Source organism: Harpegnathos saltator, unplaced genomic scaffold, assembly GCF_003227715.2.
Source record: "Harpegnathos saltator strain DR-91 unplaced genomic scaffold, Hsal_v8.6 scaffold691, whole genome shotgun sequence".
Taxonomy (NCBI): domain Eukaryota; kingdom Metazoa; phylum Arthropoda; class Insecta; order Hymenoptera; family Formicidae; genus Harpegnathos; species Harpegnathos saltator.
In genome coordinates, this window is record NW_020230528.1 from 113,528 (window position 1) to 401,885 (window position 288,358).

Sequence of the window (288,358 nt, forward strand, 5' to 3'; positions counted from 1 at the left end):
CAAGATCACATTTGAGGTCACAAAAAACAGAACTTCATGAACCCTAAAACTTTTGTTCGAGTCATTTCCCCCATAATGCATAGATTCTGAGATAGGAGGGGGGAGGGTCCGTTACTTTGGGAAAACTTGGTATATATATATATATATGCAATGTTGCAACGTTACAGCAATGTTGCTACAATTGCCTGTGTTCTATAGGCATGCACTGCAAATCCGAGTGTGTTATTTTGACATGCATAAGCGTTTGATTGTCTAAAGCTTTTTCACACGTTTCTTATCGTGTCTTAAATCTTTCCATTTAATACGTATAACGTGTTAAATGACATCTAAACGTAATTAAATGACGTGATTTAAGACGACAAAACAGTGTGAAGCCAATTACACACGTTTGTACGTATTAAAATAACATATATTCGGATTTGCATTATAAAAGAAGGAAAAGAAAGAAAAGAATCAAATGAAGGAAATCATCGGCGAAACCTGTGGACGTCTCTTTGCGAAACCAAAATACTACAAGTCATCCGGTCAGCCTAGCGTAACAAAATGACGCAAAATACGAAACTTTCTCATCAGGAAGAGGACAAGAAGGAGCGGCAGGAAGAACCCAGGTAGAATATAGAAATCATAATGATATCATGATGATGTCAATATGACTTTATTTATCACTTAAACGTTACTGACAATAAATGACACAAAAATGATATAAAAATGGCAAAAGTATATACAGTCTGTAAAGTAAGAGCGTGTACGGCATAAATGGCAGTTGGTTTCAAATATCGTCCTAGTTTTTCTGTGAGCCGATAGATGAAATCTTTGTCGTGAATGCTTTGTCACAAAAGATTCAGTTGGCGTCGAACTCTAACCTGAGAAACACGTTAACCGCCATGAGTGCCGCATACGCATCGCGCTACGAGGCTGTGTTCCTTTTTTGGTCCTTTGTTCCCACCCCAAAGGACCAAAAATGTCATATGCAGTGGCTGCTAAATACATGGGAAAGTCAAAATCGTTCGTCGCTAAGTAGGTTCAGCAATATAAGAAGATCAAAAATGTCGATGACTTACCAGAACGTGGCTCGATAGGCAAAGTGACGCCGAATATGGAAAAAAAATTGTGAATTTGTTTAAGCGGAACCCGATCTTAATGCTTAAAATTTATGAGAAGTGTTTGTTGCTGACTGCTGAACAATGCTTCATAAAAAAAAACGAGGACTGGATCTTATAGAAAGACAACGACCCAAAACACCGGAGCAAGCTTTGCACCGAGTGGAAAGAGCAGTCTGGCATCGTCACACTTGATTGGCCATCGCAATCGCCAGATGCAAATCCCATTGAAAATGTGTGGGCATATCTCAAGCACAAGCTTCGAGGAAAAAGAATGTGCACTTTAAAGCAGCTGACACGACAAATTCGTCTCATTTGGAGGTCTTTACCGAACGAATACGCAGTCAACTTAGTGGAAAGTATGCCTCGGAGATGCCAGGCAATTATCAATGCCGGTGGTGATTAGACTCATTATTAATGGTATAGCATTTTTTTCTCATGGAGTACAACAATCCATGTACTTAAAAATCATTAAAAATAAATTTTTCTACACATTAACCCGTACACGCTCTTACTTTACAGACTGTACCTCGTATATCATCTTTTTCTACCAACTAATTTGAACAACTTTTGTCTGAAATATTTCTTTATTTGCTTAATATTTTTTGAGGTATTTAAGGAAAACTTAGTAACTTTTTTAACATTTAACTTACGATATCTCGCTAATGATTCGTCGAAAGAAAAAATAGTATTATTCAAAATTACTAAATTAACAAAAGTTAGGGTATTATTATAGTAATATGTTCTTGATATTAAATAAAGTAAAAAAGTCTAATACTATTTTTTCTTTCGACGAATCATTAGCGAGATATCGTAAGTTAAATGTTAAAAAAGTTACTAAGTTTTCCTTAAATACCTCAAAAAATATTAAGCAAATAAAGAAATATTTCAGACAAAAGTTGTTCAAATTAGTTGGTAGAAAAAGATGATATAATAAAAGATTGGGATTTCTATTTAAAAAAAATTGATGATCAGTGAATATCTCGAAAGTGGCGCCGTATATAAACAAAATGCTATTGCTGTCTTATGTTCCCCTTCAAGCCAAACAATTTTTGTCTAAAACATTTTTCGATTTAACAATATTTTTGAGATATTTGAGTGGGCCCTTTAAAATGGGACACCTTGTATAGATGCCGTTTTGCGAGGAATGTTGACCTCTCACATAACCTTACTTAACCTATCCATGACAGTGAAAGAATATCGAATATTCAATAGTTATTATACCTATGCGAACGCACGTCCTCTATCGATTAGCTTTGCAAGTTCAATAGTTCAAGGATTCCAACACAATTTTATATCGCAGAAAATGACAAAGTCATGTTACTTTGATGAAGTTCTTTTAAATCAAACAGAGAAAAGAAAGAAGAGGAAAAGGCAATCGCTTTAATTAAGAAACAAACTACATTCTGCACAATTGTCAAGATAATATATTCTACATTTAGTGAGTTTCCATATGTATATTTCTAAATGTACAGTGTAACACAGTGGCTGCGTTCAGCAGAACAAAGTGATCAGTGAGCGCTTAGTGATTCTCACTCCTGATTGGTAAATACTTCTGGGTCTATGAAGAATCTAAAAGAATGCTCCAATCACAGACAATAATCACTAAGCGCTCACTGATCATTTTGCTCTACTGAACGCAGCATGTCAGGATTGGGAAAGTTATTTCGTAAAAGTAACTAATTACAGTTACAGTTACAGTTTTTTCATTTAAAAAGTAACTAGTTACAGTTACAAATTACTGACTTTCAAAAGTAACATATTACAGTTACAGTTACTTAAAAAGTAACGAGTCGTTACTTTTCAGTTACTTTTCTATAGTAAATGTGCTATTATTTTAAATTTCGTAATTGTGTAAATTTCAAATTAATTTAAATTATACCTTAGTTAATTATGCTTTATTATGAATATAAAATGTTATACATTACAACGTTACTTTATTATAAATATAATGAATAATATATAATACTTCGAATACTTCCTCATATGCCGGCCATAGCATTTTAAAATCTTTTTCTAATAATTGCGATATCTTACCCATTGCTTCAATTTTTAAGTAACTGGAACCCGCAAGCATATTATCTTGACAATTGTGCAGAATGTAGTTTGTTTCTTAATTAAAGCGATTGCCTTTTCCTCTTCTTTCTTTTCTCTGTTTGATTTAAAAGAACTTCATCAAAGTAACATGACTTTGTCATTTTCTGCGATATAAAATTGTGTTGGAATCCTTGAACTATTGAACTTGCAAAGCTAATCGATAGAGGACGTGCGTTCGCATAGGTATAATAACTATTGAATATTCGATATTCTTTCACTGTCATGGATAGGTTAAGTAAGGTTATGTGAGAGGTCAACATTCCTCGCAAAACGGCATCTATACAAGGTGTCCCATTTTAAAGGGCCCACTCAAATATCTCAAAAACATTGTTAAATCGAAAAATGTTTTAGACAAAAATTGTTTGGCTTGAAGGGGAACATAAGACAGCAATAGCATTTTGTTTATATACGGCGCCACTTTCGAGATATTCACTGATCATCAATTTTTTTTAAATAGAAATCCCAATCTTTTATTATATCATCTTTTTCTACCAACTAATTTGAACAACTTTTGTCTGAAATATTTCTTTATTTGCTTAATATTTTTTGAGGTATTTAAGGAAAACTTAGTAACTTTTTTAACATTTACACCCAGTGTACTTCACGCTGAACGCAGGTTATGTTAACGACTAAAGACTGGCAACGTGCGACGGAAATGTCCAATAGGAATAATTTTTTGAAAAGTATACAGATTGCGTTCAACAAGAAGACTATCAGCGCTATTGCGTCATATTACCCTTGTTTTACATCTAATGAATGATAAAGATGGCGCAATAGCACACTTTCCGAAAAATAACTAATGCTTATTGGATATTGAGCATCGCACGTAGCTTTATCATGCTACCCATAGATGTCTATACTATAATCTGTGGTACTACCAGAAACTTAAGTTTGAAATATATAAAGTAACTATTAAATTAGTTACTAGTTACCAAATAAATATAACTAAGTTAAGTTACAGATACCGTACAGTTACAAATGGAAGAATGGAACGAAGTTAAGTTATAGTTATTAAAAAAAAGTAACTGTAACTGTAACTTCGTTACAAGTAGCGAGTTACTTCCCAACCCTGCACAATGTGCATCTCAAGAATATATTATTACGATAGCGGCCTAACTTTTGTTAATTTGATAATTTTGAAATTTCCAAAAGTCACTAAGTTAACAAAAGTTAGGGCGCTATTATAACAATACATTCTTGAGATTAAATAGAGCAGAAAAGTCTAGTACCACTTTTTCTTCCGACAAATAGTTAACGAGATATTGTGAGTTAAATATTGAAAAAATTATCAAGTTTTCCTTAAACATCTCAAAAAATATCAAGCAAATAAAAAAATATTTCAGATAAAAGTTGTTTAAATTAATTGGTAGAAAAAGTTGGTGTAATAAAAAGTTGGGATTTCCGTTTAAGAAAAGTAATGATCAGTGAATATCTCGAAAGTGGTGCCATTTGTAAACAAAATAGTATAATTGTTTTATGTTCCCCTTGCAATCATATAACTTTTGTCCGAAACATTTTTGCTGAAAATGCTTCGTTGAAGAATTATCGTGGTGCGTTTTTTAAAATGGGACACTCTGTATAGCTAATAAATACAAAATGAAAATTGACTAATTACTCCGGCATAATAAATTGCAACATTACCGGCAAACATATATGACACGTGCATTAAAGAGGTGAAAAGCAAGGAACAAAGGAAAAAGAACAATGCTTTAATAAAGAAGCACACATTCTATATAGCAGCTAATGCAATAAATATTTTCCATATTTCGTGATTTTCTATATGTACATAAGTCATTTGTTAAGTTTCGATCCTGAACATGAAAATGACGTTACTGGGTGGAAACTGTTGTAAGATGTGAGAGCTACGCCTTTTCAATAACTACTCCGAAATATTCAGCCGTATGTTTAGTTGTGGTTTGGCAGTCAGTACACGTGTTAGCATATTTGTTTAACGGTGGAAAAAAATCAAATATCGTACTATAATTAAACGCTTGAATCTAAAAGGAAAAACTACAAGAGAAATAAAAATGAAGTTAGATTCTATTTATGGTGACTCTATATTCCTTTGCTTTCAATGGTGAGAATTTGAATTGCTGAATCTAAGTGGCTATACAAATGTATTTGATGATGAGCACCCAAATCGGCCAAAAATTACAACTGAGGAAATAATGGACAAAGTGCATCAAATCGTACTGAATGTCGCAGACTGAAGGTCAGATAGATGGTAAATGCCGCAGGCATCTTCTGAATATAATCAATTCAATATGATATATAATATATTCAAAATATTGCATGAGAATTTGAATATGAGAAATCTGACTGCGCAATGGTTGACGCGTTATTGGACCAGAAACGCATTCAACAAACATTTCAAAAGAATGCTTGCACCAATTGCATAATAGTACAGAGAAGTCTTTGAGTCAGTTCGTTCAACTATTAACAAAACATGGATTCATTACTACATATCTGCAAGCAAGGAGCAATTAAAACAATGGCTTATATCAGACGCACTTGCTGCGAAGAAGGCGAAGATGTTTTATTCGGCCAGGAACATAATAGGGACCGTTTTTTGAGATGGCCATGACGTATGTCTCATCGATTATCTTCGGAAAGGAAATCAATATGCATATTATATGCACCAATGATAATATTTCCTTATTCATTATTAGGACATTAGAGAAACAAATCGCAGAAAACGATTGCATTTGAAAAAGAAAAAGGTGCTTTTTCATCAGAACAACATACTAATCCACACATATACACAATCGTCATGACCAAACTGCTTTATTATTTAAAAATTTGCTTTAAATGAATTACTTGTCCTATGACTTGTCTTCCCTTCGTTATTCATCTGATCTAGCCCATGCGGCTCTTTTATTCCAGAACACAAAAAAATAACTGGGAGGGAAAAATTTCGTAATCAAGAGGGAAGCAATTGCAACCGTAAACGAGTATTTTGCAGGGTTTGACTTAATCTATTTCGCTGACGGAATGAGAGGACTGGAAAAGAGATCAACAAAATGTATCAGAAAATGAAAGGAGAACAATGAAAAATAAAGCTCATTTTGCCCAAAAATATATGTCCTTCGTGTTTAAGCTTGGGATTTATGAAACAACAGGCGTACATTATTTATTATAACGGAAACTGTCGTGAAATGCGATAACTTCGTTGCGAGTTTACAAGTAATAAAGAACTAAGTTCGACTTTTTGATACCGATACATTAATAGTAGAAAAATAATAGCAGTGACAATTTTTGCGGACAGTACGCCACGCGAACTTATCGCTCTTTCAATTTGGCATGCGAGATTTCCGTGGGGACGCTGTCCGTCTCCGTTTTCATGGTGGCTGTTGCACTCACCGACTTCTTCTTAATGTACGCGTTGTAATAAAATTCCACAAATATCAGGTGTAGTAAAAAGAAATCCATTATTTTTGCATGAAGTTGAAGGCTTTAATTACCATAGTTAGAATGATCCGATTTAGGTCAAATATGCGCCGTTTTGTTCGATAACTTGTTGCCATTTTGAAGGTAATTTCATTATGCCTCTCTCATAGAAGCCCTCGTCCCTATTGGCAAAAAATTGAGACAGTCGATTTTCACAAGCCTCTCTTGAAGCGAATTTTTCACCAGCAAAATTGTTCGCCATGGACAGGAACAGATGGTAATCACTTGGTGCCAGGTCCGGACTATAAGGTGGATGCATAAGAACCTCCCAACCAAGCTCCCGGAGCTTCTGGCGAGTCACTATCGATGTGTGTGGCCTGACGTTGTCCTGATGGAACACAATTCCTCTCCTATTGGCCAAAGCTGGCCGCTTCTGAGCGATTGCTTCCTTCAAATGGTCCAATTGTTGACAGAACTGTTCCGAGTTAAAAGTTTTGCCGTAGGGGAGCAGCTCATAGTAGATAATTCCCTGCCAATCCCACCAAACACACAGCAAAACCTTCCTGGCCGTCAACCCTGGCTTGGCCACCGTTTCCGCCGGCTCACCGCGATTCGACCACGACCGTTTTCGCTTGACGTTGTCGTAAGTGATCCACTTTTCATCACCAGTGACCAACCGCTTCAGAAATGGGTCGATTTTGTTGCGATTCAGCAGCGATTCGCAGATGGAAATTCGGTCCATGAGGTTTTTTTTCGTTAACTCGTGTGGCACCCATACATCGAGCTTCTTTTTGTATCCAGCCTTATTCAAATAGTTCTAAACGGTTTTTTGTACAATCTTTAGTTCTTGAGCAATCGAAACAGTGCTTACATGACGGTCGGACTCGACAATGTCCATGATTTTATCGATATTTTCGACAATTGGCCTTCCAGTGCGTGGTGCATCTTTGACATCGAAATTACCGGAACGGAGTCGACGAAACCAAAATTGCGCGTGATTGGCTGTTACAGTATCAGGACCATAAACACTATTCACATTTCCAGCCGCCTGGCTTGCGTTTTTGCCTTTATCGAAGAAAAACTGTAAAATATAGCGTATTTTCTCTTTGCTAGTGTCCATCTTTGACACGCGCTCAAAACTGAGTCAACTAATCACAAAACTGTCACAAAAGTTTTTTTAGTACGAAATCTCATCTTTCTAACGCCATCTAGTGGAACCCGATCGGACTTATACAACGCGAGATACAGATAACTAGAGCCATCTATTGGAAAAATAATGGATTTCTTTTTACTACACCTGATAATACGAGCATGAAAATATATTGCAGCAGCAACACCAGCGCTGGCCATCGCGGGAAACCGCAATCCGTTCACAGTAATTGGAAGATAGGATACGCCAATATAAAGAATTGCAGCATTTGTAGCTGTGTGATGTGCTTCTTTCACAATTTCGTAACTGCTTTTATGGATGACAGCAGATAGTGTGTGTACATTATCGAATGAACGAATATGTTGAATACTCCTGAAACAAAATATTAGCAATCGAGCGATAAACAAACAGATAGTGCGTATACATAATCGAGTGAACGAGTGTGTTGATTATTCCTGAAAGAAAATATTACCGCTCAATCAAGAAACGCGATAAGATGCAAATTCGCACGGTGCATGTTATATAATCGTTGTTAATAACGATGATAAAATACGAGGATGTTGGATTAGTATAGCCGTGAAATACTTCATATACAAGTAAATTTATAGAAGAAGAAGGGGATTTGCTAAAAACATTTGTTTCTCCGGCATATTAATAAAGATCTTAATATTCCGCGAGCACATTTATCATTGCAATTATACATACCTATAAATGTACTGTGACCACCGGGATATTTAACGGCAATCCAAAGTATTATTACCATGCCACAGTGGTGATATACGTGAAGGAAGTTGACTTGACTTTATTTCTTTCTAAGTACAAAGAAGAACGTGTCCAGAAGATCTACGACCTTCAACATGAAGTAATACTACACCAACCTGGTGATCTAGTAAGTGGATAAAATGTGTATTGTTTTGTCATTCAGTAACCTTTCCTCCCTTTTTATATTGAAACGAAGCGCAAAAAAGTGAAAGTGTCTCATAGCTATGACATAACTTTATAATATACTAAATATCGTCTTATTTACAAAACATAAGTACAAATTTCGCAGAATTAACATCGGTGAAAGAAGAGCAGAAGAGAAAGAGAAAAAGGCAAAGTGTGAGAGACGGGATGTAACACATTCTGCTAATTTCTGTATATGTGTAATTAATTAATTTCTTACAATTACTTGTATTGCATTTGGTGTGTACAAGAAATCGACAGGTTCGCAATTAAAATTGTATCTCCTTAACCAAGCCGTATTTAATAGCTGTGTAAATATAACATATATAAAATAATGTAACATAATATAAGACAATATAATATAATGTATATTATAACTGAGAAACCTAACATATATATATGATTATTGTATACTTAGTACATAACATAAGTGCTTACAAATAAAATTTATATAAAACTTACCTTTTTAAACAAAAAGGTAAAAAAAGGCGCCAAGTACAAGCGCAACACGTATTGTATAATTTTAAACACAAATTATTTTTTTAAGGCATATATGTGTACATAACATAAGTTTTTACAAGTAAAACTTATAACTACAATAAAATTCTACAACACTATTCTACTGTACAAAAAGAAGTGATATATTAGAGCAGTAGCGCCAACTGAGAAATTTAACATATATATATGATTATTGTATACTTAATATTTTTAGAAATTTCAAATTCAAATTATTTCCTTTTTTAAGATATATATTATGTACATAACATAAGTTTTTATAAATAAAACTTATCAAATTATTTTTCTTTTAAGATATATATGTACAATACATAAGCTTTTAAAAGTAAAAGTTATATCGTATTATAAAAATTTAATATGTTTTTAATAGTGTCCAATATTGAAAAAAAATATCTTTTTAAAGGTCATTGTTATTCAAGAAAAATCTAGCTACAAGAAATGTCAATGGCATAAATTTTTACAAGTAAAATTTATCATTCTTTATTAGAACACTGAGTTACTTATTTATTTTACTTGTTATTATAACAAATTAATTATTATAACTATGCAATAAAAAATATTTAATACAAAAAATCTTGGCGCGGCTGCACCAAAAACTATATCGAAGATGTATGTACATAAAAGTCAAATTAGATATCATTGACATTTCATCAATTATAATAAGAATAACATCTTTGAATAAAAAAATATCAAAATATGTAGAATATATACACATTCGATATGTATACTCTATAGTGAAGGTTTATAATTTATTATAATACTATAGAAACTTAAATAAAACATTACACCGTATATGTATAGAGAGAATTTACAAGTACATTTTATTTTAATAAAAATGCTGTCATGTATGTATTAAACAAGTTTTAGTTCGATATAGTTTTTGGTGCAGCCGCGCCAAGATTTTTTATATTAAATACTTTTTATTGCATTGTTATAATAATTAATTTGTTATAATAACAAGTAAAATAAACATGTAACTCAGTGTTCTAATAAAGAATGATAAATTTTACTTGTAAAAATTTATGCCATGGACATTTTTTGTAGTTAGGTTTTTCTTGAATAACAATGACCTTTAAAAAGAAATTTTTTTTAAATATTGGACACTATTAAAAACGTGTTAAATTTTTTTAATACGATATAATCTTTACTTTTAAAAGCTTATGTACATATATATCTTAAAAGAAAAATAATTTGATAAGTTTTATTTGTAAAAACTTATGTTATGTACATAATATATATCTTAAAAAAGGAAATAATTTGAATTTGAGATTTCTATTATAAAAATATGAAGTATACAATAATCATATTAGGTGCGCAACTAAGTTCTCGCTGTTTTTTTGATGAAAATGCAACTTTATTGTGAAAAAATGGTTACAAATGAATCATTCAAAATATTGCCCATCGCTAGCGACAACTTTTTCCCATCTTTCTGGCAGAGCTCGAATACCGTCACGGTAGAAGTGTTCGTCTTTTGAGGCTATCCACGAATCAAGCCATTTTGAGATGTCTTCATATGAGCGGAACTGCTGATTAGCCAGATCATGTGCCATCGAACGGAACAAGTAATAATCGGACGGCGCAATATCTGGGGAATATGGCGGGTGGGGTAGGACTTCCCATTTGAGCGTTTCTAAGTAGGTTTTAGCGGGTTTGGCAACGTGAGGCCGAGCGTTGTCATGCTGTAGAATCACTTTTTCGTGCCTCTGCTCGTATTGTGGCCGCTTTTCGCGCAGTGCTCGGCTCAATCGCATCAATTGAGTTCGATATCGTTCCCCAGTGATGGTTTCGTTCGGTTTCAACAGCTCATAATAAATAACACCGCCCTGGTCCCACTAAGTACACAGCAAAACCTTCACATGAATATTCGGCCGAGCCGACGACGTAGAAGCATGACCGGGCAGTCCCCATGATTTTGTTCTCTTTGGGTTGCTGTAATGAATCCATTTTTCATCACCCGTAACGATGCGATGAAGAAAACCCTTCCTTTTTTGCCGCTGGAGCAGTTGTTCACAGGCGAAAAAACGACGCTCAACGTCTCTTGGCTTCAAATCATAAGGAACCCAAGTTCCTTGTTTTTGAATCATTCCCAACGCATGCAATCGCTTGGAAATGGCTTGGCGGGTAATTCCTAATGCTGAAGCAAGCTCTTTTTGCGTTTGGCACGGATCCTCATCGAGCAATGCCTCCAATTCAGCGTCTTCGAAGGTTTTTGGCCTTCCTTCACGCGAACGGTCGTCAACATCGAAATCACCATCTTTGAAGCGACGGAACCAATCACGGCACGTTGTTTCACTTAGAGCAGCATCTCCGTAAACTTTTTGGAGTTCTCGATGCGCTTCAGCCGCCGTTTTCTTCGAATGAAAGAAGAAAAGCAACACTTCCCACAAATGACGATTATTTGACACAAAATAAGACATTTTCGCACAACCAAAAGTATATGACGCAAAAACAAAATCACTAATGTGTCAAAACGGTTTGTTTACCATATGTCTAAGCTTGGTTTATGACGTTTTGGTTATGTCACAATCGACCAGTACTTACTACTGGAGCCATCTCTTGAAAAACAGCGGGAACTTAGTTGCGCACCTAATATATACAGGGTATCATTTAATCTGACAAATCGTAATATCTGGAAAACTACATGTCGGATCAAAAAAAGTGGGTAATGAAATTTGTTCGTCTCGAAGGGGGACATCCAATGATATCAAACTCGACCTCCCACCCCACTCCCGGGGGGTGGGGGTGGGGGCAACTTTGAAATCTTAAATGGAAACCCTCATTTTTTATTGCAGATTCGGGTTCTACGCCACAAAAAACGTAAATTTCGTCCGAAACTTTTTTTTGGTTCGTGATAGATGGCGCTGTAATCGCAAAAAATTAGATTTTCTGCAATTCTCCAGAAATTATCGTTGGATTGAAAAATAAAAAAATACCTGTTCAATATTTTTTAAAATATTTTTAAAATACGTAATAACAGTTATTCCCCCCCATTCCCTCGGGGTAGGGTAGGTGGTAACGTTCAAATCTCAAATGAGAACCCACATTTTTCATTGCAGAATTAGATTTTACGTGAAGTTTTTATGGAAACAATTTTTTTCATTCGTGATAGATAGCGTTGAATTTTTCCGAGAAACTACTTTTAGCGTTGCCCAGGAACAACGACGAGGACGTAGTAGCTTTCTGTTCCCTTCGGGGTGCTTGTTTTAAGTGAGTCCCCTCGCCTCTTACTATCGGGGTGCTTGTTTTAGGTGAGTCCCCTCGCCTCTCACCATCGAGGTGCATGTTTTAGGTGAGTCCCCTCGCCTCTCACCATCGGGGTGTTTGTTTTAGGTGAGTCCCCTCGCCTCTCACCATCGGGGTGCTTGTTTTAGGTTCGGTTACGAAGGGAATAGAAAGCTACTACGTCCTCGTCGTTGTTCCTGGGTAACGCTAAAAGTAGTTTCTCGGAAAAATTCAACGTTATCTATCACGAATGAAAAAAATTGTTTCCATAAAAACTTCATGTAAAATCTAATTCTGCAATGAAAAATGTGGGTTCTCATTTGAGATTTGAAAGTTACCACTCACCCTACTCCGAGGGAATGGGGGGAATAACTGTTATTATGTTTTTTAAAAATATTTTTAAAAATATTGAACAAGTATTTTTTTATTTTTCAATCCAATGATCATTTCTGGAGAATTACAGAAAATATAATTTTTTGCGATTACAGCGCCATCTATCACGAATATGTACGCATATATAACTTAAAAAAAATAATTTTAGTTTGATATTTCTAAAAATAACACAATACATGTTGGGCTTGTACTTGGCGCCTTTTTTTACCTTTTTGTTTAAAAAGGTAAGCTTGATATAAATTTTACTTGTAAAAACTTATGTTATGTATTAAGTATACAATAATCATATATATATGTTATGTTTCTCAGTTATAATATACATTATATTATATTGTCTTATATTATGTTACATTATTTTATGTATACGTCACGTACATACACCATTAATATATAAATGTCATTAATTTATACTTACTTGTTAAATATCTTCACCTAATTCGCGTATTACCTGCACCACTTGCGTTATAAATTATATCAAGCGGTCCTTATAATTGAAGGGCGATCACCCTGGACGATATGTTATTCCGCCGAAGCGTAAACAACATATTTTTTCATAGCATTAAACATGTCGAATTTCGTAAAATATAGTAAAAAATAATGAAAATAATTTTATCAATAAATTACGATTATGGACAATATCACATAACATTTCATATTCAGCTTTACGAGATTTGCTACAATTATTAAAATCAGAAGCTAATATTTGTGTGCCTCAGGATCCCAGAACTTTGCTCAATTTTGGATGTTATACACCGAAAAAACACTCAAATTGGGTGTGATTTCGGATCGTCAATTGAAGTTTACACCCAAATGGGTTAACGCTCAACGAAAACTCTCCAAAAAACACCCAAGAAAACTCTCAAAATAACACCAAATATTCACATTCACATTTTTTACCCTATATTTCTTATCCATACATACACAAATATATGTATAAATGCATACACAAATACATATACATGTCCAAAAAACATTTTAGAAATATGATATCTCTAAAATGTTTTTCGGACATTGTATATGTATGGGTATAAGTTATATTATCATTTAAATAAAAAATCACAATGACTTCAAAATAAGTAACAAGAGACTATAAAAACTCACCGTAACTCATCGTAAAAACTCATCGTAATCATGATTAGATCATTTTCTTATAATTTTGACGTCACTTTGATGTTGTTGTGACTTTCTATTTTAATATACAGTTTTAAAAGTCACCATAACATCATTTCAATATAAAAAAAACATCACCAAAACATCACGAAAACTGTATCAAATCAGGATAATGTCATTCGATTATATATAATATAATTATGATATCAAATAATTATATTATTATGATTCTTTGTTTTACCTGGGAAGAGAAGATCGTATGGTGCAGAATCGATGCGAGAAGGATCTCGCGGACCGCCGAAGTACCGGCGGTTGTTGGCTCGGTTTACTCGAAGTAAACAGCACGTGTCCGACGTAGCAGAGAGAACGTGCGTATACACATCTTGCGTGCAAATAGTGTGCCTAAGCTCGCACCCGTCATCCTCGCACTGTGCGAATTTTAATTCTGTGAGTGATAATCACTCGCCGTATGGCAATTATCGTATCGCGGGAATGGCACGGCCAAGGTCACCGGCCGGCAGCCACCAATATAAAATCTTTTTCATGAGCTTGTGACCTTTGTTCCTTTGTTTTGCAGTCGCCAAAACGCGTGTGCATATAGACATAAGCACTGCTCGTCATTATACAAACGTTACGTAGACGTCGCTTCCTTATCCGTTCGACACGCGACTCGTTAAATCCGTACGATGAGTGTTTCGTTAATTCCACACGTCGCGAACCGTATTTTTGTTGTCGATTCGTACGAAGCCGTGCGGCCCGAGACGAAGATATTGAAATGAGATGGGAAAAAGAGAACAAGAGAGAGGGGGGGAAATGTGACTAACGACAATACAGATCGACCTAATTGCCACAACAAGTAAAATCAAATAATCGAAGAACGGAATATAAATTTCAAAATTATGGAAAGTTATAAAATATGGCATTGTGTTAAGGCTGTTTATACAAGGTGTCTTAAACATACCGGAACCCCCGGATAACTTTGCAGGATCAAGTTTTCATGAAAAACTTTAAATATAAAAGTTGGAGAAAATCGAGTAACGGATTTGATGGTGACCTTGAATTTAACCTTGGCCATGTCCTTCAAGGTCATTTGAAGGTCAACTTGCGTTTTTTAAATGGGAACTTATTTTTTATTACACTGTTGTTTTCTACTAGTTAATTTGAACAACTTTTCTCTAAAACATTTTTTTAATTGTCTAATATTTTTTGAGATATTTGAGGAAAACTTGATAACTTTTTCAATATTTAACTTACGATATCTCGCTAATTTGTCGGAAGAAAAAATGGCACTAGACTTTCTTGTTTTATTTAGTCTCAAGAATATATTGTTACAATAGTGCTCTGATTTTTGTTAATTTGATGATTTTGAAATTTCCAAAAGTCAGTAAGTTTTAAGCCACAACAAGTAAATTCTGGTGGCTGTTTTAAAGTTTTTCATGAAAACTTGATCCTGCAAGGTTATCCGGGAGTTCCGGTATTTTTAAGACACCCTGTATATTAATTTTATCTGTTAATTTTAGATGTCATGGTTGTTACGTAGATTTGTACAGTAGAAATGTGCGAACTATTCGAATTCGAATCGAAACGAATCGAATTTAATGTAATTCGATTCGAATCTAATGTAATTCGATTCGATTCGAATCCGAATCCCTATGATTCGAATCCACATAATACGAATAGGAATCAAATACATTATCGTTTACGCGCATCAGCTATAAAATGGGCCATCTGGGCCTATATGTTTGAACCCTTAACTTGTAATTAACTTAACTTATAATTAATAACTTAATTATAAATTACTTTAAATATTTAAATATATATTTTACTTTAAGATGATATTACAATATCAATATTCCCTTTCATATTAAAATCTTCCATTATTATTTGCATGTTTAATAGTCATGTTAAATTTTTTAATGATTCGATTCGATTTCATTCGATTCGAATTCGAGTGAAATTTCATAGATTCGATTCGATTCGAATTCGAATTTAAAAAATGAGATTCAATTCGACATAAAAATTCTTGATTCGCACATTTCTACTGTACAGTCAGTCCCATGGATACTTTGTCATCCTGTTCACTGAATCTTCGGTCAATTGCTGGATCATTTTCTGTTACGTGTCATGACCATCGACCAATCTAGAAAGAGTAGTGGAAATTGTTTTCGATTATTTGATTAAGCAAAAAACGCGCATCGAATTTCTAATAACACTCGATCTATCTAATGAAGACAAGCGAGACGTTCGCGTCGGCGAGTTCCGCGAATTCTCCGAAGCTGGAAAATACCGACTGGAATCCACCAACTAGGTTTCGCGAGTGCCGCAACGAGGAAATCGGATGATTATCGTGGAAAATTGCATGAGGACGTTTTATTTCTAAGTGTCATTATCGAACGAAGTGCGAGAACTTGCACGAAAAATGCGTCTAAGTCGCTTGAGAAATTTGACTTGCGTCGTGCGCATACACACACTCACACACACACACACATACACACAAGTCTGCATGGAGATGTTGAAATCCTTATGAGGTCCTTTTGCATTTAATGACCTTCAATTACGTCGGTTACGAATGTCAACAAAAGTTGTGATAAATATGCTGTTTGGGGGGGGGGGGTGCGGATTACGTTAAGTTAGATTAAGTTAGATTTTTTCCGAAGAGGGGCTCCGCTCTTCTCCCGTTCATACGTATAATGTACACTGTGTGGGAAAAATAGGATCTATTTATGAAATTTCTTTTGTTAATAACTTTTTAATAAACAATGAGCAACGGCTGAAGCCTCTTGAATGTTACTCAGAAGGATGAGTTTTACAATATATGTCAACATATCAAGACGATTGGAGGCGAGCAATCTCCAAGCGGCATATTTGCCAAAGTAATTTTACAGGAGAGAGTAATCGTTTCTTTATTTTACGATTTTAACGCTTCTTAATCTCGCATAAATGATTTACGAGCATACATTAAGTGTGATGAATGCTCGCACATTATCAGGTTTATTTCGCTATTTATAAATCGTGAATGTTTATATCGAAGTAACGAAAGCAGAACATGAACAAGACGAAAGTCCATTAACCCTTCTAAAAAAGCTACCATCAAATATCATCCCAAGCTAACTTCCCTTCTTATTGTTTATTGTTTAACAAAGTATATGCGAAAATTGATCTATTTTATCATAATGTTATTAAATATCTACAAAATTAGTATCGTCAGTGTGGTTACACGTTTTTTAAGATCAAAAATTCGCACAGGGTACGAATCTCAGCCGTGCCGATAGCTTTTGAGGGTTAACGAACGAAAATATTATTATTCGTACAGACAGGACGCCGCGTGTTAATATCGTTTATCTAGCAAATTGACGGCAATTGCATCATTATAAGCGATTCAAATTGTCATTCAGAGCAGAAAACAAAACAATTCGCCCGAGGAACTTCGATGCGACTCGAACGAGGAAGATCCTTCGTTGCGAGTTCGCAGTGTCCAATTTTCCAGTTCGCCAAATTTATCGCACGATCTGTGATATCATTCCCCCACGTCGTACGTCGTCCTGTTATTCTCACCGTTGCAGACGGAGCAACGCCACCTCGTATACGATCTTACGCCATTCTTGAATTTCCGCCAAGCACGATTTGAATACTCAACAGGACTCGCAGAGCGCGCTAAACGCCGCGCTCATTTGTATTTCATGACACGCATATCGTAGGTTTGCACGCCTTCCTACAAATAAGGACCACCCAGTGCCAAAGTTCGTTGTGCGCATCGCGAATCATAGTAAATTATATAAATAGATAATGGGCGACGGGGGAGGGGGGGACGCTTGTGTCTCGCTTGTGTCTCAATTTTGCGAACGCGGGTGGCTGGCACGCATCTTGAATGCCGATTCCTCGTCGACGTCGTATACGGGCGCTTACGATCGTTACGCGTCGCGAGCACGTGCACGCGGCAACGCCACTCCAGTCAGTATGAAAAAACACGACCTTTGGTCCACAGGTGCGACCAAGGATCTGAAGACCGCGACGGTACTTTCTCAATCTTCCTACACGCAATTCCCTACGGATCTTCGATTGACCGCGCCATTATCCGACGCGTGCGTCACCGCGGTTGCTCTCTTAGTAATCATTATTTTTTTTTGAGTCTCTCGGGCGATCTGTGACGACGACGACGATCAAATTCGTTCTGAATTATAGGCGAGCGAGGAAAAAGCGTATAGGCCGAAAAAGGAAAAGAACGGAAACGTGAAGCATTTGCTGCTTTGTGTCGCATTCTCGGAGCGTCTCGATTACTACGTCGAATGAGGTACCTGCGATCATCGGACTCGGGCAGAGCGAAATGCTCGGGATAAGCGAAGAGCGATTAAACAATGTCAAGGTGGGGAACAAAGGAACACGTGCGCGTGCGCGCGCGGCACCGATAAATTAGTATTCGGTAAATTCAAATTTAGAAGCTTTTTAAACAACGACCAAAGGGTGGTATGCTAAGTGCAGGTCAGAAGATTAATGGCTCCATTGAAAATCAAGAGTACGGCATTATTAAAGGAATTTAACAAATAACTCTGGTCCCTTTTTTATTTAATTAACAAGCGAGGCACGACGCGAGAAATAAACGCCGTTGCATTAGAGAATGGCGGCGTCGCGCGCGTTGTCTCATATTTTACATAACAATAAAATGCAGCGCAGTGCACCTTGATAACTTACACCCGTATTTATAGTCAGGCCTTATATTTAAGACTTCCTTAAGTTTTTCTTTAGATGTCATTCAGATGTCATCAGTCTGTAGACAATAAAATAATCCGTGTAACATCTAAAAATGGATATAAGGAAGCCTCAAATATAAGGCCTGACTATGAATTATTAGCGGGTATTACGATTAAGGAGGAAAATATCGTGTTACACTCATTAGCATTTCGTGTTATGTAATATTAAAATTTTGTACTGAAAGGAAATGACAGGCAAGTTGGAAGCCGTATTGTTAAGCAGCAGTCTATATGGTTTTATAATCGATGTATCGATTAAACGCTACAACACTTGTTGAATGCGTTGTTTCTGATAAAGCATAAATTTTGCGATAAACAAATAGTTGCAGATGTGGACATTAACCACCCGCAACTATCGCGATGGGTGAAAAACGAAAAGATTTATTTACCATTGTCGTTAAAATTTAAAATCTAACATGTTAACTATTTAATTATGAGTTGCAGAAATTGATATGGCATAAATAATTCTGATTTCCATTCAGCAAAATCATCTTTATTAAGAATGCAACTTATGTATTATTCAGAAGAATATTCAATTATGCTTATCGGCTTGAATAACAAAGAGCGTGCTGGACGATCGCAAAAAATGAAATTCGGCAAAATTCACTTAGCAACATTATTGTGAGAAGATTCGACTCGATCGAGTATGGAACTTACGGAAAGGTCACATGTTAATCAGAGCACTGTAATTCGACGCTCGCATGAGATGGGAAAAATTCTGAGGGAAGGTAAATGGGTCCGCCCCATGAATTATTCGAGAACGCTATTGCCAATCGAGTCGCCATTTGCCTTTCGCTGCTCAATAGACACAGACACAAGTCTTTGTGTGTCGAATTGTGAGCGGAGACGAGAAATGGATTTATATCATGACGATCCCAATCAAAGCAAAAGATCGTGAGCAAATCCTGAAAATCTTCTAAAGTCGCAGTCAAAACGAAATATCCATGGTTATAAGATCCTCTTGTGTATCCGGCGAAGACATGCAAGAAATGCTATTACATATGAGCTGCAAAAACCATCTCAGACTATCACTGCGGAATTATACAGTCGACCATTGAAACAGTTGAATGAGTAATTAATCGAGGAGCGGTCATATATTGCGACGAAGCAAAACAAAGCGATTCTTCTGCACGACAACGCCATGCCCCATGTTGTATCGAACCGGGAAACTTTAATGGAACTGCAATGTAAAGTCCCACCACACCCGACATATTCTTCAGATATTGCCCCATCGGATTTTCACTTATTTCGTTCTATGTAGCACAGTCTTCCTGGTACACAATTTCGCAATGTTGAGAAAGTGCAACAATTTATCGATAATTTCATTCATTCTAAGGGCAAAGATTTCTTTTCTTTTATCGTGGTATCCATCTCTTGCTTGAAAGATGACGAAAAGTAGTAGACAATGCCGGAAAATATTTTGATTAAAGATACTGTGTCGTTTATAATAATATTCATAAAAAACACGGGAAACTTTTACATATCCTTAATATTTTAAAGTAATGATTTAAAACATTTCATATTCATGTGTTATATCAATCAGATAGCAATAATCCGTTTCGCATTGTTGTTGTTATCGCAACACCGGCGAGTTCCGAAATCGAGAAATATGCACAGAGAGAACGATTTAGTTGAATCTAACAAATGCTTATTTGGAATAGTCGAAATAAATTTTTTGATTGATCGAACAAAATTTTGTTTGACGCAACAAAAACATTTCGTTGGAACTAAGCTGCAACAAAATATTTTTGTTGCGTCAAACAAAACTTCGTTCGATCAATCAAAAAATTTATTTGGACTATTCCAAATAAGCATTTGTTAAATTCAACTAAATCGTTCTCTCTGTGTGCAGCCCTTAAAAAAGAAACGTCTTAAATTACGACAACTGATTACCCGGCTGGTAACATTCGACGGAACCAACGAAAGGTAGTTGCAAAATGGAAGGCAAGAAGCGTTTTTCCCTTTCATCTATCTCCGAAAATAATCAATGGTGCCCGGGAATAATGCTTACGATTACAGCACGCGCGAACGAACATATAAATATCCTCGATCTCGCTCATAACATATCTCGATCGGAATTTTCGCAACAAACCGGGAAAGGCTGTTATCGAGGATCTAAGTAATCACAAAGCGATATAGATATCAGAATTTACGTTCAAATCGTCGCCCCATATATTTTCCTTGTTTATAGTACGTGAAAATATAAACCACATTCGTACACATTTTTCTGTCTGTTGTTAAAACACCTCTCTCAACTTAAGCCGCGAACAACGCGGAGGCGTATGTGTGTGTGTGCGCGCGCGTGCGTTTCGCATACACACACACACACACACACACAAATAATAACGCGGAAAAGTAAACGCCCGTTAGCGCATTCTCAATCGTCGCGCGATTAACGCGCATTCTTCGTCTAAAAGTTACGGCCGGCAGCAGGCCGCTCGCCAACGCGTGCTCTCCTTTTCTTTTCTCTCCTCGGTCGAATTTGCACGGAAAATTCGCTCGCCGCCGCGCCGCGCCGGTCGCGAGCTGCGCGACTGTAAATTTCGACGATCTCAGAAGCGAAGGCGAGACTCGCGCAAGACTCTCGCCTTCGCGGCCATCCAGATCTCGTCCTCGAGACTTTTAGAACTTTTTAACTTTCATAACGTCCTCAGACTCTTTTCGCCGAGGACAACTGAAGAATTTTGCGCGCATCAAGGCGCCGAGACACCAAGATCCGAGGTGCTCGAAAGTCGTTGTTAATTCGAACTAAAAGCCGAATCTCGAGCGGAGAGCATACGAATGACCGAAGGACGCGGGTGTCGCAACGTACATCGCACAGACGCTAGAATCAGCCGAGACCGCAGGTATCCGAGCAGCCAAGAATAAAGAAATCGTTTGCAGTCTGACAGAGCCCGCTGGACCGATCCGCGGGAAAGTGTAGTTCCCTAAAAGAAAAAAAAAAAAAGAAAGAAAGAAAGGGAAAGAAAAGAAGACAGAAAGAGAGAGGTACCTTCTCGAGGGCAGTCCACACGTCCAGCAGCGTCATCTCGGCTGAATATTCAGACGAGCAACGGGTTGCAGGGAGGCCCGAGGAGCGGTGATTTGTTTGGTCATGCTGGCGCGCGCGAACGAGGCGTCCGCAAGCCGCCACGAGGGTGACAACGAGCAGCGCGGGTCCGTGCAGGGGCAGGTGTGTAACCTACGACACGCTCGCGGGGTACCACGGACCGGAGGTGTCGCGGAAGGTGCCCAAGACGATATAAGGCACCGTGTTTACCGCGGCGGCTTCAGTTTGCCAACGGTGTCTCGCAGTGGAGGTCCTCCCCGCCGCCGTCCTCCTCGCGTGCCTTGGTCTTTATTTATTATCGGTGATACTCGTTCGCGCGCGCGTGGATCGCTCCGCTAATATCCAGCGATACTTCCCGTGTCTCGCAGTGCGTGAGAGCTCTCTCTGCCGTGCGCCGTTTGCACCCTCATTGTCTCGCCACCGCCACATCGAACACACGATCGTTTTCGTTTTCGCACTCGGTCGTAACGACGAAGAGACTCGCACCGAGAGGAAAAGAGACAGAGAAAGAGAGAGACAGAGAAAGAGAGAGAAAGAGAGTGAGTGATACAAAGTGAGTAGCAGGGATAACGAGAACGAGGACGCAATTATTTATTATTGTCGCGATAATGTACTCTCTGGTTTATTTGCGAATGCTTATAATGCGAATGGAGCGTGAATGGAAATAGCAGGAATATATTCTCGGTCGTTCGATGATCGCCGACCGCGTACCGGAGATAATTGCCCCGGGATATTAACACGTTCGCGACAATCAATTAATCCATTGGTTCACTCTAAAGGACGCACAATTTATTTTTTAATACATTGCTTCTTTGCATTTGTTTTATAACAAAAGGTTTTGCTTTCACCTTATTCAATGAATTTTTCATGAAAGAGATGCACTGAGTGTTATAGAAGAATTCAGAGAGAAAGAGGTAGCAAAGAAGCCAAGGCATCAAAAGTTGTTACATTTTGTGAAGACTGTGAAGGGGAGCCTACAATGTGCATTGCTTGTTTTAAAAAATTTCATGAATAGTTCTGCTATGTTTGGTTACAAAATTTTGTATTAATCTTTTATTTTGATAATTTGTATCATTTGTACTCTTTTATATATATATCTTTGTTTGAACAAGTTTACAGTGTTCGTGTTCAGCTTTCCTTGAATAAACATGTTATTTTGCTATAATTGTAAATCTGATCGACAAACCATGTTGCTAGTACATAGATACATTTCTCATGTAGCCGTAGTTATGATATATAGAGCCCTTGATACACACACAGAGACTTTCAGAAGCAGTGCAATGCTTCGTAGTGTGTGACCCACCAGTGGATCACGATGTCGCGAACGTGTTAAGAAGTGCATCGCGGCGGTAGAAAAAATACCGAGGAATGCGACGAGCGTGAGATTCTTGTGTATCGGCAATAAGTAAATAAGTTATTTCTATTTTTTTTTATACCGGATTAATTTTTTATTATTAACAGCAAAGAGTCATTAACTTTACACGTGTACGCTTGTCTCTGATAACCAGTTTAATAGCGCCAGTTTAATAGATTGTTAGCAGCCCGCGAAAACGTCATTATCGTCATTACAAAATATTTGCTGCAAATATCATCGTTATCGCATCTAATGATAGCTATTAGTTTAGAATAATAGAAGGAAAAAGAAGAGGAACATGTTCGCGCGCACACACCCAACAGGCAGATACTTCCTTCAGTAGGAGTTATTTATCTCGAACGCTGCAAGCTTGACGCTGCGGTTGACAACGAGCAAGATTGATAAGAAATAATAGCTCCGACTTGTATAATCGTCCGTTTTGTATCATCCGTTTTGTATAATCGATAAACAGAGATCGGCGCAGAATAGTTTTGACACGCCGAGTTACACAGTTCTGGAATTTCTGACAAGTTGTCCGATCTAGAGTGATATTACGCATTACTTCATGTGCTAGAGATGTGCGAATCAAGAATTTTTATGTCGAATCGAATCTCATCTTTTAAATTCGAATTCGAATCGAATCGAATGAAATCGAATGAAATTTCACTCGAATTCGAATCGAATCATTAAAAAATTCCACATGACTATTAAACATGCAACAATAATGGTGGAGGATTTTAATATGAAAGAGAATATTGATATTGTAATATCATCTTAAAGTAAAATATATATTTAAATATCTAAAGTAGTTTATAACTAAGTTATAAAAATAATAATAACTAAGTTATAAACTAAGTAAAAAAAAGGCGCCAAGTACAAGCGCAACACGTATTGTGTTATTTTTAGAAGTATCAAACTCAAATTATTTTTTTACTGTACCAGGTGTGTCGGTAATTCCTTTCCGGTTTTTTCGCTAAAGAAAACACGTTATTTACAATGGATAGTTAAAATTTATTTATTCAAAGTATTGGCCATTTGATTCTATACATTTTGCCCATCTCTCAGGCAATTTATGGATGCCATTCCAAAAGAACTGTTTCTCCTTTGAGCTAAACCATTCATCGAGCCATTTTTTAACTTCTTCGAAATCGGCGAAGTACTGCTCTGCAAGCGCGTGCCCCATCGATGCGAAAAGGTGGTAGTCGGATGGAGCCAGGTCTGGAGAGTACGGCGGGTACGATAAAACTTCCCATCCAAGTGATTTCAACACTTCTTTGACTGGTTTTTGGAGGTATGAGACGGCGCGTTGTCATGCTGCAAAATCACCTTATCATGTCTTTGAGCGTATTGTGGACGTTTTTCGATCAATACACAGTTCAAATTGATCATTTGTTGTTGGTAGCGATCAGTATTAACTGTTTCTCCAGGTTTCAACAGTTCATAATGTACGATACCAACCTGGTCCCACCAGACACAGAGCATGGTCTTGCGACCAAAGCGATTTGGCCTTGCAGTCGATGGGCCGCCTTCGCCAGGTGATAACCATGATTCTTTTCGCTTGGGATTTTCGAAATAAATCCTTTTTTCATCACCCGTTACTATTCGATGCATAAATGACTTCCTTTCATACCTTTGAAGCAGCATTTCACTGACGATTTTTCGATTTTCCAATTGCCTGTCATTCAATTCATGTGGCACCCATCTTCCCATCTTTTGGATCTTTCCCATCGCTTGTAATTGTTCACAAATTGCTATTCGGCTCACATTCAACTTTTCTGCCAATTGTTTTTGAGTTTGTGTTGGGTCTTTATCCAATAACTCCTGCAATTCCGCATCTTCAAACGTTTTCGGCCTACCAGGACGTTTTTTGTCTTGAACGTTGAAATCACCACATTTGAATTATCGAAACCACGTTTCACATGTTCTTATGGTTGGAGCATGCTCACCGTAAGTCTCTACCAGCAAACGATGACTTTCAGCGGCTTTTTTCTTTTGATTAAACAAGAAAAGTAATGCTTGCCGCAAATGCACGTTTTCAGGCACAAAACTCGACATTTTCAAAAAATTATTAATCTGTAACGCTGTTATTTTGGCGGAACGTAACTTGTATAGTTTTGAGGTTAATGTAGAATAAAATGACATATGTATCAAATCATAACATTGCATACTTATGGCTAGTGACATCTGTTACAAAAACTGGAAAGTAATTACCGACATACCTGGTATATACCATATGTGTACATAAGTTTTTACAAGTAAAACTTATAACTATAATAAAACTCTGCAACACTTTTAGAAAAGAAGTGATATATTAGAACAGTAGCGCCAACTGAGAAACCTAACATATATATATATAGTATTATTGTATACTTAATATTTTTAGAAATCTCAAATTCAAATTACTTTCTTTTTTAAGATATATATTATGTACATAACATAAGTTTTTATAATATATGTACACAAACTTTTAAAAGTAAAAATGATATCGTGTTATAAAAATTTAACACGTTTGTTAATAGTATTCAATATTAAAAAAAAATATCTTTTTAAAGGTTATGTTATTCAAAATATTCAAGAAAACCTAGCTACAAAAAATGTCCATAACATAAATTTTTCAAGTAAAATTTATCATTCTTTATTAGTTAAGGGTTCAAACATACAGGCCCAAATGGCCCGTTTTATAGCTGATACACGCAAATGATAATGTATTTGATTCCTATTCATATTATTCGGATTCGAATCATAGGGATTCAGACTCGAATCGAATCGAATTACATTAGATTCGATTCGAATTCGAATAGTTCGCACATCTCTATTATATGCTAAAGATATTACGCCAATTTGTTTATTCATGATGTAATTATTAGAACTTATCTGTCTGCCGATTTAATTGACCCGAATGAGCGCCATCGGCGCTGGTATAGACATATCTCTGATATATCGAAACCGTGTATTCGTTGCTCAAATACCGCAATTAGAGAGCAGCGTTTATTCGCAAAAAGGAGAGAATGATAAGAATCGGGTTGAAGCTTTGAAATATTACTCTGAAATATCCCGATATCAGTCTTTAGTGCGACCGTGTGTAAACGGTGAGTTGAAGATTGGCGCCGCGGCGATGAAAGAGTTCTACGCCGTCACGCCGTCGCAAAAAGTGAATCGGACTAAATTGCGTATCGGAGTCACTCAGATGTATGTAATTACGTACCGACATGACTATCAGCCATTGAGTAAGTTAACCTCGACAGTGGTAGCAAGTATTGGAAAAAATGGAAAAAAAGTTATCAATCACCTTTTTCCGGAACATTAGACATTCGCCTTTCTTTCTACGCGCGAAGCGTTATTAACGGCGGCCATTTTTATTATAAAAATGCTTGAGCAATAAGTAGTAACAAATGCCCATTGCGTATCCGAGTTCATCGAATGTTTTGAATACCTGCCCTCAAACTTCGGGTTCCAGTCGCAATTAATTGACTGCGACACCAAGAGGCACACCGTGCTTATTATACGCGAAACTGCGAGTTGAAACGAGGTGAGATATTCATATCTCAGCAATGGCTGAACCGATCGACGTTTTTTTTAATCCCAATCGATTCAGCCTTAAAAAATAGGAAGAAAAGTGTCCTGGTGTTTTTTGTGTACGTTGTCTCCAAGTATATATATTTTAAGACAAAGTCCAAATTACGGAAAATTACGATTCAGTAAGAAAGTAAGAAAGAAACGCTAGACCGCCGAGGAGAGGGGATTTGTGCATCTCGTTTTTCCGACACCGACAGAGGCGTTACGAGCGCGCTGAAAAAGCAAAGAGCAGCGAGTGCGAGTGAGCAAGCGATAGAGAGTAAGAGAGAAGAATATTGCTAGAATACAGGAGGTGAAAATGTGTGACAGAGAGAAAGAGAGCGAGAGCGAGAGAGAGAGAGAGAGAGAGAGAGAGAGAGAGAGAGAGAGAGAGAGAGAGAGAGAGAGCGAGAGAGAGAGAGAACGGGAGAGAGAACGTGAGAGAGAATGGGAGAGAGAATGGGAGAGAGAACGGGAGAGAGAATGGGAGAGAAAACGGGAGAGAGAACGGGAGAGAGAACGGGAGAGAGAACGGGAGAGAGAACGGGAGAGAGAACGGGAGCGAGAGCGAGAGCGAGAGTAAGAGCGAGAGCGACAGCGAGAGCGAAAGCGAGAGCGAGAGAGAGAGAGAGAGAGAGAGAGAGAGAGAGAGAGAGAGAGAGAGAGAGGGAGGGTGGGAACGGGCGAGAAAGAGAACGGGCGAGAAAGAGAACAGGCGAGAGGGGTGAAAGAGAGAGGCATAAAAAGGTGAGAATGTTGGTATGCGTTGGTATGTTATGACGCACGTCATTTGATTGCCGATCAGCTGATGCTGAGCAGACGATGTGATGAGATATGCCATCGAAAAATCAGTACCGGTGTTTATTGACTCGTCGTCCAGGGTGATCGCCCTTCAATTATAAGGACCGCTTCATACAATTTATAAGTGGTGCAGGTATTACGCGATTTAGCTGGATAATTAACAAGTAAGTATAAATTAATAACATTTATATATTAATGATGTATATACGTGACGTATATATAAAATTACAAGTAAAACTTATACAAGCGCAACATGTATTGTGTTATTTTTAGAAATTTCAAATTTAAATTTTTTTTTAAAGGTATATATGTACATATATATGTACATAACAAGTTTTTACAAGTAAAACTTAAAGATAATACATAAAATTTTATAAGTAAAACTTACATAAAACTTACCTTTTTAAACAAAAAGGTAAAAAAAAGGCGCCAAATACAAGCGGAACACGTATTGTGTTATTTTTAGAAGTATCAAACTCAAATTATTTTTTTTACTGTATATATCATATGTGTACATAAGTTTTTACAAGTAAAACTTATAACTATAATAAAACTCTGCAACACTTTTCTACTGTAGAAAAGAAGTGATATATTAGAACAGTGGCGCCAACTGAGAAACCTAACATATATATATGATTATTGTATACCTAACTTAATATTTTTAGAAATCTCAAATTCAAATTATTTTCTTTTTTAAGATATATATTATGTACATAATATAAGTTTTTATAATATATGTACATAAACTTTTAAAAGTAAAAATTATATCGTGTTATAAAAATTTAACACGTTTGTTAATAGTGTCCAATATTTAAAAAAAATCTTTTTAAATATTATGTACATAACATAAGTTTTTATAAGTAAAACTTATCAAATTATATTTTTTGTAAGATATATATGTATATAAACTTTTAAAAGTAAAAATTATATCGTGTTATAAAAATTTAAAACGTTTGTTAATAGTATTCAATATTAAAAAAAATATCTTCTTAAAGGTTATGTTATTCAAAATATTCAAGAAAACCTGGCTACAAAAAATGTTCATAACATAACTTTTTACAAGTAAAATTTATCATTCTTTATTAGAACATTGAGTTATATGGTTATTTTACTTGTTATTGTAACAAATTAATTATTATAACAATACAATAAAAAATATTTAATACAAAAAATCTTGGCGCGGCTGCACCAAAAACTATATCGAACTAAAACTTGTTTAATACATATAAGACAGCATTTTTATTATAATACATTCTATAATGAAAGTTTATAATTTATTTATTATAATACTATATAAACTTAAATAAAACATTATACCGTATATGTATAAAGAGAATTTACAAGAACATTTTATTATAATAAAAATTCTGTCATGTATATATTAATCAAGTTTTAGTTCGATATAGTTTTTTAAAGTCAAATTAGATATCATTGGCATTTCGTCAATTATAATAAGAATAACATCTTTGAATAAAAAATATCAAAATATGTAGAATATATACACATTCGATATGTATATTCTATAGTGAAGGTTTATAATTTATTATAATACTATATAAACTTAAATAAAACATTACACTGTATATGTATAGAGAGAATTTACAAGTACATTTTATTATAATAAAAATGCTGTCATATATGTATTAAACAAGTTTTAGTTCGATGTAGTTTTTGGTGCAGCCGCGCCAAGATTTTTTGTATTAAATATTTTTTATTGCATTGTTATAATAATTAATATGTTACAATAACAAGTAAAATAACCATATAACTCAGTGTTCTAATAAAGAATGATAAATTTTACTTGAGAAATTTATGTTATGGACATTTTTTGTAGCTAGGTTTTCTTGAATATTTTGAATAACATAACCTTTAAAAAGATATTTTTCTTTAATATTGAACACTATTAACAAACGTGTTAAATTTTTATAATACGATATAATTTTTACTTTTAAAAGTTTATGTACATATATTATAAAAACTTATGTTATGTACATAATATATATCTTAAAAAAGAAAGTAATTTGAATTTGAGATTTCTAAAAATATTAAGTTAAGTATACAATAATCATATATATATGTTAGGTTTCTCAGTTGGCGCCACTGTTCTAATATATCACTTCTTTTCTACAGTAGAAAAGTGTTGCAGAGTTTTATTATAGTTATAAGTTTTACTTGTAAAAACTTATGTACACATATGATATATACAGTAAAAAAAATAATTTGAGTTTGATACTTCTAAAAATAACACAATACGTGTTCCGCTTGTATTTGGCGCCTTTTTTTTACCTTTTTGTTTAAAAAGGTAAGTTTTATGTAAGTTTTACTTGTAAAATCTTATGTATTATCTTTAAGTTTTACTTGTAAAAACTTGTTATGTACATATATATGTACATATATACCTTTAAAAAAAAATTTAAATTTGAAATTTCTAAAAATAACACAATACATGTTGCGCTTGTATAAGTTTTACTTGTAATTTTATATATACGTCACGTATATACATCATTAATATATAAATGTTATTAATTTATACTTACTTGTTAATTATCCAGCTAAATCGCGTAATACCTGCACCACTTATAAATTGTATGAAGCGGTCCTTATAATTGAAGGGCGATCACCCTGGACGACGAGTCAATAATATAGAAACACGGCGGAAACCTCAAACGGCGACGGAACTCGCTCGTTGGCCGCAGATTTGTTTTTCTTTTCCGACAGTTCCCTTCCAACGAGCGTTCCAGAGCGCGAGAAAAGATCTCTTTTCATTCGTCGAAGTTGAGCGAGTTCCTCCGGCCGGGCACAAAAAAATGTCGCGTAAATGAAGATAAGGAGGTTACGAGAGAAGTGTACCAACACGCACGCACGCACGCATGCACGCATGCAATCGCGGCATTATCGGGGGCACATACCTTAACGACAAACCCGTCGCAGTTTACTTTCGTTATAAGTTAAATGCGGGAGGATGCACCTGACTCGCCAAGCAAATGGCACTTAAGAGAGAAGACGGCCGAGTCGGCGTCTCGTATCGAGAGAGTGCAGCGGTTTGAATTGCATCACGATCGCGACGTACGAGTGACGAGCGCGTACATGAGTCTCGCTTTTTACATTACGAATCCTATGATTATATGTTATCAAAATGCAAATAATGTTATTGATGTCGTTATCGTTCGGAGGAAAAAAGTTCTACCGAGGAGCAATTTGGATATTGTACAAAAAAATATATCCGAGTTATTTGCCTACGCACGCGCGGGCTCCTCGCTCCATAAATGAGGAAAGAAACATTGTTGTTTATATGTAATATAAAAATACACACGGTTGCATAACGATATTGCGGAAATTACACGTGACGGCTGATCGTTTTTTACCTTTGCCACATAATTTACGATAATTCTGCGAAACGTACTTGCGGATTCTACTGCGCCTCCGTCGGCCAGCAACGAGACAGAAATTATATTCCGTCGGACAAACGGTGCTGAATAATCGCCCGGGGAATTAGCTGAAAACCCGGTGGAGCGTCGATCTCGGAAAAGCATTTCGACACGTTTTGCGAATCAAAACGTTTACGAGCGAACGGGCGAGCGAGCGAGCGAGCTAACGGTAGCAACGGTACCATTTCTTGCACATCGAGCGATGCACTTATACAACGTAAGTGCAACCTGTAATCAAGAAAATTTGTTGGTATTATACTTGCCGACAAGGAAAGTTGGTCGTAAGAATGTCACTCCGCGTCGTATGATTAGCTCGGCTTTAATAATATATGACCGCTCCGGAACACTATTGTGATTTACATATTGCTTCGATAATATTATTCTAAGCGTAATAGAAGCAAGCGGCGATAAGGATCATCTGCATCTACGCGATCGATCCAAATAATCGTCGCGTGCATACTTCGTGTGTTGCGTAGAACACACACGTGTGTGTGTGTGTGTGTACACCATAGAATTCTATATACAGGGTCTCCCATTTTAAATCCCCCAGGCAAATATCTCGAAAAATATGGAAGATACGGAAAAATGTTTCAGACAAAAGTTGTATGGTTACAAGGGGGACATAAAACAAAACTATATAAATTTATTTACAGATGGTGCCATTTCCGAGATATTCACTGTATTCACTATTCATATTCACTATTCATTATTTTTCTTAAATAGAAACCCCAATTTCTTATTACACCATCTTTTTCCACCAATTAATTTGAATAACTTTTATCTGAAACATTTTTCACTTTTTTTCATTTGCCTAATATTTTTTTGAGATATTTAAAGAAATTTTTTTCAATATTTAACTTATGATATCTCGATGACTATTTGTCGGAGGAAAAAATAGTACAAGACTTTTTTACTCTATTTGATCTCAAGACAATAGTGCTACAATAATGCTCTAATAGTGTTACAATAGTGCCCTAATTTGTAACTTATCGACTTTTGGAAATTTCAAGATCATCAAATTAAGAAAAATCAGGATGCTATTGTAACGATATATTCTTGAGACTAAATAGAGTAAAATAGTCTAGTACCATTTTCTCTTTCAACAATAAGTTAGCGAGATATCGTAAGTTAAATATTAAAAAAGTCATCAAGTTTTCCTTAAATATCTCAAGAAATATTAAGCAAATAAAACAATGTTTCAGACAAAAGTTGTTCAAATTAATTGATAGAAAAATATGATATAATAAAAAATTGGGATTTCCATTTAAGAAAAGTAATGATCAGTGAATATCTCGAAAGTGGCGTTATCTGTAAACAAACTGATATTTTGTTGTTTTATGTTGCCCTTTAAAACTATACAACTTTTCTTTTGTCTGAAATACCTTTCCGTATCTTTCATATTTTTCGAGATATTTGCTTGGGGGATTTAAAATGGGACACCATGTATAAGCTAGATTGAGAACTTCCATTGGTTTTCATGTATAAAAACGTTCCTAATAAAAACATAGTAAAACATAGAATCGCGCGCGCATGAGCTTTGCAAGGTCCCGAGAGGAATGCAACTGTACCATACAGGCACTTTTATTGCAGAAAATGTTAACATTTATTCAATATTTAATATTTATGTGAACATTAAGTGTGTCATTGAATGTGACATTGCGAGAGGAAATATTAAATATTAATATTTTCTGGAGAAAAGTGCCTGTAGAGTGCAGTACGGTGTAGTTACGTCCCTTTCGGGACCTTACAATGCGCATCCGAGTGAAATTTTAATACTGTAGATATTTTTAGGGGACGTGTTAAAGAGACGAGTTATCGGTCTAGTGTATAATATAGAAGCCTATAGGAAGGCATACGGATATAGAAATACACGCGAGTATATAAACAAGACTCTCGTTTTCATGTGGAACGACGAAGGATATCGGGCCAAAGCCCAATGCACGAATAAAGATAACTTTCTCGGCCGTGACACCGATTGAATATCGACACCTACGGATGTTGCGCATCCGCGAGAAAGAGAACAGAGAGGAGGGAAACATGTTCGCTGCGTTAATCGCAGCGCTCGCGGACAACCCGCCGCCGTGTCGACCCCAAGATGACACGACAGGACTGTTAGCGTCCGCAGGTGTGACACGGGGCGGAGGAGCGGAGGAGCGGAGGCGGCGGGAGGATTGCAAGAGAATATCGTGTGACTATACGATCGGCCGATGGAAACCGCATTTTTCCGCGGCGAGAACGAGTTCTTAGCCGCTCGCAGTCTTTGGTGAGGCCACTTTTCCTTTCCGCTGCGAGCAGAGAGCATTGTGAAATCCACGGACTGGATGGGGACGGAGCGACCGCGCGTTTTTCGTTCGACGACGCTGGTTTTCGCGGTAGCCATCTCGTTGAGATTGCCGTCGAGTGGCGGGGCCACGAAGCCCATAAAGCCCATTCTACATTAGGGTCGCAAATTGCGAAGCAAAAATCAACCAATCACACTCGATCATTCTGCGGCCGCGAGGAGAACAATCGACCGTGATTGGTCAATTTGTTTGCGACTTTGCCACTTGCGGCTAATGCGGAGTGGAAACTTTATGAGCGTCGCTCCGATTCCGTCCGGTGGACTTTTTGCGAGAATCGCGGTTTCCGGGGACGCTGGAAATGTCACCGAATTGCCAGCGCGACGAGACAGTACGGTACCTAACTGTCGGCTCACGACGGTTTCCTAAGACCTAAAGGCGGCGAGCCGAAACGCTCGGCGGAACTAGAATGACCGGTTCCGAAATGACTGCACTCGCGAATGCCTCGAATGCGAGGAGCCGAATCGTTAGTCGCAGAAAGGTCATCGCTTCCTCGATATGGATGTCCGCTCTCGTTGCGTTTCGACGAAATTTCAAGACGATCTCTCGTTGGCAAGAACATTCAAGTAGGTCGTCGCATTAAGCGCCAATCAGCGCGATTTGCGGTGCGAGGCTAAAACATTAAAATTAAGTAAAAAACGCAATTTCGCAACACTCGCTGTCCTTCGAAGCATAATTTGTTGTCGACGAGCTTCAATTAATTATGCTAAAAAGTGCCGATATCGGTGTCTCAACATTTCTGCTAAGAAAAATATATTATCTTAAGCATACGCGCAGGAATCAACGGTTAAGGACGTTTTTAAAACGTCGTACGAGGGCTAATTACATCGAGCGTATACTTGCATATGCAAGTAGCAATATGTGCATTCAGTCGATACTTATCCCAACGACTATGAATACTTATTGCAATATCGCATATCACTTCACGAACTTCCGTATTTACCAAACTAAATGGCAGAGTGACGAGACTTTAACTGTCGACGTATTCGTACGTATCGAAGACGACGGGATTTTCATAAAATACCGTGCGATGCTGATGAAGCGCAGCCATTTCCGAGCTAACCAATTATTCCAAAGTACTGTTGTAAGCTGGACGATGAAGCGAGCGAACGGAAAAAGAGGTGAATACCGCGCGCACTCGTCGATAACCTTCGATGACTGTCGCGAAATCCGCGGGGACTTTCCTCCGTCCTTCTTTGCGAAGAAAAGAAAAGAAACTTGCGCACTTGAACGTAACGTTGGCTGTTTTAAAATTCATGCGTATCACGAGGGCCGCCTGGTCACAGGCGAGGAAACAGGACGAGATCGCGTGTACTACAATCACGTACCTCCAGCAGTCCGTCTTCGCGTCCATCTGCCGTACTCGCGATGAATTACAAAAGTTTGCAAAATGTAATTTCATCTGCCGCGTTATCATGTTATTCACGTGTTTGGACACGTACGGCCTTGGAGCCGCAGAAGCGAACGATTCTCGCCACTGGCGGTGCGTGCGCAGCGACCCGCACGGATGGAGATTGAGTGATGGATTGAACTGCGGTAGCGACGCAGTTGAGACGCGCGTTGTGAGAGGCGCCGCGCCGGTGGAAAAGCGGCTGACTCGTCGTCGCGGCTCCTTCGGTCGGTGAAAGGACAGGCGGCCTAACCTTTCGCCGGCGGGGAGAGTCACGGTGATCCATAGATCTTGGAGCGGCCGCGCCGACAGATCGAAATTGAGATCGAGGTGGAGTCGCGTGCCTCGCGATCGACGGTCGAGGGCTCGCCGAGGTGGCGATTGCTCCTTTCGCACTGCCACGTGCCGGACTATCCCGAGATGGAGAAGCTCTCCATCCAGCGCCTAAGAGGAAGGGCCGCGCCGACCGGGTAACGTGCGCGATAACCAATGCCGGGGGATTAACGGCAGAGCCATCCGCGCGACGACATCGCGACAGAAAAGGCGAAGAGGAGAATCGGTCTCGGCTGATCGGCTGGCTGACCGCTGCCGATTGGCATTCCGTCTGCGACGTAATCTCGCGACATAATAGGCATCCTACCCGCCGATAAGACCCTCTTCGCCGCCGAAGGCGGTCGCCGACGACGACGATGTGTTATATTGTAACGGATTATCACAACGTCGACCTAGTTCCTAGTCTTGCAACAGCCGTTAGGCGTGTTCCTCTTATACACTTCAACCGTATTACTCAAGCAATGAACATAGTTATTTGCTTGATCTCGAGCGATATCTATAATAATCGGCCGTAGAGTCTTACGTAATAATATGAATATGAGCATCGAGCTATAACGACAATTTTCTCTTTCCATTCACGAGCCCTGGATATCCGTTATGAGTAGACAGGTGTAACCATCACGTATCAGATAGAATTGTATATCGGATCGGGTTACTTTCTGCTGAAGGAATTGAGAGAGGGTAATAAACGATAAGGAGACAAAAACGCTACTTTGTTCTCAGATGGCGTTATTACTGGGATCGATCTACGACGGTTACCGGGACCTGATGGACAACAAAAGCGACCCAAGAGTTAACGACTGGATTCTGATGAGCAGCCCGTTCCCCACGTTAGCGATCTGCCTGTTCTACGCGTATTTCGTTAAGGTCCTGGGACCGAAGCTGATGGAGAATCGGAAGCCCTTCGACCTCAGAAAAGTGATGATATGGTATAATTTGTTTCAAGTGGTTTTCTCTACGTGGTTGTTCCGTGAGGTAAGTCACCTCTTCTCGGATGCAAAGAGAACCCGCTACCTGATTTCGAAAGAGACTCATCTTCTTTTTTATTACTTATCGTCTTTTTTGCCTTGGTAGAGTTTGCTTGCCGGCTGGGGAGGACATTACTCCTTCAAGTGCGAACCGGTCGATTATTCAGATAACCCACTCGCGTTGCGCATGACGCACGGTTGTTGGTGGTATTACTTCTCCAAATTCCTCGAGTTTACGGACACAATTTTCTTCGTGTTGAGGAAGAAGAACAATCAGATTTCCACTCTCCACGTAATCCATCACGGGATTATGCCGATGTCTGTCTGGTTCGGAGTCAAATTTACACCCGGTGAGTATTCCAATGCCTCTCATAAAGTTTGCACAGAGCACCGTTGATCGACATTGTTAGTTGTTGCAACTCGTGCTATATATGTTTAGTCTAACGCGGAGAATGCGTAATCTCAAATTCTCCCTGAGAATCAAATCTCCCAATCCACTCTGGGGAATATTATTAATGAGCTATAGGTACAATTCAATGATCTCACACGATCTTTCATAAGATCCTGATTATTTCTGCTCGCAGGCGGCCACAGCACCTTCTTCGGTTTCCTGAACACCTTTGTACATATCGTAATGTATTCGTACTATCTACTAGCGGCGCTGGGACCACAAATACAACCGTTCCTCTGGTGGAAAAAATACCTGACGACCTTGCAGATGATTCAGTTCGTTTTAGTGATGATTCACGCATTCCAGTTACTGTTTATCGACTGCAATTATCCGAAGGCCTTTGTCTGGTTTATCGGCATGCACGCCATAATGTTCTACTTCCTGTTTCGCAACTTCTACATAGAATCGTACAAAAAGAAGAAATCCACTAGCGCCTTGAAGAAGCAAACACTGAAGAATACTGAGGATAATAAGCAGCATCAGCAGCAGCAGCAGCAGCAGCAGCAACAGCAACAACAAGCGCAAGGCGTACGGGACGACTCTCAAGAGAGCACCGAGGCCAGCGAGAACAACATTATTTATGCGAATCAGTACAAAATGGCCACCGGCTACATCTCGGATAGCGGCCTGCGAAACCGCGTGTTTATCGATAACCGAGGCTTCGACGAATGACGAGCCGGCGTTCAAAGGGCCTTCATTCGTGTCATTCATCGATCATCCATTCGGTAGAGGATTATCGTTTTGTTACGTTGTAGCGTTCAGAACACGATTGAGCGAGAATGCGAAATCAAGCGGTAAGCATATCCGGAAGATATCCAAAGAAACGCGGGAGAAAGGAGGAGGGGGGACGCATTAGAGCCATTCTCCGTGCGGAATTTTGAAAAGTCTGAGTCACACGCACACGCATGGTGTCGGTGTTGCGACATGGTATCTCTCGCGGAGAATTCTGTCGCGCTTCCCGCGAGCAAGTTTGCCAAACTGGAGCGCTGCGTGTGCACATATGCGCGTCTCAGCTTATCTGAGGATGGAAACCGAACGGATAGACAAGTGTCAACGGCTCGATCAAAATCGTCGTAACAAGGTTGCCGAAGTGACGAGAGGTTATGTTCTTCTCTCTCCGTTAGGACGCAGGATCGAGAAGCAGGATATCGCTGTCTTATCTTCTTTCTCGCAAAGAACGTTCGAAATTTGATCGCCGGTTTAGCACGACCGAGCTTAACACTCGCTCGTTCCGTTTCGTATCCGTTGATACTCGTACTGTACGTCGAGTAAATTTCCAGTGCATGCAATCAATATCTGTGATAGCTACTTCTGACCGCGACTTAACAAAGGAAGATGGAGATAATAATTAACAAAGTGTCTTCTGATTAAAAGCTTCGGTAAATCATGTTATTGTCCATTTCATCTTTGAATAACAAAAAACAATGTGAATGCTGTCTTTCCCTTTCGGCATTCTTGACAATCAATCGCGATTTATACTGTATGCTTCCCGAAATATTAACTACACCATGTGTACATATGCATCTGTGTTTGTGTTTGGGTACAAATATTGGGTAAGATTAACGTCTCAGAGCACATACGTCACACGATTTCTCAAATTGTCATGAAAATATTCGAGTGACCTTTTTGAAACTTTATATCGTGAGACATATTGTGATTAAAATCGTTGGTATAGTACTTCGACATGCCTTCTGAAATAATACAATGTTTCAAAAACTTGCCCCACGTTTGAAGAGACAATCGAATAAACTTATTTATCGAGTAAATATTTACATTAATTGACCCATCTCCTGACTTTCATTTTGAATATATGTTGTCATATCGCTGAGCGATATGTAAAAAGTTTCAGCCGTCGCTCATTAAAAGACTGTCAACAAAGAAAATTTCGCAAATAAAACATAAAATTTTTATATCATATAGATTCCTCGAGTCTACGAACACTATATATATATATATATATATATATATATGTATAATATGTATACATATGTGCAAGTGAGGAGCGGGAGGAACTAACCTATATCGCAACAGTTTTTAGTAATTTGTCAGTACTGAAGGATACGATTTGTTGTGCATGCAAAAAGGATGTATACATGTATGTAAAAATAATGTTCGAATGTATTTTCAAGAAATGTGGATATATTAGGTCAATCGGAAAGTTCCGTCCGTCTTTTTGCAAAACGTATGGCTTTATTTAAGAAACAAAGTGAAAAAGTACATCAATCAAAGTATTGTCCATCGTTAGCGATGACTTTTTTCCATCTTTCGGTCAGCAAGCGAATTCCGCGGCGAAAGAATGACTCATCTTTGGAGGTTATCCGGTCAGAGATCCATTTTTCGACGTCTTCATAAGAATTGAAGCATTCGTCAGCAAGTGCGTGTGCCATCGACCGAAACAAGTGGTAGTCGGAAGGGGCACAGTCTGGTGAATAAGCCGCATGGGGTAATATTTCCCAGCGAAGTGCTTCTAACGTTTCTTTGACAGATTTTGTGATGTGAGGCCGAGTATTGTCATGAAACAAAATCACTTTATGCTGTCTCGTTTCATATTCTAGTCGTTTTTCGTGCAATGCTCGGCTCAAACGGATCATTTGTTCTCTGTAGAGATCCCCTGTTTGACCACTTTTCAACGGCTCATGGTACAGCACATCCTTCTGATCCCACCAAATACAGAGCATTGCCTTCTTTCCGTGGATATTCTGCTTTGGCGTCGATGTTAAAGGTTGACCGGAATCGCAAATAGTTTTTCGACGTTTAGGGTTGTCAAAATAAATCTATTTTTCATCCCCAGTGATAATACGATGTAAAAGCCCCTTTCTTTGTTGCCTAGCAAGCAAAATTTCGCAGGTGGTTTTTCTCTTTTCAATATTTCTTAGCTTCAGTTCATATGGGACCTATTTTCTTTCCTTGTAAACTTTTCCTAAGGCTTTCAAACGATCGGAAATGGCAGATTAAGCACAATTTAATGTTTCTGCAAGTTGCTTTTACGTTTGACATGAGTCCGCCATGTCCACCAATAGTCTATTTTCGTCCACACTCATCGCCCACCAATGGCTGCAATTCTTCGTCTTCGAATACTCTTGGTCCTCCAGAACGCTCTTTGTTCTTTACATCAAAATCGTCACTTTTAAAGCGTCGAAACCATTCTCTGCATGTTTTATCGGAAAGAACATTATCACCATAAACTTCTACAAGCATTCGATGAACTTCAGCTGTAGTTTTCTTCCAATTGAAGCAAAAGATTCACTTGGACACTTCGCGTAAATGACGCTTATTTGGTTCAAATTTCGACATTTTCGATGCAATAAAAAACAATGTTATTGATGCAAACGTATACCTTTATGTATTGAATGTTATTGACAGATGTCAAAACAAATCATTAAACTTCGTTTAGACATTAGAGGTTAACGACAGTTCTAGCTATAGCTACTTGCCGCTAGATGGACGGAACTTTCCGATTTATCTAATAGATTAAATCGAATTAGGGTTAGGCTTTTTGTGAAGAAGAATGCAAAGGGTGCGGCAAAGTTTATATTAATTAATTCTATAGATTATTAGTGGATATAATTTCGACATAATTATGTTCGAAAATTACATACAAAATTACATTAAATTTAAGTTCTTTTGCTAATAATTTGTTAATAAACTATGAGCGACAAAACTGAGACTTTTTGTGTGACATTCAAAGCCATGATCTTGGCAACATATGTCGAGGTGAAAGTTATTGGAAATTAATCGATTAATCTAAATATTTGTCGTATCGGCAATAATGTTAAGGTAAAATAAGGTTAAGGTAAAAAGACAATATTTATTCTCTATATAGAATTTACTGTAATTGCCGTTCTCTTTAGGGTAAAGGATTTTTAAAGCCTTTGCGATGATATCTTGCTGTCAACTATTTAAATCCTAATATTTAATTAATTTCGATTTATAAGATAAAAAAAGTTTTGTAAAAATAAAAATTTTTACTTATGTACAACATAATTAAATGTATTTATCATTTTACGAAAATTAAGTTGTACGGCTTATTCCATTTGAACAGTTACAGTACAGCTACTATAGAAACAGTTTCGTTATTTACAACTACAGCCTTATCCGTAACACGTTCATTGCCGTTTACGCGATATCGCGTGTTGCGGCCCCTCACCAAACGACCGTTCACGCGATTGTTTTTTATTATGAGTGACAAACCAGGACCCTCGAAAAGACTCAGTTCAATGCCAGTTCAATCGTGCAAAAAAGTGACTAAAAATAAATAAAAGAAAAAATGACTTTGGCCACCACACGAAATTCAAATTTCAGTTTGGCAATGAACGTGTTAAAGGAAATATATTTCTATTTTGTAAATAGCTTCTCATTTACGTTAGGATTATTTTCGTTGTAGATGATTAAACTATTTCTACTACAATTGCAGACGAAAAATTATGCAGATTAATCAGATTAAATTGAAAAGAAAAGTCAAGTATTATCTTGCAGAAATCGCAATAGTTATCAAGTTATTAATGATTGAAAATTATCACATTTTTTAATTGATGACTTGAAAATGTGCGTACTTATTTGCAAAATGGTAAAGGCTTTCTGTTCAGAATGACCTAATCTACCATTATATGACAGTAATTATATCTAGCAACAAGTTCAAGATTTAGAATTTAAAGTTCAAGATTTAGAGTTTAAAGTTCAATATATTCATATCTTATTAGCTTCATATATTGCTAGACACAGTGCTGGGTGATCCAAAGAATTTCCCACGCTACAACGCATGCCTGAAGTGACGTAGAGCTACATATATGTCAAAAACCACTGACGGTTTAAAACGCATGACAGAGGATCCATGGAGGGGCCCGCGCAAAATATCTGTGTCTTCCGTAGTTGTTTTCCCGCGAGTTTCTTCCGCGAGTGCGTAGTTTAGGGTTAAGTTACCCAGTAAACATTAAATATGTTATATTTATATTATGTCACATCAACATTATAATTTATTAATATCATTAATTAATGTAATGTAAGTGTTACTTAGTGTTTATATGTAGTGTGTAAGAATAGTGATAGTGCAATCAGTGATATCATAATGCAATCATAGTGTTCATTTTTTGTTAAATAAAATATTAAGTGCTGTGAAAATGGATGACCAACCTTCAACCAATGGCATCGAGAAGAGGAAAGTTGGAGCACAAAAATTTAGAACAGCATAGTTAGGTATGAACATTTTTAAAGATTGGTCGACATGGCAACAGGTGCGTTCAATAACAGTGAAAGTGTGTGATATTGTTAATTTGATTTTTGTTAATTCGATGATTTTGAAATTTCCAAAAATCAGTAAGTTAACAAAAGTCAAGACGCTATTGTAACAATATATTCTTGAGACTAAATAAAGCAAGAAAGTCTAGTACCAGTTTTTCTTCCGACAAATAGTTAGCAAAATATCGTAAATTAAATATTGAAAAAGTTATCAAGTTTTCCTCAAATATCTCAAAAAATATTAGACAATTAAAAAAATGTTTTAGAGAAAAGTTGTTCAAATTAACTAGTAGAAAACAACAGTGTAATAAAAAATAAGTTCCCATTTAAAAAACGCAAGTTGACCTTCAAATGACCTTGAAAATAGAGGTCAAGGTCAAAGCCAAGGTCATCATAAGGTAGCTCATTTAAATCCCTACAACTTTTATTCAGATTATTTTCCTTGAAACTTCAATATCGAAGAGTTATTCGGGGTAGGACATTAAAATGGGACACGTTGTATACTTATTTGATGTCCTTAAAACTATACAACTTTTGTCTGAAACATTTTTTTCTAAAATGCTTAGTTCTCGAGATATTTCGCCATTCCGATACTTTTTATGCATTTTCAGTATAACACCAAACATGTGGAGCATAAGAGCTGCTCAGCAGGTATTTTACCTGAGATTCGAAGATTAATTTTTTATATTCGTTTGAAATTTCGTTTTTGACCGTCTGTAGATCAAGTTGATGCTATCGATATTGTAGACCTCTTAAAAACTTGAAAGAGGTAACACGTAGTAGACAATAGGTTATCTACAAAGGTCGGTAACAGGTTACCGACAAACTAAAATATCAAGTGTCGGGATGGTAGAAACGACGTTGATGATAGAAAATATCTTGGATCATATCTTGGAAATTAATTTATGCAATATTATTGTAAAATTACGAATTATGAAAAACACACATTAGTATTTTATAAGTCAAAATTGACACAAGTCTTAAATTCTATTTTATGTCTTTGAGAGTATAATAAATTATACACTTGATACATTATGCTAATTTCATTTAAAAAATATAGAAAATTAGGAAACTTTCGAATAGAGAGGTATACTAAATATCTAAATATAACTATCTGTTTGACAGTTTCTTTAAAGTTGGTCTCAGAGAGAGAGGGGTTAACACGAAAAAGAGACGTGCGGGGAGAATGCCAATCGACGAAAAAGGAAGAAGATAGGCGAGAGTCTTTGGATTCTGGAAACTCATTCAGATAAGTTCAGTAGCTCGTTATAATTTGCTGGCGCGTAATCCGCGAACAACGGTAATGAAAACGGCGGCGGAGCGGCAGATCTGCTGCAGGAGCAATACAGCCCAATTGTGCGTCCGGTCTGAGAACAAGTGAAACAGAGGCAATGGTAATATTCTCAATAGTGAAAGTACATGAGAGCGGTGAAAGTCTCTTGAGCCGCGCTGTGCAACATAAAGGAGCCACCGCTGAGTGCCGAGTGCGTGCGTGTGCAATCGGTTGCAATGCATGTGAAAATAACCAAAACACGTATGTAACGTGCACCACCTTCTTCTTGGATCAAGTTCTTACACTTGGCTATATATTTTGTTATAACGCTGATAAAATAAGTAAATTATATTCAGTCGAACAAGAGCGAGAGAGAGAGAGAGAGAGAGAGAGAGAGGCTAAGAGAAAACGCGCGATCTCACAACACAATTATCGACTAGAAGTTGCAACGTATCCCACATTCTTTGTTTTAAGAATCTGAATCTCTGTTTATCACGAGAAATCGAGAATAAAAATAGACGGCATCTTATATCACAATTTTCTGCACGTTTGAAGCGGATGATTCTCCATAAACGCGCTAGCAGAATAAAAGAGCGCTTTAAGTAAGAATATCATCGTAAAAAGCAACAAGTCAGCTAAGGCATTGCAAATTGTATAACGATAACCTCGCCAGTACAGCAACACTGAAAAATTACACAAGGACTCACGTATTCGATTTCGAGCCTGGTGTATGCAAGGCTGTACATATCCTCTCATATTCCCTCCGGGAAAATGTTTCCTTCTTATATGTCTAAGATAAATAATGAAATAATTTTTTCTTAACGCCATTTGTAATTCGTTTTTAACTAGATAATATTACATTTTGTACACGTACGCTTTCAGATCTTTGTATCGAAAAGGTAAAGGAAAAGACGCGGGATTTGAAGTGCCAAAAAGTTTTAAAAACAAATATTAATTGCAAACCTCACAAGAAAGATAATAAATGCGAAAAATATTTATCACACAGGTTTGAGAGAATAACGTACATAAATTCGCTGTAGAAGAAACACAGTCATTTATCTTTACCTTGATTTTAATCATCGTCTTTGTTTTATACTCAATGCATGCAAGCCTGCGAATAAATATTCAAAAGAGAGAGAGAGGGAGATTTAAAAATATTCTTCTTCTTAGAATCACGCGTGCGCATATTTTTTCAGAGATTTGTTCAGCCAACATTGAGAAAAGGTGTAAATGCTATTATAAAATATGTGTAGTGTTTTAAATAAAAGAAATATTCTGCATCGCGATTGTACTTGACAGAATCTGCGTCTGGCGAGTTTAAATTGCATGATTATTCGTTATCGTACGTGAAAAAGGAAACGTAATTATCTTTAAACTACCAATGAAAAACGCTATTTCTTGCCTGATAGATATATAATAAAATGATTACACTCGTTTCCGCAAAATAAAACAAAATGTCTTCAATTGCCTGGATAATTGGCTCGGAGATCACCAATCGTAATGAAAAGCCACTTGACTTTCCAAGTACGAGATCGCAATTTTAATAAACGGCTATCATATGGGACAGGAAGCTGTTGGAAAAAAGTAGAAAGAATTATGTCATTACACCAAGAGTTAACGCAAATCGCAATTAAGGAACAATGTGCAATGTCATGTCACCGAGAGGCAAAAAGTGAATGTATGAACGCGCAACCGTTGACACAATTGCAGTTTCAGCAATTCCTGCAGTCGCGGTTGGAGTCTGAACCACTCCACGGCGAGTACTCGAAAGAACGCGGGAGATAATGAATGCACCGCGTATCGTCTTTGCGCAAATATCATTAGCACGATTTCAAAGAACACGACCGAACAAACACCGTATTTTTGGCCGTACGAGAAAGAGCACTGAGCACCTAGAAAAAGTTTACCCGGCTTGTTATTATTGTTATTATCATTTCCCGTGGCGTTCAAAAAGCTCATACACCGCAGCCCAAAGGGCTTATTGTGCCCCTGATGATTTACAGACGCCTTGTAAAGCTCCTCAAAAAAGCTAATGAGCTTTTGCCAGGTTATCTCGTGTGCATCACCGAGAGGAATCCGCTTCTTCAGCTTCCGCTTGAGATTCTTTGAGTCACATGTATATCTCACAGTAACAAAGTAGATGCAACAGTGTTTCTTCGTCTTCCGTATACACTTCATTTTCCTCCGCACATGCTCATGTCCTGTAACCCAATCGTGGGAAGTGTTTATTCAGAGCACGATGCTCTCTGTAACTAATCCTGTCAGTAGACTGCCTTCCACTGGATGAGATCAATCCTTCCGCCTCTTTCCCAATTAATGATGAGTAGGAACTTTCTTCAGCAGGCCATGCCACCCGCCTCCTCAAACGCTAGTTTGATTAATTTTAGACATGTCGATGTTTTATGTGCGTGTATTATCGGAAATTATAAGTGTCCCATAAATCAAAGAGACCTTCGAAAGCTCGTCATCGATGCTTTCGCGATATTTCTCGAAGAACTTTGTGTAATATAGAACGAACTCTTCCCTTGTGGAAAAAAATCGGCACCGTAGGAAGCACCATGTAGCTGCATCGTTTTGCACTGTGTCGTTTCCCAGAACTGTTAAGAATTTTATTATTCATGACGCCATAAAAACATATTCACGATACCGAGTGTTTATGTATATTATGTATATTTGCATCACGGTGCCGTCATCTTTTGACTCATGGTCTACCTTCGACAAAGAACAACATCTACGTCGTTCGTGTTAATTTTTCATCATGTCAGTAAAGATTGAAGTGTCTATATTTAATAGGAATTATCTGCATGTCAGATAGAACAGATGCAAAGCGAACACGAATCTTTAACTTATCCGCTTTAAATTACATGTATGTGTATGTATATATGCGGATTTATATATAAATATATATAAATTTCCGATAAAAATTGTTGATGACGTGTTTTAGACGCATGTTGAATACTTCATACACTGAGAAAAAATTGTAATAAAATTAAACAAATCTTAATTCGTTCGAATACGACTGTGAATAAATTTATTCAAATTAAGCGACTAATTTCTAAAATAAAATACAGAGAGATAAAATACAGAGAGTTCTGAATATAAACTTTTTCTTGAATTTTAGAAGAAAATAATTGCTTAATTTAAATAAATATATTAATAAATTTAAATAAATTTAAATAAATTTAAATATATATATATATATATATATTCACAGTCGTATTCGAACGAAGATTTATTTAATTTTAATACAATTTTTTCTCAGTGTAGCCACACTACCTTTAAGTTAAAAAAAAATTTTTTTAATCGTTTTTTAATCGTTTTTTAATCGTTTATCATAATGTTAGCGCCTATTATACAATTTTGTATTTAACATTTTAAAAATATTTCTTGAGGTTTCAGAGATTAGCAAAGATATGACATGTTGAGTACTTCATAGTCACATTACTTTTAAATTAAAAAAACTTTCTTAATTGTTTTTTAATCGTTTATCATAATGTTAGAGGCTACTATACATTATACAATTTTGTATTTAACATTTTTTAAATATTTCTTGTAGTTTCAGAGATATTAGCAAAAATATAGAAAAAAGAAAACGGGTTTTCTTTGAAGAGTTTTCCCTAGAAACTCGCTTTTGAGCCAAAATAAAAATTCAGGATCGTACATACTTTATTCCTGTAAAATCTCTAATTATTTGGAATTTTTGGTTTCTCAAATCTCCCTTGTTAGCACAGCTAGAATATTGGTTACGTTCAGAAAAGTAGAAAAAGTTGCTTTGCAACTGCTGCAAAATTTGTAAATCTAATTGGCGTGTGCTCTTAAATTTGACTGAATCCAAAAGTATGCACCAATCAGAACTCACGAATTTTACAGTAGTTACAAAGCAGCTTTCTCCGCTGAACGTAGCCACTGTAGCTCTACGTTTGAATTTTTCAAGCATTTGATTCGCACCTGTTTCAAGGACGTTGCTGCGTGTGATGTGACGTTCGCGTGTTCATATAGCAAAAAATTAGAGCTGAAATAATCTTGTTTACATTTCGAATCTTACGATCGCCTGCGTGTCGCGCATTCCCAACCTCCCATGTCTTCCGACATTCCATTAAGTAATGCGCAATCAGCATTATTTAGTAAAGAGGGAGACCGGTCAAAGAGATCGCTTTCGCTGAACACTGCCGAACGTATAACATCGATAAACACAGAGTTGGCATACATCGTAGTTATATAATCTTAGGAAGACAATTGCGCAACTCCATTCTTTTTTGAGACAGCCGGGATCGTATATTTCGTTAAATTCCAAGTCCGATCTCGATTTGGTCAATCAGTCAGTTTTCAACTAAAACAACTTGTCATTTCAGCCAACACGTGTTTTCAAAACGACAAACATAGTGTCGATCTAACGCGACTTGCCGCGATTGACTATGGTAATCTCAGCAGCGAGAAGTATCGGCTTCTTTTCACTTATTTACGCAAAAGTACTAAAATCTTTACATCTCTGCAACTTCTGCAAGGATCTCCAGAAATTTTCCAGAGATTCCACGACGGTCTCTGATGCGATTTATACTTTCTGCGTTGAAAATAATGAATAATGATTGAAATGATTTTGATGAAAATAGTTCACGAGGCGAACTACCCGGCGACAAAGTTAATTTCAAAACGATGTCAGAACAACATCGTTTCGACATCGATCGGCGAGTCATTTTTCGCTGGGTGTAACTAAAGAGGGGACATCTTTTTTCTTTCTCTTTCTCCCCCTTTCTCTCTCTTTCTCTGTGCATATGTATTACATCTATAGCAAGGCCAATCTCCGGATGGATCATTTATATATCCCTACCATTTAGATGAGAAAGGAGGAATTACATAATTAAAGGAGGAATTACATGCGAAGTAGGCCGTACTCCAAGACTATTTTTACGAATTTTTTTAATAGAAACGGTAGAATTAATGGACTTGAAATTTTCACAGTGTGTATTCATTAATGTTGGAAATATAAAATAAATTTGTTACTATCTATATGGAAAGTATACATAGAACTTTAAACGAGTTTATCTGGAAACATCATTTTCTTAAACTATCGACACGATTACGCAAAAACTACCGAATTGAATAACTTGAAATTTTTACACAATATACAGTAGACATGTAGTTTTCGCCTCGAATACAGTTATATTTTATTTTATTCATTTTTTTAAACATGATTACAAGCTGAAAAAAAGTTTCATTTTCCATACTTTTTTTCGATACTTTTGTACAGTCATTATTTTCCCAAACTTAACTTCACTGTCTTCATTTTAGTACGAGCTATAATGACAACTGTATTTTAAAAATCTTTCTCATTTTTTAGTTTCAAAGTAATGAGAGGCCCGGAATTATGTCGACAGCAAACATAGAGTTCGCAAACGGATGGCTGCATTTTTATCTATAATTACAAATTGGATCAGTTCTTGTGATTCAATAAAGTTTATTTTATACTTTGAACATTAATGAATGCATTGTGAAAATTTCAAGTCATTGATTTTACCATTTCTGTTAAAAAAAATTCGTAAAAACAGTCTTGAAAGCGGTATTCCGCATGTAACTTCCCCTTTAAAATGTCAACAGCTGTTTTTTAGCTGTTTTGGATTCACAATAGATAAATTACATATATTAACATTTAACATTTCAACGTTCAACATTCTCGGCAAATGACATTGACATGGCAAATCATAAAAAATCGACACGAAAAAGCAGTCCATCTTTATGCGAAATTTTAGTAATATTTTAGGTTGCGACCTTCGAACAGCAGGGGGGAGACAGAGGGGAGACAAAAGGAATAGCTCTTTTAGTTCATGATCAAATCGAGATATATCGTGTGCGTATATCTGTCCCTTTCTTATGTTATTGGATGTTATTTTTGTTATTTTCATGCTATTTATGTTTTTCATGTTGTGTTATGTTTTTTATGTTGTTTTTATTTTTTTATGTCTTTATTTTTTTTTATTTTTCTATGTTTTTATTTTTTTTATTATTCGAGATGAGATATTAAAATGCGCGAGAAATACCTGAGACTTCCGGATGCCCAAGATCCGTCGAGAATGTCGCGGCTGAATGAAGAATTGGGTTGGAATCCAATCAATTCGCCAGCTCTCCCGACATCCCGCTTGTGCTCGATTGTCCAACATTATTCTGTCAATCTTGCATCTTTCCGAGTCGCGCCGAGGAAAGTCCGAGGCAGATCTAAAGCGTTTACTTAGCGTTTACGAAATATTTCAAAGTCACACTCTCCGTGTCGCCGCCCTGCTCGAAATACAAACACGCCTCTGAAGATTGCAGTCAGCGCCGTGGGATGGCGCCTGCTCCGCGAAGCGCCTCACGACGCGGCTCCTTCTTGTCGACACCGCCGCGCCCTTTTCATCGGTGGTGGTCGTCGCCGCGGTCTCCTCGGCTCTCATCGTTTCGTCATCGCCATTCGTCGACACCAGCTCCGTCGCGCGAGCTTCGAGTATCACCGCTCAAACAAGAGAGCGTCGGCACCGTTTCGATTCGTTGCGTGCCGCCGAGGAAGCGCGGCGGCGCGCTGTGTCGATCACACGGAGACCGGAGAGAGAGAGAGAGAGAGAGAGAGAGAGAGAGAGAGAGAGAGAGAGAGAGAGAGAGAGAGAGAAAAGAAAGAAAAGGCGAAAACGACCCGCCCGTCCGTATCCCGCCCATAATCGCGCGCAGGAACGAGCCGACGCGGAAGCGCTCGCGGGGTTACACGGGGTAGCGAACGTAGAGGATGTAAATGAGCGGACGGGAGCGCGCTGGGTTCCGGAAGGGGCGAAAGACAGAGACGTAGGAAAGCAACCGCCGGCGCGGTGACGGCAACGGCGGCGGCGGCGGCGGTGGCGGCGGTAGTAGGACGCGGGCTCGGACGCGGTCGGGGTGGGCTCGGGGACGTTCGACTGTTAGACAAGTACGGGCGAACGAGAAACTTGGTCGGCGGCAGTGGACGGGCGGCAGCGGACGGCAGCGTCGGTGATAAGAGGCGGGGACCACCGCTCGAGCGTGACCGCGTGTGTGAGCTTAGCGCCAGTCTACCTCTCTCCCGTCCTTCTCCTCCATCTCCGTCCCTCTTCTTCCGCTTCGCCTCCCCCTTTAACCCGTGTCCGCTCCGGAGCGACGGGGAGGAGGAAGACGACGCGTGGCCGACGCGAAGAAAACTTGCGACCGACGACGAGTGGTCGTTATTCGAGTTTATCGTATCGTGTCGGACGGTGACAGAAGAAGAAGCGACGAGCGCGCGCTCGTCGGTTTCGATAATAACCCATTCGCAGATTGACTTGCGGCGTACTTCATCTCGCTTCACCGCGACAACGGACCGTTGCTGTTGCCGTTGCCGTTGCCGTCGTCGTCGCCGCCGCCGCCGCCACCGCCGCCGCCGTCGTCGTCGTCGTCGTCATCGTCGCTGCTGCTGCTGCTGCTGAAGGGAAGTAACCGACAATCACGGAAGAAGAGGCGCCGCCGCCACCGCCAGGGCTGTCATCGCGCTTGGTCGTTCTTACGCGGACGGTGCGTGCCCGCGCGTTTATATACCACAGCAGGTGACACCGAAGGCGAGAGAGAGAGAGAGAGAGCGCGCGCAGAGAGCGACACGACGGTCCGACCGGCGAGAGAGCTGCTGCGAGATTGACAGACTCGCCGGACTATACCGGAAGAGGAAGCGTGTGCCGCTCGCGGAAGGAGGCTCTTCGTCGAAGACGGCGGGCGGAATCGTACGCGGACGAGCGAGGAAGCCGGAGTGCCGCGTCGCGACGGGCAGAAGAGAAACGTGGAGGAGCAGGTGGGTGTAACCGTTGCTTCATGAGATCGCGTGATCGAGAAACGTGCACGCGGTGTACCGGCGCGTACGCGTGTACTTTGAGGTTAAGCGACGCGCCTACGATCGATTGAGAGAAAGAGAGAGAGAGAGAGAAAGAGAAAGAAAGAGAGAGAGAGAGAGAAAGAGAGAGAGCGAGCGAGCGAGCGAATGAGCGAGCGAGCGAGTGAGTGAATGGAAGAGAGAGAGAGAGAGAGGGAGAGAGAAGCGGCCCGAAATACGAGGTACGTTTGACCGAGAGAACTCGTTTTTCCGACGGCGTTTGCCGCCTATCGATTCGTCGGCCAGTGATTCGCCTCCGTTCTCACAGACGCTCTTCAGATATCCAGTGATAAGCAATGTTTTCCTTCGCCTTGTCACTCTTTCCCATGTTCTTACCCTCTTTGTGTCTCTACCCTTCCTGCCTCTCCTCGCTCATTCTCTGACACACATCTCTCGTTTCCTCCTCCTAATTGACATGTGTTTCCCCCGAAATTTCGAAAGCCCCGAACTAATTTGGTCCTCCGTGTTATCCGTAAACTCCTAGGCTAGGCTAGGCTAGGATTGAGATCACGTTTCACTCGAGCGGAGGTGGATTTTTCAATCGTTTCGTCACGCTTCGTCAATGAGACCGACGACTTATCTCGAGTAACGAGTGTCAACGATGTCTCGATTCACATTTGCGAGATTCGTCCCATTGTTCCCGAGAGGAGCCAATTCCTGCGCATGAGAGAAATATTAATAAAACTCGACATTTTTCGCGACAATTTACATATATGTTAATGCTGGGTTAACTTTTTAAGTTACGGAACACCACAGAACTAAAACAGGTTTCTCGAGACCGAGTACTTCAGGCTGATGCGAGCCAACCGTTGAGAGAAAGAACTTTCGCAGAAATTAGCAATGGGCCCGTAATAAATGAAATCTCATTTGTTATCACCGCTGAAACGGCCAAAAAGATACCTAACCGATCGCGCAGCAGTTTTTCGTATCGTATCGAGGATATAATTTGATGAAGAAGAAATTCACCTGTAATATTATATACATACATACATATACATACATATTTATTCATAGATCATTGTGCATAACGACATGTACGTCATATTGGCCTGCGCATGTATGCATCCATAATTTATACAGCGGAGACCTTAATTTATTTTACGCAAACAGAACATCTATTGTGTTGAGGGCTTTAATAATGTAAATGAAATTTAAATCTACGTTGTAATATTCAATATTTTTCGAATGACAATGACTCGAAAAATTCCAGAGAATTAATATTCCCAAGGACCATTTGTGCGCAGAGGAAATGGAAAAGCGAAGAAAGCGCGTCGTTACGCGCGACGCACGGCACGTGGCGATTCTCTCCTTCGCGCGTTTCGCGCTTTATCAGCGTTCGCGGCGTTGCGCCGGAGAGACCGACGGAGAGGAGAGAACCGTCCGTAGGAGATAATTTATTGACCGGGATAAATCGCGAGATCGTCCAATTGCGCGACCGTTCCTATCTATCTCTCTCTCTCTCTCTCTCTCTCTCTCTCTCGCGCGCGCGCGCGCGTGCATTTTGCAACCGTCCGCGCGCTCGACTCGACGACTCAATTCGCCGTGCGCCGATAATGGACGCGCCGCGGCGCGCAGCCTTTGCGCTTTGGACAAAATTTACTTTCGTTATAACGACCGAGTCTCGTTACTGAGACCCGCCGCCGCCGCGAATGTTCACGGCGCTTTCTCTCTTACGTTGAGCGGCGATTCGCCGCCGTCGTTAACCGCGCGCCGAGGAGCGCGCGAGATCGAGCGGTAACGCGCCGCCGCGCTGTTGCCGCAACAGTTGCACTAACTATCGGACCAGAGGCCCGGGGTTGTCTTCGGGAAGAAAAAGGGGAAAAAATGAGGAAAAAAGAAGGGGACGGAGGAGTAGTCGGCTGCGACTGTTCGTATAACGGGCATGCGTCAGGCCTGCTTCGAACGATCCGCAAATCGTGGCAGAGAAACTGGAGGTGGAATTTTATCCGCGATATAATCTCACGTCCTTCAAATCGAGTTACGCGAGACTTGTCTCGTGAAAAAACGCGGGCTAAAAAAGTTGAAGTTATTGCTCAGCAACGGGCGTCTTTCCCGCGTCCGCTGATCGCTCGGCAACGGTCATGCTCAGATATGTTCGACGAGATGTGATACCCATTGAAAAGTTCTCCGTGCCAAGCTGTGATGATTTTCAAACGAACATAACGCTCGAAGCGCTGTTCGATTTACGGACACGAAGCTGGGGAAGAACCTATCTTCTCCGCTGGCGACAACTGCGTGTCCATTTTGGCGCGTTCAGTTTGTTTGTGATATTAGCGTGACTTGCCCGATCGAGAAAATCACGAACGTACACGTTCGTGATTCACGTTCGTTGCGAGCTGTTATCGGCGATCAGATAATATCGTGTGCACGTACTCGCGTACGCGTCTTCCGCGCGATCGCATTATTGAAAACGCGACTGGCGCTCGCGGTTCTGGCAAGAGCCGGATTCCGTCCCTCCTCTTTTCCTCCCTATCGGTCCTCAGTTCATGCGTTATTCCGCGTTTATGTGAGTTCAAGTGAAATTCGAGTTTTGTGTAACGCTGTAACGTCGTTACTGAACCGCGCCCGGTTCGTTCGCGAGAGATTAATCGAAACCGCCGACTGTGCTGCGAGAACGCGGCCCGGAAAAACGCAAAGCGCCGTATGAATATGAAATGTACGTGCCATAATCGTGCATGCGGTTGCGTGCTAATGTAATGATTAACGAAAGAAGAGAAGAGACTGGTTCCTCAACGGCGGATCGTTGCGTAAAGTATGAAAATCGTAAATTTAACTTTTTAATGACAACTTTTTAACTCCGCGGTCAACGATGTTATTATTCAAATGTCAACAGCCGTGACATCAAAAGACATTTCCTTACATGTCGCGCAGTCAGCGTCGAATGCGCGAATTTGTATTGTATGTCTTTCTGTCTCTCCCTTTTTTCTAAACTTCGTAGAATACAGAGCAATACTCACGGCGAAAGTAATGTTTAAGGGGGGAATTACATGCGGAACTCTAAAACAGAGTCTGTTTTCAAGGCTATTTTTAGGAATTTTTTTTAATAGAAACGGTAGGATCAATGAAATTTCCATGAAAGAGTGTATTCATTAATGTTCAAGATACAAAATAAATTTGCCATTATCTATATGAAAAGTACATATTTTAAACGCGCAGATTGGCTTCACTGTCTTCATCTTAGTGCGGGCTATGGCAACCGTATATTTTAAAAGTCTTTCTTAGTTTTTGATTTCAGAGTAGTGAAAGAGAGAGAGAGAGAGAGAGAGAGACCCGGAATTATGTCGACAGCGAACATAGAGCTCGCAAACGGATGACCGCATTTTTATCTATAATTACAAATTGGATTGGTTCTTGTGACTGAATAAAATTTATTTTATACTTTAAATATTAATGAATGCAATGTGAAAATTTCAAGTCCATTGATCTTACCGTTTCTGTTAAAAGAATTCGTAAAAATGGTCTTGAAAACGGCCTTCCGCATGTAATTCTCCCCTTAACATCTATCACTACGACATATATTTGCAATAAGTAAATTTCATGCGAAATCGTTGCGGAGCTGCTTCTTAATGACACGCGTTTCCGGCTGCATCTGCATACGAAACGACAACGATCGAACGTGAGTTTATACCAGTTGCCTGACATGCGCGATAATGTAATCCAATCGCGATTACTTCAAAGCGAGCGTGAAACTCGCGGTAATTATTGTGACCGACGCTCGCATCCATTATGTTGAAACGTTATTTATTGTCGCGCGAAAAGTGCAGCGTTTTTGCGCTCAATACGAACGTAGTAGAGCGGTAATATTGCCGATCAGCCTTCGCCGATATTGCTTAATCTTTATTACGTGTCGTTTGTACGTATCAACTTTGCAAGAAACTACAAAGGCGCGTACGCAACTTTCTGTTCTCAATCGCAAATCGATCCGTTAATGATGCGAGATTACGGCTCGCTTAAAGCGAACGCTCGTATCCTCTCGTCTCGATTTGCTCGACAATTTTCCGAGATGTCTTCGTTTCTTCTCCGTTGTTCTAATTTCATTGTTTGCTAAACGACGCGGTTAGAGTTCACTGAACATAGTCTGCGAGAAGTCTTTTGTATGCAAGACCTCAAGATTTTGCCGTCTGCAATTATCTTCGCTGTTCTCCATCACTCGTTACGCTTTGATGATTAAATCTTGATGATCGAGTACGATATTTCGCAGTCTAGTAGTAAGTAATCTTCGCAATAAATTCTATGATACTCGAGTGAGACATGAAGCCATACACGCATGCCGAGCTCACTTAAATATTAAACACCGTAGCATTTAACCATTGTAAATATTGCATGTTTATTTTTGTTTATTTATTTATTTATTTTTTATTTATTTAATTTTGCTACTAGAATTACAAAGTTTAAGATCACGAGAGCACCGTAAATTAGACATTTAAAAATTCACAAAGATTTTCAATATCGTTGTTCGACAATACAAGACAACAAAGTTGCGTCGCGTTTGGAGAAAATAAAAGCCGATATAATATTACTACATGATACGCGCGATACACTATTGTGATTCATGGATGACGTTGGATGATAAACTCGATAATCTAATTGTCGATAACATGCCGCGCCGTAGATTCATGAAAAATTTTATCGTAATCTCACGATTCGTTATATTGTACTAATTAAGTTTGTCAGGAAACACTCAAGATTGATCGTCTTAAAATTCTCGATATATCTCATTGCAATGAAAGATAAACATATATTTTGTGTACAAATTAGCGACTCATCAGAACGTCAAATAACTTGTATTTGACCGATAATAGACCATCAATTCTCGTTAATCGCCAAACACGCACATACGAGGGTAGTCCCAGAAGTACCTGACCTGATGTATAGATAGCGGTTGTTGTTTGAAAAGAATGACTATGGTAGAAAGTACCAACCTTATAAAGCTTAAGTTTGAAGTTTGACGACGCTACGTTGTTTAGTATTTGTTTGGCAGCCATCAATAGTGAACTCTCTCAGTGAATTTGTAAATATGGAAAAAATTGGTCATCGTTATGTGATGCAATACTTTCATTTGAAAGACTTCACAGTCCAACCAATATCAAAGCGGAGCTAGATTCTACTCTGGATAAGTCTGCTCCTTCGTTTACAACAGTAAAATATTGGATGGTAGAGTTTAAACAAGGTCGTACGAGTTGCCAAGACGAACATCGCAGTGGTCGACCAAATGAGGTGACCACGCCAGAAATGGTGAAGAAAATCGACAAAATGGTATTGGATGACCGTCGACTGAAAGTGCGCGAGTTAGCAGACATGGTAGGCATTTCAAAAAGTGCTGTACATCGCATATTGACTGAAAATTTGGACATGAAAAAGCTGTGCGCAAGATGGGTGCCGCGATTGGAACAAAAACAGCGTCGTGAGGATGTTTCAATCGAGTGTTTGGTGAAGTTTCGCAGCAATAAAGCCGAGTTTTTGCGTCGATTCATAACCATGAATGAAACATGGGTCCATCACTTTACACCTGAGACGAAGAAACAGTCAAAACAATGGACCAAGGTGGCTTGATGGCTATTTTGAGGAGCTCGACGATTCCCACTATAAACAGGGTATCGAAGCTATTGAACACCGCTGGGAAAATTGTATTGAGCTAAAGGGAGACTATGTAGAGAAATAAAGATATTTTTTTCCAAATTTTTTGTGTTTTCTTTGTGTTTTTCTTTGTCAGGTCAGGTACTTCTAGGACTACCCTCGTACATATATAGATGTATTATAGATCCAGATATTATATTATGGTAGTATACATAAAAAATATAATATAAAAAATCAATGAAATATGTATAAGGATCGATTTCCTCTTTTTTTTTCTTTTTTTATACCCAAGTGGCATATTTCACGATATTCAACATCGAACAACTCATTATTAAGTTTTGCATTAATATTTTATTAAATCATACATTATTTGAAACCAAACGAAAATGACTGTTTCTCTCCTTTCTCAGCTTCTTAAAACTTGATCGTTGAAAAAATAATTTTTATTTATATTTATTTATTATATATAGATATATTTACTTATTTATAATCGTAGTAAACGTGACACGTTTAAATGCGTGTTCAAATATTTATTATGGACATGGTTAATTAGTAACTGCATAAAGAGAGGTCACAAATTCGCGTACATAAGTGTCGAAGGTTCGTTTTGGATTTCTAAGTGACATTTCGTCATCGAGATAAACCACGAACCAAAAATTTTCATAATCCCGGTAATACGTCAGAACGTGAGTGGGATACGATCTCCGATATGATTACGCAGCAATATATTATTAACTATGATAAAGGTAGCTTTTAAGACACTTTCACGGTACATCCACGGTAGATAGACTCGAGTGTCTTTTTGTTTTCCCCCTTTTCTGCCACCTTTGAACTTAAATCACTTTATATAAGCTAAAATTGTGTGAACTAAAATTTATATTTTTTCATATTTGCATTTTGTATGTTAATAATTTGCTTGTCGCATGTTTTGTGCACTGCATGCATAAATTAGGGCGCGATTACGAGGAACTTTAACGGGACGCGACGGGACGTGAAGTGACGTGACGTGAATTTGACGTTTGAGATTATATTTGATATTACGATCACCGTAACGTGCCTAAATAATGAATTCTGCTGTGAGGCATTATCAATTTGTAAATTTAATTTTGGCCGGGTATTTGTATCTTCAACTGTGGAAGAGGAAACGAATACGAACCATTGGTGTGAGAGATATTTTTCGAAGAAGAATTCAGTTTGGTGACGGGCATAACCTAGCAACGTTGATTGGCTGAAAGTGTCACGTGAACAGTCCGACTTGACAGAACGCAACATCTAAACTTGACATTGGCAAGCTTCACGTCGCGTTAAGTTCCGATATTTCACGTCATGTTACGTAAAGTCGATTGTAACTAGCCGCATATACTAGGTGCGCAACTAAGTTTCCGGGTTTTTTTATCAATGAAAAGTGGAAAATTTCAAGAGAAATACAAAAAATGGTTTATTCAAAATATCGTCCCTCGCTCTAGCTACACATTTTTGCCATCTCTCTGGCAATACATGAATACCGCAACGATAAAACGACGCGTCTTTGGACCGAAACCATTCATCCAACTAATTTTGCACTTCTTCGAAATTGGCCAAGTGTTGCCCAGCCAAGCCATGCGCCATCGACCGGAACAAGTGATAATCGGAAGGGGCCAGGTCTGGCGAATACGGCGGGTGCGGTAGCAGATCCCATTTCAGCGTTTTGATGCAAGGCCGTTTTTCGAGCAATGCATGGTTCAAATTGATCAGTTGTTGTCGGTAGTGATGTCCATTGACAGTTTCGCCCGGCTTCTTTTCAACAGCAGCATAGTACACGATTCCTTTCTGGTCCCACCAAACGCAGAGCATTGTCTTCTTTCCGAAGTTATTTGGCCGTGCCGTCGATGTTGATGCTTCGCCAGGTGAAAGCCACGATTTTTTGCGTTTGGGATTCTCGAAATATATCTACTTCTCACCGCCGGTAACAATTCGATGCAGGAAACTCTTTCATGCCGCAAAAACAAAATTTCGGAAGTGGATCTTCGATTTTCCATCTGTTTCTCAGTCAACTCATGCGGCACTCATTTTCCTTCCTTTTGAATTTTTCCCATGGCAAATGGTAAACGTTTGGAAATACCTTGGCGAGTCATGTTTAATGCCTCCGCAAGTTGACCTTGTGTTTGCATATCATTTTCATCCAATAACGCTTACAGATCGGCGTCCTCCGGCTTGTTTTTGGTCTTCCGGAGCGCTCCTTGTCCTCAGTGTCGAAATCGCTACTTCTGAAGCGTTTAAACCAATCTTCACAGGTAGTTTTCGATGGTGCATGTTCGCCGTAGGCCTCCTCAAGCAAACGACGTGCTTCAGCTGCACTTTTTTTCAAGTTAAAGCAGAAAAGCAAAGCTTCCCGCAAATGCTGTTTATTTGGCACAAAAATCGACATCTTCGTTGTTAGAAAAAATATTTTTGTGTTGCGATATGTGTTGGTATTACGAATATTTATTGTTAACAGATGTCCAAGCTATAAAAATAACACTTCAGACATGTATGTCGACTACATGTGTCGTTAGCGTCATCCATGTGTGAAACCCGGAAACTTAGTTGCGCACCTAGTAAAACAATGTGTTTTAGGTTTTGTGTCACTTCACGTCCCGTTGCGTCTCGTTACGTTAAGTTCATCGTAATCCCGGCCTTAGTCGAGTCTTATGATCGAGTCAAACGATTAAAGATTGCAACATTTTTATCGATGAATCTTTCATCGGATCTCGTGTCCAATAAGGGGGTCTGATTTTTAATCATTCTCGAGAGAAACATCATACGGGATGTATATAAGCTGTTTTCTCTCGTATGATGTAATCAACCTAAATTCGAAGGCTTCATAGTCGAAAAAACACCTATGTGAAGCTGGCTCCTCATTATTAAAATTTGAAAAAAATTATGAGAGTTCCAGTTGCCCCCCGAAGAGTTCTAGAGTTCTCAATCGGTTTTAGAAATAGTTCTGGCGTTTTAAGCAGTCAAAAAGGCAATTGAAGAAAGGGGGGGCCAACTTCACAAAACCGTCCACTTTAGCGAGGTAGAACTCTTTCATTTCCGCTCGAATCGATTCAAGTCATAAGGAAAATTGATAGAACTCTTCGGGGGGCCACCAGAACTCTAAAGAAACTGACCGATTTTCAAAAAAAAATTTTCTCTTAATTGGACTTAGAAAATACGACATTGACGATACTTTGATGAGCTAGAACTCTTTCATTTCTGCTCGAATCGGTTCAAGTCATAAGAAAAATCGATAGAACTCTTCGAGGGGCGACCAGAAGGGTCTCTAAAGGAATTGATCGAAAGAAAATTTTCTCTTAATTGGACTTAGAAAATACGATATTGACGATACTTTGATGAGCTAGAACTCTTTCATTTCTGCTCAAATCGGTTCAAGTCATAAGGAAAATCGATAGAACTCTTCGAGGGGCCACCAGAAGGGTCTCTAAAGGAATTGATCGATTTTCGAAAGAAAATTTTCTCCTAATTGGACTTAGAAAATTCGACATCGACGATACTTTGATGAGCTAGAACTCTTTCATTTTTGCTCGAATCGGTTCAAGTCATAAGGAAAATCGATAGAACTCTTCGGGAAGCCGCCAGAACTCTAAAGAAACTGACCCATTTTCGAAAAAAAATTTTTTCTTAATTGGACTTAGAAAATTCGACATCGGCGATACTTTGATGAGCTAGAATTCTTTCATTTCCGCTCGAATCGATTCAAATACTCTCTAAAGAACTCTAAAGAAACTGACCGATTTTCGAAAAAAAAAATTTTTTCCTAAAGAAAATATACTCGCAATACAAGTAACTTGTGATTAGCGCGATTATTTTACTGATTTCGCCTACTCATTTCGCATATCACCGGAATAATTTTCACTTTTGTCTTACATATATTTAGATAAGTCTACGTATTGATACTCTAACCCTATCTACCTGCATGAAATTGAAGGACATGCTATTTTAAAGACTATTTTAATATAGAAAATTGCGAAGTTGCTCGAATTTTGCGTTCATTCGTATCACTTCTACAAACAAGCGCCCTTGAAAAAGTTTATTAAATCACCTTTTTTTCGTTTCTTCGTACAATACGCATCATCATCAGATGTCGCTTATCGCTTTCTCGTGAATGTCATCGCTCGTGATTGTTATCTCTATACAGAGCAGCTTCTATAATCTATACAGTGATTTTAAGACTGCTGGTCCTTCGCCACGGAACTCTTGGTTGATGGCGTCAAAAATGAGAAAGTCCACACTGAAAACTCGTACGGATCGAAGTAAAAAGACACATCTATAAAAAGACACTTGCAATCGATCGAATATATTTTTTAAATTCTCCGAAAACTTTTTTCTCGCCCAAACAATCAATAAATAACCGTTAAATTAACACGATATGCGTAAAAAAATTTTTTTTTCCGTTTCTCATAATTTTCTCATAATTTTGTCACATTGACTTTTCGTCTATTTATACGTTATTTATTTCGATAAGAACAAAGTTTCCGAAACAATTTAGAATGCTCAACTGGTTGCAAATACTACTTTATGAATATATATTCCTATTTATTTAATCAGTGGGGATTTTTAGCAGAGATTCTCTGCTTCTGGCATCATTATACAAAACTGCAAAGAATAGGAATCTTGATGCCGCACATTTTTTGTTTGATCACTGATATAACAATCGTGATGCATTTAAAATGACTTATATTTTAATTGACTTATAATAATTTTTTAACTGACCTATATTAGCAGTAAATGCTATTAGATCTATTTTAACATATCGCACGTATCACATAATATGTGGAAAACTATTCAGTTGATACAACTAAATTCCAATTAAGACAACCGAAACTTTCGGCTCCTCAGAAGTCAACCGAAAATTCAGTTGTAACAGCAGAAAAATTCCGTTGGAAGGTTTCTGTTGTCTTAACAATGTATTCTGTCACTTTAGCCGAACATTAAATTGTCAAGGATACAAGTTTCATTCATCGCAACCTATAGTTCATATTATCGACTGTCTTTATATGGATAAAACAAAGTGTTCCCGTGTACTTAAATGGAGGAAACAAACGCACAAACGGGTTCAAGATTATGGCAGCGTTATTTAATTTTTTTAAACAAATCTTTTCAGTCGCAGTAACAGAGATTTCGTTTCTCTTTGCACATACGATATAGTTCCCTGCCTTCTGTAAGAGTAGCCGAGTACTCTGCTGTGGTCACTATATTTTCGCGACCGAAAATTTCTGTTCCTTCAATCGAAAGCAATTGTTGGCGTGTGAATAGTTCTTCAGTTGGCGAAATAGAATTTTCTGCTACCGCAACTGAACCTCACAGAACAGAAAATGTCTAATTGTCGCAATAGAATATTTTTCTCTGCGTGTAATTAGTCTACCTTAGATATTATACGCAGAAAAATATTTTACTGCGACAAAATATCTTTCTGCATGTAATATCTAAGATGGACTAATTACATTCTAACGCGTAAAATAGCTTTACATAAATGTTAAATTTTATTGTATAATCTTTTTTTTTTTTTTTTTTTTTTTTTTTTTTTTTTTTTTTAGGTATGTATATTATTTATGGACGATCATTAAAGAGACCGTTGTGGATGATTACTAAAGAATACCATAAAAACATATGAGTTCTAGTTAATAAAATTATAATGTGGCAGCATTGTTGCATTATCTTTTTTTCCTCTTTCTGCTTGTCTGACGATTACGTTATCTAGCTCTGGTGCAATTGATTCTGACGTCGTCGTAATCGTGTGTTTTGTGACTTTCTCGCGACCGACTTTTGCTTCAACACGCTGAAGGTGGCAGTCCCTCGTACTGTGGTCTCTCGTGTTGCTTCTTTTTCCTTTCTTCCTTCTTAGTTCGAAGTGCCGTCGCCGACACTTATACGTATTTACGTAATAATATGCGTAATCGGCTGAGGAAGCTATCCATATCGAGAGAACGAGAGAGTAACTTACGTAGGAAGTTGCAACTGGATTCCGACATTGCATGGACGTGTGCCGGTCTTACACGACTGGTATTATTTTTTCTCAATTTTTCAACGGCCATGTATTGAATATATCCTGAAAAGAAAGCTCAGAAGAGGGCTCAGAAATTTGGAAAAAGGAATTTTTTAATATATATATAGAGAGGGAGAGAGAGAGAGAGAGAGAGAGAGAGAGAGAGAGAGAGAGAGAGAGAGAGAGAGAGAGAGAGAGGAAAAGTCCGCAAAGGTTCGGAATAATAAACGCGCCCTTTCTAAATAAATTGAATGAAACGATAGAGAGTAATATTAATTACTCCGTCCGTTAAAGCGGCCAAGTTCTCAAAGTCAAGTAAAGAATAAAACCTTATTTGTCTCTCTGTGTAAGTCAATTCCCATTTAAAAGCTATTCATCAATCAGTCCCCTGTAATTTAGAAACTTCAGTCACCTAGCGCTCCCTTTTTGCGAAAGAAAATGTCGGAGCATGCGAAATTTTCATCAGAGTAGCGCTCGTTGATTACAGACGGCGTGGGACTCCGATTAGAGATTACGCGAGCGATCCATCCAACGTCCGTTAGATACGCGAAAATCTGTCGACGACGACGACGACGACGACGTCACGTGCAGACGAACAATTCTCATTCGACGACGCTCCACGCGGGAAATAAGGCTTTTCTCGTTGCGGTCTTTACACCACTTAAACGAGTACCGTATGTCGCCCGATTCGCTATGCACGCCCTAAGTACACTTATCAAATATGAATTAACCACGAGTACGACCGTACGTACGTCCGTGCTCACTTTAACGCAATCGAGCGCGTAAATACACCCACGTAAGGTCGGCTATGCTCTCCACGGCCGCCTTTACACCGATTGTAAGATTAGAGTCCAGTGTGTCAATGGCAGTGTCGTCGTTGTCGTCGACGGCGGCATCGTCGTCGTCGTCATCGTCGTCGTCGTCGTCGTCGTCGTCGTCGTCGTCGTCCGTCGTCGTCGTCGTCGTCGTCGTCGTCGTCGTCGTCGTCGTCGGTCGTCGTCGTCGGTCGTCGTCGTCGTCGTCGTCGTCGTCCGTCGTCGTCGTCGTCGTCGTCGTCGTCGTCGTCGTCGTCGTCGTCGTCGTCGTCGTCGTCGTCCGTCGTCGTCGTCGTCGTCGTCGTCGTCGTCGTCGTCGTCGTCGTCGTCGTCGTCGTCGTCGTCGTCGTCGTTAAAGACCCGAAATGTGAACCTCGGACACATTCTGCGAGTTACCGTTATTTCGACCTAGTAACGAGTAGCACATTCCGCAACACTCGACGCGCACAATTAGGACGAGGCGCGAACGAAGCCCGCGTGAGATGAACTCCGTCGAAATGTAGCCAATCTCGTTAAAACACCTTATTATTCGCACTTGCGCCCTTGTGCCGCCGCGATACATTGTGCTCCAGATTAAAAGTCGGATAATCGCATTCTATTTATAGACGGGCATACACACACACACACACACACACACACGTGGCTTTCGCCGGACATTGCGTTCTCGGCGGGAAAAGTTCTAGCGGGACGGTCGCCTTCTCGCTCGTATTCGACGCGCAATGCGCAGCGTGAAGGTATTTTGCGACAATTCGCCAAATTCGTGCTTCCTCCTCGCGCGCTGCAAAATCGGCTCACACCTGTCCAGCTCAGCTCGGCGCGTCCGTACGGTGTTTAACGAAACGGGAACAAATGATTCCGGCAAACATCGCGGAAATGTCATTTCTCGCCGCGGTGTGAACGTTGACACACGTTTCACTACACACAGCCGTGAAGGTATCATTAAAATTTGCAGTCTCACGGCTCGGGCCTATTTTCTTCCGCGTATTTGGAGATTTCGCAACAAGGAGGGCTCTCGTGTGCGCGCGATAGAAGGAAAGCCGGTTTCCCGCACAAACGCACAAATTCGCGCGCGTCGCGATCCGGCTATCATCTGACATTTATTACACTGTTAATGCGTCGCATTCCGTTATATAGTAACGAGCGGATCTTCTCTCCTGCGTTTTTCCAGGCGACCGAACAGGAAGTGATTCTTGCTCTCTTCTGCTTTCAGGAGTCTTATCCAAGATGACGAGCGTAGTGACGAACCTGATGCATAGTTACAGGGACCTTATGGACAATCAGTCCGGTAAGTCTGATTTATATTTTGCGGTGTGTTACGCATAGCTGTGCGGCATACTTCCCCCTCCCCCCTGCGTTCTCCCTCGTCTTCCTTGAAGCATCGCCGATCTCTAGCAGCTGGAAAATTTTATCCCCCGTTAGTTCGTAAAAGTTAACGGATTGACGGTATGAGAATAATATGAAAAGACTCGAGCTTGCTCGCGACAAAAATGTCGCTGCTAACGTGCGTGCGTTGCCGTGTTCTCACAATTCGTTTTATTTACTGCGCGTTTATTCAACATTCCATTGGTCCAATTGGTCATCTCCGGGGAAAAAGTGCCGGTCACGATCGCGCGTCACAACCGCTTGACGTAGATATAATAGTTTAGTCTTTGATCCGCGACGGCAAGTGTGCTCTGTTTGTTTCTTGCCATTTAAAGACAGAATTACTCAGCTAGTTTAAAAACTACTATCCCTTAAATGACAAAAATACCTCTTAACCAACTTAAATAACAGTCTCATCGTCACGATTATATACCGACGTAACTTTCGAACTTGATCGAATGATGCCCGATATGTTATTCGTATTTTCTGAGTTAATTACGTACTCGTATATTCTCACGGACATACCGTCGGTCAAGTAAGAGCAGCGTGGTCGGGTTAATTTATAAAAAAATTTATTAAATAAAATTTTTAAATACATATATGCATTGTACTCGATGAGAACAAGGATGCAATGATGTCAATAATGCGTCCAGTGACGGCGTATTGTAGCAGCAAGGACCTCCAAATAATTGGATTGACAGTCGCCCGATGCAAATCCCATTGAAAATGTGAAAGAATATATGTATGATCTTGCTATTACTTTTATAGAGATTTTCAGGGGTGCTAAATGTGAATGTTTCATTATAATTCAGAAATTGACATTGGTGAATATGACGGATTATATATATGCAAAAAATTCTTATCCTTGACATTCGCGAATACATTTGTTAAAAATGTACTCCCCAGGTTAAAAATGCATCACCTACAAGTATTTTGTGGATTCGAGAAGGTTGACAATTGGATTTAACATCCCACTTTTTCGTTTTTGTTTTGTTTTTTTATTTTTTTGTGCTTTTTTAATTTTTTGCTTTTTTTTTCATTTTTCATAATTTTCATTTTCTTTTCATTTTTCATAATTTTTTCGTTATTTTTCATTCTTCAATGTCTTTTATCATCTCCTTTCTCATGCCTCCATCTTTTTTCTCTCCTGTTCAATTATCGAATTTTTCCACTATTTTTCTACAGTTCATGGTACTTATCGAAACATGTATCTTTATATATAATGCGACCTTGCAATTTTTGCATATATTTCGAACTTGTTTTTGGATGCCATTTGCGAATAATTTGCAGTCGGCACTTAGAAAACCTGAACGTGGAGTTCGAGTGAATTTATTCTTCTCGAAAATACGGGAATTATCATGATTGATCCGCCATATTGGATATGACCTCCATTAAGTTAGTCCTCCCCCCCACAGCGAAAATAAAATATCTAATAGGTGCAAAATTAAGTGCTAATTAGGTGCTACAATCCCGAATTTGGTGCTCGCGCGGTTTGGCACAAAAAAAAATAATGGGGAGCTAGCTTAACGTTAACTTAGCCCCCCCCCCAAATAAGAAAAACGTACAACCAACACGTAAAATCGAAAACAAATTATGTTAAAATTAGGTGCTAATTAAGTGCTTCAAGAGACAATTTACGGATATTAAAAATATATCGCCGTTCAAAAGTTATAACAAAATAAATATGTCATCTCAACGATGACTGTTCAAGAGAGAATTTATATTATAAAATTAGGTGCTCTCGTGGCTATGGTATCAAATTAAACGTCTCTTCACGCACTGTCGAGATACCCAAGCGCCGAATTAAGTACTCGTCCCATTTTGCAAAAATTCGCACTTAAACATCGGCGGGCCATGCAGGTGACAAGAGAGGACCTGTCTTAAAAAATTAGATGCTCTCACGATATGGGTCTCAAAACATTCGTTTTTTTATGCATTATTTAGATATTCAAACGCAGAATTAGGTGCTCGTCCCGTTTTACAGAAATTCGCACTTAAACGTCGGCTGGCGATCCAGGTTACAAGAGAAAATCTGTCTTAAAAAATTAGGTGTTCTCACAATACTGGTTTCAAAACACTCGTTTTTTATGCATTACTTAGATATCCAAACGCCGAATTAGGTGCTCGTCCCGTTTTACAAAAATTCGCACTTAAACGTCGGCTAGCGATACAGGTTACAAGAGAGAACCTGTCTTAAAAAATTAGGTGTTCTCACAATACTGGTCTCAAAACACTCGTTTTTTATGTATTGTTTAGATATCCAAACGCCGAATTAGGTGCTCGTCCCGTTTTGCAAAAATTCGCACTTAAACGTCAGCAGGCCATGCAGGTCACAAGCGAGAACCTGTCTTAAAAAATTAGGTGTTCTCACGATATTAGTCTCAAAACACTCGTCTTTTGATGCCTTGTCGAGATATCTAAATGTTGAATTTGGTGCTCGTGTAGTTCGGCAGAAAAAAATAAAATAATGGGGGGGGCTAGCTTAATGTTAACTCAGCCGCCCCCAAATGAAACAAACCTTTAACCAACACGTAAAACCGAAAACCAATTATGTCAAAATTAGGTGCAAATTAAGTGCGCCAAGAAACAATTATGAGATATTAAAAATATAACGCCAATCAAAAGTTATAACATAAAAAGTATATCATCTCAGGGATGACTATCCAAGAGAGAACTTATATTATAAAATTATTATTATTTATTATATTGCCTGTTATGTAATGTCTATTTATTTTTAAAACCATTGCTTTTCCATATATGCGTGGGCCATTTTGACACTATTTATTCCAGTTGCTTATCATTTTTGAAAAAATGTTTCTATTAAGTTTTTATTTCTTCCGTGGAATTGGACAATTTTTGTTAAAAAATGTTTTCCTAATCATAATCGACTGGATTGGGTAATTATTAAAATTATTCAACTTATATATATATTTCATTATAAATCATATGTACTAAAGAAATATTACATATGTCAAAAATGAGCACCTAATTCGGCGTTTGGATATCTAAACAATGCATAAAAAAACGAGTGTTTTGAGACCCATATCGTGAAAGCACTTAATTTTTTAAGACAGGTTCTCTCTCGTAACCTGTATCGCCAGCCGACGTTTAAGTGCGAATTTTTGCAAAACGGGACGAACACTTAATTCGACATTCGAATATCTAAACAATGCATAAAAACGAGTGTTTTGAGACCCATATCGTGAGAGCACCTAATTTTTTAAGATAGGTTCTCTCTTGTAACCTGTATCGCCAGCCGACGTTTAAGTGCAAATTTTTGCAAAACGGGACGAGCACCTAATTCGGCGTTTGAATATCTAAGCAATGCATAAAAAAACGAGTGTTTTGAGACCAGTATTGTGAGAACACCTAATTTTTTAAGACAGATTCTCTCTTGTAACCTGGATCACCAGCCGACGTTTAAGTGCGAATTTTTGCAAAACGAGACACGCACTTAATTCGGCGCTTGGGTATCTCGACAGTGCGTGAAGGGACGTGTAATTTGATATCATAGCCACGAGAGCATCTAATTTTATAATATAAATTCTCTCTTGGACAGTCGTTGAGATGACATATTTATTTTGTTATAACTTTTGAACGGCGATATATTTTTAATATCCGTAAATTGTCTCTTGAAGCACTTAATTAGCACCTAATTTTAACATAATTTGTTTTCGATTTTACGTGTTGGTTGTACGTTTTTCTTATTTGGGAGGGGGGCTAAGTTAACGTTAAGCTAGCCCCCCATTATTTTTTTTTGTGCCAAACCGCGCGAGCACCAAATTCGGGATTGTAGCACCTAATTAGCACTTAATTTTGCACCTATTAGATATTTTATTTTCGCTGTGGGGGGGAGGGCTAACTTAATGGAGGTTTGGGTGTGCTATCTTAAATTTCGGGAATTTAATATGACATTCATATTCAGCATCACTAAAACCCTTCATGTACAGATTTTCAGCGAAATATGACAGATTTTAATTTTTGGGACTTCAGGCCCTTTTCATGAATTTGACTCGGTCCTTAAAGGGTTAATGTATGCCTATACATTTTCAATGGATTTGCATCAGACGACTGCCAATCTAATTATTTAGTGGTCCTTGCCGCTACAATACGCTGTCACTGGACGCATTATTGACATTATTGCATCCTTGTTTTCATCGAGTACAATGCATATATATATTTAAAAATTTTATTTGATAAATTTTTTTATAAATTAACCCGATCACACTCTTACTTGACCGAATGTAGAGGCTTGGATGGGACTTAAAATCGATCTGCTGAAGGTTTTTGTGCCGAATATCGAGCTCCAGTTCTCGCGAGGATCATTGACGAAAACGCGCCAAAAAGTGGACGCAAATAATAATAACGCAAAATAAACGCGCGTCATCTCAGCGTGTGCTAAAAGTGAGTTTATCGGAGGTACGCTAAGGACTTGTTGAGCCGTATTGAACCGAATAGCATAATGATCATCCGCTTGTACTTGGTTAGTTAAATAGGTTTGCAAAGCCGGAGACTCACGAACGCGCTGTATATTTCTGTTCACGTTAACGGAGGAGGAAGGAAAGGACAAAGCTAGAAGAAAGATCACCGGAGGAGTGAGCTCGCACCTTGCGTGAACTTGGCATTTTCGCCGAGATCAGGCGAATTGCTGTGCAAATTTTTATTCGAGAGTCGAGTACGGACGGGCTAATGCGAAAACCTCCACCCGACGAGAGCGTATCTCGTGCGTATTATAGCCGAAATTTCAACAGTTTTCGGTTTGGGTCTGTTTACCGCGCGTATTTTCACGTCCTTCGTGAACGTGGCGCGGGTCAATATCGTGTCGTAATACTCCGCTGTCCCGTTTCTAATTTCTCTCAGAGGATTTCATTCGGAATCCTTGACCCTCCTCTCTCACGTTACGTCACTCGTCGTCGTGTTCCTCTTCCGATATCTCGCGAGACGCCGCAGTGCAATATCCGATGCCTTGCGATACGCAGTATCATGCATCATGGCGCATGGTGCATGAATAATTGAGCAAAACGGAAAGAGAGTCCTTAGCATGCACTGACGACTGAATCCGAATAACCGCATTAGACAAACGAAAAAAAGAAAAAAAATTTGTTTGCTGTAATATTTTTAATATCCCAGTAATATTTTCGCCGATTGTTAATAAACATTAATAAACATATATCCTTTTTTTTTTACAAAACATATTCGAGCCAATTAATTTACGTGTTGAGAATTATTCGAAAACACGTTGACGCCGAAGAGAAAATATAAAACAAATATTATAAAAATGTCCCAAAATTGAGAGAGCATAAAAAGGCGAGTTCTTAAAAAATTTGGAAATTGCAGACGTTATGACATCGTCGTATGACATCAGTGCGAGGTTCCACAGGAATGTGAATAATTATAATTACGGACTATAGAATACGCAGAATAATAAATAACAAATTGTCAATAATTGGCGAGATATTTTGAGTGTTTAACGCAAAGTTTTGTCGGTGTGAAAATCTGATCTCGGAAATTTCCAGTCCTAACATTGGAGAAAAATTTCCGTCTATGAATTGACGTGAAACGATAAATAATGTAATATAAATATTTTATGTACATTAAATATATGTATTAAATATATTGTAATACTAAATATATGTAATGTAATGTACATATCTTATACGATATTTCATATAGATTAATATGTACTAGAGATGTGCGAACTATTCGAATTCGAATCAAATCGAATCTAATGTAATTCAATTCGATTCGAATCCGAATAATTCGAATAGGAATCAAATTAATCAAACATTATCGTTTGTGTGCATCAGCTACAAAACAGGTCATCTGGGCCTGTATGTTTTAACCCTTAACTTGTAATTAACTTAACTTATAATTAATAATTTAATTACTTTAATTATTTAAATATCTATTTTATTTTAAGATGATATTACAACTTTGCGATGAAATTTTTTTTCTTTTTTTGGCGTCTTCGACATGTGTGTGTGTAATAAATTCCAGAAAGTTCGTGTGTTTCGTTTTATTACGAACGAAAGGCAGATTTGTCAGAGAGGCAATATATATCTGTGCTCAATTACATTTCGACGTATGCAAGCTGAACGGTCAAATTGTCTTGTTGAGTAACAACGCGACTTATCGAGGCATATAAAGTGTGACGCAGGGAATATCGACGGCGCGCCGCGCCGCGTCGCATCGTCAGCTTGTAACCGAGTCGTTGACCAATCGTGTCGACCAACAGCCGCAAAAGAGTTTCGCTGAGAATGTTGAAAAAAAGCAGACAGCGAGAGAAGAGAGGAGAAAAAGTGGTCCCGTGTATCGGTCCTCGTATCGGTCGGGTCGTACGAGCGCGAGGGTAATTTACCGGAAGACGACCGCTCGTTCGTGCCTCGTGCACGCACTCGCGCCATTCTCTCCGTCGAGGGTGGATAGAAAACGGCGAGCGGTTGTCCAAGGCGCATTTTCTAGGTTGCTCGAGAAAACAAACGTATCGTCACGCTTCGTAGCAAGATTCCCGTGAACTCGGGGCACATTTATCGTCGCGGGGTTCGTTTTGAATATAACAGAGGTGCTGTTGAGACAAGAGTACCGTGATATTATTCGTCAACCCTTTGTTGCATGTTTTTTTCTGAATGAATATAATTTTGTGAAACTCGGGTGTTTTTAGGGTTGCTGAATACAAATCCGGTGTGAAAAATACGAAATTCAAAATGACGACGGATCCACTATGGTGGACGAAATTTTCAAAATCAACCGAATTTGCATGAAATTTGTTACTTAAGGGTTTTCGAGGTTGCTAATTGCAAATTCGTTATCGAACATTCGAAATGTCAGAGTAGACATAACGGATATGTACGGCAAAGTTCAATTAACACCGATTCTCAAATGTGATTAGCGTATTTCATTTCTATAATTATGTTGGCCATATGAGAGGCCGTCATGTTGAATTTTATATTTTTCATACCGGATTTATATTCAGCGACCTCAAAAATCCCCAGATAATGATCTTGAAGTACACGTTATTATTTAAAATTTCATGTAAACGAATTTATTCTCTAAAAACGACAATTTTGTTTAATATATACTTATTAATAACAAATTACTTATTTGAAATGACTTTAAAAGTTGATGTATTAGTTGGAGGAACATTTTAGTAGTCCAATAGTACCAAATATGCTAAAGAAATAGTGAAAAATTTAAATTATTGGAAAAACAAGCTTGGATGATAGGTAGTACTCTGGGAGGATTACTATGCAGCAAGGGATTAAAGAAGGAAGAAGGGAGAGAATGTTGAGCAAAACGTCACCATTTAATCGAGCTAATTGATTTGGACGAAAAGCTCGATCACAAATAAAACAAGACATTCGATTTCTATCTGCCATTTTATTCAATACTAAATATTCAATATAGAGGAAGTGCGGGTATTGTGTAATAGTGGGATAATTTCCATGAAAGAAGGAGGGCGTACTAGGTAGCGACGGGACGCCGTGTGTTCGGGACCAGTGCTGCGATTCTGTAACTCGTTATTGGAGTTAACGACAGTTTCGTTATTGTTGCGCAGCTTTTCTAGCTAATAATTCCATTGCTATTCGTTCGGATACGATACTTGACGGACTAGAAAAATCCACTATTCGATATTTTTCTCTCTTCGGAACGAAAATAAAGATGCAGTGATGCGATTCTTTAACTCGTTATTGGAGTTAACGACAGTTTCGTTATCGTTGCGCAGCTTTTCTACGGTATACAAAAGCTGCGCAACGATAACGAAAGTGTCGTTAACTCCAATAATGATTTACAGAATCGCGGTACCGCGGCGCAATTCTTTAACTCGTTATTGGAGTTAACGACACTTTCGTTATCGTTGCGCAGCTTTTGTATACCGTAGAAAAGCTGCGCAACGATAACGAAACTGTCGTTAACTCCAATAACGAGTTAAAGAATCGCATCACTGCATCTTTATTTTCGTTCCGAAGAGAGAAAAATATCGAATAGTGGATTTTTCTAGTCCGTCAAGTATCGTATCCGAACGAATAGCAATGGAATTATTAGCTGCTGGACATTACATGTAATTAAAAAGTAAATTTTTAACGAGTCAAAAATATTCTGAATTGTTACGCTTTAAAATATAGTTTGATTAAAAAAGTTGTGCTTTGTGTTCTCAACAGAAAGCGAAACATAATCGAATGGTACACTTAATTGTCAATATATTGTACATTGAAACACGTATTTCACATAGAAAATGAAAGTATTACTGAAATCTCTGAAATCAAGTCATCATCTTCAAGTCAATGTCACCTTTATAGCTTTTTATTTTTAAATATATACAGATAAAAAGTTTTTAGATGTAAATCAAAGTAAGAATACATCTTACTCGTGGAAAATAAGAAACTGTGATATTAGACACTTTTGACATTTGACGCCTCGTAGAAGTCAAATGGTCAATTATTGGAGGTTGTGCCCAAGGGAACTTTTTATCAGAGAGACAAGATCTACAACATATCAAATATTCAGTATCAATTCCACCGAAATCCAATTTACATAAGGAATCGTGCGGCGGGGTCCTTTAAAGAGACGGTATGGCGTATGTAGGTTATACTTATATATGTAAATTTTATCTATATGTATCCCGTTTTTTGCCGTTTTTAGACTCGTACCTTGAATCTGTTACAGACGTGTATCGAGATTACGCAAAGATTAGCGCTAAATTGTGCGCTCGTATACGTTGACACTAGAAAGACCGAGGCAGCCAATTTGACTCCTTGCGAAATTCAAACTGCTATAACTTTTTTCAACTTTGCCTCCACGTGATATCTTTTTGTGACTTTTCACCATTTTTCATGTTTTTAATTTTGGTAAAAAATGTTTTCAATTATATAACATAGTTGAATTTTTATTTAATTGTTTACCTAGAAGGACTGTTGGAGCCAATTTAGCTCCCTTATATCTAATATTGCATTCTCTCATATGTTTTACGGGTTTATTTACAAGTTTTATAACTTTAAATAGATAAATAAATATTTTTATATGTATCTATCTATTTGTTTGCTTGAAAAACTATTATATACATATATATGTACACATACATATGTATATATAGCATCTCGCCGTTGGCTAGTTCATATTTTTCATAATATTTCGGATTTCGTTGCTACAAATGCATGGATATAAGGAAGTTACGTGTAAAAGAACATCAAGAAAAATCTTTTTACTCGCGGAATCTCGCAGAAGAGTTGAGTGCCCTATATATTGCTCAAAGACGAAAGTCTCAAAATTTTGATTCAATCGGGGAAGAAATTGCATCTGATGATGCTTCAGGTAAACGACAAAACATTTTGTCAAATAAGAAAAACACTGCAAGAAACCACAAAATTGAAAAATTTGTATGCGGTAAATGCCTAAAGAAAATTATGTACAAATACGTTTCCTATAATACATAACGGCGTTATATTTCACGTTTAGTCTTTCCAAAGACCAAAAGAAATTCGATATAATATAACTAACAGTTTTCTTTTTTGTTCAATAAATTAGTGATATTATCGTTCAAACGTTAGATTTTATAATTACCTATACTTTTCATTTCTTTCTATTTGTTATTTAGGAAAAACTATACTTTGAGCCAAATTGGCACGTCCGATTCTTCTAATGTTAATTTCCGATGCATGCGCATGCGATACGCATGTGCATATCGCGTTAAAATATCGATTCTCTCTCTGCGAGTGTGGAATTTCGCTTCGCGTGATCCTTCGCCATCCAGCTCTTTGTAAAATTTCGCTCACCCTCCCCCTCCCCCCTTCCGAAGTACCGTTTCGCATCGACTTCCTGCGGCATCGTCTCGCTTGGTTCATCGATTTTTCTCTTTCTTATTCAACGTTGCGCTCTCTTGGTTCGTTTCCAGATCCCAGGGTGAACGATTGGGCGATGATGAGCAGCCCCTTCCCAACCGTGATGATATGCCTGTCGTACGCTTACTTTAGCAAGGTTCTGGGACCGAAGTTGATGGAAAACAGAAAGCCTTTCGACCTACGGGGGATCCTCATAATGTACAATCTCCTACAGACCCTCTTCTCTTCGTGGATATTCTACGAGGTTTGTTTTTCCTCTTATCGCCGGCGTGTCCGATTAGCGCCTACGACGGTGGATTGATTGTCAGTCGGGTCTTTTCCATGATTAAATAGAAAGGTAAAAAAAACGGCTGTAAGAATCGATCTCTCTGTCCTGCCTGCCACTAGTGACTTCGGCCTTGTGAAGACGACAGACGACGAATAAATCTGTAATGCGAGATAGTGAGTAAAAAAATCGACGGTTCTGGGCGATTTGACCGCGATTGTCTTCTCGCGGCGAAAGCTTGTCTTCGATTAATCCGCCTCCGCGTTTCGTTTCGTCGACGGTCAATAACTGCAGTCGGCAGTGGCCCAGTTCAGACAGGCAACAACACGATGTTCTTTATTGAGAAAGGGAGGGGGAGAGAGAGAGAGAGAGAGAGAGAGAGAGAGAGAGAGAGAGAGAGAGAGAGGGAGAGAGAGAGAGAGAGAGAGAGAGAGAGGGGGAGGGAGAAAGGAAGAGGAGCAGGGGAGAAGAGGAGAAAGCTCATTTTAGCTCTCCGGGGATCGCAGAGGATCTGTGAGAAACAACAAGAGAACTTCGGACTTGTACAGCCCATTTATGAAAATTGCCAAAACACTCGGTGATAAATAGCCGTTCGCTCTTTTAGATGCGAGCGACGAGTATAAATCTATTTTTCCCCTCTTTCTCACCGCATCTTTCGAGTCGCTTGCGCTCGCGACGATAATCCGCGGCGTTCACGAGGATAAACGTGAAAATATCGGGGCGAGAGTTTAACGACCGCAACGAGACGAGTCCTTTTTCTCCGAAATGCATCGAATTACACATTTAGTCGGCCCGATCGAAATCCCGCCGTTGTTTTCTCTCGTGGCATTCGTGATCGTGATACCGGCGAAATAACAAACCGGGACGGGATTCAGGCAGAAATACGGCCAACTCTCGCGATATCGATCACTATCGGGCTCGGACGGAAATTACAATTGTATACGCCTGCATATCGCGCTGTCCTGGCCGGCAAGTCAATGCGACTGCTTAATGAAATGTGCATACAAGTTACAAAATGTGCGTGTTTTATGCAAGCGAGTCAAAGTCCATCGTCGCAACGGAACATCCTGTCCCCCGGATTTGCGAATTCCTCTTATTCCGCCGACCCCACCCACTGTTCCCGTTATCGCGAGGCGCGACGAAAATAGAATGAAACGGCGAGATAATACGTCAATGTAAATAACGCGTACACAATGCGTGCGAATAGGGATGACTTATTTCTTCCTTTCTTTTTTTTTTTTACCTTTGTCCTTGAGCAATTCTCGATTCGGAGACGGAATTGAATTACCGTCTCGTGGCTGATTTGCAAAAGGGACGGTCGTATGTGGTTCACGGTCAATATTGCGTACGCATATCGCGATACAGTTATGCATGTGCGAACGCGCGCGCTCGGCTACGCGCGAAAGTAACCGGAATCTCGTCGCATCAAAAAAGAAGATAGGTCACTGAGGTGTTTATCATAATACGCGCCACGTTCCTCGAAAGAACGCAAAGTCAGCTAATTTGCATTTACTCCCATCTTTTGCAAATTAAGAAGAAAGAACACGTAAGAAAGAGAGGGGGGAGAGATATTTCCTTCTTCGTGTTGCAAGACCGACCCGACGCATTTTTTGTTCGACAGAAATTGCTGCGCGACTAAATTTTAATTCTGAGCTGTTTCAATTTTTCAGGACTTTTTTCTTTTCCTTTTTTTTTTTCTTTTCATACAAGTTGGACAGAACTTGTTGCACGACTAAATTTTACTTTTCCGAACGTGTCCCAATTTTTTAAGGGACTTTTTCCTCATACAAGTCAATTGCTTTTAGCAGCTTCTATATTCATAAATATTCGTTCACCTACTGCACTCTTGTCTTCCTGTTGACTTAAACAATGAGTAAACTGCATTGAATTTTAAATGGCGCCCGTAAGCGCTACGACGTTCGCGATATCAGTTTATATTGGTTAGTTTACTGCACTTTTACATCAAACGCCGCTTAAATAAAATTATTTTTGCTTTGAGATAGATGTTTTTCGCGATAGAAACATGTCAGGTTTTAGTGGCGAATTCTTCGACGATTGAATATATAAATATAATTATGTAAATAACAAAGCACAGTGTAGAAAGCAGGCGCATCAACGCGTCAACGATCGAGTAATTTTTTAGTTTCTGTGTATACGTAGTTCGTCGAGTTAGGTAAATTGGAAAGCTGTTTCGCATAATGTTCATAATTAAGATATGCTCACGTAAGATAAAGGATTACTGACGAATAATTTCGCAAAGATCAGTCATAGTGCTGAATTAATATTTACACGTTAAAATATTACATCTGTTCTGGAATATACAGGATATACAGGGTGTCCCATTTTAAATGGGCCAGGCAAAAATCTCGAAAAATATGAAAGACACTAAGAAACGTTTCAGACAAAAGTTATGTGGTTTTAAACGGGATATCGGCCAACTTTGGAAATAAAAAATCATCAAATTAATAAAAATCAGAGCACTATCGTAACAATATATTCTTGAGACCAAATAGAATAAAAAAGTCTAGTTTTTTAGTAGCCACTTTTTCTTCCGACAAATAGTTAGCGAGATATTGCAATTAAATATTGAAAAAGTTATCAAATTTTGCTTAAATTATCTTAAAAAATATTAGGCAAATAAAAAATATTTCAGACAAAAGTTGTTCAAATTAATCTGTAGAAAAGGATGATATTCGAAAGTAGCGCCATCTATAAACAAAATGATATAGTTGTTTTATGTGAAACCGTACAATTCTTGTCTGAAACGTTTCTTAATATTTTTCATATTTTTCGAGATTTTTGCCTGACTCATTTAAAATGAGACATCCTATATATTGATGTATGCATACATGTTACTCAACCTGATCGATTATCTAAGGAAAAAGAAACTCTTCCCCTCTCTTTTTTTTTTCTCTTCAAACGTGTGATTTATATATTATAAAATGCGATTTAAAGTCGGCCATTCGTATTCGTTTTATAAGCGGCGGTTTGTAATCTTCCTGAAATAGCATTCGATGATTAGTCGAGCACTTCAAGGATAGCGGTCGAAGCACTTATCTAACTTGGTAGGAAAATATGAGGTCTGTTAAATAATAGACTATTTTGCGAAATGTTAACTTGCAACTAACCAATGCGTGACAATAATTGCGATTTGCAATCGTTTATTCAAAGTTACAAGAACGTGCGAAACTCTAGAATACAATAATAATGAATATAGTTCCTTTTATTGTGTGTGGTGGATGTGGTGAAAAGATACGTCTCAGGAAATATTAAAAAAATAACGAGACGTCAAACAGAGAATATCGGTCGAATCGTTCTTCTTATATCTCATAAATATGTATATATTTAAATCAATTTATGATTGCGCAATTAGATATCATTTAGAACGTCTGATGAAAACGTTTAAAGATACTGCAAAAAAAGAACATTATGTAGGAAGCGAGAAATTAATCTACTTCTGCAAATAGAGTGCACGTCTTTTCGAGCGCAACAGATTGTATTGCACTGGTAACTCCTGAGTATAATTGAAGCCATTTAGCGAATTAATCTCGCACTCGCGACGACCTCGTGAACGTCCGACGCCTTTCGACCACGCGAATCCATTCTTAAATTCGCGGGAATTCGGTTAGATGAACTGCTAACACGAAAATTGCACTTGCACTCGATTGACGGAAATGTCCGCACAAGTGCATGCTCGGATTGCTACCTTTGAAATTCTCGCACATTTTCGAGGATTTTCGTCTCCTCCAGATTGTTTAAGAGGGGAATTACATGCGGAAGGCCGTTTTCAAGACTATTTTTACGAATTTTTTTAACAGAAACAGTAAGATCAATAGACGAAGTTTCCACAGTGTATTCATTAACCCATTAACACCTGAAAGCTCGAAAATTTCTGTTCATTTTTTAACCTCGTTCTCATTCATAGAAAAGAGAAGAATTTATGGCAAAACAGTGTTTTCTACTAAAATCGGGTCTGCTCTTTCCGATTCCGCCATTAAAAATCGATTTATCTCAATAAAAAAAAAATATGGCTGATTTTTATCCAAAAGAACACCAAAAAATAAATGAACGATTTTTCCAAATAATTTTTTCGAATCGAAGCAGCATGCGAATTTAAATCTCGAGTCAACTAAGAGTGCATAAAATAGTTATACTTTCAAAACGTATTTTTTTTGTTTTCATCTGACGACATGGCGGTTTCAAAATGACGGTTAGAAAGAGAAAAATATTGAAATTGGGATTTCTTAAATATTTCGATTTAATTCGCATAATTATTTTCTTTCCAACCTCTTGCAACAATATATTTGTCATCGATGATAAACTTTTATGCAAATCAATAATTACGATATGGCAGATTCAAGATGGCGGCCATAAAAGAGATAAATTGTTGATTTTTAGACGTTTTTTTCCGGATTTTCTCCAAAAAATTGTTTTTTTTCTCAATATCATAAATACACAGAACAATATCTAGATATAAATCAGTTTTCATAAACTTTGATTCTTTAAGGTAGTTTGTGAAAAATTATAGCGTGAGGTAAAAGAATTTCTAAAATTCAAACTTTCTAAAATTAAAAAATTTCTAAAACAGATTTATTGATTGAAAATTTTGACAGAAGAAGTGAGATACTGACATATTATTTACACAGCATTCATGAAACTTTCTCATATTTAGAAATTCTAGTGTTGAGGCAAGAATCAGCCAAAATATTGCTGCAAATTCTATCTATCGTAGACAATTCGCTAGCACATGCAAAAAAGCGAGATTTTAAGTTTTAACTGTGACATTTTAAATTCTGCTTGGACCAGCAAAATAATTAAAAATAAAAGGAATTAAACAAAATAAATAAAAAAAATTCTGTAACTCTTGTGACTTATATTTTTGCAAACCTTGCTTTGCTAAGCATGTATGAAAGGCTTCAAACTTCTGAAAATTCATCAAACTGTAGAAAATTGCAGAAAAAGGAAAAATTGTGCAAAATAAAAAAATAAGAAAAATAAAAAATTTTTTAAATAAAAAAAATTAAAAAGTTAAAAATTAAAAAAATTAAAAAAGACTTAATCGTTCACTTTCACGCGGCAAGAATTGAGCAATGTAAGAAGCTTATGGCTAATGAACGAGCAATTACCATTATTATCTTTCATTTCCCCGAGGGTTTGAGATATCCGTGATAGATTTTCTCCTCGTAAAAAAAAAATTATCTTTCATATTCATGTTATGATGATCTACTATTACCTCTCGCTCTATAACCTCTAGAACTCAAAATTCATAGAAGCTCATTCGTATCAACCTGTAGTTTTATTAGTTCATGGTAATGAACAAAAAAGCAATTTTTTTTGGAGAAAATCCGGAAGAAACGTCTGAAAATCAACAATTTATCCCTTTTATGACCGCCATCTTGAATCTGCCTTGTCATAATTATTAATTTGCATAAATGTTTATCATCGATGACAAATATATCTTTGCAAGCGGTTTGAAAGGGAATAATTATGCGAATTAGATCGAAATATTTCATAAATCCCGATATTTCAATTTTTTTCGCTTTCTAACCGCCATATCGTCAGATGAAAAAAAAATGTTTTGAAAGTATAACTATTTTATGCACTCTTAGTTGACTCGAGATTTAAATTCACATGCTGCTTCGATTCGAAACAATTATTTAAAAAAAGTCGTTTATTTATTTTTACGTGTTTTCTGGTAAAATGGTTCTGATAAAAATCGGCCATATTTCTGGTTGGGATAAATCGATTTTTAATGGCGGAATCGGAAAGAGCAGACCCGATTTTAGTAGAAAACACTGTTTTGCCATAAATTCTTCTCTTTTCTATGAATGAGAATGATGCTTAAAAATGAACAGAAATTTTCGAGCTTTCAGGCGTTAATGGGTTAATGTTCAAAGTATAAAATAAATTTTATTGAATAATAAGAACCGATCCAATTTGTAATTATAGATAAAAAAATATAGTCATTCGTTTGCGAGCTCTATGTTTGCTGTCGACATAATTCCGGGCCTCTCTCTCACTACTCTGAAACCAAAAACTGAGAAAAATTGTTTAAATATACGGTTCCCATTATAACCTGTACCAAAATGAAGACAGTGAAGCTAAGTTTGTTAAAATAATGACTGTACAAAAAAATATCGAGAATGAAATGTTTTCAACTTGTAATCATGTTTAAAAAAACAAATAAAATAAAATATAACTGTGTTCGAGGTAGGGGCGAGAACTACATGTCTACTGTATTATGTAAAAATGTATTATATTGTGTAAAAATTTCAAGTTATTCGGTTCAGTAGTTTTTGCGTAATCATGTCGACACTTTAAGAAAATGATGTTTTAGATAAACGCGTTTAAAGTTTTGTGTGTACTTTCTATATAGATAGTAACAAATTTATTTTATACTTTGAACACTATTGAATACACTGTGAAAATTTCAAGTTCATTAATTCTACCGTTTCTGTTAGAAAAATTCGTAAAAACGGTCTGCTCCGCATATAATTCGCCCTTTAATTCGCGTATCTGAAACTGTTAAGGAAAAATAGGAGAAAGCGGTAAAAATCAGGGAAACTCCTTAGGCACGATGAACAAGGTGCATCTTCAGAATTTATGCGTAGAAAACAAACAGTAATCTACTATTATCTACAATAATATACTGTAACTCATTTACCTGTGAAATGTATGCGACACTGGTTGATTCAAACGCACATTTGTTTCAGTATCTGATGAGTGGTTGGGCGAAAGGCTACAGTATTCGATGCCAACCAGTAGATTATTCGTACAGTTCGATGGGCATAAGAATGGCGCATACCTGCTGGTGGTACTACTTTAGCAAATTCACCGAGTTCTTCGACACGGTGAGTATCGATTTTTACTTGACTTGCGCCGCTCTTGAACAGCGTGTAGCGAGCGAATATAAAAACAAGAGAGCTTTGTCCGATGAGTTCCTGCAAAACTGCAAATTAGGAGATCAATCGGATCTTTTCTGCCTCCCTGTCGAGTTTTCCATTAAATTTCACACAATCTGCGACAGATGTTGAACAATATGTTGGAAATGTACTAATAAGAATCGCTACACACGCGCAAAGCAGCGAGCATAGCAGTGAAATGTACAACTTTCCGTTTTCTTGCAGCTATTCTTCATTCTGCGGAAGAAGAACCAACACGTCTCCACGCTTCACGTAATTCATCACGGGGTGATGCCCTTTTCCGTGTGGATGGGGGTGAAGTTCGCGCCGGGCGGCCACAGCACTTTCTTCGCCCTCTTAAACACCTTCGTGCACATCGTGATGTACTTTTACTATATGGTAGCTGCGATGGGTCCGCAGTTCCAAAAGTACATATGGTGGAAGAAGTACCTCACTACCATGCAGATGGTGAGCTCAGCATTATTTCGGGTCGTCATAAATACAACATGGCGATTGCAGCGTATAAACTCACACGCTCGTCCCGCAATGTTTTGCACAATTTTACCATTTTGAAATATGCGATGACACGGCGCTCGTATGTATCCAACAATCTGTATAGTAAAGAATTCTTAGTACGATTAACACGTCCGCTGTCGACGTCACGTATGTGTGACAGTGATAATTTATTTTTCCAATATTCACACATTACAACTCAATTCACTGCGTAGATTACTGTACTGTGCGTTGGAAGATATGTACCCTGAGAGGCCTATACGTCTCTAAGCTGACTTGTTTACGGTATACCAATCACAGCGTGCATATCTGAAAGCATGAAATCGTATTTGTCTAACTCTGACTGAGTTTCTTTTTCGCAATTACATAAAAACAAATACATTTGCGAGAAAAGTATAATAATAATTGAAATTGCCCTTTGACACTTTTGATAAAATTAATGAAATAAATGTTGAACTTTATACAGAACATATAAGATCTGGCTCGCTCTTCAATTACGATGATCCATCGTTACTTTTGAGAAGACACTCTTTCAGAGTTTTCGTAATATACGAGTACATTCAATACGATTCGCATTGACAGGAGACAGGGTTGAAAATTGAATCATTTCCATTATCGCTTTCGCGGTTACCGCTGAACTTAACTGATCACTCCCTTGTTCTGATTTTAGATACAATTTGTGATGATCATGTCCCACCAATTCCAATTGCTCTTCACCGAGTGTGACTATCCGCGTAGTTTTATGATCTGGATCGGCTTGCACGGTTGCCTGTTTCTCGGACTGTTCTCGGACTTTTACAAGACAAAGTACAGAGGCGTCGTCATGGATAACAAGGCCTCCGCGAAGATGCAGAACGGCTTGTCAGGCGGAGCATGCATGCCGGTTCTGGACGAGAAAGACAAGTCGACGCACAACGGTGTATCTTCTTACACGATCTACAACAAAGAGTACAACAGCTGTTACAGCAACGGCACAAACAACGGTTACGTTGCTAACAACAATACGGAGAAAAAGCTCGCTTAGGACACATTGCTGCCTTGGTGGACACTCGAACATTTTCTTCGAAGTGTTGTCGGTCAGCTCGTCTCGCCGTGCTACAGTTACCATTCATCCGCCATAACGTCATCTCGCGACAAGGGTAAAACGAATTTACGTGTGAAATGTGCAGAGTCAACCACCAATCACGTGCGCGTGTAAGGAGGATGAAGGGAGACGAGAAGAAAGATAAAAAAACAACAGCGAGACAAATTTTCGTTATCTCGCTGCAATATTCTGCATTGTTAGCAGAGCGAAAGCTGTGTTCACTAACATAGAGTCATCGATGGGAGAACTGTGTTACAACGTCCGTTACAAAAATAAAAAAAAAAGAACGAAATGAACAAAAAAAAAGAAGAAAGACAAGAAACAACGGAATGCGCAAACCATTGCTAATGTCGCGCAATCTTCCTCTTTCGAGCCTTCGTAATAATGAAACATGGTTTGTACTCGATTTGTTAGAGCCTCGTGACACCTGCTGCCACCCGAAAATAGAACATCGATAATATCGTCGGTAATCATCGATAATACGATAAGAGAACTTAGCGAAGGGGGGAAAAGAAGACTACTTTTGCACTTTCTGTATTTCTCGGCGCTATCGAAAATCGCTGTCGCTGTGGTTTTGTAAAATTTCTAGGTCGCGGATAGCTTGACAACGTGTCTGAGAAAGGTGGGACTCGAACGTTCGAGCTGTAACGCCTGTGAGAGAGGGAGAGAGAGAGAGCGCGGAACGATGAAAGCGAACTTAACGATTTTTAAAGCGCACACATACGCGACGAGGAACAGCCACGCGAGAACTTGCGAGGAACCAGCGGCTTCCCCGCAATTACAAAATCGAAAACTGAGCGTTCGCTGTGCGTGCATTTTTTGTCGTGGGTTGTGTATGTCGAATGCGCGTATGAATGTTTCTTGGTCAGTACGTAACTCCGAAGCATTTCTCTATTGAGACACGCTAGAACCAAATCCTCCCTCATCTCAATCTCTCCTTCTCCTCCTCTTCCTTCTTCTCCTCCTCTCCTCCGTCATTACCATCATTATCACCAATTCTATATACATCTTTCTACATATAGCTTCGATTGTGTTCAGAACTTGGGTATGTTTTGTAAAATTTGAACACACAAGTCGATCTGCCCGAATCAATATCGTTACGTATAACGTCGCGTACGATCGAACTGATGCAGCAGAGAGTCGGTTACATACGGTCGATTTGACGATTGCTAAGAATTCGTAGTGTCCCTATTATTGTTAATTTATTGTATCAATTGAGAGAGTCGTATATCTAAGAGATACTGTTGGCTAATAATTAGCTAGTTAGAGTAAATAATTCTGTCTCGACAGGCACGAGATCCTTGAAACTTCGTGGGAACGTTACAAATTTTTAGCAACATATGTCGATGTTACTCGTAACATAGTTGAATCTGTACGACCATCCCTCTAGGTTCTTGATTCATTCGGGGGCTTGATTCTACAATCGCGCGTATACGTTGTAACAATGACGATAATCATAAAGACGGTGATAGTGGTGATGGTGATGGTACCGGTGACGGTGATGGTGATATGGTGATGGTGACGGTGATGGTGAGAGGGTGAGGGTGATGGTAATGGTGATGGTGATGATGATCAGTAGTAGTAATACCAGTGCCAGCTCCGCTACGCTGCCAACGTCGATGTCGGCGCTGGTGACAAGAGATGTTCGCTGCTTCGATCATATTTCCTCCTTAGCGCGCGGCAGTAAGCCGCAGTGCGGCCTGTTCATTGTGCAACACACAACTGGTGCTTTAATCGATCGGAAAAACACGCGACATTTGAGTCACGAAGCTCTCTAGTGTCGTAGAATCAAGCTTCCAAAGTGAGTGCGCACTACGTAACAAGTCTCTCTCACACGCAATCATTAACATGAATTAAACCATGGTCGCGAGAACGAGTCGGATGCAAAACGTGTGTGTCTTAATTTACGTGTGTGTGTATATGCGCAAATATTACTATACGAGGGAAAGGGAAACTGTTTAAAAGACCGTAATTAGTCGCACTAAGATTGATATATTTGTACACTTCCTATTTTTATGAGCATATTATTTATGATGACCCTGATACAATAAAACGCTGATGATGAAATGTCTCGACTGTAATAAACTCAACCTCGGTTATCTTTACAAGAAGGAACAAAGCGGAAGCTCACGAAACGACAAAGAGCGAAATGATGAGGGAAGAAGGAAGCAAGAAGCGAGAGAGTGTCGTTGAGAGAGAGAGAGAGAGAGAGAGAGAGAGAGAGAGAGAGAGAGAGAGAGAGAGAGAGAGAGAGAGAGAGAGAGAGAGAGAGAGAGCTTGAACATCCTCTTTCTGCAACTTTGGAAGCGCACATCATGGAAGATGAGTGTAACCATTAAAATTTAACACTTGTACACATCATATGTCTTCTCTTCCTTTCCACAACGCTGTGTTTTGTATGATTATAATTCGTATTGTTCTTTGAAGAAATTTTGCAGCAGATCGTTCTCTTGGATTTTTTTTTAATTATGCTAGAAAAATGGCAGAGCACGCGTAATAATAATAACGGTGACGATAACAGCGATATCCATAATTGCTCAATATGGAGTCGTCATTTGTTGTATTAATTTTTGATGATGTACCAATTAGATATTATTTTTAATTTTTGCATTTTCCGCATTTTCTCTCTTCCTCTCTCGGCTACTCCCCCAAACTGGATAAAGAAAAACCTATTCCCTATTAAAGAAGATACATTCGTTTATGTTCACTCTTTGGTTATACACATAACATACAGTCGGTTGATCAAAAATTGTAATACTCAAAATTTTGCAATGTATCCTGTACCCAATAGGAGAATTTGCTTTTCTAGTGATCACCGAAAAATCAATTTTTCCATCAGATACGGAATGTTGCAAAAATCATCGAGGAAAAGCGTTGCGACCTGTCGACTGTATATAACGATGCGAATAAAGAAACAGATAGATTGGTGGTATAAATTTATGAAACGAGAGCGTAGCGAAAAATGTTTCTGTTCGCCCGAGTTCTTTACGCATTATTAAAATTGTAACAATCGGCGTTTATAACTGAACGTTAATTTCTATCGACGTTTTTACGTTAACTTACGCGGACCTACTTTCCGCAGGATAAATAAATGGATTTTCAATTTGTCCCATTGTACTTTCAGAATCGACGTTACACTCGCTGGTGGATCGCCGCCTAGTTTGCAATTCAATCGCTCGTTGTGCGTCGAAACTTAATTAATACTCATTAGCTTCCCTCGTCCGATTAAACATGTAAATATAGGAGGAAGTGTTCGGTGTCGCAATGAAAACACGAGCGAAACAGGTATATACGCGCATGAATTAAGACTAATTAAAATCCGCATGTATATTTGTAAAAAGGGGACTGTCATCGAGCGAGACGACATATGTCGACATACGAGGAGTTCTCGCGAAGGGAACAGCGAAGGCGTGAAGGCGAAAGCGAAATAACAGACTGGGAAATGTGCGCGCTCATCGAGCGCTTTCGAGCGATAGAAAGTCAGAGAGAGAGAGAGAGAGAGAGATTCTTCGCGTGTTTTAACTTACGCACAATACTGCGATAAAATAGTCGAAGCGATCTAGGTAGGACGTACTGTTATGTTTTCCAATCTCGTTCCGTTTTTGTGATACGGCGCCACGGCGCGCCGGTGGTTAACGCGCGCTAATTAACGCGCCTGTAACGAGTTGGGAGGTGTTTTAGCGAAGAAAGCAACGCACAGCGTGTCTCTCCTTAGTGACATGTAGAATCACGTCGTTCCACGGCGATCTTGTAGACCGGAGCGGCGTCTCTCGACTCCGAGAACCATTTTTTGCGAGCGAGAACAATGAGTGCGCTAACACATCGCTTTATTGCGTTTACGACACTGGAGCCGAAATAACTAGCCGCAGGATCGCGTATTTTACACCCCGCCCCCGCCGAGGAGGGTCGAGAAGGAACACCCCGATCGCTTTTTTACGCTTTTCTACCTGCGCTCTCGTCGTTACGAGCGAGCATTTTTCTTTTTTCACCGAGCGCGATTCGCGATCGCCGACACCCATAATGGCAAGCGAACGGAATTAATTATTCCGCGATATTCGCCGTTTTCTTGCTCGGGATTATACCGGAAAATTTGCACCTGAGACGTCCGCAAGGAGCGCGCCCGCGCGGTTCGTTCTCCAACGCGGGCGCGGATACTTCTTCTCCTTTATAAGGACGTTCTTGTTGATGCGTTGCGTAGTCGTTGCATTTTGTCCCCGGACGAGCGTAAGCGAAACTCCTTTTCTCACACGCATCAGCGCATGATATTTTTCTAAGGAGAGAGAGAGAGAGAGAGAGAGAGAGAGAGAGACCACGTCGAGAGACTCCGAGAGCGCGTTGACGGCTCTTCGACGTTGTTTCCGCCACAGGATTTCGCGGCACAAACCTCCTTTGTAATCCTTTATAACGAATCCAGTTGTTTTCCTACGAAACAAGTGGCCTGTCTTCATCGATGACGGATCAGCGGCGACGTGAGCGCGATACGAACTGTCGTGCTCCTTTCTTATGTTTCCAGCAATATTTCACGACGGCTTCCGCGGGAGAAAGAGAAAAGAAAAAGAAAAAAGGAAGAACGCAAGAGCCACGTAGAATGTATGCGAGTAACTTTTTACATTTGTAAAGTGATTAGGTTTGATGATATAACGTTGTTGTTCGAGATATTGTAACGTACGGGTCTCAGAATCGCCGGATGTATCTCTTCGGTCACAGATTCTTCGGTTGACTCGAAGTCGACTTTTCCCCGATGGAAAATCCAGATAACTCGCCGCTTGCAACAACTTTCTAACATTACGTAGATGTTCCGGAAGCGCGATAAAACACGATCGTGCGGTGTGCTCTAATTTGCCCGGTTAGACTTCGAGTCGACTCTTCTTTGGGACTTACTTGCAGCTCTTCGCACAAATGCTGCTGCGACACGCGTTTGCGACTTTTCGGGTTTTAACGCGCGACAACTCTCGGCGGCTGAGCGGCGAATTAAAATTCTGTTGGACTTGGTTTAGGATTAAGTTTGGTCTCTCGAATGTTAAGACCCCCTGAGAAATCCCTTATTCTGGGTCATTAATTGTTCGGCCAATTTCATTGTTGCTTTTTTCGTCTGATTATTACATAGAAAATTGGAGAAGAATCTTGGGAGAATCGCACCGAAGGTCGTTGTAATTCCGGGTTGTCGAGATAATCGGTGATTGATAAGATATCCGGTGCTTCGCGAACACTGTATACGATCACGACCCTCTATCCCTTTTCCTCTCGAGATCGCCGAATTTTCTTGTCATGAGCGTGCATTACGATGCAAAGTAACAGCGATAATCACGCATAGAGAATCGGACCGAACGTCGGAACGACAGTGTGCTTTCCGAGCAGCAAAAATGATATTCTTGCGTGAGGAACAAGCGAAGAGTAATTATCACGCACATATCATCATCGTCGCGACGACGTTCCGCAGCTTCATGTTCACTCGAAAGATCTAAAACGAGAAAGCGCCAGAGAATGCGACGATGAGAGGGAGAGAGCGTATCGCGTCACGTACCTAATGTTATGAACTCTGTAATGATTCTCATTATATTTTTGTACATAATTGGGGAGAATTACGAGAGAATAAAGCAACTGAAAATTAAATAAATATTATACTTGGAGTGTACTATGGAATTCACCTGTGATTTATGATTTTTTAAACATTTTTATTGCATGTCTTGATGCAAACGTAATGTTTAATAGAATGTACTTTATATTGTATCGATTATCATTATTATCCCAGCAAACACAATTATCACATGTAACGTGCAACACTGTGTTATATTACAGTTATATTGTTGAATAGGAAATTACAACCAACATGCGCATTACATGTAATATTGTGTTTGCTGGGATATTTGTACTTTTCAAGAGTTTTTTGCGGACTCTTAGAGTTGAGTAGAATTATATAATATAATATTAATTATAAAATTGCTCTACTCTCGAATTTTTCCCTCCACTGTAGAGTGTCCAAAAATAAAGATATCGCGATAAAATTGAAAAGCAATTATTTCAAGGCACTTCTGGTGAAGGGAAATATTCGAAAGTGGAGCCATTTTATGTAATGCATTTTTTCAACAAGTATTACTAGATATAATTCTAAAAATGCACAAAAAATATCTAGTTTAGTCTCAGCTAAATTTATGGAAACTAGAAAATTGTGGTTCGAGTCTTGGCTAAAAAGCAACATTTAGTTGAGATTCGAACCATGTTAGACGTTTAAGAAAATAAAATTTTTTTACCCGTTATTTTGACAGGACGAAAGGGCTCTACGTTATTATGTTATTTCAACATGCCTGTGATGCGATTCTTTAACTCGTTATTGGAGTTAACGACACTTCTTTCGTTATCGTTGCGCAGCTTTTGTATACCGTAGAAAAGCTGCGCAACGACAACGAAACTGTCGTTAACTCCAATAACGAGTTAAAGAATCGCACCACTGTTAAAGGTTTGGCTTACCGAATTATTTAGCGTAAATTGTAATGTTTTCGATTGATTTCTCGTCTCACTTCGAAAGTGATTAATGAGGTTCATGTCGCCATACTTGAAGAAGGTGTTGTGAATTTTAAAAAGCACGTAATGCAAACCGCCGAAGCTGGACTTCGATAAAAGGTTAGGAATGCGTCTGATACGAATGAAATTTGTCTTAGGCTTTGGTATTCTCCGCCTATTGTATCTTCGCAATAAAAAATGTTAATTTCATTTTTCCATCTTGCAGCATATAATTAAACGTCGCACTGAGATTTAATGCAATTAAATCGAATTTTATATATATATATATATGTATATATTTGCTTTTTCTACTGCTAAACATTATTGACATTTATAAGAAAACGAGGATACGAATTATCGTCATAAGTCTCGAAGCAAAACATACTGCACAATTATATATTCTCTTTTGACAAGAATAAAATAAAATTTTCTTTTATATTATGAATTCTGAAACTGTCTTAAGGTTAAATCTTTAGACGACCGCAATTAAAGAACATTAGAGAAAGAGAGATGATCAGAAGCACGTCGTTGAATCTATTTTTAGTTCTCACTTTTGTCGAAGATATTTAGCCGAAAATAACCCTTCACGAATGTTACCGTGTCTAGGTAGCTCTGTGGTGTGCATGTGGCTTGCACAGCGATGCTAATCCTGACCTCATTTTGAGAATGAAGGCAGATTAAAGTGCATAGTAGTCTTCCTTGCAAGTTGTATCAGTGATTAGATTCAAGAAAAGTGAACTGCTCACTAGAAACCTGTTAATTAATTCGTATCAACAGACTGCAGGTAAAATTATTTTGAACTAATTTTTTTGTATTTCATTTTTTAATATTTAGCATAAGACAAATTCCATAATATAAAAATTATTTCAATAATAAATGACAGTTTATATAACGAGTTCCGATGTTATCTATTATTTCAATAAAATTATTTTATATTGCAGGATATAATTATATCACACAAGATGACAAAAGGAGATAAGACTGCACAAGAGTGGAAGGAGGAAGGTAACGAGGAGTACAATAAAGGCAATTGGTTGGAGGCTTTAGATTGCTATACAAATGCACTGGAATTAACAAAAGGAGAAAATACTGATAAAGCAGTATATTATAGAAATCGGGCTGCTGCTCATTTAAAGTTACAGGAATACGGAAAAGTAATTGCAGATTGTGATAGTGCATTAAAAATATGCCCTACCGATCCCAAGGCATTATTTCGAAGATGCCAGGCATTAGAGGCATTAGAAAGATTTGAGGAAGCATATCGAGATGCGAAATACCTCATTTTGTCTGATCCCAATAACACATCCATTCAGCCCATAGCTATACGTTTACATCAGATCGTGCTAGAACGAGATAAAGAAAATTCTCGTACCAGTGCTAAAGTATGTATACATACATATAGTATAATTGTATAGATGTATAGATATAAATTAAGATGCTGATCTATATTTGTGTATTAGGTATCGCAAATGTCAAAGATAGCATTTGATATAAATGTGAACAAAGAGAAACGTCTGCTTGCTATTAATAATCTGCTTGTGCTCGCACGTGAGAGGGCTGGTGCGGAAGAAATCTTCAAACAAGAAGGAGTATCTAAGATCACGAAACTTGTGAAAGTCGAAGATAACGAGGAAATAATCTGCAGCGCAATTCGCATTGTAGCCGAATTGTGCGCAGGCAACCTTAACCGAACTGAAGACATCGTGAAAGACGTTGGTGTACCTTGGTATCTGGAAATGATGAATAGCAAGCACAAAGAGAGAGTTAATACGTCGCAGTATTGCTTGCAGGTAAATATATAGATCCGACTATGTGTAATATATATGCAATTCTTCGTACTCATAATAAAAAATCCTATCCATTATATTTCAATTTCAGACCGTTTTAAATACTTACAGCGGTATGGGTAATAAGTCTGATTCGAAGCCCGACAAGTTCTTGTGCGAGAACTACAAGAAAGAAATAGACACGATTCTGTCGTGCTTGCTGTACAGTGTAACAAACAGGACAATAACGGGTCTAGCGAGAGACGCGATAATAGAATTAATTATGCGCAATATTCATTACACCGCATTGGACTGGGCCGAGCGCTTGGTCGAACTTCGCGGTCTGCAGAGGCTAATGGAGGTAGCCAGCGAATTGGAAGAATTCAAATACGAGTCTTCGATGGACGTTACACCTTCCACGCGGACTATCACCAGCGTGTGTTTAGCCAGAATATATGAGAATATGTACTACGACGCTGCTAAGGACAAGTTTAGGGACGCTATTGATGAATTTATTAAAGATAAATTGCTCACGCCAGATATAGAATCGAAGGTACATCGATAGTCGCTTCAAATATCATTTTGATTACTCGAACTGTACAGGACGATTTTCAATCACGGAATATGCGTTCTTCAAAATATGACGTTGCATAATGTTATTGTAGAAAAATTCATGGATTATTAACTGGTCAATTTATAGGTACGTGTAGTGGTTTCAATAACGACTTTACTGCTGGGCCCGTTGGACGTCGGAAACGCAGTGGTAGCTAAGGAAGGAATTCTAGAGATGATTCTCGTTATGGCGGGGACGGACGATGTGTTGCAGCAGAAAGTCGCATGTGAGTGCATCGTCGCCGCCGCGTCGAAGAAGGACAAAGCCACCGCGATTATAAATCAGGGTGTCAATATATTGAAGAAGCTATATCAGTCGAAGGACGACTCGATTCGGGTACGAGCGTTGGTCGGATTGTGCAAGTTGGGCAGTTCCGGTGGCACAGACGCGACCATCAGGCCTTTCGCCGACGGAGCGACAAAGAAACTGGCCGAGGCGTGCCGACGATTCTTGATTAATCCCAAGAAACAAAAAGACATGAGAAAATGGGCCGTGGAGGGTCTGTCGTACCTCACTTTCGACGCCGAAGTGAAGGAGAAATTGATAGAGGACCAACAGGCCGTTCAGGCAATGATCGAGTTGGCTAAAACGGAAGATCAGTCGGTTCTTTACGGCGTGGTCACGACGTTGGTGAATCTGTGCAATGCTTACGACAAGCAAGAGCTTATACCCGAAATGGTCGAACTGGCCAAGTTCGCAAAACATCATATACCCGAGGAGCACGAGCTCGATGACGTTGATTTCGTGAATAAAAGACTGTGCTCATTGGCCAAGGCGGGTGTGACCAGTGCTTTAGTCAGCCTCGCTAAGACGGACAGCCAGAACAGCAAGGAACTGATAGCGCGCGTTTTCAACGCGTTGTGCAGTCAACAGGATGTGAGAGGCATCATTGTTCAACAGGGTGCCATGAAGGTACTGCTGCCGTTGGCGCTCGACGGCACGGATAAGGGTAAGAAACAAGCTTCGCAGGCTCTGGCTCGTCTGGGGATCACGATCAATCCGGAAGTTGCGTTCCCGGGCCAGAGAATCATGGAGGTGGTGCGGCCATTCATAAATCTCCTGAACCCAGAATGTTCGGCGCTTGAGAACTTCGAAAGTTTGATGGCCCTGTGCAACTTGGCCGGCGTCAACGACAGCGTGCGGAAACGGATATTAAAAGAGGGCGGATTCCAGAAGATCGAGACCTATATGTATGAGGATCACGACATGCTGAGGCGTGCGTCCACGCAAGTTATAAACAACTTGGTAATGTGCGAGGAGACGGTGCAGTATTTCGAGCAGGAGAACGACAGAGTCAAATATCTCGTGATATTGTGCGAGGACGAGGATCAAGATACCAGCCTGGCGGCGTCTGGAGCACTGGCGATACTCACATCAGCGAGCAAAAAGATTTGCGAGAAGATCTTTGACTCAAAGGATTGGGCGGAATCTTTGCGCTTCTTACTCGCCAACCCGAACGATGACCTGCAACATCGAGGCGTTGTGATCGTGCTGAACATGATGGGAAGCACGAAAGATGTCGCTTCGAAGCTCATCGATACGGATATAATGGAGATACTGATGGCGTTGAGTAAAGATGAGAACATACAGAATCCAAAAATTAAGGAATTTGCGACTACCGCTTTGGACGCCGCCGCTGAGTGGAATTTGATTAAGAAGAACGTCGATGAGGGAGAATCACAAGGAGAGTCACAGGGCACCAGCAACATCGAACATATCGATTGAGGATATTAAACGTAAATGTTTGAATACTAATTCAACGTTAAATTGGCATGTCGTGTATCTTTATTATATTTCAAATCGAGTGCCTTGAATTATAAAGAAAAATATATATACAGGATGGGGCACCTAAAACAGGTCACCTGAATGACTGAAACTGATAGAAGATGCAAAATAGAAAAAAATTTAGAAGATGCAAGATAGAAAAAAGAAATGTAAAATGTCAAGGTGACCTTTCCGTAACTTTGACGCTGTCCAAGATCATATTAATATTGCTGTGATGTGTCACGTATGTGACCTTACAACTTCCATAAGTAGTAAACATTTTTTTCTATTTATATTTTCAAAGTTATTCAGGTGGCTTATTTTAAGTGCCTCACTCTGTATATTGCGATTAAATCTATAATTTTGTAGTTTTAAATATACCTACTGTTACATATTTAACGAAAGTTATGTAATTAATATTTATATTTTATTTAGATTTACAAATATATACGATTATTTCTCACGACTCATGTATGAATGATTTGCCAAATTACCATAGCTTGGAATAATTACTTGTACTATGGACGTATCGAACGGATAATATATATATTCAGAGACATTGCATAAACTGTTTTGTTCCGTGGTATCTATAAATATGGAATGCTCAACGAACACAACTACAAAACGGAATAACATTATGGTTTTTATTCATATGCTAACGATGCGCGTATAAAGTGTATGTACATATAAACTTCAAATCAAATGTATAATATACACAAGTTTACAAAAACTATATCTTTTATACATCATAAACTCTCTCTCAAAAATGGATGAGATAATGCTTGATCAGCAGTGATACGTGTTTTGTAATCTAAGTCTAGAAGCTTCATCAAGAGATGGTACGCTTCCTTGGGATACTCGATATCTGGCAATACCTTGAAATATTTCAACAGTAATTTAAAAATATTGAAATAAAATTTATCACTGTGAGGCGATAGGAGAAAGTTAAGTGCGTTCCTTTATTTTTGCGATAAAGCATATTTCTCGTAACTATAGTATTATCTTCAATTACGTAGCACTTACGATTAGATCAAGATTAAATCGCTATTGACGAGGATCCTGACAACTGCTTTTGATCTAATATAATTTGTTAATGTTCTTTAGCTAAAGAAAATCCGAGATTTCACCATTGTGTCTGGTTGTACGCGACTTTCTCCTACGCGACATATCCTTGCGTTAAATGAGTGATTTAAAACATAAACGAAATATACCTTCTTGCATGTACTATCCTTATCATATGTCATGCTTCTATTTCTTTTTTGTAATTTTTGACACAAAGGCATAATGTCAATGCCTGGTAAATTATTGCTAAAAATAACTTTTTTACCTGAGTCAAGAAATAAAAATAAGTGAAAAATATAACAAAATATATGAAGATATATGAAGAAAAAATAAATTAAGGACTATGGAAGTGGAACAAGAAACGAACGACTTGAAGCAAAGACAAATCAATGTACCTAATTTTTGCGCACACTGCTGCACATTATGTGTTCCAAACATCGACGTTATTTCCGCTAAAGCTGTGCAATCATCTGGTGAACGGAAAAATGGTTGTGTACCACTGAGTATACATAGCATCATTACACCGCTAGCCCAAATGTCAATCGCTAAAAATATTTGTTTTACTTTTCCGTTTGATAAAGATATAAAATCATTTTGTTTTCTTTGTGCATGAAATTATTAAGTTGATCCAAACAATTTGCTCATTTCCCTTTTCTTCTCTAGAGAAAAAAGGAATGGACCATGTCTTGATTGAAGTAATATTATCTTTCAATACCTGAGGTTTGCGAAGAATACTTTAATAAAACTTCTGGAGCGCGAAAACCTGGTGTACCCGCACGAGGTGCTTGCTCCTGTGGTTTTGTTAAACATAACGAACAAACTTTTGGTTTGCCAAAACAGTAACATTTGTTATCTCCAGTCCTTTTCCCGACGGTATTCAACTGGAGATTTACATTGTTCTAAAACAAGTAACGGAATAAAGTGCCAAACAAAAAGAAATTTGAATATTACAATACTATATAACTGTAATACTATAGCTTGTACAAAGTATCACATTACTTCGTCCGATCTTTTTCGTTTGACAGCTGGTGTTATGTTCATACTTTTTATGTTGGTTTCTTTTGTAGTTTTAAAATCCTCTGTGGTACTTTGTTGAGCAAGACCAAAGTCCACTAATAAATACCTATAAATATGAAGAAAATGAATAAAATGTAATATTACAGTTATAGAAAAAAATTCTTTCTCATATAGACTTACTTTCTGTTAGTACGATCATAGAGAAAATTACTGGGCTTAACATCTCTATGGATAATATCGAACTTATGAACCCTTCGTAGGGCACTTAATAAAGCTCTCATGTAAGCCTTTGTTTCTTCAACAGTCATATCTTTCACATAGTCCTAACCATAGTCATAGTACAATGAATAAATTTTGCAAAGTACTCTTATTTAATATAAGTTTATATAAACTCAATTATGAACTTACTGGGAATTTGTCATGCTTCATATATGGCATTACAAATACTACCGAGCCATGATTTCTCAAACATAATTCTAGATTAACAATGTACTCTTTACCACTGAAATAAATCATGGCTTGTCTCATCAACATGTATTAAAAAATAAACCAAAAGTATACTTTAGTTTATTTTATACCAATCTTGCCTAACATACCCTATCTGTTGAAGACATTTTAATTCACGTTCGATTCTTTCGGGATGACAAGTGGGAATCAAGTATTTTAATGCAAATTTTTTCCTTCTGTTAGAAGACTTCAGAGTAGCCAGAAAAACAGAACTGAACGCACCTTCTCCAACCTTGTGATGTATATGAAATAATTCTTCCAACTGAGGAATTGATTTTCTGAGGTTTGTATAAGTTTCTTTAGCTACAACACATACATACATGTAGTATATGTATAATTTATTCTATTTTAGCAGATAAATAATAAATTCATAAATATATATATATATATTTGATAAATATTTAACATGATAATATAATAGTTGCTTAAAAAATATATTGATATAATATTAAAAAAAATTGCAATTTAACAATAATATTGTGTATATATATATATATATAGTTTTCAAAAACAATTTTTATTTATATATAATACAATACCATCATCATTTTCATGCTTTTTATAAGTATCATCAATTTCCATTTTGTTTAATGTTTGAAATATTTTCAATGATTCGTTTAATCGTCAAACTGATGCATAGGGAGCTTATTTTCTCCTTCTGTAATTTGTAGTTACTTCCTTTATTAATGATTATGATTATTAAGTCTATTAATCGTCATATATAAAGAGTTAAACCAATAAAGAATAAAAAGACATATAAGTGTATAGACAATTCACGAGAGAGAAAGAGATTAGTTGCGCTTTACCCTCGATTAATAAGACAAATTTTATATAACGATTCTAATAGAGATCCATATTTATATCTAGAGTGATGAGAAATTAGCTCGGTTTCGCGCATGCGTAGCAATCGCGATATCAAATAAGTATATAAAATTGTATATCGTTACTGAGTTTTATAATATTTTTGTATTTTAATAGATTCTATTTTAACTTGAGTATGACATAAATGTAACAATATATTAATATATACTATATTAATGTAGTTATACCTACTTACCTTAATTCTTTTTCTTACCTGTCAGTCAGATCCTACTAAACTAATATTCATATATTCATGTGTATATTATTAGATTTCTTACTATTTTGATGCACATATACGAAATCAGAGCCCAACTTTTATTATTGCTTAAAATATAAAAATCTATCTAACCTCCATATACTTCTTACAGCTCAGTCATACTATACGAGCTTAATTTGGCGGTACAAATAGTGGCGACTCGTAGCGAAGGTTTTTGCAATTAAAATTGAGTTCAAACGATAAGATCGCCGTTGACTTGTGTCAGAGGCCACGTTTAGGCTATTATTAGGCCTGTTCGTTTTGTCTGCACTGCTGAACTGGTGCATTCAGTTAAAGTGAGACAAACGTAGGTTTTCTCACTTTAACTTGTTGCACCAGTTCAACAGTGCAGACAAAACGAACAGGCCTAATATTACACTTGTCGTACGACAATCTTTTCGAATACGTTGATTGGTTAACAAATAGAATATTTCTAGGATTGCTCTGCTTACGCCAATCAATGTATCCGAAAAGCTTGTCGTACGACACATGTAATATTAGCCTTACTCGGGGTTGGATTTTCGAACGCAGCCCAGAGAGTCAGATTTTTGAACGCAGCCTATTGAGCCGTGAACCATGAAACTAAAAGTATATGAAGGAAAAAGAGGATAATGGACATCGAATTTTTAAATGATTCTGGCGAAGGATTATTTTTTTTTCGATAACCTCAACGATAAGCTGCACCAAGAGCACTCGCTCTTGCTCCGTATAATGTACGCTTTTATTATCTTTATCCGTATTGCAATATGCACTGCTAAACTGATGCTAGGTTATAGCTGCGTTCCGATATCCACTGCTAGTACTAAAAATCTATAGCTCGTATCACGTATATTATAGAGTTTCAGTACTTACAGTGAACATCGGAACGCGGTCTTTCTTCCTTCTGGAAGGAAGACTCGAGATCCATTTATGAAATAAGATGGCCTTGGAGATTCAACTTTGGGGGCAATGCAGCGAATCTGGCAGCTCTGGATTCAAAGAATCCTTCATCGAGGTTTCCTCCATCCTTAAGATAAGGAAGGACTATGAATACCGGTATAAAACCCTTGAAGAAAAGAAAAAAAAATGATCTCTTTTTTGCAGCAATGTGGCATAATGTAGGTAATCAAATTTGCTGTAAATGTTATCGGTTACATCGTATAATATTAACATATCGAAAGAGCTGGCTATTTCTGAAATGTCACATGGGAGAAAAAATTCTCCGATAAGAAGTTGCAACAACAAATCAGCAATATTGATAACAGAAAGCTGCTGATCTTCCGATGCTTGATGATCATGTGACATAACGAGTCGCCGGTCGCCCTCGTTGATTCGACAGTTTAGACTTGTGTGCCGTCACATGAGCGTCATCGTTCTGGTCCAGTGAGTAAAGTCCAATCGAGGTTAACTTTCATCCGGATTTAAATATAATCGAGGGGATCGCGAGAGAATATTGCATTAAATGGCTCTTACAACGAGGCTGATCGCAACTACCGCAAACTTGAGGAATACTTGTAATTCTTTATCAATGGCTATAAGATCTGCAAGGTATTGTATTTCCAGTATTTCGAATATATGACCTTTTGTCCTTCACAAGATTGGCTATATTCCATAATGAGATTGCAATAATGAAACTTCTGGAAGATATTGTTATTTGCGTTATTTTGGAGTTAATTTGACCGATCTTTTGACTGTTAATATGTTAATTTATTAAATATTTATATTAACTAAATGAATTAAATTAATTTTGAAATTTAATCTATTAAAATACTCGTTTTATGCTTTGAAAGCTTTAATTTTATGTTACGGAATTACTGTGAAATTTTTACTGCAATCTGTGTATTTTTATTTTGTAATTAGATTATTGTAATTGTATTTTATTTGCTTTTCAATAATGTGCTTCATACACACACACACATACACACATACACACCAGAAATATAAAATATATATGTGTAAAATTCTGATATATAATTAGAGATAGTTACAATTATTGACAGATAATTGATATACAAGGTATAATTCTATATGTTATAGTTCATGGTGGTCTCAAGTAGAGATGGGACCACCAGATGCTATTTTGGGAGTTACAGAGGCATATAAGAGAGATCAGAATCCTAAGAAAATTAACCTAGGTGCAGGCGCTTATAGAGATGATAATGGTAAACCATTTGTTCTTCCTAGTGTCCGTAAGGTTAGTCTGTGCATATAATGCTATATTTTTTTAATAATATATATAATTTTCTAAATATTCTGTATATATAATATATATATGTGATTGATGACAGGCAGAAGAAAAGATAAAAATTAAACAAATGGACAAAGAATATTCTACAATTGCTGGTAATGCTGAGTTCTGTCAACACAGTATTAATCTAGCTTTAGGAGATGGTAATGAAGTCATAACAAATGGATTGGTAAATATTATAATGTAAAATTATTTACAATTTTTCTATAGTTTTTTTCTTTGCTAAAATGTTTTTTTTTTTTAGAATGCCACAGTTCAAGGAATCTCTGGCACTGGTTCTTTATTTGTTGGTGCACAATTTCTTTCTCATTATTTCCCAGGCAATAAAGACATATATCTTCCAATTCCTTCCTGGGGAAATCACCGCCCTCTGTTTAATCTTGCTGGACTTACGGTTAAATCGTATCGTTATTATGATCCAAAGACCTGTGGTTTGGATTTTCAAGGAGCAATGGAAGATATATCTGTTAGTATAAATGTTTTGCTATGAAAGAATACCATCTTAAGCTACAAGAAACTTGTTATCTTACTAACTAATACTCATATACTAATAGAAGCACATACTTTTGTAATATTAATAATAATATTTATGGAAGGTGAGCAGTTAGCAGTAACAAAAATTGATCTGGTTTAAAATTAATCGTAAATTTAATATTACTTTACATTTATTGATGTTGCAATAAACCTTGACATGTTAATACTTACTAATTAATGTTTCCATCGACAGAACATTCCTGAGAGATCGATTATCCTTCTGCATGCTTGTGCTCACAATCCGACTGGCGTCGATCCAAAACCGGAACAGTGGTCAGAATTATCTGTTTTGATTAAGAAGAAAAATCTTTTTCCATTTTTTGACATGGCATATCAAGGCTTTGCCTCAGGTACACATTACTAAAAAGTTACTAATAGTTCTCTTATTGTCTATTACATGTCTCAAACAAATTGATGAGTCATATCACAGAATGAATTTGTATTGGAGAATTTTGATTATTATTATTATATAATAATAATATAAATATAATAATAACTATTAATTATTATTAATTATTGTATTAATTATTATGACAAGTTATTTCACTTCAAATCACCTTTTTATCTGCAGGAGACCTCACGAGGGATGCTTCGGCGGTTAGACTGTTCATTAAGGACGGTCATAAAATTGCTTTAGCTCAATCTTACGCGAAGAATATGGGCTTATACGGTGAGTACAAGTAATAATTTATAAAATCTAATGCATAAAGTACAGATATATAAAGACTCTGTGGACTGTCACATTTACAATGGTTAATATTTTGACGTATTCGAACTATAATTCACATACAGGTATATTGGACTTGTGTTATATCCTTCTTCATTTTTTAGGAGAACGTATCGGAGCATTCAGTTTGGTGTGTGATACTAAGGAAGAAGCCGCACGATGTATGTCGCAAATAAAGATTCTGATCAGACCGATGTACTCGAATCCACCGATCAATGGCGCCAGGATCGTGAATGAGATCCTGAGCGATTCAGAGCTAAGAAAGGAATGGTTGCACGATGTGAAAGGTATGGCTGATCGCATTATCTCGGTTCGCACAAAGTTACGCGATAATTTGAAGAAGAACGGCAGTACCCGCAATTGGTCGCACATTACTGATCAAATCGGCATGTTCTGTTACACCGGTCTTAAACCGGACGAGGTGAGTTATTCCTCTATCACTACATAGTGTTAAACAAAATAGTGTTAAACAAAATTTTGAAATCAATTACATTATATCTATACCTTGAAAGAAAAATAGTCAATATATTTTTCTCCCCTGTTTTTTAATTTTGAAATAAATTAAATGAAGATTTAATTAATGTTTATATATTTTAGTAAGAATAAAAGATTACTATATATCGTCTCTATTTCATCCCTTCTTGGTTTTCCGACAGGTGGAGAGACTCACAAAAGATTTTAGCATTTATTTGACGAAGGACGGTCGAATTTCCATGGCTGGTGTGACGTCGAAGAACGTGGAATACTTAGCACACGCCATGCACGAAGTTACGAAGTAACTCGCAGCATGCACATCGTTGATTCGCATCATCGAAGTCGCCTTATAATGCCTGATAATGCAGAGATCTACAGATCTATTTTACAGTTTATACGTGACGTGACTAATAGCATTTAATATTGAAATCGCGAATATAGGAAACGCTTCGAGATATTCCCCGAAATTTTTCTCACCCTCGTAGAACATCGCTATAACAGCTAATAGAATATGCGCCACGATTGCATGTCGTAACTGAGAGAGAAAGAAATAGGATAATAGGAATCGTGATTTCTAAAATTAGTTGTACACAATTAATTGTGAGATAAATGCTTAGAGGGCAGAAGAGAGAGAAAGAGAGTAGAGATTACAAGCTAAACATTGAGACTCACGGTAATTTATTGTAAATTTGCACACGTGTTTTATCTCTTATACTATATTATATATACTATATTATATATATACTATATATATATACTATATTTATATATACTATACTTATATATATACTATATACATATATACAAGGTGTTCCGTAAGTCGAGGCAGCCTGCAACTTTTACTTGACTTTAGTTATGTTTTCAAACTCCATTTCATGTTTTAATTTTAACAAAAAAAAATTTGAAAGCAAAGCAATTTCAATATAAAAGTAATATATGATAACTCGAAAACAACGCATTTTCGGACCTATGTTTGTATTAACTTTCTTTCTTGTTTTTGGTTCCCCATTCACTCTCCCGAGTGATTTACCTCGACTTAGGAAACATATATATATATATATATATATATATGATATTAAACTATTGTATGATACTCCGTATCATTTTTTTATCCCGACAGACAGTTAGCGAGATATCGTAAGTTAAATATTGAAAAAGTTACCAAGATATCCTTAAATATCTCAAAAAAATATTAGGCAAATAAAAACATGTTTCAGACAAAAGTTGTTAAAATTAATTGGTGGAAAAAGAAGGTGTAATAAAAAATTGGAGTTTCCATTTAAGATTTTTATGTTGATCTTGACTGGGCTTTTCAACATCATCCCAAGGTCAAATTTATAGCATCAGTAAATAGATTCTTTGAAGCCCTACAACTTTTGTCTGAAACATTTTTTTCTAAAATATCACGTTTATGAAAAAATCGGGTGACCCGGGTGGTCTGAAACCCTGTATGTATACTTTATTACAATTGTTATATTTACAACTTTATATTCCTATACATCACAAAAGGAATTGTATTGTTTACTCTGTCCATCTATGAGAGCAATGTTGATTTGTGCAATAACGTCCATGAACTGAGGCAAAAAATAACTAATGGATTTGAAAACAATAGGGAAAATCCGGAAGTGCTATAAAGAGTTCGGTGAGAGAGTGCTATAAAGAGATGTAATACAATCTCATTTCCTCTTCTCTGCTAGCTCTCCTAATTTACGCCTAGAAAAATACTCCCTGTGATTGCACTTTGGGCATAGAAGTTAATTCTTCTGGTTCTTCTTCTTACTCTTTTTCTGGTTCTTGGCAATGTAGGATCCGATATCACGTCAGCGACGATATGTCAGTTCACTAAAAAGAAAAAAAAGAAAGCATTAGAGTAAAATTTGAATGCAGTAAACATTCGAATGCAATTGTGGGCACACGACTCTTGGTACAATTACACTGTATACATCTCCATAACTATAAATTATTTTTATAATTTGGGCTATAAGCATGAGCTCGCTCGGAGATGTATCACGTATCATTTTATACGATAAGTATATCCATGCATAAAATGATGCGTTTTGACTTCCTTGTATATATTGTACAAACTCTAGAGAATCATTACATAGTATTCGATGATATTTATTAGATGTTGACTCATTTCTCAATTTACTACCCGCAATTTACTCTATCTCTTGCACGATCTTATTTACATAGATAACATGCAGTTGCTGTCAACCAGTTGTTTAAAATCATAATTTCTGCACTGAAACACAATCCCTCACATTAAAATCATATTGCAAGTCGGAATTACTGATTCGCTTTCTTGTTCTTCTTTGAGAGAAGGGAAGGGAGATTATAATGAGTTATTTACCGCATATCTTGTTCTCTTTATTCTCTTTCGGGTATAACATATTATTGCATTCCTGGCAAAATCGGATACCCACGAACTCCGGTCCGTCGTCGTGTGTGTCCTAATAAAATAAACTGTTATTTTTGACATGATTAAGTTGTTCGATCTATTCTTATCGGATATATTTTTCCTTCTCTTCTCTCGTCAAGAGTGAAAAACGTTAATCAACTTATGATCAATGTACTGATCTGATTATATACCAGGGTTGGAAAGTAACTCGTTACTTGTAACGAGTTATTTTTTTTGGTAACTATAACTTAACTTTATTCCGTTTTTTCCATCTGTAATTGTAACTTAACTTAATTACATTTGTTTGATAACTACCAACTAATTTAATAGTTACTTTAATAGTTACTTCATATATTTCAAACTTAAATTTCTGGCAGACTAGCACTATAAAGCGACGCGCGATGCTTGATATTCAATAAGCATACAGTTATTCTGACTGCATCTGAAAATTTTAGAGATATGCTATAACAATATAATGATGATATATTATATCAGTGAAATAATATATCTCATTTTGTAAAATGGTATTGTATGTGATCCGCTCCGACGTTTCATACATCTTTATTTGTTCATGATACATTTTTCACAGCCTGACTGCGAAATCTGGTTCTGTAGTTTTCTCGAGGATAGTTCAAAGAAGATGCTATAATAATTTGGCGGTAAAACATATCGTCAACGAGGTGAAATTTTGCACCTCCTGCACAATGATTTTTCGACTGATTCGCTCCAACGCCTGGTGCGACGGATGCTTTATTTATATATCATAAATTTTTGACGACCGGATTGCAAAATCCGGCTTTGTACCGATCTCGGGAATAGTACGAAGAAGATGTTGCAACAATTTGGTAATAATACGTATCATCAAAGAGACGAAATTATATTATATTATATTATATTTCGTAAAATGATATTTCGAGTGACTCACAGCGACGCTTGGTACAGCGGACGTTTTATTAATATATGATAAATTTTTGACAGCTGGATTGCATAATCTGGTTCTGTAGGGTTCTCGAGGATAGTTCAAGGAAGATACCATAATAATTTAGCGGTTATATATATTGCCAACGAGGCAATATATTTGTTCTTGTAAAATTGTATTCCGCCTGACTCGCTACGATATTTGGTACAGCTGACGCTTTATTTGTGTATAATAAATTGTTGACGGCCTGTTTGTAAAATCTAACTCTGTAGAGATCTCAGGAATAGTTGTAGGAAAATGCTATAATAAGTTCATAGTCATATATTACGTCAACAAGGCAAAATATTGCTTCTTATAAAATGGTATTCCACCTGACTCGCTGCAACTCCTGATACGGCTGATGCTTTATTTATATATTATAAATGCTGTAATAGTTTAGTAATTATACCTTTCGTCAACGAGGCGAAATTTTGCATCTCGTAAAATAATTTTTCGAGTGATTCGCTGCAATGCTTGGTACGGCGGACGCTTCATTTATTTTTCATAAATTTTGGACGGCCGGATTGCAATATCTGGCTTTGTGGGGATCTGGAGAATAATATAAGGAACATGCTATAATAATTTGGCGGTGATTTACAATGTCAGCTAGACAAAATAGGTCAATTTGTAAAATGGTATTGCACATAAGTCGCTGCGACATTTGCTCACTTGCCCAAAAGCCTGGAAAGCATTTTCTTGCCGTATATCTTGGATCTCGCCGTACGAAGCCTCCAAAGTCAACGCTGGATTTGTCTCTGGCTCCTGCAGACCCTTAACTGCCCTTAACTGTCGATATCTCGGCGAAACAGAAGGCTTTTATACACGATATAGAATTTAAGGTGATAATCTTCATGTCAAATCAATTTATTGCGTTATACAACGTAAACCGCAAAAAAAAGAAATTAGAAGAGGATAGGATTAATTTTCGCAAATGTTCCAGTAAGTTGAGTGCGCTCTGATTTCATTTTACAAAGGCACGCGCGGAGATCCGGTGGATCGTTACGGTCAGAGAATTTGAGATTGTCGATAAAGGTCTTCGAGAATTAATCCCTATGATTTAAGTCGCAACAGCACGTGCCAAAGTCGGTGATAAAGTTGTATCTGTAATGCCGAGTCTATATAAATCGCGAAATAAGTCACGAAACGCAAATCGCAGACGCAGAGCATTGACCAGAACACGTAAAAATTAAACCACGAGTCTTACTTGTGTTTCCTATGTCTTATGTGTTTCCACAAGTCTTTATTGTGTTTCTTGGTCCGTAAAATATACGATGGGTCTTACTCGTGCTTCTTATATTTGATCCGATATACGTACTACGAGGCTGACTCGTGTTTCTTATGTTTGGCCCGCAAGGTATATCATGTGTCTTACACGATATTGTAGAAAAAGGGGTTAAGCTGATCTACAAATCTTTTTGAAACCTGCAAAAGAAAAAAAAAGAAACAAGAGAAAGAAACCAGTATTGAGACCTCCTCATTGTAACGAGAAAGACTAGAATTGCACTTTAAATTGCATTTCATTGTTTTTTCATACAAAAGCACTTTGTATTTGACACTTGTCCTTGTACATAGACGAAATCTTGGCCGCTTCCTGTGGATTGATAACAGCTGATTGAAGATCGAAAGTCACGTGTCTCGCCAGATAATAAGAACGTCACTAGCAAGTGTATACTATACTTTGCCGGTTTGCCTTTCAGCATTGCATAGAGTGCTTAGGAAATATGTGAAATAATAAACGTTTCATACTTTGACGTCCCATTTCCGGCATTCTATAGATTTCTTAGTCATTTTATAAAATGCCTTCAATTTCGCACATTGGCGGTAACATGTATAATTCTATCTCTTTCTCTCTCTCTCTCTCTCTGCTTCCTCGTGTTCCTTTCTATATATACAATTAATACATTAATATATATTAAGGCATCTAAAACAGACCACCTGAATAATTCTGAAAATATGCAAGATATAAAAAAAATATTAAATAAAAAAGTTCGCGTCACATAGCAATACTAGTATGACCTTGAATAGCGTCATCAAGGTTATCTTTTATTTTTTAAATGGAAATTCCCATTTTTTATTATATCATCTCTTGTACAAATTAATTTGAACAACTTTTGTCGTGAAATCTTTTTTTATTTGCCCAATTTTTTTTGAGACATTCAAGAGAAACTTGGTAATGATTTTGAAATTTCCAAAGGTTGTCAAGTTAACAAAATTTAGGGTACTATTGTAATATCATATTCTTCAGACCAAAAGAAGTAAAAAAGTCTTGTATCACTGTTTTTCTGACAAATAGTTATCGAAATATCGTAAGCCAAATATCGGAAAACTTATCAAGTTTTGAACAAAATATTAGATAAATAAAAAAAATGTTTCAGATGAAAGTTGTTCAAATTAATTGGTAAAAAGAGATGATATAATAAAAAATGGGGATTTCTATTTAAAAAATTCAAGGTGACCTGTTGAAGATTATACTAGTACTGCTATGTGATGCAACATTAAAAAAAAACGTTACAACTTTTATATGTAACATTTTTTTATCTTGCATATTTTCAAAGTTATTCAGGTGGCCTACTTTAAGTGCCTCACCCTGTATATATTGGTTTCTAATAGAAAGCGTCTCGATTTGATATATCTTTTTATCTGCTTCATCTTTTTTAGAAAATTATTTTATATTTTAAAGTTAATTTTAGTTCAGTTTATCCTTTAACTTTAGTTTATCTCACATACGCATCTTTATAAATTTTATATGAATATTCAAAGAAATTCGTACTGAAAAATGAGATACTTGTTTTCTTATATTGTAAAGATTATATAATAAAAATCATATTGTTATACATTCCCATTGTTCACATCCATTACGTGTTTGCTCTTCTCACCCTTAAATTAAGGTTTCAAAGATAAGTACCTATAACACAGATAAATAATTTGGATTATTCATATGGAATAAAATTAGATAATAATTAATTAAAAAATAAAATTGGAAAAATAATTAAGAAGCACGTATAATAAAATATGCTGTTTATATTGTCTTTGTGAATAATACTCAAGCTTTTCTAATCTACTCCACTGAAGATGGTAACGATGACGTGGGGCCGGGGGGTTAGGGAGGGAATGCGGGAGCAGTTCCCCTAGACATCCCGCAGGGGTTTTAGTTGGTAAGAGTCCGACATAACCCCCGCCCCTCCCCAAGGGAGCGGGGGTATCCATGATGGATTTCCCCTGCGTGAACAAAAAAAAAAAATGGTAACGATGACGATCCTGCGGTGAATTACACTCCAGATTCGCATCGTATCCTTAAAAAGGGTAAGAAATAATCAGTTGCATTATACGAAAAACATGAAATGTATATTATACTTGACTGAATATATAAAGTTCTTAAGTATATAATTTTTCGCTGAAGTTTACTCGACATAAATTAACTTAGGTCTAAAGTCTCGTGCACCGTGGCAAACCTTCGAGGCGGTCAGGATTATCAATCGATACAAATTTCGATTCGGAGGTTTGTCGGTTCTAGAAGTCTTATCTTTATAAATCAATAGCATTTTCACGCCACTCTCTGATCATCGCTTTCATCCAGGCAACGGATATGGCCTGTTAGAAATCCGCGGGCCAAGTCAGTTCATCAAATCCAGTCTTCTTATTGTTTTCTTTCACATGTCCACGTCCATGCGAACGGAACGCTCCCTTTATGTTTCTTCGTCAATAAAAAATTATAAAAAGTATAATACAGTCTTCCTTCGGATGCTTTCTCTTTCTTTTCTTTTTTTCTTTTTTTGTTAATTCTACGTCTCCACTAGCTTAATCGTTCAGCGCTAATATTCGTTACTTCGGTCGAGAGTAGGCATTGATTTCGCAAAAGTTCGTCGTCGGACGATCAGATAGACGATCAGAAGAATCGATGCAAGCAGGATCTTAGCGTCTGTCAGGATGTACATACTACTGTACTGTCCTATACACGAATAACATATAATTTACACACGAACGCTGACAGCTCCTCTTACTTAACATCGCCGAACGTTCACCAGCATCGAATTTCAGTCATTTGCGTCTTCGAGGTCGGGGATTACTTTTTTGAGGGCACGCGACTGAGAAAAATAACAAACGTTCGAGACCGTTCTGCCGTGATGAATCTCATCTCACTCACGTTAGCGGTGTATAATTATATGCTAATATTAAGTATCTGTGGATACTTACAATGCGCAGTGACACAGGAAAGCCATGAGCACTATAATAAATTAATCCATTCTCACGCGTTTCGCTTGAATATTTTCCTCAGTCTCGAGAAAAAGCGTGTTTGTAATCCTAGATGTATTATTTATCACGCTGTGTTGAGTATCGAAAAGAGCGTGAAAGGATTTACAAGATGTAAAAATACGTCCAATATACTGCAACTTGGAAATGGAATTCCGTCACGAAAAGTGTTTGTCCGTTATAGCAATCCCAAACTTTTGTACAGCCACGAAGAGACTGAGAAGAATATCGGCTCAGTGTTTGCATTTAAATAAAAAATATAGTCCGATCAACGAATATATATATGATACATTTGCAGCAATAAATTACGTTTTTGTTTCTCAATTAAGGAGCGATCTCAAAGTGATTTACAGATAAAAATACGTATGCAATTATTGTAAAAATGTACAAATTGGATACCTTTCTTCTTTTTTTTTGTTAACAGTCAATATTCACTATCCGGTTTTGGCATACGATATGACGATTATAAAAATTGCTTTTTAGAAAACATCTTAACGCACACTCATAAAATTCACACATACATCCATATACACGCATACGTTTGTTTCCCTTTCTTTCTCTCTTTCTCTCTTTCTCTCTCTCTCTCTCTCTCTCTCTCTCTCTCTCTCTCTCTCTCTCTCTCTCTCTCTCTCTATCTCACAATCTCATTCTCTCACTTCTGCTTATTACAATATATATGCGATCGCATGTACTCGCATACAAATCTTTTTGAACAGTTGTGTAAAGATTATTCAAAAACATGTTTCACATAAGGTATGCCTTATATAGAGCATAACAATATTCCATACAATATTACACTCTTTGGACAGAGCATGCATGATTAAACATTGGTTTTAGTGTAAATATCAACGCCTGTCGATAATGTATTCTGCAAATCCATTTTTTATACTTGTATTTTTCTTTGCGGGATAGAAGCGATAACGACTCACTAATTATCTGTTGCTTCTTGCATGACTTACGGATAAACGCATAAATAATTCATTCCCATAAATATCTCGATTTTCTCGTAAAAATAGAAAGATATAAATATATCTTAAAAATTTCCTCTCCTCTCGTCGTCTGTGGGTAAAATTGCGAATGGAATCATATCGGGGCACGACATTTTACGTCCTGCGTATGTATATATCAAGCTACCGTATTGCGTAGTAAGACATTACACATATACAAAGTAAAAGGCAATATAAAATATGCATGTATATTTGTAAAAATAAATAAATGCACGTATATGGCAGTGATTAGTGTTGTAGCTCTCTGTATCTATACTGTTCGTTCTGAAAGTATGATAGCGCGAAGATACACATATATGGCAGTGATTGATTGTTTTACTGTGTCTATCGTGTAAACAATGCACCGTAGTGCATCAAATGACATTTGTCAGTATCATAGTTATTAGGAAAAAAAAAAAAAGAGCGAGCAAAGTAACAATGACGACAAGTCGATATGATTCCACAGTCCGATACACTTCGAACAAGTGTGAATCGTATCCAACTTGCTGCGTAAACAGTCGCTTTCCGATAGTTTATAATTTGTCGACAAATATCGCTATAAGCAAGCACGAAATACCGTTCGCACCGAGAAATGTCATTAGTAGCGCGCGGACGCGCGCATACGCTGTTATCGATGCTCAAATAATGAATCAGTCGCAACAGACGCGCGACATGTCGCGTGTTCCCGAGCGTGCTCACTTCGATACCCTGGTTTCGGTCGTGACTTTGCTGGGGTCTGGTAACCTGACGACCAACTGTGCGCCGTTTTGCATCGGTCTGCCATTGTTCGGTTGCTTGCCGCAGCCCACCTGAGGCACCGCAGGTAAGACCTTCTTCGCGCCGCTCAATTTGGGCGAACAACATTGCTTGTCATCGTAGACGTCGTTCAGATTGACATTCGTAACGGGATTCTGATAATTGGCTGTCGTCATCGGCGCTCCATGCTCATTGAAAATACAGTTTGACCTCTGCTCGATGCAGTTAGAGTTTGAAAAGGTCGTCGGCGGCGGTAGCAACTTCATCGCATTGTTGTGGTCGTTTAGATTGCAGACTGCCGGTGGCTCCGAACCCGTTTTCTGATCGTTCTTGTATATGGGTGCCGACAGCTGCGTTGAGTTGGTCTTGTTCGTGCTCTTGTGACTACTGCCGGAGTAACTGGTGATCGACTCGTTGCAGAAATCGCTCAAGTACGTTTGATTTATGTACCAATTGTGTAGACGGTGATGGATTTCCGGGAACTGAGGCCTACGATTCGCCACTTCGTGCCAACACTCAATCATCAAGCTATAGATCATCGTAGGACAGTCCTCGGGACACGGCAACAGCTGTCGTGAGCGAATCATGTCGATAACTTCCTGATTGTTGTATCCGTAATACGGCTGAAATACACACAATATATAAATGGAAGTGTAAACAATTTTCAAGAAACAAGTTATTGCTCTTCGACTTATTTCGTTCGATGATTATTCGGCTTTTACCTGCAGACCGTAGCTGTAAATTTCCCAAAGCACAACCCCGAAACTCCACACGTCCGACTCAGTGGTGAACTTGCCGTAAAGAATCGACTCGGGTGGCATCCATCGAACGGGTAGCAGACTCTTCGACTGAACCCTGTAGTAGTCGCTGCTGTATATGTCTCGCGATAGACCAAAGTCGGAGATCTTGACCGTTAGGTTATCACCTACTAGGCAATTTCGCGCTGCCAAATCGCGGTGGACGTAATGGTGGCTAGCCAAATATTCCATACCTACGAAAGATGTAATTACATGTAATAAAGTTATGATAACATAATCAAGCAAATATCATGTAATGTATAATATTTAATAAAGGTACATTAACGTGTAATCCATCACATATATTATGCGATGTATAATATGTGTAGTAAAGTTATACAAGGTGCCCCAGAACAATTTTGATAGAGTTCGTAGAATGGATTATGATGAACAAAAAAGTCCCACATTGTTTTGCGATATTCGCAGTAATGACCGACTTATTAATTATAAAAATCTGATGAGCGAGCGCGCGTCGAAATGGAGGAGCATTCCAGCCACTGGGGTTACAGCACCCCAATCAGAAAAAAAATATTAAAGTTTTTAAAAATATTAACAAAACATTAAAAAAAATTTTTTAAACGGTAAAAATAATTTTAAATGAGTTTTATTAATATAAAGTAAATATTAAATAAACATTAAATAAATATTAAATAAATATTTCTTTTTCATCATTATTTTAAATGAAGAATTAATGTAAAATATACATTAAATAAACGTTAAATAAATATTTTTTGTACAATGAATGGAAGAAATATAAAAAAGTGTAAAATAAATATTTGAAAAACGTTAAAAAAATATTGTCTGTTGATTGGGGTGGCCCAGCAGAGGCACCAACTGAGGGGAAGGACAATGCATTGCTATTCGGCTATCCGCTCATCTTATTTCGTCGCTCCTACGTCTCAGCGCGCGCCAGCAACAGCTGCTGATTGCTAGATTGACTGGACCGCATTCTTGCCCAAATGGCTGCAATGTTTCTCCAATCGTCTATCTCGGTATGCTGTTACTTTTCAAATTTCTATAATTAATTAATTTGCAAATGTCGCAAAACAGTATGGGGCTATTTTGTTCGCCTTAATCCGTTCTAATGCCTTCACGAGCTTTGTCAAGATTGTTCTGGGACACCCTATATAATCACAAGCGTGTTATAAGATGAATCAATGTGACACCTACCTGATGCAATTTGTAACGCAATGTGCAAGAATTCCGGCTGCTCTAGGATTTTTCCGCCGCTGTTGTTCAACGGCACATCCGACCTCGGAGAATGACAGATTAAAAATTCATGCAGATCTCCCTGAGTCATGTACTCGAAGAGCATACACATCGGCTCGCCTTTCAGTATCACGCCAAGCAGACAAATGATATTTGGATGCCTCAGGTCCGTCATGAGGTCGACTTCTCGTCTGAAGTCGCTCTGAGTCTTCGGGGTCGCGTTTTCTTTCAGTGTTTTCACTGCCACGTAAATGGGCGGCTCGCACTTGTTACCTGTCTGCAGCTCGCCCTTGTAAACTTTTCCTGTACCATTTGTGAAATTGACATCAATGATACACGTATTGTCCGTCAAATTTCAACGACGATAACTATAACTAAGAATATTGATCTATAATTGAAATATGTACGATCGCACTCTATACTTACCAAATGCACCTTCGCCCAGTTCTTGCAAGAGCACAACGTTATTTGTAGTAAATTGGGGTATCCTATTATTAGAAGTTCTACTACTACCACTGCTAAGGGTACCAGTGCCTGGTGTCGTGTTACCAGGCCCTGCCAAAAGAGAACTCATTTCCATAGGTTGCGTCGTGCTTCTCCTGCCGTCGTATATGTTCTTGTCACACTGGATACCAGTTAACATCTGTCGAGATCAGGACAATCGTATTATTTTCAACGTCGTCAAAATTATACTCGTGTAATTCGCAAATGTATCAATATGCTTACCTTGTTCGATGGTAAATGATTCATCTGTCGTCTGGATTTTCTACTTCTATAGCAGCAGCAATAACATATTAATATGGTAACGAAACCTCCCATTATTACAAACCCAACGACCGCGTAAATCCACAAATTTTCAACTGAAAGCAAGAGAAAAACGTAGTGTTTTCGTCAGGTCTTCTATGTGCGCGAAAATAAATGAGGTACATGTCGTGCATATTTTACAAGCTTACCGCATTTAGGTATATTGCAAAACTCTTTTTGCATTCTCTTATTGACATCGACATAACACCACGGCTGAGACTCTTTCCCGCCGGGATTCCGGCAGTAAGAATGACGTCCGGCTAATTCGGGATAATCAGAAATCTGAAGATTGAAGTGATGCGACCATTGTAAACACGGCCTTCCGCTGACACTCGTTTTGATAGTTCCTCGATAGGATTTCCCACTGCCCCAGTAGCAATAGTCATCTGCAAGGAATACACAAAAAGTCTAACATAATGTGTACTCTGCTCCTAATCATTTTTTCAATGTGTAACGTTTAATACGTACTCTCTTGTACATTATTTGCTGCGGATAACCCGAGCGTTAAGCAATCGCGTGCTTCTGTCGACCCCTCCAATGGCAAGTCGGAGCATTCAACCAAAGGCACTTGATGCCCAATCAATGGATGCCTTTTCGCTATCGCATATTCCTTCCTGCACAGTTCATTCTCCAACATTTCGCACTCCTCTCGACATATTCTACGTAATTTACGATTGATCTCATTCCGACCGGCTGCTGATCGTGCGTCCCCGTAGCTCTGATTGATTATCTTCTTATTGCTTGATTTGCCATCCTCATTGGGTGGCATGAAGTCGAAAACCGGGCCCAATGTGGGGCTACGCTTCTTGGGAATTCCGTGCAGTCGCGCGAAGTCGTCCGTGTCGTCGCGATCCCCGTCGTCTAAGATATCATCTTGCTTGGAGTTCAGAAGGTTAAATAACTGCGTACTCGCTTCAGTGTTTTTCGGCTTCTGATTGTGAGACTGGTCGCGGCATATGGGGAAGGCGGAATAACAAAGAGACGGCTTCGCATATCCTTCGCAATTTGAAGATAGCTCACTATGCAATAAGAAACAATTAAAATTATTTAAACTTTGCTACTGATTTAATACATGTTTAATACTAACATGGAGTTGCATATATTAATTTATATGCGTTAGAAAATATATTTCATAATTTTATAACATACTTTGAGAAATTGATAACTTGAAACGCCTTCATTAATTTCTCCTCGAGCATTTTTTGTGTCATGGGGTATATAATGTAAACCGACTGATTTCCTACAAATTGGGCACATGTTTTTCCTATGTACACCTGGAAAAATTGAAAACTTGATAAAAAACATTCTCTTTTGTATCAGAAAGACTTTTATTTATATATGGTCCATGCAGTTGTGTACAAACCTCGCATGTCCCTTTATGATTGTCCTTTCTGCTTGGAATTGAACTTATGCCTGATATCTCGTCAAAATTCACATTGGGAGGGAATTGCATATTGCCATTACTAAGGCCGCCGATTGTATTAAAATCCATGCTAGACTGTGAGCTAGTTGGTTGTGGGCTTGGTGAAAGTATACTGAAGGGATTTACAGATGCCAGATGAGAGATATGAGGTGTAGACATTCCATTTGTTGAGATGTCCAACATGTCTCCATTTCCCATACTCCTGCCATGAAAACACAATGTTATGTTGCATACCACTAATTTATTGACACAAAAATGCAATAACAATTTGTATTTCTGTTCAAAAGCTTTTGGCATTGCCTGAACTTCATACAAATTTACTCTCAATATTTTTCCAATAAAATTATACCGATAACTGATGTAGCAACGATCATTCGTGACATTTTTATGTGATGATTCATGGTAAAAAGAATGCTGCCTATCTCAAAACATAACCTCGACGAATATACAGAAAAACTCGAATATTTTCAGAGTTATAAAAGTTTCTCGTCGCGACAAGCCGACGAGGAAATGTCGATTGTTATCGCGCTATCAGGCACTTATCAATGCTATCGAGAACGCGACTGAGAAACGGAGTTTTCTAGAGAAAAAATACATCATTCCATTATAACTTGGGAACAAGACGGCACAGCGCATTACCTCGCATCCGTCACGTTAACGTTTCCGGCACTATTTACGACTCGTACAAAAATACACGTATTCTGTAACAATACTAGGTACAAGAGTAGCTTCATAATTTACAAATTAACTGTCAAAACATTTGGTTAGAAGCTCATACAGACACCGCACTCATCTCACTCTACACCATACCCGGTACCTGTTTGTAAATTGGCGTCAAGACGCGCCGTAAACAGTCACCAGGCCAGAAGTCGCTCACGCGGGTTCCCGATAGATGTCGCTAACGGTTGCGATTTACAAAAGACGGTTTGGCGCCATGAACGTTGACACTAAACTTTGCAGAACATTGCAGAATGCGCCAACGAGATCCATCGTTCGGAGAATTCACGGTTTCGTAAAGTAGGTTATTTATTATTATTCTATTTATTGTATAATAATTCTTTGCGTTATCGCATTAGATTTTAGCTGTAACCAGGGTTGAGAAGTAACGCGTTACTTGTAACGCCGTTACTGGTATCGTTACTTTTTTGAGTAACGATTAGGTAACGCCGTTACTTTTTTGTGTCAGTAACGAAAGAGTAATGGCGATACATTTTTTTGTAACAAGTAACGAAACGTCCGTTTACTTTAATCGTTACTTTTTAATTTTTATAAAATTAAACTTAATTTATTTAATTTCTATGCATTTCTTGTTTTATGCTGGATTAAGTGAGATACCGATAAAGATAGACTCACATATTGTCATCCATTGGCCGTAGCTATATAGAAATGTTTAAATAAGTTGGTGTAATTTGAATTAATATATGCTCATCAAACAACATTCATCTGATCAAAAAGAAACATCAATATGTTCACATTTAATTTTATTGATTTAATTTTAGATTTTGTACTACATTCGAAAAAGAAGAATTGATAACTGCCAGCTGTTTGCACCCCAAATTCAAATTGAGTTGGTTAGCCGGAGATAAGCGAAAATTTGCGCAAACATATTTAGAAGATTTATCAGGAATTCCTTCAGCTGAAAATTCTTTGATGTCTGATAAGCACGATGATAACGATGACTTTTTAAATTTCAAACAGCAAACATCAAATGAGGAATTTGCCTATGATGAATAGCAAAGATTTTTTAAATCAACAGGCACTAATGTCCAAATATTAAATTCATATCCACTAATTAAGAAACTTTTCATTAAGTACAACACTCCATAACATAAAATAATAAAAATATTTAAATATATATGTATATACTTCTAATCATCTTATGTCCGATTTATATCTTGTCTTAGCACCTTTCTTATAATCCTGGATTTACAATAAGAAAAAGAGTAACGGAAAATCAAATATCGTTATTTTCAAGTAACGGTAAAGCATTTTTTTAAGATCAGTAACGAGTAACAGTAACGAGTTACTTTTTATCGAAAGTAACGATAACGGCAACGAGTTACTTTTTAAAAGTAACTTTCTCAATCCTGGCTGTAACACATCGGACGCTCAGTAAATCATACGAATATTGCGTACGTCGGCTCAATTTGAACTTGCGGCTAACCCCATCAAACACAATGTAACATGTAATATACCTGTTAGTTGTAATTTCTTACTCAATAATGTAACTGTTATATAACACATGCGTTATACAACAGTTATATTGTTAGGAAATTACATAGGAATTACATAGGAATTAAATAGGAAATTACAAGTAACAGGTATGTAACATGTAATATTGTGTTTGCTGGGATGTTTCAAGCGTCGGCCATTATCTCATGATGTTTCATACAACTTTTAGTAATCGCGTATGCATTCTTTCGTGTGAAAAGTAGATTCTGTTTTCAGAAAACATAACGACTATATTCTCTCTTTAGCATTGCAATAGTTGCTCTTAATCATGTTAAACGATATGTAAGGCGGGGAAGGATATACGATTCCTAAAAATAGCTTAATCGGGAAATAAATTTTTCCTTCAGACAGATTTGCATCATTGGCTGCGTTCAGCAGAACAAAGTGATCAGTGAGCGCTTAGTGATTCTCCCTCCTGATTGGTAAATACTTTTGGGTCTATGAAAAATCTAAAAGAATGCTCCAATCACAGACAATAATCATTAAGCGCTCACTGATAATTTTGTTCTACTGAACGCAGCCATTGTGTTCAGATATCTTGTATTTTATTGATAGTGCTATACTATTGCGTAATGAGAATAAAAGTTTCGAAATAATCGTGTAACTATATAGGATGCCCATTTTAAATGCTCCAGGCAAATATCTAAAAAAATATTAGGCTATTAAAAAAATATTTCAGACAAAAATTATTTAAATTAACTAGTAGTAACGGATGATATAATAAAAAATTGGGGTTTTTATTTAAGAAAAGTAATGACCAGTGAGTATCTCGAAAGTGGCGCCATCTGTAAACAAACTGATATAGTTGTTTCATATCCTTTTTGAAACCATACAACTTTTGTCTGAAACGTTTCTTAGTATCTTTCATATTTTTCGAGATTTTTGCCTGGCTCATTTGAAATGGGACATCTTGTATACCGGTAGGAATTGGTACCAGTTAACAACGTGCATCGACGACAGATGACGCCACGAGTCTCGATCTACGCGGCGCCATGAATGCAATACGGATGATTGAATTCAGGATAAAGCCTACCATCGATAACGATCATTCGACAACGAGATTCACCGTTCGGAAAGTTCTCGGTTAAGGTAGATTTTCTACTAGTATTCTATTTGTGGCATGGTAATTTCTTGTACTGTATAGACTTAGACTTCGATTCATTACGTATTATATGTCCGGTAAATCATACGAATTATACTTTTGCTTATACTGGCTAAATTAAAATTTGTAGTTATCATTCCAAGCATTGGTGTCATTATGTCTTGTGCAACATTTTACAATCGCACACAAGCACTTTTCCAGACAAACGATAAATTCTATCTTTGAAAAACACGAGAGCCACTCCCACGTTAGCATTACAAATCGTTTTCCGTTATAACGTGATGGAGGGAGAGGGGATGCGATTCGTAAAAACATTTAGCGCGCAAATTTTTGTTCCAAGTTGATTTGCATTATCGTACTTGGATATTTTATATTTCCTCGATGATATTTTACCATAGTATCTTCCCACGCACAACACGCATGTTTGAAAGATGTCTAAATAAAATAAGAGATGTCTTTTAGACATTTTCAAGAAACTTTGGAGACATACGTATCGTGTGTAATGAGCATAAAAAAAAAATTCCCAAGTAATTTTGTCTTTATGTCACAGGTTATATATTTACCCGTCGACAAATCCAGGACCAGACATTCCTGTGGAAAATCTATCGGTGCCGGATGGCTGACCCATGGAGTGTCCAGGATGTATGGGAGCTGCAAGCAAAGCAACAAGGTAAAAGTTTACGCAAAGTCATACTCCATAGCGTGAGTGCAAAGTACTTAACAATGCGCAAAAATTATTTTCATTTCACCCCATACAGCACACAAAGTTGATAAAACGTTGCTGCAACGTTTCTGCAACATTGCAACATTGTTTAAGCATTGTAGCAATCTTGCTGCAACTTCTGTGTTGTATGGGACATCTCATCATTTTTACTGGCGAGAAGTTTTATAAACTGGACATATTTGTACACAATATTTCGATGCTTAACTCTTTAAGGACCGATGACAAAGATCTTTGTCATTTAGGAATTGCCCAAAGGACCGAGAAAAGGCGAACCTTTGCCATGAAATATTTTACTATGCTGAAGTCCAGGCGTGTTCTAAATAATGACAAAGAGTTACTAGATGTTTTCAAGCTCGATGAACACGATGATGCAGCCAGTTTTTCCATTTTCTGCATCATAAACGAAATATAGCCACTCGGAAAACGGTCTTTTCCCGATTTTCTTGAATCTTTGCGTGAAACATATATGACTGTCTAGAGGCTGAAAAAATCTGAAAAAAAAAGAGTTCTGGCGAGACCTTATGTTTTTTGGGTTGCTGAATATGAATTTGGCATCAGATTTTCGAAATTCAGAATGGCTAAATCAATGCGGAGTCAATACTGTAGCAACACAGGGTTTTCCGAAAGAATACGAGTATATGTATGACCTTGCTATTACTTTTATAGAGATTTTCAGGGGTGCTGAATATGAATGTTCCATTATAATTCAGAAATTGACGCTGGTGAATCTAGTATAACGGATTATATATATACAAAAAATTCTTACCCTTGACATTCGCGAATACATTTGTCGAAAATGTATTCCCCAGGATGCATCTCTCACAAGTATTTTCGAGTGGATTCGAGGAGATTGACAATTAGATTTAACATCCCACTTTTTCGTTTTTTTGTTTTTTATTTTTTTCGTGCCTTTTTTAATTTTTTGTTTTTTTCATTCTTTCATCATTTTCATTTTTTTTCCTTTTTCCTAATTTTTTCGTTATTTTTCATTCTTCAATGTCTTTTATCATCTCCTTTCTCATTTCCTCGTCTTTTTTCTCTCCTGTTCAATTATCGAATTTTTCTAATATTTTTCTACAGTTCATGGTACTTATCGAAACATGTATCTTTATTTAATGCGATCTTGCAATTTTTACATATATTTCGAACTTGTTTTCGGATGCTATTTGCGAATAATTTGCAGTCGGCACTTAGAAAACCTGAACGTGGAGTTTGAGTGAATTTGTTCTTCTCGAAAATACGGGAATTATCATGATCGATCCGCCATATTGGATTTGCTATCTTGAATTTCGGGAATTTAACATGAAATTCGTATTCAGCATCACTAAAACCCCTCATGTACAGATTTTCAGCGAAATATGACGGATTTAAATTTTTGGGACTTCAGGATTTTTTCCTTTTCATGGATTTGGCTCGGTCCTTAAAGGGTTAAGCGTAATCTCGTCGTAGTGAGTTAATCAACGGCATCGATTAATTGCCGAAATACTTGCGCGAGAATTATTCGCACACTTTGCCGGTCCATCCATATATTGCTCGAGGATTATGTTTATCGAATCATAAAGCGCTCCTCGCGAAGCGCTTTTGTGAACGCCGTTGTGCCCACAAAGCGATGTTAATGCCGCGCTATTTAATGCCACGGTAATAGAATTATTCTTTATGCGCTATAATCGTCTATGCCCTATGTGCGGAAGAAATTTTCGTGTCGCCCATTTCGCCATGAATACGGAATACAAAGCGCCGGCGATCCGAGAAAGCTACCGCCGGCAAAGCCTCGCAATGGCGTTCAACGGAGCTCGCCGCGCTTTCGCCGGGCACGCGCGCGATTACCATCCGTCAAAAAGGAAACGCCGCGCGCGCGCGCGACATCAAACGCCTCTGTTTGAAGAAAAGCAATTTCGCGGGGCAATCGTTTGAGCTTATTATAGACGAGGCGATTTTCAAGAGGGGGAGACGAGACCCCGTGTCCCTCCGCTGGTGTTCGTCTCTTATTCCCGAGGATTTGCACAGTTCCTCTTTCTCCCCTCCCCCTCCCCCTCCCCTCCATCTCCCGCTTGTAGCGCGGTACAAAGCAAATAATATCGGAAATCTGAATCTACCCCTCGGGAGCTCGCACGCGAGGGTCCCAACCTACTCCTCGTCCGACCTGTCGGCGATTTGACGAAGGGGTGGGGCGCGGGAGGGAGGGAGGGGTGTCTTTGGAATGTTGCATAAAGGATCGCGCCGATCGCATTTCTACGTGCTTCTTAATCTCGCGAGTAAAAGATCGCCGAAGAGTCTCCTCTCTCTTAAACCGACGTGTAATAAGCTCTCGATATACTTCCTTGTCGCGCAAATTAAATGTCCATCAGCAGTGTTTAATTAATTGCGCCACTTGCTTGCAAAGCATACTTCCGCACTTTGTGTCAAGATCCCTTCTTTACACTCTACGCCGGTGTAAGTACCGCTTTATTTAACCCTTTAAACACTTTAAACACTTTAAACACTGGAACGGATGGAATTCATCCGATGATACTTTTTACCTGTTGCCACTAGATAGCGCACTACATAGTGGTATCTTGCTAGGATTTATAATGTTTATAAATATCTTGCAAGATTGGGAAAGTTATTTTGTAAAAGTATTGAGTTATAGTTACAGTTTTTTTCACTGAAAAAGTAACTAGTTACAGTTATAAGTTACTGATCTTCAAAAATAACACGTTACGGTTATAGTTATTTAGAAAGTAATGAGTCTACTTTCCAGTTACTTTTTTATAATAATTGTGTTATTATTTTAAATTTCGTAATTGTGTTCCTTCAATCTAATATAAAAATAGTTTGTTGATTATTATATACACGTATATTCCTCATATTGTATGTAATTTTTGCAAATTAGATTCATTAATTTAAATAAACAATTCATATTTATTCTTTAAGACTATTAATAACAATTATAAGAAAGTGAATGAATTTGATAAGGATACTAAAAATACTAAAAATAATCTTAACATTAAGAATTAGATTTTTTCGCTAAAAAATATATTGATATTTTATAAAAGACATTCATATGTTTTCTTAAATTTGCAATTGAAGTTCTACTTGCATGAATAATATTTTTGCCAGAGCAAATTTTTCAGAGGAATGTCCAGTTGTTTTTATTTTCAAATTTTTGCTGTAATTCGAATATTTCTGCATATGCTAGCCATGTCATTTTACAATTCTTCTCTCCGAATTCTCCGAAGATTGAGATGTTTTATCTATTGCTTATATTTTTTATATAACTGAAATTACGCAGCGCACTTCACGCTGAACATAAGTTATGTTATCAAATAAGAACTAGCAACGCGCGACGGAAATGCCCAATAGGCGTACAATTTTTTTGAAAGAAATACAGGTTGCGTTCGGAGAAGAGATTATCAGCGCTATTACATCATTTTATCCTTGGTTTATATTTAATGAACGATAAAGATAGATGACGCAATAGCGCGTTTTTCAAATGCAGCCAGAATAACTGTACGCTTATTGCTTTTTACTGTCTCCTGTTACTAGGACGGATTTTCACCCATAACTTTTTTTTATTTTCTTTTTTGAATGTACGCGAACTATAAATATTTAGCGGAAATTTGTAGCGCAACGTGCGAAACAGTGTTAAATCGTACACAATTTTTTAAAGGAAAAATAACCTTTTATTGTAAAAGAAACTTCTTTTATCTGAACAAAAATGGTCCAAGATATCAATTACGATATCAAATATTACACGCGTTATCGTGTTGGTCTGTCAGAAACTTAAATTTGAAATATATAAAGTAATTATTATTAAGTAATTATAAACTAATATATAAAATAATTATTAAAGTAACTATTTAATTAGTTACTAGTTATCAAACAAATGTAACTAAATTAAGTTACAGTTATAGATGAAAAAACGGAACGAAGTTAAGTTGTAGTTACCAAAAAAGAAAACTGTAACTGTAATTTAGTTAAAAGTAACGAGTTACTTCCCAATCCTGATATCTTGGACCATTTATGTTCAGATAAAAGAAGTTTCTTTTACAATAAAAGGTTATTTTCCCTTTAAAAAATTGTATACGATTTAAGACTGTTTTGCACGTTGCGCTACAAATTTCCGCTAAATATTTACAGTTCGCGTACATTCAAAAAAGAAAATAAAAAAAAAGTTATGGGTGAAAATCCGTCCTAGTAACAGAAGACAGTAAAAACCTAGTGTTAAATCCCATGGCAATAGGATTATTCCCGGTGCACAGTCCCGGTTACAGTCGTCCGTGGCCCGTGATGTTGAAATTGTGCGCGACCGCGCGGCCGCGACGACGTTCCGCCACGGACGACCGAGTTTTCCCGCGCGTTCACGTTGATCACGGCGATAATGACGATTAATCGTTCGTTCCAGTAATTCTCCGACGCGATGCGGACGCGATTCCGCGATGATAAATTCGCGAGCCCGGTGCGCCCGTAGTTTACGGGAACGCGAGAGGCGGTGGTATACGCGCTCCCTCCCCCTCCCCCACCCTCCCCCCAAAGTCGTACGCACGATATGGCGCGCGGTGCGATGCAACGACTGCGCGAGGAGGCCCACGTATTATGTATCCCGAACAGGAAGTGGAAAAGATAAAGCGGCTCATGGTCATTAATAATCCCCGCCTACTCGCGGAACAACTCGCATCTCTACGACCCCAACGGCGACGGTGACACCGTTTTGCAGGGCGTTCATATCGGGTGCCCGCGAACGTGTTTCTACAACAGCGAGAAGCGAGGAATAAAAATATTCACTCAGCCGTGGGCTCTCGTAGCGATGTGTTTTTCTCGCCGGACGACGGGCGGCTCGTATCGATGGGATCGCTCTGATAAATCGGCTCGTGTACCAATTGCATCTTGTTAACGTCACTCGTGACGTTCGACTGAGCTTAACGCGACGTTGCTCGTCGACCGGAACATTCGACGTGGCGGGCTCGCAAAGTCGCGATGAAACGCGCACGAGATAGACAATTTTCCTCCTTATTTTCTGCTCCTTCACGTGTCGTTATATGGGTATCCCGGAACACCCAGTGGATATGAGCGTGCATTACTTACCGGGGCACGTATTCGTGCACGCGTGTGTGTGTGCGCGCGTAGGTGGATATCAGCAGTTTATTCCACATGCTATTACATTTCCGATGTAATTAGGTGCCTCGCCGGACAATGGCCCATCGCCTTTTATCCCGGGAGATAAATTTGTCGCAATTAGAATCCTCGTCGTCACGACGCAACGTCTGTTGCGTCACGCTCCACGTGACGCGCTTAAAAAGCCATTTCGCTTATTGATGCACGCATTATCGTGCTTTCACGCTGGTGGTGGTCGCTTAATTTTTACTGCTTACGGGTATACCCGACTAGGAATTTTGATCAGGCACGCCTGATATTAACAAGAGCCTAATAGAGTGACCCGACTAGAAATTTTGATCAGATACGCCTGATATTGATAAGGATCTAATAGGACCTGAATGAAGGGTAATCCTAATTAAGTCAGCCCTTATAAGGTCCCGATGACAATTGAGTAAATAAGACCTTTTGTAAGGTTGGGTCCATATTAGGATCTTAATGTATCAAATTAGTGTATGATATAATAAGATTTAGTTAATCGGGTCTGTGTTGGGATTCTTATTCATTGTACCTAATATGATTTCAAATTTTCATCATCAAGTTTTAACAAAAACTATTTGTAGTTAATTGCATATGTATATAATGTGAATTACAATATGAATATGGAAAAAAAACGTAATAAGGTTTCGATGAGGTAACTTAATAAGGACTTGACTGTGAATCCTTAATAAGGTCCTAATATCTACGCTGCGTTATATGACTTACTAGGACCCGATAATATTACCTTATTGGGATCCAATGACCAAATGAGGTTAACCTGATCAGGACCATGGGATAAATTTCTAGTCGAGGAGTGAATGAGAGATAATCCTAATTAAGTCAGACCCTATAATGTCCTGATGACAATTGAGTAAGTAGGAAGACCTTTATAAGGTTATAATGATTGAATCCATATTAAGATTATTAATGTAACGACTTAGTGTATCGTATAAAAAGGTTTAGTTGATCGCGTCCCTTATTCGTTGTACTTAATATGGCTTGTGTTATATCATATATATTATGTATATATTTTAACAAGCTATGATTGATTATTTTTTCCCTTGACAGTCGATAAAAATAGCCGCAAAGTTAATGTGACATTGGGTTTCTTTGAATTTGTTTTAAACTATGTTGCTGTTTAGAGATTAGCCATTATAATATTTCGTTAAAAATCTAAAGGCAACCACAGAATCTCACACACACACACACACACACACACACACTGGTTTGCTACATATATTGCATTAGTCGCCGCGTATCTAATGTTGTTACGTTATTCAATATTTATTTATTCAATGTTAATAGGTATTAATGTTCTGCAAATTGCATAAAAATACATTATATAACTATTAGTTGCAAGAATATCGTCAGAACCATTGGGATTGCTATATGTTGCTCAATAATTAACGTTAAGCAACATCTACCGCGCTCTCAAGATAAATAGAACGGTGACCACTCGTGCAGCTCGAAATTGAAGTACTGGAGAGGATGCGCGACGTTTCAAAGAGAAAGAAAGAGAGAGAGAGAGTGTGTGTGTGTGTGTGTGTGTGTTTGGCAATCCTTCGGTTCTAGTGGACGCGAGACGTGAGAAAATTGAGTAATTAATTGAGTAATTACATGAATAATTAATTCGATATCGAAACGATAATGAAATTACAGTCAAAGACAGCTCTATATTTGTACGCTTTCGACGTGGAATCAATTCGAATACCGACATTGGGTTCTCGATGTTGATTCGACATTGTGTGAACTAGATGTTTCTGATCGGGCAGAGGAGTTTTAATCTGAGATAAAACATAAGAAGGATTCAATAAGATAATTTAATAAAAATCTGACTATAAATCCTTAATAAGATCCTGATATCCATGTTGCGTTAATGACTTACTAGGACCTGACAGTATTCCCTTATCCAGACCCGATGGCCAAATAAGGTTAACCTGATCAGGACTGTAGGATAAAGTGGAACCGTGGTTCTAGTTGGGTAGTAGGTGAGAGGGCGCAATTTGGAAATTCGCTGAGAGCGGAGGTGGAATAAGAAGTAAAGAGCGAGCAATAGAATATCAGCTAATACAGGCGATACTTGTAATATACTCCCGCTATATGGTTCTGACGGGACCGCACACGTATGTGCATGCTCGCATGCTCGTCGTGGTCAATAAGAGAGGTCGTTGATCACCGGTCAGGCAAGATTAATGACGTCCGTGCACGTGTGCCTCTCTCTCTCTCTCTCTCTCTCTCTCTCTCTCTCTCTCTCTCTCTCTCTCTCTCTCTCTTTCTCTCGCGCGCGCGCGCGCGAGGAAATCGGGAACCGGCGCGACGAGTGAACGGGAAGCGAATTTCAGCAGCCGCGTACCGACTTCCTGCGAGCTCGCTGAGTAAGACGTCGATTCGCTGTGTGTTACTCGCGGGCTTATCACAACTCTCGCCCTGGTGATTTGTCCGTAGAGTCACACGGTGAGTCTGCTCGCGACAAACTCAGCGAAAGCCACTGGACGGCTATTTTACGGGGACACTCGTGGAGCAGTTCAGGCTCGATCTCTTCTGCGGGACACAGTTCCCGAGAGTTGCTAACTTCGGGAAATCGAAAGACTTATAGCAGTCGAGTCGCGAAGCTACGTGTAGGTAGATACACGGAGGAGAAATCAGCGCTCGTTCTGTGACGTTCACTTAAGTGACCTGTCTCGGCGAAACTCAGGCCTCGGTTTTAGCTTGATTTTAGATTAAAGCCCCGAGGTTTTAATCTAAAATCAAACTAAAACCGAGCTTTACGATATTAATTATCGCCCGTTAAAGCCCCGAGGCTTTAATCTAAAATCAAGCTAAAACTGAGCTTTACGATATTAATTATCGTCCATCATATCGCCGCAGAACTGTACGCATCCGCGAACTGTACTACTGTGATCAAAAAGTATCCGAATTTTATTTTTTAAAAATCGCGGGTAAACTGTAAATCAAATCCGTTTGCTTTCTTAAGTTGGTACACATGTTCTTCACATTTGGTGAAAAAATCATGGCGTTCCTTCACGCCGTTTGAAAGTAACAGTTGTTTATGTCAGTGAAGATTGTTGTGCACGGCGATTTTTACGATGTCGAAAAGTATGGAGCAAAGAATTTGCTTGAAATTTTGCGTTACGAACGAAATTTCGTTTACAAACGCATTCAAAATGTTGCAAAAAGCTTATGGCGACAATTGTTTATTGAAAACAAGTACGTTTGAGTGGTTTAAGAAGTTTCAAGAAGGACGAGAATCCGTCGAAGATGACTCACGCTCTGAAAGACCATCAACGTCAACGGATGACGCTCACATTGAGAAAGTGAAAAAATCGGTGCTCCGAAATCGTCGATTGACTGTGCGAGAGATAGCAGATGAAGTTGAAATATTATTTGGATCGTGCCAGCACACAATCTATAAGAGACGACCGGAATTGTGGGACAATAGCTGATGGATTTTGCATCACGACAACGCGCACCATCGCATACCTCGACACTTGTGCGTGAATTTCTGACAAAAACTCAACGAATGTCGCTCCGCAAGCACCGTATTCACCAGACATGGCCCCCTGCGACTTTTTCCTGTTCCCCCTACTGAAAAAACCACTTCGCAGACAGCGTTTCGAATCGATTGAGGACATCAAAGAAAAATCGCTGTATGAATTGAAGGCCATACCGTCTGCCGCGTATGAGCGATGTTTCCAGGACTGGATCAAACGCTGGCATATGTGCGTTGCAAGAAATGGGGACTACTTTGAAGGAGACTATAAGAATTTTCATGATTGAATTGTAATTTTGATTTGTAAAACTTAAGTTCGGATACTTTTTGATCACAGTAGCAGTTTTGTAACGAAATCCAATCGCGGCGTTTCAAGCGATGGATGAGGGCGTGGGCGAGATTTTCGGTAGAACCGCGGGAGATATTGCGGTTTACGATCGATACGCTCCATCGCCGCGAGTCGGCGACGGGAAAGGGACGCGATTGCATGCGTTTCCCGTGTCTCGGGGTTATGCAACGCTTATGCAAATGCGGCAGCGAGCGGGCGGGCGGACGATCGCAAGCTCAGAGAGCCGCTCTTAAAAATGGTGACGGCGAGAAGGACGTGTACGGGAGCCCGGGCGGAATGATGATGAAATAAGCCATTAAGTCACTCGGGGGCTCGGCGTAACATTACGAGAAGCAACGTAATCTCGTCTAATGTCGTGCAATGAAACGTAATAGCGGCCGCGATGCATCATCCTATTTCGCATGCGGCCGCGATGTGCGAGCGAGCCGTCTCCTCCGGTGACATTTCGGATCTTCCTGGAATTTCTCGCGCGAACAATCGGATCGAACGAGAATCGCGAGAGCTAACGGGAACCTATTGCTCGCCGGAGGAAGAGAGACACGGTCAGCCGGGGGGGGGGGGGGAGAGGGAGGAAGGAGGAAGGGGACGAAACGTTATCGCGCTGGAAATATTGAAAACGAGAAGTAAAATTGCGCCTATATATTCGTGTGTACTCGCGGGAGGGCGCGTTTACGCGAGCGATGTCGTTAGTCAGGCTCTCTATCGACCTTGTAAATTATCTGTGGAACGTTCCGCGTGACACGCCACCCTGAGGGGTCACGTATGTCGTCCCTCGGCCCCCGGGGCCCACGGCCGCCCGACCGTTCACGGGGCGGTCGACGTCGGCCGTGCACGCATACCGCTACGAGCAAAAGGAGAGAAAGAGAGAGAGAGAGAGAGAGAGAGAGAGAGAGAGAGAGAGAGAGAGAGAGAGAGAGAGAAAGAGGGCGAGAGGGAGAAAAAAGAAATGGTAGAGAACGTTTGTCTTTGATAATCAACGGATGTCCCATCCATCTTGGTCGTAGGAGTCAACACTTTTCCGGCCACGACAACCGCGGCCGCCGACTCCGGCCGGTGCATTATTCATGAGGCCGCCGTGGTAAGTGTTGTCCGAAATTCAATTCGGTAGTCCGCGAAGGCCGTTGTACGTGATTTGCCTCCCGCTGAACGAACGCGCAACGGGATCTCTCTCTCTCTCTCTCTCTCTCCCTCTCTCTCTCTCTCTCTCTCTCTCTCTCTGCCTCTCTTCCTTTTTTCCTCCCACCCCTTCTCTTGACCCTTTGCGTTTAATCAATATGGTCGATAAGTAACTCCGTTTCGCGCGATATCTTTTTAACAACCGGGTGAGTCCGGTCGGAAGCACTTGCGACGCGATCGGCGGTCGCGGGCATTTTTGGAAGGGAGAAAGGGGTAAAAATGAGTGAAAAATGGGTAGTTCTACGTCCATATTTTGCTTATTGTACATATCTCTTGCCTAAGCTCTGTAACACGTCCGAGACGACGATCCCGGCGCCGGCCGGGATCAACGGAGCATCCTCCTTTCTCTGCTCCGCTCCTCCCCCCTGTTGGTTGGTTTTTCCTCCTACATGCCTCTCGCGCGCTGATCGGGGCTTCTTCCACGTCTCGTCGACGAGACAGAACCGCTAATCGCCCGGAGCGAGCTCTCGGCGGCGGAGCGCGGAAGCCGCTCGCAGCACGGCGAGGGTTATGATCCCGCGCGTTCTCTTGTCAGCCCCGAGGAGGAGTGATCGATAGACGCGACTTCGACTTTCGACTACGCGCGCCGAGAGATAAAGCGTTCGCTGATAATGAAAGTGTTGTCGGCCAGGCTTGATGTCCCGAACGTCGGCGAGCATTAACAACGGTGCTGATGATGATATATTGCGAAAGTGCCGTAGGATTCCTCCTTTCGGAGCCCCTGAAGAATAACGTCACCGCGAAGTGACATTAAAACTGCATTACGAAATTCATACATTCGACGCTGCGCGCAATACACGTCCGGGACGTTACCTGTGAGCAACGATAGGGTAAGTTCGGGATAGATGGGCATAGATGGGGATAGATGGTCAATTGCTATGATTTTATTAATATATGCTAGGCATCAGCGCTGATCGGTCAGTTGTGAGTTGGATGTACCACGAACAAATGTGTTTCATCCTGATGCCCAGAAACATTGCTATTGTGAGTAAATAAATGTTTTATGTTTCTAGTAATCTCCAAAGTGTGTTTCACACGTCGGAAAAATACCTTGCGAATACGGTTTATTTTGAGTTATGACATTAGACCTGAGCTTAAACGACTAAAAAACATCATATTTTCATATTTAATCTCGAAATTCGTCACTGAGACTACGTTTCACGCAGTATATGGATTTTTACGCGAACTCTCCAAACGGGGATAGATGGTCCATTTTTTTCGGGTTAGATGGGCAGCCTACTTAGCGAAAAATAGCAAGCAATGGACATCGGATCGACATTTTCTAGATACATACAGGGTGCTAAATTTCAAACGTAACAGGTAAAAAATTTCGAAAACTATGAAAGATATTGAAAAAAGCTAAAACACGTGTTCCATGATTTCGAAGGGGAAAAAGAATGGCATTATCAGTTTTTTATTTGGATGGCATTTTCAAGGTCAGTTGAACGTCAACTTAATTTTTCAAAATAGAAAGCCCAATTTTTTATTGGTAATTATTTAGAATAGGGGAGCCACCCCCGATTTCAATAATTTTCATATACATTATTATTAATATTCTCCTTTAATAACATGCAACAAATTTTAGTTGTCGGTCGATGCTAATTAAAAAGTTATTAACAAAAAAGTATAATGAATAATATTCACATATTGAAGTACTACGTATCTTCTGTGGATATAATTGTACAATACTGTGCATAGAGATTTACTTACGTATCAGGTGTAGTAAAAAGAAATCCATTATTTTTGCATGAAATTGAAGGCTTCAATTACCATAGTTAGAATGATCCGATTCAGGTCAAATATGCGCCGTTTTGTTCGATAACTTGTTACCATTTTGAAGATAATTTCATTATGCCTCTCTCATAGAAGCCCTCGTCCCTATTGGCAAAAAATTGAGACAGTCGATTTTCACAAGCCTCTCTTGAAGCGAATTTTTCACCAGCAAAATTGTTCGCCATGGACAGGAACAGATGGTAATCACTTGGTGCCAGGTCCGGATTATAAGGTGGATGCATAAGAACCTCCCAACCAAGCTCCCGGAGCTTCTGGCGAGTCACTATCGATGTGTGTGGCCTGGCGTTGTCCTGATGGAACACAATTCCTCTCCTATTGGTCAAAGCTGGCCGCTTCTGGGCGATTGCTTCCTTCAGATGGTCCAATTGTTGACAGTACAGTTCCGAGTTAAAAGTTTTGCCGTAGGGGAGCAGCTCATAGTAGATAATTCCCTGCCAATCCCACCAAACACACAGCAAAACCTTCCTGGCCGTCAATCCTGGCTTGGCCACCGTTTCCGCCGGCTCACCGCGATTCGACCACGACCGTTTTCGCTTGACATTGTCGTAAGTGATCCACTTTTCATCACCAGTGACCAACCGCTTCAGAAATGGGTCGATTTTGTTGCGATTCAGCAGCGATTCGCAGATGGAAATTCGGTCCATGAGGTTTTTTTTCGTTAACTCGTGTGGCACCCATACATCGAGCTTCTTTTTGTATCCAGCCTTATTCAAATGGTTCTAAACGGTTTTTTGTGCAATCTTTAGCTCTTGAGCAATCGAAACAGTGCTTACATGACGGTCGGACTCGACAATGTCCATGATTTTATCGATATTTTCGACAATTGGCCTTCCAGTGCGTGGTGCATCTTTGACATCGAAATTACCGGAACGGAATCGACGAAACCAAAATTGCGCGTGATTGGCTGTTACAGTATCAGGACTATTCACATTTTCAGCCGCCTGGTTTTCGCCTTTATCGAAGAAAAACTGTAAAATATAGCGTATTTTCTCTTTGCTAGTGTCCATCTTTGACGCGCGCTCAAACAAAACTGAGTCAACTAATCACAAAACTGTCACAAAAGTTTTTTTAGTACGAAATCTCATCTTTCTAACGCCATCTAGTGGAACCCGATCGGACTTATACAACGCGAGATACAGATAACTAAAGCCATCTATTGGAAAAATAATGGATTTCTTTTTACTACACCTGATATTATATTCTTCGCTTGGTTTGTTTATTTACCTTTTTAATTAGCATCGACCGACAACTAAAATTTGTTGCATGTTATTAAGGGAGGATAGTAATAATAATATATGTGTGAATTATTGAAATCGGGGATGGCTCCCCTATTCTAAATAATTACCTTTTTATTATATCTTCTTTTTCTACTAATTGATTTTAACAACTTTTATTTGAAACATTTTTTTATTTGTCTAATTTTTTTGAAATATTTAAAGAAAACTTGGTAACTTTTTCAACATTTAACTTACGATATCTCGCTAACTATTCGTCGAAAGAAAAAATAGTATTAGACGTTTTTACTTTATTTACTATCAAGAATATATTACTATAATAATGCCCTAACTTTTGTTAATTTATCGACCTTTGGAAGTTTCAAAATTATTAAATTAAACCTAACATTTATTGTCAAACTTGTCAACACCGATCGGTCAGTCGGAGTTGGATGTACCACGAATAGGTGTGTTTCTTCCTGATACACAAAAACACTGTTATTGTGAGTAAATAAATGTTTTATAATGTTCCTATTAACCTCCAAAATGTTTCACATGTCGGAATAATAGCTTGCGAATACGGTTTATTTTGAGTTACAACATTAGACAATTAGGCTTAAACAACTGAAAAACATTATATTTAACTTAAAAATTCATTACCAAGATGACGTACGCCCAACTATCCCTTGACATATGCCCTTGACGTACGCCCATCTGTCCCTCATAGAATATTTTTAATATTTTGTTATTATTGGCGTCCCATAAATCTTTTTCTACAAAATCTCTTCTACACCTTAAACATTGTCCTCTCTACTGAATGTGTTAGCATGTTGTTGATCATTTATTGCATTAATACAGATGAGTTATTTGCAATTAAAGAAACTATGTCCATCTATCCCGGACTTACCCTACTCGTCCGCTGAACCATCGAGTTCAGCTGTCACTCGGAAAACTCGAGGACCGCTCGCGCGCGCGCGATTTGAGATTTCACATCTTCGTTCGCGACAGATTTTCGATGTCCCTCCCCGCCTCTCGCGGGAGGGACATACATTCCGCGGCGTCCGTTGAAGACGATTCTGATTTCGCAGCGATTTCACATAATTTCGCTAATGGCGCCCAGGTAACGGCGAGCTAACGCGCGCGACGCTATTAACTGTGCTATTAAATAGCTTTTACCCGCGCGCGGCTATCGATAGCCATTAATATTAATGCACCACCGGCGATTAATGAGCGGCGCCGATCGTCTAGCGGCCGGGCCGGGCCGCGTGTTCGATAGCGCGCGCGGCTCTGTATAAGCTACTTTCCTCCATTAAGATTTCACGCGGACCTCCTCCGCTACGCCGGTGCGTCCATAACTGCGAGAAAATCGCCCGTTCGTCCTTTCCTCATCTGCATACACCCCGTATCCGCGCGCGCGTTCCGCGCACGCGGGTACGCGCCGGAAACGCGCGACGGGGCTTATTTCCCGAGTGGAGCCGCCGGAGAGCGAGCGGCCGCGAAGCCCGCCCAGCTTTATTATACAATAATTTCACCCGTGATTCCGCTAATGGGGATTAGCCCCGGCGGAATGTGGATTAAGGATAAACAAACCGCACGCGCGCGTTATTTCGCCTTCCGTAATCCGATTTAATTCTTCCGCTTCTGCGAAATATTCCCGATTGCGGACGCGCGTATCTTCGTTAGCGAGTTCCGAAGGCGCCTCGTATTGTTACCTCGGCCATGGACACGTGTCCAGTCGGTGCTCTCCTTGTGCCGGGAATAAAATTACAAGAAGATATACTAGATGTGCAAATGAATAATTCAGACGTTTTTAAGCGGCTAAGAAATTAAGTTTCAAATAATCAAATTTTCCCGCTCTTCGACGGTTAATGTTGACACATTAGCTATTAAAAATTACATTTAGTATGACGGAAGGTTCAATATAACTTCAAAAATTATCTAGTTTAGTACAGTCAAAAATGGCAGCAGATAAGGTGTACCATATATCCGACACTGTATTCTTTATGAATTCCAACAAGGAAAAAATTCTGCAAGAGTATGCGAATCGATTTATTCCTTTCTCGGCGAAGGTGTTGTATTGATTGATTTCATTTTTGCGTCCGCTATCTTGGATCCGCCATCTTGAATTTCGAAAATCTGATAACAGATTTGTCATCAGCGACCCCAGAAACGTCCGTATATAAATTTTCATGTGATTTTTTGAAAAATACGTGCGTTAAAATTAAAATAAACCTTGAACTTAACCTTAGCTGAAAAATTTGGATTATTCATTTGTACACCTAATAAATTTACACACGGGAGAAAGATCGGCTGGATTAGCGCGACAACGAACGCGAACCATGGCGCGTTTCGGTCGGACGAAACGGAGATTCTGCTTCTTAGAACTGAATTGGATTTATGACAGTCAGAAATCTTGTTTCTCTCGGCCGAAACGCTCCTGCGCGCGCTCCGTTCGTTGTCGCGCCTATTCAGGCGATTTCTTTTCTCCGTGTGTAAGAATAGGCAATTATGAAGAAGGTAAGTTTCAGAAGGGAGGAGCGATAAAAAAGGGCGAAAAACGCGACTCGCTCCGTTTATCGCGTATAATCCGCGGCTAAGCGGCGCCCTTTTCTTGCCTAACCGGCGAAGGCAATTCTTTCCATTTTATTTCACGCTCTCGCGTATCTCCTCACTCAAGATGCTTCGCACAGATGAGGTGGTTATCGTCTCTCGAGGCGCTGTAAAATTTTTCACCGACTCTCCCCGCGCGAGTGCGGAGGCGGTAGCCGGGGCGAAAATTGTTTCGTCCGACGTAACGCCCGGCTGTGTTAACAGCAGCGTCGCTGCGTCAGCGCGGTCGGCCGGCGCGATATAACCCGATAATATATTGTACGATTACGTTTAATCGCGCGCACGCCGTGCCGGCGAGATTTAAGCTTCGCGAGGATAAAGGCGAGAAAATTGCCGGGTCCGAAGTTATATCGTGAGCTGCTCAGCCTCGAATTGCTCCACCGCGCTCCACTGCGGTTGACCGTACAACTGATTATACGAGCCCCTTTTCGTCGATCTATCAACCCTTCTCGCAGACGTTTCTCCATGTCGTATATTATACATTCCGTGTATTTTCGTTTAACATAAATTTCGAATGAAAGCTCGATTTATCGAGACGAGTTTCTGCAAGCAGTTCTCTCTCCCTCTCCATCTTTCTCTTTTTTTTCTCGATGAGTGCACGTAAATTTTTCGATAAGGCGTAGGGGGGAATATTCTAGAAACAAGATGGGTCGTCTCTCTCAAGCGTTTTCGTAGCTCGATGCAAAACCATTTTCGCTCGAACGAGCTAATCGGGATTCATTGTACTTCCGAATTGTCAATCGAAACGAATCTAAAGGTTTTAAATGCGATAGGGTGGACTATTGTCCAGCTCAGTACGTTAATATCCACATTGTATCCTTGCCATCAAAGCGGCACAATTTTTTGGATTTTCAATCTCGCGGAATGTCGCGGCTGGCTGGCCGCGGCCGCGGTTTGGCATTGGAATTGGCTGGACCGGACGATCGGGCGATTTTGCGGCCGCGGATATTTGCTCGGTCCGAATTCACGAGCGACTCTCTGGCAGCAGATCCCGACATATCGAAGCCGCGATGAACCTTCATTTCCTTCCTCCGCCGGATTATTTGCATTTTTCTCGTCAGCTTCCGCGAGGCGAAACTAGCGGCTGATGGCGTCGGCAAAAATCGCATCTTTTATCTCGCATTATAAAAACACCAATATCTCTCGCACATAATGAATACTATATATAAAATGCACGTAAACGACAAATAATTATTTATTGCTTTTTATTTGTCATAGAATTTGTTAGAGAATGAGAGAAAGAGAGACAGAGATAATGTAGAAACTATTTGCATGATCCGTTCGATTCGTTCGCAATGATATTTCTCTTCATACTTGTCATACTTTGTTTTTGATGAGTGTAATTACATTTCTTTATATTATAATTCTTATATTCCAATTCGTATAATTCTCGGTATTAATGGTGAAAGAATTATAATAGGTCGGTCGATAATTGACCGTCATTAATAACTGATCAACCCTCGCCGCGTCATAGATCAGGGTTAAACGATTAGCCGCCTTGCGCCGAGAGTTTACACGACAGCCGCGTAATGAGGTACACTCGAATCGAGTGTACGTAATTGCCTCATCAGCGGAGGTCCCGTTCGCGAAGCGGGGACTCGCCATCGCGATTTTGTCACAAGTTTAACGGGAACACGCTGGATGGATGTTGCGGAATCAAATATGCACAGGGTGTTTGCGCGATTTTCAATCGAGTTTCGCGTGCATTCGCGTTGGACTCGCGCGCGGCCTATGCAAATATCGGCGAACGCACGATTTTATCCGCTTTTATTCCGCGAAACAAAGAGAGGGAAAAGGGAGAGTGGGTAGAGAAAGGAAGAGAGAGAGAGAGAGAGAGAGAGAGAGAGAGAGAGAGAGAGAGAGAGAGAGAGAGAGAGAGAGAGAGAGAGAGAGATTCGCGCGGGTGCGCTTCTGTCGTAAAGTGACCGGCCGGAATTGGTTCCTGCGATCCTTTCAGGCGATTGTACATTGATAGTGGAGAGCGCCGATAGCGCGCGGAAAGAATGGAAATCCACGTAAAAACAGTCTTAAGCTCCGCGCCGTCGGAGTGTTGGGACCTTTCGAGAGCGTGATCGGAGTAACGGGGAATTACCGTTGTACGGCGCGTTTTACGCTCGCGAGCTGCGAGATGTACGCAAATGATGTAGAATGAAGCATTTACGAGAAGAAACGCCCGTTTGATAAGACGCTATTTTTAATTTTTATTAAGTATACGCAAAAGTTTTAGTCTCTTTTCGGCTCTCTAACGTAGGTAAGTCCGGGATAGATGGGCATAGAGGATAGATGGTCAATTGCTATAATTTTGTTAATATATGCTAGGTGTCAGCGCTGATCAATCAGTTGTAAGTTGAATGTACCATGAGCAAGTGTGTTTCATCCTGATGCCCAGAAGCACTGTTATTGTGAATAAATAAATATTTTATGTTTCTATTAACCTCTAAAATGTTTCACATGTCGGAATAATACCTTGCGAATATGGTTTATTTTGAGTTACAACATTAGACGTGAGCTTAAACGACTAAAAAACATTTAACTTAAAAATTCATTACCATTAGAGATGACATATGCCCAACTATTCTTTGACATATGACCATCTAACCTGGACACCTGACCATCTATACCTCACAAAATATTTGTAATATTTCGTTTTTATTGGCGTCCCATGAACTTTTTTCCATAAAAACTCTTCTGTACCTTAAACATTATCCTCTACTGAATGTTAATATGTTGTTGACCATTTACTGCATTAATACAGATGAGTTATTTGCAATTAAAAGAACCATGTCCATTCATCCCGGGCTTACCCTGATTCTTTTCAATTGGAATATTTTCCCGCAGTTTTGTGCTTTGGTAAGGTTGGTATCGAACTTTCTAAAACGCCTTTCATTATGGTTCACTGGTAAACATAACCTTTCGCACCCCAACAAATACACGAAAAAAGGACCTTTTTGCTGTGAATATTTGATTTTGCCACTGAAATTTTGATTTTGTAAGAGACTGTCCGAGATTTCCACGAGTGTTTGCATTTAGGATTATCATATTCCACTTTTCATCGCCAGTGACAATTTTCGATAAGAAATTTTTTTGTGCTGTCTGAAAAGTAATAAAACGCCGGTGATACAGAAATGCTGTTTTGCGACAATTCGTGCAACACCCACTTCTCGACTTTTTCAATTTTTCTCATTTCATGCAGTCGCCTCGAAACTGTTGCTTGGTCGACTCCGAGCTGTTCTGCAAGTTTTGCTTACATTTGGGACGAGTTTTCATTCAGCAACGCTTCCAAGTTGTCGGCCTCAAGCTTTCGTGGCGTCGCACAGCGTGGACGATCGCTCGCATCAAAATCATTGTCTTTAAAGCGACGAAACCAATATTTGCACGTATTGTGGGACACAATGGGTTTGTTCTTTCCAGCTGATCTTTCTGTACCAGTTCAAGAACCGTACACTGAAGCGTTCTTTCTAGCAAAAGTGATGTCAGATGTTACTGTTCTTTTCACTAGTGCGGCAAAACTTGGTGCAATAGTTCATTATACCGCTTGCGTTAGGTCTGGAGGTTGGTACAAGCAGTTCAGTACATTGCGAGGGCAAAATTTACACCAGTTCAGGTATTTGAAAGAAAAAAAAAACAGACCTACAGTTATTAAATACTTCTGCAGTTTTAACTTTATTAATATTAATAAGCTATACCATATGAAATAACAGTATATTCCCATCATGTTCTTCATCCCGGATAGTTTCTGCGTGTAATGGAGGTACATAAAGGTAAAATAAAATCTTCTTCATCTGAAGAATCATCAACAGCTGCAATAACAACGTGTTGCTTCCTGCATTGTGGCGTTCTTTTCTATCTTATCTGGCATTTCTGCACCTATGAACTTTTGCTGTACTCGTCAGTTCTGAACTAATGTAGTTTCAGTGCAGCACTAGTTCAACTGAAAAGAACAGACTGAAAAGAATATCTTCCTCAAGCACAGAGCAAATGGATTCACATGTTTTAGCAGCATTCTTTCCTCCCTGGAATTCATATCGAATGCATTGTCGAATATAAACTTTTTCTTCGCTCATTATATCAACTGTTATTTTTAAGGATATGTGTATCAATGAATCATAATGAGTGGCGCTCTAGAAGTTCCAATCTTATAAAAACATAACACGGCGGAAAAAGATTCCGATTTAAAATAATTACATTAGAAGGCTGAGAGAAAAGAAGTAAAAGAACCTCCGCAAAAAGAGTCGATTTTTTGCTCGTTTTTCGGTCCTCGATTTTGGAATCGAATTTTATGCCAAAAGATAGTTCATGAGACATTAATTAGAGAAAAGTTTTACGTTGAGCATACGATTGGTTTCAAAGACGTAGAGGGTCAAAGTGGTCACTACCTACTAAGAAAGTATGACACTAATAACACTTTATCGCACGAATTTTTGCAAAATTCGGTATCTATTCTTTGAGTTGCTGATTATGAATCTGATGTCAGATTTTAAAAATTCAAGATGGCAGGTGCAACATGGCGGACACACATAGTGAAACAATCATTTACTTTGATTGGAACTGTTATGTTGTGGGTTTTTTTGGATAGCTAATTGCGAATTTTCTATTAGGTATTCGAAAGTAATTTTTTCAACGACAATTTTTGAGTGGAAATGTATTTTTTTACTGTTTTTCATAAAAAAATATAAAATTCAAATTGATACATTACATGACGCATAAAGGATAATGTGATAGTTTTATTTGTTATATTTAGAAGCTTATCTTGCCTTCATTGGCTGGATGACTTTTTCATCTTGCCTTCACTGGCTGGATAATATTTTCATCTTGCCTTCATTGGCTAGATAATATTTTTATCTTGCCTTCATTGACTGGATAACTTTTTCATCTTGCCTACGCTAAAGGTAAATGTAAATCTGATAGAAAATTCGCAATCGGCTAGCCGAGAAAACTACAACATGACAGTTTTAATAAAAGTAAATTGTTTCACTATTTGTGTCCGCTATATTACATCCGCCATCTTGAATCTTTTTAATCTGACATCGAATTCGTAATAAGCAACTCAAAGAACCTATAGGTACTGAATTTCGCAAAAATTCGTGCGATAAAACGTTATTAGTGTCAAACTTCCTTAGCAGGTAGTGACCACTTTGATCTTCTATATCTCTGAAAGCAATCGTATGCTCAATGTAAAACTTTTTTGTAATTAATGTCTTATCATGAGCTATCATTTCGCATAAAATTTAATTTAAAAATCGGGGACTGAAAAACGGGCACTTTTTGCGGAGACGGAGATTCTTTGTGGCTAACACCTAATAGAACGGCGGGAGAGACATCTGCCGTGTGCATACAACGCGATGAGATGAAGTAATTCAGCACAGAGGGATTCACGTGGCTTGCGATCGTGCGTCTGGCCGTTTAAATCCTGCATATACTTGAAGCAAGCGATGCGTGAGCGAGAGAGAAAGAGGGAGGACGGTGTCGCGCGCATTCGTACATAATAAAGTTTACAGTTACACGCCATGCCGTACATTGTGCGCATGCCGTTATTGCGGACTCTGAAACATCAATCTATCACTGAACGCGAGTATTTCAAGATGACGGCAGGCACCGTTATAGTGATTTTATTCGGACGCTTTCAATTTTAATGTTAATTCATGTCGGTGAGCGTGCGATGCGATACCGCGCATTTTCCTGCGCGCGCCGCCATACAATGTGCTTCGATATTCAACGTAATATAATAGACGGCTTCAATGTTTGATTTCGCGCGTTCGACATTCGATATCGATTATTCGACTTGCATTGTATGCACGAAGCGCGCTTCATTCACCGGACACCGGCGACGGTAAAACGCGTCATTGAGATCGCCGCGGCTGACAATGGAAATTACAATGACGCGTGCTTGCGCGCATTAATTGTCGCGGCGTGATCTCTAAATAATTAAGTGTCATTGTGGAATTCGATAAACGCCGCGTGCGGTTTACCGCGACTTTGGGTATTATATGTTAGAAGTGTGATTTAGTTTTGAGGGTTTTCAAGAGATGGATTCCGCGATGATAAAAAGATTCTTCTTTCGGGTTGATCCAATCATCAATAAATTTTCGCACTTGTTCCAAGTTATGAAAATATGCACCCTCTAGAGCAGGGTTTCCCAACCTTTTTTGTATTTCGCATTCCTAGAAATTTATTAATGAACCTACGCACCCTTTAGAGAAGAAAAATTATTCGTATGTCTTATGGTAAAAATCAGTTGTTAGGGTTTTAAAGTAAGAAATTAATTTATAATAATTTATTATTACATAGTATTGTTTTATAGAAATTAACTATTATTTTCATATTATAAAATTATCCATGGTATTGAGCTTCGCAAAGTGATACGTAATGAATATATACGTACAGATACGTAAAAAATATAATTTTAATTACATTAAATTAAAATAACATTTTTTTTAATTTGATGGTAAAAATGTTAGATTATTCCAGAATTCATCTTAATCATTATTAATTACAATCACTTTTCCTCGCACCTCCAAGAATGTTTTTTCGCATCCTCAAGGAGTACGAGCACCCCCCCCCCTCCCGATTGGGAACCTCTGTTCTAGAGCATGTTGCATCGACCGGACTAAATAATGATCGGATGAAGCAATGTTTGGAGAATACGCGAGATGTGGTAAGACTTCCCATTTCAGCTCTAATAGTGTCTGCTTCACTGATAATGCAACATTAGGTCGAGCATTGTCGTGAAAAAGAATCACTTTGCTCATTTGCTCACAATTGGTGATCGCTTTTGGTCCAATGCTCGCTACAATTTGTATAATTGTCGATGACGATCAGTGGTGATAGTTTTATCAGGATTTAATAGCTCATAGTACACAATACCCTCTTGATCTCATCAAATACACAGCGGTACCTCTGAATCGTGAATATTGCGCCTCGAAATGGATGTTGCTGGTTGACCTGGATCAATCCATGAATTTTTTCGTTTGGGATTATTGAAATAGATCCATTTTTCATCCCCAGTAACAATTCGATACAAAAAAACTCTTCATTTTTTGTCTGGCGATCAACGAAATACAAATGTTCAACCGGTTCGCAATGGCACTTTTCTGATAATTGATATGGAACCGATTTTCCTTCTTTGTGAATCTTTCCCATATCGTGTAAATGTTTGGTAACTGTTGCACGATTAACATTCTGGCAAGTTCTGAAGTGGATTGTGCTGGATTTTCATCCCGTGGAGTCCCAATAATGCTTGTAAATCTGCATTTTCAAGCTTTTTTGCTTTTTCCGAGCGATCTTTGTTGTTAACATTGAAATCACCATATTTAAATCGTCTAAACGTAATAATTCATGTGTCTTGATTAATGGAGCAACATTACTATAAGTTTCTAGCAGAATTGTACGACTTTCAGCCGCCGTTTTTATCTTAAAAAAACAAAACCAACGCATGTCGAAAATGCTCTTTAGGAAGCTCCATTTTCAAGGAGATATTAACACGATTTTTGCTGCGTCTATTGTTAGTAAATAACTAAAGTCTTAAACTAAAGTCTATAACTAAAGTTAGTAAATAACTAAATATCACGGATTAATATTGGAGATAAGAAACAATAGCTGTGATTGGAATGTCCTCGACGCTAACAGTGCCATCTCTTGCGAAACTCTCAGAACTAAATTGCACTCCTAATAAATAACGCGCGTTTAAGTGCACCGCGACGTTGTCGCGACAGGAGGATTCCGATGTCGCGCCGCGTTTTATCCTTTTAGTTATCGATCGGCAGGATTTTTCTCAAAGCTCTCCCCCTCTCTCTCTCTCTCTCTCTCTCTCTCTCCCTCTTCCCCTTCTCCCCCTTCTCCTCTTTTCTGTCGTCGAAACTTTCACATATAATCTCCAACGGGACGAAAAAGAAAACACGCGAGATGTAAAAGAACGAAGATCGATTGCGACACAGGTGAATGAGGCGAACAAAAGCAAATCGACGAATCGTCAATCGTCGGGAGGCGAAGGGAGACATAATTGTCATGTGTGTTTTATCCGCGAATTTTCCGCGAGGGCTGTCCGATGGCGGACAAGTATAAACCGATAGTGCATACCGCGCATCATTTCCTGAGGGCGCGGGAGACAGGGCGGATGGTCTCGGTTGCGGGGGGTTGGGACCGTGTTTAATAAATACATGACCGGTGCCGGGCAACATAGTTTACACAGGCGAGCGTTTCTACGCGCTGCTGCGCGACCCCCGGGATTATCTGAAATGTCGATACAAGGGTGTGCACCGCGCCATTTACGTTTTATCCGTTTTACCGGCTGCAGCGCCTATGCAAACAGGGTGTCTCGAAATCGTCGACCGTTCTCCTCTTGCCCGACGCACACCGCGGATCGATCCGACGCGAAGCTCCGCGGTAGCTCCGTATACCTTCCGATCGACGCGATTGGAAAATCGGAGAAACAATAACCGGGGAAATCCCACCAAGCAACGACACGGGGAGGGAGTTCCAACTGAAAAAATAGTCAGCCTTCAGATCGGATCCGCACTGACCGTCTCGACATCGGGGGGCGAGGGGAGGGCGGGAGGCAGATGGCCGTCAAGCACCCGTCAAATTCTTTTTAATGGAACTCATCAAGACACGTCGGCGACGGATACTCCGTCGCGAAGCGTTGAAGGACATTTTCACGTCTGTCAAACGGATCATGCGAATTACGGCGAATAATGGCTGTTGGCGACGGGATTGACGCGCGAACCTTTTTTTATCGCCCTTCGGCGCAGTTGGAACTCGCCCCGTGTCGTTACTTCGTCGATACCCGACAGGTGAGCATTCGAGAAGCGCTCGATGGGCGAAACGTGTAGCACTCGCCGCTGCCGAACTCTCAGAATCGCGACTTCGATTTACGTCTGGCCGTCTCACGAGCGCGCGGGCGCGAGGCAGAGACTAATAATCTCTCTCATTGTTCGGATCTACACGGCACTCGGCGTGTATCCATTTCACGCATTGTAGAGCCGCGAGAGATCCGTCCGCGGCCGGTGCTTGATCCGCCCGCGCATACCGGAGCTACCGTTCGTTCTCTCTCGATTTTAACCCTAACCGCCCTCCCCCTCCCCCCGACGGGATGCAGCGGAGTGCCAGCTGTCGAGACCCGGGGAGTCGCGCGCCGCATAGCCCGCGATCTCCGGCCGATAGGCGCACACGGGATCTACCGGGACTGGCCAATAGGTACACGATTCGCCAGCCACGATAAAGCGAACTCGTGCAACCACGAGCTCGCCAAATTCGATCGTTGATTCGAGCCGGCGTGCGGTGCCATTATCGGAGACCGGTTGAGGTCCGCGCGCGCGCGCGCGCGAGCCGTCGAGCGTAACTCGCCGAACAACGCGCGGGTGGTTGAGATTTGTCCACGTTAAGACTCGCGTCGATTGAATAAACGAGAGGCAGTCGCGACCCAAGCAAAAGATTGTTAGGGCCATCCTTATGCAGCATAAGGCTCCGATAAGGTTGAAAATAGGATGCCCTAAAAAGGGATGCCTCATTATTATCACATCAGGCCCTGAGATGGATCTTTTAAAGATACCTTAGTTTTTACGAAATGAATAATAAAGCTTTGAACGAAATAAAGAAAAACTAATAAGGGCCTTAGAAGGATTTTTTTAAGGAGACTTTAGATTTAATAAATAAGGCTTTGACACAGGGAAAGTTGAAAAGGGCCTTAGAAGGTTTTTTAGAGATGCCTTAGATTTTACGAAATAAGGCTCTGATGAGGAAAATTGATGAGGGTCTTAGAAGAATTTTTTTTAAGAATCCCTTAGATTTAAATAAAGTTTAGATATAAATGAAGTTTTGATAAGGAAAGTTGAGAAGGGCATTAGGAGGATCTTTTTAGGGATGCTTCAGATTTTACGAAATAATACTTTAACGTGCAAAACTAATGTGAACCTTAAAAGAATCTGTTAAGGATGTTTTAGAAAGAGGGCTTTAAATAGGGTGCTTTAGATATACAAGATCAAGTTTTGTTATAGAAAATTAATAAGATTTGAAGCGTGTAATAAAATTGTCATAGTTTAGTATTGTTTTAGTATGTACGCTCTATCTGGTCCTTTTAAAAATTTTTTAATCATATCTCAATTAAAAACAAATTTTATTATAGAAAATTAATAAGATCTGAAGCGTATAATAAAATTGTTATAGTTTAGTGTTGTTTTAGTAGGTACGCTTTATCTGGTCCTTTTAAAGATTTTTTAATCATATCTCAATTAAAAACAAATTTTATTAGTTTTATTAATTGCCATATTCATTAGTCTCTTCCAAGGATTTTTCTGGTATTGCCTTTGTTTTGAAATGCAACAAATTCAAATAAAAACAGTAGTAGGATTTTTATGCGGAAATAATGCTATATTTTATTGTAAAATATGCTATATTTTTAAACTAAAAAATTTTTGTATACTAACAAGGTTATAAAGAAATAAAGAAATTATAGTCTAAATTTCTTGGAATGAAAAGAATGAATATTTTTATTCAAGCAATAATAAAAATATTTCCTTATAAGGAAAGCCCTATATTGCCTTATAATATTGGCTTAAGGTAAAGACCCGTTAACTCTCTTGCGATTCTATTTACTGGCAGCAACTAGTATCAAAATGGTTAAATTTTTTCTGCGGATGAAAATATGTACTTTCATGTTTTATAGTAGCTTTCGAACATACTGATTTCAATTTGAGCTTGTTGTAAGATTGAAAATGGCGGATCAAAAATGGCGGACCTGAGAGTAGTAAATCTTACCCCGAGTCAGATTCGGGTCTAACCGTAAGCCGGTTAAACTATTTGTTACACATATTGTCTTTGTTTTTCAATCCCTACTAGGGATCACGATTAATGCTACGGAAGAATAACTAGGCTCTTACCAGAGCTATATTAATTTTTCTACTCGGGTATTCGTATTTGTTTTATCTTTCGCCACAACGACGGCACTTACCGGAGCGATCGAAGCCTATTTAAGGGGTAACATCAGAGTGAACGCCTGAAAATACAGAGTAAGTTTGGGAAATTTTTGTAGTTAAATAACAACATAGATGGAAAATTGGTTTGAAGGCCTCTAACGTGCATACCTTAAACTACACAAAACAATTTTTTGTTATTATTTTGCCCCAAAGCCTGGCGGCGCTGAAGCTCTCCAAATAAAACTGCATTCTTTCCGCATGGGTACCCGCGGCTTGCAGCAGAAATGCCGTATACTTTCAAGAAGGACAAAAAGGCAACTTTTTTATTAATCTATGTTAAATTTGCTAAAGAAGTACACACGCATATGTTAAAATATTGGTTTTTATAGAAATGTGAACATTGGGAAAAAAGTTTCAGTTTTATCCAAGAAATTTAGTGAAAAAATATTTATAATAACAAAAGTTTTTAACCGATCGTAAAAATCATGTGTACTTTTCTAGAGCATTTAGTTTAGTAGCTACTGTAAAAATTTCGAGTGAATCGGATGAAATTTGTTAAAGTTCTGCTGCAAGCCATTTCGAAAAACGTGGTTTTACTTGGAGAACTTCAACGCCGCCATCTTGGGGCAAAATAATAACAAAAAATTGTTTTGTGTAATTTAAGGTATGCGCGTTAGAGGCCTTCAAACCAATTTTCCATCTATGTTGTTATTTAACTACCAAAAATTCCCAAACTTACTCTGTGTTTTCAGGCGTTCACTCAGATGTTACCCCTTAATAGCGCTCCCGCGGAGCGACGTGCGAGTCTCGTCGTTTTGCGTATATTCGTTCGCGATGGCGAATCAAAGTAGCTGCGGGCAGCGATTTATTTGTCCCGAGTGAGTTCTCGCGGAATCGGATCGCGTCTCTCTCTCTCTCTCTCTCTCGGGCGCCGCCGAAAAGATCGTTTTTTCCCGATACGCTCGATGCGAGCTACAAGCGTTATAATTTGCAACGGCCGCCACTTTGGAAAGGTCGGCGGACCGTGCAAGTCCGTGTCTCGCGCTATCTGTACATCGTAAACACTTCGTGCAGCCTGATACGACACGCGAGAGATCAGACCGTGGATCCGCGTGTACGAACGGAATGTCGGTGCCGCATCCTGTAACGCGAGTAAATAGTCCTCGTCGTCTTCGCATTTCCTCCTCTTTTCGCTGCCTCTCCCTTTCTCCTTCCGCTCCTATCCCTTTCTCGCGTCTGGTCGTCGAAATGTTTCTCTCCTCGCAGCCATCCCTCTGCAGCATCTCTTCCACTCTCCTCTATCTCTTAATCTCCTTCTCTTCGCTCTTTCTTTCTCTCTCACTCTTTCTCTTCCTTTTACTTTTTCCTCTCCGTTTTCTTTTTTCTAGTCAGTTTGAGTTACATCCAGGCGCGCGACGTTGACGTTAACATCTGCTTCCTGTTTTCGCGCATCGCCCTTTCTTCGCGTTTCCTGTTTAACGCTGTTACGAGATTTCATTTCACGGTATATAACAGCACTCTTTCTCTCTCCGCGTCCCTTTGGCCCTTCGCGTCTAAACTTGTAATCTCCCCCGGATTCGTAGATCCATTATATTTCGCTCGTGGCTTTCGTTTGAGCGGCGTAATTTGAGACGCGGTCGTTCCTCTCTTCTTTCTTCTTCCAAACAGCACACTATTGTTCTCTCGCGTTTCTTCGGCGAAGTATAATTTTACATATAAAACTCGCAGTCCGTTCGGATATGCATCAATATCACATTACGCACCCCCGAAGTTTCTCGGCTAATCACATCTGTCGCACTTTTATTTCTGTCTCATTAATCGCGCCTCGTCACACTCGTTCCTCTTTAATGCCGGCTGGGACAGAATTTCGCGTTGATTTCAATGTTATGAATTTTTATGAAAATGCTCGAAAATTTTAATCCAAAGTACATTACTAGGGGTTTTCGAGGTCGCTCTTTCCGAATCCGCTGCGAGAATCATAAAAAAATGAACGCTTGTATTGATTTGTAACGGGTTTTTTCCAAAAATGCGATTTTTTCTCGTCAATTTTGTTTTAAATCATGGATTTCATCTTGATAAAAATATTCAATATTACTGAAAAGTACTCCAATCGTGTTCTCGAGACTTGTGCTTAAAATATATGTGGTTCTGAAATTTTTTGCAATTTAGTAATTTCAATATGGCGACTATATGTACATATCACATGTATAGATATCGCCGGATTCTTGGGAACTCGGTCGAATAACTCGTTATGAGTGCATTTTTATGAAAAATTGTTCAAAATAAAAGTTGTCTTGTTGATCGAGTTCTTTCACGTGGTAGGCCTCAAATTTGGATCCGATGTACCTTTTGGGTTTAATGGGACCCAACGTTGATTTTTTGGTGCAAAACTTATATTTTTTATTATAGATTTGAAAAGTACAGAAAATTTTACGTCCAGATATGTATTTTTGAAATTACAAGTCTCGAGGACACGATTGGAATACTTTTCAGTAATATTCAGTAACATTTTTATCAAGATGAAATCCATGACTTAAAAAAAAATTGACGAAACAAAATCGCATTTTTTGAAAAAAGAAAAAAAACCGTTACAAATCAATACAAACACTCATTTTTTTATGATTCTCGCAGCGGATTCTCGGAAACAGCGACCTCGAAAACCTCTAGTAATGTACTTTGGATTAAAATTTTCGAGCATTTTCATAAAAATGCATAACATTGAAATCAACGCGAAATTTCTGTCCCAGCCGGCATTAATGGGTCAACCCCGCGGAACTTTCTGCAAGTTTTTGGTAAATGAAGAAAATTATTCCACGCCTGCTCTCTCCGTCTCTCCCATCCCGTTTCATCGTTTTTCGCTTGTTTTCTGCTTTCCACGCTAAGATCAGTCCACACACATCGGCGGCCGCGCGTGTTAGAGAGATTAGAATGCGCGGCGGCGGGCAGCGAATGGGGAGTCGGCACGACGGGAATGCAAACGATGAAGATTCATGTGAGATTACGCGAAACGCGGATTGTTAAGTCCTTTAAGCCCGGCTTTTAGAGGGACTACGAGTGTTAGCGCCGTCGGCGCTACATACAAATCTGCGCCGCGTATGCCCCGAGCGTATTGGGAGATCTGCCGTGTTCGCGCACGGAACGGGAAAAAATGGCGATTCGCGGGGGGCGATGTCGATAACGCGGCCGCGTGTAGTGCGGTTCGTATCTCTAAATGCGTTTTACTCCCTCCCCGCCCCCTCCGGGCTTCGGTGAATCGGGCGCGATCACGGCGAGCTCGAGCTTGTAAACAGAGAGGCGGCGGTATTTTCGCGATGCTGACGCGATGCTTGACGAGAGAATGAAGGGAAATTTCGTTTTTCCCGTTTATTGTATATTCTTGTCATTTGACAAATCGTGCACACTCACGCCTCCCTCCCCCCCCCTCCTTGTTAGTTTCACACAGTTCTGGATGTTTTGAAGCTTTAAGGGGTAACATCTGAGTGAACGCCTGAAAACACAGAGTAAGTTTGGGAATTTTTGGTAGTTAAATAACAACATAGATGGAAAATTGGTTTGAAGGCCTCTAACGCGCATACCTTAAATTACACAAAACAATTTTTTGTTATTATTTTGCCCCAAGATGGCGGCGTTGAAGTTCTCCAAGTAAAACCACGTTTTTCGAAATGGCTTGCAGCAGAACTTTAACAAATTTCATCCGATTCACTCGAAATTTTTACAGTAGCTGCTAAACTAAATGCTCTAGAAAAGTACACATGATTTTTACGATCGGTTAAAAACTTTTGTTATTATAAATATTTTTTCACTAAATTTCTTGGATAAAACTGAAACTTTTTTCCCAATGTTCACATTTCTATAAAAACCAATATTTTAACATATGCGTGTGTACTTCTTTAGCAAATTTAACATAGATTAATAAAAAAGTTGCCTTTTTGTCCTTTTTAAAAGTATACGGCATTTCTGCTGCAAGCCGCGGGTACCCATGCGGAAAGAATGTAGTTTTATTTGGAGAGCTTCAGCGCCGCCAGGCTTTGAGGCAAAATAATAACAAAAAATTGTTTTGTGTAGTTTAAGGTATGCACGTTAGAGGCCTTCAAACCAATTTTCCATCTATGTTGTTATTTAACTACAAACAATTCCCAAATTTATTCTGTGTTTTCAGACGTTCACTCAGATGTTACCCCTTAATTGAGCGAGATATCCTTGGAGAAATCCATAGTATCAGGTGACCAAAAAAGTTCATGCGGTTTTACTTTTGATCTCGATACAATGAATTGTCGAATCTTGGTTGGTGAACTTTGGTGTCTCTTGGTTTGTGTCTTTTGATTATATTAACCTTTTTAAAATGTCGGTTGAATCGAGTGTAATTCCAGCATGTTTGCTTTATGAATTAAAACTCGGGTCGAAAGTTGCGGAAGCATCTCGTAAGATACGTGTAGCGTTTGGAAAAATATACTAAAAGAACGGGCCGTGCAGAAATGGTTTAAAAAATTTTCTTTCGGCGATGTATCGCTTGAAGATGCATCAGGAAAACCCTCCACTGTTGAGAATGAAGAGTCATCAATTATTTGTTCATGTATCGATTATGATATTTATTCATATATCAGTTATAACATTTTTTCTGAAAATGTCTGTCCTTGTTTAATTTTTGATACACAAAACCGCATGAATTTTTTGGGTCAATAGATATTTTGGTCAATTTCTCATTGTCCTTGTGACTGCACAGAAGTGGTTTAAAAATTTTTCTTCCGGCGATGCATCGCTTGAAAATGCACGAGAAAAACCCCTCGCTGTTAATAATGAGTAGTCATCAATTATTCGTTCAATTATATTATCAATTATAATATTTATTCATATATCAGTTATAACATTTTTTCGGAAAATGTCTGCTCTTGTTTAATTTTTGATACACAAAACCGCACGAATTTTTTTGGTTAATAGATAATTTCTTATTGTCCTTGTTGCTTGCACAGAAGTGGTTTAAAAACTTTTCTTCCGTCAATGAGTCGCCTGAAGATTCACCAGAAAAATCCTCCGCTGTTAATAACGAAGAGTTCTCAATTACTTATTCATATATCAATTATAACATTTTTCCGCAAAATGTCTGTCCTTGTAAAATGTTTAATACACAAAATCTCACCAATTTTTTTGGTTATCTAATAGATAATTGCATCCTTATCTCCGCAACGTTTGCGTCGTGTTTACTGCGCCGCAGCAGTAATTTCCCGATGACAATTCATTCGCCATTAGTTGCCGAATCCAATTCCTCCCCCGAGGGAACGTCAAAGGGTCGTCAAATAAGTCGATAGGTCGGCAAGTTCGAACGGAAACTTGCGAAAACGCGAGCTTAATTCCGGACGGAATCACGGTCCAGGTATCGGCAAGAGCGTTCACTATCGGGCACGAAGTACACCTCGTGAGAAAAAAAGAAGGAAAGGACAGGATACAACACAGAAAGGGGACAAAGAGGCGAGGCAGCGGGTGTTTCGCGAGAAGCGGCGAGAGAGATAAGATCGGCTGGCCGGGAGGTGAAATCCGTAGGTGCAGGCTCGACAACGGGAGCGAAAAAACAACGCGGTGGTACGTGTTGTGCGACCTTTTAATGAATTGGCCGCCGATAGCGACACCCGGGAATTATACCGGTAGCCGTACTGCAGGGAGTCGTACGTGGCGTGCAACACATCGGTGGGAATAAAAACAAAAGGACGAAACGGTCGAAGGAGAGGCGGAGAAGGGGCGGAAGTGCGTGCACGGTTAATTCATTCGTATCTAAATTCCGCAAAACGAAAGACGCGACGGTGAAATTATATTACAGAAAAACGCCGGACGTGCGCGCGTATGTATAATACAATTTGCCGCCAATCTACCGTTGTGTTTTGCTCTATCGCGATATAGAACGAGAAAGAGAGAGAGAGAGAGAGAGAGAGAGAGAGAGAGAGAGAGAGAGAGAGAGAGAGAGAGAGAGAGAGAGAGAGAGAGAGGAGAGAGAGAGAGAGAGAGAGAGAGAGAGAGAGAGAGAGGGAGGAGAGGAGAGAGAGAGAGAGAGAGAGAGAGAGAGAGAGAGAGAGAGAGGGAGAGAGAGGGAGAGGGAGAGAGAGGGGGAGAGAGGGGGGAGAGGAGAGAGAGAGAGAGAGAGAGAGAGAGAGAGAGAGAGAGAGAGAGAGAGAGAGAGAGAGAGAGAGAGAGAGAGAGAGAGAGAGAGAGAGAGAGAGAGAGAGAGAGAGAGAGAGAGAGAGAGAGAGAGAGAACGAAATTACAGCAGAACGGAATTAATTGGTTCCATTTGAGGTGCGCGTCTTCCAGCGATGTGCTATCTCCGTTTTACGGGAACGTACTTCGGTTATCGAACCTGTAACTTTACATAGCGGGGAAACTAGCGGCACAAATAACTGAGACATGCGGTTCGAAATCGAGCGCGCTTTCACGAGCGCGTACTTACGCTCGCGGTGATGAAAATAGCAGAAAAAAGCAAGAGAGAGGGAGAGAGGGAGAGAAAGAAGGAATGTGCGGTTTACCGTAATGCGAGTCGCACGTCACTGCACGCGTCGCCTCCGTGTCGAGCCGCATGTTGCGTTGCGTTTCGCGGACGGCGGTGCTAGATAATTTACGACGGTTTCAGTGACGAGAGATTTCAATTGTAGCGCTCCTCAAATGTACCGGGGAGCATCTCCCGATTTTGTAGAGGCTCGTGGCTCGCCCTTTTCGGAATTCTCCCGTGCACGTGGACGGTAGGTTCGATACGTGACGCTCATAGGATCTCGAGTAAAAAATTGTTAGGGCCATCCTTATGAAGCATAAGACCCCGATAAGGTTGATGCCCTAAAAAGGAATAAGATTCCCTAAAAAGGAATGGCTCTAGAAAGGAATGGCTCATTATTACCATATCAGGCCACAAGACGGATCTTTTAGAGATATTTTAGATTTTATGAGATAAGGCTTCGATAAAGAAAAGCTCAGAAGAGCCTTAGAAAGATTTTTTATACTGAGAAAAAATTGTATTAAAATTAAACAAATATTTGTTCGAATACGACTGTGAATATGTTTAAATTAAGCTATTATTTTCTAAAATGCAAGAAAAAAGTTTATATTCAGAAAGAGAGAAAGAGAGAGAGAGAGAGAGAGAACTTCTGAATTTCATTTTAGAAATTAGTTACTTAATTTGAATAAATGTATTCACAGTTGTATCCGAACAAATATTTGTTTAATTTTAATATAATTTCTTCTCAGTATAGGGATGCCTTAGATTTAATAAATAAGGCTTTGACAGGGAAAGCTGAGAAGGGCCTTAGAAGAATTTTTTGGGGATGCATTGGATTTCATGAAATAAGGTTTTGATGAGAAAAGTTGAGGAGGGCCTTAGAAGGATTTTTTAGGAGTGCCTTATATTTAATAAATAAGGCTTCGATAGGGAAAGTTAAGAAGGACTTTAAAAAGATACCTTAGATTTAATAAATAAAGTTTTGATAGGGTAAGCTGAGAAGAGTCTTAGAAGGATTTATTAGGGATGCCTTAGATTTAATAAATAATATTTTGATAGGGGGAAAAATTATAAAGGCCTTGGAAAGATTTTTTAGGGATGCCTTAAATTTTACGAAATAACGGTTTAAGATGGAAAACTAATGTGGGCCTTAGAAGGATCTTAGAAGGATGCTTTAGATATACAAAATCAAGTTTTGTTATAGAAAATTAATAAGATCTAGAGCGTGTAATAAAATTGTCATAGTTTAGTATTGTTTTAGCAGGTTCTATCTGGTTCTTTTAAAGATTTTTTAATCATACCGCAATTAAAAACAAATTTTATTAGTTGCTACATTCATTAGTCTCCTTCAAGGACTTTTCTAGTATTGCCTCTGTTTTGAAATGCAGCCAGCTTTAATAAAAGCAGTAGCAGGATTTTTGTATTTAAAAATGCTATATTTTTTTATAAAGTATGCTATATTTTTAAAATTAAAAATTCTTCTTGTATATGTTAATTAACAAGGTAAAAATTAACAAGATAATAAAGAAATAATGAAACTACAGTCTAAATTTCTTGGAATAAACAGAACGAATATTTTTACTCAAGCAATAATACAAATATTTCCTTATAAGACCCTTATAATATTGCCTTAAAAGGACCTGTTAAACTATTTATTATACATCTTGCAGGGTCCTTGTCTTTTTATTTCTACTAGTACCCGATTAATGTTAGAGAAAAATAATCAAGCCCTTACTAGAGCCCTATTAATTTTTCTACTCGGGATTCGATATCAGATATTGACACTCACGCTACTCTACAATTCCGTATAATGGGCAAAGAATATTCTTTATGACGATCGCATATTTGAGCTTTTTACTAGTCGAGCACCTTGAATGAATTGTACTGATGCTTTGCCGACGAAATAAAAAAGTATTTTATGCGTTTTACTGACACAGAGGGAGGTCCGCTGCGCGAGCGCGTAACACAAATCTGTTTTGGTCTTTATTAAAAGTAATGCAATAAAGGGCGACCGGGCAGACAGAATGATACGCGTTTCAATCAGCTCAATTGCAAGCGCGTAAACACGCGCAGCGAAGCGACGTGGGATTGTTGCCATCGCAATCCCTCTGCTGAGCGCTTCGCGGCGAGCTTTGCGTGTGTAACTAACGCAAATTTCTTGCGGGAAGTTTCCGCCACATGGGAGCGCGTGCTGTCTGAAACACAGGCGATACAACGCCATTTTCGCGGGCACAATAGAGCTGAAATGTATCTTGGGAAATTTGATTTTCCCGGCGGCGCACAGTGGAGCCAGATGACATTTTCAAAATTCTTTAGAGACCTGAATTTCCAATCGATCGTCAGTGGATGAGGTTGATCCTGAATAAATTCCAAAGAGATCTGTCTAGTCGAAATTTTGAAAAAATTATCGGTTCAGGGTTCACGAATTTAGGGTTTAAAAGTTAAACTTAAAAGTTTCGAGGCTCGAACTTAATGTTTTATAGCTGAATATTCAACGTCGAGTATTATTAGATTCTCGAGCTATGATGGCTAGATTGGGTTCTTGGACTATTTGAGGTTCTTAATAACAGGGTGAGAAAAAAGTTCCGGACTGGTAAAATATCTCGAAAACCAAGCGTTTTAGAAAAAAAATGTTTCGAACAAAAATTGTATGATTTCAAGGGAGACATAAAACAACTATATCATTTTGTTTACAAATGGTACCACTTTCGAAATATTCACTGATCATTACTTTTCTTAAACAGAAACCCCAATTTTTTATTATACTGCCTTTTTCTACCAATCAATTTGAACAATTTTTGTCTGAAATATCTTTTTATTTGCGTAATATTTTTTGAGATATTTAAGGAAAACTTGACAACTTTTTCAATATTTAACTTGCGATATCTCGCTAACTATTTGTCGAAAGAAAAAGTGGTACTAGATTTTTTTGGTCTATTTGGTCTCAAGAATATATTGTTATAATAGCGCCCTGACTTTTGTTAATTTGATGATTTTGAAATATCATTATATAGTAGAAATAAGTGTCGAATAATGAGTATTTCACAAGTTTCTCGCGTTTAACGATAATTTTTCCTCTTTTGAGGCTAGTAATTCGAGAAAAAAATTTCTTTTTAAATTTTGGCAGGACAGATCTCTTCGGAATTTATTCAGGATCAACCTCATCCACTGGTGTCGATGATCGGTTGGAAATTCAGGTCACTAGAGAATTTTCAACCAAAGAATGTCATCTGTGCGGCGCGCCGCGCGGACGGTTTTTGCGCTCGCGGCTGATTAATCCGTCGCGACACCGCACCGGCAAGTTCTCAGCGTCGTGACTACCGACGGGACTCTTGCTCGTCGCGCTCCGACCCTCTCGATTATCAGCGCGAGCTAATGGCATTGTGATACAATCTCGGCGACTTAAGCGAACGCAAATAGCGGATTATTACGAGAGCGACGAGAGGACCGGCCGAAGATCCGCGCGCGTGCGCGCGAGTTCTCTTAACTGCGACTCGCCTCTGGTGGGTAGCGAGTTTTCCGGGGATGACTCGACCGTGATATGCAGATTTTAGCGGCGCGGTTATCCCAAATTATCCTTGTAGGGCCTGCGGGCTGAGGGCGTGTTTTGTGTTCGCGAATGCACCGGAGCGCACGCATCTGCCGCGCGCGCGCGCGCGGCGAGTGGGCGAGATAGAGTGTGTATACGCGCTTGTGTACCCGTGTTTATGTACACCGCGGCATCCGCGGTACATAACCGTACGTATATATATATATCGCCGCAACAAGTACAGGCTGTTTCACGAGCGACGATAATTGCGTTTCACCGCGCTCGTCTCGTTGATGGCACTAGGCGCAACGAACACGGACATGCAACCAATTAATCGCATCGACTTCGCTCCGACCCGCTATAATTTAACTGCGAGCTCGTTACATCCTTGCGCCGCCGAACTCCGGGCCCCGGCGGACTCGATTAATATCGCTGATTGCGATCCAAATGCTTTTGGACGTGTCCCAAGCGAGACGAGGAGGGAGGAGGGGGGGAGAGGATTTTTATTACGCTCATCTCGGCTTACGACATCTCGAGTCGCCTTCGCGGTGCGTCTAACCGAGGCGAGGATAATTTCGCGACGCGGTGAGTTCTGTGTTTAATTCGTAACAATCGCGTCGGTCCGTCAGCGAAATTTGCAGACTCGGGTTTCGGCCCGCTTCGGCTGAGCTTCGTCGCAGAATTATATATCGTACGATCTCGATCGATTTCTCTTCTCTCGGGCGAGGAGGGAGTGGACGGGCATTGAGTCCTTCCACGCGGAGCTCTCTTTCGGGATTTATCGCGCTGGAATTTCGCACGTCCGCGAGACGTCGTCCCATTAATCGCAGTATTACTCGAACTCACCTGAGCGAGGCACCGCCGCACGTGCTCGACGTTCATTATTCGCGAGAGCCAGCCGGCCGAATTTCCGCTTAAACGTTCATCGAGTTCATTAGGAGACCGACGGCAAGACCCGTCTCGTTATTAGGGCCGCGCGTGTCCCGGGATTGAAGCTTTCGGCGTGAGCGGTGCCTAACTTTCGTACGAAGTTAAAGCCGCGCCGCGGGGCGCGAAAGCATCTTCGAGAGAGCGAGAAAGAGAGGGCGAGAGGGAGAACAAGAGAGGCAGGCGTGACTAACCCCGCGATTCGCGATAAGCTCGACCTCTGGCGTGTGCTCGCGTTCGCGATGTTCGCCCTCGCCTATCTCTCTCTCTCTCTCTCTCTCTCGAGAGAGAGAGAGAGAGAGCGCGCGAGATCGCGGTGCCGCAGACGAGATTCCGCGGCCGGGGCGCGCTTAATCGTACAGTAAATTGCGAACCGCAGCGACGAATCAGATATTCCGTGAGTTGGCCCCGGGAAGCAACGCGGGGTTGTACCTGAGGGAGGTTTTACACGGATCGCTCTCAATTATGATCCTGAACAGACCAGAGACCGGCTGGGAACAGATTAATTGCGCAATCGTATAAATTACGTATATGCGTCCGACCATCACACGCGCCACTTCAGAAGCGCCGGCCTCATTAGCGTATCACCTCGGACCGAGCGGCGAATCAGGCGGAACTAAAAACGCGAGCTCGTGTGGGAGATTAAATTTATCCGGAGCGCAAAGTTCCCTCTTTATTTCCCGCGATCCGCGAGCGCAGGAAATTAGGGATGAACCGTATTATACGCGTATTGATTATACCGATAAATCATCCGGGTTTATCAGCTAATATGCAAGATTCGTGTGTATTCGACATCAATTTATTAAGTCCGGATTTCGATGCTGCGAACGCGCGAGATCGGCCGCTGACGCCGTTTATCCCGAGGGACTGCAAATCCCTGGGACAATTCCTGTAAGACTGCGTCAACATCGTGGAATATTAATTTGATTATTAAACGACGGACGTGTGTGAATTACGCGGATGGTAATTAAATTTCCCGGAATTGCGGCGCTTGCAATCCGTTCTCGCGATATTGCGCAATTCTTCCGATTCTTCATGTCTAAACGAAAGCTCGCGCGCCCATCCGGCGCATCCGCATCGCGGATGATGCATTTGAAACGGCCGTCAGAAGTGAACCGTGTAAATTCGGCTTAAGCGCGGCGGAGTTGGGTGGGATCGTCGCTCAAAGCAAAATAAAAGACCGTCGGCCATCGATCAATCGTTAATTGTGTACAACCTCGGGAGGAAGAGCGAGTGAGCGAGGGAGTGAGTGAGTGAGTGAGTGAGTGAGAGAGAGAGAGAGAGAGAGAGAGAGAGAGAGGGGAGTGAGATAGAGAAAGAGATTGTACGGGCGAGATTAATGTGCAGGAAATAAACAGCCCTCTTCTGCCGTAGTTGTAGCGCTCGGGAAAAGAGTCGTTGTGAGTTATACTTTGCTTGTGGGAAGATACACGCGGATGTATCCCCGTGTATCGGGCGGCTACAAGTTCCGTTTATACGCCGGTTCCGCGGTGGTGTTTCGCGAGCAAACACATTGTACGCGCGATGTATTGTTCGCCGGCCGGCAAAAATATCAACACGCGCGTGGGATTATCACAATCGCTGAAATACCAACGTGTTGGCGATATTTCGTGACCCGTTTTCGACCCATACTCGCTCCCCGAATGAAAACTTATTAGGATTATCCTCATGAAGTATAAGGCCCCGATAAGGTTGAAAGTAGGATGCTCTAAAAAGGGATGCATCATTATTATCACATCAGAGGTCCCGAGATAAATCTTTTAGGGATACTTCAGATTTTAGGAAATAAGGCTTTGATAAGGAAAGTTGGGGAAGGCCTCAAAAGGATTTTTTAGGAATGCCTTAGATTTTACGAAATAAGGCTTTGATAGGAAAAGTTGACAAGGGCTTTAGAAGGATTTTTTAGGAATGCCTTAGATCTAATAAATAAGGCTTTGATAAGAAAAGCTGAGAAGGGCCTTAGAAGAATTTTTTAGGGATGCCTTAGATTTTACGAAATAACGCTTTCACGTGGAAAACTGCTATGGACTTTAGAAGGAGCTTTTAAGAGGATGCTTTAGATATACAAATATAAAATTAATAAGATCTGAAGCGTGTAATAAAATGATCATAGTTTAGTACTTATCTTAGTAATTATTAGTAATTATTTAGTAATTATCATAGTTAGTATTGTTTTAGTAGATACATTTAGATAGATTTATCTGGTACTTTTAAAGATTTTTTAATTATACCGCAATTAAAAACAAATTTTATTAGTTTTATTAGTTGCCATATTCATTAGTCTCTTCCAAGGACTTTTCTAGTATTGCCTTCGTTTTGAAATGCAGCGAATTGTAATAAAAATAGTAGCAGGATTTTTATGTGTAAAGAATGCTATATTTTATTGAAAAATATGCTATATTTTTAAAATAAAAAATTCTTGCTGTATACTAACAAGGTTATGAAGAAACAAAGAAATTATAGTCTAAATTTCATGAAATGCAAGAAACGAATATTTTTATTCAAGCAATAATAAAAATATTTCCTTATAAGGCCCATTAATATTGCCTTATAACGTGCTGTTGATATTGCTTTATAAGGCCCTCATAATATTGCCTTATAAGGATCCGTTAAATTATTTGTTACATATCTTGTAGGGTCCTTGTCCTTCTATTCCTAGTAGGGCCCGATTAATGTTAGGGAAAAATAATCAGATCTTTACCAGAGAGCCCTATTAATTTCCCTACTCGGGTCACGCTTTTCGGATCGCGTTTTCTTGCCCCGTCCCCCACCTCCCTCCTCATTCTTCTGTCTCTTTCGCTTGCATTTTCTCTTCTTGCAAGCGGTGCATTTCTGATCTCTCCCCCCTTCACTCTTTTTCACTCCCTGTCTTTCCCACACACTCTCTCCTTTCCCTTTTCTTTTCTTCTCTTTTTTTCCTCTCCCGTCCATCTCGACGGCCGTGGCCAAAGCAACAATAATTTTATCGCGCCACTCCGAAGACGACGGGATCGCTCCAGTTTCACGTAATAGCCAAACAACCGCTGATTAATGGCACGAATTACCGCGGCAACAACTATTATAACCCGAGCGGCCCGCGTTACGTGCACACGGAACTTCCAGACGAAGTTTCGAACGCAGTCGAGAGTTTGCAGTTAAGCTACTTAATCGTGCTTGACTGTAAATCGCGGCTCGTAACGTCGTAGTCGATATTTCGCGCCAAGTTGCGCCGCGCGCGATGCTGCCCCCCCTCTCTCGCTTACTCTTTAATTAAATAGAATAGTAAGGTGGATAGGAATTGATGGGATTTCAGTACGGCATGGTGCATTCGATAGCGCGGGGAGTTTCATTATTGCGGATAGAACGTGTTCCCAGAGTGGATTTCCCTTATTTCCTCGGAACGAGAGAGCGACGGAGCTCGCTATTGCGCTCTCGCTCCCAAAAATGCGAGCGACCGATACAATTTCCATCGGCGATTTGTCTGAAAAACGTACGTTACTTTATCTTACCCAGGCTTATCTTGCGCTGGTGAGCGCGGGATAGGACCTTTGCGATCGCGATATCCTGTAAAAGTGGGCGTGCGTAACGTCTATATGCGCGTCGTCGGCAGACTTTTCAGCTTGAATTTATGCCGCGCGCGTTATTATGCCGACTTGTTACGCTGAAGGCACTCGTGTGTAGCGCATTTCAATAACCGGGTATCGCCGCATACATCATCCGGCGACCGAGGAAAGTTGCGCGCGAGTCTCGCGTGCGCCGCACCGATACTCGTGTAAACATAATTCGCTCCTAGCTCGAGGAGAAAATCTCGCGAGATTAGCGGCCGTCCGAAGATATCTCGGCTGGATAATCGCGTGGCTCATTCATCGATTAGTCGAGATGTCCGTTTATAATCCGGCCCGTGGGGATTCTCAAGAGATGTCCGCACACATCGAATGCGCGTAATACAAAGAGAGAATCGTGCGACAAATGCGAGATACTACTGTGATCAAAAAGTATCCGAACTTTATTTTTTAAAAATCGCGGGTAAACTGTAAATCAAATCCGTTTGCTTTCTTAAGTTGGTACGCATGTCCTTCACATTTGGTGAAAAAATCATGGCGTTCCTTCACGCCGTTTGAAAGTGGCAGTTGTTTGTGTCAGTGAATATTGTTGTGCATTTCGGCGATTTTTACGATGTCGAAAAGTATGGAGCAAAGAATTTGCTTGAAATTTTGTGTTACGAACGAAATTTCGTTTACAAACGCATTCAAAATGTTGCGAAAAGCTTATGGCGAAAATTGTTTATCGAAAACAAGTACGTTTGAGTGGTTTAAGAAGTTTCAAGAAGGACGAGAATCCGTCGAAGACGACTCACGCTCTGGAAGACCATCAACGTCAACGGATGACGCTCACATTGAGAAAGTGAAAGAATCGGTGCTCCGAAATCGTCGATTGACTGTGCGAGAGATAGCAGATGAAGTTGAAATATTATTTGGATCCTGCCAGCACACAATCTATAAGAGACGACCGGAATTGTGGGACAATAGCTGATGGATTTTGCATCACGACAACGCGCACCATCGCATACCTCGACACTTGTGCGTGAATTTCTGACAAAAACTCAACGAATGTCGCTCCGCAAGCACCGTATTCACCAGACATGGCCCCCTGCGACTTTTTCCTGTTCCCCCTACTGAAAAAACCACTTCGCGGACAGCGTTTCGAATCGATTGAGGACATCAAAGAAAAATCGCTGTGTGAATTGAAGGCCATACCGTCTGCCGCGTATGAGCGATGTTTCCAGGACTGGATTAAACGCTGGCATATGTGCGTTGCAAGCAATGGGGACTACTTTGAAGGAGACTGTAAAAATTGTCATGATTGAATTGTAATTTTGATTTTTAAAAATTAAGTTTGGATACTTTTTGATCACAATAGTACATTCAAGGAGAAGGAATTAGGAGTGTGACTTAATTTTCGAGGTTTCGCAAGAGAGATGGCATTAATGTCAGTTTTGTCGAAGACATTCCAACCACAGCTATTGTTTCTTATTCTAATGCTTTCATATTAATCCATGATATTTAGTCATTTATTAACAATAGACGCGATAAAAATCGTGGTAATGTCATTTTAAAAATGGAGCTTCCTAAACAGCATTTTCGATATGCGTTGCTTTTGTTTTTTAATCAGAAGAAATCTGAAGGTCATAGAATTCTGATAGAAACTTATGTTGATGTTGCTCCATCGCAATTAAGTTGCTTTAATATTAATCCATGATATTTAGTCATTTACTAACAACAGATGCGGTTGAAATCGTGTTTATACCATCCTAGAAATGGAGCTTCCTAAAGAGCATTTTCGACACAAGTAGCTTTTGTTTTTTAATCAGAGGAAAACGATGGCTGAACGTTATAGAATTCTGATAGAAACTTATGGCGATGTTACTCTATCAATTAAAACACGTGAATATTGGTTCAGACGATTTGAAAGTGGTGATTTCAATGTTAACGAAAAAGATCGCTCGGGACAAGCAAAGAAGCTTGAAAATGCAGATTTGCAAACATTATTGTACGAAAATCCAACACAATCCACTTGAGAACTTGCCAGAGCATTAAATGTTAATCGTAAAACAGTTACTAAATGTTTACATGATATAGGAAAGAATCACAAAGAAGAGAAATGAGTTCCGCACCAATTATCGGAAAATGCTATTGCGAATCGGCTGAACATTTGCATTCTGCTGATCGCCAAAGAAAAAATGAAGAGTTTTTTGTCGAATTGTTATTGAGGACGAAAAATGAATCTATTTCGATAATCCCAAACGAAGAAAAACATGGGTTGATCCAGGCCAACATTTACTTCAAGCAATATTCATGGTTCAAAGATATCGCAGTATATTTGATGGGATCAAGAAGGTGTTGTGTATTATGAAATGTTAAATCCGAATGAAATTGTCACCGCTGATCGTTATCGACACTAATTATACAAATTGTAGCGTGCATTGAAGCGGACCAAAAACGATTATCAATTGCGAGTAAACGACGCAAAGTGATCCTTCTTCGCGACAATATTTAACCTCATGTTGCATTATCAGTGAAGCAAACGCTATTAGAATTGGAACGGCAAGTCTTATCGCAGTCTGCGTATTCTCCAGACATTGTTCCATCCGATCATCACTTGTTCCGGTCGATGCAACATACTCTAGAGGACACACACTTTCATAATTTGGAACAAGTGCGAAAATTTGTTGAAGATTGAGTCAATTCCAAAGCAGAATCTTTTTATCCGTCGCGGAATCCATATATCTTGCCAGAAAGATGAGAAAAAATTGTAGAAAAATATTCTGATTGGGATATTCGTTCTTTATCCTGTTTAACTCTTTAACGCCTACTGGTAACTATAGTTACCAGAAACGCATTTAAGAATCCATAATTTAGTCAAGAAAGGAGTTATTTTCGTTTCCTTTGCACTATTGTAAAGGTGAATTCTTCTTCTAAAAAATGGATATAGATTGTATGTAGATTCGGTTTAGTCTGTATTTAGCTCAGTTTTAATGATAACACGTTTTGTTCCAAGTAGGCATAGTTAGCATTGTTACTGACATCTAGAAGTGCACTATAAATGAATAGATTGGTATCTGTTATAATTTTATCCATTTGGAAGCTTTCTCAGATGCAAAATGTGAAATTGAAAGAAATTCAAAATGGCGAATCCAATATGGTGAACAGGAAAATCAAGAAATCAACCTACGTATTTTCGTGAAATCTGGTGACTTACAGTTTTTTATACGGCGGAAAATGAAGGGACGATTAACTACCTAAATGGTGATCTTGAAGATATTCTTCTGAAATAGTAAGCTTGACGCTCTGAATGATAAACTTCACTCACAAATATAGTAAAGTTTCAGCTCAAAAATGTCAAGCTGACTATCAAGATTATGTCATATAGATTATCCTTCATTTTTCTCTGTATAGGTTGCTCATTTCGTACATGCTTTTAGGATCCAAGTCATATTTACCAATAAACAAAAAAACGAACGATAAAAAAACCAAACTAACGAAACCAACAAACGAAAAGCGGAAACTTCATGTACTCATTTATTCAGAAGGTCGTTTTTCGTAGATATAAAATTCTGATATTTTTTTGGTTATCATTATTTATAGTCTCAGTTCAAAAAAACTCAAATTTTATTCTTAAAACATTTATTAAAAAGTCGGGCGTTAAAGGGTTAGGTAAATCGGTTTTTAAGAAAAAGAGAAAACCTTCAAAACTAAATCATATTCTTAATAAAACGCAACAAATTGCGCGAGTGCAATGCGGAGACGGCACGGCGATTGTTCGCAGAGCCGCCGAGAGAGAGAGAGAGAGAGAGAGAGAGAGAGAGAGAGAGAGAGAGAGAGAGAGAGAGAGAGAGAGAGAGAGAGAGAGAGAGAGAGAGCGTGTCCGTTAGATCTCGATCCTCGAAATTTACTTTCGTCCTAATTAGACGCACTTACCACGAGCGCAAACGACGAGGCGACCGAGCGTGGAGCGTAACGAGCAAAACAGAATCGGGTACGCGGCCGACATCGCGCATCCTGTTAGGAACACGCGATTACACGTGCCTATCGCGGGCGCAAAACGTGCAGGTGCGCTCGGGGCGCGGGGACAAAACGCGAGCGATAAAACAGGCTCTCTCTCGCAAGCTCTCTCGACGTATCATTCCCGCTTTCTCAGCCCAATTCGTGCGCCGCGACGGGCTCTGAATCGACGGGCAACAAGCGAGGAGGCGTTCATTATCGTGGCATTCTCTTACACGCCGCAGCTGCCGCCACGATAGGATCTTAGGTTCTCCTCCGTTCGCGTATATACGCATGGTTATCTGTACATGATTACATGCCTACGTAGTTCGAAATTCTCCCTCCCCCTCCCCTCCCGCCCCGCCCACCCTTTCTCCCTTCCACTCTCCGCCACACTTGCCTATCTCCCTCGCACTCTCTCATTCCCGCTCTCGCTCTTCGTCCGTCGCCGCAGCCGCCGCCGCCGCCGCCGCCGCTTTGTGTGCACCAACTTGACTGTAAATTGAACAGCCTCCGAGCAAGGATAACGCACTGTGTTGATTCCCGTCGAGGGAAACGCGCGCAATCGTGGGTGCATGCGCTGCAAGCGCGGGATATAGACGCATCTTGTTGCCTCACTTCGATGCGTTCGATCGCACGTCGTCGCGGAATATTAACGAGCACGGCCGAGCGCGACCTTTTCAATTATTATACAACAACGGCTGGCCAGCGACGACCGTTCTGACGCGGACGCATCGATCGATAGTCGCCGATAGCTGCGTTTTTAAATGCAGATACGCGAAGCGCCACGTCGGGAATTCGGAATCGCCGCGCCGGCGCGGCTGAACTTTCGCCGGGCGCGACGTTTGCCCCCGTCGTTGACGGCTCCTGCCGGTGGTAATTTCATCGTCACGTCGCGCGACCCCGATAATTGCGAGACAGGATATTTTGCTTGGATATTTCGCCAACTTACGCGAGCAGCACGTGAGGTGTCTTTAGAGGGGCCTCGACGCGGCGGCTAGGCGAGTGCTTCGGTCTCTCCGTGTTAAAAACCCGAGAGGGCAACGGGGGTGTAACTGAATTAGGAAGGCGCGGGTCGGGCGCCCTTTTAATGCGGCCATTTACCTCTCTCAGTTCTCCGTCGTCGCCGCTCGTTCCCCGCGTCTTCCCATAACGCGGCCGTGCTGATAAAAAGAGCCGCGTATTAATGTGAGCACCGAACTCGAGCAGTCGAGTTATTATTTCTGAGTCGCGTGTTCGTTAAGAAGTGTGTTATCGTTTCCCCCCGTTGTCGGGAGAGCGCAAGAGTGAAGGTACGCTCGAGGATCACGCAGGAAAAGGTTGTCCCGACGAGCGAGGAAAGAAATCGGCAATACAAGCCGACGAGACGGACGTGTTCGGTGAATATCCAAGACGCCCCGGCTTCCCGAGCAAAACATTGTTAAGGCCATCCTCATGAAGCATAAGACCTCTTGATAAGTCTGAAAGGGATGCCCTAAAAAGGGATGCCTCATTATTACCACGTCAGGCCCCGAGATGGATCTTTTAGCGATGCCTTAGATCTAATAAATAAGGTTTTGATAAGGAAAGCTGGGAAGGACGTCAGAAGGATTTTTAAGGATGCCTTAGATTTTACGAAATAAGGCTTTGATAGGAAAAATTGGTAAGGACCTTAGAAGGATCTTTTAGGAACGCCTTAGATTTTACGAAATAAGGCTTTGATAGGGAAAACTAAGAAGGGTCTTGGAAGGATTTTTTAGGAATGCTTTAGATCTAATAAATAAGGCTTTGATAGGGAAAGCTGAGAAGGACCTTAGAAGGATCTTTTAGGAACGCCTTAGATTTTACGAAATAACGCTTTAACATAGAAAACTATTGTGGGCTGTAAAAAGACCTTTTAAGGATGCTTTAGATATACAAAATCAAGTTTTGTTATGGAAAATTAATAAGATCTGAAGCATGTAATAAAATTGTCATAGTTTAGTATTGTTTTAATAGGTACGCTCTATCTGGTTCTTTTAAAGATCTTTTAATTATACCGCAATTAAAAACAAATTTTATTAGTTTTATTAGTTGCCATATTCATTAGTCTCTTCCAAGGACTTTTCTAGTATTGCCTTCGTTTTGAAATGCAATAAACTTTAATGAAAACAGTAGCAGAATTTTCATGTGTAAAGAATGCTATATTTTATTGTAAAGTATATTATATTTTTAAAATAAAAAATTCTTGTTGTATGTTAACAAGGTTATAAAGAAATAAAGAAATTACAGGAATAAAGAAATTACAGTCTAAATTTCTTGGAATGAAAAAAACGAATATTTTTACTCAAGCAATAATGAAAATATTTCCTTATAAGGCGTTATTAATATTGCCTTTTAAAATCCCGTTGATATTGCTTTACAAAACCCTCATAATATTGTCTTATAAGGACCCGTTAAATCATTTGTTACATATCTTGTAGGGCCCTTGTCTTTCTATCCCTACCAGGGCACCATTAACATTAGCGAAAAATAATCAGGCCCTTATCAGAGCCTTATTAATTTTCCTACTCGGGTTGTCCATACATATATTTTTTTATGAATGAACTCCGCGGTCATTGAGAGCCGATTTTTCCTCGGGCGAAACTTCCATGCCGTCTGCCTCGCGCAACTTCCCAGCGCGTCTAATATGCAGTACGTGTTCGTAGAATTTTAATTATGCAACAACATCCACTCCGGCGAAATATATATTTCCAAAGTACATTTCTGTCTAAAAGCCGCGCTTATAGAATGTGTGTTTCGCCCGAGCCGAAATTTATGCCAGATGGATTTACATTCGCGAAATTTAAGAGGAGCGCTGCGTTTCACAGGATACATCGTCATGTTTAGGGTCGATGATAGTCTGGAACTCTCGAGAGTACGCGGCGAGCCTCACGTTTGCGATATGAATTTCATTGCGCGCGCGGAGTTTACGATGTAGACGACGTGCGGCGAATTTGGTCGGTTTCCGTATCACGTGAAACAATCGCTGGCAAACACGCGGAGGGTAAATCTTAGCTGCCACGTTGGCCACGACGATCAGTATGAATGTGTATACCGCACCGTAAAATTGCGTTTGCGCAACGTAACGTAGAGCAGACCGCGCTGCGGTAAACGACGGATTATCGCGAGCGCAATATCTTTCACAGTGCTACGATTTACGATTCACGGCCATATTTATCGTTTACGCGTGCCATTTGTTATCAGTCAATCGATTTCAGCGTCGACCTCTTGGAAACAAGATCCGTCCACTTTGCTTGCAGCCTGCAAACGCACGTTGTTTCTAAATTAATGCCCGAGGGAACGTTTCCACGAACAACCTGCTTGCGCAATGAGCAGTCGATTCGTCGGCTGAAACATCAGTTAATGCACACCGACACGGCTTATTAGACTCGAGCAATCTCGAGGCCGCTGCGTTAATTAACTCGTGTTTTCGCCCCCTACCCCCTCCCTCCCCCCCGCTGAAGATCGGAATTAAACATAAGGCACCCGGCGAGGGCGCGGGCTGAGAGAGAGAGAGAGAGAGAGAGAGAGAGAGAGAGAGAGAGAGAGCGGGGCGCGATGTTAACACGTCGAAATCCGGGGCGATTAGGTTCCTCGTCGTTCGCAAAGAAGTCACCCTGTGACGATCAGTTCGTCGACACCCTCCGCGATATCTTTCGCGTTCCCTTCCCTCCGGCCGGCCTCTCGCGATTCAGCCATGTCCCACCCTCGTCGCGACTGTGTTAAGCCCTCGAGGGAGACAGACGGAAGAGGGGTAGGGGACCACCCTCTACGAGCGAGGAAAGAAGTTTGAATTTTCCGACGCCCAGTTTGACTTGCAGAGTGCTAATATTAAAGTTCGTCCTGCCGCCCGGGGTAGGATCTGGGTCCTCGGAACGAGGACACCGCGTGAGCGAGAGGTCCTTGCCGCGCCTTGTGCATTAGCCGAGACGCCGCGGTACCGGGATTAGATTAGAATTTGTTAGGGGTGTCTTTCTCTCTCTCTCTCTCTCTCTCTCTCTCTCTCTCTCTCTCTCTCTCTCTGTCTGTCTCTTCGGCGATAACTCCATCCCAGGAACGCCGCCAGTTTTGTTTCATCGCCTCCGGGCGTGAGAGCTTTTCGGAAACTTTATTACAGGAAGTTCCGCTGGCACGGCGCGGCGCGGCCAAGTGCAACATTTTTTGGCCGGGCCACCGAAGTGGGCCGGAAGGGCCTTGGAACTCTCATCCTGCGCTGTTTGCACGCTGTTATCCCTGTCTCGGGTTGTAAATGTCATTTCACTCGGGGGCGCAACATTTCAGCGAGGATCACGAGGTCGGCGAATGAAACAGCGCTCAAGCTGCGGTATTCACCTTTGTTCGTTGCGCCAAAGCATAAGACTGTTAAGATTCAAAAGTCATCCGAGTAGAAAAATTAATAGGGCTCTAGTAAGGACCTGATTATTTTTCTCTAATATTACTTGGACCCTAGTAGGAATAAAAAGACAAGGGCTCTACAAGATGTGCAACAAATGGTTTAACGAGTCCTCTTAAGGCAATATTGTGAGGGCTTTATGAAGCAACATTAATAAGGCCTTATAAGGCAATATTAATAGGACAAATATTAATAGGACTTTATAAGAAAATATTTTTATTATTGCTTGAGTAAAAATATTCGTTTTTTTCATTCCAAGAAATTTAGACTGTAATTCCTTTATTTCTTTATCTTACCTTGTTAGTACAAGGTTTTTTACTTTAACAAGAATTTTTTTATTTAAAAAATATAGTAATTATTTTAAAAATATACTTTACAATAAAATATAGTATTCTTTACAGATAAAAATCCTGCAATTGTTTTTATTAAAGTTTGCTGCATTTCAAAACAAAGGCAATATTAGTAAAATCCTTGAAAGAGGCTGATGAATATGGCAACTAACAAAACTAATAAAATTTGTTTTTAATTGCGGTGTAATTAAAAAATCTTTAAAAAAATCAGATGGAGCGTACTTACTAAAAAACAACACTAAACTATGACAGTTTTATTACACGCTTCAGATCTTATTAATTTTCTATAACAAAACTTGATTTTGTATGTCTAAAGCATCCTCTTAAAAGATCTTTCTAAGACCCATATCAGTTTCCCATATTAAAGTATTATTTTGTAAAATTTAAGACATCCCTAAAAAATCCTTCTAAGGCCCTTCTCAGCTTTCCTTATCAAAGCCTTATTTATTAGATCTAAGGCATTCCTACAAAATCCTTCTAAGGCTCTTCTCAGCTTTTCCTAAAGTCTTATTTCGTAAAATCTAAGGTATTCGTAAAAGATCCCTCTCGGGGTCTGATGTGATAATAATGAGGCATCCTTTCTTAAGTCATCCTACTTTCAGCCTTATCGGGGCCTTATGCTTCATAAGGATGGCCCCAATAATTTTTTATTCGGGTCGTGCGCCGACCTTCGATTTAGTCGCGTTTTGTCAAATTCCGAATTATTATTACCACTCACGAAACGACGATTACTCATCAGTGACCATTATCTGATGACAGTATTGACGAGCGTCTCTCTCTCTTTCTCTTGCGTCCACTGTCTCGCTTTTATTTTACATGCACACATTTTTCTCGTATCAGTTTTCCAAAGACATTAACGACTCGTATGGTTGTTGAACGGCGAATAATTGATAGCACATCTTGGCCGTGCATATTTCAGGTCCTTGGAACTTGATCGTAATTTGCCATTGAGGTGACTTCTAAATTCTATTCGCATCGCGGCATCAACAACAAACTTTCGTCCTCCCGGAAGAAGAAGCGGTTGGTCTATCTTCAAGAGAGGTAGACTTTAACGAGGCTTGCTTCGTTCTAGCCGTACTCGGCACATTAACCGAAACACTACGAGGCTGGATTAGAATTTGTCGGAGCTGTCGCGCAATAACTTTATCCGAGGAAATGCCCCGAGTTTTGCCTTAAGAAGTTTATCCTCGTCTCGCGATAAATTGAAACTAATTTACACCGTGCATAATGAAGTTTTTGAAGTGCGTATCTCAGAACCTCTGAACTGAGGGGGCCAAGACGTCAAGAGAAAAATTTGTGATCTTGAGAAGTTGGATGCGCCGCCGTGCTTGCGAACGAAGTGAAGTACTAACGACCGACTCTCGGCGAATTACTTCCCGGCTCGTCCAAATGAAATATTATTCGATGGCGAAGTTAATGAATTACGGACTTGGTAAATAATTTAGGGTCAGAGTCGATTAACCTTTCACGGTGGACCTCGAGGATTAAAACGATCGGAATATATCGCGAACAATTCCTGTTTACGCATGTAATATTCCATAAATTACGTTGTATTGCGTTGTAGTGCGAATAATAACAACGTATTACAGATATTAAGTGCAATAATTGCGTACTAATTAGATAATCGGATCTGGCGGTTGTTACTTTGGTAATTTACTTTTGATAATTTAATAAGCGGGCTCATATGTGAGGCACGGTAATTACGAGGCTAATCAATTTTTCGTGTTCATGTTTTCATGTACGATCGTCGCGACTGACGTCGTTATACCGTTAAATTAAGTCGAAACTAAGAGTATATATACACACACACACACAGAGCGTCTAAAAATCCCAGAACGATCGAATATCTCGAAAATGAAGCATTTTAGAGAAAAATATTTCATACAGTTATAGAGTTTCAAGTGAAGCATCACACAGCAATATTAATGACCCTGGATAATGTTGCGAAGGTCACATGAGGATCAATTAGAAATTTTCAAATAGAAACCTCCATTTTTTATTATATCATCTTTTTATATCAATCAATCTGGACAATTTTCGTCTGAAACATTTTTCTTTAAATTGCTTCATTTTCGAGATATCTGGCCGTTCCAGGATTTTTGGAACACTCTGTATGTATAGTTGTACATTAAAAGAAAAGTATATTCTTCTATATTCTATTAGACTCCAACTTGTCTTTTATCTATTCTTGCAACGGATGTCGATCGTGAATTCTCCAAATTGACAGTTTTACGAGCGCGTTAAGTTTCTTATTTTTGTTCCTTTCGAAGTCGAAGCCCGAAAGAGCTTTTCTTCGTCGTTCCACATCGGTCGACGACTGCGAACCCGACTTTCACTTCTTCTTAATTCGATTCGATTCTCGCTACGGCGCGGGCGAGGAGCGCGGGATTCGTATAACAGCGTTACTTTTACGATTCCTTTCCAACCTTTAAGTCGAGCACGACTCGAGGAAGCTGCCTTTCGGCAGTTCCTTTCATTCCCGAGGAAAAAAGACCGAGTCAGCTTTTAAAGCGACAACTTTGTATAGAAAACCGCGTACAGAGACACGCGTAATACATCTTATATATATCGAGACAGATTCGACAATAACAAATAATTACGGTGTCGAATTTTTTATGGAGTTCCTTTCTCTCGTAAAATATATAATATTTTTCCAACATTTACGGAATATTAACAAAAGAAAACAGGCCACCATGCGAACAAAAGATACAAATTGTTGAGACAGAATAAACATTTTTAATTATTATTCGTGCAACTCGTGAGAAACTTTCCGAGCTCCGCGGCTTGAATGGGCCGACAATTTATCGACAATTACGTTTTCCTAGTTGGAGTCTTTAAATATTTACTCTAATATCGCATTAACCGAAATGACCTCCGGTGAAAGGGTAGCGCGTCGTAAACAGGAACTACCACTAGACTAGAGGAGATAACACAGGCGCGTAGGCAGGGGCGCTTTTACGGAGTTTCGCGGAACGAGGGAAATTTTGTAGAAACAAAAATTTTGTAGAAACGCAAGATTAAAACCGCTGAGAAAAATGCGCACGGAGCGTAAAAGGGTAGCAACAATTCAGACGCGGCAAATCGGAATTAATTGACGTCGGGGGGGGGGGAGGAAGTAACAGACGCGGGCTCGAGAGCTGTTCTCGAGAGAATGAAAACGCGACTGTTGGCAATCTTAGCGAGTCGCTCGTTTCCGCGAGGTTTCAAGAAATAATCGATAGAAGACCGCGAAGTTTTCGACTCCGGCAGATTTCAGACTCGTCGCGACTCGACACTCGAGATCACTCCGAGAGAGGATCTTGCTTACGCCCTTGGAGCCCGTAAGATAACAATGCAGCTGGTGTAGAGCCAAGCTGCATAACCGTTTTCATAGTCAGGCGGTTTTGCGTTTTACGATAATGCTCTCGTGTCAAACATACACCGTTACCTCCGGCATTTAATGCGTTTACTCGAAAACTTGCGCGGCGACGCGACGGGGTAGGTAAAACGTCGCGATTCACTTCGCGCATTACAAATGTTTTTTACGGTGTTGTGTGTGCCGCGAGCGAGTTACGGGCCACAAAGCCCGCCTTCGAGGCCTGTACCTCGGCGACGTGGACGGAAATATTATACTCGGCCGGATTTTACGGGTCGCGCGTTTTAAAACTCGTGTGTTTAATTATTCCCGCGAAATGCAAACCATCCAGATTATGGGCGGACCGTTTCGCGTGGCTTTAAAATTACGAAGAAGATATGATTATCCTCCCTAATGGTTACGCCGAGACTCGTTAACGTAATTGCGTAACGGTCGCCCGGGGGCGTAACTTTACACCAAACATGTATAAAAGTTCGTTCTCGCCCGTGCGCGACAAGAAAATGATATAAGAATGCGGGGATTACTATTTCGAAATAGTAAGTTCGAGTTATTTTCGGGTTTCCCCTCGCGCACAGCGATAAACGTCAGGTATTTTTATGCGTCTCGTGATTCAACGGATTAATATTCGACGCGTCAAGTTTTGATCGTACGTTGAGAATAGAACTTACTTATTCATTATAATATCAATATTTAAACAAGTCACACTCGAGTGTGCACAAGGCTTGCAGAGGCGGAGAATTTTTGATTTTGCTCACCCTGCCATTTCTTCGAGGAATCGACTCGCAGGGTTCCCTCGCTCTGAATTTGGTCCTTGCCGTTGGTGACGCGACAGGTGTAAAAGCCAACATCGGAAACGTCCAAGTTTGTGATTTTCAATCGACTTCCCGCCACGTTCTTCGCTGCGTGCTCATGCGTCTGAAACAATAAGGCAGGATACTTTGTGCCGACTGAATTGCAACCTGAAAGCTGATGATTAAGAAGGAAATGCTACAAGTCCGAATTTATACTCGAGGAGAACAATCTTGATTCTAGAAAAATAATTTCTCTCCCCCTCTCCCTTTCACAAAGCAGCCCCGAGACGCGGCTTCGAATTAAAACTAAAGTAAAACATTGTTAGAGCCATTCTCATGAAGCATAAGGCCCCCCTAAGGCTGAAAGTTGGATGCTCCTCGAAAGGATGCCTCATTATTACCACATCGGTCCCTGAGATGGATTTTTTAGGGATACTTTAGATTTTACGAAATAAGGCCTTCCTTCCCTTTGATAAGGAAAATTGATGACAGCTTTAGAAAGATTTATTAGGGATATCTTAGATGTAATAAATAAGGTTCTGATAGGGAAAACTGATAAATACCTGAGAAAAATCTTTTAGGGTTATCTTAGATTTTACGAAATAAGACTTTGAAAAAGCTGAGAAGGGCCTTAGAAGGCCCTTTTTTAGAGATGCCTTAGATTTAATAAATAAGGCTCTGATAGGGAAAGCTGAGAAGAATCTTAGAAGAATTTTTTAGGAATGTCTTAGATTTTACGAAATAATGCTTTAACATGGAAAACTGATGTGGACCTTAGAAGGATCTTTTAAGGATGCTTTAGATGTACAAAATCGAGTTTTGTTATAGAAAATTAATAAGATTTGAAGCGTATAATAAAATTGTCATGGTCAAGTATTGTTTTAGTAGATACGCTCTATCTGATTTTTTTAAAGATTTTTTAATTATACCGCAATTACAAATAAATTTTATTAGGTGCCATATTCATTAGTCTCTTCCAAGGATTTTTCTAGTGCCTACGTTTTGAAATGCAGCAAACTTTAATAAAAACAGTAGCAGGATTTTTTTATGCGTAAAGAATATTATATTTTATCGTAAAGTATGCTATATATTTAAAATAAAAAATTCTTGTTGTATACTAACAAGGTTATGAAGAAAGAAAGAAATTACAGTCTAAATTTCTTGGAATAAAAAGAACAAATATTTTTTACACAAGCAATAATAAAAATATTTCCTTATGAGACTCTATTAATATTGCCTTATAAAGCCTTGTTGCCCTTACCAGAGCCCTAATTAAATTTTCTACTCGGGTAGCGGCAATTGAGTGGCTTACTTGCGCGTGTATTTTTCTGATAGTGATTTTTGGCCGGTCCTCTTCTAACGGCGCCTCGTTCTTGAACCATCGTATCTTCGTCGGAGGTGGATCGCCCACAACCTCACACCGCATATGGGCGACGCTGCCTGCGTCCTTCGATATGTTTGTTAGGGTCCTTACGAATTTCAAAGTGCCACTTTTCGTGCCAGATGCAGCGTCCACGTCGGTCCTGCGAAAATGAAACGTGCTCTTTATAGTTCGCGTTCGCGCGAGGTACAATAATGCACGGCGCAACGCGAAATATGAGCGATTTTCAAAAGATATTTGTATTAGGTTGTTAAGTATGAAATGTCCGATTTTGAATCAAAAGTGGTTTGGTTTATTATATCTCAAATTAGAAGTAGTACAATTAATCCAAGTATGTGCCTAAACTATCGGCACAGTTCTGCCATCTTAACGGTAGCTTATTTATGCCAGCGGCGAAGAAGCCTGAAGAGCGAGTGACGATGAAGTCGCAGAAGACGTTTTCCACAGCTTGTTGAGAATTGAATATTTTTCCTTCCAAGAAATGGTCCAGTGCCTGGAAGAAGTGATAGTCAGTTGGTACAAGGTCTGATGAATACGGTGGGTGACAGAGAGTTTCCAGGTTCAGCTCCTGTAGTTTGAGCAACGTTGTTTGTGTGACATGTGATCGAACGTTATCTTGCAAGAGGATTACCTGTGTCTATTGATCAATCTCAGCTGCTTGATCGCAAGCATTTTCATCATTTCACCTAGTTGGTTACAGTAGACATCCGCAGTAATCGATTGACCAGGTTTCATGAAGCTGTAGTGGATAATATCAGCGCTGGACCACCAAACAGACACTATTGGCTTTCTTTTGTGAATATTCGGTTTCGGACAGTGTTTCGGCACTTCATCCATATCCAATCATTGTGTCGAACACTTGTAATTGTCGAAAAGAATCCGCTGTTCATCACACGTAATAATACGATGTAAAAATGGTTCGCTTTTACGTCATGATAGTGAAGGAAGGCAAGCTTCGAGACGACTTCTCTTCTGACGCTCGTTTAATTCATGCGGAACCCATTTCCATCCAGCTTCTTTACCTTGCCGATTTGTTTCAAGTGATCCAGTATTGTTGGAATAGTAACGTTAAACCTTGCTGCTAAATCACGCGTAGTTTGAAATGTATCCGCTTCCACTACAGCTTTCAGCTCATCATTATCCACCTTGTTGGTCTCTGATCACCAACGTGACTCATTTTCAAGATTAAAATCGCCAGAACGAAACTTCTCAAACCATCGACGTATTGTACGTACGTTCATTAGCCACATCTTCACCAAACACTTCTTTAATATTTCGAGTTGTCTGCGCTGCATTGGTTCCACGGGACTTATATTCGAAAATAACATGAATTTTTAACTTATCCATGATTACACAAAAGTTGCTGTAACAAAGACAATTCGAAAGATAATCACAAAGCAGAACTGCAAATGCATTTGAAAGAGTGATGATGTGCCTTCACAACAACAAAAAAAGTCCAAAAACTGTAAAGGTGAAATGTCAGAGATATCGACTGTCGAACTTAGTATTTACTTAAGGAAATCGGACATTTCATACTTAATGACCTAATAAAGCTCTTTCATCCTTGCGCGCAGATGCGCGAAGCAGCGATTGAACGATTCGCACGCTCGTCTGTGAAATTTTCGCGCCGCGTACTCGACCATTATTTCACGGCACTGCGATCTGCTTAATTCCCACCGCTCGCGCCGCGATCTTACATTAAATATCACGCATTTGGACGTCCCCTCGTACGCTCGAATCGATCGCAACCGTAATCCCACCTGCGGTCTAGATAACAATGTAACTTCGCAACGAGGGATCATTAAGGGATACGAACTTTATCGCTCGCGCTCTCTACGCGAGCCTTGTTACGTTTGCAAAGAACTTTCTTGTTCTTCCGACATAATTGGTCGGACCGATTACACCGGATTACGCGTTCTTATCAAGCCGCGACGTATGTGGATTTCAAATTCCGTATTTCTCCGTATCGTCTGACATCTCGTCGAGACATCACATTTAGGACAGGTTGTTCCAACTCCTTGGTAAGTTAACTGATAGTTAAATCGTATGTCTGCCTTCATTTAAATCGAAGAGAAAACAAAGATGAACATATATTTAATTTAACTATCAGTTGACTTACCAAGAAGTTGAAACGCGGCTACGTTCTGTGCTCTTTTCGAAATCCTGCGAAAAATCACCCCGCGCGTCAATCATCATCGACACGACAATCGCAGAGCGAAACGCTGCCAGATATCCGCTCGACCGCCGTCCAATATTGCGCTGGCGACAATGTGCTTCAGAGACGCGGCTGTCGCAATCAATTGCAGCTTCCGGCAAGCGGGGGCAATTGCTCGCACTTCGGCCAATATGGATCCGAGAGGGCGGCTCGAATGCCGTCTGCCAGGACGGCATATTAAATATGCACACGTTAATATAGAGTCGCACAATCCTCCTGCTTCTCTACCCCCTCCCCCCTCCCCTATCTCTCTCTCACTCTCTCTCTCTCTCTATCTGTCTCTTCCTCCTTCTCTCTCGCTCCTCCTCCTCCTCTCACTTTCGCCTTCTCTCTCTTTCTCCCTGCCTCCTCCTCCTCCTCCTCCTCCTCCTCCTCGCGAAAGTAAGGCGTATCGCGGCAAGTTTGCCTTATCGCGGGGGACTTGATATACGGCGCCGCGAGACGCATTTAGCGCGGAGCACGTTTCCAGAAACGTGCGCCACACTTTTTAAATCCCCGTATATTCGCGCGGAGATACGGCCGGGCGTGTTTCCGCTCCTCCTAAATTCCCGAAGTCACGGGGGATAATTCAGGCGGAAACGTGCCGCGGGACAAAGGGCGACTTTAATTATGTCGCCGATGCGCAGCTGCATTTCACGTGACCCGACGACGACGTTCACGACCGCCGACAGTCGTAACGTTACAACGTGCCGTTGTAACGAGAGATACGCGGCACTCGGCGCCAACGGCGCGTCCCTGCGACGGCGATGGGAGGTTACGGGCGGCGGTTATTATATCCACGGTTGTCCTCGCACGTTGATATTGCTGTCGCTCGGCTCGAGAGGGTGCGGGAAGAAGTGAATTTCGGGGAGATAGCGCCGCGCGGTAGAATGGCGCACGGCTGGATCGACGCCGGCCGGATCGCCGTCCGCCGTCCGTTTCCGCTAGGATTCTTTCAATGGCGGCTAATCGGCGAGTCGCGTGCGCCGGTGAAATATCGACGCGAGTCTTGGCGCGAAGGTCGATTCACGCAAGGAGCGCGCGTTTGTCGGAAAGGTTCTCGAGGCCGCCACTGTTCCTCCTGAATCGACGGGACGACGCCGTGCAATTTATTATAGGTCAATCGGAAAGTTCCGTCCGTTTTCTTGCAAAACGTATGGCTTTATTTAAGAAACAAAATGAAAAAGTACGTCAATCAAAATACTGTCCATCGTTAGCGATGACTTTTTTCCATCTTTCGGTCAGCAAGTGAATTTCGCGGCGAAAGAATGACTCATCTTTCCGGAGGTCCGGTTATCCAGTCAGAGACCCATTTTTCGACGTTTTCATAAGAATTGAAGCATTCGTCAGTAAGTGCGTGTGCCATCGACCGAAATAAGTGGTAATCGGAAGGGGCACAGTCTGGTGAATAAGTCGCATGAGGTAGCACTTCCCAGCGAAGTGCTTGCAACAGTTTCCTTGACAGATTTTGTGACGTGCGGCCGAGCGTTGTCATGAAGCAAAATCACTTTATGCTGTCTCGTTTCTAGTCGTTTTTCGTGCAATGCTCGGCTCAAACGGATCATTTGTTCTCTGTAGAGATCCTCTGTGACTGTTTGACCACTTTTCAACAGCTCATGGTACAGCACACCCTTCTGACCCCACCAAACACACAGAGCATTGCCTTCTTTCCGTGGATATTCCGCTTTGGCGCCGAGGTGTTGAGGGTTGGTCGGGATCGCAAATAGTTTGTCGAAATTTGGGGTTGTCAAAATAAATCCATTTTTCATCCCATCATTTGACGATACGATGTAAAAGCCCCTTTCTTTGTTGCCTAGCGAGCAGAATTTCGCAGGTGGTTTTTCGCCTTTCAATGTCTCTTGGCTTCAGTTCATACGGGACCCATTTTCCTTCCTTGGCTTTTCCTAAGACTTTTAAGCGATCGGAAATGACAGGTTGAGCACAATTTAATGCTTCTGCAAGTTGCTTTTGCGTTTGACATGGGTCTTTGTCCACCAATGCCTGCAATTCTTCGTCTTCGAATACTCTTGGCCGTCCAGAACGCTCTTTATCCTCTACATCAAAATCACCACCTTTAAAGCGTCGAAACCATTCTCTGCATGTTTTGTCGGAAGGAGCATTATCACCATAAACTTCTACAAACATTCGATGAGCTTCAGCTGCAGTTTCCTTCCAATTGAAGCAAAAGATTAACACTTCGCGCAAATGACGCTTATTTCGCTCAAATTTCGACACTTTCGATGCAGTGAAAAACAATGTTATTGATTCAAACGTATAACTTTATGTACTGAATGTTATTGACAGATGTCAAAACAAACCATTAAGCTTCGTTCAGACATTAGAGATTAACGACGGTTCTAGCTATAGCTACTTGCCGCTAGATGGACGGAACTTTCCGATTTACCTAATACGTATCCTCAGATTCTCTTTCCCCGGAGGATGTCCAGCACACGTGCACGGTCGTCTATGAAATTTTGTTAGCCATCGTCGCACGCTCGCGCTGCCCATGCGGCGACCTCCAGTGATGCCTGTGATATGCGAAGGAACACAAACGGAGGAACAGGGCGGTTAGGGTGACCCTATCCTTCCGCGGAGGGCCAATCACCGAGTTTACAATGCCGCCAAGTGTGCGTGCGCGAGTCGGCAGGAAGTGTACGCGCGAGCGTGTGCGTGTGTGTATGGCGAGGGTGTGTGCGTGCGACGCGAGGTCCTTAGATACACGTACGTGAGGAACGTCTGTGTACGTACCATCAGCCGCGTTTGCACGTGGCAGGACGTGATTGCACGTGGGTACGGGGAGTAACTAACCCCGCGTTTACCGCTGGTTATTGAATATAAATCAACCTATGATCAGTAAGTCATCGTGACGGTACAGGCCTGCCAGCAAGTTCGCCTCGTCGGCGAAGCAGCGTCGCCTCGCCAGCGTCGGCCAGCGCAAGCTCGATCGGACACAAGCGGGATAATCGCAGGCGAACGCATCAGAATTCGCATTCGGAGTCAAGTCGGACAAGTGCGGCTTCGAAAAGCAGCTCGCGGCGACACTGGAAAGTACGCGCAACTGGATATATCAAGTGTACAAATTAATTCTCGGCCTTTTCGACATAATTGTTGTGAGGAACCCAACGACGTTCCCTTCGTAGCTTCTTCCGAGCTTCTTCAACGAGCTTCTTTAATAGAAAACGCATAGAAATAGCCGGTTGAATGACTTCTAGCTCTTCAGCAAGTTTTTTTTGCGTTTGACAAGGATTTTCGTTAAGTAGTTTCTCCAATTCCTCGTCTTCAATTTTTTATAGTTGTCCAGGGCGTTCTTCGTCCTGGAGATCAAAATTCTCCATCCCGAAACTTTTGGAATCACTTTTCACACGTGCTGTGGGATATAGCATTGTCGGACACAGTTTTTTTTCGAGCGAAATTGTTTTTACTGCTGTTTTTTGAGGTTATGTCAGTAGTATCATCAACTATTACAGCTCGTTTTCAAGCTCAGAGATGGTGCTTTAAAACGACTATTCGACGGGGAAAAAATTCAATTTGGACATGTGCTGTAGTCGATTTAATGTAGGAGCCGAGAATTAATTTATACACCTAATACTCGACAAAGCACGTGTGTCGTTTTGAGAAAGAGTCGACAGTTGAAGACGTAGACGAAGTTTCACTCTCGTTTCACGTTGAAAGAAATATCAAAATCAAGCGTACATCGCGCAGAGTGTGCTCTTTGGAAAAAACGAAATGAAGAAATGGCCGGTATCAAGTTTTATCGTAACAACAGGTGTGAAACTCTCGAAAGAATAAGGCGAATTAAGCACGAATTGGGTATGATGAATTAACTGCTTCAGTAGTGGACCCGGTCAACACATTTGTGCCAAAAGCGGTGAGAGCGAATAATTTCGTATTTACATGGAAGCTGACCTATAAGGGTTTTTTGGATCACTGGCGACGAATCCAAAATCGAAATTGCAGAATTCAAAATGGCGAATGCAATATGGCGGCATCAAATGGCTAACTTTGATATTTCATCATGCAGAAGATCATATTGCACATATTCATTTTTTTCGGTTCGCTGATGACGAATTCAGGATCGAAATTGCGGATTCAAAATTCAAAATGGCGGATGCAATATGGCGGCTACAAGTGACTACCCTTGATATCTCATTATGAACACGTATCAAATTCGGTTTGTTTTTTTGCTCGCAAATAACGACTGTCATAAATCCGAGGTTTTCACTGGGGCAAAGAAGTAATTTCTTTCAATATATCTCACCTGCTAGTTAATAATGGAAACAAGAATATCCATAATGGAATATTGTTAATCATTAGAAGCCGCCATATTGGATCCGCCATTCTGAATTTTGAAATTTCGACCCCGAGTTCATCACCAGCGACTCGAAAAACCCTCTATAAAGAAGATTTCACCCAAAATAAAATGGGGATATCAATTTTAATAAATATTCTTCAAAAACTAACAAAATTGACTATCTAAGCGCTGCCATATTACATCTCTCAAATGCAAATTCGTTGAAAATTGGCAGAGTTATTCATGGTGCTCACATATGAGTCATACTGGTCGTGGCACTTCTTTTTTCGCTATGAGTCATTACTAGTGAACTGGTTAAGTCGCGTCGGGGGAAACCTCTTGAATACGTTGAAGATAGATAGAGAAAGAGATAGAGGAGGAGGGAAGGAGGGGAAGAAAGAGAGGAAACGAGGTTTGTGCTTCTCGGGGTGTGTCTAAGCGCAAACACAAAAATGCGCGGCCGAAAATAGCCCGGAGATCCAGCGCGACGCGTGTCAACCGTGAGCTTGCGGTTTTCGACGCCGAGTGGCGTGTATGAAATTAGCGACGTGTGCGCGAGAGCGAGATGGAAATACGTACACCGCCTGCGGCGTTACGCACTGCATGTACGCGCCGGTTGACTGCACTTTATCTGCTCGCTATGTAAAGTAATTCTATGCATTTTGAAGCAACGTCGCAGCGCGGGCGGTCGCGCGTGGTCGCGCGCGCGCTTTGCGTTTATCAGCCGGTTGAAGCGAAACGCGCTCTTTCCATTTCCAGCGCGCGCCTGTATTCTTAACACGGTGATGTGTGATAAAACTGCAAGCATTTACGTGCGCGGACGTAACACCGCGCTCTTATCTATCGGCGCATCGCGGTGATATTTTCGCGTTGTCCCTTGTCGCGCGATAATGCGCGCCGCGGAAATTCTGCGGTCGACAAACGGGGCGAAGGGATTACACCGCAGAGGAGGGAGAGTGAAACGAGATTAAAATCTCGAGGAGTCTTAAAAAACGGAGACAAATTCGAAGCCAGCTTGTCTGTAAATATCTTCTGCCGCGAAAACTCGAATAGTCCACTTCCGCGCGGAGTGTTTTTAACCGATTTCTCCGCTGCGGTCGTAGTTTCGTTAAATATTCTATTAAGTGTACAAATGAATAATCTAAATTTTTTTAAGCGGCTAAGAAGTTTTAATTTCGACTCTCTATGTTGTATCATCTATGATCAAGAAAACATATATTGGGTCTGGGAAAAAGTTTGTGGCGTTTTTCCCGATAGATGGCGTCAATTGCAAATAACTCAGGAAACACAGATCGCAGCGACACCACTAAACGCTCGTTGGAAAGGTGACACTTCGAGCGTTACTTTGAGTGTATAAACATCGAAATTGGTGCAGTGGTTGGAAAGTTGTTTGCGTTTGAAAATGGAGAAAAGTAATGAAAAATTGCGCTATATTTATTTTGCAATATTATTACGACAAAGCGAAGGAAGAACGCTGCGCAGGCTTGTGAAAACATTTGTGTTATGTACAGTGAAGGTACTTTATCAAAATCTGCTGCGCGGAAATGGTTCGCTCGCTTTCGTTCTGGTAATTTTGATGTGAAAGATAAGTTACGCTCTGGTCGTCCAATCACTGAAAAAGCTGATGAAATTCTTGAAAAAGTCCAGCAAGACAAGCATATCAGCAGTGTCGATATTGGTATGGAGCTAGGCATTGACCACAAAACTGTTTTGAACCATTTACACAAAGCTGGCTACAAAAAGAAGCTCGATGTATGGGTTCGTCATGAGTTGAGCGCGAAAAACATGATAGACCGAATTAACATCTGCGATGCGCTGCTGAAACGCAATGAAATCGAGCCATTTCTGAAACCTGTCATAACCGGTGATGAAAAATGGATCACGTACGACAATCGAAAGTGTCAAAGATCGTGGACAAGGGATGGTGAGCCGTCACAAGCGTTCGCGAAGCCAGGATTGACGCCGAAAAAGGTGATGCTGTGTGTGTGGTGGGACTGGAAGGGAATCGTCCACCATGAGCTACTTCCAGTTGGTTAGACGATTGATTCTCAACTCTATTGTGGACAACTAGAGAGATTACGCCAGGCAATTGAAAGAAAACGGCCCGAATTGAATAATAGGAAAGGTGTTGTCCTCCATCATGACAACGCCCGACCACACATTTCTTTGATGACCCGTCAAAAATTGCGAGAGCTTGGTTGGAAAGTTTTGATGCATCCACCGTATAGTCCAGACATAGCACCCTCTGACTATCACTTGTTCCGATCTCTGCAGAACTCTCTCAATGGAATTAAGTTGGTTTCAAAAGAAGCCTGTGAAGACCACTTGATTCAGTTTTTCAACCAGAAACCACAGAAGTTCTTCACCGATGGCATCATGGCTGTACCCGAAAAATGGCGAAACATTGTCGATAATAATGGAGCATATTTGGTTTAAATAAATTCATTTTCACACTATAAGAAAACCAGTTGAATTTTACTAAAAAAACGCCACGAATTTCTTCCCAGACCCAATATATACCGAGTTTGATACATATCCATAATATCATATCAAAGTTAGCCATTTGAAGTCGCCATATTGAATCCGCCATTTTGAATTTTAAAATTTTGTCTCCGGATTCGTAATCAGCGATCCAGAAAACCCCTATATATACATAATTAGTTTCTTTTATTATTGCATAGAAAAATTCGTGCTTCAAAGGATTAAAATAAACTTTGAACTTAAAAATTACCTTAGCTGAAAAATTTGGATTATTCATTTGTACTTGAATTTCGCTATTCCTCAGATACTCTCCTAAGATACCGTAATTGACTATCCCTTTTTTATGAATATTCTAAATAGCCGTTTGGTCCACCAATTGATTACTCCGGCATTGCTCGAGGGAATGGGAGGATAAGTGGTCGTTTATCGTGACGTGGAAGGGGAGGGGGGATGGTGGCGCAAGAAGGGACGTATGTGCGCGTGAGTATACATGTATACTCACGTGGACGTGTGTGTCTTGAGCCCTCAATTATTTAAATCACGTGCCTCGGGGGGACAACGTTTAACTTAAGCTCACGTGAAAGCAAAGCATATTGCAAAAATGCGATCGTAATTAAATATCGCGGGATTTGCGAGACGCGAGACGCAGTCCCGCTGTGAGTGAGACGTAATCTTTAAGATCTCCGGAAGAGCCCGGAAGATTTATAGGGAAAACGCGTCGCGAGAGCGTTAACACTTCGTCGCACCGACGGCATTACGTCACCTCCTTCGTTGGCCATTTCAAGCAGGCAGGAGACCTTCTCAGACGGAGATTAGGAGATTGCAGGGTTTCTATAAATAATGCAACGTTTAACCTCCCCTCTTTTCCTCGTCTTTCTCAACGGCGCGGCGGCCGGGGCACCCCGCACCCCAATGTCGGAGACAACGTTTTAAGTGGCGGAGCTTGTTTCTCGCTCGCCTGCCTGGGAGGCTGAAGTTAATGCTGGGAGGAAACGTAGTGATTATCAGGTGAACATTTGCGTAACGGACCGAGCGTGTCAAAATTGCAGAACGCTCTTTAAAATTTCGTATCGTATCTGTAAAGTAAGAGCGTGTACGGCATAAATGACAGTTGGCTTGAAATATCGTCCTAGTTTTTTTTTAGCCGTATTGTGAGGCATATCTCAAGCGCAAGCTTCGAGGAAAAAGAGTGTGTACTTTGAAGCAGCTGACACGACAAATTCGTATTATTTGGAGGTCTTTACCGAACGAATACGCAGTCAACTTAGTGGAAAGTATGCCTCGGAGATGCCAGGCAATTATCAATGCCGGTGGTGACTGGACTCATTATTAATGGTATAGCGTTTTTCTTCTCATGGAGTACAACAAATCCATGTACTTAAAAATCATTAGAAATAAATTTTTCTACACATTAACCCGTACACGCTCTTACTTTACAGACTGTAAATGTACAAGATGTCCGGGATCTTTTGGATACGAAAAATTGTGAAGATTAATCAGATCAAATTACGAAGAAAAATTACGTACCATTTTGCAAAAATCACAATAGTTATTAGGTTATTAATGATTAAAAATGACTACATTTAGAAGCTCTTTTAATTGATAACTCAAAAATTTGCGTATTTATTTGGCAAAATGGTAAAGGACTTTTTTGTTTCAGAACAACCTGATCTACAATTATATGACGGCTTTTGTGTCTAGCGATAGATATGAGTGTATTGAACTTTGGACCTTGAATCTTGGATTTGTTGCTAGGTTCAAGTTATCAATTAAAAAAGCTTCTATTAGATTGGTGCAAAAATAACTGCGGTTTTTACGTGTCGTGTATAAAGACACATATATCAGTTAAAAATTATATTTGTTAAAATAAAGATCATTGGCTTGCACACATTTCTCCGAACGGGAAACAAGTCTGTTTATTCCTACAAGATTTCTTTAAGAAAAGATAACGGTAACTAGTAGAAAAGTTGACGCCAAACTTAAAATGATAAAAGCCGCAATTATCTTTGCACCAACCCGATAGATGTGGTTACATTCAGTCATTAATAACTTAATAATAACTATTGCGATTTTTGCAAAATGATACTTGACTTTTTCTCAGTTTGATCTGATCAATCTTCACAACTTTTCGTCTCCAAAAGATCCCGGACACTCTGTATCCGCTGTTGGGATCGATTGGAGGATCTTACCGAAAGAATAGCTTCGTCGGACAGTCCTACAGTCGAGGTAGTGCGTAAACGCATTCACTTAACATTGAGAGATAGATACTGCGTAAAGTATTCGATATCTGAAATATCTGTCAGGTGGAACAGGTATATTCAAAGAAAAAACGATCCCTTCATCGCTTTTAATCCTTTCACTGTTAGTGAGAAGTATACTTCCCACCTCTTCTTGATTCAATTTTGCGTTGTAAATCACATAATTTTGAAGGACTAATCGGGGATTTGAGTTTTCCAGATAACTGAATAGTTGTTCAACATATTCCAATAGGTTTTTATACCCAATTATTAATTTGTGATTATTTATAACAAATCAAAGTTGAAAAAATATGCTTTTTTCAGGGAAAAATCGATTCCTCGGAGAGTATTGAATGTAGAGGTCTGAAATTTTCACCAAATATTTTTCCGATGTTGTACAAAAACATATATTTTTCTCAGTGTTTTTTCTCAAGTCAGATTTCTTTTATAAACAAATATTTTTACAAAAACGGCCGAAATTTTATTTTTCCGCATTTTTTAACTCTATTTCCCTAGTTTTTTCATTCTGTATCTCTATCTTATCTGTACTATCAATATTATTTTACTAAAAAATGAATGTTTAATCTCTAGTAAGCATGAATATGCAGTATTGAACATTTTTGCACATAAGTTTTTTCCAGCTCGATTGAGTTCCATCGCCTAGATTCTAGATATGTTCTTAGTACGACCTGGTCATTATTTAAAAATAATTGAAATTTTCATTAATTTTGTACATCATGATCGCCATATTGAAGTGAGTCCACCATTTTGAATTTTGCAAAGCTGGCTTTAGATTCGTAATCAGCGACCCAAAAAACGTAGGATTACCAAATATTTTAATAATTTTCTCAAGAGAAGTTAATTCAGCAGTGAAAGGGTTAAGAGCGCAGTAATGAATGCGGTAATGAACCAAATCTCTTTTGACGTGGCTACTTGAAATTGCGAGCGATGTGCGGCACTTTTGCAAACGTATTAGGAATAAATAAAAATTCAGAGTGAGATTGTTTGACGCGAAAATGCGACGAAAAACCGGCGGCGTATCGGAGTTTATCCCGCGATTTTCTTTCGCTCGCGTACCGTTCCGCTTTTTTATGGCTAATTTCATAAACGTCCGACAAATAATCGCGGGACAATTTATCGACGTCGAGCGTATTTTTGCGGTCTACTATTACATATTTGTTATTATTAAATAACAATCTCGATTACGCCATAATTCGACGCCGCATACGCGGAGCGGTTTGCGGTATCGCGGTACGGTAACGCTGGCGTCATTTTCAGGCCAATAACACGTTGTTTTGGCATTAACGATCTCTACGTTCATCGGAGAGCGACGCACGCTGTTGCATTTACATCCAAATTAGGGGTAAACGATACCGCGCCGGCAATTATTGCCGCTGATGTCACAGTTATACGAATTTCCACCGCTAATCATGTTCGTGCGCCGCCAGACGAATCGATTAACATTTTGATTCTTTCGCGTATTTACGCGCGTTTCACAGCGCCGTCTGTTTATATTCGCGTGCCTACACCTTCTCACATTTCTTTCTACGGGATAACCAAAAAAGTTCCTGCAGTTTTGTATAATACATTAAAGATCAAACGAGGGCAGAAATTTAAGAAAATTGAGAAAAATAAATTTGACAAAAAAATATTATCATTGATACATGAATAAATAATTGATAACTCTCTCTTCCTTATCCAATAACGGAGACTCTTCTTGAACGTGGCGCATCTTTGAACGATTCATCAGCCGGAAGAAAATTTTTCAAACCATTTCTGTGCGGTTCGTTTTTTTAGAGCATCTTCTGCAAACGCTACGCGTATCTTACGACGCGCTTCCGCAGCTGTCGGTTCGAGTTTCAGTTCATGAAGCAAACATGTTGGAATTACACTCGACTTAACAGACGTTTTCAAAGCGTCAAAGGGCGAATAATCGTAAACCAAGAGACCACGCCATGACGAAAATTCACCAATAAACTCACGCTATATGATATGCATAAACACGCGTGTCCGATAAGTCTCAATGAGATTCGATAATTCACCGCATCGAACTCAAACTCAAAAACACAAACTTTTCTGGTCACCTAAACATTCTGCAAGACTATGCACTTCCTACAGGGCAGGTACACTGAGAAAAAGACTTCTATTGTTACAACAAATGAACGTTTGTTGTTTGATAATTGTATATTTGTACTGTTGTATAATTGAACAAATCAAACAGCTACCGCAACAAATCATTTTTCGTTATTTGTAATTTTAATAAATATACATTGCTGGAGATGCAAACTATATATATTTGTTGGATAGAACTTCTAATAAAAAGAATAGCAATTATTACGTCGTAATAGCGTAATATGTACACATGTACGTGATGTGGTCCATATTCTAAACTCTCATATATAGGGTGTTCCATTTTAAATGAACCAGACAAAAATCTCGAAAAATATGAATTTGACAATTTTGAAATTTCCAAAAGTCAATAAATTAACAAAAGTTAGGGCACTATCGTAACAATACATTCATGAGACTAAATAGAGTAAAAAAGTCTAGTACTATTTTTTCTTCCGATAAATAGCGAGATATCGTAAATTAAATGTTGAAAAAATTACCAAGTTTTTCTTAAATATCTCAAAAATATTAGGCAAATAAAATAATTTTTCGGACCAAAGTTGTTCAGATTAATTGGTAGAAAAATTGGTACATATAATGAATAAATTGAGATTTCTATTTGAGAAAATTAACGATCAATAAATATCTCGAAAGTGGCGCCATTTGTAAACAAAATGATATAGATGTTTTATGTCCCCTTTGAAACCATACAACTTTTGTATGAAACATTTCTTAATATCTTTTATATTTTTCGAGATTTTTGCCTGGCTCATTTAAAATGGAACACCCTGTATATTCTCCCTAACCTTACTTAACTTTATCTGATAGTTTATTAATTTTATATAGTGTCGTGCTAAAAGTAAAGATTAACGCAATAATGCATCGCTGTATGTCTTTCCCCGAATTCCTGCAAAATACACGCACAGAATTATTATTTCGTTATCGTTAATCCTTCTCTACCAATGTTTGATTAGATGTAACGGAGCCATGTTTGAATTACCCGATAATTATGATACGCGCTAGCATTGCACGTGTAGCATTGCACGCGTGATTCCATCAAATATTTTACGTATTTCGCTATATATTATACGTTGACGAGGAAGAGTTAATACAACTGATTTGCTTGTATATAATTTCTAACCTTTGCTCATCTTCTGCGTCGCCAGCAAATCAGAAATTTGTGGTTTCTCGGATTAACGCAACCATCTGTTTCCCTTATAAAATTGTTGGTTAGAGCGATAAATCATTCTGTCACCACAACGGAGTCATTTGCTGTCCTATATTAATCCTTTCACTGCTGAATTAACTTCTCTTGAGAAAATTATTAAAATATTTGGTAATACTACGTTTTTTGGGTCGCTGATTACGAATCTAAAATGGTGGACTCAATATGGCGATCATAATGTACAAAATTAATGAAAATTCCAATTATTATTAAATAATAACCAGGTCGTAATAAGAACATATGAATCTAGGCGATAGAACTCGATCGAGCTGGAAAAAATTTATGTGGGAAAATGTTCAATACTGCATATTCATGCTTACTAGAGATTAAACATTCATTTTTTAGTAAAATAATATTGATAGTACAGATAATATAGAGATACAGAATGAAAAAACTAGGGAAACAGAGCTAAAAAGTGCGAAAAAATAAAATTTCGGCCGTTTATGTAAAAATATTTGTTTATAAAAAAAAAATCTGACTTGAAAAAAAAAACACGGAAAAAAAATATGTTTTTGTACAATATCCGAAAAATATTTGGTGAAAATTTCAGAACTCTACGTTCAACACTCTCCGATGGATCGATTTTTCCCTAATTTTTCCCTAAAAAAGCATTTTTTTCAGCTTAGATTTGTTATAAATAATCACAAATGAATAATTGGATATAAAAACCTATTCGAGTATGTTGAACAACTATTTAGTTATCTGGAAAACTCAAATCCTCGATTAGTCCTTCAAAATTATGTGATTTACAACGCAAAATTGAATCAAGAAAAGGTGGCAAGTACTCTTCCTACTAACAGTGAAAGGGTTAACGAACCATTTGTCGCAGTTACTAGTGTTTTGTTAACCCAGCCAAGCCTTCTTTCTCAGTGTGTATAACATTCTCGGTCGCTGTTAGAATTTATCTCCGAGCCCCGTTCATCCTCGCAGCGCGTCGAGTCGATCCTGCGGCCGATCCCACGTCCAGCCGTCCCGGCGATCGCTTCGATCGTCGCTCACGGACCTTCCTCAAAAATCACAGCGTATAATCGCGCGATCGCGCGAGAATCGCGGGAACGTCCAAGGCAGAGAGAGAGAGAGAGAGAGAGAGAGAGAGAGAGAGAGAGAGAGAGAGAGAGAGAGAGAGAGAGGGAGGGAGGGAGAGAGATCCATTCTTGCTCAACATCCCGTATAGAGACGCGGCTACTCGGTAGGAGCTACCCGCAGCCAACCGGGCATCAATATTAATGGAGCTATGCCGCGTTTAGGGTGGAATAATGTATAGCGATCGCATTGGAGAAGTGCACGTCGAGATAGTGTGCGAGGGCGCACGCACACACATGCAAATGCACAGCCGCGCGCGGTCCCATACACAATGGGCGAGGCGCGCGCGTGCGCGCGCTATCGGTATCACGACCATAATGTGTCACCACGATCGAGTGGCTCGCGTAATTTCAATCGCGGCGAAACGCATTACCGTGTCATTACGCCGCGACGTAATGATGTGTACTAATGCGTCGCGCGCTCGGCTGTGTGCGAGAGCGCGAGATTTCGGAGGAGGTCGCGCGGCGCGTTCGACTTGTCGGACGATAACGCCGCTGTGGTGAGAGTCGCGAGATCGTGCTGCTCGTAAAATGGCGATCGGCACAGCACACCTGAACGCCGCGGCCGCTGCAAATTGGTCGTATGAAATTTCCGCCGGACTCGATATATAAAAACGGCGCTCGGGCGCGGCAGGCTCGATTAATGCGATCGAGCTGGCGCGGATTTGTGACGATAGCCATAATTTCCGGTCGTATAAACTCGCAGGTCTGCGCGGCTTCGGTAGGCAATGCAAATTCGCTATTTTATTGTTTAATCGGCTAATGCGCTTTAATCGATTACACCGGTCGCTGCGCCTTCGCGCCACTCTTTATCGCCGCTTTGCGAGCGTCCCGCGTCCCGCGCATTTTACTTCGGGTGTTTCGCTCGCGACGCGGCGCGGTAATTCATGTGCCGTGGCTAGCCGTGGGCTAAGTAAAAATTCCGCGGCGTTAAGATTGTATATAGCCGTATATAGAGAGAGATCCCCGGGATATACTTTTCTTGAGAGTACGACTGCGGGAGGAAGATATAAATTCCAACGAGGCGGCCAGAGATATACGCGCTGTCTCGGAAGCAAGATGTCGCGCGTTTTATGGTGTGTAATTTCAATAACGACGAGTGTATTATCCTGTCGGAATATATGCCGCGGTAAATCTGCCCTTCGCCTATCGATTCGCGTGGCACCGGCGCTGGCTGAATCGTGCAAAATGACGACGGCGAAATTTATACAAGTCGGCGGGTCTTCCTCTCGGCTCATTCTATCGACCGCTCTCTTACGCCAGGACCGAATACGCACCGGAAGAAGCGCAATGCTCTTGGCTCCCCCCATCGGGAAATATTACTGGGTTGCCCGGAAAGTAATTTCGATTTTTTGCATGAAAATGAAAGATGATATTTCCGACAGGAAGAAAAATTTTATTCTGTTAAGTATTGACTGACCATTTTGTTCCAATATCTTTTGCCATCTTTGAGGTAATAACATAATTCCACGCTCATAGGACTTCTAGTCCTTATTGGCAAGAAACTGAATTGAGTGGTTTCTGACATCTTCATTTGAATCGAAATTTTTACCATCCGAAGAATTTTGCAGTGACCGAAACAAGTGACAATCGGATGGTGCCAGATCAAGTGAATATGGTGGATGCGGTAGAAAAATCTCATCCAAACGCTAACAGCTTCTGATGAGTCATAAACTTGTGTAAGATCTGGCGTTGTCATGATGAAACACAATACCTTTTCCGTTCGCCAATTCCGATCACTTCTGCTTCATGGAATCATTCAATTTGTCCAATTGATGACAATACACATTCGAATCAATCGTTGTTTGGTAGCGGCTCAAAAAAAGCCATTCCTTTCCAATCCTACCAAACAGAGCATCACTTTCTTTTGATGGATATCAGCTTTTAATGTGCTTTGAGCTGGTTCATCACGTTTGCTCCACGTTTGATCTTTAGCGCTTAATATTGTTGTACACAATCCATTTTTCATCTCCAAATGCGAGTCGCTTCAGAAATGGATCGTTTTCCTCAAGTTTCAACAGCAAATCGCAGATGGTAATGCGACGAATCAAATCTCTTTTTTTGAGAACCAGTGAAACCCAAATATATCGAGCTTTGAAACGAAACCAAGCTGTTTCAAATGCTCATACACGGTCGAATTCGATAAATTTAATCTCTCAGCAATTTCCCGCGTTGTTAAATAACCATTTGCGTCCACCAATGCCTTTATTTGGTTATCATCAGTCTCAACTGGCCTTCTAGAACGTGATGCATTTTTAAGGTCGAAATTCCCAGAACGAAATTTCGAAAACCAATTCTGACACTGGCGTTCAGTCAACACATTCTCTCCATACGCGGCACATAATTCTTTTCTCGCTTGCGCTGCATTTTTGCCTTTACAGTAATAAAAAGCAAAATATGACGAGAATGTTCACGTTGGTTTTCCATTTTTGATGCGACGCACTAAACAAAACAACTTGACAGATTCCAAAACAATTTTTTTTCGAATGAAGCTTGAAATGTGCGTTGTAAAAGTGTAAAATGATTTTGGTAAGAAAAATTTTTTAATTTTAAAATGGTTTGGAATAAGAATTAACTGCTTAAAAAGGCAATTAATTTGTAAAAAGCGAAATTATTTCCCGAACAACCCAATAATTTCCCTTCGATTAACAAGTCGAGTGGAGAGTATGAGAATTTTCTCTTGTCGTTTCTCTTTTTTCTCAACTTGAGAGAACTATCGGCACCCTGACATTTTGGTGAAGGAAATGGGATTTTCGTCTCCCCCGCACGTCGTCGATTTCGATATTCAATTTTTTTAACGCACCGGCGAAGCGATTTATCGCGACGGGACGTCGAATTCTTCGGCAGAGAAAATTGCTAGTCTCGCGCTGCAGAAATTGCGGGACTTTCCTACTCGACGGCCAAGAATCTTCATGACGGCGCGGAAACGCCAACGAGAAATTAAGAAAGATACATTAAATACGCATTTACGAGAACTTTCGAGACCTGGCGCGCGCCGTGAAGCTCGGGAACCGCCCGATGACATTTCAGTGAGCTTTCCTTCGACGAATTCGGAACTTTTCCTCTTTTCCTCTCCCCTCGGTCTCTCTCTCTCTCTCTCTCTCTCTCTCTCTCTCTCTCTCTCTCTCTCTCTCTCTCTCTCTCTCTCTTTCCGCTCAACGTTGATTTCGATATTAAATTTTCCAATGTAACGACAAAAACTGATTTATTGCGACGGGACGTCGATATCAACTTCTCGTCGGGAGAAAATCGCGCGGCGCGGAAATTGCGCGCGCGCGACTTTCCCCGCCCGACGTGCCGGGCGCGAAGGGACATTCCCGAAGATGGGAATTTTCGAATATATTTTCATACCCCGTCGTAAACTCACACCGCAGCGGCGGCGCCTGTCGGAAGCGACTTCGCGTCCGGGCGAGCGCCGGAGAAAGCGCGGATATGAAATTTGGACTACGGAATTTCGATTGGCTCTATCGACGCGTCCTTTGCAAATTAGCTTAGCCGCGAGGAGGGCGAGGAGAAACGACAGGGGCCGGGGGTGTAGGAAAGCGGGGAGGGCAGGGAAGCAGAGAATTCAAATTTAATCATGCGGCAGCCTTTGCAGTTCCACCAGGAGCTTGCCTACACGGGAAGTGGCATTATTAGCTTTCGAATCGAACCAATCAAGTCGCTTCCTTATTAAGCCCCGCGGCTTTCTCCTCTCTCTCTCTCTCTCTCTCTCCTTCGCTCCCCCATTCCTGTCTCGGTTTCCCGTCATACGGCAGGAACGAATCTGCGGAACGTCCTCCTCCGTTCCTTGCGCGTATTATTGTCCCTTTTTTCTCACGCCTTGTCGCACCTGTCGCGCGCGAGCGCCGATTGATAGGACCGAATCGCGATTAAAAGTGACGAGGGACTTTTTCCTTCTTCCGGAAGAAACGTCGCTAGGACGTGTGCACGTGCACATGCTTCATCGTCGCACTCGAGGTTGAGAAAAGGAAGAAGAAGGGAAAGGCGCGCGTGCGTATGCGAAAGTATAACATGATTAAAAGGGGTTCTGTCTGGCTCGGTTTCCTCGTTTGTCTCGAGCAATTTCGCCGAGACGCAGGTAGGAAGTCTTCGGTCATCGCGGACGGACGCGATCGATGGCGATTTTAATTGCTAATTAAGCACGGCGCCAGTTAGACGGATATACGGTATAGTTCCGCGCTTAATCTCGCGATAAGACGATAAGACGATAGGGGTTGCTGCGCGTATATAACGCTTACCCGTTGGTGGTCGAGTCGAAAACGTCGTTGTAGTCCTCGTCGGTGCTGTAGTCCTGCACGTCGGTGTCCGCATCCTCGACGTCGCCGTTCCCGCCTGCGAGCAAAAAAGATATTTTCATAATTTCGTTTCGTTAATCCGCGCGCGCGCGCGCGCGCGGCGGTTGTTCCAGCCGCGATGATTACGCATGCCGCGTCGGTGGAACGCGGAACGGAACGATATTTCAATAATTTACGTTGTATCAACATGGTCGGCGGCGCTTCCGCGAAATGGTAACGGCAATATAAATCTCCGCGCGGATTTAAATATGATTACACCCATAAAAATATTATAGACATTTACAAGCTTCATGCAATTAACGATAATTCTTCCCGAGGGGCGGGAGGGGAGTTTTATATTTCATAACTTTTGCGGATTTATCGTGACTTCATTCGCGATAATACGCGTCTCACGCGCATGAATTATTAAAAGCTCTTTACATCGAGGCGTGTTCGTATAATAAAATGTAGCGAAAACGCCGCTGAAATAATATTAATGCTAATGCCCCAATAAATTACCTTCAATTACGCTTCCGCGCGGGAAGCTAGAAACCAGTGTTATCAGACGCGGCAATTTAAGTGAAAAAGAAGAATCAAGGACGATAGAAGAAAGGCGCTTCGGGCCGCCGTAAAATCTTCCAATTGTGAGCGGCCGGCCTCGGGAATCGCAGGCATTCGCAGTCCCGGGTCTTTGCCGCGCCGATAAAGACGGCAATTAGCGGCAATTCTTCCCCGCGAGCTTTTTCTCGCGGTTTCTTGCGAAGTTCGCCGTGAAGTCAACCATTAGGGATTCAATATTGATGTTAAATGGAGAGCGGATCAAGTTCTGCCGGAGGATTAAATTAATCCTCTTGCGCGCTTCTGCACGCGCGCGCGCACACTCGATTTGACCTTAATAGAACTTTGCTACTTAATTTTCAACTCCGTCGCGATCAAATTTCAGCCCAACGGCGAGTGGATACTTAATGAAGTATCAGAAAGTGCGGCGAAATACCGCTTTTTGCTCCCTCGCCGACGTTCCCATGTTGCCGGTCGGCCTGCGACCGTGCCGACGTGAATTTTCCGTCGATCTCGGAAAACTCGCAAGAGGGTTAACGGCGTCGGATTCCCGACATTCCGTCGATTAAATTACCGCCGGTACAACGGACATATTTGCCCGGAGTCGGACGGTAATCTCCGTGCACACACAATCATAACTCGCTCGCACGTCTTCCGGTTGCCTAGCCGGTAATATATTTGATTAGACGGTGCCGCGCCGAGAGAGAGAGAGAGAGAGAGAGAGAGAGACAAACGATGCCGTCGTTCGTCGGTTTCGCGAGATTAATCTGTGAATCGTGATTAAGGCCGGCACGCCGCGCGCCGGCTTGTTAGCGCGGTAATGAATAATCCGCGAAGGCGAAAGGTTTAATATCGAATCCCGTGGGACAGGGACGCGTACGGCGCACGCGACGTTGCTCATCGCGTTGCAAATGAAGAGTTAACACAGAAGGCGCCGTACTTGTGTGACTGGCATATTTACAGAAAATTATATTAGCATTGTAAAAGCCCGCGCGATGTGCCGCCCGGCGTGAATGGCGGAACGCGTCTGACGGGGCGGGGGCGGGGACGCGCGTGAGGAATATTTTTCCTCCTCCGTTTTCTTCCCCCTCCCCCCCTCTCTTACCCCAGAGTGTAAATAAAATGTATAAAACATGCTTGGCGGAAATACAAAAAATACAACGCACAAAATCACGTAAGCGGATTTTCTTCCGGCGGCTATCTTCTCCCGCGTGGCACCGCGTGACATCGTCGAAATATTAGGAGTGTGACTTACAAGGGACATTCGGCAACGCGGAAATTCAAAAAAATCTGAAACTCTGCATAATTGTAGAGCAGATATATCTAATAACAAAACAATTTTTCGTTGGTGCCCAAAAACGGTTTTAAGGGTGGAAACAACCCCTTGAACAAAGTTGATTTTTGTCTTTCTAAGCGAATATTATCGAAACTATTAAAGATATGAAAAAATGTTTTAGACAAAAATTTTATGGTTTTAAAAGTACTTTATTATGCTATATTTAGATTTTTTAAAAATGTAAAATTGTGTATAAAATACCCCCCCCTCCTTCTCTTTTTTCAAATTGTTAAAATCAATTGTCCAACCAAAATAAAGCTTATTTTATGACAAATTCAACCATATATAATAACATTATGTTTGGAAAAGGCAATATTGAAAAAAAAATTAAACATGCTCTTATATGTATGCTACGCGTACCAAACTTAAGGATTCGCTACTTGACGATGGCATTTCTTTCTTCCTCAAATCTTCCTCATAATTGCAAACTGTAAAAGATAAGAAAGGAAGAAAATAGAAAATCTAAAAAAGCAATAAAGTTGATGTTAAGAAGTAAGTAGGAGAAAAATAGCATGATAAGGATACAGTCACTAATATTTAAAAATGTTATAAATTATAAAATTTCACGTAATAGACGTTTATTTTGCCAACATTGCGGCTACCTTTTTCATTAATTTAAACGACACGCGTAAATATAAATAAATATGTGTGTGTGTGTATGTGTGTTTTTGTACGTGCGCACGTGTGTGTACATCATGGCAACATGCAAAACACTTGTCACAAGTTTTATGACTGTGCGACCAAAATAGCACTCTTTATCAAATACAGTGCAATCAAGGTTCATTATATTGACATATGTTATCTTCATTCATTTGCATATAAAAGCTGTCCATTTTGGAATACATTTCAGTGTTATTGAAGCAGTTATTGAAGCAGTACGTATATTATTATTGCTGTGAGAAATGTTTAATTAAAATATCCTTAAGATTTGTATCATAATGTCAGTAATAAATCCAGCTAATGTTATTAATTTGTTAATTGCGACATTTCATTTCACAAATATTGCAATAACTCCTGTTAATCATCAAGAGGTGGAACTCCATGATACAATTACTGATTTAATAAAGAGTGCTATACATCACGATATTACGATCGAACATAAGTGGGGACTTGATTTTGACGATCCATCAGAACCGCATGACGTACAATTTGTAGATGTGTACGATATTGATGCTGAAGAAGATAATTATGGAAATGAAGTTTGCACTGTGGATGATGAAGGTGGAAATGTAAACTTAAATTATAAGAAAAAGGCAATCGAATTTTGGAAGAGTGGAAAGAAAGGACATTTATCTCTTACTTCTGTACAACATCGTTTTAGAAAAGTAAAGTTTAATTAAAAAATAAGAAGAATAATATATAGTAAAATACTTGAGGCTTTTACGGTGTACAGTGACCGGCAGTGATTCGTTCCGCGACAGAGAGAACTCTATTTCCCCTCTCGCGGAACGCATCATTGTCGGTCATTGTACATACAGCTTTGACTATAAGTATAAAGCATCCCAAAAAATTTATTTAAATTGTGTAACAAAAACATACTATATGAATATATGGAGAACATAATATAGTATACGAGTATATGGAAAAATAATATAATAAAAAAATATAATATAAGAATATGTGGAAAATAATATTTATTTTACAATATTTATTGTAATATAATATAATATTAATATAATATAAATTATAATATAAATATAATATACATAAATATAATATACACATTATATTATAAAATATTAATATAATATTTATTGTAAAGAGATTATATATTTACTATGAGTATATGCATTGATTTCTAGGAAAATACAATGAGTTAGAGATGCTTTATACTTATGACCAAAGCTGTAAATTATATAGTTAGAGTCGCGTTGTTTTTTATTTTAAGTTTTACAATTTGATGTTTCGTGAACATTTAATTCGTATATAACTTCTTTTATTTTTGAATTCGAATTGTTTAATATTGAGATTTGTTTTCTTCTAGGTAAAATCTATTCAACAATTGCACAGATGGCAAGAACATGTAATGCGTGGGGGTTCAAATACAGACAAACTTGTAGTTATTGCTGAATATGTTCTTATAAAATTCCAAGAAGCTGTTAATAGAGGACTTATTATTCATGATATAAATCTGCGAAAATGGGCACTAGAAGCAAAGGAACAAGTGGATTTTTCTTCATTTAAAGCAGGAAATTGGTGGATATGGAATTTTAAAAAGGCACATCGTATTACATCACGTAAAATAACTGCATTTAAAACGCGGTCTTCTCATTTAACTGATCTAACTATACGTCAAAACGCTGAGGAATTTGTAAATACAGTAAAGCCACATATTAATGTAATCGGTGCTGAATCAACTTATCATGCGGACGAAAGTGGCTTTAATTTAGAAATACATGCAGGAAGAACATTAGCTAATGTAGGAGTGAAGACAGTTGGAGCTACTATCCAATCTTTATCTGCTATGACTCATAGCTACACCATTATGCCTATTATATCTGCAGATGGACATCTCCTGTCGCCTTTGTATATAGTATTAAAAGAATCTACTGGTGTTTTTGGACCACAAGTAGAACAAACTCTTTTTAGACCAGTGAATATTTACATTGCGGCTTCAAAATCAGGGAAATTGACAACTGAACATTTCAAAAATTGGTTCCAAGAAGTGTATCTACCAAACACTGGAGAGAAAAGTATACTACTGCTTGATTCATGGACAGGACATTGCCCGAACCAATTGGAAGAACTTGTACCAAAAGACAAACATGTAAATATTCTAACAATACCAAAAAAAACAACTGCTTCTATACAGCCATTAGATGTTTCTGGTTTCAGAATCTGGAAAAATTTTGTTCGAAGCTTTTCTGATAGTGTTATTATAAATAATTATGACATAAATTTACATTTACGTAATAACATAATAAAATTGCAATCTTTAACGCACAATCAACTGTCTTCTCCAAGATTTCGAAATTTATTTAGATATAGCTGGTATAAAAGTGGTTATTTATCAACACGGCCTGAAAAATTTCATAATCCAATCGATTATTGTTATTTTAAAGAAGAAAAACGTATACCAAAATGTAGCATTTGTGGTAAAATGGCTTTTATACGTTGTGCATGGTGCAAGCAATATTTTTGTTTTGAACATTTCTTTGAGCAATATCATTATTGTAATAATTATATAGAATAAATAATATTTTACTGTCCTCAATTCCTGTAAAATTTGTATATATTATAATCCATACCAAAATATAAGATATCTTTCACTCGAATATCTATATCGACTACTTAATTAATAAAACCTATATACTGAATGAAGCAAAACACATACACACAAATGTACACTGAATAAATTTATAAATTATATTTTTCATTATTAAATCCGTGTGTGTTCTCCTTTTTTCTTCATATCATTCATTTCCTTATTTGTTCTTTACAATTGAATTTAAAAGATTATCTATATTAGGGTTATATACACTCTCTCTGCGTCCTCCTTATCATGCTGTTCTTCTTCAACTTACTTCTTAACATCAACTTTATTGCTTTTTTAGATTTTCTATTTTCTTCCTTTCTTATCTTTTACAGTTTGCAATTATGAGGAAGATTTGAGGAAGAAAGAAATGCCATCGTCAAGTAGCGAATCCTTAAGTTTGGTACGCGTAGCATACATATAAGAGCATGTTTAATTTTTTTTTCAATATTGCCTTTTCCAAACATAATGTTATTATATATGGTTGAATTTGTCATAAAATAAGCTTTATTTTGGTTGGACAATTGATTTTAACAATTTGAAAAAAGAGAAGGAGGGGGGGTATTTTATACACAATTTTACATTTTTAAAAAATCTAAATATAGCATAATAAAGTACTTTTAAAACCATAAAACTTTTGTCTAAAACATTTTTTCATATCTTTAATAGTTTCGATAATATTCGCTTAGAAAGACAAAAATCAACTTTGTTCAAGGGGTTGTTTCCACCCTTAAAACCGTTTTTGGGCACCAACGAAAAATTGTTTTGTTATTAGGTATATCTGTTCTACAATTATGCAGAGTTTCAGATTTTTTTTAATTTCCGCGTTGCCGAATGTCCCTTGTTAGTTTTGAAGGTTCTTCTTTTTTCTCAAAAACTGACTTAAACAGGATAATAAAAAGGAATATCTTAATCAATATCTTCCTTCGTTTTCTACAATTTTTTCCCATCTTTCTGGCAAGAGATCGATTCCGTGACGACAAAAAGATTCTCCTTTGGAGTTGATCCAATTTTCAACAAATTTTCACATTTGTTCCAAGTTATGAAAGAGTATGTTGCGTTAACCGGAACAAGTAATAATTCGCGATGGAGCAATGTCTGAAGAATACGGTAAGACTTCCCATTCCAGCTCTAATAGCGAATTTGCTTCACTGATAATGCAACATGAGGTCGGGGCATTGAGGTCGCGAAGAAGGACCGCTTTGCGTCGTTTACTCGCAATTGATGATCGTTTGTGGTCCAATGCTCGCTTCAATTTGTATAATTGTTGTCGATAACGATCAGTGGTGACAGTTTCATCCGGATTTAACAGGTCGTAGTACACACATATTCTGGATCCCACCAAATACACAGCGATATCTTTCAACTGTGAATATTGCGTTTCGAAGTGGATGTTGCTGATTGGATCAAGCCCTGATTTTTTTCGTTTGGGATTATCGAAATAGATTCATTTTTCATCCCCAGTAACAATTCGAGACAAAAACTCTTCATTTTTTGTCTGGCGATCAACGAAATGCAAATGTTCAACCGGTTCGCAATGACATTTTCCAATAATTGATATGAAACTCACTTCCCTTCTTTGTGAATCTTTCCTATATCATGTAAACGTTTAGTAACTGTTGTACGATCAACATTTAATGCTCCGGCAAGTTCTCAAGTGGATTGTGCTGGATTTTCTGTATTTTCAAGCTCTTTTGCTTGTCCCGAACGATCATTGTTGTTAACATTGAAATCACTATTTTTGAATCGTCTAAATCAATATTCATGTGTCTTGATTGATGGAGCAACATCGCCATAAGTTTCTATCAGAATTCTATAACGTTCAGCCACCGTTTTCCTCTGATTAAAAAACAAAAGCGACTTGTGTCGAAAATGCTCTTTAGGAAGCTCCATTTTTAGGATGATATAAACACGATTTCAACCGCATCATGTTGTTAGTAAATGTCACTGACTAAATATCATGGATTAATATGATATTAAAACATTACGAAACAATAACTGTGACTGGAATATCCCCGACAAAACTGACATTAGTGTCATCTCTCGCAAAACCTTCAAAACTAAATCACACTCCTAATAAATTAAAAATAATTAAGTCTTACTAAACAAAATCAACGTGCCAACTTTGTCCCAAGCGATCTTTGTCGTCTTTGAACATTGAAATCACCACTTTTGAATCGTTTAAACCAATATTCACGTGTCCTAATTGATGGAGCAACATCGCCACAGATTTCTGTCAGAATTCTATGAATCTTCAGCCGCCGTTTTCCTCTGATTAAAAACCAAAAGCAACGCATTTCATGAAAATGCTCTTCGTTTTTAAAATGGTATTAAGATGATTTCTACCACATCTATTGTTAGTAAATGTCTAAGTCACTATAATCACAGATTATATTATTAGGGCATTACGAAACAATAGCTGTGACTGGAATGTCTCCGACAAAAGTGACATTAGTGCCATCTCTTGGCAAAACCCCGAAAACTAAATCACACTCGTAATAGCATAATTTCGTGCTCGTGTTACATCACGACTCCATTCACGAAAGTTGGCGCAAGTCGCGCGCCGCGTCGCAGTATGCGTGCTGTTAACGCGAACATGTCAGCGTTCGTGGCTCGCGGTCGTACAGACGAAGCGATTAAATAATCGACTGAATTATCCACTCGTGCACCCATTTGCCTGCGGCGGCGTCAGTCATGCGCGCGCGCGCGCCGGCAGGTGTCAAGAACAAATTTAAACTTCCTCCCTTCGTGAGCGTCGCCTTTCGATCTATTGACCAGCCAATTTATTCTCGCCACTCGTATGACACGTTGACGGCCCTCGCTCAACAAGTCGGTCGAAACGGTCAAATTTGCCGGCGCCGCACAGTGGATCGAAACGGTGAAAAAGATGGACATCGAGCCAAACATAAAAGTTCGAATTTCACAACTTCATCTACTAGAATGTATTGTAAAATAGAAAATATAAAGTAATATAAATATAATATAATAAATAGAAAATATAAATATAAATAGAAAATATAAAGTAATAAAATATAAAGTAATGAGTAATATAGATACTGTAAGCGTCTAAAGTCTCGAGTTTCTGTGATGAGTAAAATGTGTTAAGCATAAGTCGTCCATTTGTGTTCGTTATATTTTATATAAATAATTATCGATCCTTGTCTATCTTATGGTACACAATTCTATGGTTCTTCAAGAACATTTTTATCATATCCGTTGCCAGATTTTGTTATATTTTATGCATTTTTCTCTATGAATGAATTAGATGAATTAGAACGAAATCGTAACTCAACTCATACATGTTTATTGAATAATTAAAAAAATGTCCATATTTGTCCAAGATCTACTAAATAGGATTTAAAAAAATCATTTATATAGTAAAAACCGTATAACTTTCAGCTGCGATCTCGTGCGATCTTTTCTCCTATACATCGTATAGTGGATAAGAACCATCTAACCTATTATCATGATATGTATAATTGTACATGAATGAAAATTCGGTTCGGAGATAAAATTTCGCCCAGAAATCATTTGTAATGAAAATTTCAGTAAAATTTCTGTTTATATTTTCATAATATTTTTATAACAATATTTTTTTCATTGAATTTTAAATATTCCTGTTTGGTTTCAAGTCAGCGTCACATACAGGTTGCGTGAAAAGTTCGCGGAGCGAAACTGAAATAAAGAATACCTAATTCTAAAAATGATTTTATTCTTCAATATAGTCTCCATTAACTTCACTACACTTGGCCCAATGGCTCTCCAATAATTTTATTTCATCGCGGAAGTGTGTTTCTGGATGGTCTGCGAAATATGCCTCTACAGCTGCTGTAGCTTCTTCATTCGACAAAAAATGCTTTCCACGGAGGAATTGTTTCAGGTTTTGGAACAGATAGAAATCGCTGGGTGCCAAATCTGGCGAATATGATGGATGATCAAGCAATTTGTACTTCAATTCATTGAATTTAGACATTGACAAAATTAATACTTTTGTGAGCAGGTGCGTTGTCTTGGTGAAAAATGATTTGTTTGTGCTGCAAACCAGGTCTTTTCTCACGAATTTTTGCGTCCAATTGATCCAAAAGGTTACAATAATATTCAGAGTTAATTGTTTTACCTTTTTCCAGATAGTCAATTAACAAAATCCCTTTAGCATCCCAAAAACTGATGCCAAAACCTTTTCTACCGATCTTTCATGCTTTGTTTGCTTTGGAGCTGAACATCCAGCTTCAGTCCACTGTAAACGTTCCAGTTTCAATTTAGGATCATGATGATAGATCCAAGTCTCATCCATAGTTATAAAACGACGCAGAAAATCGGTTTTATTTTTTTTAAAACGATCCAAATGACGCTGAAAAATTTGCTTTCGAGCGAGTTTTTGTTGAATTGTTAACGTATGCGGCACCACTTTTTCAAACACCTTTTTCATTTGTAATTCTTTATGCAAAATATGCCGTACCCGTTCATCTGAAATGCCTATGGTATGAGCAATTTCACGCGTAGTCACACTTGGATCTTCACAAACAATAACATGTATTTGCTCAATGATTTCTGGTGTTGATGCGCTTTTTGGACGTCCACTGTGTGGATCATCTTCAATGCTTGTACGACCACGTTGAAACTCAAGTGCCCATTTACAAACCATTGTTCTTGAAGGAGCAGATTCCCCTAACACATTTACCATCTCGGAATGAATTTCCATTGCCTTTAAACCTTTTTTAACAAAGAACTCAATCACTGCACGCTGTTTCAAATTTTCCATTGCAAACAAATATACTGACAACTTCAATTGGCTTGTAAACACAGAAAGAATTGACAGATGGAAATGAAACCTAACCTAGGTTCACGTGAAGAGTGATTCTATATAACCGACTACAATTTATGATTCTACCATTTACTTGTAGATGCCGCTCCGCGAACTTTTCACGCAACCTGTAGATAAGAAACAAGACATACATTTTTTTCAATCTGTTGCAACGAATTGAAAAAGAATTGCAAAATTTCGAATAATCCTTTCGTTTAATCCAGTTCTATTCATACACATGTAATCAATTTGCGAAGAACCTCTATGCTGTATTGTTATTCTTGGTTATTTTCACGAATTTTGTTTTACAAAATCCACTAGTCTTGCATTTTCTCTTATGTTTTCAAACAGATTGTTTAATCTTAAAATTTTCAAGAATATGTAACAAATATTTTATTAATTGAATCTATGTAAGTAGATTTTATATAACTTGCCCAATGCTAGCTAGTTCCTTACTTTCACGTGGTGTTAGCTGTTGAAATCGAATTATTATTATCAAAATGGTATACAAAAATATTATAAATAAAATATTTTATGTAAATTAATTTCATTAAAACTTATTCCTGCACAAAATTTTGTTTCTGAATAGAATTTTAGTCGATGTCGACAGAATTTGAAGTTTCGATCCACTGTGTGCCGGGAGCGGGAGGAGGCTGCTGCGTTTAGTTTAATCTGTCGCAGAAATTGCACGTCCGCCAAGTGGAGCGTCGTCGCACGGGTTTCACGAGCTTTCTCTCTCTCTCCCTCTCTCTCTCTCTCTCTCTCTCTCTCTCTCTCTCTCTCGATAGAAACAAATGAGCACTAAATCCGTCTACAGAAAAGAGAAGAAAGAAGGAGAAGCAAAAAAAACGCGGAATTTGAATGTGCCGCAGAGCGATCCTGCCATCGGTCATAATTGACGCGCACAGCTCTGTTTCATTAGCAAGGAACGCGCGCACGTACATACGTTTCGAGATAAATGTCCCCCGCCCGTCCATTAACGAGCGCGGCGAAATAATTTATATTTTTGAGTCGCAGGCTCGCGCGTTGTGCGCGGCGGCATCGAGCAATCGATTCGATTATAATCCATCACGCGCCGCAGTGACGATAAAATATTTTTCTTCCCACCGCTCTTCCTCCTTCCCCCCTCCCCATCCCTACATGCCCTGACCCCGGCGCGAGCGGGGGGGGGAGGGAGTGCGCGTCCCCGAGCGTGCTTTATCGTCGATAGGCTGCGACGTTGGGATTTTGATCGGATACAGAGAAGTTTTGCAAATATTGATGGGGGAAAAATACGAATTTTATTCGTCGTCTATCCCGATGCATCCCGCGCGGATCGTAAAGTGACATTTAACGTCGAAATTCGCCCGTACTGCGGAGGGTTTTCCGGGGGTTTTGAAGGGGCGCGGGGCGAGGAGGAGGGGAGGGAGGGGAGGGCAAGCGCATAAAAAAAGATTCCACTCAAAACAAACACTGTTGTGAAATAAAAAAAAGTGTACGCGTACGCGACAAATACCGACGGACGCGCAGTTTACATCTCTGTCTCTGTATCGAGATTGTAATATTGATTGACACACACACACATAAACGTGACGTTTTAATGTATGAAATATGTATGAAATATGTGTGCGCGCATGCACACACATACACACACGTACATATAAATAAATAAATATATAGCGGTGTACGTTTTTCGATCGCGCAATCAGTGACAAAGTACCGCGTAAATCAAGCACCGCGCCGGTAAACAAGCGCGGGGATTTGCGCGCTTCCTTTTTCCTCACTCTCGCGGATCCTCGTGAGTATCGAGTACACACGCAGTCGCCGGGATTATCGGTGTAATTCGCTGAAAATATTACGGTGAGACAGCGCGCTGCTGGTCCCGACGGGGTCTCGAGTGAATATTCTTCGCGAGCGAGCGAACGAGGTCGGAGATGCTCGTCTTCGCAGGAGGGGGGGGAAAGGGGGGCAGAATGTGTCCTCTCGCGTGTCTCGACACCGACATTTTTGTCAGTCGCGTCAGCCCGGGGCTAAACTTACCGAACTATTCCATTCGCGTGAGGCGCTCGCGCTCGACAATGACGTCACGTTGCAATGACAGGGAGAGAGAGAGAGAGAGAGAGAGAGAGAGAGAGAGAGAGAGGAGAGAGGGAGAGAGAGAGAGAGAGAGAGAGAGAGAGAGAGAGAGAGAGAGAGAGAGAGAGAGAGAGAGAGAGAGAGAGAGAGAGAGAGAGGAAGAGAGAGAGGGGGGAGAGAAAGGGAGAGAGAGGGGGGGGAGAGAGAGAGAGAGAGAGAGAGAGAGAGAGAGAGAGAGAGAGAGAGAGAGAGAGAGAGAGCGAACGAGCGAGTGAGGGGATTAAACGGATTTCCGTAATGCGGCCGGTTTGAACTGCAATCGGAGTTAAATTTCACGGCTCGCCGAACGCCCTGCCCCCGCCGAGAGCCTCCGTCCTTTAACGACTTCTAATTTCGGTGAATATTCGCGCGGTGTCGCGCGTGCGAATATTTTCCGTGTCGGTGCATACGAATCGGCCCGGCGCAAATCGCGGGGACGTGCTTTTTTTAATTACAGCGCGGCTGCGGCCGCGCAATTTATGGAGGCGCCGCGGCGCTGCATAAAACAGCATCCGAGCCGAGTGTTGCGCGTATTTTTCTGTCGTTTCAATACTCGATAGTTGCGCCATACTAAATGGGCGAGGGAAAAAGCGGATTTTGCGTTTATCCCGTATGCCGTTTGAGGTATGAAAAGTCATTTATTTCCCGAGCAACAGTGTTACCAACAATTTTTACGCGCGTTCGCTGGTGCACAAAATAGGAGCATTTCCGCATCACGAATGCTTTGTCATATTTACAGGGTGTAACATCAACATACAGGTCAGTACGACGGGTTGCCTGCCCTCATTTGGACGTTAATGCGGAGGTTGCCGAAAAAGTCGCTCGTTGTTTTTGTCGATAACGTTATTTACAATGCTCCCAGTTATGATGAGTACAACTAATTTTGCATCCGAATCTTATCCGTTTATGACATGCCAAGCCAAGCTTCATTGAAAATTCTTCATTAAAATGTAGTTTTTTATCGAAAAAAATGGCTTATGAGTTTTTTGATTTGCTTACAAACTGCAAAACTTCGAGAAACAAACGCTATTTTTTAAGAAAGAGACGTCAAAATGCGAAAATATGTCACTTGATTCGTTATCAATGATCAAGGTGGAATCAACAATTTATGCTGCGTTTCTGGTCGATACATACTTTTGCAGAAGCGATCTATTCCAGAAATAATGGAATACAGTATATAAAACTCCTATAAATATTTCTACACCATTTTTTCTAATCCCCAATTCCTATCGAAGTTTCCAATGCAAGAAAGAAATTAAGAAATTATGCGAAACAAGAAAATATATTGCATTATTTACTCCCTCAACTATTACTCTTATTTACCCTACTCAAACTTGTAATGTTTATTACTCAGTTTCACTTTTTTAAACGTTCTTTTTTCAATTTAACGAGGCTCGGCTGCTCATATCTATCATCTCTATCATTATCGGCAAGATCAACGAGTGACTTTTTTGGCAACCTCAGCGTCATCGTCCGAATAGAAGTGAGCAACCCGTCGTACTCACCTGTACGTTACGCCCTGTACACGCACACGCGATTGACAGAGCAATGTCTTATTAAACACGCGTATAAATGTTAAAATTGTTGCGGCTGCACGATGTTCAAATTGCTCACAACAGAGCGTGTGCAGTCGCGAGTTACGACGGCGCGACTCTCGGGCGCGGAAAGTTCCGGCGAACATCCCGCCGTAGCGATCGCAAAATTCCGATACACGGCGCGGAAAAGCGCTTCGTTACTTTTCCCCGGATCTGCTGACTGCCGTCAGTGCGATGCAACTGCGACCTACGTGCACTATACGGAAACCATTTGGGGCAAGTGTCTGGTTACGTGGTACGCGTCCCTCGTGAAAACGAACGTCCTGGAGCACATATGGAAAGAGAGAAAAAGAGGACGGGGGAGAAAGAGAGGGATCGTGTCAGCGTGTATGTTCACGTGGACGGCCACGTGTGCGGCCGCGTGTGTGCGAACGTGCATGTGCCACTCGCGGGAGAGGACCAATAAAATCGAACGCCATTGTAGTCGCCGTCGTTTCCCCGTTGCTTTTTCCCGACCCTTTCCGGAAAAGCCACGGCAACCTAAGAATATAATTTCAATCTAATCGCAAGGTGCACGTGGCGTGACGCATGCAGTGTGTTGATGAAGATTGTTTTTTTTTCTATTTTTTGTCACAATCAATATGATCGACGGGGATTCGACGAGGAATTCGTGCGATTCAGACAGGAGAGCCCGAGCAAAAAATTGTTAGGGCCATCCTCATGAAGCATAAGGCCCCGATAAGGTTGAAAGTAGGACGCCTTAAGAAGGGATATTATCATTATTACCACATCAGGCCCCGAGATGCATTACGGATGTATATTGAGGCTTTGATAAGGAAAACTTAGAAGGATTTTTTAGGGATGCCACAGGTTTAATAAAAGGCTTTGATGGGGAAAGGGCCTTGTAAGAATTTTTTAGGGATGCCTTAGATTTTACGAAATAACGCTTTAACATGGAAAACTGATGTGGACCTTAGAAGGATCTTTTAAGAGAATGTTTTAGATATACAAAATCAAGTTTTGTTATAGAAAATTAATAAGATCTGAAGCGTGTAATAAAGTTGTTATAGTTTAGTATTGTTTTAGTAGGTACGCTCAATCTAGTTCTTTTAAAGATTTTTTTAATTACACTGCGATTAAAAACAAATTTTATTAGTTTAATTAGTTGCCATATTCATTAGTCTCTTCCAAGGATTTTTCCTTGCAGCGAACTTTAATAAAAACAGTAACAGGATTTTTATGTATAAGGAATGCTATATTTGATTGTAAAGTATGCTATATTTTTAAGATAAAAAATTCTTATATACCAACAAGATTATAAAGAAATAAAGAAATTACAATCTAAATTTCTTAGAATGGAAAGAACGAATATTTTTACTGAAGGAATAATAAAAATATTTCCTTATACGGCCCTATTAATATCGCCTTATAAGGTCCTGTTGATATTGCCTTAAAGCCCTCATAATATTGTCTCGTATAAGGACCCGTTAAACCGTTTGTTATACATTTTGTAAGGCCCTTATCTTTTTATCCCTACTAGGGTCCGATTAATGTTAGGGAAAAATAATCAGGCCCTTACCAGAACTCTATTAATTTTTCTACTCGGGAACGCCTTGCTTCGCGGGCGAGCTGAAAGATAAACCAAAATCGAGCGCGGTGCATCCCTCAACAACGAAGCGGGAGAAGTTAACGAAAACTACACCTGCTAGAGCAGGAGAGAAGAGAAACGGAACTAGGAGAGATCGGAGGAACGAATCTGTCATAATTTCAACAGAAATTTACGTTGGGTAGTTGCGGTTAATCAAGCTCCATCCGTCATCGAGACGTTGTTCTCCCTCCATCCCTCTCTCTCTCTCTCTCTCTCTCGCTGTTGTGGTGTCTAAACGAAATTTCAATTTCTCTTAGACGGCTGGCTGGCGCGAAACAAAGCGGCTGGGGCTGCGTATGTCAGAAGCAGACTGACGCGGCGCGTTCGTAACATTGGCATCCCACCAGCGCGCACATCACCGAGCCGTCATTATGCATTCGCGGTACAGCTTTAAACAAAACCCCGCGTAGCCGCCTCGACATGACACGCTTAATTCCGTTACAGTGATAATTAGTCGGCATTCAGGATTCGTTGGGGCGCGCGCGTAGCAGCGACTTTTCCGCGACGGCTGCAAAATCATGGCAGCGCGACGATTTTAATGGCAATTCGAGACTCTCCGCGCGTGACGACCCGTCGACGTCAACAGGCGATTTTACGCGGATCTTGCCGGCAAAGATCGTGCAGTTTTCGCGGTCCGGACGATGTTTTCAGCGGCTACGAGCCTGCTCCGCGCGACGCTACGAGGAAAAACGAAAGGACTATGAATAGACCGGAGGAAGTAGCGACGTTGGGAAAAAAGAAGGCGGAAGTGACGGTTCTATTAAATCCCACGAAAAAAATACGATATACCCTTTTAATTTAAGGGACACTATTCGTAGCACGGACTTTGCATTTAAATTGCCTGAAAGATCGACGACACCGTCGGAGAAATCCCGCGTGCTCTTTTGGAATTTTTCATACGGAGAGCGAGACGAGCACGGCTGTACCTCTTAATTCAGCCGCGCCGTTCTCATGCATTTTCATTATAGCTGTTTTATTTATTTCGCATGACATATTGCGAATTTTCTACACGCGGGGAAAAATGATGTCGCGTCAAAACAGTGCGGCCTGTTGGAACGATTCAATGGCAAGATTGATACTCGAGTTATTAGATCAATCGAAAAGTTCCGTCCGTTTTCTTGCAAAACGTATGGCTTTATTTAAGAAACAAAATGAAAAAGTACATCAATCAAAGTATTGTCCATCATTAGCGATGACTTTTTTCTATCTTTCGGTCAGCAAGTGAATTTCGCGGCGAAAGAATGACTCATCTTTGGAGGCTATCCAGTCAGAGACCTATTTTTCGACGTTTTCATAAGAATTGAAGCATTCGTCAGCAAGTGCGTGTGCCATCGACCGAAACAAGTGGTAGTCGGAAGGGGCACAGTCTCGGTGAATAAGCCGCATGGGGTAACACTTCCCAGCGAAGTGCTTCTAACGTTTCCTTGACAGATTTTGTGACGTGAGGCCGAGCGTTGTCATGAAGCAAAATCACTTTATGCTGTCTCGTTTCATATTCTCGTTGTTTCTCGTGCAATGCTCGGCTCAAACGGATCATTTGTTCTCTGTAGAGATCCCCTGTGACTGTTTGACCACTTTTTAACAGCTCATGGTACGTCACACCCTTCTGATCCCACCAAATACAGAGCATTGCCTTCTTTCCGTGGATATTCCGCTTTGGCGTCGATGTTGAGGGTTGGCCAAGATCGCAAATAGTTTTTTCGACGTTTGGGGTTGGCAAAACAAATCCATTTTTCACCCCCAGTGATGATACTATGTGAAAACCCCTTTCTTTGTTGCCTAGCGAGCGGAATTTCGCAGGTGGTTTTTCACCTTTCAATGTCTCTTGGCTTCAGTTTATGTGGGACCCATTTTCCTTCCTTGTAAACCTTTCCTAAGGCTTTCAAACGATTGGAAATGACAGCAGATTGAGCACAATTTAATGCTTCTGCAAGTTGCTTTTGCGTTTGACATGGGTCTTCGTCCACCAATGCTTACAATTCTTCGTCTTCGAATACTCTTGGCCGTCCAGAACGCTCTTTATCCTCTATATCAAAATCACCAATTTTAAAGCGTCGAAACCATTCTCTGCATGTTTTATCGGAAGGAGCATTATCACCATAAACTTCTACAAGCATTCGATGAGCTTCAGCTGCAGTTTTCTTCCAATTGAAGCGAAAGATTAACACTTGGCGCAAATGACGCTTATTTCGCTCAAATTTCGACATTTTCGATCCAGTGAAAAACAATGTTATTGATGCAAACGTATACTTTTATGTACTGAATGTTATTGATAGATGTCAAAACAAACTATTAAGCTTCGTTTAGACATTACAGGTTAACGACAGTTCTAGCTATAGCTACTTGTCGCTAAACGGACGGAATTTTCCGATTTACCTAATATTAAGATAACAGCATGAAAGAATTCCGCGCGCGCGACGTCGGCATAGGACCAAATTACGATAGTCGTCGTTGTCGAAGAGGCGAATGTCGTTGCACCGTCGTTGTCGATGCGGCAATAACGATCGGTGCTGGCGGCGCACAGTGGGAAATTTTGCTCACTTTTTGGACAAAAATCTTGTTAGAGCTAAATTCTTCAAGAAATTGAGTGATTTTTTTTTTTAAATATTCGTAAAGACTTATACTTTAAGCTGGTACTGCGGAAATTTAGTTATCGTTAAACCTACATTAAAGAAAGATGATCAAATGCGAGTAAATCTAAAACTCATATATCAACCATATACTCTTAAATATTTAAAACGTAGAACCTTTAGCCTTAAACTCTTAGAAGTCTTCTACAACAAGCAATTAGTCAAAAACCGTAAGCAAATTGACCAACCACAGTCGATAATTTAAAAAATAATCGAATATGATTCGTCAATTTGCTTACAGCTTTTGACTAATTGCTTATTGTATGAGGTCTCTTAAACCCTCAAAACGCTTTAACCCTAAGCCCTTAAACTTAAATTCTTCAACCCTAAAGGCTAAAGGTTCTACGTTTTCAATATTTAAGAGTATATGGTTGATATATGAGTTTTAGGTTTACTCGCATTTGATCATCTTTCTTTAATGTAAGTTTAACGATAACTAAATTTCCGCAGTACCAGCTTAAAGTATAAGTCTTTACGAATATTAAAAAAAAAAAATCATTCAATTTCATGAAGAATTGAGCTCTAACAAGATTTTTATCCAAAAAGTGAGCGAAATTTCCCACTGTGCGGCGTAGCGATGAGCTCCCGGACGATCTCATTGAGATGGTCGCGAGACGGCTCACATCTGGAGCAACAGCACCAGGACCGAGACCACATGGTGTCGCGTGCTGAACCGATACCACACGGAAGTCGCGATTCGAGTTAGAATCTCACTTGAACGGCGAGCCACAGGACCGATCTGCAGATCGGGCAGCGATCGACTCGTGTTCCGTACGAGACGCACGACACCATGTGCCGGCACGGTAGAAATACGAGATCGCGAGTAGCGTCGCAGCATATCAAGCATATTGTTTTATAGCTACCACCGTGAGCGATATCAGCGACGTTGCGGTTGTCAGTACGATTAGTCGCCGTGTCGTCATTCGCGATATCATCGTGATTATCTGCTATGCGATCGCACGAATACCAACGATCCATACTGTTCAACGCGTCGATCGTTTCCAGGCACTCCAATCGCTCCATAGCGGCGATGTCCTCGTGAAGGTGCGGGAACGCGTCGAATATGCCGTCTATGGCGGAACGCAATTCGTCGATGCTCATCATAGCGCTCAGAATGTTTCGGTACATTCCATGAATCTTGCCCGTGAACGCGACGAAGGTACGTTTGTACTTTCGCAGTATATCGATATCTATTGTCGTGCAAGTACCCATCAGCCGTGGGAAAACGCGGTGTCGCAGCAGCAGTGCTCGCGTCGTCCACTTGTCGAGATCTCGCGAAGCGAGAGAGCGGTGACATCGACGACGATTGTAGCAACAATTGAGTCACTGATAATCGATAAAGCCGCAATCGCTGCTGCAACCAGGAACACTGAATTCGCCAGAACAAATGCTCTTTCAGCGGATCGAGCGTGGACATTAGCGTCGCGTTCGTTGCTGCACGACGGCGACGACAGCGTCGTCGTTGTTCATCGTCGATGGCTCGGCTTCGCAGCGGTCATTTTCATTCGCGTCGCTGTCATCATCGTCGGCACCGCGCAAATCCCATTCGCTCAATTTTAGACCGCAATGGTGACATATCATCAGATCGAAGTGACCGCGGTTGGAGAAAAAACCATTCTGAGCGAAAATGATGCGACAGTAGAAAGGAAAGGTCAGCGTGTCCGCCCATTCGAACGAGGATATTCGATCCTCGTAGCGAGCGTATCGCGGAGCGGTCGACGATACGATCTCTCGGTCGGACGCAACAGCGCCGTCGCGATCGGAAGCATCGGTGATATCGCGCACGCGTCGACTCATATCAGAGGTCGAATGGAGCGTTCTTCGCCACACTGCCCTTTCGAGTAACGGTGATAACGTCGAAATTATGTCTCTTTATCTCCGTTTTCTCCGAGTTGGATCTTTTTTTCGTCTCTGAAACAAACATCGTTACGGAGTATTAATCTCTAAACGCGTGATTCACGCTTCGACGAATCTCCGACGACACGGGAGCACAATAGACTTCGTTGACACAAACAGTCGGAACTCGATCATCCGTGCCTAAAAAACGACGCCGTCTTGTCGTCGACGAGCGGAAAGAAGATATCGCATTGCGAGCATACTCGGAGCGTTATCATCACCGAGACCAACGAATATCATTTTTGTTATATAATAGGCCATGTATCTATTGAAACAGCCGGATGCGGTCACTCGTGACTAAGAGGATACCGCCTCGTGCGATCGAAGCATCGCTGATATATCCAATTACGGTCGGATGTTCATTTGCGTTATCGCTCGATGGAGCAACAAGTGCCGTTGCGAACATGGGTATTTGTTATGCCACAACAGATAACGACTTACCGGAACGGTCATGCGAAAATATTCGATCGCTATCATAGCTCGAATAAAAAGATCAACCGTCGAGCGGACGAGCAGTCGAAAGCATGATTCCACCGAGGGCGCACTGCCAACGTGTACGTCCCAAGAGAAGACGATGGATATACCAGGATATACCGCGACGGAACAGATTGCCTCCTCGTCATGTAATGTCTAAGAATGTGCGTTGTATTTGTACATATCCGCGAAGCAAGGAAGCTGACCGAAAATTCGTCGTGGAAATGTTGTGGAAAGTGAATACGCAAGGTGATAAATCGTGGTAAGTAACAGAGTTACGTATTTCACTCACTTTTCGCGGCATTTCACGTTTATGCGTAAATCGTGCTCTCTTCTCATCGACGTGTGTGCGCGTTCAGGTTGCTCGCAGAGTGTCAGGAAACCAGAGATTGTGTTCTTAAATACGCGAGGGATATAAAGGAACGATGTGAGTTGTTATTGAAGCGATATACCGAGGAATCGGTCAATCGTCCTCTTACGACAACGTCGATACCGGACGACGAAACCCCGCTCGATCTGACGTTGTCGACAGCCACCGAGTCAACGAGACTGACCGTGGAGCTGTCGTCGGAAAAGAGATGGACGGTGCTTCAAAGAGGACGAGTCGCCGCACTACCGACGGCGACAACGACAATCGAGCCGTTTTCGTATGCGAACGAAGCATCGCACGATTTGACGTTGTTCCCGGTCGTCGAGGAAGGTCTGTACGAGGAGAGAGTGGCAATGAACACCGATATGGACGAGCAGAAGGAGTTCCGACGTCTGCAGCAACAACAGCAGCAACAGCAGTTGGACGATCGTACGCTTTAGTTTCAACAATGCTGCTATTGAATCAACCCAAGGGGAACAAAAAGTTACGGTAATATCAAAATGACGTCAAAAAACATCAAAACAGCAGAAGTCACTATGACATCAAACCGGGAATAAAAATGACTATAAGTGGACGTCATTTTGATGTCATTGTGATCAATATATACCGTTGATTTGTATTCAATATTGCGCAAAAGTAGTATCAGTAATTTACAGGTGATAAGATAACAATGACAGAAATAATTAGAATTATTTTTTATTATAGTGCGTTTGTAATACATAGTAGGGGTAATATACATTATTTCTTAAAGAAGAAAAACTTAAATATAGTTTTCAAAATCTAATAACTCTAAATATTATTTATTAATTAAGCTTTGGGGAGAATTAAAGAATTAAAGAAGGTCTCAAATATAGGCACAGCCAGTTTAACTTACAAATATTTTGCACCTTAAAAATGTAAACAGATGCCAAAAAAAAACTTAATTTAGTCTGGTCGTTGCATGAAAGTATTGAACCATCGTTTCATATGATCTTCAAATATCGAAATCTGTACGTTAGGAAACTTCTTCAAGCAAACACCTATTTGAGAAAAATAAAGAAGCGGTTTAATATACATATATTATGTGCACATTTATGTACATGCTTATATATGAAAAAAGCAAAGTAAAAAATTAGGAAATAACTTTTTGAAAAGCAATACGATATTCATTTACCTTCTACTATTAGGTGTACAACTTTGCTTCCGCCGTTTTCCTATAGATGGTTTTAGCAGTAAGTAGTGGTCGAAATAAATAGATCATAGACGTCATGCAATAAACTTGGGCATCTGTCAGCATAACCCCGTAGAAACATTAGTCGATTTGGTGATTTTTCACAAACAATTCATTAAACTCCGTGTCATTTTAATACAAACATAGTATTATTATATTTTTATTGAGTGGTGCACTGAACACTGAACTCGGAGCGCTGCCAATGGTCCACTAATTCTCTTAAACAGGTTCATTGAATTAACAGTTGCGCAGTTCGACACTGCATCGAAAATACATGGGAAAACCGTTTTGCAAACAAGTGAATACATTCGAGATATTATAATAAGCAAATAAATTACCTTTTTATTAGACTGCATATTTATTAATACACTGTACATCATTTTAAATATAATGTTGTTCTGAGGGTTTTCTCACTCAGCGCGGCGAAACAGACATATTTTATGAATTTTCTTTTCGCGCAGACAGAAGATTTTACGAATGTAATTGTTTTTGGGGATTGTTTAATACTGTTTGAAGAGTATTTGTTAATTCAGAGAATATTGTAATAAAAGCAAGAAGGTTTCATTTCGTACCTTCTTGACTTTGTTACAATACTTTTCCATATTTTATTCTACATCTTTGTACAATTTAAAATTATTCTTCAAATATTATTAAATAATTCCCAACAACAATCAAATCTATGAACCTGTCCGCCTCAGCAAATCAATTAATGAAATATATTTCATTTTCTCGGCGCGGAATATTATTAATATTATTATTATAAACAATAATATTATTAATAATAAAATAATATTTATAATAATTTCGGCACATCGAATAGGAAAATCTTCTCAGTATCGTCATAGTCGCGCCCGCGACTCAGATTACCGAGAACAGAAACAGCCGAGAAAGAATCAGCCTAACTCGCGTCGCTGAGCGAGAATGAGAGCGAGAAAGAGGGAAAGATATTCTCGCTCGCGTCGCCGAGCGAACACGAGAGCGAGAAAGAGGGAATGATATTCTCTCTCTCGCTCGGCGCGCGGACGGTTGCCGAGCGTGTGGCCCACACAGATAGGCCGAGCCGGCTGTGTGTGCGTGCGTGGTGGGGGAAATTCGTTGGCAAGCCCGTCACCGATTTCCCATGTTACGTCCTGCGGACTCCGCGTACTCTAAACTTCTTTTATAAATAAGGAAAATTGAATTTATTATTACTTATTATATGGCCAGATGCGCTCAGACATGTTACCACACGACGCGATCTCTGGAAGTTTCGATGCTCTAGAAATATTAACAATCTTGAACCAACTCCGATCTTGTTTCCCACGCGCTTAGTCAACGATAACGGTATCGCGACATCCTTAGAAATATCGATATTTCCTTCTTAAGGTCGCTGCCACGTTTTTTTAAACAAAAGACTCTCGAAAACCTCTTATTGCCATATGCATCCTATCTCCTACAAAGTTATCTTAAAGACACTGCAACGTATTCTTAACCCCCCCGCCCCTCTAAAAAAACATTCGAAGCACAGTCCTATGACCATATTTGGGCATGAAAATTAAATTTCCGAAACAATTCCCTAAAACCGCACACTCTCAATCGAGCTGACGTTTTGAGAAAAGCCAAAAGGCCAACTCACTTCTCGACCGACCCGCAGTCAGGACAGAAGCTTCTCTTCAGCACCCCTTCAGGGTCTCCTAACAATCTAGCCTACTAGTGGCTTAGACAGATCAGTATTTCTCCAGTCGTTAATTATTCTGTGCAACGATCTCGTGCATTTTTAGACCATCGTGAGCAATCCAGCGGAAACCAACTTCCTATTCTTGGGTTATTCGCCCTCACCGACACGCAGCAATTACACTCCTCATTTTCGACCAATAGCGCAGAACCAGCAGTTATTTATATCTTCTTTTGCCTGAGTGACCCCTTTCTTTTCACTTTTCATCTTTTCTTCTCTCTCTCTTCTTTTCCTTTCCTTTTTCTTCCTTTTTGTTTGCCCCTTGGCATGCCTCCTTAATTGTAAAATTCGGTGTCAGTTCGGCCCAATCTTTTCGATCACAGTCGGACATAACGAACACGGAATTTTGCTCAAACCGCGATTGTTTATGCATATATGTATACGTACATTATAAAATCTTACAAATTTTATTTCATTGTGAACTTCCGTCTAATCATCAATAAAACAAGTTATTTGTAATTGTAAGCCAATCACGTTTTCCAACTAATTATTCTCAACAAAAAATTCTCCCTTTCCTCAACTATCGCTCACGGTCTTATCCCAGGTAAAAGGATTCAGTTCCTTGACCTAAATAAAGGATCACCGACGTGCGTCCGCGCCAGATAAAGGGGTCATTCCGATCCTTAATCTGCACCGCAGACTTGCGAGTACATCGGAGCTTGTGAAAGCAAGCGTCAAGTTGCGTTCCTCCTTCAGGACGTAACACCCATCATTGCTTATGGTTTGTTCTTTGTAGCTGCACTGCTGAACTGGTGCAACAAGCTAGAGTGAGAACCTATATTTGCCTCACTTTAACTTATTGCACCAGTTCAACAGTACAGCTACAAAGAACAGACCAATTGATTGGCTACCGCGTGAATTTCTGCCGCGCGGGAAATGTTGCTGCATCCCAGGTAGAATAAAAAATCATAATAATATAATTATGATATAAGAAAAAAGTCATTTTAAGACAAATCAAGATGATATCATGCGATATAGTTTTCGTGATGGTTTGGTGATGTTTTTTTGATATTGAAATGATATTATGGTGACTGTTAGAACTGTACATTAAAATGGAAAGTCACAATAACATCAAAGTGACGTCAAAATGACAAGAAAATGATCTAATCATGATTACAAAGTGAGGTTTTATAGTCTTTTGTTACTCATTTTGAAGTCATTGTGATATTTTGTTTAAATGGTAATATAACTTATACCCATATATATATGTAAAGAAAGATAATTTCTTCAATTAGAATTTGTCGCGCTTCCCATGCTGCGCGCGCCTTTTGATTGATTACCGTTAGATGGAGTGATAAGTGCGATCATCGGAAGAATTGAGGAGAGACACCAATAGACCGTTAGAGGAAGACAGACAGTCACGGCGAAACAGAACGCACGTGAAAAATACAGAGATCAAATTTATAATAAGTGTAATTAGAGAAGCGGTAATAGTAAACTTTAATTGTCGTTTCTTTGTTTACAGGTAAGATTGTAAATAGTGTAAATAATTATTGTTAAGTACTGAATAAAATCTCAACTTTGTTTACAGAGAAACATATTTTGGTTTGCTTTACCATCCTGTACAAATAATTGTCCATATATATATATATATATATTAGGTTGTTCGGAAAGTTCGTTTCAAATTTTTGAAATAAATTAAGAGCGCAATATTTTACACAAAGAGGAACTTTATTGAAGCAAATATGTACCGTTTGGTTCAACGACCTTGGCCCATCTTTCAGGAAGCTGCATGATGCCTTTACTCCAAAATAAAGGTTTCTTATTGGCGAAGAATTTATCAAGATGACTTTTGAGGACTTTCAAAGACTCGAATTTCTTGTCCCGAAGAAAATTTTTTAAAGAAAGAAATAGATAGTAGTGGGGTAAGATGGGGCAAGGTCGGGAGAATATGGAGGATGAGGAAGAACGTCCCATTCGAAGTCTAACAGCTTCCTACGGATAGACATTGCGACGTGAGGTCTGGCGTTATCATGATGGAAAACAATTCCACGCCTGTTGGCCAATTCAGGGCGCTTCCGTGCGATGGCAGTCTTCAGTTCGTCCAGTTGAAGGCTGTACTTCGCCGCGTTGATGGTTTCGTTTGGTTGAAGAAGCTCATAATATACCACGCCCTTAAAATCCCACCAGATACTCAGAAGAACCTTTTTCGCGTGAAGCCCTGGCTTGGCCACTGTTTGCGTAGACGCGTCGCTGGTTCTCCACGACCTCTTGCGGCTAACATAATTGTATAGGATCCAACTTTCATCGCCTGTTATGATCCTCTTCAAGAACGGTTCTTTTTGGTGCCGTTGAAGCAGCATATCGCAGACGTTCACACGTTCCAGCAATTGCCGTTCATTCATTTCGTGTGGCACCCACACATCCAGTCGACTTGAGAATCCTAGCTTCTTCAGATGGTCATGCATGGTGGAAACAGACTTGTGCAGAGTGTCGGCGAGTTCTCTAACTGTCACTCGAGGATTTTCGTGCACGAGATCCATAAGAAGCGTTTCATCAACCTCCTGAGGCCGGCCTGAGCGAGCTTGATCTTCCATGTTGAAATCGCCAGCTTCGAATCTTCGATACCATTTTCGAACTGTCTGGTGAGTGACGCAGGCATCTCCATATACTGAGAACATCTCATTCAGGGTCTGCGAAGCCGTGAAGCCACGTTTAAAGCAATATAGCATCACATGACGAAAATGGACTTTTTGGTTCTCCATTTTTCAAACTGATTTCTGACGAAATAGTTGCACTTAGGAAGATCTGTGAAGTTTCCTTAGCGGGCTCATAGATCCGGGAATGTTTGTTGACAAACATAAAATCGTTTAGAGCGCCCTCGTTCTTACTGATTACATAGAAATGTGGAGCGCGCGAAATTTGAAACGAACTTTCCGAACAACCTAATACAATGTCCGAAAAACATTTTAGAGATATCATATTTCTAAAATGTTTTTTGGACATGTATATGTATTTGTGTATGTTCGAGGTTCATAGCGTACACGATAGTTTTCGGAAAGGATCCAAAGATTCTTCCAGCTTCGATATCACGAAGCTCACGCGTGATCGATGCGTGCTCAGCGCTAGCGGAGATCTCGTCGCCGAACGTTGGACCACGAGATCCCCAGCGAGGAACGCTCCTCAAAACATTGGCTGCGTTCAGCAGAACAAAGTGATCAGTGAGCGCTTAGTGATTATTGTCTGTGACTGGAGCATTCTTTTAGATTCTTCATAGACCCAGAAGTATTTACCAATCAGGAGTGAGAATCACTAAGTGCTCACTGATCATTTTGTTCTTCTGAACGCAGCCAATGTTTATTCCAGCGTTAGCCGCGTATATCGGGCAGACCCCAAACATGCGATCATGGCGTGAACGAGTTACAGCCAATCATTATCTGCCAGCTAGAACTGCAAAAAGCTATAAGCGAGACCGAAGATTCTCTTCGCTCTCTGCTTATTTATCTTTTCTCCCGAGCGGTCTTTTTTCTTCCGATCTCAACGGGCAGGCGAGAGCTTCATTCGTTTTCTGTTCGCGCGATCAGTGCTTTATTGCGTCGTGGCTGCATCGTTGCACTCGGTTACGATTTCGTGAAGTTGTTCTCTGTTCTACGCGCCTGGTTCGCGCGTCACTCTCCGACGCTCGATCGCGTACCCATCGGTACATCGAGCACTCAACGCGTTTAACTTGTATTACTTTGTGTCTGTATTATATCAGGTGAAATTATATCCATTTTCCGTGCACCGTCGGCGAACGTCGCGTCCGCGAGCACCGCTTGTCGCGCAACACCTTACGTTCGCCGGTCTACAGCGAAGATTTCCGTCGATCGGGCGTCCAGTCAGACGCTTCCCAAGATCTCCGTCCGCGTCTTACAAGCTGAAAAAGGTGCCGCAAGATTTCCGCCCGATCGCAAAATTGTTCGCCGCCGGGTACGGCTGTTTGTTGTAAATAAGAATAAACTCAGTTTAAGCGTAATCTTGCGCGGTCGGCTTCTCTGTTCTCCTGCTTATAGCGATTAAAGATCGCGTACTTGCGCCCTCCGCGCACAGCGCTGTGCGATACCGCGCGATCGCCGTCGGCGGAACCCGACGGGAACAGTGTATGTACTTATACATGTATTTGTGTATGTATGGATAAGAAATATAGGGTAAAAAATGTGAATGTGAATATTTGGGTGTTATTTTGAGGGTTTTTATTGAGCGTTAACCCTCATTTGGGTTAACCTTCAATTGACGATTTGAAATCACACCAAATTTGAGTGTTTTTTCGGTGTATAATATCCAAAATTGAGCGCTTATTCGATATATAACACTCAAAGTTGAGCGTTTTTTATCTGTGTTTAACACTCAAAGTTAAGCGTTTTTTGACTGTTAACCAAATTGAAGTTTTTTGTTCATAAGGACTAATATACATATATGTTATATGAACAATTTTTTGTACGAAAATCTACAGTTTACGTTACAAATAAGATTCTTAAGGATAATAACGTCATCAAACCTCAAAGATTCTTAAAAATATCGCATATGTTATTTTACCCAGATAACACAAATATATTCTATAAATATTATATAAATATTTTTCGAGAATATTAGAATATTCGCACAATATAGCGATAAGATGAAAGAAACATTTTACGCATATATATAGAATGTTAAAATGAAACTAGTTTTAATATTTCATGTATGTGAAGAGAACATGCAGTAATATATTCAAATAATCCGAAGAAGATTATTAATACTATGTTAAAAATGTTCATAGAATGTTCATAGAATATTTAAAAAACAAATTATCTAAATTGTACAGTCGTTTGCAAAACAATATTGCCATTTATTTTTGGTGCAATTTTATATCATAGCCGATAGTCCAACAAGAGAATTTATTTTATCGAAAGTTCGATATCCAAATTGGTTTTTTATTATTATTAGGTTTTTATTATTACACCAAGGCACACTAAATGCATATATTCTAAAGGAAAACTGCTAATCATATCAACCAAAGGTATTCTTTCTAAAATTGAATTACTTACAGGTTGCGTGAAAAGTTCGCGGAGCGAAACTGAAATAAAGAATACCTAATTCTAAAAATGATTTTATTCTTCAATATAGTCTCCATTAACTTCACTACACTTGGCCCAATGGCTCTCCAATAATTTTATTTCATCGCGGAAGTGTGTTTCTGGATGGTCTGCGAAATATGCCTCTACGGCTGCTGTAGCTTCTTCATTCGACAAAAAATGCTTTCCACGGAGGAATTGTTTCAGGTTTCGGAACAGATAGAAGTCGCTGGGTGCCAAATCTGGCGAATACGATGGATGATCAAGCAATTTGTACTTCAATTCATTGAATTTAGACATTGACAAAATTAATACTTTTGTGAGCAGGTGCGTTGTCTTGGTGAAAAATGATTTGTTTGTGCTGCAAACCAGGTCTTCTTTCACGAATTTTTGCGTCCAATTCATCCAAAAGGTTACAATAATATTCAGAGTTAATTGTTTTACCTTTTTCCAGATAGTCAATTAACAAAATCCCTTTAGCATCCCAAAAAACTGATGCCAAAACTTTTTTTGCTTTCATGCTTTGTTTGCTTTGGAGCTGAACATCCAGCTTCAGTCCACTGTAAACGTTCCAGTTTCAATTTAGGATCATGGTGATAGATCCAAGTCTCATCCATAGTTATAAAACGACGCACAAAATCGGTTTTATTTTTCTTAAAACGATCCAAATGACGCTGGTAAATTTGCTTTCGAACGAGTTTTTGTTGAATTGTTAACGTATGCGGCACCACTTTTCCGAACACTTTTTTCATTTGTAATTCTTTATGCAAAATATGCCGTACCCGTTCATCTGAAATGCCTATGGTATGAGCAATTTCGCACGTAGTCACACTTGGATCTTCACAAACAATAACATGTATGTGCTCAATGATTTTTGGTATTGATGCGCTTTTTGGACGTCCACTGCGTGGATCATCTTCAATGCTTGTACGACCACGTTGAAACTCCAGTGCCCATTTACAAACCATTGTTTTTGAAGGAGCAGATTCCCCTAACACATTTACCATCTCGGAATGAATTTCCATTGCCTTTAAACCTTTTTTAACAAAGAACTCAATCACTGCACGCTGTTTCAAATTTTCCATTGTAAACAAATATACTGACACTTCAACTGGCTTGTAAACACAGAAAGAATTGACAGATGGAAATGAAACCTAACCTAGGTTCATGTGAAGAGTGATTCTATATAACCGACTACAATTTATAATTCTACCACTTATTTATAGATGCTGCTCCGCGAACTTTTCACGCAACCTGTATATGATGTTCTGGTTGGACTCTGTTATGAACATTTTCATCCGTTCTTGTAACACAATTAATTTTAGGGTAACATACTCTTCCTTTTATATATTTTCCTTTTTGCGTACATTTCGTACATGAAAAAAATCCAGTATGGCCTTTACAATAAGTAATAAATGATTTTGCTGGAACATCACAAATAAATGCTTTAATTGCAAATGGTATCATATGGTTTTTATAAATAAAACCTTCTTCTGATAATTTTATAGCTTCTACTGTAAAATCTTCTAAGAAATCATTTATGTTACTAGGCTTTTCATAACCATGATATACACTATCACTCCTATATATTGAGGATATTCATATATCGGGCATAATATGGGATATATTTGAGTGTTAGAACTTTTGCTAAGAGGTAAACCATCAATGTTAACTAATAAATTTAATTTTTGTGGTTGTTCCTCTAACAAATTGATAAGCTTTTCAACTGCGGATTGAACTCCAATGTGTGAATAAGTGCCTGAACCTACAGGTTTACTGAATATGTGTCGAGGAATATGGAGCAAAGTTCTGGGATTCTGAGGCACACAAATATTAGCTTCTGATTTTAATAATTGTAGCAAATCTCGTAAAGCTGAATGTGAAATGTTATGCGATATTGCCCATAATCGTAATTTATTGATAAAATTATTTTCATTATCTTTTACTACATTTGGTCTCAGATCTATTGAACCATTGCATTCTGTAATATCATCAAAATTATCCAAGCAATCTGAAGTATTAGAACAGTCTGTTTTACTATTATCACATTGCAATTCTATATTTTCCATGACTGTTGTATTGGGTTCTGAAATATTGCTTTTAGTATTACATATTGATACATTATCAGAATCACTTGTATAATTTTGTGATAAATCTAAACATGTTGCGGTTCCTCTCTTTATTTTTCTATATAGTGTTGCTTTAGAGAATCTATGTTTCATATTAATAATAATCTTAAAAGTAATATTGTTTAACCTCTAAAAATGATTGTGCAGTGTGTGTATGTGTGGCGGTGGCGCCTTGGTTATTTTTCACACAATATAATACACAAATCACGCTTTTATTATTCTACAAAAAAATTAAAGTATATTTTTATTGCAGGAAAACAAAGAAAATGCACAAGGTATAAATATAACATCAGACTAACTTTAATCATAGCGGGCCGTCAAATGTTGTTTATTATACCGTTCCTTGTACTACGCTTTCTATTGGTCTGTTCTTTTCAGCTACGCTGCTACACGCACCAATGTAACAGTGCAGTTGAGAAAGACAGACCAAGACTGGCATGCTCGTTTGAATTCGTTGCTCTGACTAGTTTTGTTACATTCAGTGAACATTTATGGAATATTAATATAATATTTCTACTGACGATTTTTGTAATATGTTAAGTAGATTTATAGACTATTCTGCAAAATAAAAATATTCTATTAACATTTATACATGATTTCGTTGAGAATATTCTTGTAACAGTATATTGGATGCAGCATTGAATATTTATAGAATATTGTATTATCTGGGTATGAATGTCACTAGAATATTACGATAAATGAAATTCCAAGATTTGGTCACAATGTCATCATCTTTCTTATATATTACTTATATTTGTTTATTCTATTGTAAACACAACTGTAACGATATAGTTAAGCGATATAAATATTTCACAAACTAAAGTGATTATTTTAAAATATTTATATTTATAATGCAACATATACGAGGGTGGTCCGATAAGTACTTAGCCTACAAAAGAAAAAGGAAAATTTTGGAAAAGTGGCGATTTATTTCTCAACATAGTCTCCTTTTAGCTCGATACACTTGACCCAGTGATGCTCCAACTTCTTTAACCCGTTTGAAAAATACGTTTTCTCGAGGTCTGCAAAGTAGGCCTCCGTGGCGGCGATGACCTCCTCATTCGACTCAAATTTCTGCCCGGCGAGTGACTTTTTCAAGTTTGGAAACAAAAAGAAGTCGCACGGGGCCAAATCTGGAGAATACGGTGGATGGGGCAGCAGTTCGTAGCCCAATTCGACCAATTTGACCGTGGCGAGGGTGGAGGTGTGAGCCGGTGCGTTGTCATGGTGGAAGAGCACTTTTTTCTTCGCCAAATGGGGCCGTTTTTTCTGCAATTCGGCGTCGAATCGGCCCAATAATTCGGCATAGTACAGCCCTGTGACCGTTTTGCCCTTCTCCAGGTAGTCGATGTAGATCACACCTTGTGAATCCCAGAAAACGGTGGCCATCACCTTTCCGGCCGATAGGACAGTCTTCGCCTTCTTCGGAGCACGTTCGCCGGGTGAAATCCACTGTTTCGACTGTTCCTTGGTCTCTGGTGTGTACCAGTGGATCCATGTTTCGTCGACGGTCATGAAACGACGCAGAACTCCCGGATTGCGCTTAAACCGTCGTCTGAAGTGGTTCACGGTACGCTTGTTGTCCGGAGTGAGCAAACGCGGCACCCATCGCGCCGACAGCTTTCTCATGCCCAAAATTTCATGCAGGATATGACCCACGAGGTCTTTTGAGATGCCTACTGTCTCAGCTATCTCGCGCACCTTCAATCGGCGGTCTGCCAATACGAGATCGTGGATTTTTGTCATGTTATCCTCCGTGGTAGCCGTTTTCGGGGCACCTGGGCGTGGCTCATCAAAAACCGACGTGCGACCACGTTGAAACTCGTTAAACCAATTTTTGACGGTCGCCATCGAAGCAGAAGAGTCACCGTACACAGCATCCAAGTGCTCTTTGATTTCGCTGCGCGATTTCCCTTCCAAAAACAAGAATCGAATCACCGACCGATATTGCTCTTTTTCCATTTTTCTAAAATCCGCGGACACGCCCGCTTCCACACGCGGTCAAAACAAAACTACGAGTCCGATTCGGCTGAAATTTCGACAGTAGCCGTCTACGAGAATGTACTACACGATAGTAAATTTCTCTTGCGATAGTGGCGCCATCGGGCGGTGAGGCTAAGTACTTATCGGACCGCCCTCGTATATACTTTTGCCATTTTTATATCATTTTTGTGTCATTTATTGCCAGTGACGTTTAAGTGACAAATAAAGTCATATTGACATCATTATGACATCATTATGACTTCTATGTTCTACCTGGGATATTGTGTGCCAGATCCATTAATATGGAGAAAGTTCCACAAGAGAAGAATTTACAAGGAAACGGTTTTTCCGCATTTTCATCACTATTTATGTTGCGGAAGTTCGACAAGATTCGACTGTGCTTGAAAATAGAAAGAAAATGACTTCATTCAAGGTATTTATAATTATTTTCACACAAATATTTTTTGTCCCTTGATTCTTCTAAGTATTTGTTAGATTTTAGACTTCGCAATAGTTGAGATAGAATTAAAGCTGCTGAGATAGAATAAACTTTACTGTGACATAATGTGCAGACCAGCCCACTCGTAACCTCAAACTAATATCTTAGACAGATGTACATCATCAAAAAGCTCGTTATTTTTATTGGTTGCCTCATTTTTGTAATAATAAATGACTGCTTCATTGATTCTGAATTGAATATTTGGTTTTATTCATAGATCCACAGCCATTAACAGTATGTAAAAGCTGCGGATCCACTAACAGTGAGTCTTATATTTTTATCTTCTATATCCTTTCTATCCTTCTTTATATCCTTGAAATAATAAGAATTGTTTTCATCGGCAACTGACAATTTTTATAATGACTTTTTATATTATGAACACATTTCACTTCAAAACTGTTATTTGATTTATATGATTTTTTGATAGATAAACTTCAAGAGCAAGTAATTCTAAATTATATACAAGAACTGTCAACAAAGATAGATTGGCAGAACATTGGGATTTCTCAAATTTTGCACGAGTTGTTTCCCGATATCCATTGTTTTGACCGACCTGAAGGGTTCCCCTCCTTGCCACTAGAAACTGAGGAATCGTTTGCAGGTTTTGATTGTTATTTAGATGGTAAAGTATTCTACGGTCATATGGTGAGTTCTCTCTGTCACCATTCATAATGCAAGTATTGCAATACTATTATATGTTCATTGAGTACTTTGATTGGCTTTTTCTGTGTTGCAGCTTAAATATTTGTTATGAAAGGAGAGACAACCTTTCTCTTCACTTACTCTATTTTGTCGACTCTACTCAGAAATAATCTGGTATGACTCATTAGTTGGAAGGGTTTTGGAAGGGCCAAGCTCAGTTTTGAGAAATCCAAAGTCAAAAATCTATTAGGTGTACAACTTTGCTTCCGCCATTTTTTTTCCGAAATTCGAGGCTTTATTGTAAAAAACTGGTTATACATTTATGATTCAAAGTATTGTCCATCGCTGGCCACTACTTTCTCCTATCTTTCGGGCAGCGTACGAATCCCGCATTGAAAAAACTGATCATCTTTTGAAGCGATCCACGAATCGATCCAATTTCTTACTTCTTCATAAGACCGGAAGTGCTGGTCAACCAGGCCGTGTGCCATTGATCGAAACAAGTGATAGTCAGAGGGAGCAACGTCTGGGGAATACGGCGGGTGGGGTAGGACTTCCCATTTCAATGTTTCCAAGTATGTCTTGACCACTTTCGCAACATGGGGTCGAGCATTGTCATGCTGCAAAATCACTTTATCGTGTCTCTCGTTGTATTGCGGCCGTTTGTCTTTCAATGCTCGGCTCAAACGCATTAATTGCATTCGATAACGATCGCCTGTGATTGTTTCAGTCGGTTTTAACAGCTCATAATACACTACGCCGAGCTGGTCCCACCAAATACAGAGCATGACCTTGGAACCGTGAATATTCGGTTTGGCCGTCGACGTGGAAGCATGGCCGGGATATGCTCATGATTTTCTGCGCTTGGGGTTATCGTAATGAACCCATTTTTCGTCCCTAGTCACAATGCAATGCAGAAATCCCTTCCGTCTTTGCCTTTCAAGCAACTGTTCACAAGCAAATAAACGCCGTTCAACATCTCTCAGTTTCAACTCGTACGGCACCCAATTTCCTTGCTTCTGAATCATTCCCATGTCTTTGAGGCGTTTTGAAATTGCTTGTTGAGTCACTCCCAATGATCGTGCCAATTCTTCTTGACTTTGACACGAGTCTTCATTAAGTAATGCCTCCAATTCTGCATCTTCGAAAACCTTCTCTCTTCCACCGCTATGCCGGTCTTCGACGTGAAAATCACCGTTCTTGAAGCGTTGAAACCACTCATGACACGTTCACTCACTTCACTAATCACTTCACTAATAGCGGCCTCACCATAAGTATTTGAGAGCATTCGATGAGCCTCAGCCGCAAATTTCTTCATATTGAAGCAGAAAATTAAAACCTCCCGCAAATGACGAGAATTTCGCTCGTAAACTGACATTTTCAATCGAGAATAACTTTATGGTGCAGACACAAATCGACTAATGTTTCTATGGGGTTATGTTGACAGATGCCCAAATTTATTGCATGACGTCTATGATCTATTTATTTCGACCACTATTTACCACCATCACTATTTAAAGCCATCTATAGGAAAACGGCAGAAGCAAAGTTGTACACCTAATAGTAGAAGGTAAATGAATATCATATTGCTTTTTAAAAAGTTATTTTCTAATTTTTTACTTTGCTTTTTTCACATATAAGCATGTACATAAATGTGCACATAATATATGTATATTAAACCTCTTCTTTATTTTTCTCAAATAGGTGTTTGCTTGAAGAAGTTTTCTAACGTACAGATTTCGGTATTTGAAGATCATATGAAACGATGGTTCAATACTTTCATGCAACGACCAGACTAAATTAAGTTTTTTTTTGGCATCTGTTTACATTTTTAAGGTGCAAAATATTTGTAAGTTAAACTGGCTGTGTCTATATTTGAAATCTTCTTTAATTCTTTAATTCTCTAATGGAAAAAATGTGTCATACACAATAATTTTTTACACTAAGAACAAGTAATTATAGCAGTTTGGCCACAAATATCGCATTTTATGTTTAAATCACTTTGGAAGCGTTAATAAACATGATTGATTTTGCTATTCATGTATCACTTCCGTCGTAGTTACGTCAACCACCATAAAAATAGACACACAAACTTATCATACATAAAATCTAACTTTCATAAAGCGTATACGTATATATTTTTATAAAGACAAAGTATAGAAATATTGTTGTGTATAAATCTATGATTGCTTTAATAACGTTATTATATATTGAAATGTTTTATGATTACATACTCTCCGTATCGGTATTAATCGCTTATCATTCGAAAGAAATTCGAAGAGGACGTGTTGCGTATATTATCGAGTGAGGTAGGCGCTGTGCGTAGCGTGTTACAGGTATACACGGACATTTCCATCTATTTTTCGAAAAGTCCGTATCTCGGAAAGTAACATTATTATATATGGTTGGATTCGGAATTCAATGCTCTTTAATTTTTGTTCTTACAAAATTTTTGAAATTTGCGAAAATAATGAGTGGAGAGGGGAGCGTAAATTTGATATTTTGAAAAATTTGAATTGACAGGTGCAAAGAGCATCAAATATTGTAAAACTCTTACATTTACTATGTTTTCATATCTCTCATATTTTAAAAGATATTTGATAAAAACGAAAAAATCCGTTTTTTTCAAAGGGTGATTTGAACCCCTAAACCTCGAGATAAGCACATATAAAAAAATTCGTGTCTAATATTTTTTGATCCTCTACAACATATCCAATGCCCATTCAAATCAGTGAAGGACGCCCCCGACCGTTCTCTTGTTAGTATTAGGTTACATAATCTTATACTATATGTATTAATAGAAGAAATGTATATAAAGAAATTTATCCCATTTTCGGATTATCTAATGTATAGATACATTAAATTCATAATTTCGAAAAAACTATCAATACGTTTGTCAAAATCATATGCTTTTTTAAACATAAATTCTGCAAGATAATGCGTAAAATGATAATCTCATATACCATATCGAGGAATTTTTGCTCGCATATCTCTCCACAATCTTTCTATGTTCTGTGTATGAACACCAGTCTCTGGATTTAGAAAATTTCTTGAATGATTTACTGTTCTATAAGTATAATTTTCGTAATTACGAAAAATATTATATCCTCGCCACTGGTCCGTATGTATTATAGAACCAGGTACAATATATTTTTCAATAACAGATAGCAGAGTATCAGCACGTCGATTCGGTACGGGTAAAATGAAACCTTTTGGTATCACGTTCTATACCACCAAAAACCCACTGTCCTCTAATTATATGTCCCGTATTATATTTTCTTTTTCCTACTTTGGCTTCATCTATTTCTACAATTTTATTCACTCCGCCAATTGGAATTTGTTTATCTTCAATCCATTGTTGAAGTAACTAGAGATAATTTAACAAATCAGTGTAATATTATTCATTAACAAGCACAAATAAATAAGTAACAAGCAGTATATTATTTACTTCTCGACAAAAATTCGTCCAATCAACAACACTATGTTGATCTATTTGCAACTCATTCATTAAAAATGACTGTCGTGGTGGTTGCATCATTAGAAAATAGCAGATAAAACGGCAAATTACAGTCAAATCCATGTGCATTCTTGAAAACTATGATCCGTGAAATATACTAATTTTGAAGTTGCACGTTATTCTTTGTCGTTTTCGACCTTTAGTAACTTTATAATATTTGTTTGTGCAATGTAATAAACGATTTTCAAGTGAATTATTTGCTTTTAATAATTTTTTACATCGCGGACACATTATCTCATTTCGAACGACCTTCTTTTCATATAAGAAATTCCATAAACTGTCGAAATTATGCGTCATACGTAAATATTCATGTAAATACATTTTGAAAATTTACGTAAATCTTGGATTTACTTAAGCGACCAACTAATTAAACGCCGAAAGAGCAACTGAGAGTAATACTACAGATCATACGAAATATACCAAGTAAGAATATACACAATAGAAATAATCAAAACAGAACAAGTTTCGTAGTGCGGTATTCGGGTAATATATTCATATATAGCGCGTGTATAGCATGTGCTCATTCCTTAAATATGTACACGGTGTTGGAAAATTACATTCTATTTATGAAATTTCTTTTGTTAATTATTTTTTAACAAACAATGAGCGACAGCTAAAACCTCTTGAATGTCACTCAGTAGAGTATCCTTGATAATATATATTAATGACAAACTCATTGGAGGTGGGTCCCCTAAACCCCACTTTTACCAATAATATTTAGAGTTATTAGATTTTGAAAACTATGCTTGAGTTTTTTTTCTTTGTTTTTGGAAAACATTATTCTGACAGTTTTTTCAGATTTTATATAATATTAATATAGTTTACTGATATAGCTTATAATTTCTTCTTCAAGAAATAATGTATATTACTCCTACTATGTATTACAAACGCACTGTAATAAAAAATAATTCTAATTATTTCTGTCCTTGTTATCTTATCACCTGTAAATTACTGATACTACTTTTGCGCAATATTGAATACAAATCAACGGTATATATTGATCACAATGACATCAAAATGACGTCCAATTATAGTCATTTTTATTCCCGGTTTGATGTCATAGTGACTTCTGCTGTTTTGATGTTTTTTTGACGTCATTTTGATATTACCGTAACTTTTTGTTCCCCTTGGGTTGATTCAATAGCAGCATTGTTGAAACTAAAGCGTACGATCGTCCAACTGCTGTTGCTGCTGTTGTTGCTGCGGACGTCGGAACTCCTCCTGCTCGTCCATACCGGTGTTCATTGCCACTCTCTCCTCGTACAGACCTTCCTCGACGACCGGGAACAACGTCAAATCGTGCGATGCTTCGTTCGCATACGAAAACGGTTCGATTGTCGTTGTCGCCACCGGTAATGCGACGACTCGTCCTCTTTGAAGCACCGTCCATCTCTTTTCCGACGACATCTCCACGGTCAGCCTCGTTGACTCGGTGGCTGTCGACAACGTCAGATCGAGCGGGGTTTCGTCGTCCGGTATCGACGTTGTCGTAAGAGGACGATTGACCGATTCCTCGGCATATCGCTTCAATAACAACTCACATCGTTCCTTTATATCCCTCGCGTATTTAAGAACACAATCTCTGGTTTCCTGACACTCTGCGAGCAACCTGAACGCGCACACGCGTCGATGAGAAGAGAGCACGATTTACGCATAAACGTGAAATGCCGCGAAAAGTGAGTGAAATACGTAACTCTGTTACTTACCACGATTTATCACCTTGCGTATTCACTTTCCACAGCATTTCCACGACGAATTTTCGGTCAGCTTCCTTGCTTCGCGGATATGTACAAATACAACGCACATTCTTAGACATTACATGACGAGGAGGCAATCTATTCCGTCGCGGTATATCCTGGTATATCCGTCGTCTTCTCTTGGGACGTACACGTTGGCAGTGCGCCCTCGGTGGAATCATGCTTTCGACTGCCCGTCCGCTCGACGGTTGATCTTTTTATTCAAGCTATGATCGCGACCGAATATTTTCGCATGACCGTCCCGATAAGTCGTTATCTGTCGTGGCATAAAAAATACCCATGTTCGCAACGGCACTTCTTGCTCCGTCGAGCGATAACGCAAATGAACATCCGACCATCATTGGATATATCAGCGATGCCTCGATCGCACAAGGCGGTATCCTCTTAGTCACGAGTGACCGCATCCGGCTGTTTCAATAGATACATGACCTGTTATATAACAAAAATGATATTCGTTGGTCTCGGTGATGATAACGCTCCGAGTGTGCTCGCAATGCGATATCTTCTTTCCGCTCGTCGACGACAAGACGGCGTCGTTTTTTAGGCACGGATGATCGAGTTCCGACTGTTTGTATCAACGAAGCCTTTTGTGCTCCCGTGTCCTCGGAGATTCATCGAAGCGTGAATCACGCGTTTCGAGATTAATACTCCGTAACGATGTTTGTTTCAGAGACGAAAAAAAGATCCAATTCGGAGAAAACGGAGATAAAGAGACATAATTTCGACGTTATCACCGTTACTCGAAAGGGCAGTGTGGCGAGAGAACGCTCCATTCGACCTCTGATATGAGTAGACGCGTGCGCGATATCACCGATGCTTCCGATCGCGACGGCGCTGTTGCGTCCGATCGAGAGATCGTATCGTCGGCCGCTCCGCGATACGCTCGCTACGAGGATCGAATATCCTCGTTCGAATGGGCGGACACGCTGACCTTTCCTTCCTACTGTCGTATCATTTTCGCTCAGAATGGTTTTCTTTCCAAACGCGGTGACTTCGATCTGGTGATATGTCACCATTGCGGCCTAAAATTGAGCGAATGGGGTTTGCGCGGTGCCGACGATGATGACAGCGATGCGAATGAAAATGACCGCTGCGAAGCCGAGCCATCGACGATGAACAACGACGACGCTGTCGTCGCCGTCGTGCAGCAACGAACGCGACGCTAATGTCCACGCTCGATCCGCTGAAAGAGCATTTGTTCTGGCGAATTCAGTGTTCCTGGTTGCAGCAGCGATTGCGGCTTTATCGATTATCAGCGACTCAATTGTTGCTACAATCGTCGTCGATGTCACCGCTCTCTCGCTTCGCGAGATCTCGACGAGTGGACGACGCGAGCACTGCTGCTACGACACCGCATTTTCCCACGGCTAATAGGCAATTGCACAACATAGATATCGAGTTATTCATAGACATTGGGTGGTTTCAAAGGGGACATAAAACAACTATATCATTTTGTTCACAGATGGCGCCACTTTCGAGATATTCCCTGATTATTATTTTTTCTAAACAGAAATCCCAATTTTTTATTATGCGTCATCTTTCTCTACTAATTCATTTTAACAACTTTTGTCTGAAACATTTTTTTATTTGCCCAATATTTTTTGAGATATTTAAGGAAAACTTTTTCAATGTTTAACTTACAATATCACGTTAATTATTTGTCGGAAGAAAAAATAGTACTAGACTTTTTTACTCTATTTGATCTCAAGAATATATTGTTACAATAATGCCGCCATTTTTGTTAACTTGTCGATCTTTGGAAATTTCAAAATCATCAAATTAACTAAAGTCAGAGTGCTAATGTAACAATATATTCTTGAGACCAATGTGAGACAAATATTCTATTTTTTTCTCCTTTTCTTTGCTATTTCGCTCCTTTTGCTTTTCTCTCCCTTCTCTCCTCTCCTTTTTCTAAAGAGTGCCATCGATCTGTTGTTGTGAATAGCTTCGAAGGAAAGCATGTAATTGTAATAAAAATATTGAATCGATTCTTACTTTTAATACCCAACCATTCCTATCGTATGAGGTGTGAGTATTTCATATGAAAATCCGAAATGGGCGTTCGGAGCGTTGATAAACAATAACGATCACAGTGAGGTTAATGGTAGGGAGAACGATGTGTTTACGTTTGGAAGATAGAGACGCGGATCATAAGAACGATGTCGCGGTAGAGTCGGGGAGTCAGTCGCTGTTGGACGTCCGAGGTAAACGTGCCATCACCACTCGTGCAGAAGGTTGGTGAGTCTTAACCAAATTATTGTTTTCTAATGTTCAGCGGGTAACCGAGGTCGCGAGCATTGTTCCTGTACACAATTAGTTGATTTCTCTTGATTCCAAATACCGGTGTCGTACGTGTCGTCGTGCGTTTTCCCTTCGACACCGGTCCGATTCAGATATTTTCTGGGTCGCCAGACCGGGCCCGCCGTGCGTTTTCCCGGAGAGCTCTAAATGTGTGATCTAAATGATCTGAGCCAGCAGCTGAGAGGGACATCTCGTGCGCTTTCCCCTGATGTCCATTGTACCTCTCAGTGCTGGATGGTGAGTTTTACGTTGGGATACGCTGGTGATCTCCGACTACCCGCCAGCGGGTCGAGTGTGCGCATTCCCGCTCGAACCGCCGTTTTTGATCAACTGTCGCGTGAGGTAATTGCGCGAAAGCCTGACTCGAAGGTGCTCTAGCCTTCGATGCGTCTCTGTATCTCGCTCGACCTTCGCAGACGGGCGTCTGAATCACGTTATCGTCACGCTATCTAACTTTTGTGTTTACTACCTCGAGTTGCTCGTCTATTCACTCGGCTCTATGACTAAAGTAAATAAACAGAAGAGGAAAGGGCATATTTCGCGGGACTCGCTCCCATGTTATACATCCTATTATTTTCACTCTTACACCAAATAGAATAAAAAAGTCTAGTATAAATTTTTCTTCCGACAAATAGTGAGATCGTAAGCTTTCTAGATATTTCGCTGGTGCTTTTTGTACATCCTGTATAGGTGAGTAATTTTGAGTGACGCATTGATTTTCCTCGAAAACCAAAGCTTATATCGAAAAATATTTCATATAAAAGTTTTATGATGTCAAGGGCGACATAAGATGGTGCCTTTGGTTTGACCTTAGATAGTCGTTTGAAGGTTGCGTAAAGGTCATTTTAAATTTCTTAAATGGAAACCTCTAATTTTTGTCGCATGTTTTTATAGCTTACCTCGAGACCTTTTTAAAACACTATAATAAGATATTTTTTTATTAAATACTTTTCGAGCTAAAGCTTGAAAAAGTCAGTACCGCCGGCATTAGCACGACCAAAAGTGCACCGTGTAAAGGTCAAATCAGGTGGAGGTATATCCGTTCACAAAGAATCGGAATTTGCACCGCCATTGTACTCATTGATGAAAGTACGTTGCTTCGGAATTTGTATGATCCAGTTGTTCCGATTGAAAAAAAGTTGCGACACACGGTCGCAAGTTCAATTGTTCAGAACGGTTTCTTAGAGAACAGAATTGTCTCGCACCTATCGATGTCAGGACGATGTCAGGTTATTCTTCCATTGAAACTATCGACATATCGATTCTCTTGACGTACCCCTGATTTGATCTCTACGCGGTACACCTTTGGTATTGCTAATGCCGGCAATACTACAACCTTATAACTCGAAAAATATTTCATGAAAAAAATACTTTGTTATAATCTTTTGAAAAGCTCTCGAGGTAAACTGGAAGAATATGCAGCGAAAAATAGGATTCCGTTTAAGAAATTTAAGGTGACCTTCGTGTAATCTTCAAACGGCTGTCCGAAGTCAAACCAATGGCACCATCTTATGTCCTGGAAGTCACAAACCTTTTGTACGAAATATTCTCGATATAAGTCTCGGTTCTCGAGAAGAATCAATACGTCGCTTAAACCGACTCATCCTGTATTTCTGAGGCGACAGAATCTCCCAACGGAATTTCGCTTGTGCTGCGACCGAATTTTCACTTGATTCCTGAGGAACGGAACCCGGTTTCGGTGTTGGCGTAACAGAAATTCAGTTATATCAACCGAACAGTTTTCCGCGCGCACGGCAGAACGATGTTAGTTTTACGTAACGTTGAGCGAGCGACAGGATTGCGATGTGCGCAGTTTGCATTCACCGCTGCATTCAATGTTGTCAAGGACAAGCGGGGGTGAGAGCAGTTTTACTTAATTTTTGCCGCGATAGAATTGCTTCCAAGTTAACGGAGCGCGTAATCGGCAGGAAACGTGTACGGCGACGAGGACAGGCAGGCAGGCAGGCTTTCTGCTTCCCCGTGTAATATTCGCGAGGCGTTTTCCAGCCGGGTTAACGCCGGGCCAACAACGTGCCGCGGCGATTTGTCGCGTCGCCCCCGTAAAACCATGCTCCTGCCGCGGCCGTACCGTGACGAAATGTGTGTAATCGATTGAGATTATTTAAAACACCGGGCGGACACGCGCTAACCGCGCGGGACGGGGGCAGGGGAGGGGAGGGGGCGCGTGTTTTCGACCGAGGCTATTAGCGCGTTAAATATGCGCCCCGAGCGCGACCCGCGCGTTATGCGCGGAACGTGATCACTGTAAATTACGGGGCACACGCCCCCCCCCCTCCCTGTTGGCTCCCTTGAACGCGTTAATGTTTCGGCGCTCGCCGACGTTTTGCCGATGCCGATAGCGTACTATCTGTCGCTCACCGCTCGGATAATTTTCACGAGCCGTCGTCGCGTCCTCGGTTTTGCGCCCGGCCGCGCCGGCGAGCGAGCGGAAGGAAAAAGAAGCGGACGCTGTCGGATCTGCTCACCGAGTCGCTCACATACTCGCGCGACATGCAATTTACATTTCGGCGCGGAGAGAAAGGGAAGGAGGATGGGTGGGAGAGGGAGGGGGTACTGCATCTCGCTGATTAAAGCTCGAGTTGCTTGAAGTTTCGGCCTCGCTCGCGCCAACGGCGAGGCGGAACTCGAGCGCGCGCGTTCCGCGGGCTTGACGAAACTTTCGTCGCGGATTGAATTTTCGCGAGACGGGGAGTAATAAGTATATAAGATCGCGTTTGTTAATTCAGGGTTCGTACTTTTCGCCGTCGGTCGAGTCCCGCTTCTCCGCCTCTCCCCTTTCCCTCTCCCTTATCCATCCATCTCTCTCTCTCTCTCTCTCTCTCTCTCTCTCTCTCTCTCTCTCTCTCTCTCTCTCTCTCTCTCTCTCTCTCTCTCTCTCTCTCCCCCCCTCCCCCTACCCCCCTCTCTCTCTCTTTTCTTCGCGTCCTCGTTGTTAGCGCACACACGCGCACGTACGCACAACTTTCGTCGTTGTACTTGGCGATTAGATACTCAAGAGAAACGTCCTCCACCGAGGGAAAACCCGGTTTAACGCGGTGGAGGAAGCCGCAACAGTGAATTGACTCAAAGTTTACCGGATTGTCCGCCACAACCACTTTAAGCCGCGTTCTCTCCCTCCCTCCTGCCTCCCAGCCTCCTCCCTCACTCACTCTCTTTCTCTCTCTCCCTCCCTCCCTCCCTCCCTCCCTCCCTCCCCCTCCCCCTCTCTCTCTCCCTCGCTCTCTCTCACTCTCTCTCTCTCTCTCTCTCTCTCTCTCTCTCTCATTCTCTTCGTGTCCGATGGATACTCGTATAGAAGCCTTCAAACCCCGTTTTGCCGCGGGCTCTGGCGTGGACAGGTCCCTAAAGTGATTCTTGATCAACTCGGGCCACTCTGTTCTGTGCGCGCACAGTTACTCGAGTGTTGAATCCATTCCGGTTATCTCCGAACTTTTTGACCGAGCGGAAGGAGAGGATGTAACATATTAGGAGTGTGATTTAGTTGTGAGAAATTCGCAGCAGATGGCACTAATGTCAGTTTTGTCGAAGACATTCCAGTGTCACAGCTATTGTTTCGTGCTTTAATATTAATCCATGATATTTAATCATTTATTAACAATAGATGCAGCAAAAATCGTGTTAACATCATTTTAAAAATGGAACTTCCTAAAGAGAGCATTTTCGACATGCGTTGCTTTTGTTTTTTCATTAGAAGAAAATGGCGGCTGAAGATTCATAGAATTCTGATAGAAACTTATAGTGATGTTACTCTATCAACTAAGACACGTGAATATTGGTTTAGACGATATAAAAGTGGTGATTTCAATGTTAACGACAAAGATCGCTTGGGACAAGCAAAAAAGCTCGAAATGCAGATTTGCAAGCATTATTGGATGAAAATCCAGCACAACCTACTTGAGAACTTGCCAGAGCATTAAATGTTGATCGTACAACAGTTAGTAAACATTTACATGATATAGAAAAGATTCACAAAGAAGGAAAATAAATTCCATATCAATTATCGGAAAATGCCATTGCGAATTGATTGAACATTTGCATTTCGTTGATCATCAGACAAAAAATGAAGTTTTTATATCGAATTGTTACTGGGGATGAAAAATGGATCTATTGGATTGGCTAATAAGTCTGTGCGATTTTTCTCGATAGATGGCTTCAAGGCGCTGTGCTAAACTTTATCTTCAGTCGAAAGTCTTGAAAGCATGTAATCATTGACAGATGACACTTCAACATTTATTTAAAAAATATACGTAAATATTACTTGTGTATCTTGTGTGTTTTGAGCAATCTGAAAATGGATAACCAGAACGAGCATTTTCGGCATATTATGCTTTTTTATTTAAAAAAAAAGCAAAAACGCGGCGCAAAACTGTAAAAAGATTTGTGCAATATATGGTGAGGATGCCGTAAAAGAACATGTGTGCCAAAAGTGGTTTGCGAGATTTCGTTGCGGAGATTTTTCCGTCAAAGATAAACCACGCTTAGGCCGACCAAAGACCGACAGTGACAAATTGAAGGCGGTAATCGACACCAGTCCTGTACTACACGACGTGGGAGGTTGCAGACGTTCTCCAAATATCGAAATCGAGCGTGGAAAATCATCTGCATCAACTTGGTTATGTTAGCCGTTTCGATGTTTGGGTCCCGCACGAACTGGGTGAAGCTCATTTAATCTAACGCCTTTCCATCAGCAATTCACTTGGAAAACGTGAAAATAGCGTTCATCTCTGTAACTGTATGGTAACTGGCGACGAAAAATAGATCGTCTACAATAATATCAAGTGCAAAAGATCGTGGGGACAGCGAACCGCCACAAACCACTTCGAAAGCAGGGCTTCACCCGAGCAAGATCATGCTCTCAATTTGGTGGGATTGGAAGGATGTTGTGTTCTACGAGCTACTTCCGAAGAACAGAACGATCAATTCAGATGTGTATTGTAGTCAGCTGGATAAATTGAATGCAGCGATCCACGAGAAGCGTCCAGAATTGGTGGATCGTAGAGGCGTCGTTTTTCACCATGACAACGCTAGGCCGCGCACATCTCTATAAACCCTCTATCTCTATAAGCAAAAATTATTGGCGCTAAGCTGCGATGTCTTACCACATCCTTCGTATTCTCCAGACATTGCACCTTCAGATTACCATCTGTTTTGCTCCCTTCAAAATTCTTTGAATGGAGAGCACTTCGTTTGTGAGGAAGCTGTCAAACGACACTTGGAACAGTTTACTGCCCAGAAAGACAGGAAGTTCTTTGAACGAGGAATTATGAAGCTGCCCGAAAGATGGCAAAAGATAGTAGATAACAATGGCCAATACATAATTGATTAAAGTTATTACCTTCTATAAAAATAATCATCGATCATTTATAAGTAAAAACTGCACAGACTTATTGGCCAACCCAATATTTCGATAATCCCAAACGAGAAAAATCAGGGATTGATCCAGGCCAACCAGCAACATCCACTTCGAAACGCAATATTCACGGTTGAAAGATATCGCTGTGTATTTGGTGAGATCAAGAAGGTGTTGTGTACTATTAAATCCGGATAAAACTATCACCGCTGATGGTCATCGACAACAATTATACAAATTGAAGCGAGCATTGAATCAAAAACGATCACCAATCGCGAGTAAACGACGCAAAGTGATCCTTTTTCGCGATAATGCTCGACCTCATGTTGCATTATCAGTGAAGCAAACGCATTCAGAGCTGGAATGGGAAGTCTTACCACGCATTCTCCAGACATTGCCGTCCGATTATCACTTGCTACGGTCGACACAACATGCTCTACACACTTTCATTTGAACAAGTGCGAAAATTTGTTGAAAATTGGATCAACTCCGAAGAAGAATATTTTTATCGTCGCGGAATCTATCTCTTACCAGAAAGATGGGAAAAAGTTGTAAAAAACGAAGGAAAATATTTTGATCAAGGTATTCGTTCATTATCTTATTTAAGCAAACCAGTTTTGAATAAAAAAAACCTTCAAAACTAAATCACACTCCCAATATTATTGAAAAGTAGTACTATTTGATGTATGTGAAGATTTGAGGTATCGATATGTTCTGTAATTCGACGTTTAAAATTAAAGTTCGAAACTTCAAATAATCCAAGTTTGATGCTTCGAGTTTTTAAACACTATTCAAAGATTCTGAACATCAAAACTTTTAATAAAATTAATTTAGAAAAATGCAACAAAACTCTGTACATACATAATACTTTTATCTTTCGAATATTCAAGTGACGCCTCAAAATTTTGATATATAATATCTCGAATACAACGACTTGAAAATTGGATCAACTCCGAAGAAGAATCTTATTATCGTCGCGAAATTTATCTCTTGCCACAAAGATGGGAAAAAGTTGTAAGAAACGAAGGAAAATATTTTGATCAAGGTATTTATTCATTATCTCATTTAAGCAAATCAGTTTTTGAGAAAAAAATCCTCAAAACTACACACAAATTCACACTCCTAATATTACACCCAAAAAAATATTCTATTTGTAAAATAATTATTTCCGTAGTTTCAAATTCTGAGCGATGCTTTTTACAAAAAAAGCATTCCTCTTTCGATAAAGCGATTAAAATAAATCATTCATTTAAAATTTATTAGATATTATTCTAATTGTTTTCCTCTTATTTCAAAAGGATTTCCTCTTATATATCAATTAATTTTCTTCTTATATGGAAAGGAATATGTTGATTTGAATGTCGGCTTCTTTTGTTCAGTCATGCCTACCTCCAGACATAAACGAAAAAATAACTATATGCTCATGGGTCAGAATATTTGGAACGCTTTTGAAAAAAAGTATGTTGCTGTAACATATAACAAAGATAAGTTACCATATATGACCCATATTTATCATGTATAAGACCCATATTTGGGTCAAATACACAAACAATAGTTTATAATCTATTGCAAGAAGCTAAATAATATATTCTTTCTTTTAACTATAGTTATATATACAATTGGTTACGATAAACATCTTTGTAGCTACGTAGTCCATAACAAAACTGATTGGAAATTTGTTTGTTATGATGACTTTATTTCATTCATGCCTACTTATTGCAGAACTGGAGCCAAAAGTACATCTATATATATATATATATTGTATATCAATATATTGTATATCAATATATATATTACTTTCCGCTATACGTTATAATAATTTTTTCAAAGTAACTAATATAACCAGTAAGAATAAAGTGTTGTAAGAATAAATAATAATCGTCTTAAAAAAAGATTAAATAATCTGTGTGTAAGAGGAAATTTATATTAAAATCAATAAGGTTTGCATTATACATATAATATATAGTCCCTCTAACTTTAAGAATAAAGTGTTTATAGTATTTTCCTCTTAATCTTAGAGGAAGGGGGAAGGGGGAATCATATACCGGGTGTTTCATCCACCTTATTCGATTACCCGGTTATCCGATTTTTTCGTTAAGGCGACATTTTAGAGAAAATATTTCAAATAAAAGTTGTAGGGCTTCAAAGGATCTATTTACTGACGCTATGAATTTGACCTTGGGATAACCTTGAAAAGTCCAGTCAAGATCAACATAAAAATCTTAAATGGATACCCCAATTTTTTATTACATCATCTTTTTCTAGCAATTAATTTGAACAATTTTTGTCTGAAACATTTTTTATTTACCTAATATTTTTTGAGATATTTAAGGAAAACTTGATAACTTTTTCAATATTTAACTCACGATATCTCGCGAACTATTTGTCAGAAGAAAAAGTGTTACTAGACTTTTTTGCTCTATCAAATCTGAAGAATATATTGTTCTAATAGCGCCCTGAATTTTGTTAATTTGATGATTTTGAAATTTCCAAAAATCAGCAAGTTAACAAAAGTCAGGACGCTATTGTAAAAATATATTGAGACTAAATAGAGCAAAAAAGTCTAATACCACTTTTTCTTCCGACAACTAGTTAGCGAGATGTAAGTTAAATATTGAAAAAGTTATCAAGTTTTCCTTCAATATCTAGAAAAATATTAGGCAAATGAAAAAATATTTTAAACAAAAGTTGTTCAAATTAATTGGTGGAAAAAGACGGTATAATAAAAAATCGCGGTTTCCATTTCAGATTTTTATATTTATCTTGACTGGACTTTTCAAGGTTATCCTAAGGTTAAATTCATAGCGTCAGTAAATAGATCCTTTGAAGCCTTACAACTTTTGTCTGAAATATTTTTCTCTAAAATGTCGTGTTAATCGGGAAAAAATCGGGTGACCCGGGTGGTCTGAAACACCCGGTATAAGACTAATATCTTCTAAAATTTAGATGATTCGCTTGTTCTGAAATTACTTTTTTCGGGTGTATAATGGCGCGCGCATCGCGTACGTTGCCGTACGTCGTTATTATCTGCCCGATGCACACTTCAGCGAGACGAGAGACTGGATTCTCTCTCGATACTTGCGCTTGGAGACCCGATTAAAAAGCAAAGTCGAACGGATCGTCGTCGTTCCCGAGACGGGAGGAGGCGGGACAGGATCTTACAATTCCTGCATCGTTATGTCGCGTAACGAGACGCGCGATCGTGTAATCCGCGTGCACGGAAAAGCGCGAGCTCTCTCGTGAAGCCGCTACGTGCCCGCTCGTTGTTCGCGTGCGGCACAAAAGAAATCGGAAGGGAGCGATAAATCAGCGTTGCGACGCGGTCGTCGGTTGCGGCTTTAAAACGCTTGGCACACCGCTTTTTTAAAGCCCGACCGCCGCTGCGGCGGGGGTCGCGATTCGCATTAAAGTTTCATTTCGCGTTGACGCTGCCCAAATAATTTCACGCTGAATGCGCGCGAGCTCTAGCCGCGGTCTCTCGCGTCTTTCGGAAATTTAATTTCGACCGAGAGGCAAGGAGACGGCGAGAAAGATGGAGCAAAGGAAACACGTACGGTAATCGCACGAGCGCGATCCGATATTTCGGATGGCGAAGCCTGTCGTCTTGCTTCATTCGTCGCGCAGGAGGTGGGAAAGAGGAATGCAGCGAGGGGAGACGCGAAGTACGACGTCGCTAAGTTTGAAAAACTTCCCGACGAGAGCGAGGAAGCGAACAAGCGAGTTCAGCGTCGCGATCGCGGCAACTTTTTTTTCGTGTGCATCGATTAAATTCACGCTGCGAAGCGAAGTGGGTTGCACCTTTGCGTGCATTACGCGGTAATGGTTGTAGCTTACGCCATTGGCTTCCGGCTTCTAACGTGCTCGCTACGCCCGTAAATACCGTGGAGCCGAAAGGCCGCGCCAGCGTTCTCCCCTTCGCTATTGTCATGTCCCGTAATAATCGAAAATGGCACCCTCTTCCCTTTTCTCCCGCCGAGCGGCCTTTGCGGCGAGCGCGGTTGTGCCAACTATCAAAATAAAAAGGCCCCGGCGTTTGGCTCGATTGTGCGACCATGAAATATCGACGAAGTTACGGACGCCCATTGTGACGCCCGACGGTTCGTTTAGATCATTTAACGTTTTTGACCGTCCTCATGGCGAGAGAGAATCATGACGGTGGAGAAAATAAATACATCTGGACGACGCGACATGCTCGGCGCACGCGCTGGCTCGCTCGCTCGCCCGCGAGACTTTCGTTCGGCAACTTCCCCCCATCCCCTCACCTTCGAGCGTGAGAGAGTTATTTAGGTAGCTGATTCCGAGCGCTTCGCTCGCCGTACACAGTAACTGACTTATGCAAACTACGGCATTCTCCAAACTTTCGCTCCACTCTTCTCTAGAAAAAAGGAAGAAGAAGAAAATAAAATCCTCTCCTGCCGTGATTTTCGACGCGGTAACGGTAATCCCAATCTCTCGTCGACTCCGCGATCGATCCCGGCAAATTGCGCGCGTCTTCGCGAGCACACTCGCGGCGACGTGCTCAGCGAGGCGGACGAGAAATGAAGAACAGCGAAGAATGATCTGGTTTCATGACGGGGACACTTGGCGGTTAACGACGACGACGACGAGGACGAGGACGAGGACGACGAGGCGTCTGTTAGGGATCATAGGGGCAAAGTCTCCTCGGAGGAATCCTCCGAGTCGCCGAGCAGGCGCCCCAAGGACAACGACGGCGGGGAGGGAAACGGGCTCCTGAAAAGGCGTCGTTGGCGTAGTATTACCATGAGAATAAGGACCCGCTGTCAGCAGTGTCAAAATACGACCTTTCCTTCTTACAGTTTGCCTCAGCTCGGCTCGCCTCGGCCCCGTCTCGGCTCGCCGGCCCGAAAACCATTCGCCATTCAAAGGCGGGACTGCCGTGCCCACCTTCCTCGCGCGACTTAAAAATTTTACACCTCGGGGAGTGCTCCCTCCCCTTCCTCCTCCCCTCCGCCACCAGCCCGCGTTGGTGCGCGTGAAAGGGCCGATCGTGTTCCGCGCGTATAATCGTGCGGATTCTTCGGGAAACTTAATTCCCGGCCACGGCCCGGCTGGCAAGGGGCCGCGCCCTTTTCCCGGACCTTCGAGGCGAAGGTGAGAAAGGTTCAATTAAGCGGCACCGCTTCATCGGCGAAACTTTGGCCGGAGGAGGTAACAAGTTATTAGCGCGCTGGGAGAACAGACCGGGGGGGGGGGTGGGCTCCACAGTGCGCGCCTATAGCGGCGAGAAATGACGGTAATTGTTTCGACGACCGTAAGGACTTGCGACGCTGCTGCGTCGCGACGGACGGGGGCGAGCGTGTCGTGTAAGCTCTTTCGCAGAGGAGGCACCGCGAAGGGGGAGGGCAAATTGCAAAGTTTATCCATGAGATTACGGAGCGTAGTCCGGAGAGGCGCGCGCGCGCGCGCGACGGATGAAAGACACATTGTGCGCTGTTCAGTTCTGCGCTTAGGCATAATGAGATCAGAAGTGGCGCGGCGGGGGAGGGGAAGAGGGGGACGGCGAACGCATGACGCGGAGAAATGGCGTTTCTAAAGAAGGCGCGCGCGAGAGAGAGGAGCGTCTGACGAGCCTCACAATGCTCAGGACGCCTTCCTGGATTTATGTATGCGTCAAAGTCGTTGTGGATGCGCGCTTTGGTATGCGGTGCCTTGTGCGCGCATTGCGTGCCGCGACTGCTGCGCGCGAGGTCGGCGCGGAAAGAGCAGCGTCAGCAGCAGCGGCGGCAACGAGCAGCGAGCCGCGATCGGAAAACGTATTTCGAGTCCGCCGCTCGCGGGAAAGAGAGACTTCTCTCTCCCTCTCTCCTTTTCTTTCGTCTGGTCGGCCTCCCCGCGAGAAAACGCAGCACCGGCGGCCTCTATAACTAGCTTTTAGCGACACGCAAGAGGAGAAGCCGAATAAAGCGATCGGCAGAGACGCGCCGCTTCGAGGGAAGTCAGTGCTCTTTAATCCTTTGAGGCACGTATTTTTCAGAAAATCCGAATCACATGAAAATTTATATACAGGGTTTTTGGGGTCGCTGATGACGAATCCGTTATCAGATTTTTGAAATTCAAGATGGCGGATCCAAGATGGCGGGTCCAAGATGGCGGATGCAAATATGGAAAATTGCGATAATTTCGATGACAATGAGTTTTGGATCTCGGATTCGTAATCAGCAACCTTGAAAGCTAACCAAAGTACAATTTCAGCTAATCATATAAAAAGTTTACGATCCCCCATCTTGGAAAGTAAATTTTAGAATTTGGACCTCAGATTCGTAATCAGCGAGCTCAAAAACTAACCAGAGTACAATTTTAGCTAATTTAATAAAAATTCTATGATCCGCCATCTTGAATTCGCAATTTCTTGGAAAATTAATTTTGGAATTTGGACCTCATATTCGTAATCAGCGAGCTCAAAAAACCCCAAATCTTGGTTTTGAGCAAAAAATTCACTCATAGTTCGTGGAAAATGATTTTTTTCTGTAAAAATGTGTATTTTTCATACTTTGTTTATTTATAATAAGGGACAACTTATGCAAAATACTTTTCAACCTTTCATGTATCCCCATATCATATAAGATAAGATCCCCATATCATATGTATTCCCATTTCCCATATTATATAAGAAGCTAAAAAACGCAAAAAACCCGACAAGAATCTCTCAAATATGAAATATTTCATGAAAATGTGAGGATAAATAGGTGGCAAGTATACTTACCACTATACCTCAAAGGGTTAAGTCTCAAGCGGACCGATCCTCTTCGATATCTCGCTCTGCTGGGGCTATATTCCGTACCTGCATATCGACATTTGTCGGTGTCGTTAGCGGCATTGCGCAGGTTTTTCATATAACAAAAAAGCTGCGCAATACTGCTAACGACACCGACAATTATCGGTACGCGAGTACGGAATACAGTCCCTGCTGCTGGATTCTGTAACTCGTAATTGGAGTTAACGACACTTTCGTTATCGTTGCGCAGCTTTTCTACGGTATACAAAAACTGCGCAACAATAACGAAAGTGTCGTTAACTCCAATAACGAGTTACAGAATCCAGCTGTTGATGAAATTCGTCGATCTAGCGCGAAGTAACGCTCGTCGTGACACGTCGCGCGTCCTCGACTTCCATTTCTCTTCGATCTTCTCGATCGAGCACATTGATGATTCAAGTAAAAGTATCAACGCCGGGCCTCTGGGTGTTCTTATCACCTTGGCATTTAAATTCGGATACCTGAAGACCCCGAGATATTCGGGGGGTTGCATTAATTCGTGCCGCTTTTTTACTTGGAATATTTATTATTTTCATGATATGTTACAATCGGACATCAATTAAAGCAATTGCCATTATTTTCGACTACATTGCGCCATTTTTCTGATGAAAGTTGGATCCCCCGTCGAAAGAAGGACCTGTCTTTTGAAGCGATCCAATCATCGACCCTTTTTCGGAGTTCCTCGAGCTTGGCGAAATGCATATTTTCCAAGGCGCGTTGCATGGAGCGGAACAGATGAAAATCGGAAGGAACAAGATCGGGGGAATATGTTGGGTGCGGGAGAACTTCCCATTCCAGATCCATCAGTGTTTCTTTAACCGTTCTTGCCACGTGCGGTCTAACGTTATCATGTTCAAGAGGATCACTTTCCGCTTATTACTGGCTACTAACGGCCTTTTTGCATCAATTCGTCGTTCAATCGCTTCGGTTAGCGTTGATAAAGTGTGGCATTAACCGCTTCACTGGGATTCAGAAGCTCATGATACACTATGCCTTCCATACCCCACCAAATGCAAAGCATTATCTTCGTTCCGCGAATATTCCGCTTTGGTGTCGAAGTTGAAGGTTGACCGTGGTCTGCCCACGACTTCCTCCGGTTCGGATTTTTGTAGTACATCCACTTGTCGTCTCCATTCACGATTCACGCTACAAAAAGCTCTTCTTATGTTTAGCAAGCGAGGAAATGCAAATGTTCGAGCGATTCAACTTTGAGCTCTCTGACAATTGATGAGGCATCCTTCTTTGTGGATTTTCCCTGGGATATGCAGCCGTCTCGAAATGGTTGGTTTCTCGACTCCGAGGGCTACTGACATTTCATTGAGCGTCTGCGCCGGATTTTCATCCAATAACTCCTGCAGTTTCTCGTCGTCAAATTTTTTCGGCAGCTCTGAACGTTTTTTGTCTGCAACTTCAATATCACCTTCTTTGAAACGTCGCATCCATTTCTTACACGTTCTTTCCGAAGGGACAGTTTCGCTATAAGTGTCCAGAAGCAATTGATAAGCTACAGCTGCACTTTTTTTCAAGTCAAAGTAATGAAGAAACACATGTCGGTAAAACACTTTATCGCGCGTTTCATATTCGCTTCAACTCTTTATCACCTTTTTTTCATACACAGAAACCTCTTTTGTTGACTGATTGTTGTTCATAAATGACGAGATGCATAACCTCTAAAACCTAACGACTACAGCATAAACTAAAGTATCATCCAGGACCATCAGCGGTAGGAATACAACCTAATAATAACGATGAAAAAACCAGCCGGGCGATCGCGTTGTCAAAGCGCGACGACGAGCCGAGGATCGAAAGGCAATACTGATCAACGGCGACCGCGTTAATTTTAGCGTTCCCGTGTCCATCCACGCGATTGCACCGGGAAAATGCAAACTGCACAGCAGCCGCAGAGCGCGGCACGTGGTATTACGCGTGATATAATTTAACGCGTGTCTCAGCCAATCGAATTAATCGGGCCGCCAAGCGCTTCGCCAATATTGCATCACACCGGCATATCCTGACGGAAATCATAATTTTGCTCGTAGCCTGCATGCCTGCGAGGGAGGTGCAGAGGGGGTGAGGGTTGGGCGTTGCGCGGTTGGCAACATCTCCTGCAATCAAATTAAGATGAATTGCTGGCAAAAGCCGCGCATTGTTTCTCCCATCTCCCCTCACCCCCTCTCTCTTCCCTCATTCCCTCTTCTTTCCTCGCACTTTTTCCTCGTCCGTGCTTCCTGGGGCGGTTCGTGACCCTCATTTACTCCATGCACGGTAAATATGCATACTAGTACACAGCGACGTGGTTTATAAGCTGGCCAGCTTTTAAAGCGACCACAAAGATGCCATGTACTTTGCCGCCATATATTCTTTCACAACGCGACAAATCGTAAAAAGCTTTTCCGTCGAGATATGTATCGGATAGGCAACTAAGATTGTTCTCGACGGAGGGAAATTTTAGCATTTTCTTCTGTTTCAGTAGTTCGCTGCCTAATGACTCGTATATGAGCGAGAAAAGAAGTGCCGCAACTAGCAATGACTCATATATGAGCACCGTGAGTAACTCTGCCAATTTTCAATGAATTTGCATTTGAAGGATCCAATATGGCAACGCTTAGATACTCAAGTTTGTCAGTTTTGGAAGAATATTTATTAAGATTGATATCACCATTTTATTTTCTGTGAAATCTTCATCATAGAGGATTTTTCGGGCCGCTGCGTCGAAAATTCAAAATTCAAGATGGCAGATCTAATATGGCGGCTCCAAGTGACTAATTTTGTTGTTCCATTATGAAGAAGATCATATTCGATATGTTCAGGTTTTTCATTATGGAGAAGATCATATTCGATATGTTCATATTTTTTGGGTTGCTGATGATGAATTCAGTCAAAATTACTAAGTCTAAAATGGCGGATCCGATATGGCGGCTTGTAGTGATCAGTAGTATTCCACTATACCAGGTACTTTTACTTCCGTTATTAGCGGGTGAAATATGTTGGAGGAAACTACTTATTCGTTGAATGATTCTGGTGGAAACTTCGGATTTATGACAGTCGTTATCTGCGGCCATAAACATAACGAGTTTGATGGATACATAATGATGGATTTATAATGGAATATCAGAGCTACCCGTTGGAAGCCGCCATATCGGATCCGTCACTTTAAATTTTGAAATTTCGATCCTGAATTCGCCATCAACGACCCAAGAAAATCCCTGTAGATAAGTTTCCATGTAAAATACGGAACTATTCGCTCCCAGCAGTTTTGGCACAAAACGTTGTCTTCAACTCCACCGGCGAACCGGTTGATTTGATAAAGACGGCAGTCTTCGACTTTGCACAGAGGGGAAAAATGAATACCAATACAATCCCCGACGCGGAAACGAAAATATATCTCGAGCAATTTCGCCAATTTCGCCGCTCGAGACAATTCTGCCGCCCCTCTTGGGCGGCGGAGGGCACGAAGAAAGAAAATCTGAAAGCTCAGGCCCTATCGTCGCAAATCCTCGCAGAGCCAATTGCATAGAAAGCCCTCGCCGTCCCGGTCGACCACGTTTCGCCGATTTTACGTTTAATTTCGCGCTCGCCGTTACGTGAGTCACATCTTTCTGCGTTTTGCGAGGACCGGCTGGCGGAGACAGCGCGCGAGACACCCCGGGTAACGCGATCTTTCGTTACTTCCGACGACGACGACGACGACGAGGGGATACGGGTTCGGCGGGCGGGGGTGAGAGAGGAGGACGGAAAGGACAACCCGTGCCATATTTCAGAAGCACGTTCCAAGTTAATGCAGTAATTTCGCAGATAGCGAATTTTGCTGTAGCCCGGCGTTAATTGCCGGCGAAAGGTTGCAGCAGGATGACAGCGACGTAATATCGTCGTCTCGACGTCTACCTCGCGAGAGAGAGAGAGAGAGAGAGAGAGTGCATTCTCTGAGACGATGCGCGTGTGTGTCTATAAATGTGCGTCTATAAATAGACAATTTTGCGTAATTAAAGAGATGCGCCGCGATAAGGGAACGCCGGAGGTAGCGAGGGAGCTCTTACATACCGCCGTGTCACAAAAGCGACTGCGAGTTTGAAGATTCTTGACTTCGTTTCCTGTAATTCTACGGAATTAGGAAGAGTCAAATTTGCCGCGCGGTCTTGTACGCCGTTTCTTACTCGTTCGGTTCAAACGCGACGGGAGCCATCCTCATGAAGGATAAACCCTCGATAAGACTGAAGATAGGATGCCCTAAAAAGGGATATCTTATTATTACAACATCAGGCCCCGAAATGGATCTTTTAGAGATACTTTAGATCTTACAAAATAAGGCTTTGATAAGGAAAACTGATGAAGATCTTAGAAGGATTTATTAGGAGTACTTTAGATTTAATAAATAAAACTTTGATAGGGAAAATTGATAAGGATCTTAAAAGGATCTTTTAGGGATGCCTTAGATTTTACGAAATAAGGCTTTGATAGGAAAATTTTGAGAAAGGTCTTAGAAGGATTTTTTAGAAATGCTTTAAATCTAATAAATAAGGCTTTGACAGGGAAAGGCTGAGAAGAGCCTTAGAAGGAACTTTTTGGGATGCTTTAGATATACAAAATCAGGTTTTGTTATAGAAAATCTGAAACGTATAATAAAATCTGAAACGTGTAATAAAATTGTCATAGTTTAGTATTATTTAATAGGTACTATCCATCTGGTTTTTCTTCATTCTTTTAAAGATTTTTCAATTATACCCCAATTAACAAATTTTATTAGTTTTGTTAATTGCCATATTCATTAGTCTCTTGAAAGGATTTTTCTAGTATTTGTTTTGAATATAGTATAGTCTTCGTTTTGAAATGCAGTAAACTTTAATGAAAACAGTAGCAGGATTTTCATGTGTAAAGAATGCTATACTTTTAAAATAAAAAATTCTTATTATATACTAACAAAGTTATAAAGAAATAAAGAAATTACAATCTAAATTTCTTGGAATGAGAAAAACAAATATTTTTATTCAAGCAGTAATAAAAATATTTTCTTATAAGGCCCTGTTAATATTGCCTTATAATAATCCATTTGTTACACATCTTGTATCTTGTATACTTTATCTTTCTATCCTTACTAGGGCCCGATTAATGTTCATGAAAAATAATCAGGCTCTTACCAGAGCCCTATTAATTTTTCTACTCGTTCGGTCCAAACGCGACGCGGAAGCGGGCTGCAAAAACAAAAGTCTCCCAGTTTTAACGCGAATCACTTACTCCAACGTGATAACGCGCGCGTCTGGTTTTTTTCGGCCGATTAAGCGTCCCAGAAATACACATCGTCGCACTCCCCCAGGGCGCTCGTATAAAAATGGCGATTTTATACCCCGCACACGCTCGCGCGGGGCTGGAATTCTCCTCCGGAAGTCCATAATTTCGTCCGGTGTGCGTGCACTCGTCGCGCGAGGCTCACAATTAGCCGTTTTTCCCCCGGACCGGCAAACTTGGAGAGAAAAAGAGAGAGAGAGAGAGAGAGAAAGGGGAGGGGATCGACGCGTCAGGGAAAACGTGTCCTCGCGATAAACCTGCCGAGTTGTGTCAGCCGATAAAAATTCGGAGTCGCCCGGGAATTCGGAAACGTGCGCGCATACATACTTAACGGTATCGCGTTTCGCGTGACGGCGCGGCGGAGGTCTCGCGTGCTGCGTGTCACTTACGCACGCCGCGGCGTGCATTTCCGTGAACGCGAGTGCGTTGTCGCCCGCGTCGTATCCGAGCGCGTATTAGGTGTACAAATGAATAATCCAAATTATTTTAAGCAGTTATGAAATCAATTTTAAATTGAATAGATTTTCCCGTTCTTTTGTGATTATGCAATGTTGACATATAACTATTAAAAAGGAACATATAGTTTGGCGGAAGGCCCAACATAACCTTCAAAAATATTCAGTTCAGTACAGTCGAAAATGGCAACAGATAAGGTGCATATCCGACACTGCATTCTTTACGAATTCCAGGAACAAGGAAAAATGCTGCAAGAGCGTGCGAATCGATTTGTTCCTTTCTCAGCGAAGGTATTGTATCGTACGATGTGTGCGCATTTTTGTTTAAGCGGTTCAAAAGCGGTAATTTCAATCTAATCGACAAACAACGCCCTGGAGGTTCTCCGAAGTGCGATAATGATGATTTGGAACAACTGCTCGCTGAGAATTTGGCACAAACACAAAAAGAGCTTGCAGAACAGTTGGGAGTAACGCAGCAAACGATTTCCAAACGCCAACATGAGATGGGAAAGATCCAGAAAGAAGGAAAATGGGTTCCGCATGAACGCACTGAAACCAACAAAAATCAACGAGTGGCAGTGTGTCTTTCTCTTCTCAATAAGCAGCGTCGAAAGTCTTTCTTGTGGAAAATCGTTACGGGCGATGAGAAATGGATACTCTATGACAATCCGAAACGCAGAAAGTCATGGCAATAAATTCCGGCGAATCATTTGAATCGGTCGCAAAACCTAATCGCTTCGGAAAGAAGGTTCTTCTCTGCATTTGATGGGATATCGGGGACGTGCTTTATTATGAGTTGTTGGAACCGGGTGAAACAGTTACTGCGGACTGCTACCAATGTCAATTAATCTGCTTGAGTCAAGAATTGGAACGAAAACGCCCGTATACTGGCAAAGGAGAACGTCCAGTGAAATTGTTGCATGGCACAACGCCAGGCCACACATTGCTTCCAATACAAAAGACACTATAATGAGTCTTGGCTGCGACGTCTTGCAGCACCCGGCGTATTCACCAGACATTGCTCCATCCGATTGTCACTTGTTCCGGTCGATGCAACACGCCTTGTCCGATATGCACTTCCAATCAGTGGATGAGATCCGAAAATGGCTTGACGACTTTATCGTGTCCAAAGACGTAACATTTTTCCGACATGGAATTCATCAGCTGCCTGAAAGATGGCTTAAAGTTATAGAAAGCAACGGCGTATACTTTGATTGAACAATTTAATTTACTTTCTTTTAAAATAAACCTTGAATGTAGTTGAAAAAATTGGATTATTCATTTGTACACCCAGTACTTATGCGTGCGTCAAGGTACGGTTGTGGGAAAGAAGACAGAGAGCCAGGAACAGAGACAGAGAGAGAGACAGAGACAGAGATACACACACACACACACACACAGAGAGAGAGAAAGAGAGAGAGAGAGAGAGAGAGAGAGAGGGGAGGGAAGAAGACGGAGACGAGGAACACAGGCGCCCTTATCACGATGCATATTGGCGCATTATTCAAACTGCGGCACCACCCTCGACTGTCCCGACTGTCACGGTGTGTAACTTCGTATTCGTACTTTCGTAGCGAGTACATATCAGCGCCGATCGCACGTGCGTGCGTGCGTGCGTGCGCGCGTAGGTGGGTGGGTGGACAGGTGGGTGGGTGCGCGTATATATCTCATTGTCAGACGAGTCGCACGAAAAAAGTCGCGTATCGTATTTGCACGCGCGCGCGATGATGGGGAGGGGGGGAAGGAATAACGATGACGATTCACGGTAGTGTCCGACGTGTTTCCTTCGGGAAAAGTAGAGGAGAGCGCATCGCGAGAGATTCCACGTTCGCGTGCGCGCGCACGCGACATCCGAGCTGAAAACTTATCAGCTCGAGGATAAGACCGTTGCTCGGCATTTGAGCAATGACACACGTGATTCGTGCCCAAGCGACCTTTCAAGACGATACGACGCGCAGTTATAAAGAGAGAAACGCGCTCCTTCACTTTATCACGGAGTAACTCCCGCATCGCGAGAGGGCTCCTCACGGAGGAGTTATGTCGTAATGAAAGTAATGCTAATTCGAACTCGCACTTTGAAGCGCCGAACGAGGCAAATATTGAGAGGTATATCCTTTCCCACATCGGAAAGATTTATTGGAAATTTTTCCTCCCGTTTCCGCCTACTGTGAATGGAGAGTTCGATTAAGGAGAAAGAAAAAGAAAAAAAAAGGAAAATATTTTGAAATTTAAAGAGAGGTTATATACAGGGTGCACGATTTATCTGAAGACATTGAAATATCTCGAGAACTATGCATTGGATAAAAAAAAGTAGTTAATGAAAGTTGTTAGTCTCGAAGGGGGACATCCAATGATACCAAACTCGACCTCCCACCCCACCCCCTGGGGGTGGGGGTTGGGGGCAACTTTGAAATCTTAAACGGAAACCCCCATTTTTTATGGCAGATACGGATTCTACGCCACAAAATACGTAAATTTTGTCCGAAACTTTTTTTTTGATTCGTGATAGATGGCGCTGTAATCGCAAAAAATTATATTTTCCGCAATTCTCCAGAAATGATCATTGGATTGAGAAATACAAAATACCTGTTCAATATTTTTAAAGAACATAATAAAAGTTATTCCCCCCCATCCTCTCGGGGTAGGGTGGGTGATAACGTTCAAATCTCAAATGGGGACCCACATTTTTCATTGCAGAATTAGATTGTACGTGAAATTTTTATTGAAACAATTTTTTTCATTGAAACAATTTTTTATAATAAGCCGTAGTTCGCCATACACCCACAGTGGCGCGTCGAGCAGTTCCCTCTTCGATTCGGGTTCCCATTTCAGATTTGAACGTTACCACCCATCCTACCCCGAGAGGATGGGGGGGGGGGGAATAACTTTTATTATGTTCTTTAAAAATATTGAACAGGTATTTTTTATTTCTCAATCCAATGATCATTTCTGGAGAATTGCGGAAAATATAATTTTTTGCGATTACAGCGCCATCTAATAAAAAAAAAGTTTCGGACAAAATTTACGTATTTTGTGGCGTAGAATCCGCATCTGCAATAAAAAATGGGGGTTTCCACTTAAGATTTCAAAGTTGCCCCCAACCCCCACCCCCAGAGGGTGGGGTGGGAGGTCGAGTTTGGTATCATTGGATGTCTCGCTTCGAGACTAACAACTTTCATTAACCATTTTTTTTTATCCAATGCATAGTTATCGAGATATTTCAATGTCTTCAGATAAATCGTGCACCCTGTATAGTAACGCGAGAACGCGAAACTCGCTCGCGATGGCCGAATGGATCGAGTGGCTTTCGAGTGGCGAGACTTTTTCGATTTATTAAAGTCCACCGCCCCAAAGGTTAATAGTTATAAAACGAACACGCTTGCACACGGTTGGCGTGGCACAAAGAGAGAGAGAGAGAGAGAGAGAGAGAGAGAGAGAGAGAGAGAGAGAGAGAGAGAGAGAGAGAGAGAGAGAGGGAGGAAGAGAGATTATTGTTTCCTTTTCGCCGGGGGAACATTAATCTTGAATACCCGTGGAAAAAAAAACAATGATTAATAGCGGAGTTTTCAACGCGTCCGCTAATAAAGCTATCGCGATGAAAAGAAATATTATACGCCGGATGAAGTATTCGCCGCTTAAAAAGGAAAGAAACATCAGCGGACGTATATAATCTCAAACTCGCCGTTTTTTTTCTGCAAACCGATTAATTTGCCGCTTAATCTGGGGCGATGTGGCGAAGGGAATCAGTCTCCCGCGACTTGCAAGTGCGATGAAATAAAGGGGAGAATAAGGTAGCCGAAAAAGATGAATCAACATCAACACACATTAAGAACTGCGCAGGAATAACGCACGCGGGTATAAACTTCCTGCGTAGTTACACCGTAAGCAAAATTAACTTATGATGAATGCAAAGGCGTACATACACATACATACACACACATACACACACACACACACACACACACACACACACAAGCCACGACAAGATATTGTTTCCCCCGAGAAGGGATCGATAAAGCGCGGCGAACGAAGCGTATTACGCCGGGAATTTCGCGCTTAATATTTTCGGGCGCGGATTGCGCGCGCGTACGAAAATAGGGAGGGTTGATGTATAAAACTCGCGGAATTCATTCTGCAGGTGTAGCTCGTGATATTACGATACACCCTGGGCAATTCCTCCCGCAACCGTCCACGTCGATCACAAATTAACTCGGTTTAATTAATGTCTGTCCTTTCGACCCGCTGCCCGGCCGCCTGCCTCTCTCGTCATGCAAGGATCGTCGATGCGAGTAAGCCCCGGAGGACCAAAGGGACGTAGAAGTGCACACCGAGACCAACCACCACGTGGTCATCGTCGTCGTCGTCGTCGTCGTCGTCGTCGTCGTCGTCGTCGTCGTGCTAGCCGGCTTGCTTTCGCTGCTTCTCGCGGCGAGACGGCCGCTGTACTTCAATTAATTGAGCTCCGAAGGACACGCGTGCGTTCGCGGGCCCTTTTTTTCCATGAGGGCCCTCTTTCCCGAGGAACATTGGCGCGTGCGTTTGGACCGCCGCGAGAAATCGATATAGGCACGCTTCTCCTCTCTTTCCTCTTCATCCTTCTCTTCGTCCCTCCCACCCTCCCACTGTCTCTCGTTTTTGTTATTTTTTTCCCCTCGGCGGAGATACGTGGAAATTCAAAACGACCAGCGACCGCAGCGATACGAATGCAATAATCGTGCGCGGCAAAAAGAAGATAAAAAGAGAAGAGAGCGAGAGAGAGAGAGAGAGAGAGAGAGAGAGAGAGAGAGAGAGAGAGAGAGAAGGAAGGGACGCGGGGGGAGGACGAGGGAGGACGAGGTGAGAGTCTGTTCGGTTGTTTGACATCAAAGGGAAGCTTTGTCGCATGAGGGAACGCGGAAGAGGAGTGGAGGAGGCGAGGAGGAAAGGGAGGACAGATAGGGGTGAGATGTCGCTGCAATGCGTGCGTACGCAACAACGCATCTGCGTGTATCCTATTGCGCGGATCGCGTGCATGGTCGGAAACGCGTTTTCGGCGCCTCCATCCGTTCCGCCTTTCTCTCTTTCTCTCTTTTCCACTTTCCCTTTTTTATTCCCTCTCCCTCCCTTTCTCTCTCCCTCTTTCTCTCTCTCTCTCTCTCTCTCTTTCTCTCTCTCTCTCTCTCTCTCTCTCTCTCTCTCTGTCTCTGTCTCCCGGATTTCCAGGCTAGATGAACGTAGAGCGAATTCTGAAGAGACGCTCGCCAAAGTTCCATCGAGAGGTCTTTTGATCGTCCAGTACGTAATTTATCTGTCTTTCGAGTCTCGGCGAATTCGTCGCATTCTTTTCGCGGGGGATAAAGGAAAGAGGACGGGGCGGGCGCTCCCTTTGTAAGAGCTAATGCACTTCCTGCCCGGTCAGGACCGAATCCGCTCGCGCGAGTAATTACGTCCATTACGCATGCTCGAGGTTAGGATAAAAACGCTAATTTGCTAAAAAGGAGTATTTATGCGGCAGCACCGTTAGCTTAGGTTAGGTTAGGTTAGGTTTGGTTAGGATTCAGCATGCCTCATTGCATTTATGATGACTATTTTTTCAACCAGTAAACCACAAAGGTCTAAAGCTCGAGTTTCAAGCGAGAAAGAAAAGGATGGGGAGAGGGAGGCTATCGAGGAGCTTGCATTAAAAATTTTATTAGAAGGAGAATCCCACGGAGTAACTTGCCATTAACAACGGTCACACTGTCTTCTTACGATCTGCTCTCTGAAATACGCAACATCGTCCTGCGAGTTCAACGTTGGATCTATTATTTTCATGTTTTAATATTCTTGTCGCCGTAATTCCTTGTCCCTCGCAGCGTTATTAAATCTCATTAACCGATTCAGACGTTTTGATGCGCGATAATTGGCAAGGGTAATTAAAGAATGCGGGAAGATCATGAAATATGTACGTCGCGCCAGCGGTGGCTCAAATTGAAATGAAAAGTCAAACATCGTTAGGTGCCAGATGAATTCTTCCGAGATGTCATCGCTCTTGAGAACTAACGGAAGCTCTCTTGCTCCTCCTCCTCCTCCTCCTCCTCCTCCTCTTCCTCCTTCTCCTTTTCCTCCTCCTTCCGCTTCGTCTCCGTAACTCGCTCCCTTGAATCACGTTGCGTACACCAGCAATCGCAATGACGGAGATGGGTAAGGCTGATCGGCGGTCGTGGCGTAAAAGATAATACCGGCTCGATGATAATCAAACGCGGAGAGGAACGAGATTACGGACTGTGAGGGACGCGATTCCCATTTGTAAGAGATATCATCCAGCCGTAGCGAGGGCTTGGGGGCGACAAGGGGCAGGGTTGGTGGTACGCGAGCGAAGCGCATGGGCATCGTGAGGGGCAGGACGCGAAGGGTTGCTTTCGTCTGGAGTTTCAAGCGAGGAAGAGAAGACGGGGGAGGACATCGAGAGGAGCTTCCATTAAAAATTTTATTAAAAGAAGAATCCCATGGAATAATTTGCCATTAACAGCGAACACACTGCTGCGATCTGCTCTCTGGAATACGCAACATCGTCCTGTGAGGACGTCAACGTCGGATCTGTTGTCTTCATGTTTTAATATTCTTATCGCACATGTCGCGCCACGATCTCGGATCCGCGATCTCTTCGATTGCATATAAAATTCGGCTGAAACTTTCTGAGGCGAAGGATCGACTTGGGATTAGTTGAAGAATCTGCAAGAACGGCAAGAAGTGCAAGGAGCGCAAGGAAACAAAACCGATGTGTAAGAAGCGTATGTCTATAATTCAACGTCTAATGAATTCCCAATAATGAACTCGGCCTGGGATCACTTCGGGGGCGCTGGTGATTATGCGAAATAATCGTAATGAGGGTCTCAGCGGGACCTCGGCTACAAATTCCTTCGGGATTCCCGAGGAAAAATCCTGACCGACGCCCATGATGGGAAGACAGAGCGAGCGAGCGAGCGAACGGTCTCGTCGATATTCCGCGACTTTATCGACCCGCGGAATAATTCATGAAAGGGGGCGGATAGTGCCAATTATAAAATAACGAACCTGCGCGCGCGAGAGAAGGAAAAATGCTGGAGCGAGAAGGGAAACGGCGGAAAGGAGAGGAAGAAGTTTCCCCTTTGTGGGTCTTGTCGCAGGACGTGCTCTCCCGCGAGCGGACGACCCTTCAAAGGCTCTCTCCGCCGTCCCTTCTTCACCCCCTCCTGCTTGCGCCCTCCGCGCCTCTCTTCCTCATCGCCGACTCTCTCATTCCGGCGGAACAAATGAAATGTTTTTTAATTCGCGATATCCCGCGTTAAAACATGTCTCTCTTTCGGAGACCAATTTCAGACGTCACTCGCAGGAAACCACCGATTTTGCCGCGCGTGCGTGAGCGCGAGAGAGATAGAGCAAACGAGATGGTGTGTGCGCGCGCGCGCGCGCGCGCGTGTGTGTGTGTGTGAAAGAGAGAGAGAGAGAGAGAGAGAGAGAGAGGGAGAGAGAGAGAGAGAGAGAGAGAAAGAGAGAGAGAGAGGGAAGGAGACTTTGTCTTCCTCCAGAGGGGATTCTTTCAGCTTTAATTAAACTTTAATTCGACTCGTTGTGTGTGAGTGACATTCACTGTAGCCTCCGCGATCATTCAACCTTAAACGCCGGTTTTTCATAACCGCGACGCGCAGCTTTATATGCGGTTTTGAATCCTGTTTGTGCGCAGACATTTCTTCTTCGCCGTAGACTAGCAATTGTGATCCCTCGATAAAGAGAGAGATCCTCCGTTCATCTTCGGATAAAATAGTGATATCGGCGGAGAGACGCCCGCGGCTCGTAAACTTCTTATTGTCCCATTGTGAAATCGTCCTGCCGTCGATTTCCTCAGTCGTCACCGTCGTAAAGCCATCTTGCTTCCAAATTGCACCGACGAAACCCACGGAATAACTCTCTCTCTCTCTCTCTCTCTCTCTCTCTCTCTCTCTCTCTCTCTCTCTCTCTCTCTCTCTCCCTCTCTCTCTCGCGCGCGCGCGCGCTCTCTGTCTCTCTCTTTCCGTACGACCCATATGCACCCGAAAAGTGTCCAAGGGTGGAGATTTCCGGATCGTTCGCCCTCCTTCGCCTCAATTCCAAATGTCACTCGCAGAGAATCGTTTTGTCCGGCGCGTCCGGCATCGCCGCCTCTGTCTCCCTCTTTCTCGTCTCCGTCCGGAATTTTTTTGGCTTTAATTAAAGTCCGCCGCGCGAGACAGTGAATTAAGCGGCCGGGTGCCTTCAGCTCGTCAGCCCGCCGCCAGCTGCCGAAAATAAAGCAGAAAGAGCGGCGACACGCGAATAGTTTTTAACGCCTCGTTAAATTTGCCGTCGCACTTTCCGCGCGTCCGGCGGGCCGCGCGAAGGTGTCGGACGCGAGAAATTTAATTTAACCCTGGAACGCGCGCGCGCTTCCGAAGCCGACGTAAATCGGTAGTCCCAGTGCGGTTTCACGCAGCAGCCGCACCGCCGCATCCTCCGTTCAGCTCCTTTCGGCTACGTTCTTCTTGCCACATTTCTTTGTTATTGTACGAGGGTAGTCCCAGAAGTACCTGACCTAACAAAGAAAACACAAAAAATTTGGGAAAAAATATCTTTATTTCTCTACATAGTCTCCTTTGAGCTCAATACACTTTTCCCAGCGATGTTCAATAGCTTCGATACCCTGTTTATAGTGATCGTCAAGCTCCTCAAAATAGCCATCAACCGCAGACTCCACTTCTTCATTGTTGGCAAATCTTTTACCACCGAGCTATTTTTTCAAGTTTGGAAACAGAAAATAATCCGAGGGGGCTAAATCTGGCGAATAGGGTGCGTGAGGAAGCAATTCGAACTTTAACTTATTGATTTTGGCCATCGCGATAACGGATTTGTGAACTGGTGCATTATCCTGATGAAACAAAACTTTCTTTTTCGCCAAATGCGGCCGTTTTTCTTGATTTCATCACTCAAACGCTGTAATAAGTTCGCATAATACTCGCCGTTGATTGTTTTTCCTTTCTGAAGATAATCAATGAAAATTATCCCACGCGCATCCCAAAAAACTGAGGCCATGACCTTGCCTGCAGATGGAGCTGTCTTCGCCTTCTTTGGAGCCGATTCTCCCCTTTCAGTTCATTGTTTTGACTGTTCCTTCGTTTCAGGTGTGAAGTGATGGACTCATGTTTCATCCATGGTTATGAATCGATGCAAAAACTCCGCTTTAATGCTGTAATGAAACTTCGCCAAACACTCGATTGAAACATCCTCACGACGCTGTTTTTGTTCCATTGTGAGTAATCGCGGCACCCATCTTGCGCACAGCTTTCTCATGTCCAAATTTTCAGTCAATATGCGATGTATCGCACTTTTTGAAATGTCTACCATGTCTGCTAAAGTGCACTCGTGCACTTTCAGTCGACGGTCATCCAATACCATTTTGTGGATTTTCTTCACCATTTCTGGCGTGGTCACCTCATTTGGTTGACCACTGCAAAGTTCGTCTTGGCAGCTCGCTTGGCCTCGTTTAAGCTCTGCCACCCAATATTTTACTATTGTAAACGAAAGAGCAGACTCCCCCAGAGTAGAATCTAGCTCCGCTTTGATATTGGTTGGACTGAGGCCTTTCAAATGAAAGTATTGTATCACATAACGATGACCAATTTTTTCCATATTTACAAATTCACTGAGAGAGTTCACTATTGATGGCTGCCAAACAAATACTAAACAACGTAGCGTCGTCAAACTTCAAACTTAAGCTTTATAAGGTTGGTACTTTCTACCATAGTCATTCTTTTCAAACAACAACCACCATCTATACGTCAGGTCAGGTACTTCTGGGACTACCCTCTTATGAATATGCCTCATGAGCGCCGTGAGCGCGTAAACTGCGAGCTCACTGACCAGCCCTACCGTCGACGACGTCGATAATTATCCATCTTCCGACACGAGATTAATGCATTGATTATACGCCCAGTGCTAATAACCTCGCTTTAAAGTTCCGCACCAAAGTATACGGGGTGTCCAGGATTTTTTGGAAACGAAAGATTGCGAAGATTAATCAGATCAATCTGAGAAGAAAAGTCAAGTGCCATTTTGCAAAAATCGCAACAGTCATCGAGTTATTGCACGCAGAAAAAAACTATTCAATTGATATATATATATGGCAGTTGGCTTCAAATATAGTCCTAGTTTTTTTTAGCCGTATTGTGAGGCATATCTCAAGTAGCTTCGAGGAAAAAGAGTGTGCACTTTGAAGCAGCTGACACGATAAATTCTTCTCATTTGGAGGTCTTTACCGAACGAATACGCAGTCAACTTAGTGGAAAGTATGCCTCGGAGATGCCAGGCAATTATCAATGGCGGTGGTGACTGGACTCATTATTAATGGTATAGCGCTTTTCTTCTCATGGAGTACAATAAATTCATGTACTTAAAAATCATAAAAACTAAATTTTTCTACACATTAACCCGTACACGCTCTTACTTTACAGACTGTAGTGGAAAGTAGCCTCGGAGATACCAGGCAATTATCAATGCTGGTAGTGACTGGACTCATTATTAATGGTATAACGTTTTTCTTCTCATGGAGTACAACAAATCCATGTACTTAAAAATCATTAAAAATAAATTTTTCTATACATTAACCCGTACACGCTCTTACTTTACAGACTGTAATTGAATTTCAGTTACAACAACCGAAACTTTCGGTACCTCAGGAGTCAACTGAAAATTCGGTTGCAACAGCGGAAAAATTCCGTTGGAAGGTTTCTGTTGTCCTAAAATTATATTTGGCTACCTCAGCCGAACATTAAGTTGTCAAGAATGTAAGTTTCATTCGACACAACCTATAGTTCAGTTCATGTTATCGACTGTCTTCACATGGATAGGACAAAGCGTGTTCCCTGTGTAAGTAAGTGGAGAAGGAAAACGCACACACGGGTTCAAAATCGCATCATTGGCAGCGTTATTCAACTTTTTCAAACAAATCTCGGTCGCGGTAATTGAGAGATTTCGTTTCTCTTTACATACACGATATAGTTTCGCGCCTTCTGCAAGAGTAGTCGAATATTCTGCTGCGGTCACTATATTTTCGCAACCGAAAATTTCTGTTTCTTCAGTCGAAAACAGTTGTTGATGTGAATGGTTCTTCGGTTGGCGAAACAGAATTTTCTGTTACTGTAACTGAATCTCATCATGTAACAAAAAATTTCTAGTTGTAACGGAATATTTTTTTGCGTGTAATGATTGAAAATGATCACATCTAAGAAGCTCGTTTAATTGATAATTTATTTGCAAAATGATAAAGGACTTTCTTGTTCAGAATGACCTAATCTACAATTATATAACGCTATTGTATCTAGCGATAAATATTGAAACTTATAAATATCGAATTTTTAAACTTGAATCTTGAATCTGTCGCTCAATAACCATCACATAATTGTAGATTTGATCATTCTGAATAAAAAAGTCCTTTACTATTTTGCAAATAAATACGCAAATTTTCAAGTCAATATCAAAAAGCCTCTAGATGTGGTAATTTCAATCATCAATAACTTAATAACTATCGCGATTTTTGCAAAATGGTACATGATTTTTCTTCTCAGTTTCATCTAATTAATCTTCACAAGTTTTCGTTTCCAAAAGATCCCGGATACCCCGTATATGCTTCAAATATTTATCTTGATCTCTTCCCCGAGCAAATTAGAATTTTTGCTTATAACCTAGCTAGATATAATTCAATTAAGATGCTTAAACGGTAAAACAGACTATTTGTCTTATTTTCTTTCTACAAAGATATGTGAAAATTGAGCCAGGGGTGAGTTGCACAACTTGCTCGCAATTAAATAACTTCTTTATGTGTAAATGTTTATAAGGTTAATACGTATTTCTTTTCCTCTTACCTAAAGGATGTAGCTATTAAAATACATACAAGATAACGAAATATATTTAGGTATAAGAAAAAGAAATATTAATCTTACAAATATTTATGCATAAAGAAGCGCGACAGGCTCAAGATTCAGGGCTCAAAGCTCAATATACTCATATCTACCGCTAGACACAACAGCCGTCGTATGATTGTAGATTAGGTCATTCTGAACAAAGAGGTCCTTAATCATTTTGCAAATAAATGCGCAAATTTTCAAGTTATCAAAGAGCCTCTAGATGCGGTCATTCTCAATCATTAATAACTCAATAACTATTACGGTTTTCGCAAAATGGTACTTGACTTTTCTTCTCAGTTTGATCCGATTAACCTTCACAATTTTTCGTTTCCAAAAGATCCCGGACACCCTGTATAATACTTTGGTAGCTAACGACGCTTAAATGACGCGGAGCGTATTCCCTCTGGAAATATCCTCCCCCGTTCATCCCCTGACTCTCAGTAATGGCGGGCCCAAAAGGTCGAGGTTACTCGCGCGAGGTTATAAGCGCATCCTCTAATTGCGAGTCCTCCAGGGCGAATTAGGGATTCTCGGTAGCCCTTCGAGAGGCGCGAGATCGTTTATGAGTGTGCGCCACTTCGGTCTGTTTCGACATTTTTCTCGCTCGCTCGCGTCGGAGATGCGACATCCCGGTCGACACCCGTTCGGCGCGGAAAGCGGGAACACTTTATTCGTAAAGCAGTCTCGGAACTTGCCGGGAGATTTCGTCCGGGAGACTTTTACATTGACTACGACTCGGAATAGGATACGGAATAATGAAACGACCTCTGACTCTCGTTTCCGCTGAAATCGATGCGCGAAAATCTTTCCGGGAGAAATGAGCGGAGCTGGAAAGCACGCGCGCGCGCTTCCATTAGGAGAATCCGGACGGTCGGAGCTCCGAAAAGTCCTAGAAACTAATCGAGTCGGAATGTGTAACGCAGTACACGGCGGAGAGGCAGCCAGACATATCTCGCGATTTATTTCGTTGTAAGAGAATTTCAGGATAAATCCCGGGCGCGGGCCCGGGCTTGTGTATGCGAGACGTCTCTGCTCGCGCAGGCAGGCATATTTGCCCTGGCAAACACACTTTAGACGGCTCTGTTTTTCTTTCCATCGAACCGCGAGCTCGCCGCTCGCAATATTCTATACCCACCACGGTGTGATACGCCGCTGAACAAACCGGGGTTTGAGAGAAAGCGCGGCTTGACTTCGGAGTGGAAGTAGCACGCGATGCGTCGTGTCGTCCGCTGCCGCCGCCGCCGCCGCCGCCGCCGCCGCGGCAGATTTTTACTCGCGGCAGAAATAACAGGCCGATGGTGACACCGGGATATTCGGGATCGATATCGGGATAATAATGAACGTCCCGCATCGGGCGAGCAGCTGTAGCAAGCATTGTTTCGCTCGATCTGTACACGTCGTGAGATAAATCAGTTTGGCGGCGCTCGGGATAACTTGGCGGAGGCATCGTGAGACGCGCGTATTGAAGGGAAAATATCAGCAAATATTTCACGGGCGTTTTTATAACGTCGAACGTCAAGACGGGAGATACTTCCGGCAATTAAATCTCTCTCTCTCTCTCTCTCTCTCTCTCTCTCTCTCTCTCTCTGGTCGTCACGTGCGCGAACGTACCGTTCGGAATCGATTTATGTTTGCGGTGAGACGGGAGGACTTTTCCCGCGCGCGCGAGAGGTAGCAGATGCAAGTCGGCCATGAATATATCAGGATAAAAGCGAGGGAAATATCAAATCAGAAGGAAAGGTCCGACCAATACACGGGTACAAAAATCCAAATCGAGGAAAAGGCACAAAAGGTCGGCGCGGTTGAACGGTTCGCGCACGACAGGGGTGGAGAAAGAGAGACAGAGAGAACGAGGCACTTCGCACATGTGCGGCGAATGTATATTGTCATACCTCTATCGATTTATAAGCCTGGAACCAGACGACGGCGAAACTATTGTAAACATTCCCAGACAGTGGTGAGTCCCGAGAGAATTTGAAAGCGATCCTCCAGACGAAAAGGTACCGGCGATCGAGTTGATGATTTGCTCGTTACGCGTTGTGCGTGCACTTTTAGTATACAAATGACTAATTTATTTATTTTTTTATTTAGTAACTAATATAATAATTTTGATAATAATTATAATATTATTATTTCTTTTTTATTTAATAACTAATATAATAATGTTAATAATAACGAACTAATTATACCGCGAGTTTTTGCTCCTCGCGATGCCTATAGAAAGTCGCGCGAGAAACTAGTCGTAAAAATATTAGGTATTTCGGTTACTTTCCGCTGTGTTGGCATTTAGATGGCTCCAGCTGCAAATGTAACAAACCGTGACCAATTGGAACTCATGCTGTATGAAAGGTTAGACATTCTTCAATAGAATTCAGTCCACCAAGGTTTACTTTTACAAGCAGTGATATTGTTTTTAAATCAATTCAGAATGAGTTCGCAATAAGTTATTTTCCCGATATATTTTCCTCCACTATTTTGATACAAAGAGAACTGCAACTGAAGCACATCGATTATTAGTGGAAACTTATGCTGACTCTGCTTCATCAGAAACAACATGTAGAGGTTGGTCTCGACGATTCAAAAGTTACGATTTTGATGTGGAAGGCAAGGAACGTCTAGGTCAGCCAAAAAAGTTTGAAGATGCCGAACTGCAAGCATTATTAAACCAAAATCAATCTCAAACACTCAAGGAATTGGCTGAGGCACTAAATGTTGCAGTCTCGACAGTTTCTGACCGTTTATATGCAATGGGAAAAACTCAAAAAAAGGAAAATGGGTACATAAACTGGCCGAAGCGAACATGTTGAGCTGTATATCCATCGTCACTGCTCTGATTGTCAGGTAGAAAAAAAGAGATTTTTGTATTGTCACTACTGATGAAAAGTGGATCCATTATGACAATTCTAACGCAAAATATCATGGGTACAGGCCAACCATCCACATCGGCGCCAAAACGTAATATTCATGGCCATAAGACATTGCTCTGTATTTGGTGAGATCAAGAAAGTGTCGTATATTATGAGCTCTTAGAACTGAATGGAACTGTTACGGCTGGCCGATACCGACAACAATTATACAGTCTGAAGCTAGCGTTGGATCAAACATGACCATAAATCGCAACACACAACAAAAGAAAAGTGATTCTGTTGCACGACAATGCCCGGCCACATGTAAAAGTCATCAAGGAAACGCTGACAGAGCTCGAATGGAAGATTCTTTCGCATGTCGCGTATTCTCCAGATCTGCCCCCGTCTAATTACCACTTTTCTTTGTTCAATGCAGCATGCTCTTCAAGACACACTCTTTCGAAATTACGAATAAGTTCGAAAGTGGATGAATGAATCGATCGCTTTAAAACTTGAGTCGTTCTATCGTCGCGAAATTCATCTCTTACCAGAAAAATGAGGAAAAGTCATACAAAGCGATGGAAAATATCCTGATTAGTTAATCGATTCATTTTGTAATTGAAATAAATGTGTGTTTTTCACCCAAGAAAACAGCGGACATTAACCGAAACACCTACATGCACGTTTACACACGATAAGATATTTCGAGTCTCAGCCTTTGCGATTCCGAGCAAAAAATTGTTGGAGCCACCCTCTGACTCCTGAAGAATAAGGCCCCGATAAAGCTGAAAGTAGGATATTCTAAAAAGGGATGTCTCATTATTATCACATCAGACCCCGAGATGAATCTTTTAAGCATATCTTAGATTTTACAAAATAAGACTTTAATAGGAAAAACTGAGAAGGGCCTAAGAAAGATTTTTAGGATGCCTTAAATTTAATAAATAAGGCTTTGGTAGGAAGAGGTGAGAAGGACCATAGAAGGATTTTTTAGGGGTGTCTTAGATTTTACGAAATAACGCTTTAACATGGAAAACCGATGTGGGTCTTAGAAGGATCTTTCAAAGATGCTTTAGATATACAAAATCAAGTTTTGTTATAGAAAATTAATGAGATCTGAAGCATGTAACAAAATTGTCACAGTTTAATATTGTTTTAGTAGGTACGATCTATCTACTTCTTTTAAAGATTTTTTTAATTATACCGCATTTAGAAACAGATTTTATTAATTTTATTAGTTGCCATATTCATTAGTTTCTTCCAAGGATTTTTCTAGTATTTGTCTTCGTTTTGAAATGCAGCGAACTTTAATAAAAACAGTAGCAGGATTTTTATGTGTGAAAAATGTTATATTTTATTGTAAAATATGCTTTATTTTTAAAATAAAAATTCTTGTTGTATATACTAACAAGGTTATAAAGAAATCAAGAAATTATAGTCTAAATTTTTTTGGAATGAAAAGAACGAATATTTTTACTCAAGTAATAATAAAAATATTTCCTTATAAGGCCCTATTAAAATATTGTCTTATGAGACCCTGTTGATATTGCTTTATAATTGTCTTATAATATTGTCTTATAAGGATCCGTTAAATCATTTGTTACACATCTTATAGGGCCCTTGTCTTTCTATCTCTACTAGGGCTCAATTAATGTCAGGGAAAAATAATCAGGCCCTTGCTAAGGCCCAATTAATTTTTCTACTCGGGATGTTTCTCGCCAGTTTGTGATTTCTTAATTCGCACATACGCATTACAATTCTCTCTTTCTACCCGAAACGTCAGCTCCTTTCGATCCGACTTCGTCCTCGATTTTCCCACACGCGGCAGCTTCGTAACTTTCGTTACGATCGTTAGTCTCGTGACGCAACATGATTCCACAAAGTTACAAATTAGAGCGCGTCGACGCGGAATAAGCGCGGTTCCGATCGGCTTTCGCTCGCACGGTCGCTCCGCCTCGCCTCGAAAGCGCGACCCGCTTTTCTGTAAAACAGTCTGCGAGCAGAAACAACGGATCCCACGTCGGAAACGCACGTCGGAAACGACGCCGGTGTCGGTGCGCCGACGGAGAAAACATCTCCGTAGCCGAGCGACGCGCGCGCGCGCAATTTTCAGGGGCGTCGCTCATTTGCACGGCGGCCGCAAGTGGCGTCGTTCTTTAAAGGTGCGTTCCGCGGTAATTAAGACGCAAAGGGCTCTGCTTAATTGGAGGAACATGCGGATACGCCGTGCGCTCGCTCCCGCGCTTTCTGCCGTCGCTCTTCCACCACCGCTACCACGTCCTTCTCCTCCTCCTCTTCTCCTCTTGCAGCTTCGAGGACCAGGGATATCCTGACCTGGGTGGACATCAAAGCGGCAGCTAAAAGGGGCGACTGTACGCTCTCGCCCGAGCCTGCGAGAGCAGGCTTAAGGGGTGGGATTCGCCCCCTATGCGGATGTATCCTCGCAACCCCTGCGGCGACGACGGGACAAAGAGGACGAACGAGCGAGCGAATGAGAGGAGGATGGAGGGAATAGAGTTCTCTTCGTCGCGTGAGAGAAAGAGAGGGAGAAGGAAAGAGAGAGAGAGAGAGAGAGAGAAGCTCTCTCATCCTGGGGCAATCGCGGTTTTTCAAAATCGACCACGTCATGATGGCGTGTTGGCAAAAGAGACTCGTTAAGTGGCGGTGGGGCATTATCGTAACAGGGAACCGTCGAACACCGAGTGCATTATGACTTCAGTAGACGGAGAGGAAGGAGAGGAGGAGGGAAAGGGGGGTGGGGAAGAGAGAAAGAAAAATCGCGCGATGCAGATGGAAACATGAAACACGTCGGCCGGGCGCGAGGTGATCTCGAATAAACGCGAACTTCACCCACGGCTAGCTCTCTCGGCTAGCACTTCAAGTTCTCACGCGTCATTTCGCGCATGGGTCCGCGGAGCTGCGCCACCCCCCCCCTCCTTCCCCGCCCCGAAAGCACGAATTTATCGCGGGCGGCGCTTGGGATTGTTGTTGCTTCATCCCCCGTCCACCCTCGCTGTTTTCCTCCTCCTTTTTCGGTCGCTCGCTCTTCCGCGAGATCGGCGCGACCTCGATTTCCGTCGCAACGGCCGAGCGAGAAAAGCGCGAACCGCAGCGTCAGCGCGCGAGACGCGGATCAAATTACCATCCCCGGTAGCAGTCGCGCAATATCCGAGCCGAGCTCCTTCGGCAAAGCGAAGGGAGCGGAAAGGGAGAGCGCTCGCGCGGGTCCGCTTATCCCGACGCGCCTTATCGCGGCGTAAGCAAAGCTCCCGGAGCGAAATTTATTATACGACACAGCGCGCACGCGCGCACGCTCACGCCCATAATGCAAATGCGACGACGCCGTCGCGGAGATCTTAAAACGCCTTAATCTGCATCGCGGCAATATTTTTCCGTAGAATAAGATTAATGTTATCCAGGTATGCGCCCTCCCCTCCCACCCCCACCTCCTCCCCCGCTATATTCGTCATATTCGCTCGAGCCGGCGCGGCTCGTTGGGTTTATCATGTTCTCAGCTTACCCGCTTCGTACTCGCGCCTCCCTCCGCGCGCGCGCGCGCGCGCGCCGCACGCGACTTAAATACGGCGAGTCGCAATCAGAGGCGCATTAAAATAAGCCGCCCCGTCCGCGTCGCGTCGGTCTCTCTCGGTCGGCGAGAGCCGCGCGCGCGCTGCCATATCGCGGCGAAGAATCGACGTGCGTGTGCGCGCACTTTCGAGATCTGCCGCCGTGTCTCCGTCGGGTCACGGAACCGGCTGTTTTGCGGCGAGCGCGTCTATTAACTCCCCGTGTCACGCAGGCCCCGGCGATGCATTTAAAAATTTAGAGTCCCAAGCCCGCGGATGAAAATCATGCTGACGGCGGCGTGATCGCGCTGTAATCGCGAGCGCACTCAATTAGCGCGGGCGGCCAGTCGGGCGGCGTGCTTTCGTTCCTCTCGAGTCGAACGTTCCGCTGCTGCGAGGATCTTAAAGGGAAAGGGCCGCATCGTCGTCTTTTTACGAGGGCGCGCGGGATCGATAAAGACGAGGAGGAGGATGAAGCGCGGGAATGCGGAAGTCGGGCGCGTTTTATTCCGGCGAAATCGCCTCGTCTGAATAATTAACCCCTTGCGCTGGAATTTCATCGCCTGCGCGCAAGGCGTCTATGTGTGTCTATTTTAGTCGACTGTCTCGGATAGAACAGAAGTGTACAGAAGTGTACAGTATGTTTAGAAAAAAGGAGAGACAAAAAGGAGAGACAGAATGGAAGGACGAAAAATTGATATTGTCGGAGTTGTGAACAATTTTATTTATAATGTGAAATATTTATTTTAATTATTTATTTTAATATGTATTTTATTTGAAACATTTATTTTAATTATTTATTTTATTTGTTTTAATTATTTAATTTGTTTATTATGTGAAATATCTATTTTAATTATAGCAGATAAGACCCACTCGCTTCTAGTGCTTGCAAAGTTTACCAAAGATTTTCTATTCCTCCTACTTTTACACATACTTTATATCTTCGTACTATAAAATTGCGAAATTTTTTTGAAAAATTGCCGGATTTATTCTAACTATTTGACAGGCATTTTGCATTCTCTGATATAATTCGTCCTATATTTAAACAGATCCTTCGATGAAAGATCTGAATTGGCTCCCTCGCTCTCCTGATTTAAATCCCCTGAACTTTTTTCTATAGGGATTTCTTAAAAGCATGGTGTACTCTTTACCGATAAATGCATGGACGAATTACGTCAGAAAATGTTTGTCAAATAGTGTTAAATTACATAACTTTTCAATTTAATAATAGAAACATATAGATCGAAATAAAGTAATAACAATTTATTAATATTTTCATACCTTCAGTCATTATTGATTAATTCTTATATTTCTTACGCTTGATAACAAAATGCAACTCGGATTGCATTCACACAATAGGTGATTATTATTCGCAGAAGTATTTTTCACTTTCTTAAAAAGGTGGTGACAACTCGCGCGGGGTTTCTCATCACTTGCTTATAAAAGTAGACAGCGAACTAAAACGTCAGGTCATTTTAATTATACCTCAGTTTAAGCTCAGCTCAACTCAGCTCATTTTAAGCTCATTTAAAGGTCATTATACGTCAAGGTGATTTAAATTATAAAGCTAATATCTTAGATTTTAGTTCATTCAGTGGCTGCATATACATATCATTTATTAAAATTTTGGTTAAAAGGTTGAGTATCAACTGTTGTTGTGAATTTTAATTCTGAGTAGTAATCTTTACGTAAAAGCGTTATTTAATTCATTGATTAATACATTGATTAATAAAAAGTTTTCTTAAGAAAAATTTAAATTATCTTATATTTTAATATTTTCATTTTCTGCTTCCTTTCAAATTCAATTTACATTTACAAACGTTTCACTAACATTTCACGCAAATTCGTCCATTCCGAGATAAATTGGTTCATTAAATCCTCTGGCCTCAAAGTAACACGGACACGACGTGACAATAGGAACAAAGCCGGGAATTTTTGAAAGAGTTCGCAAACCTATGGTATGAAGATGTAAAAGGTATGTAGAAATAGGAGGAACATGAAGAAAAACTTTGTAAGCGAGTAGGTCAGTTGCTTTAGTCAAAATAAATAACTGCTCATAACTTCGATGATATGAATTTTCCGACCCATGTTTGTCAGAATTTTTCCCTTCCATTTCCATCTGCCCCTATAGCTCTAAAACCTTTTTCCAAATATCTTGTATACCTGTTACGTTTGATTTTGCCTCGTAAACTACTTAAAAGACGTGATTCTGATGAAAGACTTCAATTTATAGTTAGTAGTGTCGCTAAGTCGCTATTAGGTCGTTAAATATGAAATGTTTAATTTCCTTAAGTACTACATTCGACAGTCGATATCTCTCTGACACTTTTTCAGTTCTTGGTTCTTTTGTTGTGAAGGTACATCATTACTCTTTCAAACGTTTTGACTTGTGATTATCTTTCGAGTTGTCTTTATTACAGCAATTTTTGTGTAACCATGAATAAGTCAAAAGTTCGTGTTATTTTCGAATATGAGTTCCGACGCGGAACTAATGCAGCGCAGACAACTTGAAATATCAACGAATTGTTTGGTGAAGATGTGGCTAGTGAACGCACGGTACATCGATGAATTGCAAGGTTTGTTCTGGCGATTTTAATCTTGAAAATGAGCCACGTGGACGACCAAAGACCAAGGTGGATAATGATGAGCTAAAAGCTGTGGTGGAAGTAGATATATCTCAAATCATGTGTGAATTAGCGATAAGGTTTAACGTTACTATCCTAACAATATTGGACCACTTGAAACAAACTGGCAAGGTAAAGAAGCTGGATAGATGAGTTCCGCATGAATTAAACGAGTGTCAGAAGAGAAATCGTTTCGAAGCTTGCCATTCTTTACTATCAGGACATAAAGGCGAACCATTTTTACATCGTATCGTATTGTTACGTGTGATAAAAAGTGGATTCTTTTCAACAATCGCAAGCGTTCGGTTCACAATGATTGGATATAGATGAAGTGCCGAAACGCAGTCCGAAACCGAACATTCACAAAAGAAAGCTAATGATGTCTGTTTGGTGGTCCAGTGCTGGTATTATCCACTACAGCTTTATGAAACCTGGTCAACCGATTACAGCGGATGTCTACTGTAACCAACTGGACGAAATGATGAGGATGCTTGCGATTAAGCAGCCGAGATTGATCAATAGAGACTGGCCAATCCTCTTGCAAGACAATGCTCGACCACATGTCGTACAAACAACGTTGCTCAAACTACAGGAGCTGGACCTGGGAACTCTCTGTCATCCACCGTATTCATCAGATCTTGCACCAACTGACTACCACTTCGTCCAGGCACTGGACCACTTCTTGCAAGGAAAAATATTCAATTCTCAACAAGCTGTGAAAAAACGCCTTCCACGATTTCATCGTCATCCGCTCTTCAGGCTTCTTCGCTGCTGGCATAAATAAGCTACCGTTAAGCTGGCAGAACTGTGTCGATAGTTTGGGCGTATACTTGAATTAATTATACTTGGATTAATACTCTATTTCTAGTTTGAGATATAATAAAGCAAACTTTTGATTCGAAATCGACATTTTATACTTAAGGACTTAATAGTTTGCCCAATCCAACCGTGGGGTGACGTAGAAGTACCTAGCGTGTTCTCGCTACAATTTCTCCGTAGAAAAATAAACACGAGGGGTGGGAGGGGAAAGAGTGTTCTCTCGTCGTCGGTGGCACTCGAGCTCGTCGACGACCAAAGACGATCATTAGAGCTCGGGACAAAGAAGCGCCGTGAAGAAGCGTCGTAATAATTGCTCGATTGTAAGCAACGCAACGAGCAGAGCGCTCCGATCCTCCCGCCGCGAGCCAATGAACCGACGAATATCTCTCGTGTATTATTTTCATCGATGCTCCCCTTCTCTCTGATCCGGAGGGTGAAGCACGGATTGGACTCTTTAGAGCCGCCCCTGCACGAGAACCGGCCTGAAAACTTCGTCGTGGCTTTCTCGGCGCTCCGGAGGGAAGGGCGCCGAGTGATTCTTTGTAGCTGCGGGGTCGTCCCCGCGGTTATGTTGCAAAATCCGAAGCTCTCCCCATTAAAGGGACCCTTCCTGTCTCTCCACTCGGCCGAGCGTCTCGCTTTTTTTCCTGCCCTGTTTTCTCCCCCGAAATGACTCGACACGTTGTTCACAGACACTTCTCATGCTCGCCGACGTCACGACGGAGTTCGACGGAGTTCGCCGCGCGAGTGCCTCGGTGTTCTCCGACGGTCTCGCATTTTCGTCGCTTCTTCCAGCCGGTTCGTGTAAATAAGTGCGCGAGCGCACCGTGCAATTTAATTTAATCCCGAAAATAAATTACGGGGTGAAAATGCGCGTTTTGGTTTGTTCATAAAGTTATGAACGCACAAACATGAAGTAATACATCTCTCCATAATGGAAAGAAGGAGGAACAGAGAGTGACGATATTATCCATATAAAAAGTGATAGAAAAATTAGTAGAAAAATTAGTAGGGCTCTGGTAAGGGCCTGATTATTTTTCACTAACGTTAATCAGGCCCTAGTAGAGATAAAAAGATAAGAGCCCTATAAGATATGTAACAAATGGTTTAACGGGTCCTTATAAGGCAATATTATGAGGGTCTTATAAGGCAATATCAACAAACTCTTATAAGACAATATTAATAGGGCCTTATAAGGGAATATTTTTATTATTGTTTGAGTAAAAATATTCGTTCTTTTCATTGTAAAAAATTTAGACTGCAATTTCTTTATGTGATAAATGTTCTTTACAACCTTGTTAGTATACAACAAGAATTTTTTTATTTTAAAATTATAACATACTTCACAATAAAATATAGCATTCGTTACACATAAAAATCCTGTTACTGTTTTCATTAAAGTTTGCTGCATTTTAAAACGAAGGCAATACTAGAAAGATTCTTGGAATAGACTAATGAATAACTAATAAAATTTGTTTTTAATTGCAGTATAATAAAAAAAATCTTTAAAAGAACCAGATAGAGTGTAATAATACACTGCTACAACAATAATAAACTATGACAATTTCATTATACGCTTCAGATTTTATTAATTTTCTATAACAAAACTTGATTTTGTATATCTAAAGCATCCTCTCTCAAAAGATCCTTCTAAGGTCCACATCAGTTTTTCATGTTAAAGCGTTATTTCGTAAAATCTAACGTCCTTAAAAAACCCTTCTAAGACCTTTCTCAGTTTTCCCAAAGTTTTATTTATTAAATCTAGAGCATCCTTAAAAGATTCTTCTAAGGTTTCTTATCAGTTCTCCTTATCAGAGCTTTATTTCGTAAAATCTAGAGTATTCCTAAAAGATCCATCTCGAGGCCTGATGTAGTAATAATAAGGTATCCTTTTTTAAGGCATCCTATTTTCAGCCTTATCGGGACCTTGTGCTTCATGAAGATGGCCCTAACAATTTTTTGTTCGGATATTTCAAAGATAAGAAAATGAAGACATCTTTGCTCTACTCGACGAGAAACTGAGTGATCTCGACAGCATCGGCGTGAAATTTTATATCGGCACGAATATTTATTGTTATTCACTGATTTATCTTACGACGTTTCATTTAAGTTTACAGAGTGAACGAGTTTCCCTCTTCAGAACGGCCGTCTCCGTCGTGATCCTTTCGAGTGTCGTTACGGCGCGGCCGCATATCCGTCGAGCCTGACCCCGCGTTGCATCCGGACGCATCCTCACGATATCGGCGTCTTATATAAAAGCCGTAGGACATGATGGGAGGATTCGAGCGACATTCTACAGAGATTTGAAAACTCTCGAGGGGGAGGGGCGAATATAATGGCCGCGGTTATCCGGGGATCGAAGACGCGAGAAAATCGAGAGTATGCTTTGCATGTTCGGTTATCCATCCTGAACGTGTTGAGCGAAGGTCACGACATAGACGGGGAATACATTCTTTTTTTAATAGCCGTGTCCAAATTTAAACATGACGTGCCTATTACGCGCGAGAAAATAATCGGCCACCTTTTCAGAAAATCGAGACTGCCGAGACGATTGCCGAGATTTCTTGTGTCTGGTTGGTTTGCATCCTTTGACGCAGACTATCGCACGATCTTGATTGTATCGCAAACGCAAACCTCGCTGCGAGCTTTCCCCTCGCCCCGAAAGCGAGCACGCAGAGACCTTTATTTCTCCAGAGAAAAAAATTCTCAATTTCGCGTCGCCACGAGGCACGCGTGCGCGCGCTGAAGTTATGCCTCCTGCAAAATCAGAAACACCCTTCCTCTATGACGAGCCGTAAAAGTCGCGGCACCGCCGGTGGGTATATCGGAAGGGCTCCACTGGAGGAACAAGGACGCGTCGCTCGGCAGGGAGGGCGCAGGCACAGAGGGAGAATGGCGAGAGAGCCCCGTTAGATTGAGTTTCAAGTTGTTCGCCGACGAAACCGTCGCCCGGGCATCTCCCGTTGTCCTTTCGCTCAGCGACGAGAAGCTCTAACTGGAAGCAACGGGTCTAGGGCGGCGGGGTGGGAGGGAGCGGAAGGAGGGATGTATCTAGCCATGGATACACCGTGAACGGGGGGTGGATACGGGGTCAAATGGGGAGGATGGTTCGGGATGGTTCACAAGACGAAGATCCTATACGAAGGACAATACCGAGTCCGAGGCTCGTTCGCACGTGTTCCACCGGGAGTACGATTTCTTGTTGCGTCTTTTCGCCCTGGCTCTCGCCGCGCTCTTCTTGCTTGCCCGTCGAGATCAATACGTGCAAATCGATTCTCGTCAAGGGGGCAGAGTTCGCTCGGCCGAACGATAATCCCTCGGAGCACGGGCGAAAAGTACTCTCGCGCAAGTTTTTATTAAAAAAGGAGACCGTCGTTGTGTCGCGCATTTTGAGGAGTGAAAGGATCGTTCTGCACCGGCGGCTGTCCTTTCCGGTGCGCTTCCACCGTCTACCGAGTCTACATCAGGTCTGTGGAGAAAGAAATAATAATAAAACTGGATATAATTTATCCAGGCATTGCTGATAGGATGAGACACTTGTGTAAACAGGCCACCTGATTAACTTTGAAAATATGCAGGATAGAAAAAAAATGCTAAATACAGAAATTGTTTTAAGTGACGCATCACATAGCGATACCAATATGACCTTGAACAGCGTCATCAAGGTTACGGGAAGATCAGCTTGAATTTTTTAAACTCCCATTTTTTATCATATCATCTTTTTCTACCAGTTAATTTAAACAACTTTTGCCCGAAACATTTTTTTATTCTATTATTTTTTTTATTCTAGTTAACTTTTATATTCATATTTTTATTCTATTAGTCTCCAACTTGTCTTTTATCCTTCCTTACGGTGGATGTTGATCGTGAATAAGTGGAAAAATTAATATTGCCGGAATTATGAACAATTCTTTATGTTAATTGAAGTAAGTCATTTACTTGCTCCCCGTGCCTTTGTATTCTCTATAATTGATCTATCTAATTTGTGTATGTCATTTATCGGTGAAGAGTTTAAAGGAATCTTTAAGAAAATCTCTTCGCTCTTGTAAACAGCAATGTAAACAGTAAATGTAAACAAACATCTATTTTCTTCCTATATACACGCTTCACCCAAGCAATTGTTAGTCACACATCCTCGTGAATCCAGTTGCAGAAAGAGAGAGAGAGAGAGAGAGAGAGAGAGAGAGAGAGAGAGAGAGAGAGAGAGAGAGAGAGAGAGAGAGAGAGAGAGAGAGAGCTATCACAAAGTTTTCGCAGTACGGTAAGAATGACATCGTATCGCTCTAATTAAGAAGTGGCGGGGAATGCATTTCATATATGGCCGTGCAGAAGCAAATAAATCACACGCTTGAATTAAAATGAATAATTGTTCACAACTCCGACAATATTAATTTTCCAACCCGTGTTCATTAGGACTTTTCTCCTTCATCTTGTGATTACTGCCTGTCCTTATAATCCTGGACCTTTTTTTTTTTAACATCCTGCATACACAGAATGACTCATTTTGATACATCCATTCAAATATCTCGAAAAATATAAAAGATACGGAAAAACGTTTCGGACAAAAGTTGTTTGGTTTGAAGGAGGATATAAGACAACGACATCATTTTATTTATAGATGATGTCACTTTCATGATTTTCACTGATCATCGCTTTTGTCTCAAATGGAAACCCCAATTTTTTATTATATCATCTTTTTCTATCAATTAATTTCAATAACTTTTGTCTGAAATATTTTTTTTATTACCTAGTATTTTTTGAGATATTTAAAGGAAACTTGGTAAGTTTTCCTTACGATATCTCGGTAACTATTTGTTGGAAGAAAAAATGAGGTTTTTATTATATTTGATCTGAAGAACACATGCTGTTACAATAGTGCCTTAATTTTTGTTAATTTAATGACCTTTGGAAATTTCAAAATCACCAAGTTAACAAAATTAAGGTTCTATTGTGACAGTATATTCTCCTTTACAACTTTTATATTTAACATTTTTTTCTACCTTGTATATTTTCAAAGTTATTCAGGTGGCCTGTTTTTAATTGCCTCACTCAATATAAATCGCAAACGGCTGTTGGAGATAATTACATAATCGCACGATCCGATCATCGAATAAAAGTGAGTGCAAAATTCTGAAATAAAAAAAAAAGGTACGAGTACAACTCGTTTTTCATTTCGTGATATATGGTGGTGCTTGATGTTTTTGGGATTAAGCTACGACCAGGAGCAGGAGGCGGCTCGAAACAGCCGAGATTAATCGGTTTAAAAAATTGGCAAAAAATTCCTCTTCGGCTCTATATTAAAAAGAATGTGAGGAAAATATTTCAGTGGCCGCCACATGGCGCAATGAAAAATGTCGGGCTGGGGTAGTCTCTCCGTTACTTTCGCGGTAACTAAAGATGCCCTGGCAAAAGCCAGTGCTCGCACGAGTGGTTCTCATCGATTCACGATGATAAATCGAAAGAGGTTTGCGCGCAGCCAGAAATGGATTGCTTTGATTGAGGACTAACCAGCCATTGCTCTTACTTCCGAGAGCGGAGAACTTAAGATAGAGTTGCACCGGCGAATAAACCGCGCGCAGATCCGTGCTTATTTCGGCGTAATAAACTACGCGTGTAAAAGAAAAAGAAAATATATCGCAGAAAATCATACGTGTCCTTTACGCAGTGTGTTGGGTAAATTATTATTTTTTTTTAATCGAATTAACTTTGTAAAGCTAACGACTCATAAATTAACTAAGTTTGCGTTAAAAGTTACTTGAACGGCACTGACTCGATTAAAAGTTGAGTTAAGAAATGAAATTGACTTACTAGAGTTAAAAGTTAATTATACTGAGCTGTAGTGTCCTTTTTTTACATAATTCACCTTTCAATGGTACATTAAATTTAGATAATAAATTTAGATAATAATGAAAATGGTAACATTTTACAAAAGAGATAATGTGTACTCTTTTCCTCTTTTAATAATATAATTAAGATAAGTTAAACGTTATTAACTCTTTAACTTTTTAACTCAACCTTTGATTAACTGATTAACTAGTTGCTACCCAACCCTGCTTTTGACAAATATTAATGCTGACATGTGGCGCTGATATCGCTGATGTGCTTTCCTTATTAAAATAAAATTGTGAACATTGTACTTTTGTTATGTAAAGTTAATGGTGCCTGAGGTATTGCAATTTCACTACTATCCACAAGATAAGTGCGCGCGCGCGCGCGTTCATGTGAGGGAGCGTACAAGAGTCCCTCGTCACGATCTATCTTCAAGGCTTCGCGCGTTCAAGTCCGAGGTTGCAATCCCACGATAGCGCGGCACGAAATGAGTGGTTTCTTCGTCGCGTGAAGAAGAAAGAAACGAAATAACGACCTATCGATCACAATCACGTGGCTCGTTCGCGCCTGCTGCACCGTCGAGAACTCGATTCCCTGTTGCGCCTTTTATTACACGCTCTCCTACCGTTCGCCTTTCCACCGTCCATCGGCTTGTCTCACGTCGACGAAATCAATTCTACATGAAGATACCGAGAGCGGCTCGGCCGATGCACGCCTATATAAATCGCTCGTAGTACGCCCCGAAAGAAGAACACCGATCCTCCTCTCGCGCGGTTCCTGGTATTTATTTCTATTTATTTCCCCTCCGCCTCGAAATCCCGCTGAATTTTCCATGACAGATCGTGCCTCGGCGCCGTAAGACGCTCTTCTCGCAACAGATGGAAGCTCAACTGGAGATGAGACGTGAGAAAATGTCGGTTGGCTCCGCTGTGTGTCAGCGGGAGATATTTTAATAACATATAAAGATACGATACATTAGAAGTGTGATTTACCTTTGAGGATTTTATTTCTTAAAAACTGATTTGCTTAAATAAGATAATGAACGAAATAACAAGAGATGAATTCCGCGACGATAATAAGATTCTTCTTCGGAGTTGATTCAATTTTCAAGTCATTGTATTCGAGATATTATATATCGAAATTTGAGGTGTTACTATTTAAACATAAAATAAAAAAAAAAGATAAAAGGATTGTGTGTGTACAAAGTTTTGTTGCATTCCTCTAAATTAATTTTAAGAGTTTCGATGTTCAGAATCTTTGAATAGTGTTTGAAAACTCGAAGCATCAAACTTGGATTATTTGAAGTTTCGAACTTCAATTTTAAACGTCGAATTACCGAACACATACCGATACCTCAAATCTTTGCACACATCGAATAGTACTACTTTTCAATAATATTGGGAGTGTGATTTAGTTTTGAAGGTTTTTTTTATTCAAAACTGGTTTGCTTAAACAAGATAATGAACGAATACCTTGGTCAAAATATTTTCCTTCGTTTCTTACAACTTTTTGGTCCATCTTTCTGGTAAGAGATAGATTCCGCGACGATAAAAATATTCTTCTTCGGAGTTGATCCAATTTTCCACAAATTTTTGCACTTGTTCAAATGAAAGTGTGTAGAGCATGTTGTGTCGACCGGAACAAGTGATAATCGGACGGCAATGTCTGGAGAATACGCGCTAAGATTTCCCATTCTAACTCTAAATGCGTTTGCTTCATATGCAACATGATAATGCAACATGAAGTCGAGCATTATCGCGAAAAAGGATCGCTTTGCGTCATTTGCTCACAATTGGTGCTCGTTTTTGCTCCAATGTTTGCTCCAATTTGTATAATTGTTGTCGATAACGATTAGCGGTGACAGTTTCATTTAGATTTAACAGCTCATAGTACACGATATCTTCTTGATCTCATCAAATACACAGCGATACCTTTGAACCGTGAATATTGCGCCTCGAAATGGATGTTGCTAGTTGATCTGGACCAACCCATGATCTTTTTCGTTTGGGATTATTGAAAAAGATCCATTTTTCATCCCCAATAACAATTCGATACAAAGAACTCTTCATTTTTTGTTTGGCGATCAACGAAATGCAAATATTTAACCGGTTCGCAATGGCATTTTCCGATAATTGATGTGGAACCCATTTTTCTTCTTTGTGAATCTTTGCCATATCATGTAAACGTTTAGTAACTGTTGTACGATCAACATTTAATACTATGGCAAGTTCTCAAGTGGATTGTGCTGGATTTTCGTCCGATAATGCTTGCAAACCTGCATTTTCAAGCTTTTTTGACTGTCCCAAGCAATCTTTGTCGTTAATATTGAAATCATCACTTTTGAATCGTCTAAACCAATATTCACATGTTTTAATTGATGGAGCAACATCACCATTAATTTCTATCAAAATTCTATGACCTTTAGCCGTCGTTTTCTTCTTATTAAAAAAACAAAAGCAATGCATGTCGAAAATGCTGTTTAGGAAGCTTCATTTTTAAGATGATATTAACACGATTTCTATCGCGTCTATTGTTAGTGAACGACTAATTATCATGGATTAATATTGAAACATTATGAAGCAATAGCTGCGACTAGAATGTCTTCGACAAAACTGTCATCAGTGCCATCTCTTGCAAAGCACTCTCAGAATTAAATCACACTCCTAATAAATTAAGGGAAGAATTACTTGCGGAGCAACTGGTTTTCCAGGCTATTTTTGCGAATTTTTTTAACAGAAACGGTAGAATCAATAAACTGAAATTTTCACAATGTATTCATTAATGTTAAAAGTATAAAATAAATTTGTTACTATCTACATGAAACGTACACATAAGACTTTAAACGCATTTATCTGGAAACATCATTTTCTTAAACTATCGATATGATTACATAAAAACTACTGAACCGAATAACTTGAAATTCTTACACAATATACAGTAGACATGTACGTCATTTTTGCTTCTATCTCGAACATACGAGTTATACATACATACGTAGTTATATTTTATTTTATCCATTTTTTAAAACACGATTACAAGTTGAAGAAAGTTTCATTTTCGATACTTTTTTTTGTACAGTCATTATTTTTCCAAACTTGGCTTCACTGCCTTTATTTTGATATGGGCTGTAATGGCAACTGCATATTTTAAAAATCTTTCTCATTTTTTGGTTTCAGAGTAGTGAGAGGCCCGGAATTATGTCAACAGCAGACATAGAGCTCGCAAACGGATGACTGCATTTTTATCTATAATTACAAATTGGATCGGTTCTTATGATTCAATAAAATTCATTTTGTACTTTGAACATTAATGAATACACTGTGAAAATTTTTAAGTCCATTGATCTTACCGTTTCTGTGAAAAAAATTCGTAAAAATAGCCTTGAAAACGGCCTTCCGCATGTAATTTCCCCTTTAACCCTTTCACTGTTAGTGGGAAGTATACTTCCCACCTTTTCTTGATTCAATTTTGCGTTGTAAATCACACAATTTTGAAGAACTAATCGAGGATTTGAGATAACTGAATAGTTGTTCAACATACTCCAATAGGTTTTTATACCCAATTATTCATTTGTGATTATTTATAACAAATCAAAGTTGAAAAGAAATGCTTTTTTTTAGGGAAAAATCGATTCCTCGGAGAGTATTGAATGTAGAGGTCTGAAATTTTCACCAAATATCCTTCTGATGTTGTACAAAATCATATACTTTTTTCAGTATTTTTTTGCGAGGTAGATTTCTTTTATAAACAAATATTTCTAGAAAAACGGCCGAGATTTGATTTTTTTGCACTTTTTAGCTCTATTTCCCTAGTTTTTTCATTCTGTATCTCTATCTTATCCATACTATCAATATTATTTTACTCAAAAATGAATGTTTAATCTTTAGTAAGCATAAATATGCAGTATTGAACATTTTCCCACATAAATTTTTTCCAGCTCGATCGAGTTCCATCGTCTAGAATCATATGTTCTTATTACGACCTGGTCATTATTTCGGATACAGATATCCAAATAATTGAATATTATATTTTGGACATTTTTCCAATATTTTGGAAAATTTTACACTATCTCAGAGGAATTTTTATCAATTTCGTACATTATGGTCGCCATATTAAATCCGCCATTTTGAATTTTGCAAATCTGACTTTAGATTCGTAATCAGCGACCCGAAAAACCCATACACCATCAATAATAATTGGAATTTTCATTAATTTTGTACATCATGATCGCCATATTGAGTTCACCATTTTGAATTTTGCAAATCTGGCTTTAGACTCGTAATCAACGACCCAAAAAACGTAGAACTACTAAATATTTTAATAATTTTCTTAAGGAAAGTTAATTCAGCAGTGAAAGGGTTAAAGATGTACAGATAATAAAGTCTCCGTAAACAAAGTGTCCACGTCCCAACTTTGATCCTTGAAGATCGAGTCAATGTCAGGACTGAAGAAATTCGTCAAGGCGGGAGCAGCGATCGGTGGCGAGTCGGCGCGAAAGAGTATCCCGATACTCTTTAAATCCCCGAGCATCTCCGTCTCTCGGCCTCCCCCACGTGTCTTACGTGTGCGCGCTCGCACATTCGGGGTCTCGATTAAAGTTTGCCGAGCTTTCATCGGCGTGTTCCGCGTCGCTGCGTAATATCGATCAATAGATCTACGCCGCGGGAAGGAACGCGGCATCGGGAATTAGCCCGCGCGGAATTACCGAGTCTCCGTCACCCTCCGCGAGCGTAATGCAATATCCAAAGATTATGCACCGGCGGAATCGACATACGATCGACGGGGGAGCGATATACGGGTCACGCGACCTTGTTTATCTTTCCCGGCTAATACCCTCGGCCGACGCTCGGCCTCCGTTTCCTACCCTCGATGCTCCCCCGTAAGATCGTAAGCGAGGAAGAGCCGTGATGGTAAAATTAACCGAACGCACCGGCATCGACGAGTGCATAATACATATCGGCGCGTGTGTATCGCGGGCTACCTCGCAGAGGAGATTGGCAATTTTATAAAAGCCTCCTCGCGAGCGAGAACATTCTCACACGTGCGAGAAGCGACGTTTCGCCGGGAAAAAGGCCGGACCGCTCCTGAGGAGATTAAATTCGCGGGCATATCCGGCGCGGGGCAATTACGATAAGTGTATCATAATCGGCATGCGTAATGAACGTAACAATAAAACCGTACATGGTCCGTCCGAGTCGAGAGGAGACAATGCGGGCGTGGGCGAGGGGAGGGGAGAGGAGGGGAGGGGAGACAACCGAGGCGCACTTAAGCGACCGGAGAGACTGCGCGCTCCCCGTTTTTTTCCGCCACTTATGCGACATGCGGTGGAAAGGCCGGCCGGCGGGAAAAGAGCGCGTACGTTGACGTTTCTGTTTGCCCGGCAATTTAGCCCGGGGTGTATCCTACGGTTTAATACGGCTACCGGCGCGATACGAGTGGAACAATGGGATTGCGTGATTTGTATGCGCCACGGATCCGGGACGATCGGCCTCCGCGTCTCTGTGTGGGCGCGCGCGTGTGCGCGCCGATCCAGTTCGCTGTTGTATAATTATTCTAATAGACGTCCTTCTGCGCCGAGGCAAATTTATCCGGCCGGCTCAATCGTCGCGGCGTACGATCGACACGAGGGATCCGCCGAAATGTAACTCGATTAATCGCCACGATAGACGAGGAGACTCGCGATGAATTTATTAGCGTTATGTGCATATCGACAATTAAGCCGGATTACGGTATTATATTTTTTCACGAGATTACGCGATCCACGGAACGGCAAATTCCGCGCGATTAATGGCGAAGGATCGGCGCATTAAATTTTCAAATCGGGATTACCATGTGATTTTATCAATCACGCCTGCGTCGTGCCGCGTCGATATTGCCGGTTACTTTCGCGTGATATATCGCGAAACGATTTGCGCCGATCGACGTGGTGAATTCGTTCGGGACGGGCGAATGCTTCTTCAGGTATTCATGAAAGCTTGGCCCACGAAAATTCGCCGAGTTTCGAGACTGCGCTTGAAAATAAACTGATTATTATGGGGTTGTTCGAGAAGTAATTTCGGTCTTTTCAAATAGATGATGTTAGTGTCTTTTTCAGCAGTTAACCTCATTCTAAAGCAGAAAATTATTTTACATTTTTACAACGTACATTTCAAGCTTCATTTGGAAAACAGTTGTTTTGTCAAATCTGTCAAGTTGTTCTTGTTTGGCGTCCATAAGCGGCGCCAGAACTATTCATGCGGGTGGGCCACAGGTGGGCCAGCGTTTTTATGGGTGAACCATATTTATTATATATGATTTATCATTTTATCACATATTCATTTTAATGTTTCTAACCGTTGCGCTTTGTCTCTGGGAGAAATTAACTATAAAGATAGAATTTAAAATTAATTGTAGAATTTTAATTATAAAAATAACTTGACATAAAGAAGCTGAAAATTTGGACAGAACCAGACAGCATAATTATGCTAAAATTTTCTAAAATTTTAGGGTGGGCCAGCATATTTTTAGATGGGCCAGGGCCCATCCAGGCCCACCCTTGGCGCCGCTTATGTTGGCGTCGCATCAAGATGGAATATCAACGTGAGCATTTTCGTCATATTTTGCTTTTTGTTACCGTAAAGGTAAATATGCAGCGCAGACAAGAAAAAAAATTGTGTGCCGCGTATAGAGAAGATGTGTTGACTGAACGCCAGAGTCAGAATTGGTCTTCGAAATTTCGTTCTGGGAATTTCGACCTTAAAGATGCATTACGTTCTAGAAGGCCAGTTGAGGCTGATGAAGACCAAATAAAGGCATCGGTGGACGCAAATGGTCATTTAACAACACGAGAAATTGCTGAGATTTCGAATTTATAGAATTCGACCGTGCATGAGCATTTGAAACAACTTGGTTTCGTTTCAAAGCTCGATATTTCAGTTTCACACGTTCTCAAAGACAGAGATTTGATTCGTCGCATTACCATCTGCGATTTGCTATTGAAACATGAGGAAAACGATCCATTTCTGAAGCGATTCATAATTGAAGATGAAGAATGGATTGTGTACAATATTAAACGCTAAAGATCATGGAGCATATGTGATGAATCAGCTCAACAATCAGCACATCAAGAGCTGATATCCATCAAAAGAAAGTAATGTTCTCTGTTTGGTGGGATTGGAAAGAAATGGCTTTTTCTGAGCTGCTACCAAACAACT

The 288,358-nt window shown here is 40.2% G+C and overlaps 9 protein-coding genes, 1 long non-coding RNA gene and 2 pseudogenes across 18 annotated transcripts; 6 read left to right on the forward strand and 6 right to left on the reverse strand.

Moving 5' to 3' along the window:
• Positions 1 to 6,476: 6,476 nt before the first annotated feature.
• LOC105187115 (elongation of very long chain fatty acids protein AAEL008004-like) lies at positions 6,477 to 21,696 on the reverse strand (annotated as a pseudogene).
• A 223-nt stretch (positions 21,697 to 21,919) lies between these two features.
• On the forward strand, positions 21,920 to 38,643 carry LOC105191178 (elongation of very long chain fatty acids protein AAEL008004). Of its 2 annotated transcripts, none has more exons than XM_011154394.3 (4): positions 21,920 to 22,270; positions 35,641 to 35,892; positions 35,992 to 36,235; positions 36,470 to 38,295. In XM_011154394.3, the coding sequence occupies exons 2-4, from the start codon at positions 35,641 to 35,643 to the stop codon at positions 37,006 to 37,008; spliced, it is 1,035 nt and encodes a 344-aa protein (XP_011152696.1). In that variant the 5' UTR covers positions 21,920 to 22,270; the 3' UTR covers positions 37,009 to 38,295. The 2 variants fall into 2 exon arrangements, with proteins under 2 accessions (XP_011152696.1, XP_025161091.1); XM_025305306.1 differs by lacking the exon at positions 21,920 to 22,270 and adding an exon at positions 34,725 to 35,054 and having other exon boundaries at positions 36,470 to 38,643.
• An 11,165-nt stretch (positions 38,644 to 49,808) lies between these two features.
• Positions 49,809 to 87,455, forward strand: LOC105191177 (elongation of very long chain fatty acids protein AAEL008004). Its single transcript, XM_011154393.3, has 6 exons — positions 49,809 to 50,639; positions 64,327 to 64,401; positions 74,368 to 74,558; positions 81,293 to 81,430; positions 81,707 to 81,949; positions 82,665 to 87,455. The coding sequence occupies exons 2-6, from the start codon at positions 64,341 to 64,343 to the stop codon at positions 83,016 to 83,018; spliced, it is 987 nt and encodes a 328-aa protein (XP_011152695.1). The 5' UTR covers positions 49,809 to 50,639; positions 64,327 to 64,340; the 3' UTR covers positions 83,019 to 87,455.
• Positions 87,456 to 89,470: 2,015 nt separating this feature from the next.
• unc-45 (unc-45 myosin chaperone) lies at positions 89,471 to 96,508 on the forward strand. 3 transcript variants are annotated; one of them, XM_025305302.1, is made up of 7 exons: positions 89,471 to 89,699; positions 90,186 to 90,363; positions 90,521 to 90,961; positions 91,040 to 91,369; positions 91,458 to 91,898; positions 92,046 to 93,694; positions 96,492 to 96,508. In XM_025305302.1, the coding sequence occupies exons 3-6, from the start codon at positions 90,542 to 90,544 to the stop codon at positions 93,681 to 93,683; spliced, it is 2,829 nt and encodes a 942-aa protein (XP_025161087.1). In that variant the 5' UTR covers positions 89,471 to 89,699; positions 90,186 to 90,363; positions 90,521 to 90,541; the 3' UTR covers positions 93,684 to 93,694; positions 96,492 to 96,508. The 3 variants fall into 3 exon arrangements, with proteins under 3 accessions (XP_025161087.1, XP_011152693.1, XP_011152692.1); XM_011154391.3 differs by lacking the exon at positions 96,492 to 96,508 and adding an exon at positions 94,158 to 94,234; XM_011154390.3 differs by lacking the exon at positions 96,492 to 96,508 and having other exon boundaries at positions 92,046 to 93,840.
• On the reverse strand, positions 94,420 to 97,545 carry LOC105191174 (cell division cycle 7-related protein kinase). Of its 5 annotated transcripts, XM_011154387.3 has the most exons (10): positions 97,384 to 97,545; positions 96,848 to 96,966; positions 96,398 to 96,611; positions 96,210 to 96,303; positions 95,982 to 96,124; positions 95,784 to 95,907; positions 95,500 to 95,683; positions 95,180 to 95,329; positions 94,934 to 95,049; positions 94,420 to 94,597 (listed from the first exon to the last, which is right to left on the reverse strand). In XM_011154387.3, the coding sequence occupies exons 2-10, from the start codon at positions 96,888 to 96,890 to the stop codon at positions 94,469 to 94,471; spliced, it is 1,197 nt and encodes a 398-aa protein (XP_011152689.2). In that variant the 5' UTR covers positions 96,891 to 96,966; positions 97,384 to 97,545; the 3' UTR covers positions 94,420 to 94,468. The 5 variants fall into 5 exon arrangements, with proteins under 5 accessions (XP_011152689.2, XP_025161089.1, XP_025161088.1 ...); XM_025305304.1 differs by lacking the exon at positions 97,384 to 97,545 and having other exon boundaries at positions 95,180 to 95,254; positions 96,848 to 97,243; XM_025305303.1 differs by lacking the exon at positions 97,384 to 97,545 and having other exon boundaries at positions 96,848 to 97,041.
• A 951-nt stretch (positions 97,546 to 98,496) lies between these two features.
• Got2 (glutamate oxaloacetate transaminase 2) lies at positions 98,497 to 101,842 on the forward strand. The gene is made up of 8 exons (XM_011154385.3): positions 98,497 to 98,952; positions 99,442 to 99,598; positions 99,693 to 99,821; positions 99,897 to 100,118; positions 100,380 to 100,536; positions 100,758 to 100,856; positions 101,018 to 101,334; positions 101,570 to 101,842. The coding sequence occupies exons 1-8, from the start codon at positions 98,867 to 98,869 to the stop codon at positions 101,690 to 101,692; spliced, it is 1,290 nt and encodes a 429-aa protein (XP_011152687.1). The 5' UTR covers positions 98,497 to 98,866; the 3' UTR covers positions 101,693 to 101,842.
• Positions 101,843 to 104,884: 3,042 nt separating this feature from the next.
• Positions 104,885 to 106,803, reverse strand: LOC112590007 (uncharacterized). Its single transcript, XR_003113924.1, has 2 exons — positions 105,948 to 106,803; positions 104,885 to 105,844 (listed from the first exon to the last, which is right to left on the reverse strand). It is a non-coding gene; the product is annotated as an uncharacterized LOC112590007 (long non-coding RNA).
• Positions 106,804 to 110,388: 3,585 nt separating this feature from the next.
• Positions 110,389 to 194,342, reverse strand: Ror (tyrosine-protein kinase transmembrane receptor Ror). Of its 2 annotated transcripts, XM_019845090.2 has the most exons (13): positions 194,264 to 194,342; positions 174,335 to 174,545; positions 172,987 to 173,146; positions 118,867 to 118,954; positions 114,910 to 115,171; positions 114,696 to 114,820; positions 114,015 to 114,565; positions 113,696 to 113,932; positions 113,469 to 113,602; positions 113,169 to 113,385; positions 112,704 to 113,045; positions 111,459 to 111,727; positions 110,389 to 111,359 (listed from the first exon to the last, which is right to left on the reverse strand). In XM_019845090.2, exons 2-13 carry the CDS (start codon positions 174,446 to 174,448, stop codon positions 110,676 to 110,678), a joined length of 3,183 nt encoding a protein of 1,060 aa, XP_019700649.1. In that variant the 5' UTR covers positions 174,449 to 174,545; positions 194,264 to 194,342; the 3' UTR covers positions 110,389 to 110,675. The 2 variants fall into 2 exon arrangements, with proteins under 2 accessions (XP_019700649.1, XP_011152686.1); XM_011154384.3 differs by lacking the exons at positions 118,867 to 118,954; positions 172,987 to 173,146; positions 174,335 to 174,545; positions 194,264 to 194,342 and adding an exon at positions 115,609 to 115,985 and having other exon boundaries at positions 110,676 to 111,359.
• Positions 174,726 to 175,653, reverse strand: LOC109504609 (histone-lysine N-methyltransferase SETMAR-like; annotated as a pseudogene).
• Positions 194,343 to 214,538: 20,196 nt separating the features above from the next.
• LOC112590008 (uncharacterized) lies at positions 214,539 to 215,595 on the forward strand. The gene is made up of 2 exons (XM_025305307.1): positions 214,539 to 214,789; positions 214,887 to 215,595. The coding sequence occupies exons 1-2, from the start codon at positions 214,578 to 214,580 to the stop codon at positions 215,335 to 215,337; spliced, it is 663 nt and encodes a 220-aa protein (XP_025161092.1). The 5' UTR covers positions 214,539 to 214,577; the 3' UTR covers positions 215,338 to 215,595.
• A 16,906-nt stretch (positions 215,596 to 232,501) lies between these two features.
• LOC105183007 (uncharacterized) lies at positions 232,502 to 233,710 on the reverse strand. Its single transcript, XM_011140847.2, has 2 exons — positions 233,331 to 233,710; positions 232,502 to 233,233 (listed from the first exon to the last, which is right to left on the reverse strand). The coding sequence occupies exons 1-2, from the start codon at positions 233,540 to 233,542 to the stop codon at positions 232,783 to 232,785; spliced, it is 663 nt and encodes a 220-aa protein (XP_011139149.2). The 5' UTR covers positions 233,543 to 233,710; the 3' UTR covers positions 232,502 to 232,782.
• Positions 233,711 to 274,631: 40,921 nt separating this feature from the next.
• LOC112590010 (histone-lysine N-methyltransferase SETMAR-like) lies at positions 274,632 to 275,301 on the forward strand. Its single transcript, XM_025305309.1, has one exon. It carries the CDS (start codon positions 274,894 to 274,896, stop codon positions 275,299 to 275,301), a length of 408 nt encoding a protein of 135 aa, XP_025161094.1. The 5' UTR covers positions 274,632 to 274,893.
• Positions 275,302 to 288,358: the final 13,057 nt, after the last annotated feature.

Bases quoted from the DNA above. Each gene is read 5' to 3' on its own strand.
- LOC105191178 (XM_011154394.3), top strand. From the start codon at position 35,641: ATGGCGTTATTACTGGGATCGATCTACGACGGTTACCGGGACCTGATG. The intron at 35,893-35,991 runs GTAAGTCACCTC...TTGCCTTGGTAG, and splicing joins CTACGTGGTTGTTCCGTGAG to AGTTTGCTTGCCGGCTGGGG. The intron at 36,236-36,469 runs GTGAGTATTCCA...TTCTGCTCGCAG, and splicing joins CGGAGTCAAATTTACACCCG to GCGGCCACAGCACCTTCTTC.
- LOC105191177 (XM_011154393.3), top strand. From the start codon at position 64,341: ATGACGAGCGTAGTGACGAACCTGATGCATAGTTACAGGGACCTTATG. The intron at 74,559-81,292 runs GTTTGTTTTTCC...CATTTGTTTCAG, and splicing joins CTTCGTGGATATTCTACGAG to TATCTGATGAGTGGTTGGGC. The intron at 81,431-81,706 runs GTGAGTATCGAT...GTTTTCTTGCAG, and splicing joins TCACCGAGTTCTTCGACACG to CTATTCTTCATTCTGCGGAA.
- unc-45 (XM_025305302.1), top strand. From the start codon at position 90,542: ATGACAAAAGGAGATAAGACTGCACAAGAGTGGAAGGAGGAAGGTAAC. The intron at 91,370-91,457 runs GTAAATATATAG...TTTCAATTTCAG, and splicing joins CGTCGCAGTATTGCTTGCAG to ACCGTTTTAAATACTTACAG. The intron at 91,899-92,045 runs GTACATCGATAG...GTCAATTTATAG, and splicing joins CGCCAGATATAGAATCGAAG to GTACGTGTAGTGGTTTCAAT.
- LOC105191174 (XM_011154387.3), bottom strand. From the start codon at position 96,890: ATGGAAATTGATGATACTTATAAAAAGCATGAAAATGATGATG. The intron at 96,612-96,847 runs GTATTGTATTAT...TATGTGTTGTAG, and splicing joins AAAGCATGAAAATGATGATG to CTAAAGAAACTTATACAAAC. The intron at 95,908-95,981 runs GTAAGTCTATAT...TCATATTTATAG, and splicing joins TATGATCGTACTAACAGAAA to GTATTTATTAGTGGACTTTG.
- Got2 (XM_011154385.3), top strand. From the start codon at position 98,867: ATGGCTCTTACAACGAGGCTGATCGCAACTACCGCAAACTTGAGGAAT. The intron at 99,822-99,896 runs GTAAATATTATA...TTTTTTTTTTAG, and splicing joins AAGTCATAACAAATGGATTG to AATGCCACAGTTCAAGGAAT. The intron at 100,119-100,379 runs GTTAGTATAAAT...TTCCATCGACAG, and splicing joins GAGCAATGGAAGATATATCT to AACATTCCTGAGAGATCGAT.
- Ror (XM_019845090.2), bottom strand. From the start codon at position 174,448: ATGCGGTGTGAGGTTGTGGGCGATCCACCTCCGACGAAGATACGATGG. The intron at 114,566-114,695 runs GTATGTTATAAA...CTTATTGCATAG, and splicing joins CAAGTTATCAATTTCTCAAA to TGAGCTATCTTCAAATTGCG. The intron at 113,933-114,014 runs GTACGTATTAAA...TATTCCTTGCAG, and splicing joins AGCAAATAATGTACAAGAGA to ATGACTATTGCTACTGGGGC.
- LOC112590008 (XM_025305307.1), top strand. From the start codon at position 214,578: ATGATTCCACCGAGGGCGCACTGCCAACGTGTACGTCCCAAGAGAAGA. The intron at 214,790-214,886 runs GTAAGTAACAGA...GTGCGCGTTCAG, and splicing joins ACGCAAGGTGATAAATCGTG to GTTGCTCGCAGAGTGTCAGG.
- LOC105183007 (XM_011140847.2), bottom strand. From the start codon at position 233,542: ATGATTCCACCGAGGGCGCACTGCCAACGTGTACGTCCCAAGAGAAGA. The intron at 233,234-233,330 runs GTAAGTAACAGA...GTGCGCGTTCAG, and splicing joins ACGCAAGGTGATAAATCGTG to GTTGCTCGCAGAGTGTCAGG.
- LOC112590010 (XM_025305309.1), top strand. From the start codon at position 274,894: ATGATGTCTGTTTGGTGGTCCAGTGCTGGTATTATCCACTACAGCTTT.